This window comes from Quercus robur, chromosome 11 (genome assembly GCF_932294415.1).
Source record: "Quercus robur chromosome 11, dhQueRobu3.1, whole genome shotgun sequence".
NCBI classification, from domain to species: domain Eukaryota; kingdom Viridiplantae; phylum Streptophyta; class Magnoliopsida; order Fagales; family Fagaceae; genus Quercus; species Quercus robur.
The window spans coordinates 45761896-46040912 of NC_065544.1; the positions used below are offsets into that span (position 1 = coordinate 45761896).

At 35.3% G+C, this 279017-nt stretch overlaps 11 protein-coding genes and 2 long non-coding RNA genes across 23 annotated transcripts; 6 read left to right on the forward strand and 7 right to left on the reverse strand.

Moving 5' to 3' along the window:
- Positions 1-887: 887 nt before the first annotated feature.
- Positions 888-2027, forward strand: LOC126706721 (uncharacterized). The gene has a single exon (XM_050406257.1). It carries the CDS (start codon positions 1220-1222, stop codon positions 1868-1870), a length of 651 nt encoding a protein of 216 aa, XP_050262214.1. The 5' UTR covers positions 888-1219; the 3' UTR covers positions 1871-2027.
- A 12164-nt stretch (positions 2028-14191) lies between these two features.
- On the forward strand, positions 14192-18958 carry LOC126705890 (probable jasmonic acid carboxyl methyltransferase 2). The gene is made up of 4 exons (XM_050405115.1): positions 14192-14284; positions 16385-16789; positions 17382-17642; positions 18489-18958. The coding sequence occupies exons 1-4, from the start codon at positions 14210-14212 to the stop codon at positions 18846-18848; spliced, it is 1101 nt and encodes a 366-aa protein (XP_050261072.1). The 5' UTR covers positions 14192-14209; the 3' UTR covers positions 18849-18958.
- Positions 18959-29865: 10907 nt separating this feature from the next.
- On the forward strand, positions 29866-31089 carry LOC126705108 (uncharacterized). Its single transcript, XM_050404057.1, has one exon. It carries the CDS (start codon positions 29866-29868, stop codon positions 31087-31089), a length of 1224 nt encoding a protein of 407 aa, XP_050260014.1.
- A 23095-nt stretch (positions 31090-54184) lies between these two features.
- Positions 54185-55303, reverse strand: LOC126705891 (uncharacterized). Its single transcript, XR_007648449.1, has 2 exons — positions 54374-55303; positions 54185-54217 (listed from the first exon to the last, which is right to left on the reverse strand). It is a non-coding gene; the product is annotated as an uncharacterized LOC126705891 (long non-coding RNA).
- A 323-nt stretch (positions 55304-55626) lies between these two features.
- Positions 55627-59435, forward strand: LOC126705889 (S-adenosyl-L-methionine:benzoic acid/salicylic acid carboxyl methyltransferase 3-like). Its single transcript, XM_050405114.1, has 4 exons — positions 55627-55771; positions 55900-56304; positions 57304-57558; positions 58774-59435. Exons 1-4 carry the CDS (start codon positions 55697-55699, stop codon positions 59131-59133), a joined length of 1095 nt encoding a protein of 364 aa, XP_050261071.1. The 5' UTR covers positions 55627-55696; the 3' UTR covers positions 59134-59435.
- Positions 59436-85387: 25952 nt separating this feature from the next.
- LOC126706923 (AAA-ATPase At3g50940-like) lies at positions 85388-88798 on the forward strand. The gene is made up of 2 exons (XM_050406506.1): positions 85388-86617; positions 88169-88798. Exons 1-2 carry the CDS (start codon positions 85580-85582, stop codon positions 88628-88630), a joined length of 1500 nt encoding a protein of 499 aa, XP_050262463.1. The 5' UTR covers positions 85388-85579; the 3' UTR covers positions 88631-88798.
- Positions 88799-90456: 1658 nt separating this feature from the next.
- LOC126706922 (bifunctional dihydrofolate reductase-thymidylate synthase-like) lies at positions 90457-95770 on the reverse strand. Of its 2 annotated transcripts, none has more exons than XM_050406505.1 (12): positions 95649-95770; positions 94146-94657; positions 93664-94063; positions 93512-93556; positions 93262-93327; positions 92694-92755; positions 92491-92565; positions 92231-92396; positions 92026-92149; positions 91598-91704; positions 91249-91437; positions 90457-90844 (listed from the first exon to the last, which is right to left on the reverse strand). In XM_050406505.1, exons 2-11 carry the CDS (start codon positions 94568-94570, stop codon positions 91327-91329), a joined length of 1581 nt encoding a protein of 526 aa, XP_050262462.1. In that variant the 5' UTR covers positions 94571-94657; positions 95649-95770; the 3' UTR covers positions 90457-90844; positions 91249-91326. The 2 variants fall into 2 exon arrangements, with proteins under 2 accessions (XP_050262462.1, XP_050262461.1); XM_050406504.1 differs by lacking the exon at positions 95649-95770 and adding an exon at positions 94919-95100.
- A 12744-nt stretch (positions 95771-108514) lies between these two features.
- Positions 108515-212738, reverse strand: LOC126705315 (diaminopimelate decarboxylase 2, chloroplastic-like). Of its 5 annotated transcripts, none has more exons than XM_050404214.1 (9): positions 212501-212685; positions 116759-117064; positions 116021-116195; positions 114872-115021; positions 114233-114394; positions 113080-113265; positions 112580-112702; positions 111917-112006; positions 108515-111493 (listed from the first exon to the last, which is right to left on the reverse strand). In XM_050404214.1, exons 1-9 carry the CDS (start codon positions 212683-212685, stop codon positions 111413-111415), a joined length of 1458 nt encoding a protein of 485 aa, XP_050260171.1. In that variant the 3' UTR covers positions 108515-111412. The 5 variants fall into 5 exon arrangements, 4 of the variants coding, with proteins under 4 accessions (XP_050260171.1, XP_050260172.1, XP_050260170.1 ...); XR_007648237.1 differs by lacking the exons at positions 108515-111493; positions 111917-112006; positions 112580-112702; ... (4 more) ...; positions 116759-117064; positions 212501-212685 and adding exons at positions 149544-149759; positions 150413-150502; positions 150567-150636; ... (4 more) ...; positions 154853-155027; positions 155289-155894; XM_050404213.1 differs by lacking the exons at positions 108515-111493; positions 111917-112006; positions 112580-112702; ... (3 more) ...; positions 116021-116195; positions 116759-117064 and adding exons at positions 149544-149759; positions 150413-150502; positions 151286-151408; ... (3 more) ...; positions 154853-155027; positions 155289-155726 and having other exon boundaries at positions 212633-212738.
- LOC126705316 (uncharacterized) lies at positions 130702-134475 on the reverse strand. Its single transcript, XR_007648238.1, has 2 exons — positions 134149-134475; positions 130702-130988 (listed from the first exon to the last, which is right to left on the reverse strand). It is a non-coding gene; the product is annotated as an uncharacterized LOC126705316 (long non-coding RNA).
- On the reverse strand, positions 173467-189590 carry LOC126705313 (uncharacterized). 2 transcript variants are annotated; one of them, XM_050404211.1, is made up of 3 exons: positions 189385-189590; positions 187749-188927; positions 173467-173642 (listed from the first exon to the last, which is right to left on the reverse strand). In XM_050404211.1, exons 2-3 carry the CDS (start codon positions 188923-188925, stop codon positions 173473-173475), a joined length of 1347 nt encoding a protein of 448 aa, XP_050260168.1. In that variant the 5' UTR covers positions 188926-188927; positions 189385-189590; the 3' UTR covers positions 173467-173472. The 2 variants fall into 2 exon arrangements, with proteins under 2 accessions (XP_050260168.1, XP_050260167.1); XM_050404210.1 differs by lacking the exon at positions 173467-173642 and having other exon boundaries at positions 186897-188927.
- A 24397-nt stretch (positions 212739-237135) lies between the features above and the next one.
- Positions 237136-243480, forward strand: LOC126707491 (phosphatidylinositol/phosphatidylcholine transfer protein SFH3). Of its 4 annotated transcripts, none has more exons than XM_050407180.1 (15): positions 237136-237227; positions 237934-238121; positions 238902-239163; positions 239286-239385; positions 239497-239763; positions 239931-240008; positions 240124-240225; positions 240308-240357; positions 240630-240729; positions 240835-240927; positions 241059-241142; positions 241553-241670; positions 242077-242456; positions 242690-242770; positions 242911-243480. In XM_050407180.1, the coding sequence occupies exons 2-15, from the start codon at positions 238037-238039 to the stop codon at positions 242926-242928; spliced, it is 1818 nt and encodes a 605-aa protein (XP_050263137.1). In that variant the 5' UTR covers positions 237136-237227; positions 237934-238036; the 3' UTR covers positions 242929-243480. The 4 variants fall into 4 exon arrangements, with proteins under 4 accessions (XP_050263137.1, XP_050263136.1, XP_050263135.1 ...); XM_050407179.1 differs by lacking the exon at positions 237136-237227 and adding an exon at positions 237242-237634; XM_050407178.1 differs by lacking the exon at positions 237136-237227 and adding an exon at positions 237242-237574.
- A 236-nt stretch (positions 243481-243716) lies between these two features.
- On the reverse strand, positions 243717-252831 carry LOC126707490 (phosphatidylinositol/phosphatidylcholine transfer protein SFH6-like). Of its 2 annotated transcripts, none has more exons than XM_050407176.1 (14): positions 252481-252831; positions 251216-251531; positions 249622-249721; positions 248579-248845; positions 248389-248466; positions 248163-248264; positions 247978-248027; positions 247738-247837; positions 247517-247615; positions 247294-247407; positions 246771-246912; positions 245120-245511; positions 244124-244198; positions 243717-243987 (listed from the first exon to the last, which is right to left on the reverse strand). In XM_050407176.1, exons 1-14 carry the CDS (start codon positions 252512-252514, stop codon positions 243964-243966), a joined length of 1893 nt encoding a protein of 630 aa, XP_050263133.1. In that variant the 5' UTR covers positions 252515-252831; the 3' UTR covers positions 243717-243963. The 2 variants fall into 2 exon arrangements, with proteins under 2 accessions (XP_050263133.1, XP_050263132.1); XM_050407175.1 differs by having other exon boundaries at positions 247294-247410.
- A 10286-nt stretch (positions 252832-263117) lies between these two features.
- Positions 263118-274519, reverse strand: LOC126705629 (uncharacterized). Its single transcript, XM_050404732.1, is given in 17 exon segments — positions 263118-263696; positions 263950-264080; positions 264367-264487; positions 264489-264512; positions 266363-266558; positions 267885-267928; positions 268088-268188; positions 268310-268721; positions 268817-269157; positions 269238-269307; positions 269403-269696; positions 269790-270190; positions 270284-270350; positions 270429-270710; positions 270798-271210; positions 271311-271481; positions 274263-274519. Coding segments are annotated over 16 exon segments (3072 nt in total). The 5' UTR covers positions 271357-271481; positions 274263-274519; the 3' UTR covers positions 263118-263567.
- Positions 274520-279017: the final 4498 nt, after the last annotated feature.

Here is a 279017-nt window from a genome sequence, read left to right on the forward strand (position 1 = left end):
AAATCTGAGTATATAGGAGTCTAAAAAAAAAATCTTGTAAAAAAAATAAATAAATAACAATCTCAACTCCTAACCACAAAATCAACAATTATATATCTTTTGGTTTGTATATGTTCAGACATGTAAAGTATATTTGTTATCTTGATCTAAAATGTTAAAAAATAATAATAATAATTGTGATCAATATGATTGAAAAATGATAGTTCACAGTTTACAAATTGATAGAATAAACAAATTATTTTAAGCTATGTGAAGACTAATTTGATGTAAATACTTAGGTTATATATGAGAAAAATATTTTTTAAATCATGTTGTAAACACATGTTATGTGTATATATATATAGATGATTGATAGGTTTTTTTTAATTAAGATTCTTTTTATATATTTAGCTTGACTCTCTAAAAAAAAAAAAAAGGATATAAAATTCTGGCTCCCCCACTACTTGTCTAGACTCTGTATTAAGGAAGCTGCTAAAAGTAAGTTGTTTTTACTTTCTTAAAAGATGATGTTATAGACGTGAAATAATATTATTTCTCCCAAAACGTAGAGAATTTATCTAATGGTTTACATTTTACTGGGCAAAATGCTATGACCCACGAACTGCACTTGAGTGTGAATGCACGAAAAAATAATCTTCTAGTCATATTATTTCAAAGTACATTATCCAATAAAGGAGTCCACAAATTGTACATTTTTTAGTACTACACATTTCCCACATTTGAAATAAAGTAAATAAATCATTCAGCAAAGAAAAAGAAAAAAAAAGTAAATAAATCTTGATAGGAAAAAAGAAAAAATAAAATAAAGTTAACAATTGGAATAAAAGAAAAAGTGGAAAGGCATATATTCTATGCCTATAAATGAGAAAGATTTTACACTTTGAGCAAACAGAGCATATAGTTCACTCTGTTTACTCTGCCTACCCTAAATACCTCCCTCTGTTTTCCTCTGCCTAGCCATCTGTTTTTGCCTCTTAAGGCTTTCAATTGCTTTAACTCTGTCTCTATGCTCCGAAACCTTAAAACCACCTTATCATCTTCTATGATGGTAGCAGTTTTTCTCTTTTCTCTCTTTAGAGAAATGGTTGCTAATGAAGCTTTGATGAAAATCCAAATTCCTTTCGAGTGAAAAGTCCTAAAGAAGAAGAAAGCAGGAAAAGAAAAAGAAAAACATCCACAACTCTCTCAAGTTTTGCTCATTCTCCATCCTTGTCTATAAATGAATTCATTCGATTTCTACAACATCAATGTTAAGGCGAACGCGATGCAAAAGCATCGCCAGCTTCAAAAGATTGCAAACCTTTTCCGGGTAATCGAGGTATGCATTGTTCTTGTCTTGATTTCCAGGCTTTCCTTGCACCTCCCACATGCTATGAAGAACTCTAGTGGGTACTTCCATAACTTGTCCGTTCTCTTGGTTAGTCCCCGGTTCGTTTTTGTCGTTGGAAATGTTATAATCATCACTCTTTTCGCTAAGTCCGGGCAGTTTTCAGCTCGAGATTCCACAAAAAACGCTTCAGGATTGGATCTTTACGAGGAGATCACTAAGAATAGTGAAAAGAACCAGAAAGTTAACCAAGTTGAGACCCGGATCGTCGATAAGCATATCATATCTGATGAGAGTGTAATTAAGGATTACAAGAGGACTCAATCCGAGAAAATAAGTCGGGGGGTTTGTGAGAAATCACGCCGCGAACTCCGACGCATGCAGACAGAGAATTTCAGGAAGAGTGATCATTCTTGTCAGAAATTGGCCAAAAGTTCATGTCCTGAGGATGAAATGAGCAACGAGGAGTTCCAGCACAAGGTGGAGGCTTTCATTGCCAGGCAACAAAAGATTCAAAGGGAAGAAGAGTACTCTGTATTCTAGAATTACTGGAGTATATATGAGGAAATTCAAATCTTGTATATTTCTTCTTCCATTGTGATGTGACTTTGTGTGTGTGTGAATCTATGTGTACATATTGATATTACTATATGTCATAAATGCAATGGAAACTTTATCCCTTAAGTTGTTTTGTTTAAAATCTCTGAAATTTTTGTTTCCAAGTGTTAAAAAGAACAAACCATTATGTTTTTTTTTTTTTTTTGGATAATCATACAAACCATTATGTTAGTTACTAGTAATGTCAAGTTTTTATTATTTTTTATTTTGGGGGGGGGGGGGGGGGGGGGGGGTGGGGGGTGTGGGGGGGGCGGTGAAAATAATAAAAAGAAAATTGGATTTTTTAGAGAAGAGAATAAAAATGAAAATATATGTATGTCTGTCAAGACCCACATGTCTATTCTAGAATCTAGATCACCACTGTAAAATGAGATGCCAATTTCTTGAAGCATATGGTAAACTAGATTTCAGGCATTGCTTGATTTGGATATTGGATATGCGGATGAGAGAATTTCAAGAAGGTGATGCCATTTTCTGGATCAGAGAAAAATATGTCATTATGTGAGGAATGTATTCTAATTTCTAAATTCGTATATGTGCTGATTTCGCATATAAATTCGTATGCTTTGATGCCAATTTGCCCATTGTATGGTATTCCATTTCAAACGCGGAGTACACATGAAATTGCAAGCTACAAAGCATCTTTATCTCATTATCCGCAGCCCTAAAACCAACTAAATTAATTAACATAATGATGGGATAAACTCGAAATTTAGTACATAATTGTTGAGTTTAGACCCCTGTTAAACCGGTTGTTAACCAATTTTACAGCCGAGTTGATTTTATATATATATATATTTATATATATATTAATATATCCAAAACCTTTAACTTTTTATTAACCTCTCCAGAACTTGCCACATCATTATCATTTTTTTAAATAAAATTATTTTTATTTAGTCCAAACTTAACAAAAAGTGAAACTCTATCTCTCTAACAAGTCCAACTTAAACTCAAACACATCATTATCATTTTTTTAAAATAAAATAATTTTTGTTTAATCCAAACTTAATAAGGAGTGAAACTCTATCTCTCTAATAAATCCGACTTAAACTCGAACTCAAACGTTGATAATTTATCTCCAAATTTGTGAGGTTAATCATGAATATTATAAAAGCAGTGCAAACCCCAATTTTTTTTAAAAAAAAATTTGAGTAGAGGTATGAGCTCTTCTCCTGTTATTTTCTTCTCCTCTACTTTGTTTAAAAAAATATATTTTATGGTTCTCCTCTACTTTGTTTAAAAAAATATATTTTATGGTTTTTCATGTATGTTTTAAAAAATAATTTTCGTATATGAATCACCAAATTCTCTTTAGCCATTTTTTACAAGATAAAAAAGCTTGCAATAATTGAAATTTCAGATTGCTATTACTGCATATGTCTTTGTTTCACCTCACGATATGAAAGTATGTTAATTTCTTGGACAAAAAGCTCATATACGATACATTAAGAGGAGGTACGACTTTCATTATTTCAACATGGGCTCCTGCTCAACATTTTTTAGTGTGGGCCACATGCTAATAAGATTCGTTTTAAAGTTTAGACCCATTAAATTTAAAACTTATTGCTTTATGGGTTTGTGCACTTTTTTTTTTTTTTTTTTTTTTTTTATTTCTCTTTTGAATAATCATATATTTTTTGAATTGTTTCAATAACTTATTCTTTAATTATATATCTTTTTTGGCATTTTGGAAGTTTTAACATCTGAATTTGTGTAGTCACACACACAAACACACACACATATATTTTATCTATAATTTGTAGGCTCTGAACCTTTTGATTCCTTTCAATAGTTATAGTCAAGGCTTATTCTTTTAAATGTAACCTATATTTCTCTTATATTTCTCAATTGTTTAGTCATATATATTTTGTTTTGTTTCAATAATTTCTAAACAGTGAATTATTTGATTCTTTAATATTTTTGGGTCTTTTAGAAGTTTTAATATTTGAATTTTTGAATTATTTTTTTGCAGTATTTGAAACTGTCTGACAAATTTTTTGTAAGCCGTTGCACGTTCAAGCAATGGCTTCTTCGTCAAATTGTAACACAAATTGAAGTCATAAAAGAGCAAATCATGAAATGACATAGTTTCTTAATCAGTTTAAGATTTTATAAAATTATTTTAGTTTACCTCACAAATAAGTAGGTTTCCGTGCATAGCACGGGTTACTGACTAGTTAGATTAATTATGCAAGTCTTGGTTTAACAAACAAACAGGTACCAATATAAATCACACAACGGGGAAGTTAATAAGGTAGGAGACGGTGACCTAGGAAAACCAAAGGAACTAACCGTCCCAAGGAAAAAAAAAAATAATTTAGAGGAATTAAAGCAAACAATCCCGAGGTAGCAATTTCACCAATTGATGGAAGTTTATAGACTGAATAACTCTATTCTTTGTAAACTTAACTTTAGTTACCAAACTAAACTCCTAGATCCATAGTTGTCTCTAAAAGCAACTCGATGCAATGTGAACCTCTAGTCCACAACTTCAAGATCGCCCTTGAAGGGTGTAGATTCAGTACACTTGATGACTTAACAATAGCAACTCCAACTCATGGGTTTTAAATTAATGGCAGAAGATCACTAGTAGTGGCTTTTGAAAATAGAAGGCATAGAACCTTTAAACCTATATAAAAGAAACTCCTAAAGTCTTCTAAGACGTATGTATTAGGGTTTACTTATATATTAGGTCAAGTAGAACTGAAACCCTAAATATATTCTTAATGGGCTAACGGGTTGAAATTGCAGTTAAGTGAAAGTGCAATTTGATCAATCAAGATTTAGATTCGATTGGTTATAAATGAATCGAGATTAATCGAAATTACTTGACTTACACACTGATTTCCAGAACTTTGAGCACCAGTCTTGACAAACTTGCCCACACAAGTATACAACCTTGGAATCTTAAATCCTAACAATAATGATGTTTTTCTTTTTTTTTTCTGGATAACATAATGATGAGTTAGTACAACATTTAAAAAAAAAAAAATCACAATTTCTATACTGCCTGCAAAAAATAAAATAAAAAATTTCTCCCCTTTTGTAAGCACTAATTTTAAATTTTATTTTATTATGAATTGAGTATAAAAATATTAGTATTAATTTGATTCCATTCATGAACTTTAACTTTACATTTTCTAGTAATAGATAATTGTCACGTATATTTTATCTTCCAGGAGTATCTGATCCTTTATGAAACATTGGCTGATTTTGCATAGTTTTATTTACAGTAAGCTTTTTCATAATTTATTTTTTCCATTTGAAGATAATGTGTTACTGGTGATTAAGAGAGAAGTTTGCGTTTCTTCAGTGATACGCTATTTGGGTGAAATCTAAGCGGTTCATGACTCATGAGTGGCCGACAGTGACAAACTTTGCATAAAAAGTAGTTAGGTATATTGCAAAGCTAGCTCATATATTGATTTGGAGAATATTGCTTTTATATTCCTTAGGAGAAAGGAGGAATTTTTTTGTTTTGGGGAAGCCAAAGATATGGGCATTTCTTGTGGAGAGGGTACAAATTTGTATTTTTCCTACTAATTAAAAGTTGAAAACCTTTTTTTTTCCCTATTTGGTGGGTTAAGGAGGTAATTTGCTCTCTCTTGACTCCCTTTGTTCTGCTCACACATACATGAGTGAAAGATTATTTGGTCTGCACGTATGAGTGAAAGTCTTACACTGAAGAAGAATATAATTAACTTAAAAATTTTATATAATATAATTAGATTTATAAATTTAAGATTCTAGATAAAGTGGTGTTTTTATGTATTATATTAAAACTTCACTTAGAGTTAGGAGTTTCCTCGGTATCTTATCATTACCTCTCTTATATACCTTTTTTTTTTTTTTTTTTTTTTGAGAATCACCTCTCCTATGCTTGTGGATGATTTTAAATGCTCTTTTCTATGTCCAAATTACCTCATGAAAATGACCCACTTTATATTCGTTTACTAATACTTTTTCCCCTCTTTTCTTTTACTTTTGAAGTTAATGAATGTTCTACAATTAATAATGTAAAAAGTAGAGAATTTTTTTATTATTATTTATTTTAAAGAATCGTAGAAAGTAGAGATATAGCTTTTTTTTTTTTTTTTTTTGAGAGTCAAAACAAAGTATTATTATTAAGTAGAGATATAGCTACCATAAACTTTAACTGCCCAATTGACAATCATGTAATAAAAATAGCATAGGAGATCGGAGACAAACGGCTAACCATCCTCGAGGCTTTATAATCTTCAATCATCGTGTGTAACTCCCAACCTAATTTTTTTAGAGGGAAAAAACTAAATATAACAAAATTATGAAGCATGAAAGAAAAAAATAAATAAATAAAACTTTTATAACTAGCGACGAAACCAAAATTTAACTTGAGAGGATAATATATATATATATATATATATGACACGCAATTGTGCACCTGCATGTAAAAATAAGCAAATAAATTTTATATTTATAGAGTATTTGAGACCAATTTGATACATTGAAGGCTATTCATTTAAATATTAAGTGATGTTTAGTCTAAGAAAACTCATAAGAGATAGCATATTCATTAAATTGTGTTTATCTATTAGGGCTTTTATCACATGAATAATCTATTTTTCAATTTTTTTAATGCAAAAATTCAGTTTATGAATAGAATGATTTTTAGTATTTAGATAAATATCACAAGTGTTTATTGGCAAGAACTTAATTACTGAATCCATTTGGGCTCATAATAAATTAAAAGTTGCTCCTGCTATCCTTGATATAAATTCTTATTAGGGTAAATTACAAAGTTGGTCTATATCCTTTACACCATATGTCAATTTGGTTTCTAACCTTTTAATTGCATCAATTTGGCCCCCAACCTTTCAGTATTGTGTCAATTGGAACCTTGTTGTTAAGTGTAGAAACTCCCAATTGGGCCAATCTCATTTTCTTCAAATGATATATTCATAATTCCAAACAAAAAAGATCAAAAACCCCTGAACACCTAAACAAAATGAGTTCTAAATTTAATCAAGCACACTCAACAAAAACAACAAAGTCCAATTATGATTGTGATTGTGATTCTCTCTGCATCTCTCTTTAGGTTTTGGAATTTGTTTTGTTTTTTCCTTGTTTGGTTGCTACGAAAATATGGGAAAATGAAGTAAACTGAATTTTCAATTTTGGGTTTTTTAACCCCATACCCATAGGCTTCCTATGAAATTAAGTAAAGGAAAAGTAAATGAAATAAAATTTTAAATCTGAAAATATACGAAGGATAGGTGGTGGTACAAGGTTTAGTCCCTCACTTTTTATTTATTATTTATTTTTTTTAGTTTGCGTTGACGTGGCAATACATGTGGCAATCTATGTGACAGGAAAATTATATTTTATCTTTACCGTTAGTCACATTAGCATTTTTCATTTATCAATTAATAGCAGGAACCAATTTGACAAAATACCAAAATATTAGGAACTGGATTGACACATTTGAAACGTTAGGAATCAAATTTAAAATTTTATTTGGTCCCTTATCTCATCCCCCTTCCCTCATATGTGTGTGTGTGTGTGTTTCTCAAATAAAAAAATAAACTATTTTACACCATTTTTACTAATGGTTGATATGGTTAATTTATACTGGTTCTCATTAAAGCTCACTTCTAATATCATTTTTTTATTTATCAATTATAACCACTTATCATATCAAAAAATTTTTAAAATAGTTTGTAATTCTAGCATTTTCCTTCAGGTAAACAGGTTAACATCTAAACTGTTTAGGGCTGAAGTTCCCATCCATTGATCCCAACTTGACAAGCATGACTTAATTAATTAAAGACTTAGAATTTCCTGCAACCTAATCCCCAAAAATGAATCTACCTAACAGTACGTGTGAAAAAATGGATGCTATTATGAGGCGCCCCCTTCACACCCACCCACCCCCCACCAAAAAAAATAAATAAATAAATTATAGTTTAAATGAGAACCAACTGCGAAATATTAGACTCACTGTTTTACTTGGAGCAAACCTTATTAAATTCATGGACCCACAACAAGGGACATAGAATAGAACGACCCAGAAGCTTTATTATTTTTGTCTTAAACGTACGTGATAGGTGATAGGTCACTTTAATTTGTTTGAACGTGGCTCACTGCTATATCCTATGAATACATAAAAGTTTTATGAGCAAGTTGCTTTCTAGTCTTTGAAAAATAAAAGGTGTACAATTAAATTATAAAAGGTTTGATGCTTTTAGAGTATTTGTTAATAAATAATTTTAGAAAAATTTTGATATTATTTTTATTAGAAAATAAATTTTTTTAAAATAATCGGTTATTTTTTATTTTTCCCTAAAAACTACTAGGGTATTGTAACTTTTTCCCAATTATAAATCCAACAATAAGACAAATTTATGTTAGTTGAAATCTTTTTTTTTTTTTTTTTTTTTGAGTCCATGTTAATTAGTTGAAATATTTAATCATTGGAGTAGTAAAGATTTGGGGCAGTGTCCCCACTTCGCCAAACAATAAGACAAATATGTGTTAGTTGGAATCCTTTAATCCTTAGTATTAAAAACTAGGGGTGGCATGTAGAACATAAAAGAAAGCAAATATATACTTATGATCTAATCAAAGTGACGTTGTTTTTAAATAATAATAAAAACTAAATTATTTTTGTTGAAGTGACACCTAATGAACACCTAAGAGACATTAATAAAAGGGACTCGAATGAAAGCCTTTTAAAACATTTGGTATCACAATCTAAAATTTTTAAAATATAGGATAAATCAAAATAGACCCAAACTTGAATGATATAAAATAATATATATATATATATATATATAATCAATCTGACTAATTACCTAATGTACATGGATCAAACTTCTTAGGAATGGTAAATAATCAAATGTGTGTGGTTAAAGTTAATAAGAAGTGTTAAATTACTGATTCTCTCAAAAGTTTAATCTATTAAGAGATGATGAATTTAGTTTTTAAGAGAATCAATAATTTAATACGGTATTAAAGTAAGAGATTCTGGGTCCAATCCCGTATAAGCACCTCATCTCCTATTTAAATTTCCACTTGTTAGGCCCCCATCCATTGGTAGCTCAAGTGGCCTACACATGAAGAGTGGGTGTTAAATTAAATGAATAAATTCATCGTCTCCTAATAACTGAAACTTTTAGGAGAATCGGTAATTTAACAGGAAGTTGGATAATTAAATTAAATTAAAATGTCTTTTGGATAATTATAAAGGTTGTCACGATATAATTTGAGACCTAAGGCAACGATTTTAAATAATTTTTTTTTTTTTACATTTAAATATTGATTAAATGACATTTGTTTTACTTTTTAATTTTATATTTAAAACGCATTTTTACTGAATGCAAAGTTACTAATTAAATTTTTGTATTTAAGTTTGCTAACATTCTCTTTTTAGTTGGTTATATTACTAATTCACTTAATCTTGTTGTGAAGTAAGAGTTAATCAATTTTTATTTCGAAAAAAAATTTCTAAAAACAACCATCTCAAATAATACATGTATTTAGGGGAGAAAAAAAATATATTATCATGTTATATAATTAAGAATTATTATATAACATATTTGAACATCATTATAATTGTGGGGGTAAAGTTCGCTAGTCAACGTTGGGCCATAGTACTTGTACTAAGCCCAACCACAATAAGAAGCGAAGACACGGGCAGAGGACCCCCCAGCCCAATCATGTTGGGCCGGGCTTGCTTAGGGGCGTCCGAGGAGGAGTACCTCCTCGGACGCACTAAATGGGAGTCCGATTCACACCATTTACATGGCGAAAGGTCATCCAATATCAAGGAAGAGTTCATGACGTTCCGGGGGGGGGGGGGGGGGGGGGGCAACCACAACTGCCGCATTAAATGCAAAGGAGCCACTTTTCCAGCCGCATTAATGTGGAAAGGACAGGAGAACAGAATTATCTTGGCCAGTACAACTCACAGAAAAGAAGGAGGATGTCCTATGGGACAGGCACTCAAGTAGAAGCCCAGATGATTAACAAGTGTAGGGTCTTTATCGTAGGAAGGATGCTATATAAGAGAAGAAAATCCCCATGGCCAGAGGATCGCAGAAAAAAGGAAGAAAAAGCAGAGAGAAAGAGAAAAGGAATTGGAGAAACAAAGCATAAGGAAAAGCAGCCCCACGGACTGTTATCCCAGGAAGCTTAGAAGAATATCCCCACGTCCAAATGGATGCATGGCTTGTTCATAACTATGTTCACTCTGTCAAGACCTAGTTCTGTAACCTACTCTCTACAAATTCATTGTTGAGGGACTTTTGGGCCAGAATCGCTTGCCTGTTGGGCCTGAGCCCCAAAAACAGCCCCTACAATAATTATTTTCATTGTTATTTTTTCTAATTTTATTGCATTATCTTTTAACTCTTTTTGTAATTAATTTACTGTTTATTTGTGAGATTTTCATTTAAATTGTATTTCATATTTTTATATTGATAGTAAAAAAATTATCAAGAGATTATATTTGAGATTTAATTAATTTTTCTATTTTTTCTTAAGTCAATCATATTTAGATTGATATTTTCTAGTAGATATTTATATTTAAAATTGCTCACAAATAAAAGAAACATTATCTACAATATAAAATTATAATACAATATGTAGCGACCGCGTTTTGGCCTCTGGGCCAAGAGGTAAATGGATTCAAGCCCAATAAGCTCAATACAATGAATTTGTAGAGAGTGGGTTAGAAAACTAGGCTATAATGAATGGGATAACAGTTAGGATGGATTCAAAAGACAATTAAACAGAAGTAGATTGAATTTATCTAAGTAAATTCAGTCCTTGGCACAATCCAAGGAGGTCAGTTCTTGTATATATCAATCTAAAATGTTTACAGATACAGTTTGATTGCTAATGACCTTTCTTCTCTCTAATTTTCGATCCTTTTCTTTCAAGGTCTCTTATTTAATTTATACTATCTCTGTCTTCTTATCTTCACCCTACATGTGGACAGTAGATTGCTTTTATATTGGTCCTTGTCCCATCAAAACCCTCCTAAAGTCTTTGAGGATAGCTGTAAGGCTGAACAAACATTGTTCAGAGATCACTTCCTCATTAATGCGGTCAAAGAGTTAACTACAGAACATTCAATGTAGTGGTAGCAGATTTCTCTTAGATATTTCTAAGCTCTCATCTCTCTTGTATGTTCGTAGTACACGTCCCTATCAATTGAATTTCCTGAAATGTCACTTTGAACGATAGGATATACATTTGATCTGTGCTTTGTTTATCCAAGGAGATACTCCTCGGACAACCTTCCCAATCTTTCCATTTGCAACCTATTCATGGGACTCTGAGTTTAACACCCTTACTACTATTTATTCATCCTCAGACCAACCAAGGTTCTCGACCAAGGCCCAAGGTCCAATATAGAATTTTGGGCCCTTATCCCTACACAATATATAAGTGTTAGCTTTTAGACTGTTGAGAGCTAGGCAGATTTGAGAGTTTCGCTCAAGCAAAAAATTAGAGGCACAAATGTTAAATTAAGCAAAAACTTCACCTATACTTTGCCTAACATTTGCTTTAGTGAAATAATGGAATCTACAGTCCAAATTTTGCTAGAAGAAGTATTCTTGGTCAACTTTAATGTTATATTGTGCACCTCTATATATAACCCCATGCACAAATTTTATAGAGGAAAAAAAAAAAAAAAACTGCTATACCATACCTAAAACCTTTAGATTTAAAGTCTTCTTCCCGAGTTTAAACAAACAAAAACCATCTTTATGCCTAAGCAAAAACAAGAAAAGCCATTGTGTTCCTACACACCTTGGGCATCAAACCATTCTTGAAACCACAGAGTTTGCTTGTAGTAAGTTCGTTGTCATTGCAAATCTTCGAGAAGTTCCTTAAAGTGCCAAAGATTCTGGTTCATGCAAGAAAGGTTCACTCATGGGAATTCCCACGAGGTTTAGTACAATTGCGATAGGAATGCAAACAAGGAGTTTGCAAAAGTTACACAGAGAGTATAGGACTGAAAAGGATAAATTATGAGTTTAGACTATGAGCTTAGACTATTGTAATTGTTTTTTTATAGTGGATTTTCTTAATTCTTCATTGGTTTTTTACTTCGTTAGCAAATCTTAATGTTACATTTCTAATGCTTTATTGTTGTTCCTATAAAGTTGGTATTTGATAAATGTGGCGGTAATAAATGCTTGTGCATAGAATTTATACTAATTAGGGGTTAAAATAAGATTTTTCAATAATAATAAAATAAACTCCATTGTATATATAGAACTATAGAATCTAATTCATTGTTGATACTCATTTTTGTGACACATTTTGTACAAGCTCGATTCAACCAAGCCCGACTTCCTTGTGAGCTCAATTCATGTATTATATTTTATTTTATTCTTTTAAGCATAGCCCAAGTCCATGTGACTTATTGGGGAAATTGAGGAAGTATGGTTTGGTGGGTATGAGTCGGTTCCTTTCACACCTTTTGCATGAGCCCAATACAAGCATGCTACCAAATGGGCAAGGGACACTGGTAGCATCTTAGGCTCATGAAGGAGGTCTTGTACCTAAAATTTCTACCCTAAAATAGCTTTTATGCTTTGGCCGACTGTGATCCAAAGTTTCTGGCTAAACTTTTTTTTTTTTTTCCCTTTAAAAATGGTTAGCTCTCTTTGGCCAACTTCAGTTGCTAGCCCTCATTCAGGTAAGCCTCCCAATGGTTTGAAACAACAGAAAAGGAGAGGCCAATGACGGTTTGGTCAAGCATTTCCCTTAATGTTGATAAAAGTAAGCCTTCCTTTTATCCAAACAAAAGCAAATCTGAACCAAACCTCTGTTTAGCATCTTGGAGGTCCATAGCCTCATCTTTATCCTAAAAACCAGTCACTTAGAGCACTCAAAACTCAATATAAAAGGCCTCAATCAGATTCAAAGAAAGGAGGACATTTTTACTCTGAGAGCAACACCCCAATCTCAAAACAAGAGTCTCTCTTCAACTAAAAAACCAACTAACCACGTTTTCCCTATAGAGCTGAAACTTAAGAGCAAAAGCTCATTGAGCTAACAAACATTCTCACAATTCTAAACCTTAGGGGTGGAAATATAGGTATAGAGGAACATTTCTTTGCTACCTCACAACCTTTCTCAATTTCCTCTACTCGCTGACTATGGGTCGAAGTTCCAAACATGTTATGTTTTTATGTTTTTCCTGCACTTTTGTTAAGCCCATTCAACCAGTTAACATTCTCGCAATTCTTAAGCATAGGGGTGAAAATTTGGGTATAGGGGAACCTTCCCTCTCTTCCTCATGTCTCTCAATTTCCTCTTCTCGCTGACTGTGGATTGAAATTTCAGACCTGTTATGTTTTTATACTTTTTCTGCACTTTTGTTATTAGCATTTTGATTCTCTCTTATCAAAGCACCATTAGCCTTTTGTTCATTATACATTTGGAATTTTGGGCTTGATTCTTTACAATAAACACTTCTAAAGAACCCAAAAGAAGATTTGGGCCGTTCTCGCATTTTCGACCCTCGTCGCAAAAACGTCCCCTGACACTCATCAATGATGTCATTCTTAATAATAGAATCAGTCAATGGACTTTTCCACCAAACAAAAAAAGGGATTAACACATAAAATATTATTATTTTTCAATTTTCACCTAAACTAAAAACTGATTAATATTTAATAATAAAAGAACAATTATCGTTTGATAGCTCTAAGGTATTTATCAAAAAAAGAAAAACCAATTATAATTTGAGCCACTTTTCTAATTAGAGGCCTTAGGCTTAGGCCTGTACATATGGCGGCCTAACCGAATTTATTATTTAAAAATACATGTGCACCACATGCACCTCTCATAGGTAACCATTTTTGACTTGCACGAAGTTTTTATATAAAATCTAGTCGTATTCTGATTCCTGAACCAAATGATGCTTGCAATGTGAATCTTCTTTTCTAGTTATATAAATAACTAGGAATTATTTTAAAATCTAGTTGTATTTCGAACCAAGTGAGACTTGCCATGTGAAATTAATCTAAGTACTAGATTTTAATTAAAGTCGAAGAATGCTGCCAAAGCTGATCAGCAGCGAGGTATGCGGAGGAATCTTTAATTCTTTATACCTTATAGAAACTACAAAGCATGACATATTGACAAGTTTACGTATATGTAGTACGTAAGCTCGAATAATAAATGGGTTACCATTGAGCTATATATATACGCAATAGCGCAAGGTGAAGAGCAAACCAAAATTAAGAGCATTAGAAAGCAGATATGGAGGTGAAGCAAGTCCTTCGCATGAATGGGGGAGAGGGAAAAACAAGCTATGCAACCCACTCGCAACATCAAGTCTCTCTCTCTCTCTCTCAATGTTGTTTTTATTTCCCCTAGTTGTAATGTGTTTATGTTCCATTTGGTTGTAAGAGCATTACCATCCATGAAAAAAAAAAAAAATAAAGCATTTTGCATCACCAAAAGTTTCTTTATCTTTTTTTTTTTTTTTATGAACAAATTGCTTTATCTATTTTACATTATTACTTAAAACAATTTGTACATGTCATATACCTTATTCTTTATTTCACAATACATCACATTAAAATAATATTACTTTAATATTGTAGCAGGAGAGAAAAGAAATGATAAGAGAAGAGAAAGATAGAGAGAGTTAAAGAGGAATACTTTTTCTTTTTTTTTGCATGTTGCTAGAGTGCTTATGCATATTTGCAAGAACATTAGTATTGGGTGTACCAAAACACCAAATAACAAAAAAGTAGCTTCATTTGCTTTGCCATTTGCTAAAAATGTTGCAAAAAAAAAAAAAAAAAATTCACTAGCAATGCTGCTTTTTTTATTCCTTTCTTCTCTCTCCTCTCAGACCTCTCTCTTCTCACTCTCTCAAACCTCTTTCTTTTCTCTAATTGGGTTGTGGTGGTTAGGTTGGTGGGTTCTGATCTGGTTATGGCTTGTTGCGGTAGTGGTGGGTTGTTGTGGTAGTGGATTGGGCTAATTGGGTTGTGGACCTTGTGTGGCAGGTCGTTGATTGGGTTGGTTGGTTTCGATTTGATTGTGGTTGTTGTGGTGCAGGTGGATCATTGATTAGGTTGTGGTGGTGGATCGTTGATTAGGTTGTGGTGTTTGGGTTGGTGGGTTGTGGGAGTGATGCTGCTAGATTGTGAGGGTGGTGCTGGGATTTTTTCTTGTCTCTTTTTTTTTTTTAATACAATAGGAGTTATTTAATTATTTTAGGTTATTTTAGTGTATTGTATGTTAGAATAGAAGAACGGTAGGAGTTATTGTAGTGTATATTGTTAAATAGTAGGTTAAAATTGCAAAATTAGATTTTTGGTATGCTAAAATAGCTCTTTTTTTAGGACACCAAATGCTAATGCTCTAAGCACTTTAGGCAAAAAGTTTTGCATTTAGCTCACCAGATGTGAATGTTTTTTGTTCACTTTTTGTGAAGAAAAATGATATGCTCACAACATTTTCACAATACTTTCATAATTAATCTTAAGTGACATATTGTTATAGATTGCTATTGGTGGGGAAAAAAAAGTAATTTTAATTGTATTTTCAAATTAGAAACAATAATAACTTACTACTTATAATTTGTTGTAAAAATGTTATAGACGTGACACTTATTTTCTTATGAATATAATTATCTATTTTGCATTTTAAATAAGTTATGCATACTCCAATAAGATTATCTTTAAAAAAACAAACCGACAAAAGTACAAAGTAGGGGGAAAATAATTGGCTTCACAAAAATGTCTACGTTCATGGGTATATTTGAAGCTTTCATTTTCACTAAATTAACAATTAAAAACTAAACAATTAGAAATCCAAGTTTAGAACCCCTTTTTACAAGAAGAACCTGTATAACACAACTCACAACTTCATTCTATTTTTAGTACTTCACCATATAGGCCGGACCCTCGTATGAAAAAAAATACATACATACATATATATACACACACACACACAAAGTGTAAACCATAGATCCTACATGCTTAAAAATTGTTTAGAATTAAATTTTATTTTTTAAAAAAAATTTATTGATTTGTTGAATTTGAAAAATAAATTTGACAAAAATATAATTATACATAAAAATAAAAAGGTAAAGTAAAATAAGTAATTAATAAGCTGAATAAACGGAAAAAGCTTTAATTGGCAAATGATTTATGAACCCCTTCACTTATTAAAAAACTAGGAATGAATATATAAAGATACTAAATATTATAAATCCAAAAACATATTATATCATTTAAATTATTTACTTGAAAAAGGAAACAATGCCTAACACTTTTTTTTATATAAATATTTTGAACTCTAGAATCTGGAATCTGGATATCTTTGTTGAAAACTTAAAAAGTAGTAATTGAGTTACGAAATTCATAATCATTTTCAATCATTTTTAATGAACTAAGAACATGATATTTTTCATTTCAGAGAATGGTTGCATCTATGGTCAAGCCCATAGTTGAAGAGAGCATTGAGGAGCTTTACCAGACCTTATTCCCCGAGTGCTTGAAGATTGCAGATTTGGGATGCTCATTAGGACCCAACACCCTTCTAGTTGTATCAGAAATCATAGAAATTCTTAGCACTACATCCCAGAAGTTGAACTCACCGTTACCTTCATTGCAAGCATTCCTAAATGATCTCCCCGGCAATGACTTCAACACAATTTTCAGGTCACTGCAGAGCTTCTATAGGAAATTGGAGACTGAGAAGGGAAACACCTTTGGAAATTGCTTCATATCTGGAGTGCCTGGATCTTTCTATGGGAGGCTCTTCCCTTGCAATTCCCTTCACTTTGTTCATTCTTCTTATGCTATAATGTGGCTCTCCGAGGTTAACATCTAATTCCCTTTTACTTTCTCAGTTTATGGTGATGGGGTTTCAACACTTTCGATAGCATTTAATTTTGCTAGGGTTTAAACAAATAGGGACTCCACATGCATTAATATTGTAAGAATTTCATGCAATATTTTCTTGAGAGAGAAAATGAGAGAATCTTATTGTTTTTTAAGGTTTTAAATATATCAAACCATAATTCTAAAATCAATCTACTAAAACCCTTTGTCTTTGTCATTATTATTTTTTTAATAATAATAAACAAAATATTTTATTAATTATTATTAAAAAATAAAAATAAAATAAATAATAATAAAAAAGAAGAATCATGGTTGCTACTACGTGAATACAATCTTTCAGACTTGTCATGAGAGTTTAATAGATGGCCGTATTTTACTTCCTACATATGTTTCACATTCCTAGCCATCCGAGAATAAATAATTATTCATTTGACTTGGTACAGTATGTAAAACCATCTTTTATATGTTTTAATCTAAGCCACTCGAGCATCGATCCAAGTAATGGTAATGAATTTTTTTTTTTTTGAGACTTTTAGTAGCTATATATAGGTGACTGAGGAAATTTACAGGTACCAAAAGGGTTAGTGAGTCAGACAGGAGAAGCACTCAACAAAGGAAACATTTGCATTGCAAAGACAAGCCCTCCTGCTGTGTTTAAAGCATATTTGGACCAATTTGAAAGGGATTTCACACTTTTTCTAAAGTCTCGAGCGGAAGAATTAGTTGCTGGTGGCTGTATGGTCCTCACAACCATGGGTAGCATCAAAAGCGATGATCCTCTTTCCATTTGGGAAGTCGTTGGTCTAAAACTCAATGACATGGTCTTGGAGGTATTGATTTTTTTATTTTTTTTTATTTTACAAACGAGGATATGTAAACTTTTCCAAATATTTCTAGTAGTTACTCATAACTAAAGTAAAAAAAAAAAGTGAGATTTATTTTTGCCAACTTATTTTATTATTTAATTTATTTTTGCTATTATTTATAGGTTTTGTTACACTTTTTAGTACTATTGATAAGTCTTATTGTATTATTTCAGTTAACTTTTACCTTTATTTACAGTATTTTCAGAAAATAAATAAATAAATAAAAAATAAAAAAATATTAAACCATAAGATTAAATCTAATTGACTAGCGAGCATTATTACTTTACTTTTTGGTTGGCTTGGTGGTCAATTGCTTACTAGCAAAGGTTCAAAAGTAGGAGTCCGTGCGAATATGAATCAGAAATTTTTCTTTTTCTTTTTCTTTTTTAGCAAGAAATTTAGGTTTAATAAAAAATAAAAATACAAAAATCTCATACGTACTAAGGAAACTATTTTGATACCGTATAAGGGCCTTTTTCCATTAATAATGTATATTATACTAACTAAGTCATTTAGAATTTTAAATAATATAACAAAAAATATATCTTTGAATTTATAATATTTAATTTAAATTATAAAAATAAATTCATTTAAAATAGATGTCATCCTCTTACTCAATATTGCATAGGCTTGCCTGGCTCTCACCTGGTGAGAATATGCATGTGTACTAAGAGTATGAAATACGTACATTCAAGTTTCAACTATCTAGCTAGGACACAATGAACAATAATCTCAACTTACAGAAGACCTACATACTAATTAATCATACCCTAACCTAGCTAATTAACGTGCTTAATTAATTACGTACAGGGCATGATTGAAGAGTCAAAACTGGACAACTTCAATTTGCCATACTATGCAGCTACTATGGAGGAAGTAAAGAAGGTAATCGAGGCCGAAGGATCTTTTACTTTGCAGAAACTTGAAGCTTTCAAAGTGGATTGGGACACCTACATAAAGAAGGCTAACAAGGGTCTTGATAAGCAAGCAAGGGAAGCCATACTTGCCAGTGACATTAGGGCCGTGGGTGAGCCCATTTTGGCAAGCCATTTTGGGGAAGCATCCATGGAGGACTTGTTCCGTAGGTTTAAAGAGGTTGTGCTTGATCACATGGAGAAGGAGAAATGTGTGTACTTTAATTTGGTTATCTCCTTGAAAAAGAAGGGTTGAAGGTTAATTGACTTGTGGAAGTGTAATTCTTGAGAAAAGGAAGCTTTGTAAGATCGTTCTTACTTTTTTATTGTATGCTTATTATGCCATATGGATTTCATGGTTGAAAATATTTCCTATTTTTTCAATGCCTTTTTTAAGCTTCAAAACCCATAAAAAGAACACAATAGTGAAGATTTAAAATGATAATAATAATAATAATATTGATAATAAAGAAGCTAGAGTTAAAAAAAATAAATAAATAAAGAGAAAAAAAAAAGAATATTATTGTTATCTTTCAAAAGTAGAATACAAATACTAATAGAATCTTGAATTCTTTATATAATAATTTATTCTCTTTCATAAAATTTATGTAAGCAATAAAACTTTGTGGAAAGTACCTAAAATTTGCAAAAAAATACATGGTAGAAACATGAATAAGATCAAATCCTTATTAAAATAGAAAATTATGTTAGACTATTATACGATTTTTTTTTTTTTTTTAAAACGATATTTTAAAGAGACAAATACAAAAAACAGATCGAGTTTCCTTAAATTATATATATATATATATATATGTATGTATGTATGTATGTATGTATAAATAATTTAGAGAAATTTTTTTTGGCCAAAATAGACATAGAAAAGAGAAAAAACAGTTAATCAATGTAACTAACACCTACGTAACTAACAATAAATTTTACTCTTTTTAGAAAAATTTAAATTTAAATCCTTAAAATTTGTTCAATTATCACTTTTGTCCTTTAAATTTTATGTTTGTTATTTTTGGTCATTTAAGTTCTAATTTGTTATTTTCTCAAAAAAAAAAAAAAAAAAAAAAAGGTTAAAATGCAAAACTGACCCTCTAACTTTTTTCAGATTTCATTTCAGTCCTCTAACTTTGCTTTCATTCATTTCAATCCTCTAAATTTCAAATTTATTCAATTAAGGCATTTTCATTAACTTTTGTTAAAAAAAAATTTTTAAATCTGGAAAATATTTTTCAATCATTAATTGAATTTTTTTAATTTAAAAAATTTGAAGAAAAATTTATAAAATTGAAAAATTAACCACAACATATAATAAAAGTTGATGGAAAAGTCTTAATTGAATAAGCTTGAAAATCAGAGGATTGAAATGAACAAAAGTAAAGTTAGAGGACTGAAATGAAATCTGAAAAAACTTAGAGAGTGAGTTTTGCATTTTACCCAAAAAAAAAAAGTTCAAAATAATTATTAATAGCAGACTCCAAATTTACCATTAATAAAGCTACAGTTAAGTATTAAAATAAATCATTTTCATTATTAAAATTTTCTAAATTTTATTTTAAACACCCCTTAAAAATTTATACCCACTACAAATCCAAATCAAACTCAAACCTAAATTATATGTACAAGAATCCCAAAAAAAAAAAAAATCCATCACCTAATTTTGGCACTCACATCGTCAATCAAAGATCTACAAGGAACCTAAAAAAACATACACCAACCATATACAAACCCAATTTGAAAAACATGCACCAACTATATACAAACACAATCTGTGAGTTCTAATTAGCTCAATTGATAAAGTCTCTAATAATTGAATAAAAGATCTGGGGGTTCAATCCCTGTTTGCACCAAAAACTAATTGGTGTCTTAGTTTATTGATAAAGTGCTATTATCAGGAGCAGACACTATATAAACCCAATCAAGTTCAAAGAACCAACATCTTCACAAACTCACCTATTTGGCCCTCACTTAAAACCCACACAATCAAATTCAAAGAACTCAGTTCTTTACTTGTACTGAGAATGGATCTCACAAGTTTGATTAAGTTGTAATCGATCCACCATCACACTCATTCAGATGTTATAGGTTGAATCTCTCTCAAAAAAATATATATACAAACCCAATCAAGTTCAAAGAACCAACATCTTCACAATCTCACCTATTTGGCCCTCACTTAAAACCCACACAATCAAATTCAAAGAACTCAGTTCTTTACTTGCTCTGAGAATGGATCTTACAAGTTCGATTAAGTTGTAATTGATCCACCATCACACTCATTCAAACGCTATAAGTTGAATCTCTCTCAAAAAAATATATATACAAACCCAATCAAGTTCAAAGAACCAACATCTTCACAATCTCACCTATTTGGCCCTCACTTAAAACCCACACAATCAAATTCAAAGAACTCAGTTCTTTACTTGCTCTGAAAATGGATCTCACAAGTTTGATTAAGTTGTAATCAATCCACCATCATACTCACTCAGACTCAAACCAAAATTGCTAAACCAAACCACTACATAATTGCTACCTAACAATCACCATCATAGCCACCCCTTTTGTGTACACCACCAAACCAAGCACCACAAAAACCTCTATCATCACTGAGCTAAATGCACCTAAGGTGGTCAATACCGTACCGGTACTAGCCATACCTACCAGTATTTATCGTACCGGTACATGTACCGGTATCGAAAAACCAACATTTCGTACCGATTTAAATACCGGGTGTACCAACCAATTTCGGGTGTACCGGCCGGTACAGAAAAAAGCTTTTTTTTTTTCTTTTTAGTTTTGTAATTTTTGAATTTTTGTAAGGGCAGAATGGTAACTTATTTGCATTAACTTATTAGTATTATTTGTTTTTATAGTATGTAATGAACAATTTAGCTTTCTATATTGTGTTTTTTTTTTTCTTTCTATTAATGCTAAAGTCTAAAACTATGAATAATTTATTCTGAATTGAGGTAATTTTTTATGATAAACTTTTATATTATTATTATTATTATTATTATTATTATTATTATTATATAATAGCAGTAAACCTGAAACGGTACATTGGTATTGACCAGTACCGAAATATATTATTCCATTGGTCATACCGGAACAGCTTCCGGTACGAGATTGACTCCCTTGAATGCACCATAAAAAAAAATAAAAAAAATATATCATTTTATTTATTAAAAAATGAAAGTAAATTTTTTAGTATAACACATTGCAGAAAAATGAAAACCTACATCTTTTTTTTTTTTTTTTTTATCTGAAATACTTCAAAACTTTATTGAACTAAAGAAATTAACAATACATCATTTAGAAGAGCTTGTTCAAGAAAGCAAGGACTCTCTTCTAACCAAACAGAGAAGTCATCAATGCCTAAAGCATATTTAGCTAAGAGATGAGCTAGTTTATTGGCTTGCTGACGAACATGGGAAAAATCCACATGGCGAAAATTGTGGGAATCAGACAACAAACCATACACCACAACAGCTATTGAAGAGAATGGGGGAGAGGTCTCTTTTAGTGCATTTATGAGAGACAATGAGTCACTCTCCAAAACAAACTCTTGGATCATCATATCCCTCGCCAAATGCAGACCGAATTCAACAGCTTTGGCTTTAGCTTCCACCACACCGAGAGGAGCCTGGACTTTCTCCACCTTAACTGCCATCTCCATAGCTAAGTGGTAAGTACTCCTAACTGAGAACTTCCCATTGGATGTCAACGCCCAAACCATTTTGTCATCAGGTAGATGCGAGCTCAAAGTGATACTAGCAATCAAATCCGACTCATGTGGAAAGAAAAGCCTCTTCACAGTATCAGTTTTCCAAGCACCCAAATCATGATCAATAAGGTCGCCAACCCAAGAAACATCAAGATGTAGGGGCGGTGGTGATGTCACCTTATAGCTAGAAGGTGTAGGAAGCCACCTATCCTGCCATATCTTAATCTTTCTGCCATTGCCAACCTGCCAACGGATCCCTTTTTCCACTATTTGTTGGGCTGCCAAGATACTACGCCATGCATACGAGGGATTGCTACCCATTTTTGCTTGAATGAAATCACAATTTGAAAAATACTTCACTTTAAACACCCTATATAGCAAGGACTCCCCTCCCATTTGCAACCGCCACCCTTGCTTAGCCAAAAGAGCTAAATTAAATCGTTTTATTTGTTTGAAACCCATTCCCCCTTGTGATTTGGGAGTACAAAGCTTGTCCCAACTAATCCAAGCCATTTTACGTTCATCATTTTTCTGCCCCCACCAGAAATTCCTCATTAAGCTTGTCAATTCATCACATAAGAAGTCTGGGATCTTAAAACAACTCATGAAATACGTGGGTATTGCTTGGACAACCGCCTTAATTAGAATCTCTTTCCTTGCCTTTGACAATAACTTTTCCTTCCACCCAACCAATTTCCTTGCCAATTTGACTTTTATTTCTTTGAAGGAGTTTTTCTTATTCTTGCCCACCAACGAGGGTAAACCCAAGTACTTTTCATGCTACTTGATAACTTGAGCCTCAAATCTAGACTAGATCTCCTCTTGAACTTCTTTGAGCATGTTGCTACTAAAAAAGAGGGAGGTTTTGGCCCTATTCAATTGTTGCCCCAAAGCCGCCTCATAAACTAACAAAACTCGCTGCAAAGCATCACACTCCTCAATGGAAGCTTTACAGAAGATAATACTTGCGTTTGCAAAAAATAAATGAGACAACAAAGGACCACCCCTACAAATAGAAACACCCCTCATAGAGCCATCAACAACAGCTTTTTTAATTAAAGCCGAAAGACCTTCTGCACAAAGAAGGAATAAATAAGGGGAAAGAGGGTCACCTTGCTGAAGTCCCCTTTGTGGGAGTGATGTGGCCTTTGGGCTTACCATTAATTCTGACCACACATGTGACAGAAGAAATACATTGCATCATCAACCCCCTCCACCTTTGATGGAAACTCAGCTTCTCCATAATTTTGTCAAGGCAGATCCATTCCATCCTGTCATATGCCTTGCTCATGTCAAGTTTCACTGTCATTTCTCCTTGCCTACCTGTTTTCTTTTGACTAATGTGATGCATAGTTTCAAAAGCTACCAAAACATTATTAGTAATAAGTCTGCCATTAACAAAAGCACTTTGTGTGTCACTGATAGTAGCAGGAAGAACTTTCTTAAGACGATTAGCAAGAGTTTTAGCAACCAACTTATAAATCACATTACACAGACTAATAGGTCTATACTCCGTCACTCTCCTTGGTTGGTTAACTTTAGGAATTAAAACAATATGACTTTCGTTAAACTTTGGAGGAGTGATACAAAGTTAAGGAAATCAAGTACTGCTTTAGTCACTAAATTACCAACAATCGGCCAATAGTGTTGAAAAAAGAGAGAAGGCATACCATCGAGGTCAGGAGCTTTCTGGGGATGCATCTGCTTAAGAGCTTGATGGACTTAATTTGGCATAAACTCCTTCAACAATCTCCTGTTCATGTCTGGGGAGATTTTAGGTTGGATAGCTTCCAAGATTTCAGTAAACTTCGTAGGTGCAACGGAAGTGAAAAGTTCGGAGTAGTAGTCCACGAACACTTGCTCCACTACTACCTCATCCTCCTACCATACCTCTTGAGAGTCGAGGATACCCTCAATGGTGTTTTTCTTTTGCCTAGATGAAGCCTTTGCATAGAAAAAACTGGTATTTCTGTCTCCCTCTCTAAACCAGTCTAGCCGAGCCCTCTGTTTCCTCATTGCATATTCCTTCTCCATTCAGCAATTGAGATCAATTCTTGTGATACTTACTATGATACCCGGATTAGAAGGTTGCTTTTCAAGCCATTCCAACTTGGTTTGTAAACGTGCAATCTTTTGTCCCACATGCCCAAATACATTCTAGTTCCATTCTTCCAATTTGCCTCGGCCTAAATTCAAATACGACACTATAGGGAACATCACTGCATCCCTTTGCCCTTCCTTCCAAGCCGATTCCACAATGTGATCGCATCTAGAGTCCTTCAGCAACATGGCCTCGAAACGGAATAAATTCTTCTTTCTTGATCGTTTTTGCTCCTCAAAAAATTTTAGGAGGAGCGGGCTATGGTCTGACACCGAGGTTGATTTATGAAATACCCTAGCCATAGGGAATAAGAGAGTCCATTCCAAAGTCACAAGAGCACGATCTAACCTTTCCCTTATTTGATAGTCATCCCCTCTCTGGTATATCCACTTGAAGAGTGGACCTACAAACTCCAACTCCTTCAACCTACAAAAATCAATTGCACTATTAAAACGGGCCATTTGTCGGGGTGGCCGAGAAGCCCACCTTCCTTCTCATCAGCATTCCTAATTTCGTTAAAATCCCCGATTACCACCCACAGCAAATCAGAGACAGTAGACAGGGACTGAAGGAGATGCCATGAATATGCTCTCAATGACGTGTCAGGGTTCCCATAGAATCTGGTTAACCTCCATCACCTAAACTTACTCCCACCCTCTACAAGGGCATCAATATAAGATACTGAAGAACTCATCACTTGCACTTTAATATCAGAATCCCAAAAAAGAGCCTAACCTCCATTGGATCCCTCACTGGGATAGGAAAATCCATCTTTGAAACCACAACATTCTCTTACTATCTTCATCCATTCTATATCAGATTTTGTTTCCATTAAGAAAACAAAATTGAGCTTCTCTATCCTAATAACCTTTTTCAAGACATTAACTGTCTGAGGGTTCTCAAACCCTCGACAATTCCAGCTCAAGAGACTCATTGTGCCCGGTGGTGCTGCCTAGCAGCCACCACCGATCCCAAATTTTCAGCCATAATCTTGCCCAACGCCTTTGCCACCATATCCAAGAGCTTCTGTTTTTTATCCGTGAGAGGATCAACAACTGAGGGTAGAGAATGTTGCTTCCTTTTAGACCTCAAAACACTTTCACTCGAAGTAGTGGAGTTCATTAAGTCACGGGGTAGCCCTAGCCTACGCCAAGTGCCTTGCACAGTGCTATGTAAATTTTCATTTTGTAAAGTGTCATGCACAGTGCCTTGCAATATTTCAGAGTGTATAGTACCATGCAAAGCTTCTTTCTTTTCAGTTTCAAAGTGATACATGGGAGTGGTAGTGGTTTCTGGGATTTTTTGGAAGGTCAAGAGTGTGTGTGGGGTCGGAGGTAATGGTGTGGTCTATGGGCAAAGTGTCAGTTTGTTTAATAGATGAGACTAAAGGCTGTATGGAGCAGACAGATAGTTCATGAAAGTCAGTAATTGGAGTATGGGCCAACTTTGGGAATGGAGTAGGTGTGTTTGAAGTTGGAGGGTTGCTTAGCTCATGGTCCAGATTAGAGATGAACATGTCAAAAAGTGTGGGGTTCAATAGAATTTCCTTGTGTGTTGGAGCAGTCACAGTAGATTCGGTGTGGGTGATGGCTGCATCCGTTTGAGAGGATGATAGTGGGTCTGACATTGGGGGTGATATGTTGGGTGTTTGGGAGGATGGGCGCATAATAGGTGATGGTGTGGGTCGTTGTGGTTGAGGAGGACTAGTGGAATGAGGGGATTTGGTATGAACAATTTGTGCTTGTTGAATGTTGGTCAAAGAAGCTTGCAGCCAAGGACCATATTGTTGCTCATGCTTCTGTAAATGCTCTCCACTATCCACCCAAAGCCTACAATCCTTTTCATCATGGTTTAGAAGGCCGTACCAATAGCAAAAGACAGGTAGGCATTCATATTGAAAGGAAATCCAGTGGGGTTCCGAGCCACCTAAATCAACATACCGGCTCAAGTATTTGTCAAAAGTCCAAGGTCCTTGCGAGAGAATTTTTTGCACATTGGATTCAAGAGTGAACAGTAGCAAAACAGTGTTTTGAGTAAGGTCCCACACTTCAAAGTCCTGAGCAAAACGCCACATGGTTTTGAGTGTTCACGCTAGAGATTCAACGTTGACTTGATGCTTGGTGAATAACTTCGCCACAAGCACCCTGCTGTTGTGTTCAATAACAGAGGTTAGAGGTATAGTCTAGCGTTCTTTTGTGTGGAGTGAGAGTCGGGCACACTGACCCGTAAGGTCATCCATAGGTGTGAGGGTTGGGTGTGATGAGATTGAGAAGGGGGTAGAGGGAGAGGGAAGCAGACGGCAATGGAAAGCAAAAGGAGAAAAAACCGATTTCCACCAAAACAGGGGAAAGAAGAGCCTACGTGAGGCTAGGGTTTCCAACCTACATCATTTTAAAGGGACTTAACGATTAGTTGTTAATAGGAATAGGATAGAAGGAATGATCAATATTAATAATAAATGAAAACTATAGAGACTAAAATGATCTAATTAAAACTCAAAAAACGAAAATGGTAATTGACCAAGGTGTAATCTATATATTTACATAAAAAGAATTATTGACCAAACAAATATTTTACAAAAAAAGAATTATGTTTCAGAAAATGTTATTGATCAAAATAACATATAGAAAAATGGCAAAAAAGTTAATCAATCAATGTTAGCCATAACTTATATTTAGTGGGTTGGAGCATGTCACTTCACATAATGGAGCTAATATCTCATGCGCCTAGCATATAAGAGATTTTTCCCACATAGTGAGAGGGACCACCGACACAAGTGAACCTTTCACATATTCTTGATATAACTATGACTTGACAACAAAGGAAATTTTATAACTTTTTTTTTTTTAATAATTTGTTTAGAGATATAAAAAGGATAAAATTTAGCTACAAAATTGGTTGTAATCTAAATTAAAAAAAATTTCTCTCTCTCTTCTTGACTCTCAAAAAATTTCTCTCTCCTCTCTTTCATTTCTTTTTCCTCTCTTCACCTTTCTCAATTAAAATAATAGTATTTTTTTTTTTACATCCAAGTGAACAGATGGTTCTTTATATAAGAACCAACTTTTCATAGGTTCTAAAAAATTTTTAAGAACCTATACTCGAATGGAGCAACAGTTTGAAGTTTTGGATGTAAAATAGCAACTGGAGGGAATGCTAGTGCTCTTAGTGGGCTGGAGCATGTCACTTCACATAATGCACCTAATGCATGAGAGATTTTTCCCACATAGTGAGAGAGGCAGACGACACAAGTGAACTTTTCACATATTCTTGATATACCTATGACTTGACAACATAGAAAATTTTATAACTTTTTTTTAATAATTTTTTTTAGAAATATAAAAAGGATAAAGTTTAGCTATAAAATTTGTTGTAGTCTAAAATTATAACCTTACTCAATATCTTTTTATTAGAAGTGAATTTTGACAAATCCATCATTGGATTACATTTTCTTCTTATATCCTCCATGTTTGTAAAATTTCTAGAAAATTAAAGATCAATAGTTATGTCATCAATAAATTGTTTAAATTACAAATTTTTATAGTTTAAAATTATGCATAAAATATAATCTTATAAATCATATAGTCAATAATGTCTGATTGGCACAAAATTTGACATATATATTAAGAGCGTAAATAATATGTAATTTAACAGTTAGAGTTTTGAAATATACAGTAATGTTAATGATATTGAATAAAGTTATGACCTTAAATTATAACCAATTTTACAGCTAAACTTTATCTAGACAAAATTCAAATCCTAAATGTATTTATTGTAGACATCAAAAGATGTCAACTAATTGAACTACCAAGGTCTTGATGAATATTGTGGGGGCTACGGCCCAAAATAATGAGTTGGGCCTTGGGCCCATCCGAGGAGGCAACGTGGCTCAATGATCCACGTTTTAAGCCTTATCACGAGAGGTAAAGAAAAAAGGTCCGAGGAGGAATTCCTCCTCGAACACTGAAAATCTGGAGTAGAGGTACGTCCAAGCCACTGAAACCCATCCCCTAAATACGTGAAAATGAAGGAAATACAAAATATCTCAGCAAAAGCTACCACCACCACATTGAATGCACTACAACTACCTTCCTAGCCGCATTAATGTGGAGAAGACCCCTGAACAGTATTGCCTTGACTATCGCAACTCACAAAGGACTGAAAGAGGTGTCTGATGGGATGGGTGCTCAAGTGGAAGCTTGGATGATCAAAAAGTGTAAAGCCCAAATGGTAAGGAAGGGCCTATATAATGTATAGAAACCCCCATAAGAAAGGGGGGCAGAAAAAGAGATGAGAATACTGTGGCATGCAAAGAAACCCTAATGTACTGGTCTGTATACATAAATTAAACTTTGAATCTCCTCGGACTGTGAGATTTTTCAACGTAATGGCTTTTGTTCTTGTCCATGTGTACCTTTATCCCATGCAAGCCTCTGTCTAACTTATCTAAACTTAGTTCTTAAACCCATACTCTACAAAATTCATTGTGTTGGGCTTTTTGGATCAAGACTTCACACGATTGGGGTTTGGGCTCCAAAAATTTTCACCCTGCAATTGGCACCGTCTATGGGAAAGAACTTAAGTGTTAGTAAGTAGACGGTTAAGCATGGCAGGATCAGGTTCACACCAAGAAAATCCACGCCAAGCTGACCCTCAGTAGACAGAACCTATTGGGCCCCAACGGCAAAATAATCCTCATGACCCTGGGCCAAATCCAGGCAATGGAAGAAACCGAGAGGGAAGCGTACATACTACTCAGATGAGCCAAAGCCACTCCCAAGTAGGTAGTCGCATATCCCAAAGGCGAAACAACTATCAGGCCATACAGCGAGAGATAGACGACCTGAAAAAGAAGTTCCGCCGTGTACAACGAAGGCAGTCCCTTTCCAGCTCAGATACATCCTCTAACGAGAAGGAGGATGTCAGTTACAGGCGGAGGTCAAGAACTCCCCCAAGTGAAACATTTTCTTACGAGAAGGAGTCACGCCCTGAACGGAGATATAAGAGCCCATCTGGTATGGGTTTGGGTAATGATGCCATGAACAAGGCACTGGATCAGATCTCCAGATCACCCTTCGCGCACAGGATAGAGGTGGCTAAATTACCTCGGCGCTTCAATCAACCTTCGTTTGCCATCTACAACGGCGAGCAGACCTCGTGGAGCACATGAGCCAGTTTAACCAGAAAATGGCTATCCATTCCCAAAATGAGGCTCTGATGTGCAAAGTTTTTCCGTCCAGCTTGGGACCAGTGGCGATGAAATGGTTCAACAGCTTGAAGACGAACTCCATAGATTCCTATAAGCAGCTCACTCAGGCTTTTTGCTCTCGCTTTATTACAAATAGCAGAGTCCCTCGACCCCTAAGTTCGTTGTTATCCTTGTCTATGCACGAGGGGGAAACCTTAAAGGCGTATTCGAATAGATATTGGGAGATGTATAACGAAATGGATGAAAACTACAATGACGTCGCCATCAACACGTTCAAAAGTGGTCTCCCTACCGAGCATGGCTTAAGGAAATCTCTAACTGGTAAACCTGTCACCAGCGTTCGCCAATTGATGGACAGAATTGACAAATACAAAAGGATGGAAGAGGACCAGCTACAAGGGAAAGGAAAGGAGAAGATCATCCCCCCCCCCCCCAAAGGGAATGATTACAGGTCGGAACGATATAACAGTAACCAGCCGAGAAGAGATTTTTCGAGACAGGCTGGACAAACCAACATGCAAACGATTAATGCCATATCCAGAGAGCCGGTGCAACAAGTTCTGGAGAAAGTAAAAAATGAGCCTTTCTTCAAATGGCCGAGTAAAATGGCCGGAGACCCCTCGAAGCACAACCAGAACCTGTATTGTCATTATCATCAAGACCACGGGCATACCACCGAGGATTGTAGGAATCTATGGAACCACCTGGATCAGTTGGTCCAAGAAGGAAAGTTACGTCATCTTTTACACCCCTCCAGCGGTCATCTGGGCCAAGCAGTTCAAGAGCCTTGGAAAGATGTATCTTTGAGACCTCCCATCGGGACGATGCACGTCATCCTTGCCGCCCCAGGGAGAACCGGCTCTTTTCCCTCTGGGGTGCTGTCCGTGGCTCGACCCCCCGCCGAGGATAGTGAGAGGGAGTCCAAAAGATCTAAAAAGGGAAAGTCACTAGTGTTAGGGTTCTCAGACGAGGATAAGGGGGGAACTATCCAACCTCACGACGATACTTTGGTGGTTACGTTGAGAATTGGAGGGTTTGACGTGAAGAGGGTACTAGTAGATCCGGGCAGTGCAATGAAAGTAATGTACCCTGATCTGTACAGGGGGCTGAACCTAAGGCCTGAGGACTTAACAGCTTATGACTCTCCTCTTATAAGTTTCGAAGGGAAGATTGTCATACCAAAATGGCAGATCAGATTACCTATACAAACCGAATCAGAGGTGATGGAGGTAGATTTTATCGTGGTCGACGCCTACTCACCCTACATGGCCATAGTAGCTAGACCTTGGCTCCACGCCCTGGGATCCGTGTCTTCTACACTTCACCAAAAGGTAAAATACCCGTCGGGGGGCCAAGTGGAAGAGATTGGTGGAGATCAAGCCATGGCTAGGCAATGCATGGTGGCCGCCATCTCACGCCGGTCCAATGCCGAGTCCTCGGCTTCTGTGAAGAACTTATAACAATCAATCACCTCGGCAGCAAAAGTCAGCGAACTAGTCGAGGAGATAAAATGTGAAAGTCTAGAAAGGGTTGTCGTTGACAATAATCCAGAAAGATTTTCCCAAGTCGGCTCAGAATTACCTCTTCAAGAAAAAGAGGAACCGGTCGGGTTTCTGAGGAAGAACGTTGATGTATTTGCATGGGACACCTACGATGCCCCGGGGGTTGACCCTAGTCTCATTTGTCATTACCTAAACGTTAACCCATCTTCTATTCCAAAGAAGCAGCCACCCCGGCTCCCGTCGAAAGTGCATGTCGACGCTGTTAGGGATGAAATGATGAAGCTAAAAAAGGCAGGGGCTATCAAAGAAGTTTTTTACCCCGAATGGCTGGCAAATACGGTGGTGGTAAGAAAGAAGACGAGGAAGTGGCGAGTCTGTGTAGACTTCACAGACTTAAACAAGGCGTGCCCGAAGGACCCGTTCCCGTTGCCTCGAATAGATCGATTGGTAGATGCGACTGCAGGCCACCCCCGAATGAGCTTCCTGGATGCCTTCTAGGGTTATCATCAGATACCACTGGCTCTAGAAGATCAGGAGAAAACGGCATTCATGACACCCGTCGAAAACTACCACTATAAGGTGATGCTTTTCGGTTTAAAGAATGCAGGGTCAACCTACCAAAGGATGATGACCAGAATGTTCAAACCACAGCTAGGCAAGGCTATTGAAGTCTACATAGACGATATGGTAGTAAAAAGTAAAGTAGTGTCCAAGCACGTGAAAGACCTTGAAGTCATTTTTAGCTTCTTAAGGGAGCACAAGCTACGCCTCAATGCTTCTAAGTGTTCATTTGGGGTCGGGTCTGGGAAATTTCTGGGCTATATGGTAACTCACAGAGGAATAGAGGTAAGCCCGAACCAAATCAAAGCGATTAATAGCCTACAAACTCCTTGGAACCCAAAAGAAGTACAAAAACTCACTGGTATAATCATAGCGTTGAATCGGTTCATCTCCCGATCTGCAAACCGATGCCGACCTTTCTACCTCTTGATGAATAAGTGGAAAGGGTTTGAATGGTCTGAGGATTGTGTTGTAGCCTTCCAACAACTTAAAGAATACCTGTCACAGCCACCCATCATGTCCAGCCCTGAGGCCAACGAGGTTTTGTTCGCATACATAGCAGTGGCCTCTCATGCTGTAAGCTTGGTATTAATACGGGTTGATAATGGGATACAGCGACCGGTATATTATGTAAGTAAATCGTTACAGCGCCGATTACACAGGAAGAATCGCCATGTGGAGTACGCTTCTAGGGGCTTTCGATATTAAATACATGCCCAGGACCTCTGTCAAGGGCCAAGTCCTCACTGATCTAGTCGCTAAATTTGCTAAACCCTCTGTAGAAGCAATAGCCGAGAAGGAAAACATGGATGGAAAATCAGTTGGCACAATCTCTGCACAAGGAGCCTCGCGATGGAGAGTCTATGTGGATGGTGCGGCAAATCAAAAAGGATATGGGGTAGGGCTAGTTCTAATATCGTCCGAGAGGATTACCATTGAAAAGTCATTAAGACTTGGGTTCTCGGCTACAAACAATGAAGCCGAGTATGAGGCTTTGCTACAAGGAATGATTATGGTGCAAAAAATGGGCGGAAAAGCAATGGAAGCGTTCTCGGACTCTAGATTGGTCGTTGGCCAGGTAAGGGGCGAGTTGGAGGCTAGAGATGCGAGAATGCAGGAATACCTCGGTCAAGTCAAACGCTTGCAATCGGACTTTGAATTTTTTAATTTGACACATGTCTCTAGAAGCGGGAACACACATGCGGATTCATTGGCCACTCTTGCCACGTCTTCTGCGCAGGATCTACCACAAATGATCCTTGTTGAGGATTTATGCAAGACAGGTACAATTGAAAGGGATACAGTTCAGATCCATCAAATCAGAAGGAATTTGAGCCGGATGGATCCCATAGTGAACTTCCTCAAAGATGATGTATTACCCGAAGGGAAATTGGAGGCTGAGAAGATACGGAGGAATGCTCTTCAGTTTTGGTTGTCAGAGGACCACAAGCTATACAAGCGCTCCTATTCTGGGCCATACTTACTGTGCATACACCCAGAGGCATCAGAGTCACTGCTTGAAGAACTGCATGAGGGAATTTGTGAGAGTCATACGGGAGGAAGATCGCTAATGCATAGAGCACTCACCTAGGGGTACTGGTGGCCGAACATGCAGAGAGAGGCCCAAGAATATGCAAAGAAATGTGATCAATGCCAAAGATTCGCCCCAAATATCCACCAACTGGGGGGAGTCCTTAACCCCCTCTCCAGTCCTTGGCCGTTCGCTCAGTGGGGTCTTGATATTGTCGGCTCTTTCTCGAAAGCAGCAGGGAACAAGCGATACTTAATAGTCAGCACTGATTATTTCACCAAATAGGTAGAGGCTGAGCCGTTAGCCAACATCAGGGACGTGGATGCAAAGAAGTTCATTTGGGAAAACATCATTACGCGCTTCGGAACTCCTCGCACCCTCATCTCCAACAACGGTCTTCAATTTGATAATAAAACCTTTAGGAAATACTGCTGCGACTTTGGAATCACAAATCGATATTCCACTCCAGCCTATCCCCAAGGAAACGGGCAAGCCGAAGCTGTGAATAAGGTCATAGTGAACAGGCTGAAAAAGAGACTGGATGATGCAAAGGGAAGATGAGTGGAAGAACTACCACACATCTTATGGACCTACTGAACCACGCCATGACAGTCAACGAGAGAAACTCCTTTTTCAATGACTTATGGGGTCAAAACTGTGCTTCCCCTAGAAACTAGCTTTCCAACGTTGAAATCCAGCACTTTTACCCCAAGAAATAATGACGAGTTACTAGGGAGAAGTCTAGACTTAGCCGAGGAGAAAAGAGAAAGGGCAATGATCCAATTGGCCTATTACCACCAAAAGCTAAAGCAAGGGTACGATATTAATGTAAAACTAAGGTCATTAGGGCCAGGCGACCTTGTGATGAGAAGAATTTTTGGCAGCGCCAAGAACCCTTCCTGGGGTAAGCTAAGACCCAACTAGGAAGAGTCATATCGCATCACCTCAGTGGCAGGAATAGGTGCTTATTATCTGGAAGATCTAGACGAGAAAACTGTACCTTGCCCATGGAATGTAAACAATTTGAAAAGATATTATTATTAATGAAAACAGCTATGCCTGTATTGTATCATGTGATCATCGCGCATTTGTCGACTCACTTCCATATATCTAAGTTTTAAATAAAACCTAAGTCCTGCATGGCTCCTCGGATCACAGACTTAGGGGAAATCAACAACTTATGGCATCTATCCAAGTTTTAAACAAAACCTAAGTCTTGCATGGCTCCTCGGACCACAGACTTAGGGGAAATTAACAACTTATGGCATCTATCCAAGTTTTAAATAGAACCTAAGTCGTATATGGCTCCTCGGACCACAAACTTAAGAGAAATTAACAACTTATGGCATCTATCCAAGTTTTAAACAGAACCTAAGTCCTGCATGGCTCCTCGGACCACAGACTTAGGGGAAATTAACAACTTATGGCATCTATCCAAATTTTAAACAGAACCTAAGTCTTGCATGGCTCCTCAGACCACAGACTTAAGGGAAATTAACAACTCATGGCATCTATATAAGTTTTAAACAAAATCTAAGTCCTGTATGGCTCCTTAGACCACAGACTTAGGGGAAATTAACAACTTATGACATCTATCCAAGTTTTAAACAGAACCTAAGTCCTGCATGGCTCCTCGAACCAAAGACTCAGGGGAAATAAACAACTTATGGTATCTATCCAAGTTTTAAACAAAACCTAAGTCCTGCATGGCTCCTCGGACCACAAACTTAGGAGAAATTAACAACTTATGGCATGTATTCAAGTTTTAAACAGAACCTAAGTCTTGCATGACTCCTCAGACCACAGACTTAGGGAAAATTAACAACTTATGGCATCTATCCAAGTTTTAAACAGAACCTAAGTCCTACATGGCTCCTCGGACCACAGACTTAGGGGAAATTAACAATTTATGGCATATATCCAAGTTTTAAACAGAACCTAAGTCCTGCATAGCTCCTCGGACTACAGACTTAGGGGAAATTAACAACTTATGGCATATATCCAAGTTTTAAACAGAACCTAAATCCTGCATGGCTCCTCGGACCATAGACTTAGGGAAAATTAACAACTTATGGCATCTATTCAAGTTTTAAATAGAACTTAAGTCCTGCATGGCTCCTCAGACCACAGACTTAGGGGAAATTAACAACTTATGACATCAATCCAAGTTTTAAACAGAACCTAAGTCCTGCATGGATCCTCGGACCACAGACTTAGGGGAAATTAACAATTTATGGCATCTATCCAAATTTTAAACAGAACCTAAGTCATGCATGGATCCTCGGACCACAGACTTAGGGGAAATTAACAACTTATGGCATCTATCCAAGTTTTAAACAGAACCTAAGTCCTACATGGCTCCTCGGACCACAGACTTAGGAGAAATTAACAACTTATGGCATCTATCTAAGTTTTAAACAGAACCTAAGTCCTGCATGGCTCCTCGGACCACAGACTTAGGGGAAATTAACAACTTATGGCATCTATCCAAGTTTTAAACAGAACCTAAGCCCTGCATGGCTCCTTGGACCACAAACTTAGGGGAAATTAATAACTCAGGACTTCTATGCAATTCTAAGGTATGTTCACAGTCTTGAATGATAGCATCTGTTGTTCTAAGTTCATTACACGGTCCTGCCCCTTCTCATTTGTTTATATCGGTAAGGTTGTTGCAAACATCAACTAAAGAAACAGTAGCATTAACTCGGAACAACATAATGGAATTCCATCAACATCAATCATAAAGAAAAGAAAAAAATGAAAGAAAGAGCATTTTGTATTAATAAACCAAAAATAATACAATAGGAGGTCTTTGCAAAAGAACAAAATGTAGTACAACTTTCGTCCGAAAAAAAAAAAAATATATATATATATATATATATACAGTAATAATAAAAACCCTAGGAGCTAAGCCTCAGCAGGAGGATCTTCTTTTTGCTCTGGCTGAGAAGGTGGAACGTTCTTGACTTGGAGATCTGCTCCATGATACTCAGTAACTGCTTCCTTAGCAAGATCCTTAGCCTTTGAGGAGGTTTTCTTTCCCTGACCCTTGCCTTTGCCCTTCTCTTCTTCCACATCCTCACCTTGGACGGCGACCTGACCAGAACCCCCAGCGATTTCAGTTAGGGGGATGGCATCAGGAACAACCGTAACCTACTCAGAAGCTTTAGTGGTATCGGCAGGGATCCCCTAGATCTCTGGAGGGAAGAAGACCTTCTCAGGCAATCTTAAGGCCGAGTCTGTAGGGATCCCTGCAGCATTAAGAGCATGAGCCCATGAAATACTGCAGTAATCCCTACATACCTCTGATAGCTCCTTGGAAAGCCTAGCTTCAGTCTCCTCCGCCCCAAGCTGATAAGAAGCCCTCTTTTCGGCCTCAGCTGCTTCCTTTACCAGCTGAGCCTCTTCCTTGGCAAGTCGGGCCTCCTCTTTGGCTTTCTGCAACACTGCCTTGAGATCCAACACAGCTTGCTTTTCAGTAGCAAGGTTGGTCTCAGTCACGTACAGCATCTGGCGTTGAACTTCAACTTGCTTTTTAGCAGTCTTCAAGCCAACCTCAGCACTCTTGCGGCCTAACTCAGCTTCCTTGAGCTTCTCAGATAGCTCGTAGTGCTCCTGCTTGAGGGCTTCTAGAGCCTTCTCCACCTCAGCACGAGAGAGGGCGTCGACATCAGCTAACTTGCGATTTTCACGGCACCACTGCTCGGCCACAAATACTTGTTGAGTGATCTGCACAAGAGATGACAAGATGACAGGTTATAACATGAAATGATCTAAAAATCCTACCGATAAAAGGGTGAATTGCCCTACCATCGTAAGATCTCTCTTCAATGATAGGAAGAGTTCAGGCTGTGAAAATCGCCTATAAACCTCCATATCCCTGGGAAGGAGAACGGGCTGCTCCAGGGCCTCAGCAATGTAGCCCACTTGGCCCCGATTGTACTCTCGGATCGAAGCATTATAGGGAATGGCTGTTCAGTCCACTTCAAGCCGAGGGCTCCAAGTGTGCAGAGGCATACGCACTTCAGCCCGCTCCATCTCTTCTCGACTTTCCACGGATGGAGCCCTTTTGTCCCATTGCTCCCGAGTCATTTTTTGCTGTTTACCGCCCTGGTGAGGACCCACCTCACCTTCCTTGAGGGACTCAACCGGCCTCTTCTTCTTCAGGTCGGGATTAGCCTTCAAGCCGAGATCGGCTGGAATCTGTGGAGGAGCTGGAGGAAGGTCAGAGTGGGTCTGGCTCTTAGTGGGCGCCTTCGAGGTTTGCCCATTACCTCGTGCAACCATCAGTTCGCACAAACTCTTTCCCTTGGAACCCATGTTGTCAACTTCCTCGTCGGAAGAACCGTCCGAACAGGCAATCACGATAGGAGGAGCTTCGATTACGAAATTTCTATCCGGCTCGCCCTCAACGACCGAGAGTTCGATTAAAGAAGCCTTTGGGATATCTTCCTCAAAGTAAAATTCGTCTATCTCTTCTTCTAAAGAGAGACGAGAGGACTCAGTCTCCTCCTCAACAAACGCTACGGCTTCAAGATTTTCTTATGGAGGAGGTAGTGCGGTTAGTTGAAGGTTCTGAAGGACGGGCAAAACAACAGGCGGGAGGTCCCTTTGAGCCAAAAATCCTGGCTTCGAGACGTCAATCCTGGCCAACCTTGGACTACCAGCTCTTATAGAATGGCCGACGTCCATGAAAGCGCGGGATAAAGGTTCGTAACCTAGGATCAAATGAGCAGCACGCAGTTGCCCGTCCGCATGAACGAAGATCTCTGACCTTAGGAGGTAGTTCAAGGCTTGAACGTTCATAAGACTCAACCGAGGAGCGACGTGGCGCCTATCTGCAAAACAGCCGAGAAGGAAATTTGTAGTTAAAAAAAAAGGGGGTGTTTGAATCTTCAAATGAAGTAAGACTAAAGGGCTAAACTCCCTTCCCAAGGGATTGATCCTAAAGGTACCGCACCTAGTTCTCCTGCCCGAGTTGGACAATGAAGACCGTCGTTCCACTCCCTCGAGACAATTAGGAAGTCATTCTTCATACTCTTATTGGACTTAGGAAGACAGGAAATTAGCCTAACGACCTCGGACCAAGATTTAAGGTAGTACCCCACTTTGTCAAGATGGTGGCACTCGTACATGCGGACTACATCATGCCATGTAAGGCCTAAGCCCATCTGCTCGTTCAAAACGTCTATGCTACCCAAAACCCTAAATAGGTTGGGAGCGCATTGATGTGGTGTCAACATATGGTTACGCAGGTAATCCCGAGTAATCCTACGCATAGGAAGCGTCATTCCTCCCTCTATAAAAGCGATCATGGGAATGACAACCTGACCCACTTCCCTATCAGTCAGCACTTGTTCTGGAGGACAATACTCCAAAACCACCCCCTGCGGGATGCGGCACCTAGCTCTAAAGGCCTCCATGGCGGCCAGAGTATCTACTAGACACTTGAATTTACCCATCTAGACAATTTGATAGGCCAAGAAGGAGGGCCGAGATGAAAATCGAGATTACGAAGAGGAAGGAGAACTTACGAGTGTCCTTACAACAATCTCTGAAGCACTTAGAAATCTCTTCAGGGAAAGACGTCTCACAGAAATAACTACAGAAATTCAAAGGTCTGGAATGTTCGTGAATATCTGGGCGCTAGAGTTCTCTGGAGTTCTCTGGATTTCTTATATGTTAGTAGAAGAGAAAAGCAAAAAAGAGTCTCCTTAGGGTTTTATATAGCAAGGGGGAAAAGAGAAGGTCACTCCCACTCAAAGATCTAGGAGAAATGTCAACCGTTGGATCTGGGCTTCGCCATTGGATATGGGAGACACAAAGCCGCCTGGATTAATAAGTAACGCCCGTAACTTACAACGCGTCAAAATCAACTGTCCCCACACGCGCGAACCGGAAATTAATTGGTTCTGTCCCTTAAAAAGTCAAAACTCTGCTTTTCTCCTCGAATGGATATAAAGACCGAAGTTTTGAAAGGCTATTATGGGGGCTACGGTCCAAAATAATGAGTTGGGCCTTGGGCCCGTTCGAGGAGGCAACGTGACTCAGTGATCCACGTTTTAAGCCTTATCACGAAAGGTAAAGAAAAAAGGTCCGAGGAGGAATTCCTCCTCGGACACTGAAAATCTGGAGCAGAGGTACGTCCAAGCCACTGAAGCCCATCCCCTAAATACGTGAAAAGGAAGGAAACACAAAATATCTCAGCAAAAGCTACCACCACCACATTGAATGCACTACAACTACCTTCCTAGTCGCATTAATGTGGAGAAGACCCCTGAACAGTGTTGCCTTGGCTACCGCAACTCACAAAGGACTGAAAGAGGTGTCTGATGGGATAGGTGCTCAAGTGAAAGCTTGGATGATCAACAAGTGTAAAACCCCAATGGTAAGGAATGGCCTATATAATGTATAGAAACCCCCATAAGAAAGGGGGGCAGAAAAAGAGATGAGAATACTGTGACATGCAAAGAAACCCTAATGTACTGGTCTGTATACATAAATTAAACTTTGAATCTCCTCGGACTATGAGATTTTTCAACGTAATGGCTTTTGTTCTTGTCCATGTGTACCTTTATCCCATGCAAGCCTCTGTCTAACTTATCTAAACTTAGTTCTTAAACTCATACTCTACAAAATTCATTGAGTTGGATTTTTGGATCAAGACTTCACACGATTGGGGTTTGGGCTCCAAAAATTGTCACCCTACAAATATTATTGTGATTTTTTTTTTCTTTATAAAAGATTTTTTATTTTGTTGTATTTTTTTTTAATTGTTTGGCTAGAAAGTGTACCGTACTTTGGGCTTGTTGTACGTGAAAAGTGAAAGGCCGATGCTCCACTGGCAATAGCTAAAACCCAAAAAGGCTACCCTTGACATAACTCTGAACTCAGAAAGAATCCTAGACACCACGTGCACCACATGTGGGTCGGTTTCACTTTTTATTGTGTAATTTAACAAAATATAGAATTATATTCATAATATGTACTTAGATTTCTCGCGCATGCTGAGTTTTATTTTTATTTTTATTTTGTTTTAGCGTCAAAAATTTTCAAAAATATAAAAGAGATTGAAGCAACTGAAAGTCATATACAACAATCAAAATCACAGGTGCAATAAAAAAATTAAAAAAAATAGCAATATTAAGAGTCCATTTGGGAACAACTTATTTAGTTGAAATTAAAATTTTTTTACTGAAAGTACTACAACTAAAACTAAAAGTAACTAAAATAGTATTATAACTCATAAATAGTATCAAAAAATGTAATGGAACCTATAAATAATAGCAAAAATAATCTAAATAGTAAAAAAAACTGGTTTTTTAAGATAATGCCAAACACAACTTAAGAGAAAAAGATATTTAAAAAATAAAAATTAAACAGGAGGAAGATAAACATTTATTTATGTTTGATTTTAGCAATTAATTTGTAGTTCAGAAGAAGTAAAGAGATATGGAAGTTCCTAATTTTAAGGGATATAAATAAAAAGTTATCATTAAATTAAAATAAGTTAGCTAGAAAAAACTTATGAGAGAGAGAGATAGAGTGAAAAAAAAATGTGAAATTACATAATTGGTCCTTGAAATTTACTCTGTAAGTACAATTAGTCTCTTAAATTTCAAGTGCACTATTAATCTCTCAAGTTTTAAAAATGAATGATGCTAATCCTTCTATTAACTATAATTAATAATATTACTTATGTGGCTAATCAAATAATGACTTGTCATTTTTTTTTAATGATGTGTTAATTTTTTTAATTAAAAAAATTACAAAAATTATTAGAAAATACTAAAAATATTAGTATAAGTTTTACAAACTTATTATGCCACATAAATGACTTAAAAAATAAATTTACACGTCCAGCCATCCTTATCATTTTGGTAAAAACTTAATAATTAAAAACTGCATATTTCTCCCCTTCAATTCTTCTCTCTCATATTCTTCATCTGCCATCTCCTGGAATATACCCAATATCAAACTCTAATTCAACTTACTCATTTGCACAATATTAGGGGCTATTTGAATTTGCAAGTTTTCAATATTCTTATGCTATTTATAAAAAAAGAAAAGCTTTCATCATCCATCACTTTATTTTCATCACCCATAACTCAAAACTGATGGGTCCTACAGAGAGAAAGCCTGTTTGGCTGTGTTTTCAAGTTTTGTCTCCATCACTTAAATCTCTAATTTTTGAGTGAGGAGCTAGCAAAACTGAAAACAACTTTTGGATGTTTTTGAGCTATGGAAACTAAGGCTGTGTTTGTTTTGGCTTCAAATCACTTCCGAAAATGCTTTACCGTAAATGTGGGTGTTTGGTTGCGCATGGAAAATTCATTTTCTAGAAAATATTTTTAGTTGACCGTAAAAATTATGGCTTTGACTTGGAAAATTTTTTACACTTTTATTTTACCTTCAAACCATTTCCGGACTTCAGACGCGCAGAGAGAGAGAGAGAGAGAGAGAAAGAGAGTGAGCTAGAAGAGAGAGTACAGGTGGCCGCCCAGCCAAGCTCCGGCCAGCCCAGATCGTGCCGCCTCCACCGCCCAGATCACGCCGCCTCATCGCCCAGAAAGAAGAGAGAGTAAAGTGCCTTTTAGCTCATAACCAATCGCGCCACAAGGAAAGCCGAGATCGCCGAGATCATCCGTCAAGATCGCCAAGAAATTGATGGCTTCCTTTCTTTCTCCAAAGCTTCGATCTTTACCTTCTCTTCCGATGAAATTGATGGCTCCGATCACTCCAATTTGAAGAGAATGGATCGTTGGGTTGTGGGCTGTGGCCGGTTGTGTGGGTTTTTATTGGGTTGTGGTGGGTTTGTTGATAGCTATTGTTGATGTAGATGGGTTGTTGAGGTGGATTTGTGGTGGTGTTGGTTTTTTTTTTTTTTTTAATCAGAGTTGTTGTGGTGGCAAGTGGTGGTTTGTTGATGTGGGTGGGTTGTTGAGGTGAGTTTGTGGTGGTGTCAGTGGTTGTTTTTTTTTAATATAAAATTTGTTTTGAAGCTGAGAATACTGAGAAAATGTGAAAAATTTGTGAGAAAATAGCATTTTCAGAATATTACTAAACAATGAAAATTGTTTTCTAATATAATTTTTAAAATACAACCAAACACTAGAAAATATTTTCCTTTCCTGAAAATATTTTCACCCGGAAAAAATTTTACACCCAAAAAATTTTTTTTTTTTTGATAGGCACCCGAAAATTATTTTACACCGAAACAAACACAACCTAAATTATGATGATATTTTGATAAATATACACATTTAAAATAAAAGACCCACAGTCAAAGACAAGTCACGTCTAGGCGCAACTTTTGATGACTCCACCAACGGCTCTCCATTAGTTCACTGAGATCACTCCAATTTCTTTACACCATAACTCCAAACACAAAAAGCCTCTGCCCTACCCTTACCTCCTCACGCACACACTCACTGAGCCCACCTCTTAACAAGAGTCAGAATCCATCAACTGTTAAAAGCTTTATTCAATTTCAAAACATTTTCTAAAGTCTCATGCCCCCATCAACATCATCCTTTATGATAGGATGATTTTGAAACTGTTAATTTTGCAATTTTTTTTTCTTTTACAAAATAATGTGATAATAAATATAACTAATGCTATACTTTTACAAAATAATGTGATAATAAATGTCATTAATGATATATAAACATAATAATAAATAAAAATATTAACTATTTTATCATTGTATTTTAAATATTGACACATAATAAGTTTATAAATGATGTAGTAACTTTTATTGTAAAATTTAAATCATAAGGCAAGTATTTTTAAATTATAAAAATCTTTGTCTTAATATATCTTACTCTTAATTACCATATTATAAATGCTATAAGTATAAATTATGGTACAGTAAAATATAAGAAGAATCCAAACTCACCCTCTGGCGGCTTGGTTTTGGTGGGTCAGGTAATGACTTGGGAGGGAATCTTCTTTCCACTCCACCTCCGACAAGACAAGACAAGACCGACTGATTTCTTTCCTTTCCTTTTATCTCCTATTTCACCGTCCTTCCAATTTCCAAATAGAGAGATGCTAAGGACACGAGAAATATGCACTACCACAATATAACCGACAAGACAAGACAAGACCGACTGATTTCTTTCCTTTCCTTTTATCTCCTATTTCACCGTCCTTCCAATTTCCAAATAGAGAGATGCTAAGGACACGAGAAATATGCACTATCACAATATAAGTATATAACAAATAAAGAGATGCTAAGGACACGAGAAAAATGCACTACCACAATCAATATATATATATATATACAATTTCCAAATAGAGATATGCTGAGGACACGAGAAAAATGCACTACCACAATATAACAAATAGAGAGATGCTAAGGACACGAGAAATATGCACTGCTGTGCAGTGCATATTTCTCGTGTCCTTAGCATCTCTCTATTTGGAAATTGGAAGGACGGTGAAATAGGAGATAAAAGGAAAGGAAAGAAATCAGTCGGTCTTGTCTTGTCTTGTCGGAGGTGGAGTGGAAATATATATATAATTTTTTTTTGTAGGGCAATCCTCTTCTTAGACTTGCTATGTTTTTGGCCACAATTTTCCTGCTATTCTGATTTCTGACACGGCAAACTTTGAGTGATAGAGAGAAACTGGGAATCGATTTGAAAGTGATTAGAAAAATCATTATTGTGACCAAAAAAAAAAAAAAATTCATGGACCTAAACACCTCATATGTACGAATAAAACAAATTACATAATTTTTGCTAGAGTTGCGAGTAGTGGAATTATAAATCCACCATTTCTTCTATATTACGAATTATGGCAAAATTAAATTGTATATTTTATTGTAGTACAAGCATTTTTCTCTCAAATTTACTCTCCTCTAAAATATTATTAAAAATACTTAATTTAACCATTTAATTATTATTGGTATAAGAAATTAGAACATGAAGTGTTGAATGCCACAAGATTGTTAGGATATATATATATATAGTTGAGAGTGAGAAGATTCGAAATATAAATATCTCATTTCAAAACACCAAGTATCAACTAGTTGAGTTATAATACTCTTGACATGTAAACAACAAAAATGGAAAATTATACTTAATCACCTTAAATTATATCTTTGATTAAACTTTACACCCTAAAATTTCATAATGCATGGCTACCACATTAAACTATAAATTGTTTTACACTTTGCAGCCTATACCTTCAATTATGCCATTAACTTAGATGGCACCACATGAAAAGCCCTAATTTCCCCTCTTCTCAATTTCTATAAAAACAAATGAGAAATTACACTTTGCAATCCTAAATTATACTCTCAATTACAATTTACACCCTAAACATTAGTTTTCCATCCAAAATAATGGCAAAATTGACGGCACGCGAGTTGCAAAGTCTAACATGAATTATAGTTTAGAATGCTAAATGTGCATTCTGAAAATTTAGAATATAAAGTATAATATGATGTATAGTTTATGGTGGTAAAGTATAATTACCCAAAAAAAAAAATTACTAACTCAAATTTATGGCCTGTGGGTTGTGAACAATAGAAAATAAAAAGTAGAAAAGATCAACACACATGACAAGGTAGTTTATGTCCATGAAGTATCTATAGTTTTATTGTGATGTATTTAACATAGATATAGGAATCCTTCTATTATAATTGGGCTATAGGCAGGTGAGAAATTACCAAAAAGCAGGTCAAGGACATTTAAAATCTATTCAAATAACAAAAATATCTCTAATAATTGTACAAACACCATATAATACACATACATCCAAATCAATAACATTTTCCTAAAATTATGGGGACTAAAATCATCACAAGACAGAATCCGAACCCATATTTGAGAAAAAGTAAAAAGTTTTATGCTTTTTTTTTTTTTTGTCTCTTATATGTGACCATATGAGTAAAGGAACGTGGGAGAGAAAGCGTGATACTGGAAAAAAATCTAAGGAAGAAGCTTGCTTTTGTGCGGTGAAGCCTAACATACCATACAAACTACAAAGTGAACAGTAACAATTTATTCTCTTTTCCATTGACATGATGGAGGCACTTGTAGAAGACGGACCCACCCCAAAAAAAATTATTTTTTCTTTGTAATATTATTATATTTATAAGTAATTTTTAGGAAAAATACCATTTTGCTCCCTCATTTTTTTTTAACAATTATATTGTTGTTAGTGTAAGCATATTTATATACCTACTCAATGATATTATATCATAACTCACCCAAAATATATGTCAAGTGATAATATTATATATATATATATATATAATGAATACATGCACACATATTCTTGTGCAAAATTAAGGTTAATTACATTCCTCCAAAGAAAATTTCTTAACTCTACCACTGCCCATTGATTACATACTAAATCAAAATAAAACATGGTTAAGTAAGAGAAAATCTATAAATTGACAACAAATTTGACATCTATTGATGTGTGGCAAATAAATTTGAAAGTAAAAAAGTGTTGTAAGTGATGAATCTAGATGTAATCCAAACACAAGCTTATTAACTCTTTATTGGTGTAAAAAAATATTGTCAAATTTTTTGTAGCATTGCTCGATTAAGTAAATCAGAAAATGTGGAGTTATTGCTTTTGTGTATATATATATATATATATATATGTGTGGTATTTGATACAAATTCATTTTTTATTAAAATATTAAGGTATGGCTTAAACTCATCTTAGAGCATCTCTAATAAATTAGCTAAAGTCATTTTTTGGAGAGCAAACCAGCTCCAACAAATTCTTTAAAAGCAAAATTTTCAAATTTTTTTTTTTAAGTTGCTACATTAATTCTCTATGAAATTGGTTCTCAAAAATAAAATAAAAAATTAGCGACAAACAAACATCACTAAAACTATTTTAGGGTACATATAGTGACGAAAAAGTTCGTCACTGAAATTATTTTTAAGAAAATCCGAGCACATACAGCAACGAAAATTTTCGTCACTAAAACCATTTCTTACAAAATTCTGCTATATCTAGCGACGAAATATTTCATCACTAAAACAATTTTTTGTTGCTATATTTGTGACGGAGAAATTCGTCGCTAAAACTTATTTTCTGTTTTATTTTTTTCATGGCTTTGATATTAACCTGTAACATGTCATTACATTATTAAAACCTCACATTCGAATAACACATTTATTTCAACAATACATTTATAAAAAAAGATCCATACATTCCACAAGTAAAAAATAAAACAAATATCCAATTCAAACTCCTTCCATACAATAACACAAGATGTTTTATAACGATACAAAAAGTGTAGCATAATATAATTAGAACCAACAGAAGATGTCCTCATATATTTTCAAGTAATGCCAAAAGTAAATCCCCTAAAAGCCACCAATAAGAAATCTATACAAATATAAAACAATACTACATTAAAATTGTAAAGTAAAAACCTCAACTATGTTATAAGAAACATTTCTAACAATGCATTAAGAGTAGCCACACCAATGAATTAAAATCACAACTCCTAATGTATAAGTTGTAGAAAGCAAATATAGATTTTCGAAGTGTAATACAATACAATTAGTTTCAAATAATGCATTAAAAAAAGTAGTCACACCATTTAGTACGAGTCAATTGCAATATGAATTTAAACTGCTTTATAACACCATACAAGCCACCTGCTTGCTCCAACACAACAACCCACCACAAAACCAATTATCAACATCACAATATATAATGCTACAACTATTGAAAACAATTTAATAATATCCATCACATATAACTCAACAATATCCATTTACAATTCCCAAAAAAAAAAATATATATATATATATATTTAAAAAAAAAAAACTCCCAATATGAATTTAAACCACCTTATAACTCCATGCAAGCCACCGGCTTGCTCCAACACAACAACCCACCACAAAACCAATTATCAACATCACAATATACAATACTTACAAGTATTAAAAACAATTAAATAATATCTATCACATATAAATCAACAATAACCATTCACAATTCAAAAAAAAAAAAAAAAACACTCTAATATGAATTTAAATCACCTTATAACTCCATGCAAGCCACCTATTTGCTCCAACACAACAACCAACCACATAACCAATTATCAACATCACCATATATAATGCTTGCAAGTATTAAAAACAATTAAATAATATCCATCACATATAAATCAACAATATCCATTCACAATTCAAAAAAAAAAAAAAAAAAAAAAAAAAAAAAAAAACACACTCCCAATATGAATTTAAACCACCTTATAACTCCATGCAAGCCACCCGCTTGCTCCAACATAACAACCCACCACATAACCAATCATTAACATTACAAGTATAGAGTTTTTTTAAGTATTTAGACAAATTTTACTTACTATGCTCAAGCTAAGCATACACCTTTAAGAAAAAATCCAAAGTTATCACAAACAATGAGTATTTAACCTGCAAAAGAAAAGTCTAATTTATAAAGAGTTTATCAATACACTTACAAGCTATATCATCACTACTAGCAATAGCACATAATGCTTAGTATTATAGCATAATGCTCAATATAAGTATTTAAGCAAACATCTCAAAAAAATGACAACTCATGCATAATGTATTCTAACACCTAAGTCAATAAGCTACTTAGATGAAGTCCTTTCTCATTCATGAATGCTATTGTGTATATTAATACTTAAACAAATATACATTGCACAATCAAACACTCCCAATATCAAAAAACCACCACAATATAAATCATCAACATCACAATATAAAACCACATTATAATATGAATTTCACTTTCCATAATATGCATGATAACAATGTGATTTATTCAAAAATCTCATTAACAAGATTAGAAAAAAGCTTAATTGAATGTACAATAAATATTCTTACGGCTTAAATTATTTCAATAATATTGCTTTTGTTTAAAATCAACTAATTAACTATTTGTAATTTTGTATAACAGATAAGTGAGATAACCAATCAAAGCAATATTAGCCACTCTATCCTAATCATAATAACTGGAAAATTTTCAAGATTGTTATTAACTTATTAGTTGTCATTTTAGGCGTACCATATGCATCAAACACTCCTAATTAGTATTTACTTTTGATCAATCAACTCTTTATTTATGAGTATTCAAGATTTTCGGAACACTTGATTAGTCTTTTGAATGTGTATAGTCTCTATCCAATCAAATGATTGATTACTCTATATTGAATAAAGGTTGCAAATTTAGATAACTAGCTTAATGGGATTTTTAAGACCTAAATATGGGTGTACTACACTTCTGTTATACTTTACTCCTATAATCATATAACTTTACATCTATTAATCATAAATCCTTGATTTTATATATATATATATATATATATATATTTATAGAAGTTTTGGCATTAGTACACAAATGGTGTGTCCACTACACCTACCTAATGCACACTACTTAGAATTCTTATCAAGATTGTTATTGACTTATTAGTTGTCATTTTAGGCATACCATATGCATCAAACACTCCTAATTAGTATTTACTATTGATCAATCAACTCTTTATTTGTGAGTATTCAAGATTTTTGGAACACTTGATTAGTCTTTTGAATGAGTATAATCTCTAACCAATCAAATGATTGATTACTCTATATTGAATAAAGGTTGCAAATTTAGATAAATGACTTGATGGGATTATTAAGACCTAAATATGGGTGTACTACACTTCTATTTTACATTACTCCTATGATCATATAACTTTACATCTATTAATCATAAATTCTTGATTTTATATATATATATATATATATAGAAGTTTTGGCATTATTACACAAATGGTTTGTCCACTACGCCTACCTAATGCACACTACTTAGAATTCTTAGCTTGAACCTAATAGATGTGATGTATAGACAATACCAATTCCTAAATTCTTAAGACATATATGTTTGTTTTTTACCTGACAAAGTTGAAAGATTCACTCTTTAAACCTAACAATAGGCAAGGTACAATGTATCATATAGCATATTAGAAAAAGTAAAATAAAATAAAAGATGATGCAAATTGTCATGAGTAATACTCTTTTTCTAAAACTTCTATATAAAGTCAATTTAGCATTATGAAAAACTCCAAAAGGTTGGTGTACATGTTTTCAAGACTCGTGATCAATAAGAAATTCACTTAAAAGAAATTCATTCTTATAATTATGTTTTTGAGATAATCCTTATAATAATTTAGTGTGTATGAAATGGAGATTATATTTATGAGCAATGAACACTTCTATTAAAAAAAAAGAACTATAAAATTCACATTAAAAAAAAAGCTATAAAAACACTCCCAATAATATGAATTTAAACCATCTTATAACTCCATGCAAGCCATTCGCTTGCTCCAACACAACAACCCACCACAAAAACAATAATCAACATCACGATATATAATGCTTACAAGTATTAAAAACAATTAAATAGTATTCATCACATATAAATCAACAATATTCATTCACAATTCAAAAAAAAAAAAAAACACTCTCAATATGAATTTAAACCACCTTATAACTCTATGCCACCCGTTTACTCCAACATAACAACCCACCACAAAAACAATAATCAACATCATGTATATAATGCTTACAAGTATTAAAAACAATTACATAGTATCCATCACATATAAATCAATAATATTCATTCACAATTCCAAAAAATAATATACTCTCAATATAAATTTAAACCACCTTATAACACCATACAAGCCACCCGTTTGCTCTAATACAACAACCCACCACAAAACCAATCATCAACATCACAAGTATGGTGTTTTTTAAGTATTTAAATAAATTTTACTTACTACACTCAAGTCAAGCGTATACCTTTTAAGAAAAAATCCAAAATTATCACAAATAATGAATATTTAACCTGCAAAACAAAAATCTAATTTATAAAGAGTTTATCAATACACTTACTAGCTATTATAGCATAATGCTCAACATCTCAAAAAAAAAAAAAAAATACACACCCCTTTTTCAACAAATAGATAACAAGTCAATAGCTTCACAAAAAAAAAAAAAAAAAAAAAAAAAAAAAATACAAACAAACAAACAAACAAAAATATGCATGACCAAGAACTGTTAAAATCGAAGAATCCCAAGAGAAAATAAAATTACACAAACCCAAAAGCTATTATAATGCTCAAAAGCTTTACTACCACAAAACAAAAACAAACAAAATATACCACCAAGAACAGTTAAAATCAAAGAATTCCCAAAAGAAATCCACTCTTTATCATCATCCAACCTGACAAAAACAACAATAGAGAACTTAAATTTACAAAATTTAACAGATGCACTCTAAAATCATACAAAAACCAATTACAAGTAACTAACACAAAAACCCATTACAAGTAACTAACACAAAACCCATTAATTCAGCACCTAAATACTATAAACTCATACTTAAACTTACAAGAAAAAAACTCAAAACCCATATCATTTAATAAAATACAAACCAAATATTACAAAAATTAAATAAATAAAAACTTACAATGTTGAAATCAGTGGAAGGAGATGATTGGTAACCAATTACAAGTAACTAACACAAAACTCATTAATTCAGCACCTAAATACTATAAACTCATACTTACACTTACAAGAAAAAAAACTCAAAACCCATATCATTTAATAAAATACAAACCAAATATTACAAAAATTAAAAAAATAAATAAATAAAAACTTACAATGTTGAAATCAATGGAAGGAGATGATTGATAACCAATTACAAGTAACTAACACAAAAAACCCATTACAAGTAGCTAACACAAAACCCATTAATTCAACACCTAAATACTATAAACTCATACTTACACTTACAAGAAAAAAACTCAAAACCCATATCATTTAATCAAATACAAACTAAATATTACAAACAAAAAAAAAAAAAAAAAAAAAAAACTTACAATGTTGAAATCAATGGAGGGAGACAAAGGGAAGGAAGAGGGGAGGTAGTGGAGGAAAAGAGGGATGGGTGAAGGAGAGAGGGAGGGTGAAGAGAGACGTTGGCAACGGTGAGGGACTAGGTCGGTGTCACTAGCGAGGGGCTGGGTCGACACTGGTGGGCTAGGTCAGCATCGACGTCGGTGGGCTGGGGGTCGACGGTGTGAGGGAGAGAGTGAGTGAGTGAGAATCGGCTTTGAGTGAAAAAAAAAAAATAAAAAAATAAAAAAATAAAAATAAAAAATAAAAAAGAAAAAGAAAAAAGAAAAAAAAAAGGCTGAATGTGAAGTGAAAAAAAGAGGCTGATGAATGTGTGATATATATGACCTCTTCAGTGACGACTTGGATTTCATCACTATTGCCTACCTTTAGCGACAAACACGGATTCGTCGCAAATAATAAAACTAATGTTTTGGTTCTTCCTTTCAGCGACGACTTATTTTCATCGCTAATTGTCACATTCAGCGACAAAGTGGGTTTCGTCACTAATAGCGTGACCAGCAGCACCTTTAGCGACAAAAGTGTTTGTTGCAAAAAACTTAAACTTTTAGCGACGAACAAATTCATCGCTATAGATCAATTTGGTTTCGCACCTACACTATCGTTTGGCTAAATGTTACTAATTTTTTTTTATAAATAGCGACGAAATATAAATTTCGTCACCATATGGTACTTTTTTGTGACGAAAAAATGTTCGTCACTAAAATTTGTCATTATAGTTACTTTTTGTTGTAGTGAAAATACAAAGCGCAATCTAATCACAGAACACGATCTTTCTCATAAAACTAATAAAATCAAAACAAATTATTTTTTAAGAAAAATCTGACCCACAATATCTAGAGATTGAGGACAGAGGACAAAGACTATTTTTCTCTTCCTTGGTAGAGCACAATGGTAATTTCCCCTCTATGTGATGAGAAGATGAATGACATGTTTTAGTGTTTTTAGTCCAAGTGAAAGAGAGAGACATCTGGAAATAGAGGTAGACCAAGAGGTAGAAAATGAAAAGCAAAAATGAAGATAAAGAGGAGAAGTAGAGATACATGTTTGGAGGAGAAAAAGAAAACAACATATGGATGGAAAATGAAAGAGAGAAGAAAAATAAAATTGTGAAATGTTACCACAATATTTTCATAATTTTTTTCACAAATAATTTTAAGTAGTGAGTTGTTATTAGCTATTACAGTTGAGAAAAAAATAATTTCAATGGTATGTTCAAATTAAAACTTATAATAACTTACCACATTGAAACATAACACTTCTCGTTAAAATTAGATAATCCTAAGACTCACCATATCATTGCCACAAGTGCTACACAAGATTTGTTAAAAAATATCACCAAAAAATTTAAATATTAAGGAAAGAATGAAGAAATATAATATTTAAATAGAATATAGAAAATATAGAGGATATGTTAGAAAGTGTATTTAAAAATGTAGGTAAGTAAAAAGTAAATATAACTATTTACTTCTTATACAGCACAAAAATTTAAAGAAGTTGCTAAAAATGCTTTTATATATATATATATATATCTATATATATATATATATATATATATATAAAACACGTACACCCGTGAAACTTGCTGACCAGACATGAAATTTTGAATCATGCAAGACAGTCCAGCTAATTATATATAGACGTCTTTTTATTTTTTTATGCTTTTTTTATAAAGGATTATAAGGTGCCGTGAGGTCAATTTTTTAATAAATAGTTTTAGAAAAATTTTTAAATTATTTTTAAAGAAAATATAAAAAATTATTAAAAATATCAGATTTTTTTTTTCTTGGTAGTCTGTTGGATTCTTTAAATGGAGAGAGAAATATCTCTTATGAAATAAATTGTCAGCTCAAACTAGGATAGTTACTTCATTCAGTTTGTGTTCATTTGGCCCCATCAATTTCAACTTAATCCATTCCTAGTCTACTTCTATTTTGTGGGCTTGCAAATGTTAAATTTGAAGTGGTATTGTTTACAGGAATGGACTTCCATGAATTATTGGACATCCCGCAAGGAGATCACAGAAAGTATCTTGATGATGTTACTGTTATGGTTGTATCACTTGAAGGAAGAATTTGGAAGTCATCAGGAAAGTACCTCTGAAACCTTCATAAACAAGCGATCTTTATACAAGTGAAGTAGCAATTTCAATTTTCAACTCGAGCTACTTGCAAGCAGTATCAGAAGTAAATGACCCATTTTTCTTGGGTCTCATTAGTATATTTCGTTGCTCATCATAAGAATACAGCTTATAGAGGGACCCTGGTAGATAATGGCAAAAAGGCTAATCTTAGATAATCAAGGTTTCGACTAGATGCCAAAAAAAATTGGTTTGAGGATGAAAATGGGAATTTGTAGATGGGGGTTGTAGGGAAATGCTCTTGTAGGGAAAAAGAAAAGAAATCTTCTTGTTTTTAAGATTTTAGACTTTTTTTTTGGTTAAAAAGACAAAAATAGAAATTTTGCATAGGTGGAGGCTCTTTCCATTCATTTGTGCTTCTCACCCCTTTTTTGCTCAGAGCTAAGAAAATGTGGTTGTAAATTGGTGGGGTTACAAATTTACTTACTAAACTTGAGCATTCCCTTGTCCAAAATGAGCATCTGTAATTTTGAAGTGATATTTTCACCACTACGGGTTAAAAGAGTTGGAAATTTATTTCAAATCCTTGCGTAGCTCCTTCCTATGAAATTAGCCGTAGAAATAGAATGCAGAATCACTTTTGAGCACAAATTTTCCAAAAGAAAGCATGTTCATAAATCAGCTGTGAAAAAGTAATGGGGAAAGGAAGAATAATCCCAAGTCCACCAACAAGGGAAACAAGTTGCTGTATAGGTAACTTTGTTCACGAGTGCAATTAACCCCAAGAAAACCAAATAGCTAAGTACTCTGCCATAGGAAGTAGTTGCATATCTTGGTCCATTTACTTGAACGGCAATATAAATCTAGAAAAAGAAAATGTGTTAATCTTTGCAGATAAAGCTGGAATGATCCTGTAAGGAAACTATCATCCAAACGTGTAAAAATGCATTTTTCATAATCTTCAGTGCCAAAGCAAAACAACTTTGCTCTGCAGCTTGAAGTACAATATTATTGAGGGTATTCTCTCTGCAACCAAAGCCAATTAAAGAGTCCTCTCTATTTTGATATCAAGATAAGATCAATGTTACATTACAAATGACATCTATCAACATATTTATGCCATGACATTTAAAAGACCAAAAAAGGAAAAAAGAAAAAAGCAATGATGAAAAGTGAAAACTATTGCCTCTGTAATTACACTTGGTTCATCAATTATGTTGTAGCAACAGAGGATGCAAGCCTTGACTGCACCCAAGATACTACATCTTCTCGAGTTGCAACAAAGCAACCAACTTTCTGTTCACTCTGTCTAAACGGTGCTGCAAGTTTCTTCACATGAGAAGCAAAGGAATTGGCTAGTCCTTGAGAGAATATGTGGGTTCCTAAACCTGTTTGAGCCGAAAATATCTCTGGCAATTCCTCTTTGTGCTGAACAATTTTAGAAAGAGTCCCCATCCACTCTTCCAGTGCATTTTTGGCAATTCCTCTTTGTGCTGAATAATTGTTGTTATTTTTATCATCAGTGAGCTTAACATTACTTCAAAGTTTCTATCCACAAACATCTTTTGTGTATTTCTAAAATCAACATTAAAATAATATAGATCATTGAGTTACTGCCAAACCCAAATGATGAAAATGAATTATTGTTATATTTAAACCAATGGTGGTATATATGGTGAGAAGCATCACCAGAAATGGTGGTGTCGTGGTGCAAGCAGAAGCTTGGCCACGGCTGGACTTGAGAGAGCGAAAAAACAGAGACCTAAAGAGAGGAGAAGGTCAGGCCAACAAGCACCGCCGGTGGTGGTCGTGTGAGCCTTGGAGGCTTCCAGTTGTAGCCATGGTCATGGAGAATCGACACTGGTGTCCCACGTACAGCAAGGTTTGGTGGAAGAGAGAAAAATTTTGAAATTTGGTGACTGTACCAGTGGGGATTTTAGGGATTTTCTGATGAGAAAAAGCCCAGTATCGTCGGAACCGGAGATCCGGGCCAGTGGCTGTGCCGTGAAGAGAGAAAGCTTCAATCCGAGAGAGAGAGAGAAAGTTTTGAATGCTAGTGTTTTGTTCCAGAGGAGATACAACGCAGGGTCTGAAACATTTTAGGGGTGAAATTGTCTTTTTATGATTGATGATGTGTCAAATTTAAGAGCCATTGGATTGAATAAACGGATGAGATTTAAGCCATTGGTTTGGAGCTGATGTGGAGCTGAATCACAAAATGGACACCCCTATTGGTTGGCAGGTGCAGGGAGGACCACATCAGTGGTCCTCCCGGAGGAGCCAATAATTTCTCCGAAAGGACAGGTAAACTGCTTAAACATCATTACGTAAGCTTGAATATGACAGCTTTGATTCCTTTTTCGCTATAAATAGACGCACCTTACGGATTTCACTCACAAAATAAGCAAAGAAGAATAGCTTTAGAAACTAGAAACTAGAAACTAGTATTAATAAGCAACAATGGAGATACAGCAAGTCCTTCACATGAACGGTGGAGATGGAAAAACAAGCTACGCAATCAACTCGCAACTTCAAGTCAGTCCTCTCTCAATGTCAATCTTAATGTTGTTTTGTTCTTTTCTTTCTTATATATACATCAACTTGATTTGTTTGTTTAGCAAAAAAAATATACATCAACTCGATTTGTTTGTTTAAAATTGTAGAGAACTGTGGCAGCTATGGTTAAGCCCATACTTGAAGAGAGCATGGAGGAGCTTTACCTCACTCTGTTCCCCGACTGTTTGAAAATGGCAGATTTGGGTTGCTCAGCAGGACCCAATACCCTTTTAGTTGTATCAAAAGTCATGGATATCATTGGCACCAAGTCCCAAAAGTTGAACCGCCCACCACCCTCATTGCAAGCATTCCTAAACGATCTTCCAGGGAATGACTTCAACACCATTTTCAAGTCATTGCCAAGCTTCTATAAGAAGTTGGAGAATGAGAAGGGAAGCTCATTTGGGCACTGTTTCATAACCGCAGTGCCAGGGTCTTTCTATGGCAGGCTCTTCCCTAACAATTCCCTGCACTTTGTTCATTCTTCTTACGCACTTATGTGGCTCTCCGAGGTTGATAATATTCTAGCTAGCTAATTTCCCCATCAATCATCTTTTTTTTTTATGAATTTTAGAATTTTTAGGATGAGAAATCCGTGGACACAACTTTTGTGGCATAACCAAGATTTTAAAAACCGGATCAAAGGTAAAACCCTTTTTGCCTTTGGTTCTCAATTTAATTTAGTTTTTGACCGGTTTTGGGCATTTTTTCCGAACTAAATTGGTATTTGGTTCCAGTTGAACTGGCTGATTCAGTCCGGTTTTTAAAACGATAGCATAACTTTTACATCAATATAATATAGTTGATTATGAGTGGTAGAAAAAAAAAATGAAAAAAAGTAGTAAGTTCATGTTAGAGTAAAAAGTAATAGTAATAAGTAGTCACTTACAATCTGTCATATTAAAATTATGATAGAAAAAATTACAGTCTTAAAAGAATTCTTTTAAAATTCAAATAAATTCATGATTTCTATTTTCTTTCCTCAGTTATCAAAACCAAATGAAATTACACATAAAGTTACAGCAGATTCTAGCTCCATCCAAATGGACAAAAAGTGTCATGTCATTTAACCCTCTCTCTCTCTCTCTCTCTCTCTCTCTCTCTCTCTCTCTCTCTATATATATATATATATATATATATATAGGAAGTGGTGTTAGTATGGAATGTATGGTGGATTGAACTTGAGGCTTACGGGTTACATCACACTCCAAACCAATAAGCTCACTACCTAGACATTAATGTTAGCAAAATGCTTACAAATTGTTTTTTTTTTTTTTTTTTTTGATACATGCATACAAATTGTTAATTACTTGATTAATGGTATATTTTAACATAATCTTATAAAGACAGGACTTTTCATGAGAGATAAATAGATTAATTAACATTTTTTACTTCCTATCTTTCGTGCTTTGAAAATTTCATGTAGGTTTATCTTAAGTAACTTAAGCGTCCACGTAATTCAATTAGTTCTTCGTTATGTATGCAATGTGACAATGAAAAATTTTATATAGGCACCAAAACAGTTGGTTAGCAAGGAGGCCATGAACAAGGGGAACATATGCATTGCAAAGACAAGCCCACCTCCTGTGTTTAATGCATACTTGGAGCAATTTGAAAGAGACTTCAAAATGTTCCTCAAATGTAGGGCAGAAGAGTTAGTCCCTGGTGGTCGGATGGTCCTCACAACTATGGGCAGCATTAAAAGCGACGATCCTCTTTGCATTTGGGAAGTTGTTGGACTGAACCTCAATGACATGGCCTTGGAGGTAAGGAAGTGTATAACTTGTAGAGAGAGACATATGAGCTAAAAACAATAAGTTTAGAGAGAAAAGGTTTTCACAATTGTTTTCACAACTATTTGAGGTGACATGCATGTTGTAAGTAGTGCTAAAAGAAAGTATAAGAAAATTACTCGTTATTACACACTCTTTACGCACTTTCTTCTGCAATCGTATTTTTAAAACACTATTTTAGTCCATATAGTAATATGTGTGCGATGAGTGTGTGTGACTATAATTACTTTAAAATATTTGTATTAATTGTGAACTATAAAAAAAGATATAACTTCAATCATAATTTAATATGCATATATAATTTTTTGTAATATCTCTAACATCACTCAAAAGTAATTATATATTTATTCACTAAAGTAATTAAGAAACATCAATTATATTTATTATCACATTAGATTTGTGCGAGTGTATGTGAGCATTTGCGCTCCGCGTTTGCGTCCACGTTTTGATGAGTTCATGTTTTCTCCTTTTCTTTTTTTTTTTGGCCCGCAATTGTTGACTTTCGGGGGGACAAATTTTACTGTTATGAACAGTAAATACACTGTTCACGCACTATGCTGACACTGTTCATGCACTAAAAAAATATTAAAAATGAGTCCCACGGTACTATTTATACATTTAAAAATTATTTTACTACGATATTTTCAGTTTTCAGTTTCAGTAATAATAAACTCAATCCAAATAAACCCTATGTAAAATTTATAATAACTTTAAGGCTAATGTGAACGAAACTAAAGACCCATGTCAAAGACGGAAAGTGGGTAAATATGAGCCAATTATAATTGTACGTCTATCTCTCTTTCCAAAAAAAAAAAATACTCGTATGTCTATGGGGCTATGGCCTATGGGGCTGGGCACACCACTGTCGATCTTTTTTGACTTCCACCGACTAATGCTGACCCAAGATCCTTCCTGCATCACGTGATTCACGTGCTGTCAGTCCTGGTATCCTACTGCTGCTGTCCCATGCAAATTATAATTGAATAGGCACAAAATTGTTGCTGCTATGATACAAGTTTTCAACAACTACTGGTACTTTTTTGCTAGAAAAGGATACAACATGTATTTTGTACATCTAATTATATAAGATGATCGCCAAGAATCTTGTAACCATTCTTAATGGAATTTAACTATCAAGTTATCGAATATAATACCCTAAGTTATTTTGGTTCATTAATTATATTTCAGGGCTTAATAGAAGCAGAGAAATTGGACACCTTCAATTTGCCATACTATACACCAACTACTGAGGAAGTCAAGAAGGTGATCGAGATTGAAGGATCTTTTACTTTGCTTAAACTTGAAGTTTTGAAAATGGATTGGGACTCTTACATAAAGAAAGCTAATAGTGGCCTCGATAAGCAAGAAAGGGCAACAATGATTGCCACTGACATTAGGGCCGTTGGTGAACCTATATTGGCAAGCCAGTTTGGTGAAGAAAACATGGACAACTTGTTTCAAAGGTTTAAAGATGTTGTCCTTGATCACATGGAGGCAGAGAAATGTGAATACGTTAATTTGGTCATCTCCTTGGCAAAAAGGGGTTGAATTTTAAGGTTAAAGTGAAAGTGATGCTGAGAATAACGTCCGCCAATGCAGTGGCAGCTTTGTGGACAATATGTGTGTCATTTCAGTTTGTGTCGAAGTTATTTGTGGACTATATTTTAGGAGTTGTGTTTTGATTATCTAATAAGTTGTTGTGTTGGTTAGTTTATGATCTATGTTTTGATTATCTATTTGTTTTGTGTTGGTATTGCAAGTGTTGATTGGTCACACTTTGTTTTTGCCAATAAATATTATATCAATCAGAAATAAAAATATGAGATCATGAGTACTTTTGACTTAGAAAAGTGTTTGTAAATGTGGCCTACTAGCTACTTTAGCTCGAGTGATTTCGCCTATATGAATCAAACATGGGTCTTGGACACATTGCATGGCATTCACAAATCACAACTCCCCATTGAGTGATATCATAGGACAACCTCCTTATCATTGGTTGAATTTGTTGAGAAATTGAGAGACTGGTTGGTACAAGTTTACTAATTTTAAGTCAAATTGAATTAATTAATCAAATTATGCTTACACACTTAGGTTATGGTTAATTCTAACCACAAACCAATATCCTTATAACGAATACACTATGGACCTAGCTAACACGTTATAGACTTAACTTCTGTTCACGATTTGCTAATTTATAAACTATGGACTTAACAGAATCTTTTATAGATTTAACCATCTTAAATGATTATGGTATGCGTCAAAAAGATTGGGGAGGGAGATTGACAAATGTTTTCAGTGTTTAAATACTAAAAATTGTAGGCCCTCAAAAATATACGTGTTTGGCAGGAGAGTTTAACAAAGATTTGAGTCATAGTTTTCAATTTAGAGTGTTTGTATTGTATTTTGAGAACACCTCAAAAGAAGTCTTTAGTTTTCAAGTAATAGTTTTTAGTGGCATTGTTGTAATTATTTTGAAAACTGTAGAACTCATATGATGTCGACAACACACAAAGCACAAACTTTTTAAAAACACATACTCAAACTAAATACTAAATTATGTTTTTCACTTTTGAAAATATGTTATTACAAACATGATGCCAAACAAATTTTTTGGATTATGAGTACTTTTAAACAAGTATGTTCATAACATTTTTAAACCATAGTTTTCACATTATTTTGAAGACTAATACCTAAACTCTCTTATCAAATGGGCCCTTAACAGCTAGCTTTAAGAAATTGCACTTGCTTTTAATTTGAGTATGATTGTTCTATGGCTGTCGTGTGTTAGCACTTTGCTTTGTACTTTAGAATATCCTTTTGAAATTTTTCCTAAAATCATTCTTTTGATTGACAAACATCCATTTCATGCGAAACAACATTAGCATATGAAATATGAAATGTCTCTCTCACCTTGTATGAAAATATGACCTGCAAGTTAGGGTGGACATGATTCTATAAAAAAATAAAATTAGGGTTGTTAAGTTATGTCTTTCCAATGGAGCTTTCAACGGTGGACATAAATGAAAACGATCGCCTATTTAGCGAATTCTGTGCTGTTGATTAGTACTTTAAATCTCTTTTATAAGTTCATATCTATGTTAATTAACACTCTAACTTCCTATAATTGATTCTCAAAAAACTCCTTTAATTATTGATTGTATGTCATATGGCTATGCTAATGATGCAAAACCGTGTTATCTTAATGAATAATATATTTCTTCTCAATAAAAATTAATGAACAGTACATATCATAATAAATAATAAATACTAACAAACAGAAGGAAAATCAAGTAGGTGTTAAATGCACGGGAAAAATAAAAATAAAAAGGAAAAAGGAAAATTATATGCATATACATATATATATATATATATATATATATATATATAAATTTGTAAAGTGATAAAGATCAAAGTATCTTATATTTAAGGGAAAATTATTGTATAGTTCCAGAGTACAAAGTCAGTCTGATGACCTAATACTCCCAACCAATAGGAGCATGTCGGCACATTAAAATTTGCTTACCTTAGCAGGAGGCTAACCTTGTACTTCCAACCAATAGGAGCATGTCGGCACATTAAAACTTGCTTACCTTAGCAGGAGGCTAACCTTGTACTTCCAACTAATAGGAGCATGTCGGCACATTAAAACTTGCTTACCGGACTGCCAACTCTTATTATTTGTTAACGTTTGGAAATGTTTAACAGAGGCACTCCTTCAAAATATTCACGCATGCCCTCATGAACTCTCAGTTAAAAGGTTCGGGCCCACATCAATAAAATACTCCTAAGTAATATAGGGTTCTCAGTAGAAGAAGACAAAGGCTTAAAAGCCATAAAGAATATTGACAGCAACTCTCAGTAGAAGACAGCGGCGGACACAAAGAAATTCAAGCTACTATTTTTTTTGGGTTTCAAGTAAAAGCATGGTAGAAATAACGGACTTAGAAAGTGATAAAGGTATATTTTGTTTTGTCTCGTTTTGATTCAATTTATGTTTTGGAAGAATGTTTAATTATTTGTGGTGATATATTTGCTCTCAAATAAAACTATATAAATTCTTATTGCTGTGTTTTTTTTTTTTTTTTTTTGCTCTTTGCAATATTTATTGTTAATTTGTATTATTATAATTTTTTTTTCAATGAGTATCCATAATTGACCCAAAAAAATTTAAGACTAAAATTTTGTTGTTATATAATTAAATAAATAAACATTAAAAATTTTGGTATTAAAACTTTGTTGTTATATTGTTGTGCCTAAACATAAGAGTTTTGTGATTAAGTGTACCATAGGCATTTAAGAAGACATACAAAATTGTAAACATGGTGCATATCGATAAAAAAAAAATTTATAAACATGATATAATTATTGTATTGTAATTTTCTTAGTATTTTGTTTCTAATATTTATATTTGTCATAAAAATTGTTGTAGTTATTTGCAAACCAAGTGATATTGAAGAAATTGAAGGGGACTGCATGTTTGTACTTTTATTCAACTTTATATATTTGAAATATCAGTTCACAAAGAAACCAAAATTTTATTTCAAAAATGTTCTTTTAAAAAAAAAAAAAAAACCATATAATGCCTATAATAGGAAGCAATATCTATGAATATTCATAAAAAACCACCTCTATCACGCGCGGTTTACAATAAAGGTGGGGTTCATTTTTTTATTAAAAAAAAAAAAAAAGCAAATCAAGAGTGCAAATGCAACAAATTGAAACCCTAATTCAATATTTTCAAAAACAGTTGAATTAACAAAATTTTTGTTGGTTATTATTTGATCACATTATTGACATTATTTTTTTACCTATATACTAATGTTATGATTTTAGTATCCCACATGGATTAAGTATAAACTTAACCATGTATTATAAGTTTTTAAGCACCCTCCTTTTACAAGTGAGTGACCTTAGAGCATTTGTTAATAAATCATTTTAAAATAATTTTAATATCACTGAAAATATAAAAAGCTATCAAAAAATTATTTACTTTTCTTTTAAGTAAAAAAATTTCTAAAAATATTTTTTAAACCAACATCCTTAGATATATACATCACAAAAATGTTTTAAATTTTATCATTGGCATGATTTGTGGGGTTTATTAAAATAATTTTTCGAATGAATTAATGTTAAGAGATATTGATCACGAAAAAGCAAGTTTTAAAGTCGCATGGATTGCTGTGCTATATATATACAGAGACACACACACACACAGAGATCATACAGTGTACATAATTTTTTTTTTATTTTATCCTTGGCATGAACTGTGTGGTCTATTAAAATGATTTTTCGTATGAATTCATTGTTAAGAGATATGGATCCAGGAAAAAGCAAGTTTTAAAAGTCACATGGATTGCTGTGGTGTGTGTGTGTATATTATATCATACACCATAAAGATAATACAGACTACAGAGTACAAAAATGCTTTTAATTTTATCCTTGGCATGGCATGAAATGATTTTTTGTATGATTTCTTTGTTAAAAGATACGGATCCAGGAAAAAGCAAGCATGGGTGGTAGTGCAGAGTTACGTAATGGGAGGCAGGACTCTGGAGGATATCCAAAGAAAAATTCTAGTGTCACATATTAGTGCACATTGTACATAACTCGCACATGTAACGAGTTATGGTCGGTGAAGGGGTGACCCACCATCACCCCTCCACTAACTACAACTTGTCACATGGGCGTACAATAGTTTGTGGCATCAGAACTTTTCATAACGAAATAATGAAGAAAAAAAAAAAAAAAAAAGTAAAAAGCAAGCTTGTATGTTTACCTGTACAATGATTCATCTTCTTTTAACTTCGGTACCTTGTACAGTAATGTATATGCAGAGGTAGCCGATGCATTGGTCCTTGAATTTTCACTTTTTCAATAATAAAAATCATTATTTAGTCCTTTTTTTTCCATAGTTTTAAAATTCGGACTATTTAATGAATCGTAAAAGAGAGAAGTTCAAGATTTTTGAGATTGGATTGAGGTCGAACTGTGATGACATAATAATTAATTTAATAATAAAATAAAATAAAAAATGTAACAAATTTATAAAAATAAACAATATTGATCTGAAAATATAGAATATTTGTTCAAAAAAATATAGAATAGTAATCGCTTTGAAATATATTTTCACAACTTTTATATTTTAATACTTTTAGGCCAAAAAAATGTAACAAACCGAATGAAAAAAACGAAAACCTACTACGTCCACAATGCCATGAACCCATAGATGTCATTTCTCTTTTCTTTTTCTTTTTTCTTTTTATAAAGAAAATAAACACTTTACCCCAAATCAGGGAACTAATACCATCACTTTTCATAACCCCTTCAAATTCAAATTTTAAATTTCAAACAAACACAAGAAACAAACAAAAAAAATATACAGTCACTTATATATATTAAAGAAAATTACTATTTCCAAAGCAACCCACTCATATGTCATATCACCCTCTCTTCAATACAACATCAGACTCACCTACCCCCACTTACCACTATCTCATCTTCCCTTTTCGTCTTCTTTTCTCTTTCACTCCCTATAAGATTCTCTTTATCCCCATAGTCTTTCTTTACAAACACAAATTTATCCTCCCTCTGATAGAAACTAAACGGTAAGAACTAGTGATAATAAAGAAAGATCCAGTGACAATGAAGCATTTTGGCTAAACAAGATGTCAAGCTCTAGCTTCCAGTGAAGAAAAATGAGATAGACCACCACAGATTCTTTTTCAAAGTATTTGTTATCCAACCAGTAAAACCGTGTCCGGTCTTGCAAACCAAGAGGTTTGACCGTGGTCCAAACGGTTCGCTGCAAATTAAAATTTTTCGATTTTATACTTCTAAAGAACCGGACTGATGAACGGTTTCTAGTTATCGCGGTTTGACCGATCGGTTCGGTCTGGATTTCAAAACCATGTTTTTTTCATGCTTTCGGTTGGGTTTGGATTGCACTGAAAAAGAAAAAACAAGCGTTTGCGTTTTTTCTATGGATCCTGTGTACTAGGACCCACAAGTACAGATTTCAGCAAATTTTTTTTAACTGGGTCTTATGATACTATTCACACATTTAAAACTTATTTTGCTACAATATTTTCAGTTTTGAATTTTCAATTTTTAGCAATAAGCAATATCCAACATTTTAGATCATTTCTTTTTTGTAAATTCAAGGACTTTTTTGGATTACATATTAGATGTTCTGTTTCTTTTTTTTGAGAAAAAGATGTTCTATTTCTTATCATTTCTGCTTCATCCACCACTACTGTTACTTTTATTATACAATAATCAAATAGACGAAGATTATGAAAAAGGAATAAATTCAATAATAAAGAATATATGGTGTAAAGAGAGATATTTACACCCTTCAATAGTGATGTGTCATTCAAATATCAAATTTTTGCAAGAGTCTGCGTTTGGTAAGGACGGGTGTAAAACCCATGTTTTATACTATCCAATAAGAGATTGTCAAATCAGCATTTTACTTAAAATTTAATACATTTTACCACACCTAATAATATCTCAATAAACTCATAATTTGGTTAGATTTAAATATGAATATTAGAATTGATTAAGTGTAATTGTACTTATTCTTAAATATGTAATAAGATGATATAACATGTTGAGATTGAAGGGGTAAAACATAAGTTTTATATCAGATCTTTAAAAAAATTAATATCATTTTTGTAAATAAAATATGACTCATGTTAACGAGTACCCTTAGGGCAATTGTTAACAAATCATATTAGAAAATATTTGATACCACTTTCATTGGAAATATGAAAAGTTGTCAACAAAATTAATTACTTTATCATTTTTTCATAAAATATTTCTAAAAATTGTTCCTAAATCAATGCTCTTAAGGCATTCGTTAATATTTCCCATCAAATATTAGGGACTATTACACTATATCACACTCTCACTCAAACAGTGTCACCTAAAAAATAAGAGTCCAAATTTAGTAAGGATGTGGTGTAAAACTCATGTTTTACACTATCTAATAAGAGATTGACACATCAATATTTTATATAAAATTCAATACATCCTACCACACCTAATAAAGTCTCAATAAACTCCAAATTTAGTTGAATTTATATATGGGTATTAGAATTGATTAGGTGTGGTTATGCTTATTTTTAAACATATGATAAGATAATGTGGCATATTAAGATTAGAGGAGTAAAACGTGGGTTTTACAGAATTTAATCTCATAAAATGATCAAAAAATTAAAATGAATTAAATGACCTAGTCCGGGGTATAGAACCCTCTTTGCCTCTTTTTCTATGCAGAAACACATGGTATTATTTATCCTTGTTCTATCACTCTGCCCTCAAGACTCCAAACAACTCAAAAGAACCAAAAATTTGAGAGGTTAAGGTATTGAGATCATACCAAAAATCAATCCATTGGATGTTAGATTGTGATGACATCATTAATAATTTAAAATTTAAATTAAAAAAATGAAACAAATTTGTAAAAAATTGAGCAATTTGAACTAAAAATAAAATCTAGAGAAATTAGATAATGTTCAAGTTTATATATTTTTACAAGCTTTATATAAGAAAAAAAAGAAAATAATAAAGCATAAAAAACATTAAAATTATAATTATTATTTCAGACATAAAACATAATTGTGTAAACAAAAAAATAATTTTGATGTTTCACACACAGTAATGCTATAAACACATTAAGTCACAATGAATATAGATGATTTTAATTATATCTTACAAAAAATTTATATATTTTTCTTTTAGAGAGGGCTAAGTTCATCTACATATAACATATTAAAAATGATAAATATATTAGTTGTAAGTAATATGAAAAGTTTATTTATTTTGTTGGTCACACTTATAAGTTCAAGAGTTGCAAGGTTCGAGTTGTGCGCTTCACAAAAATGTTGTGTCACGACCCGATAGCCTTAATGTGCCTGGGGTGCCCCACATCATCAATAGTAAATTTAAGTAAGCGGGGTCAATGAACGCATAACGCTTTTTTTTTCATAAAATAAAAATAAATAAATAAAAAAAGAAAAAAAGAAAGAAGAAGAAAAAAAAAAGGGAAGTGTGTGGCCCAATAACTAGCTTGCAAGATATGGTGTAAGAAACCTTTTGTACGATGCTTCAAGTCCTGTCAAACGATTTTTTCAAAGCAAACATGTTTGAACTTTGAACCGTGCTCAGACTGAACGATTTGGTATAGATATGCATACTGTGTCTCTATCATTGTAAAATCTATTTCAACTCGAACGTTCTTAATTTTGATTATCAAAATTTAGCAAATATTTATGTTAATTTAGTCACATTTAGCTTTTTACTTCCAATTACCAAATCAAGCACAATATAATAAGTAAAGAAATAAAGAGATAACATGGCATTGGTAACGAAATGGAAAACCGATGGAGAACATTTTTCAAGGGATAAACCGCTAAGGGGTTAACATACTCCTACAAAACAATTCACTATAATCAATTAAGTTTAAATCTACTTGCAGCTAGTTGCGAGTAGACTCTACAACACTTTAGACTTCTCGTTGATGCCTCCCTGGGATGCACGAACGCGACAAAACCCCCGCTGCACTCGCGTCCAACGTGGCCTAATGTAGCGACGCGCAAGGGACGTCGTTGCCTGCACATCGATGCCGCATCCAACTTTTTTTTTTTTTTTTTTTTTTTCGTTTCACAACTCACACCAACGCAGCTCAAACTCAAGCCGATTCGTGCTAAATCGGGCTGATTCGCGCCAACTTAGGCCATATCCGCTAAAACGGCCGATATAGGCCGAAATTCAAAAAAAGAAAAAAAAAAGGGTGCAAAACGCACCGTTTGAACTTAATAACAAACCCTAAAGGGCCTAAACTCTCTCACGCATTCTCACTTCATTCAAACTTCAGCTCTCTCTCACTCGTCTCTCTATACTCTATGCCTCTCTTTCTCTGCTCTCCGTCTCCCCTGTGAGACATAGCCACTCAATCACACACACAATCTCACTCTCACACTCACGCATCATGTTTTAGTTATTGTCAACTATTACTCTTAAATTTGGTATATGTTTATATAATGTGAAAAAGTATGCTTAGCAATATATTAAAATATAAATAAAAATATTTTTAATAATTTTTTAATCTCCGAACCCCACTGCACCCGCACCCTACTTTTTAAAAAATTGCCGAATCCCGCACCCATACCCGCACCCAAATCCGGAAATGCACCCGTGCTTTATAGATGCCTCCACAACAACTCCAAAGCCTTTTTCCTCCACCTCACCATATTTCTTTGGTTTTACACGGTCTTGTTAAAAAGAAACCTTATCCAAAAACTATTTTCATTTTTCACCTTTATCAATGGCCTTAGAGGGTTTTTTTTTTTTTTCTTTTTTTTTTTTCTTTTATTTTGGAGTATTCATTGTAGAAACAATAGTCCAACGTCCATATTCAAATAATTGAAGCTGTTAAATATGGCAAAGTTTTTAATTTCTAAATATTTACTTATGCTTTTTTTTTTTTTATTACTACTTAAGCTTGTTTCTTGTATGTCTGTGGAGAGAGATTTGGGAGGTGGGGGATGGGGGTATAAAATTCTCACTTTATAAGATTCCCAATATATTATTTTGGGTTCAAGTGATAGATATTGTGATGCTTCATTTATGTGGTTCAAATCCCGCCTAACTCTCCCTCACTATCTACATAATTCAAAAAAAAAAAACTATTGTTTTGGGTAGAAGATACTTATCATTAATATCTTTAATGACAAAATTAAAAAATTCCTAATGGAAGAAATGCCCCTACAATTTTTTGAGATTGAGATGCTGAGAGATTAGCCATTTTCTTTGTATGTACATGTTGTCTTCAAAAGAATTAGAAAAATTAAAAATTAAAACAACGGGTAAGAATAAAAATCTTCTACTTTTTACATTTTCTTGGTCGATTTTTTTTCTTTTACCTTTCTTCTCTCTTTTAGCTATGAACTTGGTAAAGAGGTTTTCTATTGAATTCTATTTCAATCCATTTTGGTCCATTTCGGTCTATTTGGCCCACTTGTTTTATTTGGTCCATTTCAGTCTGCTTTAGTCTATTCGGTCTATTTCAGTCCATGAAGTCTATTTCGGTCCACTTTTTTCCATTCGGTCCCCTTCAGTCTATTCGGCCGTTTTGGTCCATTTCAATTAACTTCTGTCCATTAGGTTTATTTTGGTCCACTTTGGTCTATTTCAGTCCACTTTGGTCCACTAGGCCTATTTTGGTCCATTTGGTCTAGGTGCTACTTAAGAATGGGAAAAGACAAATTTAGGTTAAGAGTATCTATTCTAAATTTGAATTTATTAAAAAAATATAAATCTCAAACTCATTCCAAATTCTATTAAATTTTAGTAATTTAATCCCAATTTTTTTTCCACATATATTTAATGAATCCAAACTCATTTCAAACCCATATATTTATTTATTTTATTTTGGTTTTTTTTTTTTAAACCAGCTTTACCTATATATAATAAAAAAAAAAAGGCTCATACCTTTGAGATTTTTAATTCCCCAATTAACAACAGCATCAAAATCTGGCTCACCAAATTCATAATTAAAACTTGCAGTCGAATTCTTTAAATAAAGGGACATGCAAAGAACAGGTTGCAGGTGATCACTAGATTTAATTTGGCTCATGCAAAGAATTCAAATATAATACATGTTAAAAATAAATAAAAAAATAAAAAAATCTTTCATAACCATGCCAGCCCAAAACAACCCTCAGTGGACTTAAATTTTTGCTGTTGGATTGTTTTTGCTATAAGTGATAAAAATCAAAGTCTAGCTCGGGTCCAATTTGGCATGTCTAAAATTGACATCATATTTTTTTATTGCAACCCCAATCCTGTCGCCATATTACTGTTGAATGCATCAAAATAAGAACATCAACACTAACAACACTTATGTTCAACATGTGTTTGGTTTTCATCTCTTGGTTCATGTATCTAACATGACAAATTATGAATGTGTCTATCATTTTCACATGAATTCACCGTTATTTCTCCGCACTTCACAATCTACCATGTCACATTTGTGACAAAATTGTAATAAAAATGTTTGTTGTCCTAGTAATAAAACCCCACTTACCATAGAAAGAGATGATACAATTATGTAATTTCCATAGAAAAAACCGCAACTACCATAGAATTCTAACCAAACTAGGAAATATAACAATGAGAGAAACTGAAACTCTAAAATTCTAATTCTAATTCTAATTTTAAATTCAAATAGAAAGTTTGTGGTTTGCTTTTTATATTAGAACCCATTTCCCTCTTCTTTGTGTATATGAGTGTATTTGTTTCTCAAAAATTTAAAAAAAAAAAAAAAAGACTAATAAGGAAGCTAAATAAAATAAAACATTGAAATCAATTAAAGTAGGTAATTTGTTACTTTCCCAATTCTACACTCTTACTCTTTATGGAGATTAACATTATGTTCTTAATTTTTGGAAGACCCCAATTTGTCAAGATTGTCACCATTGATTCTATGAAATTATTGACTCCCTCTCCTCACATGAGTGTGGGCCCCAACAAAGGACCTACACAAGGGTTCACATTTATTATGAGAAGGTGGAGGGCTTTTCCCATAAGAATGAATAATTTCTCTTGAATCCTAAGAGGACTACCATTAAATATGCTAAAATGGGTACATCAACACTAACAATTCTTTAGTTGAAGATGTGTTTGGTTGAACCCTGTTGAGGTCTAAAAAATCACAGTAAAATAAGCCCAAGAAAGAATAAGCTAAGCCCAAGAAAGAGTGAGTTAAGCCCAGAAAAAAAGAAAACTCAGACCAATTCCAAAGGGATTATACGAAAGGCCCTGAGGATCCCGAAGCCCAGAAAAGGAAAAGCAACCAAAGAAAAAAAAAAAAGAGAACATCACAGCAGAGTATAAGACGCAAGGATCCTCAGGCACTATCAATAAGCGCAAAGAAAAAGAAGACCAGGACAGATCGATAGAAAGAAGACAGAAAAAGAAAACAAGAAAAACAAAAGAACGCAAGCGACCCTTCATGGCACAGACAGAAAAGGCGTCGGGGAACCAAGACAAGGAAGAAGAATGATAACAAAACGATTTCAAAAGAGCAGAACAGGATTCCGCCCAAATAGGAAAGAAACAGAAAGGTAAAAGACGCCAGAAGTGAGGATGCCGAGAAGGGCATACCTCAGCACATCCCAAAGAGGATGGCCAACCAGAAGCTTTCGAAGGAATCAGAACCAAGAGAAGGAAAGAATGAGAGAAAACGGAAAAGGGGACTTACCGAGATGATAAGGACAGAACATACTCTGTTTGCAAAAGACCAGAACAGGGGAACCAACGGTTCCCCAAGACGCCCAGAAAAACTCCACTATAAAAGGAGAGGATGGGTTGTGAAGAAGGCAGCGAGGAAAAAAGAAAGAAACGTAAGAAAAGAAGAGATTCTCTAGGAAAAACTATCAGAAAATCTGTGCAGAAAGAAAATTACTAAGGGAAAAACGAATACTGCCTCCCGATATCCTGTAAAAGCAACTATGGTACATACTCGGATTCAACGAGAATCAAACTTCGCAAGTTTTGAAGGCTGAAATAGCCATTCAAGGCTGCAATTTTTGAGCTCGATTAGACCTTGTATCACGTCCTAGTGAGCTTTCTATAATCAAACAGATAATACCTTAATGAAATACTGTTTCATAACTCCCAGGATCCCTACAGTACTTTTTTTTTTTTATCATCTTGCTAATCCTGCTTTTCTTTTCTTTCTGAACTTACGTTGTTAATTTTTGGCACTCCTCGATATCCTTGTTTGTCATTTTTTTTGTATGTTGTCAAGAGTATTCTCTGCATTCACTTGATTCTTAAACAGCCATTTAGCTGCGGTGAGTCAAGGCCCAGTCCACCAAATCCTCTCTTTTTTTTTATTCAGGCTCGGGATCCTTGGGCCTGAGTATCCCGAAAAAAAGACACTCTCACATTTTGGCGACTCCGCTGGGGACTGGGCAAAGAAGAAGGAAGAAACAATCCCTTCACAGAGAATGCCTCCAAGACAAAGAAACAGCAAAGGAACTAATGTGCCACCTACGGCCTCTGAGCCTGTAGGAGAAAACGAGGAAGTCTCCAGGCAAGGAGGTGGGATACCCTTGGTGGAACAGGAGGTTGTGTCGGAACAAAGACACGCAAGACAGGAACCAGACCTAATGGCCAGGATGACAGCAATGTTAAAGGATCTGGAGCAAGAAGTTCGTCTTCTCAAAGAAGGCAGGACACAGGAAGTCAGAGACAACATTCCCCCTACTGGCCACCAAGATGGGACCCAGCCAGAAGGAGGATCAGCAGTGGGAGGAAGAACCAACCCTCAGTATTTGACACTGGCAGACGTCAATGCCCTCCTGGAGCAAGAAAGGGAAAAACTCTCAGGGATCCCCAAGCAATTCTCTCGGGATCCCCCGTTCCCTCCAGAACTTCTTGGCAAACCATATCCTAAGGGATACGAACCCCCAAAGTTCCATCCTTTCGATGGGAGGAATGGAAGTGCCGTGGAACATGTGAGCAGGTTTGTCCACACTATGGGCCCCTATGCAGGAGACAAAGAATTATGTCTAAGGGAATTTGCCAAATCTTTGGTGGATAGGGCATACAACTGGTACACCATGCTGAGACCCGGGTCCATCAAGACCTGGGATGAGATGATGGAAAAATTCTGCGCCAAATATTACCCTGGTGAAGACAAAATCACTTTCCAGAACCTGCAGATGGTGAGGCAGAGACCTGGAGAAGATCCTGTTCAGTTTATTAAAAGATTCGAAGATGTGTCTCTAGACTGCTATGGAGACCATGAAGAAAAGGAGCTCGTAGAGACCTGTATAGCCAACATGCTTTTCGATTACAGGCTCAACCTTGAAAATTTATGTATCACACAGTTTGCTGACCTGCTACAGAGAACCAAAAGGACAGCGCAAACCATGAGAACAAAAAGGCTGCCCGCGTCCCAAGCTATGACAGCATCAACAGGAGAGAAAAGGAAGAGACCAGATGGGAAGGTGTTTGAGGAACCACCAGTGATCCCATGCACAGCTGAGGAATTAAGCCATGTCCTAGACAAATGGATTGGAGATGGGGTTGTCAGGCCATTCACTGTGTCCAGGCCACCAACCGAGGAAGAAAGGAAGAATCCTTTATTTTGCAGAATTCATAATTATGTGAAGCACTCCACTAAGGACTGTTGGACCCTTCGCAGGCTCTTCCACAAAAAGTTGAGGGAAGGAACCTTGGAACTCACTCAGAAGGAGCCAGAAGGGCAGAGGAACCCCTTGCCTAACCACAAAGGGAAAGGGGTGGTAGCAGTAGTAATACACGGGAACCCAGCAGAAGCAGCAGAATCCGAAGGATCCTTCCACCCGAGCACAGTCAGAACCCTCTAGAAGAATCCTAAGTTCAGGTCATTATTCAATCAATTAGGATTCGGACCAGAAGCAAGGAGGGTGGCCACAGAGTCTCTCATGAGCATAGCAGCAGATTCAGGGATGGAATGCTTTACAGCTGAGTCACATGCTAGTCGAGCTTTCCTGGAAACAACCAATGCAATAACCTTCACTGATGAAGACATGGAAATTGAGCACCCAGACCACCGTAGACCCCTTTATCTCATGGCCACCATAAACGGTGTTCAAGTCAGAAGAGCGCTGGTGGATACGGGGGCACCACTCAACCTCATTGCCTTAAGTACCCTGGAAGCTGTTGGTTTAGTCGACAGAAGGATCCTGGGGACCCCCATGGAGATAACAGGATTTGGAGGATCAGTGGAATCAACAGAAGGATACGTGCAGCTAGCCTTAAGGGTAGGGCCAATAGTAGCTTTGACAAGGTTTCATGTGATTAATGCAGAAGTTTCTTATCACGTGCTGCTGGGACGCCCGTGGCTTCATAAACATCGCCTTATTCCATCCACGTTCCATCAATGCATTAAAGGGAGACTGAATGGGAGGCCCATAAGGATCCCTGCTAATCATAATCCTTTCAGCCAGGGAGAAGTGAACTTTGCAGAAACGATGTTTTATGATGAGTTGGAGCCAGATGATGAGAACCCCATCCCGGGGACCCCGGGGGCACCCATCCTAGAAGAAGAAGAAGGAGGAAGGGGCACCCGTGACCTGAGAAATCTCTTAGAAAGAAAAAGACAAAAGAGGGAGCCCAGCTCTTCAGGATCCCGAGAATGTGTGGTGGTGCGGGAACCTGGGGGAAGGTTAATTTATCGTTTGTGAAGGTGCGCGGGACCCGAATGCATTGTGCAGGAAGGTCCCGGACCACCAAGCTGCATGATGGCCCAAGCAGAAATCCCAGAAGAACCAATTAAGGAGGCCCAGATTCAGCCTGAGGAAGAACTAAAGGAAGTAGACCTGGGAACAGAACCAGGATCCCGAAGACCTGTTTTCATTAGCAGTCGATTGGTGGCTCAAGAAAGAGAACAACTAGTAACCTTACTTCAAAAATACAGAGATGTGTTTGCATGGACCTATGATGAGATGCCTGGTCTAGACCCGGAGTTGGTAGTCCATTCTCTTAATGTGGAACCAGGGGTGAGGCCAGTAGTCCAACCAGCCAGGGTCTTTCACACTGAGGTAGAAGCTCAAATAGTCCAAGAGGTCAAGAAACTACTAACGGCTGGTTTCATCAAACCCATCCAACACCCAAAATGGCTTTCCAACATTGTACCTGTAAAGAAGAAAAATGGTCAAATCCGCTGCTGTGTAGACTTTCGCAGCTTGAACAAGGCATGTCCTAAAGATGAGTTCCCCTTGCCTAATATCGATCTCCTTGTAGATTCAGCTGCAGGAAACTCAATGTTCTCGTTTATGGATGGGTACAGTGGATACAATCAAATTCGCATGGCAGCCAAAGATGCAGAGAAGACGGCATTCAGAACTCCGATTGGGAACTTTTACTACACTGTAATGCCCTTTGGCCTCAAGAATGCGGGGGCTACATATCAACGGACCATGACAGCCATTTTCCATGACATGATGCATGAGGAAATGGAAGATTATGTAGACGATATTGTGGTCAAGTCAAAAACCAGAACAGGACATTTCCAAGTACTTGAGCAAGTCTTTGAAAGATGCAGGAAATACAAGTTACGTATGAACCCCATGAAGTGCGCCTTTGGAGTGTCTGCTGGAAAGTTCCTTGGGTTCCTGGTACATCACAAAGGCATAAGTGTGGACCCAGCCAAGGCCACAGCTATTGCCACGATGAGAAGACCAACTACTGTTAGGGAACTCAAAAGCTTCCTGGGAAGGGTCTCCTATATCAGGAGGTTTGTGCCTGGTTTAGCCTCAGCTACAGCAGGCCTATCCAAACTATTGAAAAAGGGAAATGAATTTACCTGGGGAACAGAGCAGCAGGAAGCTTTTCAAAGAATTCAGGGCATTATGAACCATCTACCCACCCTCTAGGCACCGGTACGTGGGCGACCTCTGTTGCTATACTTAGCATCAAACTCTCAGGCAATAGGAGCTTTGCTAGCACAAGAAGATGACCAAGGAAATGAGCAACCCATATATTGTGTAAGCAGAACACTCAAGGATACCGAGACCAGGTACCCCAGAATAGAGAAAGCCTGCCTAGTAATCGTTTATGCATCCCAAAGGTTGAAGAGGTACTTCTCAGCTCACCAAATCCTCTTGGTAACCAAGTCCCACCCCATAAAAGCACTCCTGCACCAGCCCCTTCTCACAGGAAGAATAGCACAATGGCTAGTGTTGCTCTCACAATATGATATAGGTATAAGAACCCCCAAGGCTGTCAAGAGCCAGGCCATAGCAGATTTGCTAGCTCAATTCCCAGGAAAGGAAGAAGGCCCACTGAGCGAAGAAATTCCTGGTGAGGTAGCAGTGATGGAGATCCCAGGGAAGAAATGGACCATGAGGTTTGACGGGTCAGCTACAGCAACTTCAAATGGGGTAGGAATTGTACTGAGCTGCGAAAATGGGGATATCATGCCCCTGTCTTTCAAACTTGGTTTCTCATGCTCTAATAATGCAGCTGAGTATGAGGCATACTTAACTGGGTTGGCTATAGCACTCAGCATAGGAGTGAAACATATGAGGGTGCTGGGAGATTCTAATCTGGTAGTCTCCCAAGTGAAAGGTGACTTTGCACTACGGGAGCAAAGTTTAGCAGCCTACAGGACTTGGGCACAGAGGCTGGAGATGGAATTTCAAACCTTCAGCATAGAATACACTCAAAGAAGTGAAAACAGGTTTGCAGATGCTCTCGCCACCCTGGGATCCCAAATACCATTTAATGGGAGGGATACGCTGATAAAGATAGGAAGGCAGGAACATTCTATTGTAAGGATCCTCCAAGGAATGTACCCCGGGGAATCCAAACAGTGGGACTGGAGGGACGAAGTCAAAGAAAGGATGAAAGAGGCGAGCCCTAGAAGGAACATCAAAGAACTAATGGATTACACTCAGATAGAAGGAGAATTGTATAGAAGACTGCCAGGAGGAATACTGTCCAGATGTATCACCGAGAAGGAAGGAAAGTTGAAACTAGAAGAATTACACACCCAAGCATGTGGAGTTGCAGAAAAAGTCAGCCTATACAGAAGGATGCAACGCATGGGGTATTACTGGCCAGATATGGACAAGGAAGCAGCAATCATACAGGGGAAATGCAAGGAATGTCGTTTGGCAATCGATAAAGAAGAAAGCTACGCGGTGTTTATTGCAGAAGATTGGCGGGTTCCTTTCATAGGATACCTGGCTCAGGGGATCCTGCCAACTGACAAGGAACTGGCCCACAAGCTCAAAAAACTAGCGTGCAGGTATTTCTTGCAGAACGACATTTTGTTCAAAAAGGGATACCATGGGGATCCCCTCAGGTGCCTGGGACCAAAGGAAGCTAGAGAAGTAGTCAGAGAAGTGCACTCTGGAGATTGTGGAAGTCACCCAGGGAAGAGAAGGCTGTATAAGCAGTTACTGTTATTGGGGTATTACTGGCCAACGATGAAAAGAGACTCTGAGGAGCTGGTCAAAACATGTCATGCTTGCCAAGTCCTAGGAGATGCAATTCACACTCACCCAAATGTCCTACAGGATATGACGACGCCATGGCCTTTTCATACTTGGGGGCTCGATCTCATAGGGCCCATAAATCCTCCATCCAATGGTTATATATGGATCCTGGCAGCCACGGAGTACTTTACAAAATGGGCAGAGGCCATCCCTTTGAAAAAAGCTACTGGAGCAGCTGTAGCAAATTTCATTCGAGACCACATCATTACAAGATTCGGGATCCCCAGAAGATTGATCAGCGACAATGGAACCCCATTCATAAACAAAGATGTAAAGGGATTAACTGAAGCATACCACATCAAGCATGGAAGATCTACCCCATACTACCCACAAGGAAACGGCCAAGCTGAAGCTACTAATAGGGTAATATTAAAAATCCTTAGGAAAATGAAGCATGAGTATGGAGGAAAATGGAGTGACCATCTGGCAGATGTGCTTTGGGCATGTAGGAGCTCTGTAAAGACAGCCACAGGATTCTCCCCATTCTCCCTGGTTTATGGAACAGAGGTCATCAGCCCTGTGGAGTTAATCATTCCTACACCAAGGGTAGTTCTTGAGGAAAATCAGGGAGAAAGTGAAGACGCAAGCAATAAAAAGAGATTAGTAGATCTGGAAGGAGTAGAAGAAGAAAGGGAACTGGCCAAGAAAAGGAGCCAAAGATACCAGCAAAGAATGACCAGAGCATATGCACAAGCAGTACGCCCAAGAGTGTTCACCAAAGGGCAATTAGTGCTAAGGATGGCGGAGCACGTGAGGAGGAACCTGCCAGGGCCTTCCAAGTTCACCCCAAAATGGGAAGGACCCTACATCATCAATGCAGCTCATGAAAGTGGATATTATTACCTTGCCAAAGAAGATGGAACAGTCCTGACAGAACCCATAAACGGGAAATGGCTGAAGCAATATTATGCATAAGGACAAGGGGATCCCCAGTACCTCAGGGTCCTTTCACCAGCTTCACTATCTGCTAAGTTCCTTTTTATTTTTGTCTTTTTATTTTTCAGCCTTTATCAAGAATTCTGGTCTAAGATAATTTTGTTCAGGAATATGTGATAGATTGACACTTTGTGGTCAATGCTGCACCAAAAGACTTTTTCTTTGTTCCTAAAAAAAAAAATGATCATGCTTTAATGGAATTCCTGTTTCTTCAACATTTAAGTTTTTCTTTACTGCAAAGACCAAATATGGATAAATTTAAAGAAGGATACCTGAGTCAAAAAAAAAAAAGGGGAGAATATGTAATACCCTTTTACATATGGCCCAGGATCCACCTCACAAATAATTCCAGATATCCCACAAACAGTCCCAAGTGCATAGGTCTAGGATCACAGAATAAAAGAAAATATCTAGGATACCTAGCCTAGCACTTGGCAAAGGGGGAACCTGTCAAAGTTCATGAACTGGGACCGTATCTCAAAAAAAAAAACATACATAGAGAAGGATACTAGTGTACCCAGTTCAGTACTTGCACAATAAATCACCAGGTACCTGGACCAGAACTTACAGTGAAGCCTGTGGGAACCATGGTCCAGGACTCAGAAAAGAAAAGGGTCACGAGAAAGTAAAGACAATATATACATCCAAGGAAAAAAGGCAGATTCACATACTAAGAAATAAGAAGCAGTTTTGAGAAAGCAAAGAGCAGAGCAATGTTCAAAAAAAAAACTTATACAACCCCAAATTGTTCATGTAAAAAAAAAGCTAAGGAATGAGGCCGGCCAACAAAGAAGCATCTGGAGAAATAGCAGGAACAGCCAAAGTAGAAAGGATCCTCTGCCGCTTGACTTTCAAATCTTGTAAAACTTTGTGAGCATAAGCCAAAGCTTCCTCAGCAACAGCTATCTCAGTATCTATACTCTTGAATGATTGCCTTTGAAACAGCATATGAGCCAGCAGACGCAAGTGATCCAGCAGAAAAGATAAATTAAACTTGGCCTCCAGAAGGTCCTGCACCACCCCTCTCCACTCCAAAAGCTTTTCTTCAGACAACGAATCTACAGAGGAATTCCTTAGGGAAATCAACACAGTACACAGCAACTCCATTAAAATATTGCCTAGAAAAACGCCTCCCCTGAAGCCGCTGGTAAAATCCCCGTGACTCTTGAGCAGGCTCTCTAGCAGCGGCAAGCCTTCCACAGGAACAGAGAAGCGCAGGAAGCTGCCATAAGAAGACCCAAAAACATGAAAGTGGCTGGCAGGAAGACTGTTGAATTCCAAGAGATCAAAGCGAGCCAGGAAAGAGGAAAGCCTTGAATCAAGATCTGAGGCAGCCACCTTCGAGGCATCCCCCATCGTCGTGTCGCCACTTGCAGAGACCGGAGGACTTGCAGCCTTTTGCTCTGGATGAAGGTCAGCAACTTCAACAGGTCTCACAATTCCTTCAGGGATAACAGGCTCAGAACCTGCAAAGCCTGTATCAGTATTCAAAAAAAAGGGAAGAAAGAAGAAAAAGAAAAGGAAGAACAGATTTAGAAGAACAAACCGGTTCCAGTTTCTTGAGGCAGAACCTCTTCTTCCTGATCCCCTGACTTCCCCGAAGATTCTGGGAAGGAACATAAAGCAAGTTGAAGAAAAGGTGAAGGACCAATGGCAAAGTGGCTAAAGGAAGGGATAGATGCAGGGGGCTTCGCCATAAAAAAAAAAAGGGGGGGGGGGGAAAGAAAAAAATAAAGAAACACGATGGGAGCAGCTTGCACTCACCTTCTGAGCTCTCTGATTCTAAAGAAGAGGCAACACTGGGAGCAGATTTCTCACTGGTTTGACCTAAAGAAAAAAAAAGGGAATTCAAGAAAAACTGGAAAAGAAAGTAAAAAATATAAGGCTATTTCAAGGAAACAAGGTTTACCTGTTTGTTTGGATAGAGGAGTGTCTCCCAAAGCACCTTTATCTGACAAGGATTGAGGAAACACAGTCCTGATAGGACTAGGAGTGCGTTCAAGATGGGGACTTCGAGATGATGGGATCCTAGAAGCTTTGGGATCCTGAGAATCCTGGGAACCTTGCATCGGTTGCCCGGTTTCCTCAGCGGGATCATCAGTAGGGGGCTCCTCCCCTATAACAGGAAAAACGACAGAAAGAGCTGTGACAGTTTCCTCCCCCAGAGCCTTGCCAGTCACAGGAGGGGATACCTCCACCTAAAGGAAGAAGAAGCAGAGAAGGCAATACTAAGTAAAAAAAGAAAACACAACAGCAGGGAATGCTAACAACACAATGTCAGAGCAAAAGGGAAAGAATAGGAGAAGGGGGAACACACGTACCACGTCGTCTCCAGAAGATTGGCTCTTACCCTTCTTGTAATCAGACTTGCGCTTAGACTGCAAAGGAAATCACCACTCATCAGCAAAATAGAAAGTGAGTGCAACAACAAAAAAAAAGAGAGAGAAGAAGGAAAGAAGTCTTGCCCTTCTCTCTCTCTCTACAGATTCTCTGGAAGTCTTTTGCTTACTACGAGTACGCCCAGAGGGTCCTAAAGGAGGCTGGGATACCAAACCAGAGGATCCTAAAGAACCATGGACTGAAGCAGTCACAGGAACCTGGGGAAAAGAAGACTCTACCTTGGTCTTCTTCCGGGTCCTTGAAACTAAAGGTTCCCTGACATCCTTGCCTTCCTGTGATGCCAAGTGTGCTTGAGATTTCCCCGTTTTCCTTCTTTTCGCCTCAGAGCCTATCTCCACACCCCCTGTACTTTCACCAACATCAGCAGCTTTCATTTTCTTCAACTTGACATCTTTACCTTTAGCAGTAGCAGCACTAATTGTCTCTGTTGCACCCTTTTTGATGGGCACCCCAGAGGAAGCACCAATGATGAGACTATCACCCAGCCAGGCCTCAGGAAAATCCTGTCCATAAGCTACCCAGCCTCCCCTGGAGGCATGCCACTCTGCAAACCCAGTTTTACTGCTTGCAGCAGCAGAAACAATCCCAGCAGTAGGAAGGGATAAACGTCTATTGGCTGTCGGAGCAGAGACAATGCTAGAATTCGGGGCTTCCCGAACTGTACCAGTGCCAACATAGTCAACAAAAGATTTTTGTACTCTTCTCCAATAACTGGTATAGCCACTGGAAGCAAAGACTCCTCTCTGGGAGTTAGGCACTACAAACTAGGGGCTCCTCCGCGACCAATAAGAAAAGGCCTGCAGCCTCAAGAAAGGATCCAAGGAAGGAAGGGATGGCACCACATCCTTAAAAACTGGCGGAATGTCCTGATCAAAACCAAACTGTCGGAGCACCCGGTGTGCTGAATAATGAGTATATTTTGGGCCACTTGAAGAAGGCACAGGAAGCCAGGAGGGGCTAATGCAGGCAAGATAAGCCAGACTGCCCTCATCACCACGGCGCAAGTCAAAGGTATTACCTGTTGAAGATAAAAAAGAAGACAACACAGAATCACACGCAAAACCAGGACCAAACTCACGAGGGGATCTCCAATACAAGCTCCCTGCTTGGTCAAACAACTCCACAAGATTGAGGCCACCACCTTTCAAGCTAATCCAACGAAAAATAATGGGAAAGGCATCAGTAGAATTGCCACAAAGACCCTTCACTATGTCGGGGGATCCTTGGAATTTGTCCTTCACGAACTTCAAATTTCTACACTTAGCCAAAGTAGCTGCAGAACGGTCCCACATGAAAATCTGAAGAATGGCACAGTGAAGAAAAGAAGTGATCACATAGCAAGAGTCACCCTCAGCCTCATCTCCATGAAGCTGGTCCAGTTGAGAATAAACATGACCCAAAAACAAAGGGGCCAAAGGATATTGGGTACCTCGAGCCAACTTAATTGCCAACGGAAAAAACGAAGACTTAACTCCGTACCCAGGGAATTCACTAAACAAAAATTTACTAAGCCAAAAGGCCAGGAAACCGGCCCACCTCACTTCTTTATCCTTTTCACGAGAGAGGGTCATCACCCATCTCCCCATCCTAGCCGGCTTACCACCAGGAGAGGCGGAGCGACCACCAAAATGACCAAATAATTTCTCTTCTACCACGAGATCCTCACCAAAAAGATCAATATCAAAAGGATTTTCTTCACCAAACACCGGGAGGAGGAAGTTATTAACCACATCCTCCAAGGTGATTGTCAATTCACCAGTAGAAAAGAAAAAAGTATGAAAGGAAGGACACCAACGACGTACCAGATGCCTGAGCCCTTTGGCGTCTCTGAAACCCTCAAGGTTTCTGGAAATAGCCACTGCCTTTAGGATGCCAGCGCGCTCCAAACGACCCACAAACTCAGCATCAGACAGTTCCTTGTCTACCCATATAGGCCAACCCTGAATCTTTCCCGGAACAAAATCAAAGAAAATAGGAACCGCCTCTCGGATTCCTTGTCTGATCTGGAGATCGAAAATCTCTCTAGGGTCAGGAACCTGGGCGGAACCAGCGAAACCCGCTTGGCCAGAAAATAGCCAAACGTGAGGGGATGAAGGAGCCTCACCATGAGATATATGAGGAAAAAATAAACTGAGAGAATACCAAGGATCCCGTAAAGGGAAGGCCGAACGTTCAGCAACCTCATGAGAATCGCTCTGAGCAGAACCAGAAGAACCTTCACCCTCAGAAGGACTGGGGGTACGCTCTCTCCTCTTTCGAGAAGAAGAAGAAGCCATGGAAACAACCCACACTATGAGAAGAAAGGAGACTGAAAGTGCGAAAAGGGAAAACCAGAGTAACAGAGAAGAAGAAAAACTCAGGGAATGAAAAAAAAAAAGCTCAGAAACAAAATGATAAGATGAAACGGCTACAATAAAGGCGCAAGTAGCAGTTGGGAAAAACAGTTTATGAAAAGACGCGCTAGTTGCAAAAAATTTAATTTGAAGAGGGGGTTAATCAGCAGTTATTAATGAGAAGCAATGGGAAACGAGATAAGTGGGTAGGAGAGTTTTACCTCAAATACTCAACTGCCACGTCCCGTGTAAAGAGGAAGCTGCGAAAAGTAATAATTATAAGAGAGCACAACACGCAAAAAAAAAAGGAGGCGACCAAAAGCAGCAGAAGAGAGCTGGGATCCCACAAAAACCTAAGGAAACCTAAATCACTCACGCGTGGGCTTCAGGCAACCCACGAGCTCGGGGGGCTAAATGTTGAGGTCTAAAAAATCACAGTAAAATAAGCCCAAGAAAGAATAAGCTAAGCCCAAGAAAGAGTGAGTTAAGCCCAGAAAAAAAGAAAACTCAGACCAATTCCAAAGGGATTATACGAAAGGCCCTGAGGATCCCGAAGCCCAGAAAAGGAAAAGCAACCAAAGAAAAAAAAGAGAGAGAACATCACAGCAGAGTATAAGACGCAAGGATCCTCAGGCACTATCAATAAGCGCAAAGAAAAAGAAGACCAGGACAGATCGATAGAAAGAAGACAGAAAAAGAAAACAAGAAAAACAAAAGAACGCAAGCGACCCTTCATGGCACAGACAGAAAAGGCGTCGGGGAACCAAGACAAGGAAGAAGAATGATAACAAAACGATTTCAAAAGAGCAGAACAGGATTCCGCCCAAATAGGAAAGAAACAGAAAGGTAAAAGACGCCAGAAGTGAGGATGCCGAGAAGGGCATACCTCAGCACATCCCAAAGAGGATGGCCAACCAGAAGCTTTCGAAGGAATCAGAACCAAGAGAAGGAAAGAATGAGAGAAAACGGAAAAGGGGACTTACCGAGATGATAAGGACAAAACATACTCTGTTTGCAAAAGACCAGAACAGGGGAACCAACGGTTCCCCAAGACGCCCAGAAAAACTCCACTATAAAAGGAGAGGATGGGTTGTGAAGAAGGCAGCGAGGAAAAAAGAAAGAAACGTAAGAAAAGAAGAGATTCTCTAGGAAAAACTATCAGAAAATCTGTGCAGAAAGAAAATTACTAAGGGAAAAACGAATACTGCCTCCCGATATCCTGTAAAAGCAACTATGGTACATACTCGGATTCAACGAGAATCAAACTTCGCAAGTTTTGAAGGCTGAAATAGCCATTCAAGGCTGCAATTTTTGAGCTCGATTGGACCTTGTATCACGTCCTAGTGAGCTTTCTGTAATCAAACAGATAATACCTTAATGAAATACTGTTTCATAACTCCCAGGATCCCTACAGTACTTTTTTTTTTTTTTATCATCTTGCTAATCCTGCTTTTCTTTTCTTTCTGAGCTTACGTTGTTAATTTTTGGCACTCCTCGATATCCTTGTTTGTCATTTTTTTTGTATGTTGTCAGGAGTATTCTCTGCATTCACTTGATTCTTAAACAGCCATTTAGCTGCGGTGAGTCAAGGCCCAGTCCACCAAATCCTCTCTTTTTTTTTATTCAGGCTCGGGATCCTTGGGCCTGAGTATCCCGAAAAAAAGACACTCTCACAAACCCCTAGCTCTCGGGTCACACAGAATATGAAATATTTTATTACCAAAATATAAAAGCAACTATAGATCTCATGATCTAGACTAACTTATTTTTAATTCTATCAAATTCAATAGCATAAATGAAATCAATTAGAAACAAAATAGTCCTAAAAGGAGAAACTATTTATACACTTATGAATGCAAGCACCCGAAATTTTTTTTTTTTTCCAAAACCAATCATTTGTTATACTTCATGTATGTGGTTTGAACTATACATCACCCTTCCCGACTATCTATTTATTCAAAAAAAAAAAAAAAAAAAAAAAAAAAAAACCTATATACATGAGTTTGAGTTGAAGAATTGCCAAAACTAAGCCCTATGCTACCTTTCCTCTAATGTGTCAAGCAAATGAAGTTGAAGTCTTGAAGAACTCTTTCCTTCACTTAGGCTTTTGACAAAACTTACAAATCCTTGGAACTAAATGATTGATTTTACACCAAAATCTTTGTTAATGACATAAATTTTATTTTCCTTTATTAGGAGAACCAGAATTCAGATCTTCTCTCTCCTAATATTGTAACTATTAAATTATTTATAAAAAAAAAATTTACTAATTTTAATTTACTAAAATGTCGTATTAAATCATTTGTATATCATGCATCAATTATAATATGTCTCATATCAACAAATCACTAATTTTATTTTATTAGTAAGTTTCAGTCAGCTCAATTGGTAAAATCTCTAATAGTTGAATAAAAGATCTGAAATTCAATTCCTGCTTACACCAAAAATTAATTGGTGTTTTAGTCTGATAATAAAAATGTATCATAAAAAACGGACACTATAAGTTCAAACTCTCTTAAAAAAAATTTATTTTATTATCCACCAATATGGAAAATCAACCATTCTAAGATCCAAAAAAAAAAAAAAAAACTGCAAAATTACCTGTTGAAAATCATTGTAACCATTTTTTCACTCAATTTTGACAAAATATTAGGTAGGGAAGACTCTCACGTGAGGGGTGAGCCTCACATTAAACTTTCTAAAGTTCGTGCTTTTACGAACTTCATAAATACCTAATAATTTTTCTTTTTTCCACACAAATTGTTAGTCATTTTCCGAGTCAATTTCGCCATTTTTCTCCGGGCCCCACACTCAAACCTTAGGCTTCATAAATGCTATGAATTATGCTAAAGACACAACTTTTAGCACAATTTTATGCAACAGCTCGACATATCACAGGCTTGATCATACTCTTACTAATTACAACTTCTCGTTACATGCAAAAAAAAAAAAAAAAATTTACAACTTCTCGTTGTGTTCTTAGCATAATTCTGGATGCTATTGATCGGTCCAAAGTCAAAACCTTACATAACCAAGAAAAACTGAAAACCCCCCCAAAAAAAAAAAAAAAAAAAAAAAAAAACCAATCACAAAAATTCACAGTCCCTTCTTCCCACCACAAATCTGTCAAAAGTCAATACCGACCACCACCACCATCGCAACATTTCTTCCCCAATCTGAATTCTCTACTACAAAGCCAACAAAACCCATAAACCCCATTTCCTAAAACCCCTCAAAGATCCAATCTTTCCCACCATCCCAAAAACCATGTTCCCCCAAACCCAAAACCTCCAAGTCCCTTCCACCAGGACAATGATCTCCGCCGTGGCCTCCGCCGCCGCCACTGCCATGCTCCTCCGATCCCTCGCACGTGACTACCTCCCACATGAGCTTCGAAACTACATATACCTCAAACTCCGCACTCTCTTCTCCTCACTCTCTTCCCAACTCACCCTTGTCATCGATGAGTTCGATGGTCTTAACCACAACCACCTCTTCAAAGCTGCACAGCTTTATCTTAAACCCACTCTCTCTCCCAACACTAAACGTTTCAGGGTCTCCATGCCTGTCAAAGAGACCAAAATCTCTGTCACCATGGAAAGAAACGAAGAAATAGTTGACACATTCAATGGTGCCCAACTGAAATGGAAGTTGGTGTCGAAGCAAGTACAGTCAAAGTGGGTAACTGGACCTGACTCGGGTCCTTACAATTCAGTTCTCATGAACGAGGTTCGTTACATGGAGTTAAGCTTCCACAAGAAACACAAAGACATGGTGTTCCAAAACTACTTGCCCCATGTGTTAGAAAAGTCTAAGGAAGTGAAAGAAGAGAGAAAGACATTAAAGCTTTTCACTTTGGGTGGTGATAGAATGAGAGGGCATAGAGTGGAGAGGTGGCAGTCTGTGAATCTTGATCATCCTGCGACTTTTGATACTTTGGCTACGGATGTGAATGTGAAGGAGATGATAATGGAGGATCTTGAGAGGTTTGTGAAGAGGAAAGAGTTTTACAGGAAAGTTGGGAAGGCTTGGAAACGTGGGTACTTGTTGTTTGGACCACCTGGTACTGGGAAATCTAGTTTGATTGCTGCTATGGCGAATTACCTTAATTTTGATATCTATGACTTGGAGTTGACTGAAGTTAGGCGTAATTCTGACCTGAGGAACCTGTTGATCTCGACAGCAAACCGGTCTATACTTGTGGTGGAGGATATTGATTGCTCTATTGAATTGCAGGATAGGCTTGAAAAGGCCAGGGTTATGAATCCTTTTCCATCTCATTATCATCAACAACAGGGAACGCAGGTGAGGTTATTGCTCTTTGTAATCATTTCTGTTTTTAATGATTTTCTCCGATGCCTTGCTGATGGTATATGATTGTTTATGTTCAAGATTATGTTTGATGGTATGACTTCAGATAAAATAGATGACATATAAGATTACATGAGGCAAACCTTGACTAGTCTGTTGAAAATTCATAGCCAACCTCAAAATTTTGGGATTAAAGACTTGATTGTTGTTGCATTATGTTAATATATACTTGCCAAGAGCCTTGTAGCTTAACTAGCACCTCCTAGTGTTTTCATTTGAGACATCCAAGATTCAAATCCCCAAACCCCCATTGTAACTATTGAATAATCAAAAATTATGTTAATAGATACTCCTTGTGCTAAGTAGTTGCTAGATGTATGCTTCATTTATGGTAAATATCATTTTGAGTTTGAGAGGTTGCAATGATTTTGGTGGTGGCAGACATTTTGGAGATGAATAGAAAAGACGTCTGTCATGAAAAGATTTTAGTGTTTATGTATTTACTGGACAGCTGGAGTACTCTTTCTGTCCTAAATACCTTTTTGAAGCTGTGTACAATAGAAGCACAGTTCTTTGCAAATGTTCTTTAACACCTGGTTTGGGATTTTATAATCTTGGGAAATACTAACATCTTAGAATTCCATTCAGTGTCACAAAAGGCTCAAGGGATACTAATTAATTAAACTCTTAAAATTCAATTCACTGTCAGAAAAGGCATATGGGTTTCTATCTTCTGATTGTGGAATTATATTTCCTAAAGGCCTGGTAGATCTGTGGTCTGTGAAATGCATCAATTACCAAATCAGCTAAGAAAATCTTTGGTTTAAACAGCCTCTAATTCTGGAGTAGCTTGGAACATTGGAGGGTGTGTAGGGTGTGAGTGTATTTTCTCCATTTTGGCCAGGACTAGTCAATCAACAACCTCATGGATGTGTAGGTTGTGCATATCTTGCCAGAAAAGTGGGATGATCAAACCCTTTTTGTTAGAATACTGGTTAAATGATTAAATTTACCATTTCCTAATAGTTTAAGCTTTTGGGAAAATTGGTGATTTATCATGGTATCAAAGAAGGTGCTTTAAAAGCTTCATCTTTGGGGCAATTGGTAGTTTATCACTTTTCAAGTTTCAAATTGAAATATAAGCATACACCTCAGCCCATTAGGTAGCAGGCATTGAGTTTAGGCTGTCATGGAGTGGCACCACTGAGGAGGAAACAATAAGAGCACCAGTTCCACTACCACCTAGAATATGAGGGTAGTAACCCTCAATGGCTTGATGCTGTCATATAATGTGATTAGTGGGCTTCACTAGTCTTATGAATTCAACCAAAGAAAAGAAATATTATTCTGGAGGTTCATATATCAACCTTGGTTTTTTAGTTTCCCCCATTCAATTTTCATGGGAGCATTGCGAGCAATCTTGTCTTTCTGCGTCAAGTGGTAAGAATCTTCATACTATTTAGTGCATGATGATGGCTGCAGGTACCTTTCTTCCAAGAATAACTGCCTATCGATAATTTGATCATATATTTTCTTTCTGTTTAGGTGACTTTGTCAGGGTTGCTTAATTTCATAGATGGCTTATGGTCAAGTTGTGGGGATGAGCGGATAATAGTGTTCACAACCAATCATAAAGATCGGCTGGACCCAGCTTTGTTGCGTCCTGGTCGTATGGATGTACACATCCACATGTCCTATTGCACACCGTGTGGATTCAAAATGCTAGCATCAAATTACCATGGAATTACAGAGCACTCACTGTTCTCAGATATTGAGATGTTAATAGAGACAACAAAGGTAACTCCAGCAGAGGTAGCTGAGCATTTACTGAAAAATGAGGAACCTGAAATTGCACTAAGAGGCTTAATTGAGTTTCTTGAAGGGAAAAAGAGAGAAAGTGATGAAACTAAAGCTAGTGAAGCAGAAGGTACAGAAGAGGTAGAGGGCAGAGGTGGAAATGGGACAACGGAGGGTGAGAAAGGCAAACACATAATAAGGATTCTGTGATGTGTTGCAATCGTAATGAAGGTGCCAAATATTAAAAACAAAAAAGCTGCATAGATAATGAGATAATTTGGTATGTGCTTCTATGTATGTGTGTGTTGATAGAGCCATATATACATTTTAAAATATATATGATTGAGTTCAAGTTACATTAACTTTAACTCTTTTCCATCTTATCACTCATTATTTCAAGTAGATTATTTTTTTTAATTTACAAGTGAGGGGAATTCAGGGGATTCAAACCTAAGTTGTTCACATGGAGAGGATTAGGCAATGCTAAAGAGCCACAAGACTCTTGACTCAATAGATCAATATTTTTCCGACTGCACCAATTACATGTTCTTCATATGTTCATCATATGTGCTAAGTTTCACCTTAATCTAAGGTTAAAGGCTAAATACTCTTGGGTGATTGATAGTGAAGTAGTATTGTGAGAGAAGGGTGAAAAGAACCCCCAGCATGTCTTCATTCTACAATTATCACTGCTTATGGACTTGAATCTTGGTGATCTATCCATGACCAAGCTTGGGTGAAACTAAGTAGAGGTTCAAACCAACTAATGTTGAAGAATCAGTGGACTATCAAATTCAAAACTCATTTGTTTAGTAAAAATGAGAGAGAGAGAGAGATTTTGAACCATTTTTATCCTAATAATTCACAAGCAGAGATCATATAATCCAATAGTGAGTTTGGCAAACTGTAAGTATTATTACAAGTTATTAAGTACCTGTATGGTTTTGTTTTTTTGCAAAAAAATAAAAAAACGATAGTGTTTTGTAAACACATATTTCATATTCGGCCACACCATTGTGATTTTACACGTTTTTGCATTGCTCCCTTCAAGCTGCAATTGCAAAACACACTTATAAAAGCAAGTTTTTCAAAATGCTCAAAAACATAAAGCTGAACCAAATTACTCTAAATCGTGTGACATTAATTTTTTTTTTTTTTTTTTTTTTTTTTTTTTTTTTTTAAAATAAAAGAGGCTAGTCATATAACCCTTCTTAAAATTCATTATATGGTAGCAAACCTGCAGGGCGTGTCATGAAATATAACTAGCACGTAGGGAATATATCTGGCACACATACATGGGCACCTTGTTTGTACATGGCTTGTGAACGAAAGATTTATGCCAATCTCGTCCATGCATTTCTTTCTTGCATGATATTCTCTCCTGCCATCCCATAAACACATTGCTGGTTTAGACCATTTGCAAAATAGAGTGATTGTTCAGTACTTCCTCTTTCTTATCACAGAAAATTAAGAGTAATTATTCCATATTCACGGTAATCGGATTAGGAATTAAGATCCATTTGGTAACTTTATTGTCCTCATATTTTGAATTTGATAAAATAAGTTTTGAATCATTATGAAATATTGCTTTTGATAGTTATGTTATTAAAATTACATTAATTTATCATCAAAAAGTCTTATAATTCAGTAGCATTATCTACCGAGAAACAAGGTTTAAATCCTTCTTCCTCTCCAATTGTTGTAACTTATAACTAATAATAATATTGTTGTAACTTATAACTAATAAATTATTATAAGAAAAAAAAATATTAAAAATCAACCAACAAATGCTAAACCGCTAGCCATCACAAAATCCTAATTCCTAAAAGTGCCCAAAGAGGAGCTCAACAGTCTTTTAAATTTTAACAAAAAGAAGGCTAAAAATCAGTAACCAGTGAAGCTAGGCTAACTCCATTATTTTCATGGACATGATCATGCTATAAACCATTCTGTATAGCCCATTCTTGCATTTAAACCCAGAAAAATCACAAACAATAATATGAAGGGAACATCACAATCTACGATACCGCACTGCATTGCTGAAATTGATGATTGATCATCAAATCACTTCCAAATCATCTCTACCAAACTTTTAAAGTCCAAGCAACTGTTTTTATAAAAATAATACACCAGATAAACCAGTCCAAGAGAATTCAAGATCCAAATTCTATTTTCAACAACAATATCAAGATACCAGCTACTTTCAGAGTATTTGCAGCTGTTAAGAAAGTGATAGCTCCTTGTAAAATGGAGAAATGAACATGAACTGTAAGAAGCTACTGATAAACTAAATCACCTTAGATCCACCAAACACTGGAACTAAAGGATTCTCTCTTACTGCAGTTCCTAGTTTTAAGTATAATATACTAGTAGTTCTTTATTTGTATAGAACTCAATAGCAACATAAACCTCCAACAGGTGTTCCTGAAACATCATAGAAACAAGCTATCAGTTGTGTCATTGTCATACGACAACAAAAAAATTGTAGAAATTACGTTCACAAAGATCTGCCATAAAAGATAAACACATAATTAAAACTAATAAGAAGCATTTGCTAGCATTGGTCAGCATTAAACATGATGTGTCATGAAGAGAGCTATTATTTTTCCAGAACCTGAAGCCCCCAACCACACTAAGATTATAACAAACCACAATAGGGACCAATTAGGTGATGAAAAAAATCCTCATAGCAACTTTGTGGCAACATGCCATAAATTTGGTAAGTGAACCATCAACGCAAAAAATTGATAGAGATCACTTAAAACATCCATGTTGATAACTGAACCAAATATGAGGCAGGATATAAATCAGTGGAATCATATACTTGCCTCAAAAACTAGGTGCTAACATTGCCTGAAGGAGGTACTTTTCTCTATGCTTTTTTAGTGAGAACCTTTATGAGATGTCTAAACTGCCATTTTCATTTCTATCTTCTGGTGAGGATCATAACCTACAAGTTTGAAATCAGCTGCCACAAAAGAATCTATATTCTTCTTCTCAGGATTTATCTTCAAAATCTGCAATAGAAATAAAGGTGAAATATGAAGATGAATGATACAAATTATATGAAAATTGGATGAGTAGAGGAAATTTTAACCTCTCCCAACCAGTAATATATTTTCAAACGAGTTGAAAATCAAGTCTAACACAGTCTCAGTTTGACATTATTATTCTTACTGGAAAAGGCTTAGGGAGTTTCTGAAGCTGCTCCTGTAGAGGCCGGATATGAGTGCGATAAACATGAGCATCCCCAATAACATGGATGAAATCACCTGGAACAAGATCTGTACAAGATATGGCAATTAGAAATCACAGCATTAAGTTAACTAAAATTCATCAAATTATTCCACTAATTCAGAAATAGTGGAGATAAGAAAATAGATCCTATTGTGGTCGCCTTGGCAGTGAATGATGAACCATAAAATTGAATGTTCTCATTAAGTAGTTTAGGCATATACAAACTGATTCTCACAAGCACATCATTATTTAACATTTACCATTTTTCATGCGCATCAGATGATGCCACACAATCATATGACTATTTATCATTCTAGAGACATCCACACATTTAAATACTAATTCCTGATAGTTGTAAAAATGCATACCACAAACATGAGCAATCATGCATGTCAGGAGAGCATAAGATGCGATGTTGAATGGCACACCGAGGCCCATGTCAGCAGAGCGCTGATACATTTGACACGATAACTCACCATTGGCCACATAAAACTGCAAAGAGAAAAGAAGGATGTACTCCAAAACAAAAAGAAATTATTAAGGAAAAAGTTGACATGCTGCTTCAAGACAAACCTGTGCAAACATGTGGCAAGGTGGAAGAGCCATCAATTTGAGATCAGAAGGATTCCATGCTGAGAGTATTATCCGTCGGTCATCAGGATTATTTTTAATCTTGTGAATAACATCAAACAATTGATCAAATCCTTGGCCAGAGTAGTCAGCATGCATATCAGTATACCTGAAGAATGCAAGACAGATGGATAAAAAGTTTAAACTAAATTCACTAAGACTAATCCATAATCTAACTTTAGAACAAGTAGAGTCCTCCCAACCTAGCACCAAAATGTCTCCACTGGAACCCATATACAGGTCCTAAGTCACCCTCCTCCCTGTCTGTCAAACCGATACTGAAAAAGGCAAATAAGATATAATTTAAAACCACAAGAAAAGCAGAAGTCATTTAAAATAGCCAGAGTACCCAAGATACATGAGAATGAGTATAATGTCATTATTAATATGACAGTTCAATACTTGCCTATCAAGGTAATCTCTGGAAGCATTTCCATCCCATATATGAATGCCTTTTTCCTGAAGGACCTGTCATGAAACCAACCCCCAAGAATGAATTTCATTTCACCATGTTTCATTCGATGAGAAGTTTCAATGCAGTATCATGCACACTTTAGGTAAATGAAATCATATGGTTTTCCATTGAAATTAGAAGCACAGGACTGTATGTCAAGATGAACTCATTACAGCTGTCAACATCATTCCAACAGAGAACTAAGCATACTCAATAAATTTTAAGGTTATAATTCATTTCTTTAGGTGTATGCATCTACCATACATGCAACTAAACATAATCTTTTTGCACAAGCACCACTTAGAGAAAACAAAAACCAGTGACTTTTTTTATGATGTAAACAAAAACTACGAATTTTTAAACAAATACACAATTCATGCAGAAAAACAAAAATGACCAAATGAGTGAAGCTTGTCAATAAGCTTCTGAAACTGAGTAGTTCCCTCCAGTCCCATTTTGAATTATGGTCAGGAACAAGAATGATGAAGCATATGACTAAAAATGTTCAAGATATTATTACCTTTGCATTTGTTGAACCACTGATAAACCATAGAAGTTCTTCAATGACACCTCGCCAAAATACTTTCTATTAACCAAATGATAACATGTGTCAACCTATATATCAAGATGAATAAGAGATATTCCTTTTTTAATAAAATAACATAGCCACCAATTCAAAATTGCTGGACAGAGACAAGGAAATACATACAATAAGCCACACAAATAAGATTAACTTTTTTCTTTTGGCTGAACAAGAAAGAAACACATGCCTTGGTAGTAAGAAGTGGGAAAGTTCTGCGCAGATTGAACCGCATCTGTGGAAATACAGCAGAGAGAGCATGCAACAAATGGCATCAATATGTAAACACGAGAGAGTTGAATAGAAGCAAAACAAGTATTGCTTAATAATTGGAGACCATACCTGGGAGCCAAACTTTGACCAAGTACCAGTCCCTGTCCTGTCATCCTTAGGATTTCCATCTGAGATGATTTCTTGAACCAATCTAAGATACATGTACTCCTCATGACTCTCAAAGATTGTCTTGGGCAGGAAAGAGAATTTCTCTACCTCAAACTTACCAGTCTCCGACCCACTATCGAAGTTCAGATCACCATTTTGACCAAGGGATTCAACTGCAGAACTCCTAACGCGAACATAAGTTGTGAAGGAATGTCGTATGTTATTTTCCACCACAGGAAAGGATGAGTACCATGGCTGAAATACAGAGTAATCAATCGCAGGCATGAATGTGTCACATTCAATGCTTGTCTCAATTTCTGAAATGTGGATAGCATCACATCCAGGTGCATTGATAGTTTCCCTGTATATAAAGATTGCCAATATAAATAGAGAAAGAAAGAAACAAGAGCTCCTCAGTACTGGAATGAACAACAAAAGCACACCTCAATATCTCGCCACCTCCAATAACAAACACTTTTTCAATTGACAGACAGTAAGGTGCAGCAGCTAACAACTCCAAAGCAGAAGCCACACTTCCGCATATTAAAACATTTTCTGCAGTTGCAATGTCAAAACTCCCAGAGCGAGTCAGAACAACATTAAGGCGACCAGGTAGAGGCCGTTTCTCAACGGGGATACTCTCCCATGTTTTCCTACCCATTAGAACCGCATTCTTTTTCCCAGGATCTGAGGTTTTCACAGTGATTTCCTTGAAAAATTTGAGGTCAGAAGGTAAATTCCAGGGCAGTTTTCCATCCTTACCAATACCCATATCTCGGGTTGCAGCCACAACCACTTGGTAAGTCCTCCGTGGATCAGGCAGTCCATTTCCATTGCCATTAGAAGTCATCAAAGAGTCACCAGCCATAATTGAACTGAAAACTTGACAGAAACTTAGAGAAGATGACACAAAACAAGTACGGCACAGCCCAAGTTTCAGGAAGGGTTGTACAACCTGAAAATTGAAACAAATAGAGAAAAATTTTAAAAATAAAACATATGAAATGTGAAAACCATTCCTCAATATCTATCCAATAGGCAAAGTAATGACAAAAACAGATAACAGAGCAAAACACAAAAATAAGCCAAAATTGGGAATATTAGTATATGTGTGTGTGTGCGCGCATTTTTGTTGAAAAAGTTAAAAATCAGAACACTAGAACCATACAAACTAGCTAGAGACCACATGGGCATAACCCCAATTCATAAAAAATACCTGGAATTTCAGAGAAACCCAAAAAACCACCAATTCCCATTTGTCTAACCCAACCCATCTAACTTTAATATACCAAACAGTGAAGCATAAACAGCTTGTTAAATACGTAATGTACCATAAATTGTTGCTTAAAAAAAAAAAAAAATTAGTCATACACGCACCCTTTAGTGTCTGAGCCCAGGTCTTACCTTGCTCTACAAGGAAAACAAAGTACCAATTTAAGCTGTAGACCTCATCCACAACCATAGATTACAGGCACGAACAAGAACAACATGCATGCAAATCCAACTATTCCTAAAGCAATTCTCAATGCAAAAATCTACTAAACCCTTTGTAAAAAAAAAAAAAAAAAAGTACCCATCTGATTCAATAGCTCACACATGACTCAAAGTTCATTCATAAATTAAAAATAATACATAAACAAAAGAGAATCTCACACACAATTCATATAGCATATTTATAAAATAAAATAAAAAAATCAAACACTAAGAATATGATTTTCCAAACTCCCTGTTGAAAAACAAAACAAAAATTAAAATTAAAAAAAAAAAATGGCAATGCAAATTCGAAGAACGGTTATTGCGATTCCATTAAATATTCATCGGAAAAATTGAAATCCCTCACACAAACTGTAAAACCCACCATTTTTTTTTTGTTGGGTCAAAAAAAAAAAAAAAAAAAACCTTGAATCGCAAAGAAAACAAAACAAGAATGTGGAAAAGTGACAGACCGATCTCGGAGCGAAGAGCGAAATCTCGAGCGAGCAAGCACGAAGACCGAGAAACCGTGTGTCTGAGAAAATTAAGGAATGAGCTAGGGTTTTTGTATTAGACAAAAGTACTTTTTTTATTTTATTTTTAATATTATATTAGGGACGCGGCATTTCGAAGAAAACACAGAGAAAGAGAGAGAGAAGAGAGAAGAGTAGAGAGTAGTAGTGAGTGGAGAGAGAGAGAAGAGAGAGTCAAAAAAAACTAGCAGCTTGTTTATGTTATAAATACAAAACAAAACCACTTTCTTCGGTTTTCTTCTTCTCTTTCTTTCTTTTTTCTTTTTCTTTTTTTCTTTGTTTCACACACTCTTTGAGAAATAAAAGGGAAAAGAGCAAGAAAGAAAGTGAGTAAGATTAGAGAGAGACAGAGAGAAAAGAAAAAGTGAGAAAATTCAAAAGCACGGTTGACGCGGGGTATCGTTTGAGTGTATTGTGTGTTTGTGTGAGTTAGACTTTCTTATACATTGAGAGAGTTTTTTTTTTTTTTTTTTTTTTTTTTTTGACTACTATTGTGGACTATGGTATTACCTTCTTGTTGTGTTGTAGGTTTTGTTGGTATGTATTTTTTTTCCTACATTTTCGATGTTGATGTTTTTCTAAAAAATTAGTTTTTAAAAAAATAATATTTTTTATAAAATTATTTTATTTTCTTATCTTATAACTTCTCATATTTAGCTTGCTATGAGATAAAGTTGTATTTCCAAAAAACAAGTTATGCTTTTTGTGTTAACTAAAGATAGTTTTCTTTTAACTAACTTTTTCTAATGTTAACAAATATTGAAAAATGCAAAAAATTATCTTTACATAAAATTTTCCATCGAAACAAACGGAGCAAAATATTGGGATGATAACCGAGCAATGGGTTCTTTCTTTTGAATATGAAAAATGCTTAAACAAAACAACATCATGTGGGCCAAATAATTAGAGGTGATTTTAAATTTAAACCTCACGCTTTCAAAAATAAGAAAATAGTCCTTCAACTTTAAAACACATAACAATCCAACCCCTATACCAATTACATGTGTTGTCATTTTTTGGGGGGGGGGGGGTGTTCCTACTAACAGTAACTCTACACATTCTCTATTCACTTACAACCACACATTTCTTTATCTAAGAAGAGAAAATATTTCAGTAAAGGAGACTCTCTCTCTCTCTCTCTCTCTCTCTCTCTCTCCATTGCTTAAGAATGAAATTGACTTGAGTTTTGGAGTGCTTACCACCACCCATTATGTTATTGTTCTTTCTCTATGCAAGACTTAGGTGATGCCAAACCTTAGAAGAACTTCATCTCCCACCAAACTCAAGAATACAAGTCCAATACCTGACTCCATTTGTGTAGGTGCCAAACTCGTTTACATTCTAGTGGAGAAACTCCAATGCAGTATCTAGCTATGTTAGTCTTCAACAGAGCTTCCTTCAATAAATAAAACTATTGTAGAAAAGTCAATTAAGCTACATTAAGTACCCACTACATCATTAATGAAAAATGCTTAAACAAAACAACATCATGTGGCTTGGGTGAAATAATGTACATAAATAATAGACATATGTGTCCATATAATCACATGTTTGTGTTCTGTTTAAGCATTTTACATTAGTGGCTTCATCATAAATTGGTGTATGATGTGAATAAAACCTTTTTTAAAACACAAGGTTAGATTTAAAACTTTCAAAAAGTATGAGATTTAATTTAAAATCAACCATAAACTATGGGATTTAAAATGTAATTTGTCTTCAATATTTTTATAAGAGATATAGGGCTAAAGTAAAAAAGTGGAGTGGCAACCATTTGTGATAAGAATAGATTAAATAAGTGCAATATGTATTTTTTACTCTCTCTTTTTGTGTGCTCTTTTTTTCTCTATAAAAAGTGAAGTTAATATTATATGTATTCACATCGTAGCACTACTTACAACATATGTATCTTATAGATGTCTTGTGCATGAAATACCATAAAATATATCATATAATAAACCTACAATACCCATTATAAGAGAAGTAATATATTTCCTTATCTCCTCCATATGTCACTAACTAGTTTGCATAAAAGTTAAACATGTTTGACCTCAACCTGCAAGCCTCTAGAGAGCTAGTTCCTACAATAAAAAATGAGTATTGTTGTGCATGGTGATGCCATTCGCTCATTACATATATAATGATGGACTAAGAGGGGACCTATTTTAATAGAGAAGCATCATACATGTTTTAGTAAAGTTTCTTATCTTCAGATTAAGTGTACATGTGCTTGGGTACAGATTATAAGTTAACTTTTTTTACTTTTTAATTTGTATGTACATATTTTTAAAATCTCAATTTTTCAAAATACAAACATATTTTAGCACACTTTCAACAAAAAATTTTCAGTAAAAAATTAAATAAGTTGTTATCAAACACTAAATAAACAACGTAACATCATTATCGTAACCCCACTTATTAGATACACCTAAAAAACTAATTCTTGATCAAAATGATAGTATCAAATTTTTTTTATCAAAATGAAATACCGTTTTCAAGTAATATTGCATGTGTCTGGAAGCTGGAAATCCATAACCGATCAATAAAACCGCGACACATGTCATGTTGAAAACTTACGCATACTAAATCCTGCTGTCCACTTGGCTTCAATTAGTGTCCATTCGCACTTGGTAGTTACTTGGACGTCTTAACTCTTAATTACCTCAACGGGTACCATTAAAAGCTAATCCACCGCGATGCAATCTCAGCCGTCCATGTAATTGTCTGTGCATAACCTACATTTATACCTCTTGTTGTGATATTATCCATTATAGTAACATAGTTTTGTTTGGAAAATGTTTTTTTTTGGGGGGGGGGGGGGGGACGCTTGGAAAATGTTAAAACCACACATTATTTTATAGGGATAATTACACTTTACCCACCTGTAGTTTACCTCTAATTTGATTTGTCTACCTGTGATTTAAATTTTAACACTTTACTCACCTGTGATTCTCACTGTTATTGTGCCGTAACCCACCTCTGTTAAAATTAAGGGTAAATCGGTATTTTTGCTCAAGTTTTATGTCTCTCTCCTCCCAAAACAAAAAATAGCACAAAAATGCAAGAAAAAGAAGATCAAAAAGTGGTATTTGTCTCTCTCTCCATTCACACAAATCTTGAACATGAAGAACATACCCAAAAAAAAACCCAAATCAACCTACACAAGATCACTGACTTAATGACTCAGATTGTCCAATTTCTAAGCAAGAATAATGCACCTTTCACTGTTAACATTTACCCTTTCCTAAGTCTTTATGGTAATGACAATTTCCCAATTGACTATGCCTTTTTTGATGGAGTAAGCCAGCCCGTCGTTGAACGAAGAACAAAGGACAGAGTGCTCAAATATTCTCTTTTCCAACATTTCTCATACACACAAATTCAATTAAATACAAAAAATTTCATCACAAACATCTCCAAATCCAGTAAATCAAAACCTAACCAAATCAATAATAAAACATCTAAATCATCCAAAATAACCAACAAAGCTATAAACTTCACAATCAAACCCCTAGATTTCTCTCTCTCTCTCTCTCTCAAACCGTTGGATGTCTTTCTCTCTCAATCAAGCTTTATCTCTTGGTTCAAGCCATTACCACTGCATCCAACGGCCGAAAACCCAAATCACAGGTTGAACACTGATTACACCACCGGTCGAAAACCCAGATCTTTAAGGTTCTCTCGGTTCAAGCTCTTGATGTCTGGTCCTCTCTCCTCTCTCTCTCTCTTTAAATCCATGGTTGAAAACTTAGATTAGTAGTGACTGGGTGGGAACGAAGTGAGCGGAGCATAGAACTCGGAGGTCTTGCTGTTATTCAGCACACAGAGCAGCTCAATCGAGTGGTCATAGAGGTCCCAGAGGCGAATGAAGTCGCCTATAATCTTTTTCATTCTTATAATCTAAATTTCTAACTTTATCTGTGTTTGAAATAGCTATGTAAAAGTCAATTTCTTTTTGGGTTTGTCTCATATTTTACATACCCAGTTTTTTTTTTTTTTTTTTTTTTTTTTTTGCTGAATATTTTACATACCCAGTTGAGTTTGGTCTTGTGGGTCTTCATTATTTGGATAAATTTCTTGTTTGTTGATATGAATTCCCCAAAGTTTGTTAGGATGGCTTCTACCAGTCAAATTCGGCTTCTACATGACTTGTGCTATCAGATTGAGAGATGAGGGGAAGGAAACAGATGAAAATGGATATTCACCCAAAAAAGGAGAGAGGGATTAAGAAGATAAATTTAAGACTTAGAGCAACTACAAAATAACTTTATTCATGTTGTTCGTCTCGCTCATGAGTTGGGGAGTGTTTTGATCCATTTGGCCTTTTGTTTTTTACATAATATGTGTTAGAGTAACGGTGAGAGAGAGGTGGGTTACGGCATAGTAACGGTGAGAATCACAGGTAGGTAAAGTGTCAAAATTTAAACCATTGGTAGGCAAATCAAATTAGAGGCAAACCACAGGTGGGTAAAGTGTAATTATCCCTATTTTATAAATTGCAAACAGTGATTATTATTGTAGGGATGATAGGCCCAGTAGTATGTATTGGGCCGGGGGCCAAGTCTGAGGACGCCTAGTAATCCGAGAACGGTAAACTTTGTTATGGACGTTGGCATTAATGAATAAAGGAAGGGATCTAGCCATGATGGTCCGAGAAGGTGGTCCGAGGAGGGATGCGTTCTTGGCTGAGCAAAGCAGAGGTCGAAAGGTGTTGTCTGTCATCCAAAGCAACGTTTTGGGAGTTTCTATTGATAAGGATGCACATCATGGAAGCATGGGACAAAGGAGAGCTATGAAATATCTAAGAGAAAGTTGCTACCACCGCATTGAATACTCTGTAACTAATTTTTTGGCCACATTAATAAAGAGGTGATACCTGAACAACAATTTTTAGCCTTACAACTACTCCCAAAGATTTCAGGAATGTGCTGATGGGACAAGGATCAACACCAACGATCTGATCTACACGTGGAAGGTGAAGATAAAAGAAGGGAGGCAGTATAAAAGAGAAAGAATGCACGGAGAATAGGAATCAGAAAATTAAGAGAAAAACACTATAGCAACAAGAACTGTGCTTGTAACCAAATTCTAGAGATATATACGTGAACTAATCTCCTCGGATTGTGCCGATGACGATTTTCTTTAGATAAAACCAAACTATCTTTACGCTATTATCATCTGGATCCATTATAATTGCTACCTAGCTCATTAGAGCCTAGTTTTCGAACTCACTCTTTACAAATTCATTGTATTAGGCTTTTTAGGCCTATATCCTTTTACCTTTTGGGCTTAGGAATCAAATTGCGTTCTTACAATTATTAAGTAAAAAAAAAAAAATGACCTATAAAAAAAAAAGTAAAAAAATGATATTAGGGTATTTGTGACTATTATTTTTACCAAAAATTTTGTTACAACTATGACGTAGTAGATTGTGAAATGATTATTTATCATTTTCATCTAGATTTTCTTTTTCATTACTCACAATTTGTCACATTATAATTGTGTCAAAAAAAAAAATTTGTGTGCTATACTTTTTTACTTGATTTTTTTTTTTTTTGCTTTTTTTTTGTACATACACCTTTAAACAAATTTATGAGAAAATGAAAATGTTGACAGCCTATCCTCTACGATTTGCCAATATACCATATATTCAAGGTCTCAAGTGAATTAATTGGACCGGCTTTTTTTCTTTTTTTCTTTTAAGTTCTTTATCAAGGAATAGACCCTTGAGAGAGTGTGGAAAAAATAGATTATCAAGTTTGGAATTATTGTATAGTCCATTCAATCAATTAAAAGAATTTTCAGTTTGAACATGACCAATCCATATACAAGACAAAGATAATGGTATTTACTTACTCCACAATTAAAAAAGGTTAGCAATTTGGCAAAGTCTTAACACTTTTTCCTTTGAAGAACCTTTGGTTTTCACTTGGTCAAAAGTTGCAAAAAAGAAAAAAAAAATTAATGATTTGTACAGGTTTGATAAAAAATTGAGAAGGGTCCATTATTGGTTTTACTCTGTTCAATAATCTTTAGAATAATAAAAATTGAATCCCTTACTCTTTATCTTGAAATTGAATCCACGACTTTTGTGTCACCATTATTTAATTCAACTATTTGTGTGTGTTACAAAGAGGAGGTTTGGCTAATGTTGATCATCAATAAAATAAAATAAAATAAAAGCATATTAAAGTTTGTGGAGGATAAGCATATTCAATTAGCCTAAAGTCGTAAAGGGTATGTGAATCATTAGCCAATCCGAACAATTGTCATGAAGAATATAATCTATGACTTGCTAGCAACTTTTATTAATAGACCAGTTGGGTGGATATCAATCATATTCTCAATGAAGTCCTATGAAAAGATGACACTTGGCAAGTTGGTGCTTACAAATAATTTATCAATAAATCTAATGAGACAAAACAATATATATCTATAATTTCTAAGGCATTATGATGTGAATGATACATAATAAAAATAGTATAATAGAGAATTCACGTGAAAGTAAAATTGCTTCAATTATAACTTATCATCTTAATGTATCGTGAAAATTATTATGAAAAGAGTTGTGCCTCTAATAATTTATCAATAAATCTAATGAGACAAAAAAAAAATTTATGAGGTATTATTTTGTGATTGATATATAATAAAATTAGTATTAATAGAAAATTTGCGTGTAAATGATATTGCTTCAATTATAACTTATCATCTTAACGTATTGTGAAAATTATTATGAAAAGAGTTGTACCTCTAATAACTTATCAATAAATCTAATGAGACAAAAAAATAAAAAGTTATGAGGTATTATGCTGTGATTGATACATAATAAAAATAGCATTAATAGAGAATTCATGCGAAATTGTTTCAATTATAATTTATCATCTTAATGTGAAAATTATTATAAAAAGAGTTGTAACTCTAATAATTTATCAATAAATCTAAGGAGACAAAAAAAATAATTTCTAAGGTATTATTTTGAGATTGATACATAAGAAAAATAGTATTAATATAGAGAATTCATTTGAAAATGATATTGCTTCAATTTTTTTTTTTTTGAGAGAGTTTTAACCTATGGTATCTATTCCTAATAATCGTTATTTATCATTAGATTAAGACACCAATCAATTTTTGGTGTAAATAGAGATTGAACTCTAAATCTTTTATTCAACTATCAGAGACTTTACTAATTGAGTTAATTAGAACCCATAGACATTACTTCAATTATTCAAGATATTGCTTCAATTATAACTTATCATTTGAACACATTGTGAAAATTATTATGAAAAGAGTTGTACCTTTAATATTGACCAATTTGTGAGTGTGCGTGTGTGTGTGTATGTTTTTTTTTTTTTTTTTTTTTTTTAAAGTTAGTTGACATGTATTTATGTATAACTTTTTTAAATTTCTTTTTTTTTAAGTAAAATATAATTTTTTTATAGGAAGTAAAATTATACCTTTAATTGCTTTCCATGAATAAACAAATTAGCCAATAAAAATGCACACAGTATAACTTATATATACCCATTTATAATGACCAATGTTTATATAACGTTTTCATAACAAATTTCACAATGGTAGAGTCGTCAAATTGTTGTTGATTCTCATTTGAACTCACCATTAATATCACTTTATTGTTTAACATTTATAGCTCACCATCTCTTTTTTTTTTTTTTCTTTCTTTAAAATATGACAGAATTTCAACCTATGACATCTTCTGATCCACGATGATTACTCTATATCATCAAGTCAAGTTACTAATTGGTTTTGATATAGATCGAATTTGAACTCTAGATCTTGCTCACCGACAAAAGACTCTACAAATTGAGCTAACTCTAATCCACTGACTCACCACTTGATTGATTGTAAACATAAATCGTCTCTAAACTTATTGATTCATAATTATAAGTTAGTTCCTGCTATAAGACTCATTACTGATCAGTAGCTGCAACTGCAACATCCAACAAGAACTTGTTAATAATTTTAGGTTGGCAGTGCCTAGTGCCCACCATTATCACGTGAGAGAGAGGACCACAGATCTTAAAGAGTTTCTTACTTTTTCTTTGCACAATAATATATATATATATATATATATATATATATATATATATAAGTTTGCTTCTTTTTCTCCAACCTTGCCAGTAGATCAGATTGTCAAATGTGAAAAAAAGTAGAAGGCAAAGAAACAGTAAACGACAAAATGGTAAAGCACCCAGAAAAACCCTTGCAGGAAATTCCATTAACATGAAGTTGTCGTGAAATAAAGCTTTGGAATTGATTTGATAGATGGATTTAGAATCCAATAATTCAATGTGTAAACTGTTTTACTTGCACATCAGAAAAAAAAAAAAAAAAGAAAAGAAAACCAATGAGGTATAAGTTATAACTGTTAAAGCATCCAACTTTTGTAGCCTTTAAAGAGAGGATAGAAATTGCAGGTCCCCATCTCTTCTTTTTTCTATATGCGTCATGAAAACTATTCATGAACACGCTTGTCATGCCAATAAATAAACGCTTCATCTCATGGTGTTAATGGGAGCTCTATCCAATAAACTTCATTTTATGTGATGTCAAAATTCAAGGTTTTAAAAAAAAAAAAAAAATTAGTAACAACTCTTTATTACATCTTAAAAAAAAAATAAAAAAAAAAAAACTCATTTTTTTTCTCATTAAAAAGAAAAAAAAATACAAAACTCACTTCTTTTTTTAAGGTAATCTTATTAAACATTTAAACCTTGCTTATTAAAACGAAATCACGTGGGTTTCACTTTTTAAAAATAAATTAATGTCTTGAAAATGACTTAAAACCTTGCTAAAAATAAATTAATATTTTAAAGAAATTGTTCCATATACTCAGTAAATTACTTACACTATTTTTTTTTATTATATATATATATATAAGAGTAGGTTTCGCATGTGAAACCTATATGGCTATAGGCAAAACTCACTTTTATGTGAGGCAAAATGTAATATATTTGATGAATTGAGTGTGATTTTAACAAACTAAGCATAATAATTTTAGGGGCAAAAAAAAAAAAAAAAAGAAACAATTTCATTTTTTTTTTATAATACTAAGAAAATGTAGAATTTCTATAATGTTTTTGAACTTCTACAAATGCTTTTGGCATGCAAATACTTGTAACATTTTGTCACCCAAGCTTTTATTTTTCTTTGAGAAAAGTTAATGGATATTCTAAATGAATTAGTTTAGGAAACATTTTAGAAAAAAAAATTACGAGAAAAGAAAAAAGTAATTAATATTTCTTTTGTCAAATTTTGTTTATAAAAGTAATATATTTTTTTATTAAAAAAAAGTCCATTAGCAAAGCTCTAAAGGCACCTATTAACCGAACATTTAAGCGAGTCTAATCTTTCTTTAACTTGACTAGCCATCTGTCTGTACTACACAACACCATGGAAAAGAAAAAGGAAAGAAAAGAAGATAGGAAGATGGTGTGTGTGGGGATTCTTATGTTTTCAAATCTTTACTAAAAGTAAAAAACAAATTGGGACAGTGGATTGGAAACCCAAAACAAAAACATATCCAAATTTCCTCGATTTGCTCCAATTGTTGCTTACAATGTGGTTGATTAATAATTACACATTTATCTGCCTTTTTTGTTAAATAATACTATCATAGACAAATGACTTTTCTAATTGCATAGCATCTAGGTTACAAACTAGGGTCCACAATTGACATTAAAATCGATGTAGTTTTTCATGAGAGCCAGAGTAATTTTGAATTGACAAATGAACTAAACCCATAAATGTGTAAACTAAGGGTCACATCCACAGAAAAGCATGCATAACTTAATTTCTTCTTGCACAATACAAACTCCTAAAAAGACATCAGACTCAAATGTTGCCTCCAAAATAAGGAAATGCAAAAGTTCACGAGTGGCCACATCGCTCTCGCCCCCACTTGTTTTCGTACACGTTTTGTCCAGTAAAAGATTGCTCAGTACAAAGATACAAATCTCAGTGTATCTTGGAAATTCTGTTCCTGGATTGCAATGTTTGTATGTTTGTTTTTTTTTTTTTTATTAACCTTATCACGCGCATTAGTGCCAATTTGGCCGGCGGCAGGATGAGGTGGTACGGTGTGCACGTGAGCATGCTTGTGGCAGCAACACTTGGACGTGGCCAAGTTCATGACATGTCCGCTTATATTTTGCCATGTCCAAATAATCTCCTTCGTATATGCTGGCATGCCCATGGCCGGTGCATGCGGTCAAAGCCACATATAATAAATAGTATCAGTATAAATTTACATTGATATTAATTCATTTTGTATTTGGTTCTTTATTTTTCCCTTTACATATTGTGAGAATAAAGGAAAAGAGTAGATAGTGGTTATTGTGTATAAAGAAATATAAATAACTAAAAAAATAAGAAAATTTGATATTTTAATGAAATTTAGTGTAAAATACTAAAATAGTTAATATGATATGAGTTGTTTTGAAAATCAGTATATAAATTAAAGCAAAATTTTTCTTTTATTTTGTTGCATTTTTTTAAACCTTTCATTTATTCATTACACTCTATTTAGTGCTTGGTGTTATATATTTTATTTGCAATCAATGTTAAAAATATAATAATAACAATAATAATAAAATGATTGTAGTAGGTAGATGACATCGTAAAATTTTGCCACATTTACTACTAATTCATCTTGAGGCAAAAATAATATATGATCTATGGGGCCAAAGAATTTGTGACCCCGGCCCACTATACATTAGGGCCCAAGGTCCGCGTCAAGGAGAGACGTTACCGAGGACATGCAACGAGAGTCCAAATGGCTTAGAAATGCAGCCGAGGACGATCCTGTCCTCAGCATCCCAAAACCTAGAAGGGAAGAACGCCACGCCATCAAAGGCAACCCCCAAAGCGCTCCCAGAGGAAAAGACGAGTACAATAGAACTCGCACGGGGGTACAGTGTGGGAGCGGTTCAAGGAAAAGCTGTCACCTTCGCATTGAATGCGCCCACAAACGTTCTGGCCACATTGATGGGAAAAGACCCCTGAACAGTGTGGCTTTGGTTATTGCAACTAACAGAAAGTAGGGGAAGGCGGCTGATGGGACAAGCACTCGAGTAGTTACCTGCCTGATCAACAGATGGAAGGTCAGGATTAACTGAGAGGGGCTATATAATGTAAGAATTCATCCCCGGGAAAAAGAAGAGAGGGGAAGGGGGGAAGAAAAACAAGAGCATTATGTATCATCTATTGGACTATTGTAACCGAGTGTAAAAGGAATAGTAAGAACATTAAGCTCCTCGGACGAGGTCCAATGACCGGAGCCACTCAAGCCGTGCCGGAGAGAAAGTCTTTTTGGACAAGCTCAGTTCACCTCTGAGCAATCATTACGAACACCATGACTAACGGCTGTCTGTTCACCAATGTCTAGCCTTTTAGTCCATTCTCTACAAATTTTATTGTTTAGGCCTTTTACGTTCGAACCCAATACACCAATTTGGGGTCGGTACAAATCGAGTCCTTACATGATCGATCATGAATAATTTGTTGAGGATTCATGTTCTACCCTTAAAAAGTTTGCAACTAAAACTTTTTTGTTGTTGAGTTTTACAGTTTATTTTAAGAAAGTAACATTACATGAGGCAAGGTAAATTGTTATAATTTGTGTTGAGCCATCAAGTAAAGAGGTAAAACTGATTGAGGCCAATAGTATCTGACTATCATTTTGCATATGTAACCATTTTCAATTCTATGCATCTAGATTTTAATTACTAGAAGATGCAACATCCATCGGTCACCATTAGAGTCAGTCAATGTGTTTGGTAGGCCATCATAACTAAATATTATTCAAAGTAGCTTTCCTTTTACTATTGAAAAAATTGACATAGACCAGCGATGTTCCCTAATTGTTTTTTAAGTATTGTGGCCTGACAACAAGTGACAATTACTCCTCGTTGAAAATTTGAAACAAAACAATTATCAAATCCGGATATACCTAAAAGCTTATTGAATTTTTTTTTCCTTTTTTTTGTCAGAACTTTTAAGTGAAAAATGGTTTGCATTACTAGATTATTGTTCATTCTTGGGATCTTGGGCCAAGACCTCCAATCCATGAGTCCTTAACTCCAAATCATGGACCACAATTATCCATTGCATGCCTTCCACAGGGATTTGGTACCACACTTGATGTTAATGGATCACCTAATTTTTTTAGATGATAGTGATGCTAATTGAAACACACTCCAATTTCAACTGTGTGAAAATGTCATTCTTATCCAGATGCTGTATTGTTGAACTTGGAAATGTGTTTGCCACTCAGATACAAAAGCTTCTGCATGGGTAAGTAAACAAAAAAAGAGTTACAAGAAGCATTGAAAGATGCACATTAAGCTCACAGATATGAGCCAGGAACAAACTTGCAAGTGGCTGCTGCAACTGGAAATTATATATAATTTTGAGCAAAACTTAAGTATAGTTCTTTAGGTGCTATACATTGAAAGTCAATCACATGGTTGCTAACTATAATAAAGCACAAACAATGTCATTTTTTCTAAAGAAAAGTTATATTGAATGCAATTTTATGTATTTGAATTTAATTGGAGAATCTAATATAATACACCTATGCTAATATACTACATTCTTTTAATTACTTAAGTTTTACCCTATAACCCTATAACTTTTGGAGGCAAATTTGCAGGATGTGAAGTCTTATTAATTGATTTATCAAGGCTTCTCACTCTAATTTCCTTTCTCAATATATTGAAAATTTTAAGTTCATATTTCCTCTCAACACTCAAATTATAACACGATGGTAACTGCTAAATAAGGCTAGTACAAACAAAAAAATGCATCTGCAAATTCAATATTCAAATTCACAACATCCAGCATGAAATAATGCAACCATGCATCAAGAGCAAACCACAGGTATCTCTTCTTCTTCTTTTTTTGATAAGTATTAAAAAAAGAAGAGAAGTGTCACCCGAGTATACAAGTAGTATACATCAAGGACAAAATACAACTCAAGCACATAAAGTGCAGAAGTCCATAAAACCATGAACTGAAAAGAAAGAACAAAAACTTAACATTGTTACCCAGTTCAAAAGAGTCTTAAAAAAGAAGATTTTAAGATCTGGAACTCTGTTTATGAATCCTCAAAATGTCAAGTATTCCTCTCCCACCAAATGCACCACATCAAAGAATGAGAGACAACCATCCAAATAGCACTATTCTGATGTCGCCCAAACTTTCCTTGCCAACAAGCTAGCAGCTCCACCACTGTCTTCGACATAACCCATTGAATGTCAAACAAGATAAACACCATGTACCACAAATTAAAAGTGAGAGGACAATGGATAAGAAGATGGTCTACTGATTCCCCAATTTTTTTTTACACATACAACACCAATCTAAAATCCATATCTTCTGTTTCCGAAGATTATCAATTGTCAAAATATTCCCCAAAGCGGCAATCCAGACCCAAAAAAAAAAAAAAAAAAAAAATAGAAACTCTAGGAGGAACTTTAGGCTTCCAAACAATCTTCAAAGGGAAGGACTGATCTATATTTTTTGTCAAGATCTAGTAGTATGAGCGAACTGCAAAACCTCTTCCCTTAGTGGACTTCCAATAAATCCTAACTCCCCTCAAAGAAACTCCATAAATACTATTCAAGAAATTGGATAAAGACTCCAATTACCAATCCTGAAAACCTCTTACAAAATTCAAATTCCAATAGAGAACACCATTTGGGAACTTCATCAAATCAGCTACATAAGCCTCCTTATTGTGACTTCTAGCACATAATTCCGAATAGCACAATCTCAAAGAGGTGTCCCCACACCAAGCATCCTGCCAAAATCTAATAGTAGATCCCATCCCAACCTCTCAAATTGGATATGACAAGTAAAAGAAGGCCAACCACGGCTAATAGACTTCCACAAACTCACTCCATGAGGACTAGTAATAGGACAAGAGAACTAGCCTCCCCCTTCACAACCATACTTGATCCTTATCACTCTCATCCACTAGGCTTGAAGCTCATTCCCAAATCTCCAAAACCATTTTCAAGCAGTGCTTTATTAAAACTTCTCAATTTTCTAATAACCAAGTTGATAGGTCGGAAACCCCTTACCTTCACCACACCGGATATTTTAGGAATCAAGGAAATGAAAGTGGCATTCAAACTTTTTTCAAACAGAGCATTATCAAAAAAAATATATATATATTGAAAAATGTCCATAAGATTGGTTTTGATAATGACCCAACAAGTCTAGAAAAAAGCCATAGGGAAACCATCAAGTCTAGGAGCTTTATCTCCATTAAAATCCTTAACCCACCCTAAAAATCTCAACTTCCTCAAAAGGAATCTCAACTGCCTCAAAAGGCTTTTCCAACCAGCCAGCCTTATCCTTGGAAATCTCGGAAAAATTCAACACATCCGGGTGAGGGCGATGGAGCTTATCTTCCGAGTAAAGACTCTTATAGAATCAAACAATACCATCTTCAATAACTTCTTGATCTGATGTCAACACTCCAATATTAAGACTGCCAATACTGTTAGTTCTTCTATTAGAATTAGCCATCCAGTGAAAGAAATTCATTTTGATGTCCCCCCTTCCCTTAAACATAGCACCCTCGATTTTTGTCACCAGCTAATCTCTTCCAACAATGCAGTCTTCTCAATTTCCATGCAAATTCTCCTTTTTCACACTTCTCATTGATTGATAAAGAAACCCTCTCCTCTTTAGAATCTAGAGCATTCAAAACATTCCACAATTTCATTCTCTTAATGGTTACATTACCAAACTCTAATTCATTCCGCTTTTTAAAATCTCCATTTAAAGCTTTTAACTTCTTGGCTAACCTGTAACTTGGAGTTCCATAGAAATTATAAGAGTCCCACCAAATTTTCACCTTCTCCACAAAACCATCCACTTGAAGCCACATGTTCTCAAAACGAAAAGGCCATCGGCCCTTATGAATATCACCACCCTCTAAAGAAATCGGGAAATATGGTCTGATAAAACTCTAATAAGCCATTTTTTATGAATATTTGGATAGTGTTCCTCCCACTCAGAAGAAAAGAGAAATTGATCTATACTAGAACTAAATAAAGAATTGGACCAAGTGTAACTGTCACCCTCCAAAGGGATATCCATTAACCCATTAATAGATATGAAATTTGAGAAATTGTGCATAACCTGAGCGAAGCTTTTAGCCCCCAAATGTTCAGAAGGAAAGCGAACAACATTGAAGTCACCACCTACACACCATGGCAAATTCCACCAACTATACAAACCCACAAATTCCTCCAACATTAGCCTTTTCTCCCTATCCACAATAGGACTATAAACACTAGTAAAAGCCCATTCAAAATTGTCCTCTACATTCCTAAATTTACAAGACACCGAAAATTGACCCACAACATCTTCCAACTTCTCCAAAACCTTCCTATCCCACCTGAAGCACCTATTGAATTCAAATAAACCCAATCAACATTTTGACAACCTCAAAGAATTTTAATAAAACCCGATAAGCTCCATCTTTGTCTCCTACAGACAAATGACATCAGCCTCCTATCCTTCTTGTTCAGCTCCCTCACATTCCAAGAGACTATCTTCATATTAATTGGGACACAATCACAGCCCTTTCCCTATTGGAAACTCAAGATTTACATAAGTGGAAGCAAATCACAGGTATCTTAATCTACAGTTACAGACACAACCCATGATGTTGATTAAAGCCCTTCGAAGAATTGCATATGATCTTCTAATGTTTCTCCACGCCGGATTTTGGTCACTGATCCATCTTCTTCAACCTACAAATGATAAATAAAGCTTTTTGAGAGACAAAAAAGGAGTGGGGGTCGTGGATACAATTACTTATAACTAATCCATAATATATGAGATATTCCAAATTAAAAAGATGCAGAAATTTCTGTGAATAAGATTGATAATATAGGAGCTCACTCAGGCATAAGATTCAAATTTGTGAGAGTTACTAAAAGCAGTAGAACCCACCTCTAGTGTTAATTGCATAAAGTGATGGAAATACAAGATGGAACAGTCAAATTTTCTAGTACCATTTGTGCAGCATAAAAGCGATAAATAGAAACCGCCTCTAATGTTAATTGTGTAATTAGATGGAAATATAAAACGTAAAAATCACAGCTTAAAGTATCATTTGTACGGCATAGGTGTGTTGTATAAAATATAGACAATGTGAAGTCATTGATACGTACCCAGTACTCTGGTGGGCGCATTCTAAGATTATAAGTTGACGCCATGCTCATACAGTAAGCACCAGCATCATGAACAACCAGACCAGCTCCCTGCAAAGTGAAATTCTAGTCAGAGAATTTAAAAAGAGAGTAGTCATTTTTTATTGGGTTTCACACCTTAGAATACACTAGTGAGGAAGAGTGAGTTGATCCAAGTCAAGGGAACCAGAAAAAAGGGAGAAGACCTAAAATAACATTAGTTGAAAAAGTAAAAAATGATATGTGAATTAAGGAGGTGACAAATAGTATGATTTTGGGTATAATAAAGCGAGTTGATCCAATTAAAGGGAACCAAAAAAGGTAGAAGAAGACCTAAAATAACATTAGTTGAAAAGGTAAAAAAGGATATGTCAATTAAGGAGATGGCAAATAGTATGATTTTGGGTATGATAAAATGCCAAAAAAGAATTCACGTGACCAACCCTAATTGGTTTGCTTAGAATCCATAGCCAAATAGCCCATTTGGAACTTGGCCTTGATGGTTGTTGTTTCACTCATTAGAATATGCATAACAGCCACCCCCCACCCCCCACCCACAACAACAAAAAATAAAAAGAAAAAGAAAAAAAAAGGATATGAAGAAAATTATAGCTGTGACAATCCAACAGGAAGCCTACACAATACCTTGGCTGGAGTTGGAAGTACTCTATCCTTTCCCAGGAAATCTGCTGACTCACAGACAGGGCCCACCACATCAAAGGTTGAGGTCTCTGCATCAGGTGGTGCAGGAGAAACCAGCTCTATGTGCTGCAACCGGGTACCGACAAGTCAATTGTGATGAAAAGGCACAACAATGTAATGTGTGAACAGCCATGGTGATTAGAGAAATATTTATCATTATGTCCAAAATGAGCAAAAAATACAAGTGCATTTGCTATGTAGTAGCATATATGAGAACCAGCAATTTAGACTTTTTAAAAGGTTGGTACTACACTGTTTTATAGGTTTGATATAAGGGAAAACAGCCACTAATTAATACAATATTTGACCAACAAGTAACAGTTTAATGTTGAAAAACGTTTTTCAAGTACTAGATGCATTTGATACACAAAACTGATTAGATGTCCATTATCTTCAATTCACATAAATATAATTGTCTACAAGAGAAGTAGTTAAATTCTTACTTGATAAGCACCATAAAGACTAGGACGGATAAGTTCAGCCATGCTGCCATCAATCACAACAAAGTTTTTTGTTCCATTAGTTTTGACCCCAGTTACACGACTAACCAGGCAACAAGTATTTGCAATCAATGATCTCCCAGGTTCAATGATGAGTTTAAGATTTCGTGAAAGGACCAGCTCTCGAACCTGCAGCAACCACCAATGTTAAAAAGATTCAGTGAACCTTCATATTGATCAAAGTAAGAACATTGCTAATTCTCTTTAAAAACTATATTCCCCACTGGGAAGTGAAGCCTTTATTACCTTTTGTCATCCAATTTAATCCCACACTAAGATTATAAATTAGTCAAAAAAATTATTCAAAATGAAATCCTACAAAGTTTTCAAATATGTTGACAATATTATAATTCTCAAAACATAAACCCAAACCATACAAAAAGAGAATTTCTTGGAGAGGGTTGGGGGATGTGGCTCTAAATATCATATAAAGTTTCAGAAGACTAGGTGAGTATATATTAGGTTTACATTGGCAATGAATCCTCACTGCATTCTATTAGATACTTATGGCCACTAGATCTGAGTAAAAGAACAGAGCTACTACAATATGTATTGCAAATTCTCATCCAAAACATCATTTGTCAGCCTATTTTACCAAACAAAAAAGCATCTTTCACAATTAAAGCAGATGATAGGTAATATACAAGTCACTATGCATAGAAGATTGCACCATTGACCACATCCTGCATCCTATGTTTTTGGGGAGAAGAGATGTCAATTGGTGCAAGGACCATTTGTGTCAAAGTTAATTTATTTCTGACTAAGATTGGACTTCCATATAAATCAAGAAATTGAAGTGAGGCACAGTAATTCATGAAGCCCACAGTAAAATTAAAATCCTTCAAATCCTACAGGCTACATGTGCTCTACATTTTTTGGCAATTGCAAATGTAATAACCTATTTTGCAATTATCATTCTAAGATCAAGTTTGAGTATAAAAATTAGCAGCCCACCCTTGTCAGAAGTGCATGATGCAAGCAATGCTACCCATGTATCAAGAACTCCCTCTTTCTTTAAATGAATTATTAGCCATGCAGACATGAATTTTATACTTAATAAAGGCCAGAAAACAAGACTTAGAGATATGATCCTCACAGTATCAATTAAATCTCTGGGTGTAGGAAGGATAGCACCAGTGTGATAATAATCTATACCAAGTCCACCTCCAATATTTAAGTAATCAACTTCAAAACCTTGAGCTCGGATTTCGTCAATGTAGTTGACCATAAGAACCGCAGCATCCCTGAATATGTCCACCTGTAAATATTAAAAACCAGATCTTTAACCTTTACATTAACCCAAGAAAAAAAAAAACAAATGTTTCATATTTTTTGTAAAGCCAGAGAAAATAACTAAACGCATACCATGGCAATTGGACAGAACAATAAAAACTAATTCAAACAGAGAATGAAACCAAGATCAACATCAGTGTAAACGGCAAGATAACAAGACAACAAATGAAGGGGGGAAGAATATTTCTACATCAACATCCAATGTCTTGGGAAACAGCATTAAAAAACTAGTTGCCTAAAGAACAAAATTTCTTTTCTTTTCTTTTTTAATCTTGAGTTTTCGCCATGTGAACAGTGGTATGTAATTGCTATCATACCCTGAAAAAAATGTAATAACTAACGTACTATGGCTATACATGTCCCAGACTCATCTTCTACAGGTTCTATATTGTAATTGCATTAAATAAATGAAAGAATTTGAACGCAAAGTTGTTGAAAATACCTTGGTGATGGTGGACCCAAGATGGCAATGAGCTCCCACAAGCTTTAGCTCATTAGGATGTGCCTTTACAGAATCCAAGAACCATTGCAACTTCTCATTTCTAATACCAAATTTGGAGTTCTTGTTCCCAGTGGCAACATAAGGATGGACCTAAGAAAAGAAAAAGACAAGTTAGTAAGATTAAACTTCAGCATTATAAGCAGACCAACCTAACAATACAGATGAATAAGGTGGTGGGGTCAAGCTGATAGTGTAGAAATGGGGGTGCCTTGGTTCTAAGGTAGTTTAGAGTGTAAAATGCAATGTGGCAGTAGAGATAGGCATAACAATAGAGGTGGTGTGACAACAATAGTGCCAAAAAAGTGGTAGTGGTGATTAGCAGGCATAGGTTCACAATAGTTTGGTCAAGGTGTCACACCCCAAGTCTATTAAAGGTTTAGGGTGTATTTGTATAAGCTGTTGGAAAACTCTGTTTTGAGTTTAAAACGAGCGTTTGTAAAAAAGCGATAAGGAGTTATAGTTGCAAAATAGAGTTTTGGGTTTTAAAAATGCTCTTTTAAACTCCCAAAACGCCTAACCAAATGGACCCTTAGAGCATGAGAAGACCACAAACCAAAAAACACTTGTACATTTTTTTCCCCTTTGGGCAAGGTCCCAGAAATAGTGATTATGTTCCATTTAGATTAACATAATAGCCAAAAAAGATTGAATCAAATATGTTTTCATGTCTTCTAATAAATCTATTGCTTATCGGTTTCAATTCAAACAAAAAAATCAATGATATATATATATGGGAAAACAAGAGTGAATTTTGAAAACAGCCTTGCTCCTACGGTATACATGATTTAAACTTTGAAACAAATGAACAGTGGAACAATTTCAAATTACATGCATCAAGTACCCTCCTATTAGAGATTGTTAGCTCAGGAAAAACAGTTGAATAAGACCTGACGCAGATAGTTTAAAAACTTAAAAGTGTTCTCAAGTTACAAAACTCCATTGCAGTCATGAATCATTTCAGCCAATCAGTAAAATATTTTAAACAGTCAATTTAAATTCTATAAAAACAGATCTATTTACAACAACATCACATACTCTATACACTATACAATCCATAACAATAAGTGTTACAATCTGGCTATTACATACTTGAGGGTCCACGTCTGGGTTGATCCGAAGTAAAACATTAACCTTCTTGCCAGCTATTCTTGCAGCTGCTACAATATTCTCCAAGTCAAATTCACTATCAACATTAACAAAGATACCCGCTTCGGCGGCTAAGACCAATTCCTTCAAAAGTTTTCCATTCCCATTAAAAATACACCTGTTCATTCAAACACAACCAGATTACACTGAAACTAACATCGTTACTAGTCAAACACTTATAACATCGACAACATTCAACTACTAAAATGTAAAAACTATTTGTACCCTACCTTCTTTCATATTACTAAAATTATTTGTAATAAAACCAAAGAATTAAAGAGAATTTGTATTTGTTTCAATGCTTCAATAAATAAGTACATGCATTACTATGTCAAATATATAAATATATCATAAGCAAGAATAATATTAATCTTTTGTTTTTGTTGAATTTAACGACAATAATAACTAAAATTGATTACTCAAACCACTATCAAAACTAAATATAAATTAAAATAATATTATAACAATAGTAACAGTATATAAAATAATATAATATAATATAACATATGCAAGCTCTAAACCACAAAGTTGTAGAAGACTAAAAGTCAAAAGCATAAACATAAATAGAGAAATATCGCTGCAAAAACAAATATGTGATACAGCATAAAAGATAGAAAAACAAAGCAGACCAACGCAGAAGCATATTAAGAAATAAACACAAGTGGGTGTAGACGATTTTACTTAGTGGGATCAAACTCAGCATGGAGAGCAAGCCTCAGCTCATTTCCACTGACAAGCACAGCACCACAACCAAGCTGCCTTAAATACTCTAGAATCTTCGAGTTATTGTTAGCCTTAATAGCGTACCCAATAATTGAGCTCAGTCCATCCAAAGCCTGGTTATAGGCCTCAAAGTTTCTAGTTATCTGTGGCTTACTGTAGAGATAGAACGGCCTCTTCTCAACAGAGTCCATGACTTCCTGGACCTTAAGTCCTTCACAGTAAAGATACCCATCTGAGGATTTGGTGAAACAATGCTGAAATGAGGTGTTTTGGGAGAGGATGGCTCTGACTGTGAGAGAAAGAGACCACTTTTGGGTGGTTTTGAGGGATAAAGTTTGGATTTTGGAATACGAGTTTTGGTTAAGAGGGTTTTCAAAGGTTTTGGGAAGTGTTGGGGAGTAGGAGGATAATAAGTGTGTAGCTTTAGCTGCCATTGAAGAAGCTGCAGAAAGTTTGTCTGACAAATTTCACTTAAAGCTAGGGGTCTTAATATGTTAACACAAAACAAGAAGGCCCAGTTGGGGAATGCTAAGTCATACACGGGCCCACCACTTCACTAACAAAAAAAACAAAAATTTAAGAAGGGAAACAAAAACATAACATACAGATTGGGGAAGCGAAGAAAGAAAGAACAAAGAGAGAGAGAGAGAGAGAGAGAGAGAGGGAGAGAGAGCTGAGCTCTCAGTTGCGAAATTAAGCCCAACAATAACTTGAAGAATCTGGAGAACCGAGCAGACCAGGATACCGGAAGTAACGAGGGAGTTATCTAGGCCCGTTTGGCAACATTATTCTAATAACGTTGTTGTCCTAATAATGTTTTTTAAATACTGTGAAAAAATGTACGTGTGAAAAATTGTTTAGAAAATACCAATTGTGTTGTTTAAACAACACAACCAAGCAAGCCCTTAAAAACATGAGCGCAATGAGTCTTGATTAATGAATCTCTAAAATTAAATAAATAATTTTTTATTAATAAAATAAATTTCTATCTTTTATTTTGAAAAATGATTAATTAAAGTGAGAGAATTATTAAATTAACAAAATTTTCACGATATACCTTAGATGATAAGTTATTACTAGTTCTAATATGCATTCACCACTGAATTTTTTTTTTTTTACTAGTAACAGCAAGTAACAGCCTAGAACTTAGAATTTTTTATGAAATGTTATGAACATAACATTTCTCTTAAAGTTATTGAATCCGATTAATAGGTGTCTTTTTAGGGCATTTGTTAATTAACTATTTTAGAAAAGTTTTGATACAATTTTCATAGAATATATAAATAATTTATAATTAAGAAAAACATTATTTTTTTCATTTCCCCTAAAAAAGTTTTTAAAATTAACAAAATCCTTAATTCAATTAAATATATTTGTTTGTTTGTTTGTTTGTTCCCTATAATTGAGCATTTATTAATCTTTAACTTGTATTCTTAGCGTTAGGGCAATTATTAAGATAACCATTTGTTTTATAGTTAGTTGTTTACCATTGTTAATTTGTCTTTGTATGTGAATTTTTGTGATTGGAGACTTTTTAAAATTTTGGTTTTTTTGAAACTGAAAACTGGAATGTTTCGTTTGGATGGGTATAATAACTATGATGAGTATCCATTTGACCTAACCCCATTCCTTTCTTTTTTGTGTTTATGTGTTTGTTTCCAAAAAATAAAAAGGCATATAAACAAATTAAAAAATGTTGCAACTATATTTCTTATGTCTGTTTGGGAATTGCTTATTTCAGCTAGCTCATTTGCAACTAAAAAAACCAGTTTATTTCAAAAAAACTAAAAGGTAGATTATTTGAAATAAATTTTAAGACAAAAAAAAGAAAGAAAAAAAGAAAAAGCTAATTGGCAAAACACACTAAATTTGATCCACTTAATCTTCTTATTTTTTTTACTCAATCCTCTTGTTTGTTTTTTTAGGTAAAATTGTTAAGGGTTTCAATTGGGTTGTACACAATATTTTGGAGACTTTCTTAGAGGTGAGTGAAAAAGTTCACAACTAACTCAAAAATAAATAAAATAAAGGTGTAGAGATGAAAAGATTGAAACTAATATTAGTACGGAGTCCATGTGAAAACAATTGTAGGTTTTTATGGCAGTAGTTGTAAAACAGGGAATCTTACAGGGGTGGAGTCCACATCCTTACTCTAATTAGGTCAGTAGTTTTTCACAGGATTGTAGAGATCCTACAACTTCATCAACAGAGATGGAGTCCGCATCCTTGCTTTTAGTAATGGCAGTTATTTTGAGTTTATAGTCCTCAGTTAATAATCTAAGAATCTTCCTAACTATCTTAGGTTTAGGGTTGTCCATAGGTCGGGCGGGTTGGGTTTTTTCCCAACCTGCAACCAACTCGTACAAGATTGGGTGGGTAGTTTTTCAACCCGCAATCGACCTATAACAGTAACGGGTTTGTCGGTTTGGGTTGCTGGCGAGTGGTGGTCGATTTCGGGTGAACCCAATTATCACTAGAATGCTTTGAAACGCGGCGAAATCTTGCCAGATCCATCCAAGATCCCGTCGGATCCGGCGAGATTTCTAGCAAATTGTGATGAGAAATCATTGGTTCAGCCAGATCCGGTGTTTATTGTGCCAAAAATCGAAGGATTTAAGTGAAAAAGTGGTCAGAATTTGGAAAAAATTGCCGGAATCTGGAAAAATGTTCGGATTTTGAATGGACTTCGGTTCGGGTCGAGTTTCATGGGTTTTGAAATTAAAAACCGACAACCGACCCGCTAAGGTTGGGTTAGTGAGGTCGAAACCCGCATCCGACTGCCGGATTCGTCGGATCGGGTGGCAGTAGGTCGAACACCGGTAGGTCGGACAGGTTGGGCAGGTTGCCGATTTCTATGGACACCTCTACTTAGGTTGATCATAAATTTCACCCAAATTATATGTAGAATTAACAATATCATTTAGTTTTGCATAGAATTCATCAAAACTTTCATCCTTAGACATTTTAATGCTTTCAAACCTAGTTGTCAACTGCTGCAACTTGTTTATTTTAACTGTCTTTGTGCCTTCATGCACAGTTTGGAGAATTTTCCAAGTAGTATGAGCAACCTCAACATTTAAGATTTTCCTAAACTTCTCCATAGAAATAGCATTAAAAATAGCATTCATAGTTTTGCTATTAAAAGCGACTGCTTCTTTTTGGGACGTTGACCACTCACTAACAGGAGTAGCCGATTTCTCCCATCCGTATTCAATGAAGTTCCACACTCTCTCATCTATAGATTTCAAGAAGGCTTTCATCCTAACCTTCCAATAGGCATAGCTATTTCCATCAAAGTGTGGAGGGATTACAAGAGAGTAACCGTATTCCATGACAATAGGGGTCAAGGATAAACTCTTAGATCAAGAGATCTAACACAAGAGCTATCCTGCTCTGATACCACTTGTTAGGTTTTTAGACCTTTTGTCCCAATATGTTTAACCTAATATTAAGCCAAGTCGATTAACAAGTTTGTTATTCAAGTCTAGGTTAAACAATTATGAGCAACACAAATATAATGTAGAAAGTAAAGAACACAAAAATTTGATAACCCAAGAAAACCAAATCGGTAAAAAACTTGGGGAGGATTTGACCTAACTATTCTCAAGGTAAAAATAGATCCACTATGAAAGAATTGAATTTTTTTAAAGGACTTAGACCACTAACATCCTAATGCTACCTCATGTAGAAAACTTACTACCGCAACCACGTGACAGTTCCGAGTCCACGAACTACTTCTTTTCTTGAATCTGCAACAAACACAAGTTCTCCTACTTGTGACTTTGAGACTCCACTCAAAGGTTTTGTTGTTCCTTGAATGTTCTTTATGCAGCAACTGAAACAATTATCAAGTTCTTGATGTGAATCTTGACCTTGATAGCTCTATGTGTGTGTTTAAAGGTACAAACCTCTCAGATCTCACAAAAGACTCAACACACAACTCAACAAAGACCACTAAAACATAGTTAAGGTTTTTCCTTTTATACTATAGGTGTAACACTTAACCCTACACGTCATATGGGCTTGGGCTGCATTTGAAACTTTTGCAGAATTTTCTGGGCTGCGTTTCTCGATTGATAGAGCCATATTTTTGATCGATCGAGTCTTGCAGTTTTACACAATAAATTCCTGCAAAACACTCAATTCAAACTTACACTTAAACAAACTTTGAGCAAGCCTAAACCTAGACTCATTGTTTTGATCATGGTTTGCCAACATATACAAAATGAAGTTCTGATACATTTAGTTCCTATAGTCTTAGAACCTAACAATTTTAATGTATAGAATTGAAGAATAGAAGATATGATGTATGATGAATTGTAAAATGATGTGTTAAAATAATAAAGTAGTCTTTTTTATGTATTAAAATGATACATTTTTAGAACATTTGATGCTGATGGTCTTAGTACGGGGTCCATGTGAAAATAATGTTACTTTAATGACAATGTGTTATGTTAGCATTTGTTATAAAATAAAAAAATTGTCCTCATAAAGTGGGCCATATATATATATATATATTTAGCCCACTTTTTAAAGGAAAAATGATCACTCCATAGTTTAGGGGTATTTTTTGTAACGGGAAGGATATAAAGAGGCCACTTATTTGTTTAAGCCCAATAAATTCTCCTAAACCAAAACTTACTGACATTTAAAAAAAAAAAAAACCACGCCCAATGCCTACTAGTCAAATGTTTAAATCTTACTTCCTTTATCTTGTGTCTTATATAATATCATATGTAATATTATATAATAAAGGTTGGTCTTAGAAGTTGTGATTGCGCTAAGTTGCTATCTTGCTTAATTGCCATATTGTTGTCCCAAATTGCAACAATTTTTTTAGATAGAAACAACAACTTAATTATTCTTAACTACTTAACAAATCTTCATCTATTGCTGTATTGATTCTTTGGATAGAAACAAAAGTTTAATTGTTGATATCAACTTTTTTTTTCTTCACTGATTTTATTCTATTGTAATACTATAGACACCCCATTTTGTGACTCTCATTTATCTCGTTGCATCACATCACATCTTAGTGGTAAAACTGTAATTTTAGTTGTTTAATTTTTAATTGCTTTTCACAAAATCAATCTTGAAGTTACAACGATCAAGACAACAATTCATAAGCCTTAATTAGATCATCAGATTGAAAGATATTGTGCAATCATGTTTAACGATTACTGTGCATTTGCATAAATTAAATCCCGACTATGTGTAATTATGAACTCCTGATTTTAATTAGTCCGTTTTTAGTCCAAATTAGATTTAATGATGTATCATAACACTATTAGTTAATGATATGATTTATCATGAAGTTGCATGCATATAATTCAATCCAAGGGACAAAGCATTAATTGATTCCAATAATTTGGTTAAGATTGGTTAATGTAATGATTGATTTATATAATTAAATTAACTTAGAGTCAATTAGTTGAACTTGAGGATCAAGGAAGGTTTGGAAGAATTGAATTTCGAAGGAAATTAGAGCATTAAAGTGAATCAAGCTGAAAAGGACAAAAATGTTTTCCATCTTCTCATTTTCCTCCTTAACTAAACAAAAACATTTTCCATCCTCCACTTTTTCAACCCCCCCCCCCCCCCCCCAAACCAAACATACATGAGCGAATACTAACTATTTGTCCACTTTTCTATCATCTTATATTTTTCATCCAATCGTTAGATCATGGCCAACATTGGGGCACGGCCATACATGGGCTTGCCAGGGTTTATGTTTTTTATGCATTGGAAGAGGAATTTGAAAATGGCAATAGAGATTTATAAAAAATTTAAAAAAAAAAAAAAAAAAAGCCACTGTGATCCGTTGTTAAGGCCAGTAATTTAGAAATTGCAAGTCCTCATATGGGCGTCATAAAACTATTCATAAACATGCTTGTCATGCCAATTAGAGGCGTTAGTTCGGTTTCGGTTGGTTTTCTAAGTGTTGGCCAACCGAAACCGAAATTTTCAGTTTGTGAAATTCTCAACCGAAACTGACCGAAATAATTGAAAATCAATCAGTTTCGGTTGGATTTCGGTTTCAGTCGGTTTTTTCGGTTTCCTATTTTCTAAGAAAGCAAACAAAGAAAAAAAATTAACAAACCCAAAAAATATTAACAAACCCAAAAACTCCCTTTGCTTTCCAACCTTTTCTCACCACCCAAACACCAAGCACCAAGCAAAGTAGCAAACACAAAACCGAAAAAAAAAAAAGAAACAAAAAAAGAGAGAGAATGGCGAAGAAGCGTACTGGCGAAGCCAAACTCACAACCTTCTACTTGAAGAACAAAACCTAAACCACCAAGAACAAAAACCAAACACCCAGAAATCTTGAAACCCAAACACGAAGAACAAAACCCCAAATATATTAGACTTGAAGTGAGAGACAAATGCTGAAAATAGGATTAATAGGGTTATAAGGCAAACCCCAAAACGACGAAGTTTTGGTAATAAGGAGAGGAAAAATAAAAAGGCTATTACTAAGGGTTGAACTTGGGTTGACTGTAAAACCTGCGCGTGTCCTTGCCGCTAGGATACCAGAAACTTTGTTGAAATAATTTGTACAAATTATTATTTAATATATTTCGGTTCGGTTCGGTGTATTAGAATTTGCCACCGAAATTTTTGGTTTTTTATATAATAAAACTGAAACCGAACCGAACCGAACCGAAATTTTTGCATCGGTTCAGTCGGTTTGAAGCGGTTTTTTCGATTCGTCGGTTTTTTTTGCACACCCCTAATGCCAATAAACAACTTGATCTCATGGTAGCTATCCTGTTAGATTTTTGAACAAACAATGTTTAACCTGATTTTATAGCCAAATTATTAATTTACTCAATTATGCATGCCTTAGGTTAAACATAAATCAAACACATCATGCAGCATAAAATCTAAAAAACACAAGATATGATGACCCAAGAAAACCAATAAAACAAACTAGTTTTAAGGTAAAAAAAACCTAGGGGGACCAATCCCAAGAAGAACAATCCACTATTAAATAGGAATTTGCAGTCAAGAATATTTAATTCGTAGTAAACTTAACTATGATTATCAAACCTAGCTTTGAAACCCTCAGATGTCTTTGATATGGAACTGCTCCAACATGAACCTCCAATTCACACTTTGATCTTCACATAGACCTCTAGTCTATGACTCTAAGACAACACTTGAAGGTTTAGATCCCTAGCACCTTTGATGACTAGAATGAGGCAGCAACTTTTACAACACCAAATCTTGAGTTTCTTCAAAGAATAACACCAGTAGAAGATATGAGGGAGTTTTGGGTACAAAAACCTTAAACAGGAGGCACAAGAGGCACCCTTCTCTCTCTCTCTCTCTCTCTCTCTCTAAAAGCGCACTAGGGTTAGCTTATAATATCTTTTAAATACTACAACAAACAGATCACGATTTGAGTTTCAAATAGACAAGTTATGGGTTTTTTCACATTTGCTGATTCGTGATCTTCGATCGATTGAGAGGAATCGAACAACAATCGAGAGGAATTAAGAGGAATCGAGAGGAACAATTGCATCTTTCTTTATCCTGAACTTGAAAGTACACATTCTAACTCATCAAGACTTAGGGTATGTTTGGATAGAACTTATTTTGCTGAAACTGAAAACACTGTAGCAAAATAATTTTTAAATGTGTGAATAGTACCGTGAGACCCATTTTTAATAAAAAAGTTGTTAAAAAGTCATATTTGTGGGTCCGTGAACAGTGCACGGATGCACTGTTCATGGTTAAAAAGTCAACCTTTGCAGCTGAAAGAAAAAAAAGAAAGAAAGAAAGCTAAAACGTGCATTGCAGCAACATGGATGCAGCAAACGCGGATCCAAACCGCACCTTATTATTTGTTATGGTTTGCCAACACTAAAAACTCAAATTCTAACATATCCAATAAATTTCATTATGTCATATCACAATTTAAGGTTTTTATTTTTTATATTTTTAGTAACAACTCTTTATTTCAATATTTGTTGTCACAGTTTTTTAAAAACTCACTTCCTTTTAAGATCAGCTTATCAAACCTTGCTTATTAATATTAAAACGAGATTGCATGGGATTAACTTTTTTCACAGTTTTTTAAAAACTCACTTCCTTTTAAGATCAGCTTATCAAACCTTGCTTATTAATATTAAAACGAGATTGCATGGGATTAACTTTTTTAAAACAAATTGATGTCTTAAAACTTTGCTTAAGAATTAATGTCTTAAAATTAAATTAATATATTAAAGAAATCCATATACTCAATAAATTAAACTTCTCTTTTACATAGACGTAGATTTCATGTGCAGACCCATATGTAAAGCTCACTTTTATTTGTGAGAAAAGTGTAATATATCCTATGAAGTGAATAATTTCACATAATACTCTTAGGTAAACACAATAATTTTATGACCACAATCTTTACTACTCATTTTTTCACAATTATCCTATGTAAAAATGACAGACAACCATTCATTATTTGCCACATAAAATAGTTGTGGGAATCTTAAAAAAATGAAAATAAGAAGAAGAAGAAGAATAGTTGTTGGAATGAATGTGATTAATATTGTGGTCCTTGACTAACTTTTTTTTTCTTTCTAATTCTAAAAACAATTTAGATCTCCGTAATGGAATTGAACTTCTACAAATGCTTTTTCGAAAGCTCTCTTCTTTACAAATTTCTCAATTTGAGAGAGAGAGAGAGAGAGAGGACATTTAGATGATTACCCATGCTTTCTTAACTTGACCAAGACTTCTGTCTTGTACAACACGACACCATAGAAAAGAAAAAAAAGAACGGGGATGGTGCGTGATGATTCTTATCTTCCTAAAAGCACTAACATTTTGAGACAAAGGAGAACCAAACCAAAAACGTATCCAATATCATCGATTGGCTCCACTATTGCTTACAATGTGGTCAATTTAATAATCATACATTATCTATCCTTTTGTTAACTAATATTATCTCGGGGAAATGGCTTTTCTAATTTGCAAAGCATCAAGATTACAAAATAGGGTCCACAACAATTGACATTAAATTGACGTAATTTCATGAGATTGCGAGTAATTTTGAACTGACAAATGAACCAAACCCATAAATGTGAGAAAATTCTTAGGTACTTTTTTTTTTTTAGAGTATAATGAAATGATGCTCTCTCACCTCACATTTATAATAGTTCACCACAAATATGAGAGAAAAAAGTACCATTCACCATGTTTTGAGAATACCTAAGAAATACTCAATGTGTCGATTAAGGGTCACAATCACAACAAAGCATTCATAACATAATTTCTTCAACATGGTTTTGAAATTCAGACTATTTAAATAATCGAAAAATAGAAAGGTTCAAAATTTTTGAGGTCAAAACAAAGTTCAACCGAGATTAAACCATGATGTGTCATTTAATTTTTAATATATTTGGTACTTCAGTTGTCTTTATATTTATTAATTTTTCATTTCTTACTAACAAAATGTGTGAAGCCCAATGGTTTGCATGCTGGAAGAAGGGATAAAGTTTCTCTATAAATTAGTTTGGATAGAAACCCTTCAAAATCCTCATGAAATCCTACTGTTAGACTTTGAAAATTCATTTCCAATAAAGATATATAACAAAGAATTTGAAGGTTAAATTTTTTTCCCAAAAGAAAGAAATAAAAGAAGGCGATGCAAGTTGACGAGTGGCCACATCATATGATTATGATTTTGAATATGTTTCAATTTTCAATTCTATGCATCCGGATTTTAATTACTAGAATATGCAACATAAAACAAAAAATTACAGTCATCAGTCAATGCGTTCAGTAGGCTATCACAACGAAATATTATTATTATTCAAAGTAGCTTTCCCTATTATTGACAAAATTATAATAATTCAAAGTAGCTTTCAGATAGTTGTCAAATCGTGAATCAAATTTTTTTTTTTAGTATCGTGGATCATATCGAATCGTGTATCGTAAGATACACAAATACCTAATAAAATTATAAAATAATTATAGATATACATATATATAAAATGTATATTCATTATAAATTCAAAATATATTCAACTAATGGCCAATTTAACCATTACTTATGTAATAAAATTTAACAAAGCTAACTAAATAAATCAAATTAACTTATATTTATAACATGCACATTTAAATTTATTAAACTCAAAAGTAATACATGATATATGAACCAAAATAATAATATCTTTTCATCATCTTGGCTAATCAACTCCATCTAAGTCAATGGTATTATCATGTTTGCATCTTGCAAAATTATTTTTTTCATAGACATTTTCTTTATTATTATCAACATTTACTTTTTTTTTTTTGGTTTTTTTATTCTAATAATTTTTTCTTTGTATTTTTTCTTGGCATTCTAGCTTTTTAGACTCAAAATAATAATAACAAAATAAAAAATAATTATATTTTCATTTAATACATTACATAGCTTGGCTGTGTTCTCAAAATTTTAAGTACTGTAGCATGACAACAAGTGACAATTACTTCTTCTTCTTCTTTTTTTAATACTTTGACAATTACTCCTTGTTGAAACTTGAAACAAAGCAATTAACAAACCCCCAAATCTAATTATTGATTTTTTTTTTCTTTTTTTGTCAGAACTTTGAGTGAAAAATGGGTTTCATTGCTAGATTACTGTTCATTTTTGGGCTCTTGGGCCGAGGCCTCCAACCCATGAGGCCTGAACTCCAAAATCATGGACCACAATTATCCGCTAATTCTTTTGGTGCAAGTAATATAGGAACCGTATGCACTATTCGGGTACGATACAAATATGAATACAATACAATACAATGTAGGGCTATAAATGAGTTGAGCTTTGTCGAGTAGTGAATGTTCAAGCTCGGCTTGATAGTAAAAGTAGAATATTCAAACTTGGCTTGAACTTGATATGAGCCTAAAAATAATGTTCAACCTTGAGCTTGTTATAAAGTATTAAAGCTTGAGCTCAGCTTGGCTCGGCTTGGTTCATTAGTCAAGCCAAGCTCGAGCTCAATATCAAGTCTAAACTCAAGTTCAATATCATGTTTTTAAGCTTGAGATCCAAAACAAGTATATTATCAAGCCTATATCAAGTTTATTATCTATAGCCTATTTGCTTCAGATGAGCAGTCTCAACTTATAATTAATTAAAGTCTTAGAAGGATATGAGTTTACTTGTCAAGCTCATATCAATTTTATTACCAAACTCATAAATTAGTTTAGGCTCAACTTGTTTTGTTACTTTTGTATCAAGCCTTGGTGTTCACAAGCTTGTTCATGAACAATATTTTTTACTCAGGCTCGGCTCATTTATTAAATAAGCCTAAAACTAAAGTTTAAGCTTGGCTTGTTTATAAACAAACAAACATGAACGAGTTTTTAATCGAGCCAAGTCCGACCTATTTATGAACGGCTTGGTTCATTTACAGTCCTAGTACGATGATATGGCAGTTTTTGAAATAATAAGATATGGGCATGGTGGAGATATATATATTAATTAATTATTAAATATATTTTATTTATATTGTTAAGAAATTTTTTTTATATAATGGTAAAACATATATAAATTTAAGAGTAATAGTAGATAATAAAATGAATACATAACTATTAAATGATGTCAGAATCCTCTACTGATCTTGCACTGGGAAGTGAAGTGAAGCCTTAATTACCTTTTGTCATCCATTTTAATCCTAGGCTAAGACTCTAAATTAGTCACAAAAATAAAATTGTTCACAATGAAACCCTACAAATTTCTCAAAAATGTTGAAAATATTATAATTCTCAGAACATAAGGCCTTATTTGGATTTTTTTTTTTTATCACTCATCACTTCTCACTCAATTTTTGTCACTCGTCATTCATCACTCATCACTTAAAATACCCCAATTTCCTATACCCACTCGTTTGGCACACGTTTTCAATTTCTCATCACTCAATTTTTTTCTACTTTTGGTGGGACCCATACCTGAGCAACATGTCAGGCATTCCTGTTAGCATACCCGCCTTACACCATTTCATCACACCATTTCCTCCGAAAACCAAAGACTTCAACCCAGGCATTTCGTTTTTTTTTTTTTTTCCCCCTTCAACCCCCAATACCCACAACAACCACTTCAGTTCTGAGCTTGAAGCTCAAACCCACAAAATCCATTAGCATCCTTGAAGCACCCAGAAAATTCACAAACCCACAACAACCAATTTGTTGCCCCAATCGTTGAATTTTTTTTTTTTTTTTTATGGGTCTGAGATGAGAAAGGCGAAAAGGAAGAAAAAAAAAAAAAAAGAAGAAAGATTGGACCTACAACGATCTCCAACAGTGGCACCATTTATGGGTTCTGTGATGAAGAACCAAAAAAAAAAAAGGAGAAAAAGAAAGAAAGAACAGTGCAGTGTAGACCAGAGAAAGTGAAAGAAGAAGAAGAAAGAAAGAATAGTGCAGCGTAGACCAAAGAAAGAAGGGAGAAAAATGAAAATGTTTGTGGAGAAGAAAGCAGTTAAAGAGGCATCAAAAGCAGAGCTCACGTGTGTTGCACTGACAATGGGTCCATGCATGTGGGTGTAAGTACAAAAATGTCATTGAAAACTGAATTTTGGAAATTGAAAACACATTTTGAAAACACCTAAAATGTGTTTTCAGTTTCCATAACTCATCACTCAAAAATAAAAAAATTGAGTGATGGAAACAAAAACTGGAAACATAGTTATGAAAATCCAAATGAACTTCTCAGCCATAGGTACCACCATTTTTGAGTTATGAGTTATGGAAATCAAAAATCCAAACAGCCCTAAACCTTTTTAGTATACAAAAAGAGAATTTATTGGAGAGGTTTGGGGGATGTAGCTGCATGCTATAATATACTTACGGCCTCTAGATCCGAGTTTAAAACAGAGCTACTATACAATGTAGTAAAAAAAAAATACACGGATATGTGCTTATATAGGCATGCATTCTACACTTTGGTGCACTATAAAAATCCACAGAACAACTTTTATCATATATCTATTGATTAATATCATAGGCTATTGAAAAGAAATTAGAAAACTTAGTCTTCTCAAGTGAGAAGCACTTAACTCGCATTTTGCAAATACTTATCCAAAACATCCTAACAAAAGAGTTTGTTTCACTTATAGACACATTATGTGCCACAAAATCTGTAATCACAATTATAGCAGAAATTTTTCTTGATGGGTAATATACAAGTCACAACACACACAGGATTGCGCCATTGACCACACCCTGCATCCTTTGATTTGGGGAGAGTAGATGCCATTTGGTACAAGGACCATTTGTGTCAAAGTTAATTTATATCTGACTAAGATTGGATTTGCATATAAATCAAGAAATTCAAGGGAGGCACAGTAGATGGTGAAGACCACACTATAAATTAAAACACTTTTCCTTCGAGTCCTAAATGTGTTTACATTCTTTGGTTATTGCAAATACAATAACCTTTTTTGCACTCATCATTCTAAGATCAAGTTTGAGAATAAAAATTTGCATCCCACACTTGACACAAGTGTATGGTGCAAGCAAATGCCACCCATGTATCAAGATATCCATCTTTCTTTGAGTGAATTATTAGCTATGCAGACATAAATTTTCATGCTTCATAAACGCCTAAAAACAAAACTTAGAGATATGACCCTAACAGTATCAATTAGATCTCTGCGTGTGGGAATTACAGCACCAGCACGATATGTTGGATTTTTGTGGAGCCTAATTGTGTTTGATTTGGTTAACGACCCGATCCGACCCGAATAATGTTGCGTGATTTTTTAATGGGATATTTTATAAGGTTTAGTCCATGGCTAGATAACAAGATAACAAAATGAAGAGGAGAAGAATATTTCTACAGAAATAGCCAATGGCTTGCAAAACAGCATCAGACAACTAATCACTCAAATACAAAAGTAAAAAAAAAAAAAAAAAAATCAAATCTTGAGTTAGTCATGTGAACAGTGATAAGTAATAGCCATCATACACTGAAAGAATGTAATAACTATCATACCATGGCTATAAACTGTAATTACATGAAAGAAATGAAAGGATATGATTGTTAAAATACATTGGTGATGGTGGACCCAAGATGGCAATGAGCTCCCACAAGCTTCAGCTCGTTAGGAATGTGCCTTTACAGCATCCAAGAACCATTGCAGCTTCTCATTTCTAATACCAAATTTGGAGTTCTTGTTCCAGTGGCAACATAAGGATGGGGCTAAGAAAAGTAAAGACACGTTAGTAAGATAAAATTTCAGCAGAAAATGTATACCAACTTAACAATGCAGATGAAAAAGATAGTGGGGCCAGGCCGATAGTGTAGAAATGGGATACCTTGGTACTAAGGTAGTTGAGAATGTGTGATGCAATGTGGCAGTATAGATAAGAATAACAAAGGGGCGTTAGGTTTGCGGTGTGAATCACATCAGGTGATATCAACGTAATATAAACATTATGATGTTTAATTCAATTTGTCGTTTACATGATTATAATAATCTAAGATCACAAAATATTTCACATCACCTTAATCTTAATAAATTTTACTTATTATAATATCTTCAAACCCTAGCCTCTCTCTCCTCAAAACCCTAACTGCTAGAGAACTAAAGCTTAACCAAATCTTTGACCGTATGAACTCTCTGAAACCCTAGCCATTTCGATCGTTCTCTGGCCTAGAGCTCCTCACACTACAAAAAACTCCAACGAACTAACAACTGAGTCCACCACTTTGCTGAAGACTTGGAAAATCCATACCAAAGAGCAAGATTGGCCGTATTTGTAGTTCTCTAACAATGGTTTGACTTGGTAGCGAGCTTTTTAAGTTCAGAGATCGTGGTGGAGATGTTATTGAGGTGGGATCTGAGTTGAGTGAGATCGGTGAGTTGAGACTGGCTAGCTGGTATTGATGAAGGCGATTTGAATTTGGTGTTAAACAATGGAGAAAGATTGAAGTTTTGTTTTTTGTGGATTTGAGCTGTAGTGTGTCTTCATGGAGTTTTAGAGATTGAAAGGTTCATAGTTTTGCTTATTTTTGGTAGTACTAAGTGTTTGGATGATGATAAAAAAGAAAGTTGTCTTATTTTATGTGAATTTGAGTTGTTTAATTGGTTGATGAGAAAGTGAAGGAAAGTAAAATAAAATTTGTTTATTTATTTTGTGGTTTTTTATTGATTTAAAAAAAATTTATTTCAAAAGGATATTTTTGAAAATTCATTGTAAAAAAGCACAATTACATTCTTGGGATGTTCTTCATGGAGTTTTAGAGATTGAAAGGTTCATAATTTTGCTTATTTTTGGTAGTACTAAGTGTTTGGATGATGATAAAAAAGAAAGTTGTCTTATTTTATGTGAATTTGAGTTGTTTAATTAGTTGGTGAGAAAGTGAAGGAAAGTAAAATAAATTTTGTTTATTTATTTTGTGGTTTTTTATTGATTTTTTTTTAATTATTTCAAAAGGATATTTTTTGAAAATTCATTGTTAAAAAGCACAATTACATTCTTGGGATGTTATGGGAATATAGGAATATAACTAATAATGGACCAAACATTATAGTGTCATATTCTTGTAATGAGATTCCATGAATCTAATATTACATGAGTGTAACGTTATGCGAAACCAAAAAAAAATACCCCCTTAATGTGGTGTAATAAAGGTAGTGCAAAAAAAAAAAAAAAAATGTTAGTGTTGATGAGTAGGCATTTAGGGGTGGTGTTACATGGTCTTCAATGAACCCCTTGACTTAAGTTTTATATACATATACATACATATATATATATATATATATATTTATATTGTTTTTGCACATCTTGGATTAAATCTTGCACACCTTTATCACAAATCAGTCCAATCCAAAACAACATAAAACAATAACACATCTCTCTCTCTCTCTCTCTCACATAAATTTTATCTCACCTCTCTTCTCTATTGTATTATCTTAGTATCTTTAACTTTATGAGTAAAGAATGAGTGTTTGTCAGTTGTTAGTGTCTCTCTCATTATTATAAATTGATATATATATATTATGTGTGAGTGTGTCTAATACAAATTGTGTGTGTTATTTATTTATTTATTTGTTATAATGTTATATATGTAAATATGTGCATGTATAGTATAAATAAAATATAATTTAATAATGAGGAAATATAGAGGGTTTGTTATATGTGTGTGTTTTATTATCATGTTATAATAACTTTTTGTTATAAAGTTAGTAATTTAATTAAAAAAATTGCAAAGTTAGTGATTGTTCAAGTATTTGATTGGTTAAGTAAACACTAATGTATTATTTATGTATGAGTGAGTATGGTTGTGTGGGTCAAAAATTAATACAGTAATAATGGTCAAGTTTTGTTATTTAATTTAAAATATTTGTATTAAAACAATGACAAATAGATAATGAAAATTGCATAAAAATAAAAATGTTATACAAACTTAACAAAATAAAATGGTCACATATACCGACATTGACAATAAATAATAACAATGGACAATAAACTATTATGTAACGATTTTAAAATATAAAAATTCGTAGAAGGAAATTTTAAAATTCCACATATTTGCCTCTGTTTTTGTCAATAACTTGATATATTTAAGTTCTTTTTTTATTAAATTTTGTTTAATTTCAATTTTTTAATGACCCCCTAAAAAAAATTCCTACAATCACTACTGCAGGCATTGGTTATAAATAGAGTGGTTAAGTTGTTATCTGTCAAATGTTTAGTGCATGAGAAGCCCACAAATCAAGAGCACTTGTAAAATTTTAGGGTAAAACTTATTATACACTATTGTGTTTTCACACATACACTAAAATTGTGAGTTTAATTCACATTTTCAATTTTGATATCATGAGTTAGATTAAAACGTAATTGATTCCATATTTTTTTAAAGACAAATAGTTACTAGGAAAAAAGAGTGAATTTTGAAAATAGCCTTGCTCCTTTGTTATACATGATTTAAAGTTTGAAGCAAATGGACTGTGGAACAAGTTGAAATTACATATATCAAGTACCTTTCACTTATATTAAAAATTGATTAGTGTCTTATTCTGATGATTATAAAAAGTACAATCATAAATAAAATAAAAAAGAGAGAAAAGTACCCTCCTATCGATCTGAGATTGTTAGCTCAAGAATAATAGTGAATAAGGGCTGATTCAGATTGTTTAAAAACTTAAAAAGTGTTTTTAAGTTACAAAACTAATGTAAAGAACTCCACTGCCGAGTGCCGACTTGGATGATTTCAGTCAATCAGGAAAGATTTTTAAGCAGTCGATTTAAATTCTGTAAAAACTGCTCTCTTGAGTCTCTACTACTACCACCTTACAGGCTTTACACACTACACAATCCATAACAATATGTATTACAATCTGACTATTACAAACCTGAGGATCCACGTCTGGGTTGATCATGATCTGAAGTAAAACATTAACCTTTTGCCAGAAATTCTTGCAGCTGCTACAATATTTTCCAAGTCAGATTCACTATCAGCATGAACAAAGACACAATTAAGCACAACACCAAATCACGCTGAAGCTAACACCATTACTAGTGAAGCACTTAAATATCAACAACATTCAAATACTTATTTCTGTAACATTTCCTAACGTATAATATATTTCATTTCATACTATTAAAAAAGAGTGATAATACAAGAAAGAAAAACAAAGCAGACCCAGAAGCATATTCAGAAATAAGCACAAGTGGGTGCAGATGATTATACTTAGTGGGATCAAACCCTGCATGAAGAGCAAGCCTCAGCTCATTTCCACTGACAAGCACATCATCACAACCAAGCTGCATCAAAATCTCCAAGTTGCCGTAGGCCTTAATAGCATACCCAATAATAGAGTCAGACCCTCCAATTAATAATGCCTGGTTATAACTTAATAGCATACCCAATTATTGGAGGGTCTGAGCTCTATTATTGGGTATGCTATTAAGGCCAGAGACAACTTCTGACACTTTAAGGTCCTTACAGTGAAGAAACCCATCTGAGGATTTGGTGAAACAATGGTGAAAAGAGGTGTTTGGTTTAGGGTTTTGGGAGAGAATGGCTCTGAGAGAAAGGAGCGGCTTTGGCCGGTTTTGAGGGTAAAGTTGTGATTTTGGAATGTGAGTTTTGGTCACGAGAGTGTTTTAGGCTATGTTTGGTTGGAAAGAAGGATTGAGAAGAGAAAAGAAAAAAAAAAAGGGTTGGAGGGTAAGGTTTTCTCTCCATATATATGTCTTTTTGCTCCCCTTTTATTCTTTTTAACCAAACATAACCTAAGGTTTTGGGAAGGATTGGAGGGTAGGAGAAGAAGAAGTGTGTAGCTGTAGTCGCCAGTGAAGAAGAAGAAGAAGCTTTTTCCGAAAGTATGCATAATCTCTTTGGTTTATATGTAGAGGGGCAGCCTCTCAGGTAATCACAAGTGTTGATTAATGAAATAAATTTCTACCTTTTATTTAAAAAAATTGATTAATTAAATCAAATAGATTTTATTGTTTGTTGGTCTAGGTTTATTAATTTGTTTATTTGTTTGTTGTTAATTGTTTGTTATTGTATATTTGCATGTCTTTGTGTGTGATTGGAGGCCTTTTTGAAATTTTGGTTTTTTTGGAATTATAATCTGGAATTTTCACGTTTGACCTAATCAAGATTTGGAGGCTTTATAATTATAATGACTATGATGAGGATCACTTTGACCCAGCCACCAAGTATTATTGAATTTGATCCACCTAATCTTATTTTTTTATACATCAATCTTCTTTTTGGCTTGGATTATTTATTCAATCTTCTTGTTTATTTAAGGATTTTAATTGGGTTGGATTACTTTTAAAACTATCTTGGAGACTTTTTTAGAGGTGGGTGAAAGAGTGCTCAACTTTCCTCTAAAAACCAAAAAAAAAAAAAAAAAAAAAAAAAAAAAAAAAAAACAAATAGGTGTTAGAGACACAAAATTTTGCACAATTTTTAAAGAGAGATGCTACGTTTACAACCAGTAACAACTTGAAACTAACATTAAGATTACTTTTTTGCTCTAACAATAACAACCAGTAACAACTTGCCACTTAGGATTTGTTATAAAAATGTTGTAGACATATCATTTCTCATTTTTTAATACTCCCTCCGTCCCATTTTGTTTGTCCTCTATTCCATTTTGGAATGTCCCAAAATATTGTCCTGTTTCTAAAAATAAAAGTTATTAATTTACTAATGTTTCTATTATACCCCTATTTTATTAATAATTCAAATTTTTGATAAATTTATTTAAGGGTAGTTTTGGAAACTTATACATTTTTAAAATGTAGACAAGACAATAAATGATGTTCCCTTAAAAAATTTGATTTTTCAAACAGGACAAACAAAGTGGGACGGAAGGAGTATATTGCTAATAAAAGTGATATCAGGAAATCTATCGAAAAATAATGACACTCCAACTAGTATTTATTATGTTAATAGTTGTAAAAAAATTGCTGTTTTAACATTTCCATTTATATATATTGGTTCAGCTTGCCTCCAATAGCAATTTCACCGGACATCTCCTTTTTATTTTAACTAGAATGTAACCTATGCTTATATACGGGAATGTTCAATTGTAGTAATACTATTAATGTTAAGCTTGAATAATTTTTTTTGAGAAAAAAAAAAAAAAAAAGCTTGAATAATTAAAATATTAGTTTGACCAAGGCTTTTGTATTTTGGAGTAATTGTGTTCTATAATGCAATTCGGGGCAGAGCTGTGTGTACCATTGGGCTCCCCCAAATTTTTTTTTTTTTTTTTTTTTTTTTTTTTTTTTTTTTTTTTTATATAAAAAATACTGTAGACTAAGTAAAACTAATGCCCCAATTTCGTCTTTTCATGAGCTGGCCACTCCATCACAAGACTTGGCCCCCCAACTTGTCTTTGCCCCTTAGTTTTTTATATGATTGCATCTTTTGCCCATTAGTCTTTCCCAATCGTCTTTTTAACATGTCAGACACCCATATTTTTAATAGCTTCTTTAGTTGAATTTTTTTCAAAATACTCTATAACTTTTACCTTCCAATCACTCAAAACCCGTTTATCACTTAGTAATCTCACATTCTCTTCAATTTCACTTCATTAGAACTCCTCCTTAACAAAACATATCCTAAGAAAAAAAAAATCTACCTCAAAACATGAAGTTATGTGAACTTTGAGAGGTACACAATTATTGTTTTGCCTTTTCATTTCTATTATAGTTCAATCTCTATTTACTAATCTTATGATTATGGTTTATATGGTTTTCTTATTAAGTTAAATTTATATATTTAAGAGGTACAAAAGTCTTGAATTTAATTTTTCATGATAGTAATCTTTTGTTTCATGGCTGCTAACAGTTATTTTGTTATATTTAATTTCTATTAATATTATTTATTCTTGCAATGTAGTCTAATTTTATTATATACTTATATTTTATTTCTATGAATCTTATGGACTTATAACTATTTAAAGGAATAAAAGAAACTCAAGGGGGGAAAATAAGACCTTAAGATGATGAATTGGTTGTTTAGTTTTATTATTTTGGGTACTAAAAAGAATTACATTTATTAAAAACTTCCAACAAATATTTTTGCACTATTATAGGTACTTCCAAATTAATTGAAAAACTTTTTTTTGAAAATTAATGCATGTTATATGTGTGTGTGTGTGTGTGTGTGTGTGTGTGTGTGTGTGTGTGTGTGTGTGTGAGAGAGAGAGAGAGAGAATTTATAGACGGCTAATTTTTAGTTATAGCTAGATAAATAATAATAAAAAAAAAAAAAGTGATATTAGTAATGGATGCGAGCTTAAAAGATAACTAGTAAAAGCTAATATGACAGTTTTGTCTCCTCCAAAGTAAAATTTTTAGCTCCACCCCTGAATACAATGTTAAATAAATATCGAAAAATGTATGCTTGTGAAATTATTGTTTTCATCATTGTGATACATATTTAAGACATCATTAGCTAATTAGTTAAAAATGGACATATAAAAAATAGCATATAAACATAGAAGTAAAGGACTTCTTAACCTATTACACAATATATATTCTTTGTAAGGACAATGGGCCCAAAAATATATGTTAGGCTTTGGCCTTGTCCAAGAAGGCTCAGTGGTCGGAGGATAGATCAATAATAAGGAGGATGTAAGACTTTGAACTTCATGAGCCAGCTATGACGATAAAGGTAGGTTGAGGAGGAGTACTTTCTCAGCTAAACAAAGAAGGGCTCGGAAGGTGTGTTCTATTATCCAGAGTGACGTTCCAGGAAGTTCTATTGATGAGGATATGTTTTGTAAACGTACAGGACAAATGGGAGCTGAGAAATATCTAAAGGAAAACTGCACTATTATAGGTACTTCCAAATTAATTGAAAAACTATTTTTTGAAAATTAATGCATGTTATGTGTGTGTGTGTGTGTGTGTGTGTGTGTGAGAGAGAGAGAGAGAGAGAGAGAGAGAGAATTTACAGATGGCTAATTTTTAGTTATAGCTAGATAAATAATAATAATAAAAAGTGATATTAGTAGTGGATGCGAGCTTAAAAGATAACTAGTAAAAGCTAATATGACAGTTTTGTCTCCTCCAAAGTAAAATTTTTAGCTCCACCCCTGAATACAATGTCAAATAAATATTGAAAAATGTATGCTTGTGAAATTATTGTTTTCATCATTGTGATACATATTTAAGACATCATTAGCTAATTAGTTAAAAAGGGACATATAAAAAATAGCATATAAACATAGAAGTAAAGAACTTCTTAACCTGTTACACAATATATATTCTTTGTAGGGACAATGGGCCCAAAAATATATGTTGGGCCTCGGCCTTGTCTGAGGAGGCTCAATGATCAGAGGATAGATCAATAATAAGGAGGATGTAAGACTTTGAACTTCACGAGCCAACTATGACGGTAAAGGTAGGCCGAGGAGGAGTACCTCCTCAGTTAAACGAAGAAGGGGTTAGAGAGAGAGAGAGAGAGAGAGAATTTATAGATGACTAATTTTTAGTTATAGCTAGATAAATAATAATAATAATAATAAAAAGTGATATTAGTAGTGGATGTGAGCTTAAAAGATAACTAGTAAAAGCTAATATGACAGTTTTGTCTCCTCCAAAGTAAAATTTTTAGCTCCACCCCTGAATACAATGTCAAATAAATATTGAAAAATGTATGCTTGTGAAATTATTGTTTTCATCATTATGATACATATTTAAGACATCATTAGCTAATTAGTTAAAAATGGACATATAAAAAATAGCATATAAACATAGAAGTAAAGAACTTCTTAACCTGTTACACAATATATATTCTTTGTAGGGACAATGGGCCCAAAAATATATGTTGGGCCTTGGCCTTGTCTGAGGAGGCTCAATGATCAGAGGATAGATTAATAATAAGGAGGATGTAAGACTTTGAACTTCACGAGCCAACTATGACGGTAAAGGTAGGCCGAGGAGGAGTACCTCCTCAGCTAAACGAAGAAGGGGTTAGAAGGTGTGTTCTGTTATCCAGAATGACATTCCAAGAAGTTCTATTGATGAGGATATATTTTGTAAACGTATAGGACAAATGGGAGTTGGGAAATATTTAAGGGAAAGCTGCTACCACCGCATTGAATACTCTGCACCTAACCAACTGGCCCTATTTATGTGGAGAAGACCCCTAAACAGTACTGTCTTGGTTGCCTCAACTCACAGAGGGCCTGTGAGGATGTCCGATGGGACAAGCACTCAAGTAGTGGCCTGAACGATTAACAGGTGGAGGGCCAAGATCATTCAAAGGGAGCTATATAATGTAAGAGACCCTCCATGGAGAATGAATCGGAAAATTAAGAGAAAAACACTGTAACAATCAAGAATTGAACTTGTAATCAAACTTGAGATAAATATATAAGAACTGATCTCCTTGGACTGTGTCAATGACGATTTTATTTAGAATAAACCAGTCTATCTTCATTCACTTGTCATCTGAATCCACTTTACTTGTTGTCTGATTCATTAAAACCCAGTTTCTCCAACCCACTCTTTACAATTTCATTATATTGGGCTTTTTGAGCCTAAACTCATTTATCCTTTGGGCTAGGGACTCAAATTGCGTCCTTACATTCTTAATTAACTATATTTAACCTTAAAAAATTCTATTTTTTTATTCTATTTTGTAAATCGATTTTACATATTTCTATCAACTATATTTAATTGGTGAAATATTATTGAAAATAATTATAAATTACATTCAAAAACCAAATATTTTTGAACTTTCAACAAATATCACAAATTATTATCCCCTTCTCCTTCCCAACAATCGCCCTTATATTTTATTTTTTTATTTATTTTTAAGAAGGAATATTGCTCTTAAAATAAATTTCATTAGCCAATCATCCGTGAAATTCAAATATGTAGTTCAAAATCAACCAAATATATTAGCAAAAAGAAAACAAAAACAAAAGCCATTTTAGTGACAACCCTCATTCTCTAATATCACAGTTTAAAACATCATTAACAACAAGAGATCCCTCTATGTAGCAATAATATATGTACTCAAAAGATAAATATTTGGCTCCTAAGATAGGTTTACATTCGCAAAGAACCATAAATATTAGAGAATGGGAATGGGAAACTATAGCCACGTTTTAAAAACGCAGTTATAGAACTTTTTTTTTTTTGTAGTGAACGAGAAAGTATATATTTTTATATTCCTTTGTGTTTTAGCAAGCAAGCAAGTAAATAAAATGCTATTGAAACATAAATAAACTAATAAAAAAAACACCATTAACAGTGCACACACCCAACGCATATTATTACATAACCACAAAACCTTTTTAACCTCTATGTTTTCTCACAACCGAACAAAGCTTTGCCAAAATTTCATTAGTCAAGTGGAAGTGACACTTCAGAATATGTCTTGTTCTCTGGTTCACTTTTTATTGGGAGAAGACCCCATCAAATACAAATACCAGGATAGGTTTAACACTATAACGTCAGAGCAGACTCACTCTCTGCATACAATATTCAAAGCGCCTGAAAGATTAGATACAAAATGCACATGTATTACGTATGATTGATCTTCAAACATTAAACTGTCTTTTAGTCTTCTCCTTTTTCCTCTCTTTTTTTTCCTTCAAAAATCTACAAATCAAGATATTAAAAAGAAATATACAGATTCATGTAAAAAAATGGGGGGTCTGTTTAGTGAGTGAGTTTAAACTCACATTTTCACATTTTAAACAACATTACACACATTTCTACACACTTTTTCACCTACACATATTTCCAAAAACTTCAAACAACAATTCTCAAACTACTCTACCAAACTTTAAACACCACAAAAATGAAACTCATATATACAACCAACCATAGCTTTATAAGTCAACACAAAAATGAATAAAAGAATTAAGACCACACCACCACAACAAACTCATTCATACATTAAAAAAATCCAACTAAACAATTCCAATACCATAGATCAGAGGAAAAAATAAAAGAAAAAAGTCACTTCAAAGGCAATTTTTTATTCTGCTTGTAATTGGGCGGCTTCTACGTAGGTTGAGAGAAACCAATTGGAAATATATATATATATATATATATATATATATATATATATAAAGAGATGGGTTCAAGTTACACCTGGTGTAACTCTTTAGAGTTATACATTTTTTAAACTATTGGATTTAAGTAGATCTAACATTAAAAAAAGACACTCATTAATGCTAATATTCTGATTAGGATCTCATTAATTATCTCTTATTTATTGCATTCCATACCTATCTAAAAAAACACAAAAAAGTATAGGTCTTTCTATATTTTTTTTTTTCCACCGTTTCTCAACACAAAAAAAAAAAAATCCAAAATAATATATATATATATATATATATATATATTGATATATATTTATATTTATATTATACCAAAATAATAAGTATGTTAATAGTCCATTGGCACATGCAGGATGCAGAAAAAGGCCACCTTGGTGCTGCAATAATTCATTATACAATCCTTTAAAAGTTGGGAACCACACCCTTGGTTCAACTGCAATAGTTCCACCATGAATCTAAGATTACTTGGTGATTGAAATTACTATTGAGTGCTGACTTTTCTCCAAAAAAAAAAAAAAAATTATAAGGAGTAGTCTTCAATTTGGAAGTTTTTAACAAATTCGGTAGAACAAACTATATCAAGTAGCTTAATCAATTAAAAATTGAAACCGTCTTCTTCTTCTTCTTCTTTTATTTTTATATTTTTATAATTGTTTATAAAGAATTAAACCTAAAAATAAAATTCACAAATTATCCTAACCCTAAACTTGCCACAAATGCAAAAAACATGTCCTATATATGTCACTCATTATGCATATTTCATTCTTTATAATTATACGATCTTTTTTATTTTTATTTTTATTTTCTCACTAGAAATACATAGATTTCAAGTATATTGGTTGAAGAATTAATATGAATATTGTTTTCTTTGGGAACTAATATTATGAAGTTGTCAAGAACTTAGAGATTAGATTATATGGTTTGATGATATATGCTTTGCTTTCATTATGACATATTTTTTCTGATTTACGGTAGAGACTTGGAATGTAACCAGTAGTCACTCGGAATTTGAAGCTTCACGTACTCCAAAATGTTGTGTTTCCTTGTCTGCATTCTACAACAGTACCAAGTATATTTTTTTGTGTTTTTTTTTGTTTTGGTTTAGAGATAGGTATGGAATGCAATAAATAAGGGATAATTAATAAGATCCTAATCAAAATATTAATATTAATGAGTGTCTTTTTTTACCATTTGATCTATTTAAATTCAATAGTTTATAAAATGTGCAACTTGAACCTATCTTATATATAAATTCAATTGATTTTAAATACAAAGGTGCGGCATTGATTTGTTATGGAGAGACGTGAAAGAGAGCCTCAAACTCAAAGTAGGACAAAAGAAATGAATTGAATTTAATACAAAAGTATTTAGAAAAAAAAATAGAAAAATTAGTCATTTGAGTTTGATGGGAGATGAACAACCTCCAAAGATAAGTGTAGGACCACGATTTCTAACGACCCAAGGATGGTATTGAGTTCGTGTGTAATAAGCCCAAACAATATAATTTGTAGAGAGTGGGCTTGAAAGGCTTGCCTTTAGTCGCCGGTCAGCGGTCTGTCCCTGATTTTATGGGAGCTCATACAAAGGTTGGTTTGGCCTGAATAGCTAAACCTTACATCGATGTAGCCCGAAGGGTTTGACTCCTCGGACTTAGTCCGAGGAGCATCACATTCTTCCCGTTCTTCTTTTTGTAATCTCTTTCTCCTCCCCCCCCCCCTTTCTCTCCTGGCTCTCTTCCCCTTTTATACCAGTGTTTACTTCCTGTCTCTTGTCTACGCGTCAGTTTTTCCTTTTTTGGGGGTAATGACTAGTCTTATCAATCCATAGATCAGAGTGGTTGGGGGTGGTTGGGAAAAGTTAAATAGCAAGGTCTGCAGTATGGGCTTGTCAGACGAAGGGCTCCACATTACGGTGTTGGCAGTTTTCTTCCTTGTATTGCTCTTGTACTCTGTTTGTCCTTTTCTTCAGGCGTTTTGTGAGGTGTTGAGCGGGAGATCGTCCTCGGCCACATCCTTGAGCCTTCAAGGAGCTTTCATTGCGCGTCCTTGGCAGTAGGGCTCCTCGGCCTGGGCTTTGGGGCCCTTAGCACAAAGTGGGCTGGGACCTCAGATTTCTGACCCCACAATAGCCCCTCAAAATCCTGCTGCCCGATTTTTTAGTTGGGGAGGAGGGTTTTGGTGATGTTGGGCGCATATCATGGCTCATTCAAATTCTGTACTTCTATTAATATTTGTGTTTTTCCACTTACATGTGAGACGTGCCAAATTAAGAGGCATTCATTTATTCACTCACGCGGAGTCCTTTGATGCTCCAATATTCGAGGCGCGCCTTCACGAGGATCTTCAGATCCTACGGCTGCGGATGATGTTGGAAATTGAGCCAAGTCTGCCTTGTCCGTGGCATTCCTTGGAAAGCTGCACGAATTGAATGCCACCACCCTATCTTTTATATAAATAGGATAGCAGGTTATTCTCCTTACATACAAACCCTTCGGTTCTCTTCAAAATCATAATCCTTCAGCTATAATCACAGTTTTCATATTCAGTGCTATCCACCCTTTGTGCAATATGTTTAAGACACGGACAGGGGTAAAGGAACTACATCCGCCACAGAGGCGCCGGGTCATTCCGAGACTCAAGGTGGCATGGTCTGGACAGGGGAGGCACAGATTCAAGATAATCTTCCGTCTTGACAAGGGGGAAATGGTATTTCTCCCTCTTTCAGTCAAAATCCGAAACAGGTACTGGTCGCACCAGATTCTTGGTGCGTCAGAAGTAAGGTTTTCCGCCATCAGCGCCGTCTGCTTTATCGCAGGCGTGGTTACGTGGAGGCTCATCAACTTCCGGCTCCCTGCACCTTTTCTTCAACGGTGCTGGCCTCAAGTTGGGTTCCCTGCACCTTTTCTTCAGTAGCGCTAGCCCGAAGTCGGGCTCTCTGCACCTTTTCTTCAATGGTGCAAGCCCCAAGTTGGGCTCTTTTGCTACCTGAGTTATAGGCATGTAAAAGTATTGAGGAATGGCTTCCTTAGACAAAATTTTGGAGCGGCAGCACGTCTCTTCTCTGCACTTCTTCTTCGGCTTTTTCTTCATTCCCTTGTATCTTTTCTTTTCGCTTGTGTAGTTAGTTTCAGTATGAGCTTATTTAACCTCTTTCATTGTACGCTGTACTGTTCCTTTGTCTTAATAAGAAATGGATTTGCTTACCCTTAAATACTTTTCTTTTCTGTAACAACTACTTTGTGCATGAATATTAAATGTATATTTTCCTTTAATGATGCTTAGAGCAGGAAAAACCTTGAAACAAACTCCTACTAGTTTGAACTTATTGACATTATCAAGTATAATAATGATAATTCCCAATAGATTAAACTCCTGAAACTAACCGAGATAACGGCGGAGCGCTTCGTAATGCATGCAAGGCGACCGTCCGAGAACGATAAACTCTAAATAATTCATCCGAGAGGGTAGCCGAACAGTGAAGGACTTTGACTGTGTTTTTGACAACATATGGCCCTATATTGCATCAATCCCCTTGGTATTGAGGATCCGAGGGTAGACTGGGAAATCCATGCAGTTTAGGGATTAGCTCAACTATCAATGGGGAACTCTTCCCCGGGGTAGATTCTAAGGGCCATATAACGTCCAGGTTGCGTCCAAACCCCGTATTGTCTCTTCTAGGTAGTTGGTTTCCCCAGGGGCTTGAGTCCGAGGACCATACAAGGTCTTGGTTCTGTCCAAAACTTGTATATTTTCTTTTAAGTAGTTGGTTTCCCCATAGGCTTGAGTCCGAGGACCATACAAGGCCTTGGTTCTGTCCAAAACTTGTATATTTTCTTTTAAGTAGTTGGTTTCCCCATAGGCTTGAGTCCGAGGACCATACAAGGCCTTGGTTCTGTCCAAAACTTGTATTTTTTCTTTTAAGTAGTTGGTTTCCCCATATGCTTGAGTCCGAGGACCATACAAGACCTTGATTCTGTCCAAAACTTGTATATTTTCTTTTAAGTAGTTGGTTTCCTCATAGGCTTGAGTCTGAGGACCATACAAGGCCTTGGTTCTGTCCAAAACTTGTATATTTTCTTTTAAGTAGTTGGTTTCCCCATAGGCTTGAGTCCGAGGACCATACAAGGCCTTGGTTCTGTCCAAAACTTGTATATTTTCTTTTAAGTAGTTGGTTTCCCCATAGGCTTGAGTCCGAGGACCATACAAGGCCTTGGTTCTGTCCAAAACTTGTATATTTTCTTTTAAGTAGTTGGTTTCCCCATAGGCTTAAGTCCGAGGACCATACAAGGCCTTGGTTCTGTCCAAAACTTGTATATTTTCTTTTAAAAGTAGTTAGTTTCCCCATAGGCTTGAGTCCGAGGACCATACAAGGCTTTGGTTCTGTCCAAAACTTGTATTTTTTCGAAGGTTAGCCCCTCGACCAAGGTGGGGAGAGTTAGCTTGAGGTTGGAAGCCCCTAGAGCTGCCCGTGCCATTGGCACTGCAAGGCGTAGCCCCTAGCGGAAGTTTATGTCGGAGCAACAGCTGCATGTCGCTGGAAATGGAGGAAACTTCGCGGACCTCTGCTTGATAGAGACTTGACTCCACCGCCACCTGCGCCAACGCGCAAGCCTTCCCACAGACGGCGCCAATTGTAGGACCACGATTTCTAACGACCCAAGGATGGTATTGAGTTCGTGTGTAATAGGCCCAAACAATATAATTTGTAGAGAGTGGGCTTGAAAGGCTTGCCTTTAGTCGCCGGTCAGCGGTCTGGCCTTGATTTTATGGGAGCTCATACAAAGGTTGGTTTGGCCTGAATAGCTAAGCCTTACATCGATGTAGCCCGAAGGGTTTGACTCCTCGGACTTAGTCCGAGGAGCATCACATTCTTCCCGTTCTTTTTTTTGTAATCTCTTTCTCCTCCCCCCCCCCCCTTTCTCTCCTGGCTCTCTTCCCCTTTTATACCAGTGTTTACTTCCCGTCTCTCGTCTATGTGTCAGTTTTTCCTTTTTTTGGGGTAATGACTAATCCTATCAATCCATACATCAGAGTGGTTGGTGGTGGTTGGGAAAAGTTAAATAGCAAGGTCTGCAATATGGGCTTGTCAGACGAAGGGCTCCACATTACGGTGTTGGTAGCTTTCTTCCTTGTACTGCTCTTGTACTCTGTTTGTCATTTTCTTCAGGCGTTTTGTGAGGTGTTGAGCGGGAGATCGTCATCGGCCACATCCTTGGGTCTTCAAGGAGCTTTCATTGCGCGTCCTCGGCAGTAGGACTCCTCAGCCTGGGCTTTGGGGCCCTTAGCACAAAGTGGGCTGGGACCTCAGATTTCTGGCCCCACAATAAGCATAAAAAAATAAAATAAAATAAAATAAAAAATAAAAACCCTTATATTACCAGGAAAAATAATAGAGAAATTAGAATTAAGAAAAAAAATACAAAAACAAAAACCCTTAAAATCACCAAGTCTATGAGAGAGAGAATTTTGAGGTTTTTAAGGATTATGAATGGAACAAAGCTATAAATTATCTCATTGGCTTTTAAACCAAATAACTCATTGACACAAAAATTAAAACATTTACATTGGACGTTTGGTATAAAATTAGACTCCAATTGTAATTAATTCAATCTTCTCTAAGCTTTAGCATTATATATATATGGGAAATGCTAACGAGTGCCCTTAGGGCACTAATTAATAATCCATTTAAAGAAAGTTTTTATAGGAAATGAAGAAAAAGTAATTAATATTTTGACAGATTTTTTCATTTCCCATAAAAGTGGTATCAAATTTTTTCTAAAATGGATTATTAATGAGTGTATATGCATGTGCGTGCATGCGTGTGTGTGTGGGGGGGGGGGGGGAGAAATTATAAGGTTCTCATGGTGAACAAGTGACGTGATCAGCAATTTTTTTAAAAAAGAAACTGATTACTGACTTAGCAATTTTAAATAAGTAGAAGTCTTTTAGTGGAATGATGGACAAATGACTTGATCCACCATAAGGACTATATAATTTCGCCGGGGGGGGGGGGGGGGGGTGGTGTGGGAGGAACAATCACAGTAGATTACAAACTAACAACACAAAAGCTTTTTAAGTTCAAGTGTTTAACTTTATAAATAAACTAGACTCATCACACGTGTTTTACGATTATGCTCTTATTTATTTATTTTGGTTTAGTGTTATAATGTTTAAAAGTGATATATAAATAATTTTTTTATTTTTTTATTTTAAGAAAGAGGTAAGGTAACGTGTCTAAAACTTAGGAACAATAAATTACTCTTTTAACTTGTTTGTGTTTTTTAATTTAAAATTATTTAACTAAAAAATAGGGGTATTTTAAAGAGATTAAGAATTTGTGTAAAAATATTTTAGTACACAAAATGTTGAAACCCAAATTGGGAATCTTATTATTAGTAGTATAGAAAAAAAAAAATTTTTAAAAAGTCAATGTTTGAAGCATTAACAAACCAGAGGAGGGATTGAGATCTAAGTATTGCACTTAATGCAATTGCTATGAATTACTAGAGTTTAAAAGTTGCAAAAGACAACTTTAAATCTCAATCATTGAATGAAAAAAAAATTATAAAAAAATAAATAAATAAAAAAGAGAAAAAAGAGAAAAAATAAAAAAAGTAAAATTAGTAAAAAAATTGTTGTGAGGACGGGTTAATTGCATAGTGCAATCTGTCCCAGAGAAGCCACTGTGTTGAGAAGATGCCAGAGTCTGGAATAAGACACCGGAGCCGTCGTTCATGTGATGTCAGATACAAAGAACTAACTAGGACACTGTTGCTAAAAATGTTCAGTTAGTAAAATTACATTTACATGAGGAAAGGTGAACTGTTAAAATTGTGTTGAACCAATTAAAGAAAAAAAAAAAGGTAAAACTGATTGAACATTTATTTAACTCTGATTTTGCATCATATGTAACAAATTTTCAATTCTATGCATCTGTATTTTAATTAGAAGAACTTTTTTTTTTTTTTTTTAGAAAGTAATTAGTAGAATCGGTCAACATTAGAGTCGGTCAATGTTTTTTTTTATGAACAATTAGAATCGGTCAATGTGTTCGGTAGGCCATCACAACTAAATATTATTATTATTCTTCAAAGTAGCTTTCCCTGACAACAAGTGACAATGGCTCCCTTGTTTGAAATTTTCAAGTTTAAACAAAGCAATTATTAAATAGCTAAAAGCTAAGGGCCGATTTGGTATGTGTTTAAACAATAATTTTCAATTTTTTTTAAAATATGTGAATGAAAAAATATAAAAATACATGTAATATTTATTATAAACTAAAAACATGAATTTAAACTCGCTACCAAATAGTGCCAATTTGATTATTTTTTTCTTTTTTGTCAAGTGAAAAATGTCTTGCATTGCTAGATTATTGTTTATTCTTGGGCTAAGACTTCCAACCCAAGAAGCCTGGACACCAAATTATGGACCACAATTATCCATTGCAAGGATTTTTAGAAAGTCTAGCATGCCTTCCACAGGAATTTGGTACCACACTTGCTGTTAATGGATCACCTTTTTTTTTTTTTTAGGTTGATAGTAGTGCTAATGGAAACACACTCCAATTTCAACTGTGTAACAAATGTCATTCTTATTCCGATGCTGTATTTTTTAATTTGTTGTTTGGCATCAGTTTATAAACTTAACTTTTATGTATAGTTTTTTAAAACTTTTTTTTTTTTTCCCACATTTTCTTATTTTTTTTCAAGTTTTTTCATCGTATAAATATACTTTAGCATACTTTGAACAACAAATTTTCAGCAAAAAGCTAGGTAAGTTATTTCTAAACAAACACTAATGAAAAAAGAAAGAATAACAAAAGGAAAGAATAACAAAAAGAAAGAATAACAAAAATCATGGAAAGATGCATCATTAAACCCACATATACGAGCCATGAACAAACAAGCAAGTGGCTGTTACAACTGGAAATGACATGTAATTTTGGACAAAACTTAAGTATAGTTCTTTAGGTATTGTACATTTTATTTCTTAATTAAATTCAAACACAGTTGCAAACTAATTAAAGAATCTAATATACTGCACCTATTTTAAATGTACTTAAGTTTTACACTACAACTTTAAATTTGCAGGATGTGAAGAAATTTTATTTAGTTGATTTATCAGGGCTTCTCAGTTCTCACTCTTCCTTTCTCAAAATATTGAAAATTTTAAGTTCATGCTTCCTCTCAAATAAGAGGCTGGTGCAAACAAAAAATGCATCTGCAAATTCAATATTCAAATTCACAACATCCAGCATGAAATAATGCAACCATGCATCAAGAGCAAATCACAGGTATCTTAATCTATAGTTACAGACACAACCCATGATGTTGATTAAAGCCCTTCGAAGAATCTTAAATGATCTCCAAATGTTTCTCCATGCCGGATTTTGGTCACCGATCCGTCTTCTTCAACCTAAAAATGATAAACAAAGCATTTTGAGAGACAGAAAAGGAGAGAAGGAGGGGAGGCGATGTATACAATCATACAATTACTTATAACTATTCCAAAATATATGAGATATTCTGAATTAAAGATGCAGAAATTTCTGTGAATAAGATTGATAATATAGGAGCTCACTGAGGCATAAGATTCAAATTTGTGAGAGTTACTAAAAGCAGTGGAAGCCAACTCTAGTGTTAATTGTGTAATGTGATGGAAATATAAGATGAAGCAGTCAAATTTTTTAGTATCATTTGTGCAGCTTCTTGAGAGAAAAAAAAAGGTGGGGTGGGAGAGGGGGGGGGGGGGGGGGGGGAAGATACAAATTTCTCATAACTAATCCATAAATGTACGAGATATTCTGAAACATGTTGGTAAAAATTGATAAGGCCTTCAGAATTAAAGATGCAGCAATTTCCCCGCAAAATAAGATTAATAATACAGGAGCTTGTTGAGGCATGAGTTTTAAATTTGTCAGAGCTACTGAAAGCAGTAGAAACCATCACTAATTTTAATTGTGTAATTAGATGGAAATATAAAATGGAACATTCAAAGTTTCTGGTATCATTTGTACAGCATAGATGTGTCGTATAAAATATAGACAATGTGAAGTCATTGACACATACCCAGTACTCTGGCGGGCGCATCTTAAGATTATAAGTTGATGCCATGCTCATGCAGTAAGCACCAGCATCATGAACAACCAGACCAGTTCCCTGCAAAGTGAAATTCTATATCAGAGAATTTAAGAGAATAGTCATTTTTTACTGGGTTTCACACCTTGGAATACACTAGTGAGGAAGAGTGAGTGGATTAAAGTTGAGGGAACCAAAAAATGGTAGAAGAAGACCTAAAATAACATTAGATGAAAAGGTAAAAAAGGATATGTCAATTAAGGAGGTGACAAGTTGATGCACACAGTAGAAAACAGGAATTAAAAGAGTAACAAAAGGAACAACAGAACAAACCCTAGGCTTCACCACCTAAGGGCGTTTGGCATCACCACCAAACAAAAGGAAACGACGGAGGAGACATTCTCAACTCATTATAATAAATCTTGTTCAAATTCATCTGTCTTTCACCATTACAAAAGTACAAGTTAAACAGGGTTTAGAGGATTACACCAATATGGGAAACATCTAATTTGAATCGCTTAAAACCCTCAACATTAATAACAAAATTCAAATTCAAAAACAATATTAATTGCAAATTAAAACATAAAATCTTGGCTCCCTGCATCACAAATTGTATGATTTTGGATATGATAAAATGGTGGAAAAGAATACGCGTGACCAACCCAAATTAGTCTATTTAAGGATCCATAGCCAACCAACCAGCCCATTGGCAACTTAGCCTCGATGGTTGTTGTTGTCGTTTGACTCATTAGAACATGCATAACACCCACCACCAACCCCCCCCCCCCCCCTCTCAAAAAAAAAAAAAAAAGGATATGAAAAAAACAGTAGCTGTGACAATCCAACAGGAAGCCTACACAATACCTTGGCTGGAGTTGGAAGTTCTCTATCCTTTCCCAGGAAATCTGCTGACTCACAGACAGGGCCCACCACATCAAAGGTTGAGGTCTCTGCATCAGGTGGTGCAGGAGAAACCAGCTCTATGTGCTGCAACCAGGTACCGACAAGTCAATTGTGATGAAAAGCCACAACAATGTAATGTGTGAACAGCCATGGTGATTAGAGAAATATTTATCATTAAATCCAGAATGAGCAAAAATACAAGAGCATTTGTTATGTAGTAGCATAGATGAGCACCAGCAATTTAGATTTTTTACCAGATTGGTACTACACTGTTATATAGGTATGATATAAGGGCAAACAGCCACTAACTACTACAATATTTAACCAACAAGTAACAACAGAATGTTGAACAATGTTTTTCAAGTACTAGATTGAAAGCATTTGATAATATGCTTTAAAAAGCTGATTAGATTTCCATTATCTACAATTCACATAAATATAATTGTCTACTAGAGAAGTTAGCAGTTAGCTATAGTCAAAATCTTACTTGATACGCATCATAAAGACTAGGACGGATAAGTTCAGCCATGCTTCCATCGATCACCACAAAGTTTTTTGTTCCATTAGTTTTGACCCCAGTAACGCGATTAACCAGGCAACAAGTATTTGCAATCAATGATCTCCCAGGTTCAATGATGAGTTTAAGATTTCGTGAAAGGACCAGCTCTCGAACCTGCAGGAACCACCAACGTTAAAAAGATTCAGGGAACCTTCATATTGATCAAAGTAAGAACATTGCTAATTCTCTAAATAACTATATCCCCCACTGGGAAGTGAAGCCTTTTATTACCTTTTGTCATCCATTTTAATCCTACGCTAAGACCGTAAATTAGTCAAAATTTTTATTTACAATGAAACCTTACAAATTTCTCAAATATGTTAATGATATTATAATTCCCAAAACATAAACCCAAACCATACAAAAAGAGAATTTCTTGGAGGGGGGGATGTCGCTTTAAATATCATAAAAAAAATCAGAAGACCAGGTGAGTTATGTATCTTTTTAGGCTTGGAGCATATATTAGATTGACATCGGCAACGAATCCTTACTGCATTCTATTAGATACTTATGGCCACTAGATCTGAGTAAAAACCAGAGCCACTACAATGTGGTAAAAAAAAAAACATGGATATGTGCTTATATATGCAATCATTTGTACTGTGGTGCATTATATAAGTGCACAAAACAACTTTTTTCATGTATCTATAGAATAATATCATAGGTTGGCTATTAAAAATAAGTTAAAACATTTAGCCTTCTCGAGTGCAAAACACTTAACTCTGTGTATTGCAAATTCTTTGTCAGCCTATTTTACCTAACAAAGAGCCTGTTTCACTTACAGCCACATTTTCTGGCACAAAATTTGTGGTCACAAATAAAGCAGAAGTTTCTTTTGATGGGTAATATACAAGTCACAATGCATAGAGGATTGTGCCATTGACCACATCCTTCATCCTTTGTTTTTGGGGAGAGAAGTCAATTGGTACAAGGACCATTGTGTCAAGGTTAATTCATTTCTGACTAAGATTGGGCTTCCATATAAATCAAGAAATTGAAGCGAGGCACAATAGATCATGAAGACTATGGTAAAATGAAAATAATTTTCCTTCAAAACTTCATGTGCTCTACATTTTTTTGGAAATGTAATAACCTATTTTGCACTTATCATTCTAAGATCAGGTTTGAGGATAAAAATTAGCAGCCCACACTAGACACAAGTGCATGGTGCAAGCAATGCTACCCATGCATCAAGAACTCCCTCTTTCTTCAAGTGAATTATTAGACATGCAGGCATGAATTTCATACTTAATAAAGGCCAGAAAACAAGACATAGAGATATGATCCTCACAGTATCAATTAGATCTCTGGGTGTGGGAAGGATAGCACCAGTGTGATAATAATCTATCCCAAGTCCACCTCCAATATTTAAGTAATCAACTTCAAAACCTTGAGCTCGGATTTCGTCAATGTAGTTGACCATAAGAACTGCAGCATCCCTGAATATGTCCACCTGTAAAAATAAAAAATCAGAGCATTAAACTTTACATTTACAAAAAATTAAAAATTAAAAAAATATACGTTTCACTTTTTTTATAAAATCACAGAAAATAACTAAATGTAAACCATTGCAATTTGACAGAACAATAAAAACAAAATAAAATAAAAAAACTAATTCAAATAGAGAATGAAAACAAGATCAACATCAGCATAAACGGCAAGATAACAAGACAACAAATAAAGGGGAGAAGAATATTTCTACAGCTACAGCCAGTGGCTTGCAAAGCAGCATCAAAAAACTAGCTGCTCAAATCACTTCTTCTTTTTTTTTAAATCTTGAGTTTTCACCATGTGAACAGTGATATGTAATAGCTATCATACACTGAAAAAATGTAATAACTATTGTATTATGGCCATAGATGTCCCAGACTCATCTTCTACAGGTTCAAAATTGTAATTACATGAAATAAATGAAAGGATATGAAAACAAAGTTGTTGAAATACCTTGGTGATGGTGGACCCAAGATGGCAATGAGCTCCCACCAGCTTCAGCTCATTAGGATGTGCCTTTACAGCATCCAAGAACCATTGCAACTTCTCATTTCTAATACCAAATTTGGAGTTCTTGTTCCCAGTGGCAACATAAGGATGGACCTAAGAAAAGAAAAAGATACATTAGTAAGATAAAGCTTTAGCATAATAAGCAGACCAACCTAACAATACAGATGAATAAGGTGGTAAGGCCAAGCTGATAGTGTAGAAATGGGGGTGCCTTGGGGCTAAGGTAATTCAGAGTGTGTGATGCAATGTGGCAGTAGAGATAGGCATAACAATAGAGGTGGTGTAGTAACAGTAGTGCCAAAAAAGTGGTAATGGTGATTAGCAGGCATAGTTGACAATAGTTTGGTCAAGGTTTCACACCCCAAACCCGTCAAAGGTGTAATGCATGAGAAGACCACGAACCAAAACCAATTGTACAATTTTATTTCCTTTGGGTATGGGGTGTCACACAAGGTCCCAGAAATATTGATTAAGTTCCATTTAGATTAACATAATAGCCAAAAAAGATTGAATCAATTATGTTTTCATGTCTTCTAATAAATCTATTGCTTATCAGTTTCAATTCAAACAAAAAAAATCAATGATGTTTGTTTTTGAAGACAGATAATTACTGGGGAAACAAGAGTGAATTTTGAAAACAACCTTGCTCCTATGGTATACATGATTTGAACTTTGAAACTAATGAACAGTTGAATAATTCAAATTACATACATCAAGTACCCTCCTATTAGAGATTGTTATCTCAAGAAAAACGGTTGAATAAGGGCTGATGCAGATTGTTTAAAAACTTAAAGTTTTCTCAAGTTACAAAACTCCATTTGTCATCAAGAATGATTTCAGTCGATTGGCAAAAAATTTTAAGCAGTCAATTTAAATTCTGTAAAAACTTTTCTCTTAACTACCACATTACAGGCTCTACACACTATACAATCCATAACAATAAGTATTACAGTCTGGTCATTACATACTTGAGGGTCCACGTCTGGGTTGATCCGAAGTAAAACATTAACCTTCTTGCCAGCTATTCTTGCAGCTGCTACAATATTCTCCAAGTCAAATTCACTATCAACATTAACAAAGACACCCGCTTCAGCGGCTAAAACCAAATCCTCCAAAAGTTTTCCATTCCCATTAAAAATACACCTGTTCAGTCAAACACCAAAAAATAAGACTACAGAAACAATGACACAAGAACAACACCAAATCAAACTGAAACTAACACCATTACTAGTCAAATACTTATAATATCAACAACATTCAAATATTAATAACTGTAACACTGCCTAAGGTATAATGCATTTCATTTTATACTATAAAAATGTGGTACAACATAAAGGAAAGGAAAACAAAGCAGAGCCAGAAGCATAATCAGAAATAAACACAAATGGGTGTAGATGACTTTACTTAGTGGGATCAAAACCAGCATGGAGTGCCAGCCGCAGCTCATTTCCACTGACAAGCACAGCACCACAACCAAGCTGTCTCAAATGTTCCAAAATCTTCAAGTTATTGTTGGCCTTAATAGCATACCCAATAATAGAGCTCAGACCCTCCAAAGCCTGGTTATAAGCCTCAAAGTTTCTAGTAATCTGTGGCTTACTGTAGAGATAGAATGGCCTCTTCTCAACAGAGTCCATGACTTCCTGGACCTTAAGGCCCTCACAGTAAAGAAACCCATCTGAGGATTTGGTGAAACAATGCTGAAATGAGGAGTTTTGGTTTAGGGTTTTTGCAGGGTTTTGGGAGAGGATGGCTTTAAGAGAAAGAGACAGCTTTTGGGTGGATTTGAGAGATAAAGTTGGGATTTTGAAAAATGGGTTTTGGTTGAGAGAGTGATTTAAGGTTTTGGTAAAGGTTGGGAAGTAGCAGAGGAAATGTGTACCTGCAGCCGCCATTGACGAAGAAAGATTGCCTGAGAACTGTTTGATAATTGGTTAAAAGAACTAGGGTCTCTAAAAACATAACACTACGTACAGCCCAGAAAATCAAAAGAAAAAAGGATTAAAAAAAAAAAAAAAAAGAGACAACGGGACGAAATGGAGGTATTGTGCATATCAGATGTCTTCAGCCATTCAAAATAGTAAGTTAGGCAACGTTTGAAACAATAAAGGAAAGTAGCATCTCGAGTTTTAGAAACTCGAGATCCATATTAGAACTCGAGTCTAAAAGACTCGTTTTAGATCTCAAGTCTTTAAAACTCGAGTTTCATGCAAAAAAATTTAACCTATAGTGGCGTTTTTAAGTCTTACAGTGACGTTTTAAAACCCTATAGCGACGTTTTCCTGCAAAAATTTTTTTATAAGTACAGGTTTAAGGAGTCCTATAGTGGCGTTTTTAAGCCCTAAAATGACGTTTTATAGACCTATAGCGGCGTTTTTATTCAATGAGTCTTTAAAACTCGATTTTCAGCTTGATTTTTTTCCCACTTTCAACTAATCCATTTACAAATCGAGACTTAAAAATTCGAGTTTTATCTTGGAACTCGAGTTTTAGACACTCGAGATGCTAGTTTTCAACATTGTTTTGAAACGTGACAATTAACTAAATTTTTTAATATTTATTGTTATTTAGAAAAAAAATTCGACGAAATGAGTGCAGTCAGCAATTTTGTCATTTAGAGAGAGAGAGAGAGAGAGAGAGAACCCCGATGGCCCAATGTATCTAAACCAATTAAAGGCCTAGCCCGTGTACATCAAGGCCGAACCCAAATGAGTGCAGTCAGCAATTTTAGAGAGAGAGAGAGAGAGAGAGAGAAAGAACCCCGATGGCCCAATGTATCTAAACCAATTAAAGGCCTAGCCCGTGTACATCAAGGCCGAACCCAAATGAGTGCAGTCAGCAATTTTAGAGAGAGAGAGAGAGAGAGAACCCCGATGGCCCAATGTATCTAAACCAATTAAAGGCCTAGCCCGTGTACATCAAGGCCGAACCCAAAAAGAGATGGACATATAAAAGGACACGCTTGGATTTAGAGCACTAAAAAACACTGCCACTGGAGCCGAAATTTGAGACGTATGGGTCCAATACTAAACTGAACCACTTTTTTATCCCAAATTTTTTTTTTGGTAAAATTGTCAGAGAGAATCTGATGATGGGGAGAGATGAGTTTTGAGTCTAAAGGGTTTTGCCTAAGCCGTTTGACAGAGAAACGTTAACGGAGAAATTCCACTCACAGCTGGTCTGGTCATGTGCTCTGTTTTCACTTTTCATGTCACTTTAAAAGCCTTGTCCTTTTTTAACTCTCTACCTTTTTTTATTTATTATAAAAGACCCTAGTTCTTTTACACTATTTATGAATTTTAGGGGATGAAAAAATTTGGAGAAAAAATAAAAGAGAAAATGAAAAAGGGTATTGTTTGATAAGAAAGGAGGGAGAGGAACATTTTTGGTGGATCTAGACATTTTTCACCCGAGCCCACCTAAAATTATCTCTCCAAAATGGATAGAAAATAAGGTGGGCTCGGGTGAAAAATGTCTAGATCCACCAAAAATGTTCCTCTCCCTCCTTTCTTATCAAACAATACCCTTTTTCATTTTCTCTTTTATTTTTTCTCCAAATTTTTTCATCCCCTAAAATTCATAAATAGTGTAAAAGAACTAGGGTCTTTTATAATAAATAAAAAAAGGTAGAGAGTTAAAAAAGGACAAGGCTTTTAAAGTGACATGAAAAGTGAAAACAGAGCACATGACCAGACCAGCTGTGAGTGGAATTTCTCCGTTAACGTTTCTCTGTCAAACGGCTTAGGCAAAACCCTTTAGACTCAAAACTCATCTCTCCCCATCATCAGATTCTCTCTGACAATTTTACCAAAAAAAAAATTTGGGATAAAAAAGTGGTTCAGTTTAGTATTGGACCCATACGTCTCAAATTTCGGCTCCAGTGGCAGTGTTTTTTAGTGCTCTAAATCCAAGCGTGTCCTTTTATATGTCCATCTCTTTTTGGGTTTGGCCTTGATGTACACGGGCTAGGCCTTTAATTGGTTTAGATACATTGGGCCATCGGGGTTCTCTCTCTCTCTCTCTCTCTCTAACACAAAAACAGAAAGGAACATTTCCAAAAAAAAAACAAAAAAGGAATAAGAGACTTTTATTAAAATGGTTTAAATTGTTTTATATACTTTTATTCAATATTGCTAATATTCAAATTAATATATTTTGTTATTTATAGTTTAATTAATTATTAAATTAATTTGATATCATCAATTCATCACAATTCAAACTTTGATATTGGTTGACCACAAAACCTTGAATTTCTCAAATTTTGATTTTTTAAGATTGTTTGATTTTTAAAGTATAATAATTTTTTAACATCAATTCATAATTCATTTCTTAATACAAAATGAAAATTATCTTTTTTGAGAAAGAATACTATTGATATTATTCAAAGAAATTAGTTGTAATCAACATCTCAATCAACAAACCTCTAACACGTCTAACATATTTAGTTAGGTCTGTGACCAAGTCTGCGTACGTGAGACAAAGAAATACAATTACTGATAACTAAAGTGGATTTTGCCGAAGAAAGAATGTGACCAAAGGGAGAAAGAGAGTTTCAGCAGAATTGAGAGAATTGATCACTGTTGTCGAATCCCCTTTGAGGATAAATGAGTTGAGGCCAAGCTCCTGTAGGAAGGATATTGCCCTTACTGCTGCCATAGCTTTGACAATGTCTGGTGAAAAGGGGAGAGGTGCTTGCTCCACGAGCGAAGCGATACCATTACCTCGTCAATCTCATATTACTAATCCAAACCAGACATACCCAAGTCTGGAAACGTAGCCCCGTCGAAGTTGATCTTAAGAGAACCACTTGGAGGCGAAGACCATTGGATTTGAGAGTTGGTGTGGTCGACATGACAAGCTGAGGGAGAAGTATCTTGGAATCAGAGAGAGATTGTGATGCTTGAGGGATCACCTGGGAGATAAGAAATTCCTTTAGGCCAACTCTAAGTTGGTTTCTTTGGTACCATAATGTCCACACTCCACATGATCATTGCCATCAGCTTATGATTTTTCCCTTCCACGTGTACGAAGAGAACCAGGTCCCTGAACGATGGAAAGGAGCGCAGCTAACGAAATGCAAAATCTGGAATGGAATCCCAGACATCTACAAGTTTCAGGCACTCCCATAATGCATGGCAAATGGTTTCTGGAGACAGCCTCTGAGAGAAGTGATATGTACGTAATATTTTCACAACACTTTTATAACAAATCCTAAGTGGCAGGTTGTTACTGTTAGGGCAAAAAAGTTAGTGTTAGGTTCAAATTTGAACCAATAACAACTAACCATCTATGATTTGTTGTAAAAATGTTGTAAACGTAACACCTTTCTAATCTACAATGCTCACAGATATCTGAAAATGAAATTGTAGTAAAATTTTAAGCATTATAAAATAATAATAATTTTTTTTCATATACTAGTGGTATAACGGTAACTTAAAAAAATAATACTTTTAAAAAAGTGTTACTTTTTTTTTTTAGACCAAGAAAAAAAAAAGTGTTACTTATATAATAAAAGCATAATAGAAATTTAAACACATTATAATTTCTTTCCTTCTAACCAAACAAAGGAAAATGATATTCATTTAACGTCCTTCAACTTTTTATCTCATCTACCAAACAAAGTGGGGAAAAATAAAAATCTTTTCATTTGGAGTTCTTTCTAGGATCTAAACTCTAAAGAATCCATTGACCCAATATAATTGGTTGCTTTCATTTTCTTTTCTTTTTTGGGCAAAGATTTGCTACAAACCAAGTTTTATTTAGATTGGGAGATGATGAGATATTCTTGAGATTGGTTTGTATTTTTATAATTAAAATTGTCTTATCAAAGTTAGTGCTAAATTTGATGTCTAAATCTCATTGAATTTTTTTTTTCCTGTTAAACTTAGGTTCATGGGTTCAATTTCTTTAGGTGAAGAAGTACTAAGATGAAGGATGTGAAATGGACAACAATCTTGCTTCTCCACCAATTTGCTTCCAAGGAAGGACGATCACACCATTCTCTTTAGCTGGATTTTTTTTTTCAATTGCTAGAAATATTTTTCTCTCCATCATAGTGGATGTTACAGTTTTAGTTGTTTAGAATAGGCTTAAAAGAAAATCTATTTGTAAGACAACACATTTTTTTATGGATAGCATACTGAGTGTTATATATATTTTAAATTTGAAATTCATACCAAGTGTTATTTTTAAAATTTTATAAATTCAATTGCATTAGCTACATTCTTATTTAATTAAATTTATTTAAGTACGACTTTTGAAACAAAATGTTTCTCCAAATATTTACCTAAAATTATTTGAATATATTTGTGTGGGGCCCAATAATCTATGGGCCAGGCCCACCTGCTCATGGGGGGTCCGAAGGCCCAAGCCAAACAAAAAAAGTTATGGCCCAAGCTCAAAAATATAGGGCAAAAATGGCCCAGAGATGCCGCCGAGGACAGTTTAGTCCTCGGCAGATCCAAAGCTCCATTGAGAAGAGGGGTAAAAAAGAGGTATAGGAACAAATTTGTAAGGAGATCTAAAATATCTTGAGTAAGTTACCCTTACTACCCTTCCCAGATAAGACTATGCACCTAACAGAGCCGTATTCTTCAGCTTTATCAACCATCCCCAAGAATTCTGGGATTAGACTGACGGGACAAATATCAGTCTTGTAAAGGTCGACCCTACACGTGGACGAAGGACAGCGAGCGTCGGCGAGTATAAAAGAGAAAGTAAGTAATCTGGACAGGAGGGCTGGAAAAAATAAACAAAAACCAGGAGCTCCCATCCCACCTGGAGAAAAAAAAAAAACTTCAAGGAGGAAAACACCTGAACTGTGCATGTATACCACCAAAACACTCACCGCCGGGTAACCGGGGGAAGACCTTAATGCTCCTCGGAACAAGTCCGAGGAGCCCAATCCTTCAGGCTACGAAGCTGTAGGGTTTGGGTCCCCAAGCTGGACCCCTTTCTACGTAAGTTCCCCTAAAAACAGGACCGGATCATCCTCCCATGATCAATGGCTAGCCTTTCAAGCCCACTCTCTACAAATCATATTGTGAGGGATCTTTCATGTCCGAGCCCAACATCATTATTGGGCCGTTAAATAATCGTGTCCCTACAATTGGCGTCGTCTGTGGGAATGGCTTGCACGTTGGCACAGGTGGCGTTTGAGTCAACTCTCTAGCAAGCAGAGATTCGTGGGTTTTCCCCCATCTCCGGCGACATGCAGTTGTTGTTCCAGCATAAACTTGTGCCAGGGCTTGCGTCCTGTAGCGCCAACGGCACGGGCAACTCTAGGGGCTTCCGACCTCAAGTCAGCTCTCCCCGCCCTGGTCAAGGGGCTGACCTGCGAAAAAGAAATTAAGTACTCAAAAGTTTTGGACAGAACCAAGGCCTTGCATGGTCCTCGGACTCAAGCCTATGGGGAAACCAAGTACTCAAAAGTTTTGGACAGAACCAAGGCCTTGCATGGTCCTCAGACTCAAGCCTATGGGGAAACCAAGTACTCAAAAAGTTTTGGACAGAACCAAGGCCTTGCATGGTCCTCGGACTCAAGCCTATGGGGAAACCAAGTACTCAAAAAAGTTTTGGACAGAACCAAGGTCTTGCATGGTCCTCGGACTCAAGCCTATGGGGAAACCAACTACTTAAAAAGAAGAACTACATTATATGGACCTTAGACTCTATTTGAGGAGAACTCTCCATTAACAATTGTGTCAACTCCTGAATTGCATGGATTCTCAAGTCTGCCCTCGGATCTTCAGTACCCAAGGGATTGATGCTATATAGGGCAATATGTTACCATAAACACAATTAGAGTCCCTTGTTGCTCGATTACCACCTCGGGTGAATTACTTAGAATTTAACATTCCCGGACGACCTCCTCGCACTTGTTACGAAATATTCGGCTGCTATCTCGGTTAGTTTCCTAAGTCTAATTTACTGTGAATTATCGTTATTATGCCTGGTAGTGTCGGTAAATCAGAATTAGTTGGATTATGTTTCGAGGTTTCCTGCTGTAAATATCATTGAATAAACACACACATGGAGCACACTCATTCACAAAGTAGTATTGCCAAAAAGAATAGTATTCAAAACAAGTAAATAAATTTCCCTTTTTACCAAAACAAAGAAATAGTACATCGTACAATGAAAAGCGGGAATCAGCTTATGTCAAAACTCATTACATAGTCAAAAAGAAAGATACAAGAGAATAAGACAAAGCCGAGGAGGCAGCACAGACGAGAGGTTGGCTTCTGAGGCTAACCACATAATCAAAAAGAAAGATACAAGAGAATAAGATAAAGCCGAGGAGGTGGCACAGAGGAGAGGTTGGCTACTGCTTCAAGACCTTGTTCTTCCTCAATGCTTTTACATGCCCATAACTCAGGCAGCAAAAGAACCCAGCTTGGGGCCTGCACCGTCGAAGAAAAGGTGCAGAGAAAGCCCAGCTTCAGGCTAGCGTAGCTGAAGAAAAGGTACATGAAACCCAACTTGAGCCTCACACCGCTGAAGGAAAGGTGCAGGGAGCCGGAAGTTGAGGAGCCTTCACCAAAAATTTGCCTGCAACAAGGCAGAGGCGATGATGGCGGAGAATCTTTCTTCTGACACACCAAAACTCTGGCATGAACAGAACCTGCTTCGGATTTTGACTAAAAGAGGGAGAAACACCCTTTCCCCTCTGTCGAAACGGAATATTCTCTTGAATTTAGGCCTCCTTTGCCCGTACCTCACTGTTTTGAGTCTCAGGAGGACACGGCGCCTCTGTGACGGTGAGAGTTCTTTTTCCCCAACCCTCGCCTCAAACATGTTATACTAAGGAAGGATAGCACCGGATATGGGAGTTGTGATTTGGGAAGAAAATGAAGGATTTGTGCATAGATAAAGCAACTTTCTCTCCTATTTATTTAAAAAGGTAAGGTGATGGCATTTAATTCACACAGCGTCCCAAGGAACGCTACAGACAAAATGGCTCCGGCTCAATTTCCAACGCCACCTGCAACCATGAGATTAAAGGAGTCTCGTGAAGGCGCAACTCGAACACTGGGACGCCAAAGAGTACCGCGTGACCAAAGACTACAGAAATACCTCTTAATTTATGGGCCTAGTGAATTCGCGGCCCAGGCCCGTTCTGCATGGGGGCCCAGGGACTATGGCCCACGCCGAGGAATAGCCATTACCGAGGACAACCTCCTGCTCGACACCTCATGAAATACCGGAGGAAAGGGAGAAACTGAACTCCAAAAAGTTTTGGATAGAACCAAGGCCTTGCATGGTCCTCGGACTCAAGCCAATGGGGAAACCAAGTACTCAAAAAGTTTTGGACAGAACCAAGGCCTTGCATGGTCCTCGGATTCAAGCCTATGGGGAAACCAAGTACTCAAAAAGTTTTGGACAGAACCAAGGCCTTGCATGGTCCTCGGACTCAAGCCTATGGGGAAACCAAGTACACAAAGGAAGAAACGCAAGTTTTGGACAGAACCAAGGCCTTGCATGGTCCTCGGACTTAAGCCTATGGGGAAACCAAGTACTCAAAAAAGTTTTGGACAGAACCAAGGCATTGCATGGTCCTCGGACTCAAGCCTATGGGGAAACCAAGTACTCCAAAAGTTTTGGACAGAACCAAGGCCTTGCATGGTCCTCGGACTCAAGCCTATGGGGAAACCAAGTACTCCAAAAGTTTTGGACAGAACCAAGGCCTTGCATGGTCCTCGGACTCAAGCCTATGGGGAAACCAAGTACTCAAAAAAGTTTTGGACAGAACTAAGGCCTTGCATGGTCCTCGGACTCAAGCCTATGGGGAAACCAAGTACTCAAAAAATTTTGGACAGAACCAAGGCCTTGCATGGTCCTCGGACTCAAGCCTATGGGGAAACCAAGTACTCAAAAATTTTTGGACAGAACCAAGGCCTTGCATGGTCCTCGGACTCAAGCCTATGGGGAAACCAAGCACTCAAAAAAGTTTTGGACAGAACCGAGGCCTTGCATGGTCCTCGGACTCAAGCCTATTGGGACGCCAACTACTCGGATGGGGAAAGTCCTCGACTCAAATACTGTAAAATGTTAATGCCAATAAAAGCGTTAGGCTGATGGCGGGACGCCCCGCTATTCGGTAGCCTAAGGGGGCTGTTCATTTTTGCGGGTGATATGTCTTCGGATAATTACTTCCTACACCGCATGGAGCATCCAGTTCTAATCTCGGCATTGTTTTGGGTAAGTATCGTTATTCACAGGTAGGCATTGCTGTGTCAAATAATTCTATTAAAATTATGGTGACATCTTTTTATTAGCAAGTATTTTGTCCTTAGTTGCCATTGATTCAAATGCTATATTATTGTGCCGAGCAGCGTTTGCAAATTTGTAAAAACATAGAAACAGAACATGCGAAGTAAAATAATAACAATTTTTATTAATATGAAAAACTATTATAACATACAAAGAGGGGCTTAAATAAGCCTATACAAAAGGTGAACTGCCGAAGCAACAATAACATCCGCAATACAGATAAGTAAATAGTCAAATGTCTTTTAAACTTGTCTTCAAAGTCTCTCCAATCTCTACCTCAGTATTGCTCATATTGAAAGAAGAACCTTCTTTAGAAAAAGATGAAGGAGAAGGAAGAAGAAGATGAAGGAGAAGGAAGAAGAGGATGGAGGAGATGAATGAGGAAGATGGAGGACATGAGTAAAGGAAGGAGGAGAAGAAGAGAGAGAGGTAAAGGGAGGCGCCGGTGAACGAAGAGAGGAAGAAGCAGGGGCACTTAGTCCCTGCCCCAGTCCTGACTCCTAACACGCTGGTGCCATGTTAGATATGCTCATGAGAGAGCGGGTAGTACTGATGATGTGCGTCATCGGCTCAGTCACGCCGAAAGAGTGACGTGACGAGCCCCTGCTTCGGATTTTGGCTGAAAGAAAGGCGAGACAAATCTTAAGTCTTCGCCATCCTTGCCCTGACCGAGCCATTTCGAGCTTCATTAGAACATGGTGTTTCTGGGATGGGAAAGATTTTTTCATTGCTTATTACTATGGGGAGTGTATTTCAAGTTAAGGTATAACCAGAGAGTGAACGTAAACTCCGGAAGGAATCTAAGGGTTTCAAATTTCAAAGGGACTAAAGGGATTCATCTGTGGGAGAAACAACTCTTGTTTCTTCTCTTTATATAGGGGACGAAGAAGAGGGTACTTAATGTGTTCAGATCTCCAAGGAAATCTGCAAACATGAATACGTCTGTTTCGTTCCCCCACGCCATCAATAACCGTTAAATCTGGGAGGTCTCGTAAAGGGAAGATATTAAAGACGCGCTCCGGATAACCAAACGGCGTACGCGCATCGTGCACAAATTAATAGGAACATCTTGTAGACCGGTACGCTTCCTTGGCAGGTGAAGAGTCGCCAGCGTCAGTCAATGGCTGAATTAATTGAGCCATAATAAAGGCTCGGTATTACCAAAACCCCCCTCTCCAATCGGGATGTTGGACAGCAGGGTTTTGAGGGGCTATTGTGGGGCCTAATAATCTATGAGCCAGGCCCACCTGCTCATGGGGGGTCCGAAGGCCCAAGCCAAACAAAAAAAGTTATGGCCCAAGCTCAAAAATATAGGGCAAAAATGGCCCAGAGATGCCGCCGAGGACAGTTTAGTCCTCGGCAGATCCAAAGCTCCATTGAGAAGAGGGGTAAAAAAGAGGTATAGGAACAAATTTGTAAGGAGATCTAAAATATCTTGAGTAAGTTACCCTTACTACCCTTCCCAGATAAGACTCTGCACCTAACAGAGCCGTATTCTTCAGCTTTATCAACCATCCCCAAGAATTCTGGGATTAGACTGACAGGACAAATATCAGTCTTGTAAAGGTTGACCCTACACGTGGACGAAGGACAGCGAGTGTTGGCGAGTATAAAAGAGAAAGTAAGTAATCTGGACAGGAGGGCTGGAAAAAATAAACAAAAACCAGGAGCTCCCATCCCACCTGGAGAAAAAAAAAAACTCCAAGGAGGAAAACACCTGAACTGTGCATGTATACCACCAAAACACTCACCGCCGAGTAACCGGGGGAAGACCTTAATGCTCCTCGGAACAAGTCCGAGGAGCCCAATCCTTCAGGCTACGAAGCTGTAGGGTTTGGGTCCCCAAGCTGGACCCCTTTCTACGTAAGTTCCCCTAAAAACAGGACCGGATCATCCTTCCGTGATCAATGGCTAGCCTTTCAAGCCCACTCTCTACAAATCATATTGTGAGGGATCTTTCATGTGCGAGCCCAACATCATTATTGGGCCGTTAAATAATCGTGTCCCTACAATTTGCATTCTCGGATTCTAATTATTTTTATGTACAAAAATTTATTTGTGGACTCTTACAAAATTTTCATTATTTTTATTTCTATTTTGTTGAAAATATATGTATTTGTTTTTTCCAAGAACCCAAAAATACATGTACTTATGCAAATTTAAGAGCTGATATCAAGCTTAATCAAAATTTAGCAAAACAATAAATTAGACGCATTCAGAGAGACATCAAGTTATAAGTTAAAACAAATTCATCAAATGGTCCCAACGATTAGAAAACCATTATGCAAAAACAAAAGCATTCTTACTAGTTATATAACAACAAGAATTAGACCAAAACTATCGCCTTCATCGTACTACCACCAACATAGCTAGATATTACCAAATTAGATTGTAATGAGCTATGCACCAATCAATTTGCTTTAAAAGATCACAATCATATTCAACAAATTTTCCAAAGAGCACTCAACTTTGTTAACAACCAACTCATATATATTTGCATGAAGAATATGAAATTGTTGCATCTATGAATGAAATCTAAAAGAACCCATTTCCATAACCCCAAAAAAAAAAAAAAAAAGTCTTGCTATACCAATAACATCATATAAACAAAACAAAACAAAATAAAAATTCTAAATTTATGCCTCTGTGAATTAATCTAGAAGAACCCATTTCAGAAAAAACCATGTTCAAACAAATTACACCAAACCCATTTTTGTGAAAAGCTATATAAAAAACATAATCATAAACAACAAACCCAACTCTTTCATAGCTCTCCTCTCTCTTATTTACAATCAAAACAAGGTAATAGAACCAAAAAGTATAAGTACCCGTGGAATTAAAGAAGGGAGAGAGGTTTACTGGCGGTGTTACGGCGAACTGGCAGTCGGTGTAGAAGCAGCTGAGAGGCGAGAGAGGGTTCTTAGTTAGGTTATGTTAAAACTGAAAGTAACAGTTAATAGTTGTGTAACCCTAAAGTAAAATGACGTCGCTTTACTTTTTTTTTTTTATAAAAAGATAGCCTTGTGAAACACACCGTTTCACTAAGTCTTATAGGGATCATAGCGTCTCGTCTTATAGGAACTGGATTCACATGAGACCTCTCTTTTTTCCCTATTTCTATTTTTTTTTTCCTACATCTAATTATATGGCTAAGGCGGGGTTGTTTTTGCTTATACTATATATATATTGTTGGTTCATCAAGATTTAACTAATGTTGTTCTATACATAAACTTTTAATCTACTTCCAAAGATTTAACTAATGTTGTTCTATACATAAACTTTTAATCTACTTCCAATGAAGAAGGAGAGTTTAAAGGAGTTTCACTGTAAAAATTAGTCCAAATTATGTAGCTAGGAAGGATATATAGTTAGCATCATAAGTGCAATACTGGATAGTAGCCGAACATGTGCTGAGCATAATGACTACAATGAATTAGCATTTCGCTTGCTAGAATTCATGGTCATGCCTGTCAACTTTACAGAGGTCTGGAAGCTAAGTGTAAAAATTTTCAGTAGGGGTATCCGTGGACTGTGGCCAAAAGCATAAAACTTTTCTGGGGGCTTAATTTGTTCAGGGCTATCCATCTAGTATCCACCAATAAGCTATCCAACATTGAAATGTGTTCAGGGCTTTTTAGGTTTTTCAGGCCTAGTGGCTCAGTTTAATGAATTTATTAGGCACCCCTCCACACTACGTCAGCTAAAAAATGCAACAGAAAAAAAAAAAAAAAAAATTTATTGGACCGTGGGAACTAGTTTAAGTCCCAAAGAAACCACAAAAAAGTCCTAAGGCCAGGGACTTTTACATGTTTGAAAAAATGAGAGTCAATTGTTCAGGATGAGAATAAAATCCTGACGCATACTACACAAAATAGGCTTAGAAGCCCAATCATTCTCCACAAAAAGAAAGCCCAAATATCTGCTAGCTTAGAGGTTGGGCTTGAAATGCCCAGTTATTCTTCACCTCACGAATTAGGCTTAAAGCCCACAACACTCCTCATCAAAGTTAAAGGTCCAGCTCACAACTTTACTTCAAAATAAAAGCTTTATTTACACAAAAATTAGTCATTGAGGGAAAAAATTAAGAAAACCTTGAGTCACTAGTAATCTAGTGACTTACGTAGAGTCACAAGTAAATTAGTGTAGAATATAAAATTAAGAAAACCTCAAGAAATACGTTTTATTTGATAAATAATTTGAAAATGATCATATGTTGAAAGAAACTCAAGAAACTCAAGTTAGAAGGCTTGTCGATATGAAAACTTTTCATTGCTCAATCATTCTCAAATATACCTCATACATCTATAAACATCGTATTGTTATTGTATATGTTGTTATACATATATGTGTAGAGGAAGGATGTGAATAGTTCTCTTTATTTATAACTCAGCCGATCTGATTGCTGAGTAATTTTGGATTAAAAAAAAAATAGTATTTTGTGGTAACATTAAATATCGGACGAAGTTTGATTACAAATTTAGTTGTGGCCTAAAACTACAGCTTCCTTTAAAAGAGTCAACATTGTTACATATTTCGAAAATCTAATTGTTGGATTGCATATTTTTTACGCTCTTAACACACATGCCAAATTTTGTGTCAATTGGATGCTATTTATTATATGACCCATAAACTCATTTTTTATGCATAATTTTAGACTATAAAAACTTGCAAAATCAAAAAGAGCCCTTAACACAGTTCAATGTTGGCTAGCTTATTGGATGGATACTAGTTGGTGGCTAGCTCGTGGTTTGACTAGAAGAGCGATTAGAGCACAAATTAAGTCATCGGAGAATTTTACAATAGGCTAATTATTGTTGCACACAGCATATTACACACTTCAATACACACAGCCTATAAAATTATGTTTTGAAAACACAATTTTATCTTAATTGAGTTTTTAGAAAACACGATTTTAGCTCTGTGTCCGATACATACATGGTGTAACTATCACCATCATTTAGGGTATGTTTGGATATCGCTTATTTTGCTGAAAATTGAAAACTAAAAACACTGTAGCAAAATAATTTTTAAATGCGTGGATAGTGTCGTGGGACCCATTTTTAATGAAAGTTTTGTTAAAAAAAAGAAGTTTGTGGGTCCCGTGAACAGCACGGGACCCACTAGAACTCAATTAATGCTCTGCCAAAAAAAAGAAAGAAAAAAAAAAGTGAAAACGCAGATACTAATACTTTCATCAGTATCCAAACACTACCTTACAAAATTATTTTAGTATCTAGCCATTTTGATGTTGAATTAAAGGTCCATATATAAAATTTAACATACCAATTTATAGGTCTAAACTTTGGATTGAGAGATTCAATATGGCGTCTATGATTAATTAAATTTAGGAGTGTAATTAAAAGCAATTCTCAAGGAGTTTTTATATATCCAATTTTGATTTTCCAATATAAGTTACACTTATCACGATCTGAAAATGCATCCCATTTGACTTGTAATGTGCTCAATTACGAATAATAAAATTTATCTTTGGTTTATTTAATAATCTTATTCTTATTATTTACTAAAGGATAAATATTAAATCATAAATTTTGGAGTTGTATTAATATATATATATATATATATATATATAATTTTTTAGGTTAGTGACCCACAAAGTTATCGTATTAACTTTTAAGAATAATTCTCGTGCCATAATTTTATAAAATTTCAATTCTTTACTTTTATTTTTTTTGAAATCCTTTTTCATTTTAGGACTTAAAATGTGGGTTTTTTTTGTAAGTATGGACTCGTGAGCCGGATCATGTGATCACATAGGACCGTTATCCCACATCAATCCTAAACAATTCGAATTTGCAAGATTAAGACTTTTTGAAATATGCTATTTTAACCCTAGCAAGATTTTTAGAACCCTTAAGACAAAGTTTTACGGCTTAATCACTTTTTATACTAAACTAACAACTTAGTTTCAATATACATGTTTAGCTAAGTTTCATATTGCAAGATAAAGAACAATCTAGAGCAAGTAAAGAACAATATGAAAATGCGGAAAATAAAACAAACCACATGAAAACACCAAGACGTGTTTTCAAGGAGGAAAATCCGATCACCCGGGGAAAAAAAAAAAAAAAAAAAAACCTCTCCGTTAACCCCTCATCGAAAAACTTCACCAGCATGAATAGTTGCAAAAAATGGGTAACTATAAATCCCCCAAGCCTATATCTCCCTATGTAATTGAGCTCTCTAAGCTCCAACTAGCAACCAACTTCGTCAAGTCTTTTCTTCATCTAGTTTATTGAAGTCACCATCGTTGAGTTGCCAATGGAAAGTTACCAAAGGATTTGGATTTGATTTGGTTTCACTAAGTCTCTAGCCCTTCAACAAACTCACAACACTCAAGGTTTGGTGATGGAGGTGAAGGTTACAAATTTCTCTCAAGGATATATCATTTGAGAGAGAAAAGGATAAGAGAGGATAAATAGATTTGTTTCTTTAGGCTAAGGCACTCTCTCACATACAAAAGGGTTAGGATGAAAAAAAATGCTCTTTCTTATTTTTATAAGCTTGGTTCACACACTTATTTCCTGTTCACACATGCAAAGGGTGTAAGTCTTGGCTTATATGATGTGAGCTAAAAGGAAGATCAGGATATGAACAAAGCAAACTACCAGCAGACATTTTGCAACCTTATCACAAGCTTTTTGTCGCGAGATGGTCACCTAAGCAGTCTCTCTAGATCTTCTGCCACGTGTCACTCGTGGGCTGTGTATGTTGCCTCCAGGTTGCGAGATCTCTGATTGATGCAGCTTTCCAATGTTAAGGAGAGGCTCAAGTCCCTAAATTACATTAAAGTCCCAAAAAGATACAATAAATTGAAAGAATAATTGCAAATAAATTTGGCAAGAAATTAAGCCAACAAAAACATGGATTTTACAATCTCCCATTTTGGCTATTCTGTGACAAAACATCCCAAATACATACTCAAGACTTAACTGTGAGTTAGAAACCTATAACCAACAAAAGACTCACACTTAAACTCTAAAGATTGAGATCAAACTTGAACTTAGAACAAAGCACCTGAAACACTTGCACAAGATATGTTAAACTGTACAGTTTAAAGCAAGTATAAAAATAGGAAATAAGAAACAAGTACAACGCAATCAAGTAGATATGAAAAGATATGCATGAAAGCAACTTGACCAAACAACCAACAACCATAAAGAATATGGCTACAATGATCAAAACAATAAGTAATGATCATCCAAATATGCAGGCAATTAAGTAAATCAACTATGGATAAGATGCAAGTTCAATCAAATACAAATACAATGCAAATGAGACATAGAAAACATAGATACCAAAAGATAGTTCAAAGCACCATACAAGTAAAAATATATACGAAAGACAAACAACAAGTGTCAAGATATCTTCTCCCCCTTATATATGCAGCTCCCCCGCAATACAATAAATGATAAGAGTTGCCTAAAGATGTCTCTCACTTTTTGTCACAAATGACAAAGGGATGAAGAAGAAGGAGAACAAGACCAGTATGGGAATGAATGTATGATATGCATGAACAAGCTAATCAAGATATGCAAGGATGAGTACAAACATACAAACCAAAAAAAAATGGACATGCAAGAATGCAAGACTATGCCATGAGCAATGGGCATGATAAAAGGGTACAAGATCAACTAAAAGAAAATTAATGATCAATGTTACCAAAATGATGAACAACCCTATAAATGCCTAACCCCAAATTTTGGTGCTCATCGGAGCTCAAACGAAGACAAAACACTCACTTGAGAATTTTATCAAACATTTGGCATATTAGTATTCCCCCCCCCCCCTTTTTTTTTTTCATAATTTCAATTAAATATTACAAATATAAACTACCTAGGAAGATCAAGATACAACGTAAATGTTTAAGATCAAATATAAGTTGTAACTTTTAAGTAATGTCCCGCTTCTTTTCTAACTTTTAGTAAAAAAATTTGGAAATATAGATTAGAAGGATGTGTTAGACATATTAGTATTTCCCCCCCTTTTTTTTTCATAATTTCAATTAAATATTACAAATATAAACTACTTCTATTGACTTGGTAAGATACCCATGTCTACATTCTATGGCACATAATACCCGATCTTGGGTTCTCCTCTTAAGTATTGCTTAGCCATAAAGAAACAAAATGATATGTATGACCATTATTGGTAGCATTAAGAAGTCAGTTATCAAATATTTGTTGCCGCTACATATCAAACTTTTCTTTGTTTTCCCATACAGAGGCCTGGATCTCTGACGAAATTAATGTGAATATAGTGGCTGCTAGTTGCTACAAAGCAAACACAAGCTCAAAGATGAAGGAGACAATGTTTGATTCCAATTTTAAAAATCGGACTACTAGAATAACTACAAAAATGAGAGGTTTGAACTTTGAAGTATAGAAGTCCCAATTGCATGTTGGAACATAAAGTGATCAATAATTTAAATAATTCTTTATAATAATAAAAAATTGCTTAATTTACTAAAAACATGTCCAAAAAGTAAAATTTCAATTGATAGAAAATTAGAAACTCAAGCAATGTCGTATATAGGAAACAGTCGAATACCAGTGAAACACAGGACGTTGCTATAATATTCAACAGGTAGAATAGAAATTGACCAGGTTTTATATAACTCATTGGTAGTATATAATGCTTAGATTCTGAGGTTTGCAAGCCAATTAAGCAATAGCATGTGTAAATCAAAATAAGTGCAAAGAAGACAAGCTCGCAAGAATTTTAACCAAATGATCAAAATCACAACATGCAGCATACTGACTATCCAATTAAGCAATTATACAACAAAAACTTCTATGATTTATAAACCCAAAAAAAAAAAAAAAAACTGGAATTGGAAAATTTTAAAGCAAGTTCAAAACATAAAAAAGTTTCAAAATCGCAGAAGCTACTACTTAATTGTGATACTTCTATATTGGCCATGTAATAAATTATTCAACAACAACCGGCATATTTAAAAGAGCCAAGAGCAATCTAGATATAATCATATAAAATCATCAACAAAAATGCTTGAACCATTGTGCTTAAAACACGGAGGAGGTGAAGGGTGGTGGTGAACTTGTGAAGGGACAATGAGAGAGTAGGACAATGGATCAAAAGGTTCCGATCATCACTCCTTCATTTTATCATCTTAATCTTCTACTTCTGCTTCACTTAGATCAAGATCAACAAGCAACTCATCCAACAGAATAGAAGGTATGTCATCTCCATTAGCCACAGATGTCATCTCTGATGGCTGGTAGTCTTTATTACGATACAATGATATATTGAATCTCAATTCAGAGTTCTCCTCTAGATATTACAAGAACTGTTCATACTCCGAGTTAATCTTTTCTTGATTAGTTATATTCTTATCATCAACTTCCATGTCAAGGGATTTAAGCTTCCAAGCACGAGGCTTCCCACGCTTCTTCTGACGCTTCTCTTCATAGCTTTTCCTTATAAGAATCACTTCAGGGATGACCGGACCTTTGTGCTTCTCTATCTCAATATCATTACTGTTAGCCCATATAAGTCATAACCAAGGGCATAATCTCCTGGGTTCAAAAGATGGCCCAAAAGTGTTCTTATGTTGAAAATTGTATCATTTCTTCCAAAATTTAATACTTGGGCCACTTGTGCATCAACTAAAACATACTTGGAGCCACCAACATTAACTTCAGACGAAATTATCTCTATATCTAACACAATATACTCCACTAGCTGCCTGCTCGTGAGTAGAGACTTAAACGGTAACCTCCAATACTAATCAGCATCCAAGTAAGAAATCCTTAAGGTCAATAGGTCAAGCAAAGCAATGTTGTTGGTCACTTTGGTGCAAATCACCAATGGGCCAAGATTTCCCAAACTAGTGGCAACTTTGAGCAACAAACAGATCAAATCCTCCCGACATATTGGGCAGATTTCAACTGAGAATGTATACTTGTAATTATAGTTATTACTCTTTATATCATGAGAAACAAGCTGTTGGTCATTGCGACTCTTCATTAGAGCAACCTTACCAATGAATTCAACAAATTTCACACCATTACTCTGGTTAGAGAAAAAGAAGTCGATACCTTGTTCATCATATAAACAGAACAAAACAAAATAAAAATCCTAAATTTACGCCTTTGTGAATTAATCTAGAAGAACCCAAACAGAGTTATAGAACCAAACAAAGTTATAGAACTAAAAGGTGTAAGTACCCGTGGAATTAGAGAAGGGAGAGAGGTTTACCGGCGGTGTTAGGCGAACCGGCAGTCGGTGTAGCAGCAACTGAGAGGCAAGAGAGAGAGGGTTCTGAGTTAGGTTATGTGAAAAGTGAAAACAACCATTTATAATTTTGTGACAAAACTGTGAGTTAGAAACCTATAACCAACAAAAGACTCACACTTAAACTCTAAAGATTGAGACCAAACTTGAACTTAGAACTATGCACCTAAAACACTTGCACAAGATATGTTAAACCGTACAGTTTAAAGCAAGTATGAAAGTAGGAAATAAGAAACAAGTATAGCGCAATCACGTAGATATGAAAAGATATGCATGAAAGCAACTTGACCAAACAACCAACAACCATAAAGAATATGGCTACAATGATCAAAACAATAAGTAATGATCATCCAAATATGCAAGCAATTCAGTATACCAACTATGGATAAGATGCAAGTTCAATCAAATACAAATACAATGCACATGAGACATAGAAAACACAGATACCAACAGATAATCCAAAGCACCATACAAGTAAAAATATATACGACAGACAAACAACAAGTGTCAAGATATCTTCTCCCCCTTGTATATGCAACTCCCCCGCAATATAATAAATGATAAGAGTTGCCTAAAGATGTCTCTCACTTTTTGTCACAAATGACAAAGGGATGAAGAAGAAGGAGAACAAGACCAGTATGAGAATGAATGTATGATATGTAAGACCAGTTTTCGACCTTATCTTTCCAATAAAATGATAATATAAACTAGAAGAACAAATTTAGAATTTGGCTACATTATGGCAATGAAGATCTAGCAATTATTCCAACCCATTTATAAGGGTTAGTTTCACTTGCAAAATCTAAAGAAATAATATTTTGTGGTTTGTTTATAATATGGCAATGAAGTTCGTTTTTTTTTTTTTTTTTTTTAATAATTTTTTTTATGTCTAAAGAAAAAAAAGAAATTGTAATTTGTGGTTTGTTTGGTCTTGTTGCTTTGTTTGAGATAAATCGAAAAACAAACAAAAAATCTTGAGAAACAAAAATGAAATAATCAAAAAAAAAATTGAAAGTGAAAAAAATCAAACCTTTCGGCATAGCTAGCGGTGAGTTTTCTCTCTATCTCTCTCGATTTGGGGCTGCTGAGTTATTAGGGCAATAATAAATAAACGCTGAAAGCAAATGAATTTTTGGTTTTTGTTTTTTTGGGTTTCAGTTAAATGGGTTTGGGTCTCTGGGTTGACTTAGTAAAGTAAAGACACCGGGTTGGGCTCAAAATTAAAGGCCCAATAGCAAATAATTAAAAATAAAAGTCGCAAATTAGCCATGTAGGGGAACCAATTGTTTCTTTTACAGTTGATGTTTGTCATGTGATTTTAATTTTGTCTTACCATATGCATACGTAACTAGATTGTAAAGTCATACTTGATTTATACAAATTTATACAGTAAGTGCTTTATGGTTAAGGACAAGAAGGACAAAAACAAGTATGACTTTTAAATAAATACATGCACAAATCTGTATAAATCAAAATTATTGCCTTCAGCGTCTAACCACCTACATAGTTAGATATTACCAAATTAGATGAGAATGAGTTAGTGCACCAATCAATTTGCTTTAAAAGATCACAACCATATTTAACAAAATTTCCAAAGAACTCAACAACTTTGTTAACAACCAACTCATATATTTGCACGAAGAATCTGAAATTGCTGCATCTATGAATGAAATTTAAAAGAACCCATTTCCAAAAAAGCATGGTCTTGCTTTATCAGTAACATCATGAATAATTGGACATGAATGTGCTCATTTGCATTTAAAAAAAAAATTCTTAAATTTTTGAATCTATGAATTACTCTAGATGAACCAATTTTAGAAAAAGTTGTGTTCAAAAAAATTATACCAAACCCATTTTATGAAAAACTCTAACACAAACATATCCATAGATAACAAACCCAACTCTTTGATAACTCTCTCTCTCTCTTATTTACAATCAAAACAGACTAACATAACCAAACAAACCACAAAATTTGACATACATCAATACAAAGCTACAAAATCTTGAGAAGCTAAATGGAAGAAAAAAAAAAAAAAAATTTTGAAAGAGAAAATAATCAAACCTAGTATGCTTTTAACGTAGCTAGCGGTGAGTTCTCTATCTCTCTATTTGGGGCTGCTGAGTTATTAGGGCAATAATAAAGTTGAAAGAAAATATTCTTTTTTTGGGGTTTCATTTTTTAGGTTTGGGTCTTTGGGCTGGCTTAGTAAAATAAAGACATCGGACATTAACATTTTTGGCTCAAAATTAAAGACCCAACAACAAATAATAAAAGAAAAACGTCATAGTCCTACAAATTCAAATTGTTTAGGATCGATGTGGCATAACGGTTCTATTATGCGATCCCGCTATTTCACTCATGATTCCATACATATGAAAAAACACTCACTTGAGAATTTTATCAAACATTTGGTATACATAGAGTATAAACCAACATATGAACAATGGGGAAACACATGAAAAACATGCCTAAATACATGCAAAGATATCTCAAAGGGCCAAAAACAACTAAAATCCAACAATAACACACCAAACAAATCAAAAGGTTTATCGTAAATTTGAAGTTTTTAACCAAGAAACCCAACATCTCAAAAAATGAACTCTAACTCTTTAAAATGAAACCCATAAATTAAAATAAAAAAGAGAGATTAGAAATACTTTAAAATGATGTTAGGAATTATGAGTGATTAAAAATAAAAAATGTCAAGCTTGGGTGACTTGGAACAAAAAGGAGACAAAATAGAAGTGAAAAACATGTTTTTGTGTCACTTTTTAAAAACTAATTTTTCTAGAACACGACCAGGTCACCAATAGGCCACCAAATCATTATCTTTCAAGTGATCAAATACTTTTGAGCTCATAAATTGGACCTAGATCACACCAAGTCACAAAATGGATGTGAAAGCACTAAAACACTTGTTTTTTTAGCACAAAACACATGGTTTGAAAACAAATTTTGAACAAACATTCAGGGCACTTTAAAAACATTAAAACAAGACTTAAAACTTTTGATTTCTCCAAGATAAGATCAATAACAATCACAACATATTTGATCTAGTACAATCAAACAAATGAGATAATGCACTACAAGAACTATTAACTTGTATGTGGTGTGTGAGTGAAAATTTAGATAAGACCATTAAAAGATGTTTGGTTAGATTAAGCACTTATTCATTCAATTCATACAAAGATGATCAATGAAGTAGACAATCTCCAACAATAACACAAAGTAAAGAGTATGTAACTCTCACATAGACACTTGAGAAACTTAGAACAAGAAAGAGAGATACATATTGACGTAGAATCTTTTGCATAGAAGTTGAAGCACATTCATGATGTAAGTGCATATAAGATAGATGTCTTTGACAAACGTTTTCCTTTGAGCATACATACTCATAGGCTCTTACATATTTTTGCTCTTTTGAGCATAGCTTAAAAAGGTTTGTTGGAGAGATGCGGTGTATTACCTATTTCATTCATTGAACACCGGCTTTTTAAGAAGAAGAATTTAAAAAATGTTTGTGAGAGAGACATATAAGGTACTTTTCTCAACAATTAAATATGAGTTTAAACAAATCACAAACAATTAATTATTTGTTGTTGAGTCTTTAATAATGAGCCACAAATGTTAGTGCCCTGTGTCTTTATTTTACTAAGTAAGCCCAAGGACCCAAATCTATTAAATGAAACCCAAGAAAAAAAAAAATTGCTTTCAACGTTATTTATTATTGCCCTAATAACTCAGCAGCCCCAAATAGAGAGAGAGAAAGAGAGAACTCATTGTTAGCTACGTTGAAAGCATGCGAGGTTTGATTTTTATTTTTTATTATTTTATTTTAGTTTATCAAGATTTTGTGGCTATGTATAGATGTATCTAAAATTTTGTGGTTTGTTTGACCTTGTTACTTTGTTTTGATTGTAAATTAGAGAGAGGAAAGCTAATAGTGAGAGAACTCACTGCTAGCTATGTCGAAAGCATACGAGGTTTAGTTTTTTTTTTTTTTTTTTTTTTTTTTTTTTTTAGTTTGTCAATATTTTGTGGCAATGTATAGATGTATCTCAAATTTTGTGGTTTGTTTGGTCTTGTTGCTTTGTTTGAGATAAATCGAAAAACAGCCACAAAATCTTGAGAAACAAAAATCAAATAATCAAAAAAAAAAATTTGAAAGAGAAAAAAATTAAAACCTTTCGGCGTAGCTAGCAGTGAGTTTTCTCTCTGTCTCTCTCGATTTGGGGTTGCTGAGTTTTTAGGGCAATAATAAATAAACGCTGAAAGCAAATGATTTTTTGGTTTTTTGGGTTTCAGTTAATGGGTTTAGCTCTCTGGGCTAACTTCGTAAAGTAAAGACACTGGGCTGGGCTCAAAATTAAAGACCCAATAGCAAATAATTAAAAATAAAAGTCGCAAAATAGCCATGTAGGGGAACCAATTGTTTCTTTTACAGTTGACGTTTGTCATGTGATTTTAATTTTGTCTTACTATATGCATACGTAATTAAATTGCAAAACCATACTTGATTTATACAGATTTATACAGTAAGTGCTTTATGGTTAAGGACAAGAATGACAAAAACAAGTATGACTTTTAAATAAATACATACACAAATCTGTATAGATCAAAATTATTGCCTTCAGCATCTAACCACCTACATAGTTAGATATTACCAAATTAGATGAGAATGAGTTAATGCACCAATCAATTTGCTTTAAAAGATCACAACCATATTTAACAAAATTTCCAAAGAACTCAACAACTTTGTTAACAACCAACTCATATATTTGCACGAAAAATCTGAAATTGTTGCATCTATGAATGAAATTTAAAAGAACCAATTTCCAAAAAAGCATGGTCTTGCTTTATCAGTAACATCATAAATAATTGGACATGAATGTGCTCATTTGCATTAAAAAAAAAAAAAAATCTTAAATTTTTGCATCTATGAATTACTCTAGAAGAACCAATTTTAGAAAAAGTCGTGTTCAAACAAATTATACCAAACCCATTTTGTGAAAAGCTCTAACACAAACATATCCATAGATAACAAACCCAACTCTTTGATAACTCTCTCTCTCTCTCTCTTTTATTTACAATCAAAACAAACTAACATAACCAAACAAACCACAAAATTTGACATACATCAATACAAAGCTACAAAATCTTGAGAAACTAAATGAAATATAAAAAATAAAAAAACATTTTTTGAAAGAGAAAATAATCAAACCAAGTATGCTTTTGACGTAGCTAGCGGTGAGTTCTCTCTCTCTCTCTCTATTTCGGGCTACTGAGTTATTAGGGCAATAATAATGTTGAAAGAAAATATTCTTTTCTTGGGGTTTCATTTTATGGGTTTGGGTCTTTGGGCTGGCTTAGTAAAATAAAGACATCGGACAGTAACATTTTTTGCTCAAAATTAAAGGCCTAACAACAAATAATAAAAGAAAAAGGTCACAGTCCTACAAATTCAAATTGTTTAGGATCGATGTGGCACAACGGTTCTATTATGCGATCCCGCTATTTGACTCACGATTCCATACATATGAAAAAACACTCACTTGATAATTTTATCAAACATTTGGTATACATAGAGTATAAACCAACATATGAACAATGGGGAAACACATGAAAAACATGCCTAAATACATGCAAAGATATCTCAAAGGGCCAAAAACAACTCAAATCCAACAATAACACACCAAACAAATCAAAAGGTTTACCATAAATATGAAGTTTTTAAGCAAGAAACCCAACATCTCAAAAAATGAACTCTAACTCTTTAAAATGAAACCCATAAAAAATAAAATAAAATAAAAAAAGAGAGAGAGATTAGAAATACTTTAAAATGATGTTAGGAATTATGAGTTATTAAAAATAAAAAATGTCAAGCTTGGGTGACTTGGAACAAAAAGGAGACAAAATAGAAGTGAAAAACATGTTTTTGTGTCACTTTTTAAAAACTAATTTTTCTAGAACACGACCAGGTCACCTATAGGTCACCAATAGGCCACCAAATCATTATCTTTCAAGTGATCAAATACTTTTGAGCTCATAAATTGGACCTAGGTCACACCAAGTCACAAAATGGATGTGAAAGCACTAAAACACTTGTTTTTTAGCACAAAACACATGGTTTGAAAACAAATTTTGAACAAACATTTAAGGGCACTTTAAAAACATTAAAACAAGACTTAAAACGTTTTGATTTCTCCAAGACAAGATCAACAACAATCACAACATATTTGATCTAGTACAATCAAACAAATGAGATAATGCACTACAAGAACTATTAACTTGTATGTGGTGTGTGAGTGAAAATTTAGATAAGTCTATCAAAAGATGTATGGTTATATAAAGCACTTATTCATTCAATTCATACAAAGATGGTCAATGAAGTTGACAATCTCCAACATTAACACAAAGTAAAGAGTATGTAACTCTCACATAGACACTTGAGAAACTTAGAACAAGAAAGAGAGATACATATTGAAGTAGAATCTTTTGCATAGAAGTTGAAGCACATTCATGATATAAGTGCATATAAGATAGATGTCTTTGACAAACGTTTTCCTTTGAGCATACATACTCATTGGCTCTTACATATTTTTGCTCTTTTGAGCATAGCTTAAAAAGGTTTGTTGGAGAGATGCGGTGTATTACCTATTTCATTCATTGAACACCGACTTTTTAAGAAGAAGAATTTAAAAAATGTTTGTGAGAGAGACATATAAGGTACTTTTCTCACCAATTAAATATGAGTCTAAACAAATCACAAACAATTAATTATTTGTTATTGAGTCTTTAATAATGAGCCCCAAATGTTAGTGCCCTGTGTCTTTATTTTACTAAGTAAGCCCAAGGACCCAAATCTATTAAATGAAACCCAAGAAAACAAAAAAAAAAAAAAATTTGCTTTCAATGTTATTTATTATTGCCCTAATAACTCCATAGCCCCAAATAGAGAGAGAGAAAGAGAGAACTCATCGTTAACTACGTTGAAAGCATGCGAGGTTTGATTTTTATTTCTTTTTAATTTTTTATTATTTAATTTTAGTTTATCAAGATTTTGTGGCTACGTATAGATGTATCTAAAATTTTGTGGTTTGTTTGACCTTGTTACTCTGTTTTGATTGTAAATAAGAGAGAGGGGAGCCATTAGTGAGAGAACTCACCGCTAGCTACGTCAAAAGCATACGAGGTTTGGTTTTTTTTTTTTTTTTAGTTTGTCAATATTTTGTGGCTATGTATAGATGTATCTCAAATTTTGTGGTTTGTTGGTCTTGTTGCTCTGTTTGAGATAAATCGAAAAAAAGCCACAAAATCTTGAGAAATAAAAATCAAATAATCAAAAAAAAAATTTGAAAGAGAAAAAAATCAAACCTTTTGGCGTAGCTAGCGGTGAGTTTTCTCTATGTCTCCCTCGATTTGGGGCCGCTGAGTTATTAGGGCAATAATAAATAAACACTGAAAGCAAATGATTTTTTGGTTTTTGTTTTTTTGGGTTTCAATTAATGGGTTTGGGTCTCTGGGCTGACTTAGTAAAGTAAAGACACCGGGCTGGGCTCAAAATTAAAGGCCCAATAGCAAATAATTAAGAATAAAATTTGCAAATTCGAATTGTTTAGGATCCATGTGGAATAACAGTCCTATGCAAACTTAAACAGAGAGGCAAAATCTAAACAATTTTTTTTTTTTTTTTGAGAATAAAATTTATTTTATTTTCAGAGAGTATTAATCTATGGTCTTTTTAGCTAATTCTAACAAACCATAATCTTGGGCATATGCCATAGATCTTTCAATTGACTTTAGTCTTCTATCAATTTCTTCCTTTAAGCTATTACTCTTCTTGGAACTATCCTTCTCTTCTTTGTTGACTAAGTTTACCAAGCTATCATTTTCTTTTTCCTTCCTTATTATGTCTTTTTCTTTTTCTATGTCCAACTTCATATGTATAGTTTGTATTGAACTAGTTTCTTTATTGCTTTGTCTTTCCATTCTTTCCATCTGTATGCCCTTAATGATTGCTCTTTTATCATCAAACCAAGACAATAATTGATTCTTGATGTAGGCGGGGATTGAATCCTAGATCTCTTATACAACTATCAGAAATTTTACCAGTTAAGCAAACTACAACCCACATAGATTAACTAAAATCAAAATGTAATGCAAATAAAATTGATATTGATTTCCATGTAAAAAAAAAAAGAAAAGCAAATAACTTTTTCCACCAAAGAAATGCTTTACATTGTTTCTGACTATGAAACTTATCGGCGGTGTTACGGCGAACTGGCAGGGGGTTAGGTGTTGCAGCAGCTGAGAGGCCAAAGAGAGTCAAGTGTTCTTATGAGTTAGATTATGTGAAAACTGAAAACAACAGTTTATAATTTTGTAACCCCTAAAGTAAAGCGACGTCGCTATACTTTTTTTTTTCGATAAAAGGATAGCCCTGTAAAACGCGCCGTTTCACTAAGTCTTATAGGGACCATAGCGTCCTCGTCTTATAGGAACCATAGCGTCCTCGTCTTATATGCGGGGTTTTTTTTGCTTATACTATATATATATATATTCTTGGTTCATCAAGATTTAACTAATGTTGTTCTATCCATAAACTTTTAATCTACTTCCAATGAAGAAGGAGAGTTTAAAGGAGTTTCACTGTAAAAATTAGTCCAAATTATGTAGCAAGGATATATAGTTAGCATCATAAGTGCAATACTGGGTAGGTAGCCGAACATGTGCTGAGCATAATGAGTACAATGAATTAGCATTTTGCTTGTTAGAATTCATGGTCAAGCCTATCAACTTTACAGAGGTCTGGAAGCTGAGTGTAAAAATTTTCAGTAGGGGTATCCGTGGACTGTGGCCGAAAGCATAAAACTTTTACAATAATTAGCTTATTATAAAAGTATCTGAGGGCTTAATTTGTCCTCTCTAACTGCTCATTTGGTCATACCACGAGCTAGCCACCGTCTAGTATCCACCAATAAGCTATCCAACATTGAAATGTGTTCAGGGCTTTTTAGATTTTTCAGGCCTAGTGGCTCAGTTTAATGAATTTATTAGGCACCCCAACCCACCCCCCCCCCCCCCCCCCCCGGCACCCAACACACTACGTCAGCTAAAAAATGCAACAGAAAAAAAAAAAAAAAAAAAAAAAAAAAAAAAAAAAAAAATATTGGACCGTGGGCCGAACTAGTTTAAGTCCCAAAGAAACCACAAAAAAGTCCTAAGGCCAGGGACTTTTACATGTTTGAAAAAATGAGAGTCCATTGTTCAGGATGAGAATAAAATCCTGACGCATACTACACAAAATAGGCTTAGAAGCCCAATCATTCTCCACAAAAAGAAAGCCCAAATATCTGCTAGCTTCGAGGTTGGGCTTGAAATGCCCAGTTATTCTTCACCTCACGAATTAGGCTTAAAGCCCACAACACTCCTCATCAAAGTTAAAGGTCCAGCTCACAACTTTACTTCAAAATAAAAGCTTTATTTACACAAAAATTAGTCATTGAGGGAAAAAATTAAGAAAACCTTGAAATCAAAATCTTTTGACCAAGATTGAATAGTACAAAAATGTAATCTATTCTTTGCATAGATGGGAGCCCGTAATGAAGGTTGTGAGAAACTTATCCTTACAGGAGAAACTTCAAAAGAAGTTGTAATTTAAGTGCGCAGTTGTTTAGAAGAAACCATTTAAAATGAAATGCCACTTTCAAAATTTGGAAGTAAACACATAAAGAAGAATCTTGTGAGAAAGCATTGTTAATATCAAGAATTCAACAAAGTTTAAGTCTTAAAATACATACACGAGCTTTTACATCATGCAGTTTTACCTATCTATTGAGCTAGACATATTACAAATTATTCTTGCAAAACTGATCTTAAATTCTATTCTCAATGCATGTAAATTACCAAAAAAAAAAAAATTCAAAAAAGCTAAAAATAGGTAGAAAGAACAAAACTAAGCTAAGTTACAACAAGGCAATCAAACATAAGATTCTTCATTCAACAACATTCAGGCTGGTTGCTAATAGAAGGGGTTGTTGGGATCGAGAACGAGGTTTAAGGCAGAAAATATCCTGATTTGGGTGAACTTGTATGGAGGAGCATTACGTTATCATGAGAATTACTGCATCATAAGTACCGAAGCAAAGCTGTCAAGCGTCTATGACCATTCAAACCAGTCAGTAATTAAATCAATCACATATTAGAGACCAAGAGTTGCTCCAGAAATGTTATTGATCAAATACATGTATACATATTTTCTCCAGCAGAAATGCCCAGTCTTCCCCAAGCTGCTGTGGGTTAAGCTCCATTGCCACCTTGAGATCTAACAATGAAATTGGGAAATGCTTCCCATCAAACTGGTGCTTTTAACTATTATTCTTCGACAAGTCACGCCCACATCTTGCCCCTACCATTTCGACGCAGGACTTGATCAACTTTTTCAAGTAAGCATCCAACCCATTAATCGACAAATTGGCTAATACTTCTTTCTCATCTTTAATGTCTACAGAAACTAAACAACCTGTTGATCCCTTTATTTGTGTTAATTTAGCAGGGCTGGAAAGCAAAACCTCTCCTTCACACTCTGCATTTTCTGTGAGTCTTTGTCCGTATATCACAATCCCCATTTTCTAATAATACATTATCACAAGTAACCAAAAATTGGTGGGAAGCAAAACCCACCTTCCCGACTGGCCTAACAAGAATTTCCGACTGTGCCTCTAGAGGTGAGGATGGCAAAACAGCCCCATTCAGTAAAGGACAGAGCCTGCTCTGCCGATACCCATCACTCGTACCTGCTTGAACTTCCTTCTTAGGCATTGGTGGCGGTGGTGGAACTTTTGCATAATAAGCATTTTTCAAAATCAAACATATAAACTCCACCTTGCTTAGCTTCAAACTCAACGATCTGCTCAAATAATAAAAATATTTCTTCAACCTTCCTTGCCCAAGTCTCCTAACTGACTGAGCTTTTACATCCGCCAGATTGATCCGTGAATTCTAATGTGATGGCGGTTGCATTTCTCATCAAATAGAATCCATACACAGTGGCCTCTAAAACTCCAAAATTCCAAACCCACCAACTTCCACTTCCTTTCAACCCTAAAAACGTTAGCTAAATTTGGGGTTTTCACTTTTTACTCCATATCCAACAACCCATTTATCCAAATGCCTAAAAGACACATATCATCAACTTGAACAAAACCCATCAAAGCAAATTCACAATACAAATACATCTTATATCAAAGATTTGAACTTTCCCTTCAAAATTATTAATTTTGGCAAAACATTTCTCCAATTCAACAAAGAGAAACCAAAGTGTCCCTAGCCATAACAATTACAGTTTGAAGCTACAAAATTCACACAAATAAGTTGATGAAGAAGAAACTTCAATGCAAGCAAAGCAAAACACTCACTCTTATACTGAAATTGGAGAAGCTAAAACTTGAAAAATTTACAGGGATTTCTGGAAATGTAGTTCAAACTTGGCAGAGAATTTGAAGGAATACAGATGGGGTGAATTGGAATTCTGACCTCTTAGGAGATTGAGAAAACAAAACTTTTCTCAGAGAAATAGGAATTGGCAGTGCTGAGATGAATGAAGTCCTTCAGAGAGGAAACAAAAGAGTATTCGTGTATTTGAGCTCTTGCTATGTGTTCATCAGAGATGTTACACTTCTCACTTCTTAGATTTTTTTGCTCCCTTGCAAGGAAGAAAAACATCAAATAGAACTGTGTCAAATTCAGACACTACATCTACTGCTATGGATTGGATGTATGGTAATATTATTATTGTAACTTGAACGTGGCAGTCCAGCAACAATTTATAGAGTATACAATATAGAGGGTGAAACACCCTAAATTCATATCTTCAACATTGGTATCTTGGATTTTTCACACACACAGATGATTGTTGCTAAGGATATCACTTAACCAAAGTAAATCTGACATGTACTTTGGTTAAGTGATATAACTCTTGTTTCCCTCATATGGTTCGGAATATATAACATGTAATAATATTGCCTACAGCAGGGAGAGGATTATCCATAATCAGTAATGCTTATAGAAGAGAATGCAATATTCTAAGTATTTTAACCATTGCTTCAGGAACAAACGTTTTATGGTTTTCCTTTCACTTTTCTTTTAATCAAGAAGTACAAGCAAAATGTCCAAACAAACAGTATCTGCATGTCATCAATGGTTAATTCAAAAGATTGAGAAGATAAACCACAATTCAAAAGATTTAGGCAGAAGCAAAACTCACCAATGTATGCAGGCAGATCAGTCTTACTTTATTCTCCCTTTAAATAGTAGCTGAAACAACACAAACACCATTTTGACCTGATTGGTCACCTAGAAAATGAGGGAAAATAAGCACCATAAGAAGCTTATTCCTTACACTTACACTTCCCAGTTCCTACTAAGCTCCCATATAAGTTAGCAATAATTAATTTGGGCACCAATCGAATGCAATAACCAGCTCAAATTTCCATTCATTAATGCTTAGAGATTATCATACTAATTGAGATCCAACATTTCTACAATCTGTTTTGTTATATATAATCTCGCAACAAGAACCCAAATGAAAAAAAAAACCTAAAATAATGCATAGAAAAACAGACACTAACAACACAAACCCATTAGTCCTTGTTTGCATGCTAAGAAAAATAACACAATAAAACAACATAACATCACAGAAAACACAAAACCCCACCAACCCATCAGATCCAAAGTAGTTCTTTTTCATCAATATGAAAAGGGTTGTTCCTAAAAGATGTAAAAACTCCCAAAAGCAACCGGCATATTTAAAAGAGCCAAGAGCAACCAAGATATAATCATACAAAATCATCAACAAAAATGCCTAAATCATTGTGTTTAAAACACGGAGGAAGAAGGGTGGTGGTGAACTTGTGAAGGGACAATGAGAGAGTAGGACAATGGATCAAAAGGTTCTGGTCATCACTCCCTCATTTCATCATCTTCATCTTCTGCTTTTGCTTCGCTTAGATCAAGATCAGCCAGCAACTCATCTAACGGAATAGAAGGTACGTCATCTCCATCAGCCACAGATGTCATCTCTGATGGCTGGTAGTCTTTATTACGATACAATGATATATTGAACCTCAATTCAGGGTTCTCCTCCAGATCCTTCAAGAACAGTTCATACTCCAAGTTAATCTTTTCTTGATCAGTTCTATTCTTATCATCAACTTCCATGTCAAGGGATTTAAGCTTCCAGGCACGAGGCTTGCCACGCTTCTTCTGACGCTTCTCTTCATAGCTTTTCCTTATAAGAATCACTTCAGGGATGACTAGACCTTTGTGCTTCTCTATCACAATATCATTACTGTTAGCCCCATATAAGTCATAACCAAGGGCAAAATCTCCGGGGTTCAAAAGATGGCCTAGATGTGTTCTTATGTTGAAAATTGAATCATTTCTTCCAAAATCTGACACTCGGGCCACTTGTGCATCAGCTAAAACGTACTTGGAGCCACCAACATTAACTTCAGAAGAAATTATCTCCACATCTAAAACAATATACTCCACCAGCTGCCTGCTTGTGAGTAGGGACTTAAACGGTAACCTCCAATACTGATCAGCATCCAAGTAAGAAATCCTTAAGGTCAACGGGTCAAGCAAAGCAATGCTGTTGGTCACTTTGGTGCAAATCACCAATGGGCCAAGATTTCCCAAACTAGCAGCAACTTTGAGCGGCAAACAGATCAAATCCTCACGACATATTGGGCAGATTTCAACTGAGAATGTATACTTGTAATTATAGTTATTACTCTTTATATCATGGGAAACAAGCTGTTTGTCATTGCGACTCTTCATTGGAGCAACCTTACCAATGAATTCCACAAATTTCACACCATGACTCCGGTTAGAGAAAAAGAAGTCGATACCTTGTTCCATCTGCTTAATCTTTATGGCAGAAGCAGCAGCACCGTGCTTCAAAATTAGCTGCTCCAAATAAAAGAAAGTACGCCTGTGAGAAACATGCTGGCGTAGTTGCACTACCGCAACCCACTGGTCAGGATTGGCCTGAACTCTTGAACATGATTCACACATGTGCTCTTGCTGAACATATTCAACCACATACGATTGTTCAAGTATTGCTCCATTAAGAACCTCTTTCTGAACTTTCAATTTGACCTTGATCCTCTTTGAATGGGGTTCGGTCCAAATGAATTCCGCATGCACCAATCTTACCTTGTTCAAATTCTTTAGTCTCTTCACACAGAATGTCAACAGCTCTTTTGATTCCAATTGAGCTTTGATCCAAGTTCTTGGTGGCTGCAAGTAGCTGTTGCACTCAGGGCAATGCATTATGATCACATGCTTCTGTAGACCTTCTGTGATGTCAACTTCAGAGCGCAAACACTTTACGCACATATTGGCAGCATTCGGTGCCATTGGAATACCGCATTTGCAACATAAAACAGTGCCAACGGTTTGGGGAACCACAAACATACCTGCTTCCTCTGCCATGGCTGGTGATTGTACCAATAAAATTTTATAAAAAGTAAGTACTTTAAGGTTAAGGACAAGAACAAGAAAATAAATACATAAATAAATCTGTATAGATCAAGTATGGCTTAGCAATTTAATCACATATGCTTATAATAAGACAAAATTAAAATCACATGACAAAAAAAAAAAAAAAGGGTCTTGCTGTATCAGTAACATCGTATAAACAAAGCAGAACAAAATAAAAATCCTAAATTTATGCCTCTGTGAATTAATATAGAAGAACACATTTCAGAAAAAGCCATGTTCAAACAAATTACACCAAACCCATTTTTGTGAAAAGCTATATCAAAAACATAATCATAAACAACAAACCCAACTCTTTCATAGCTCTCCTCTCTCTTATTTACAAATCAAAACAGAGTAACAGGACCAAAAGGTTGAAGTACCCGTGGAATTAGAGAAGGGAGAGAGGTTTACCGGCAGTAGCAGCAGCTGAGAGGCGAGAGAGAGACGGTTCCGAGTTAGGGTTCCGAGTCGGCAGTCGTTTTACTGGTTTTTTTTTTTAAAATAGCATTGTGAAATAGACCACTAGTGAAAGGCGAAAGAATAGTCCTCTCTGTGCTCACCGCACGGCTGCGTTGAAATAGACTACTGGTGATTCAAGTTTTTCTTAATTTTTTTTTTTTTTTTTTCCCGTCAATGACTAATTTTTGTGTAAATAAAGCTTTTATTTTGAAGTAAAGTTGTGAGGTGGGCCTTTAACTTCGATAGGGAGTGTTGTGGGCTTTAAGCCTAATTCGTGAGATGAAGAATATATGGGCATTTCAAGCCCAACCTGTAAGCTAGTAGACATTTGTGCAGTGGAGAATGATTGGGCTTCTAATCCTATTTTGTGTAGTATTAAGCTTCAAGATTTTATTCTCGCCACAAAAACATAATCAAAATATTAAATAGCTAAACTATAAGATTAACTGTTAAATTACAGTGTCCATTACAATCAACTAAATATGTCTTAAGTAATAAAGAACAATTGACTTTTATTTTTTTCAAAAATGTAAAAGTCCCTAAGGCTAGGACTTTTTTGGGACTTAAACTACTTCGGCCCATGGTCCAATAAATTTTTTTTCTTAAAATTTTTGGTTTTATTTTTGCTGATGTAATGTGGGGTGCCTAATAAATTCATTAAATTGAGCCACTAGTCCTGAAAATCAAAAAGAGCCCTTAACACAGTTCAATGTTGGCTAGCTTATTGGATGGATACTAGTTGGTGGCTAGCTCATGGTTTGACTAGAAGAGCGATTAGAGCACAAATTAAGTCATCGGAGAATTTTACAATAGGCTAATTATTGTTGCACACAGCATATTACACACTTCAATACACACAGCCTATAAAATTATGTTTTGAAAACACAATTTTATCTTAATTGAGTTTTTAGAAAACACGATTTTAGCTCTGTGTCCGATACATACATGGTGTAACTATCACCATCATTTAGGGTCTGTTTGGATACCGCTTATTTTGCTAAAAATTGAAAACTGAAAACACTGTAGCAAAATAATTTTTAAATGCGTGAATAGTGCCGTGAGACCCATTTTTAATGAAAGTTTTGTTGAAAAAAGAAGTTTGTGGGTCCCGTGAACCGCACGGGACCCACTAGAACTCAGTTAATGCTCTTCTCAAAAAAAAAAAAAAAAAAAAAAAAGTGAAAACGCAGATGCTGATACTTTCATCAGTATCCAAACGCTACCTTACAAAATTATTTTAGTGTCTACCCATTTTGATGTTGAATTAAAGGTCCATATATAAAATTTAACATACCTATTTATAGGTCTAAACTTTGGATTGAGAGATTCAATATGGCGTCTATGATTAATTAAATTTAGGAGTGTAATTAAAAGCAATTCTCCGGGGAGTTTTTAAATATCCAATCTTGATTTTCGAATATAAGTTACACTAATCACAATTTGAAAATGCATCCCATTTGACTTGTAACGTGCTCAATTACGATTACTTAAATTTATCTTTGGTTTATTTAATAATCTAATTCTTATTATTTACTAAAGGATAAATATTAAATCATAAATTTTGGAGTTACTTGTATTAATATATATATATATATATATGTGTGTGTGTATATGTAGGGGCACGTTTTTTCAGGCCAGGTCCAAGATGCTCGTAACCTTAAACCAGTGAGCCCAATACAATGAATTTGTAGAGAGTGGGCCAAAGAGCTGGGCTTAGGTGTGTGAATGACGACCATCAGGGTGTTCCTCAAGGGCCGAGTTTAACAGAGGAAATTTGGTCCTCGGCAAGATCCGAGGAGCTTTTTCTGGTGCCTCTTGTGTGTTGGAGGTCTCCCTCCTTCGTTTCTCTTTACTCCCCTTTTTATAGTCGTTTCCTCCTCCTAACAAGGGTCCCTAGGGTAGGTACTTGTCCCATCAGCCCCTACCTTCAGTTGTTGGGAGTGGTTGTAAGGACAGAGAAGTATGGCTGTGTCAGGCGCAGGGTATTGAATGCAATAAAGGCAGTCTTCCCTTAGACGCTTCCGTTCTCTCTGTTATCTCTCCCTACTTTAGTGCTTTCCCTGCCCTATGGAACGATCCGTAGTCTCGCTACCGGTGATCTGTTACCTCTTTTACCCTCAGCTATATCCATCCGAGGAGGATTTCCCTATGGCCGAGGAGGGGTTTTTCCATGGGCTGGGCCCCTGGCCCAGTATAAATATTGAAATGGGCCTATTAGTCTTTTACCCCCCACAATATATATATATATATATATATATATAATTTTTTAGGTTAGTGACCCATAAAGTTATCGTTTTAACTTTTAAGTATAATTCTCATGCCATAATTTTATAAAATTTCAATTCTATACTTTTATTTTTTTTGAAATCCTTTTTCAATTTAGGACTAAAAATGTGGGTTTTTTTTTTGGGTAGGTATGGAATCGTGAGCCAGATCGTGTGATCACATAGGACTGTTATCCCACATCAATCCTAAACAATTCGAATTTGCAAGATTAAGACTTTTTGAAATATGATATTTTAACTCTAGCAAGATTTTTAGAACCCTTAAGACAAAGTTTTACGGCTTAATCACTTTTAATACTAAACTAACAACTTAGTTTCAATATACATGTTTAGCCAAGTTTCATATTGCAAGCAAGATAAAGAACAATCTAGAGCAAGTAAAGAACAATACGAAAATGCGGAAAATAAAACAAACCACATGAAAACACCAAGATGTGTTTTCAAAGAGGAAAACCCGATCAACTAAGGAAAAAAAGAAAAAAAAACCTCTTCGTCAACCACTCGTCGAAAAACTTCACCAGCATTAATAGTTGCAAAACATGGGTAACTATAAATCCCCCAAGCCTATATCTCCCTATGTAATGGAGCCCTCTAAGCTCCAACTAGCAACCAACTTCGTCAAGTCTTTTCTTCATCTAGTTTACTGGAGTCACCATCGTTGAGTTGCCAACGGAAAGTTACCAAAGGATTTGGATTTGATTTGGTTTCACTAAGTTTCTAGCCCTAAAACAAACTCACAACACTCAAGGTTTGGTGATGGAGGTGAAGGTTACACATTTCTCTCAAGGATATATCATTTGAGAGAGAAAAGGATAAGAGAGGATAAATAGATTTGTTTCTCTAGGTGAAGGCACTCTCTCACATACAAAAGGGCTAGGATGAAAAAAATGCTCTTTCTTATTTTTATAAGCTTAGTTCACACACTTATTTCCTGTTCACACATGCAAAGGGTGTAATTCTTGGCTTATATGATGTGAGCTAAAAGGAAGATCAGGATATGAACAAAGCAAACTACCAGCAGACATTTTGCAGCCTTATCACAAGCTTTTTGTCGCGAGATGGTCACCTTAGCAGTCTCTCTAGATCTTCTACCACGTGTCACTCGTGGACTATGTATGTCGCCTCCAAGTTGCGAGATCTCTAATTGATGCAGCTTTCCAATGTTAAGGAGAGGCTCAAGTCCCTAAATTACATTAAAGTCCCAAAAAGATACATTAAAATGAAAGAATAACTACAAATAAATTTGGCAAGAAATTAAGCCAACAAAAACATGGATTTTACAATCTCTCATTTTGGCTATTCTGTGACAAAACATCCCGAATACATACTCAAGACTTAAGTGTGAGTTAGAAACCTATAACCAACAAAAGACTCACACTTAAACTCTAAAGATTGAGACCAAACTTGAACTTAGAACTAAGCACCTGAAACACTTGCACAAGATATGTTAAACCGTACAGTTTAAAGCAAGTATAAAAGTAGGAAATAAGAAACAAGTACAATGCAATCAAGTAGATATGAAAAGATATGCATGAAAGCAACTTGACCAAACAACCAACAACCATAAAGAATATGGCTACAATGATCAAAAAAATAAGTAATAATCATCCAAATATGCAAGCAATTAAGTAAATCAACTATGGATAAGATGCAAGTTCAATCAAATACAAATACAATGCAAATGAGACATAGAAAACATAAATACCAAAAGATAATCCAAAGCACCATACAAGTAAAAATATATACGAAAGACAAACAACAAGTGTCAAGATATCTTATCCCCCTTATATATGCAGCTCTCCCGCAATACAATAAATGATAAGAGTTGCCTAAAGATGTCTCTCACTTTTTGTCACAAATGACAAAGGGATGAAGAAGAAGGAGAACAAGACTAATATGGGAATGAATGTATGATATGCATGAACAAGCTAATCAAGATATGTACGGATGAGTACAAACATACAAACCAAAAAAATGCACATGCAAGAATGCAAGACTATGCCATGAGCAATGGGCATGATAAAAGGGCACAAGATCAACTAAAAGAAAATTAATGATCAATTTTTCCAAAATGATGAACAACCCTATAAATGCCTAACCCCAAATTTTCGTGCTCATCATAACTCAAACAAAGACAAAACACTCACTTGAGAATTTTATCAAACATTTGGCATATTAGTATTCCCCCCCCCCCCCCTTTTTTTTTCATAATTTCAATTAAATATTACAAATATAAACTGCCTAGATAGATCAAGATACGATGTAAAGGTTTAAGATAAAATATAAGTTGTAACTTTTAAGTAATGTCCCGCTTCTTTTCTAACTTTTAGTAAAAAAATTTGGAAATATAGATTAGAAGGATGTGTTAGACATATTAGTATTTTCCCTTTTTTATTTTTTTCATAATTTCAATTAAATATTACAAATATAAACTACTTCTGTTGACTTGGTAAGATACCCATGTCTACATTCTATGGCACATAATTCCCGATCATGGGTTCTCCTCTTAAGTATTGCTTAGCCATAATGAAACAAAATGATATGTGTGGGGGTTTTTTCCCCGCACACTCAGCTCATTGTCCTCTTTGGGGAGTCAAGCCCGCAAGGATTTGTCCTCGTCCCCGAGTGTGGTCTTTGGGATTTTCACCTCTTTGAGGCTTGACACCCTTAGTCCCACATCGGTTAGAGAAGCGCCACACGCATGCCTTATAAGCCCTTGGAGCAAGGCATGGTGTACCACTCAGCCACACATGTGTGATGAGTGGTACACCATGCCTTGCTCCAAGGGCTTATAAGGCATGCGCATGGCGCTTCTCTAACCGATGTGGGACTAAGGGTGTCAAGCCTCAAAGAGGTGAAAATCCCAAAGACCACACTCGGGGACGAGGACAAATCCTTGCGGGCTTGGCTCCCCAAAGAGGACAATGAGCTGAGTGTGCGGGGAAAAAACCTCCACAATATGTATGACCATTATTGGTAGCATTAAGAAGTCAGTTATCAAATATTTGTTGCCTCTACATATCAAACTTTTCTTGCTTTCCCATACAGAGGCCTGGATCTCTGACGAAGTTAATGTGAATATAGTGGCTGCTAGTTGCTACAAAGCAAACACGAGCTCAAAGACGAAGGAGGCAATGTTTGGTTTCAATTTTGAAAACCGGACTACTAGAATAACTACAAAAATGAACGGTTTGAACTCTGAAGTATAGAAGTCCCAATTGCATGTTGGAACATAAAGTGATCAATAATTTAAATAATTCTTTATAATAATAAAAAATTGCTTAATTTACTAAAAACATGTCCAAAAAGTAAAATTTCAATTGATAGAAAATTAGAAAATTAGAAACTCAAGCAAGGTCGTTTATAAGAAACAATCGAATACCAGTGAAACACTGGACCTTGCTATAATATTCAACAGGTAGAATAGAAATTGACCAGGTTTTATATAACTCATTGGTAGCATATAATGCTTAGATTCTGAGGGTTGTAAGCCAATTAAGCAATAGCATGTGTAAATCAAAATAAGTGCAAAAAAGACAAGCCCGCAAGAATTTTAACCAAATGATCAGAATCACAACATGCAACATACTGACTACCCAATTAAGCAATTATACAACAAAAACTTCAATGATTTATAAACCCAAAAAAAAAAAAAAAAAAACCCAAAAAAAACAGGAATTGGAAAATTTTTAAGCAAGTTCAAAACATAAAAAAGCTTCAAAATCACAGAAGCTACTATTTAACACAATATAATCCACCAGCTGCCTGCTCATGAGTAGAGACTTAAACGGAAACCTCCAATTACTCTTTATATCATGGGAAACAAGCTGTTGGTCATTGCGACTCTTCATTGGAGCAACCTTACCAATGAATTCCACAAATTTCACACCATGACTCCGGTTAGAGAAAAAGAAGTCGATACATTGTTCCATCTGCTTAATCTTTATGGTGATAGCAGCAGCACCGTGCTTCAGAATTAGCTTCTCCAAATAAAAGAAAGTACGCCTGTGAGAAACACGTTGGCGCAGTTGCACTGCTGCAACCCACTAGTCAAGATTGGCCTGAACTCTTGAACATGATTCACACATGTGCTCTTGCTGAACATATTCAACCACATACGATTGTTCAAGTATTGCTCCATTAAGAACCTCTTTCTGAACTTTCAATTTGACCTTGATCTTCTTTGAATGGGGTTCAATCCAAATGAATTCCGCATGTACCAATCTTACCTTGTTCAAATTCTTCAGCCTCTTCACACAGAATGTCAACAGCTCTTTTGATTCTAATTGGGCTTTGATCCAACTTCTTGGTGGCTACAAGTAGCTGTTGCACTCAGGGCAATGATTTATGATCACATGCTTTTGTAGACCTTTTGTGATGTCAACTTCAGAGCGCAAACACTTTACGTACATATTGGTAGCATTCGGTGCCATTGGAATACCGCATTTGCAACATAAAACAGTAACAACGGTTTGAGGAACCACAAACATACCTGCTTCCTTTGCCATGGCTGGTGATTGTAACAATAAAATTTCATAAAAAGTAAGTACTTTAAGGTTAAGGACAAGAAGGACAAAAACAAGAAAATAAATACATAAATAAATCTGTATAGATCAAGTATGGCTTCACAATTTAATCACATATACTTATAATAAGACAAAATTAAAATCACATGACAAAGATTAACTGTAAAATAAACAATTGTATCTCTTGCATAGCTAATTTATACAGAAATATTTGTTTATCACAGATTACAATTTCTTTTAGTTCTTTATGCACAAAAAAATTATAAAAATACAAAAGAACTCCATTGACTATAGATAGAATATAATTCTGGACTTTGCAAGTGAAACTAACCCTTATAAATGGGTTGGAATATTTGCTAGATCTTTATGGACATAATGTAGCCAAATTCTAAGTTTGTTCCTCTAGTCTACATACTTATTTTATTGGGAAAAAAGGTCTAAAACTCAGAGGGATCCATGGAGGAGAACAATTGACAAGTTCTAGTAAATTTAAGAGTAAAAGAGCTGATATCAAGCATAATCAAAATTTAGCAAAACAATAAATTAGACGCATTCAGAGAGACATCAAGTTATCAGTTAAAACAAATTCATCAAATGATCACAAACAATTAGAAAACCATTATGCAAAAACAAAAACATTCTTACTAGTTATATAACAACAAGAATTAGACCAAAACTATCGCCCTCATCGTGCCACCACCAACATAGCTAGATATTACCAAATTAGATTGTAATAAGCTAATGCACCAATCAATTTGCTTTAAAAGATCACAACCATATACAACAAATTTTCCAAAGAACACTCAACTTTGTTAACAACCAACTCATATATATTTGCATGAAGAATCTGAAATTGTTGCATCTATGAATGAAATCTAAAAGAACCCATTTCCACCAAAAAAAAAACATGGTCTTGCTATATTAGTAACATCATATAAACAAAACAAAACGAAATAAAAATCCTAAATTTATGCCTCTGTGAATTAATCTAGAAGAACCCATTTCAGAAAAAGCCATGTTTAAACAAATTACACCAAACCCATTTTTGTGAAAAGCTATATCAAAAACATAATCATAAACAACAAACCCAACTCTTTCGTAGCTCTCCTCTCTCTTATTTACAATCAAAACAGGGTAACAGAACTAAAAGGTGTAAGTACTTGTGGAATTAGAGAAGGGAGAGAGGTTTACCGGCGGTGTTACGGGGGACCGGTAGTCGGTGTAGTAGCAACTGAGAGACAAGAGAGAGAGGGTTCTGAGTTAGGTTATGTGAAAAGTGAAAACAATCATTTATAATTTTGTGACAAAACTGTGAGTTAAAAACCTATAACCAACAAAAGACTCACACTTAAACTCTAAAGATTGAGACCAAACTTGAACTTAGAACTATGCACCTGAAACACTTGCACAAGATATGTTAAACTGTACAGTTTAAAGCAAGTATGAAAGTACGAAATAAGAAACAAGTACAATGCAATCAAGTAGATATGAAAAATATGCATAACAGAAACTTGACCAAACAACCAACACCCATAAAGAATATGGCTACAATGATCAAAACAATAAGTAACGATCATCCAAATATGCAAATAATTAAGTAAATCAACTATGGATAAGATGCAAGTTCAATCAAATACAAATACAATGCAAATGAGACATAGAAAACATAGATACCAAAAGATAATCCAAAGCACCATATAAGTAAAAATATATACGAAAGACAAACAACAAGTGTCAAGATATCTTATCCCCCTTATATATGCAGCTCCCCCGCAATACAATAAATGATAAGAGTTGCCTAAAGATGTCTCTCACTTTTTGTCACAAATGACAAAGGGATGAAGAAGAAGGAGAACAAGACCAATATGGGAATGAATGTATGATATGCGTGAACAAGCTAATCAAGATATGCAAGGATGAGTACAAACATACAAACCAAAAAAATGCACATGCAAGAATGCAAGACTATGCTATGAGCAATGGGCATGATAAAAGGGCACAAGATCAATTAAAAGAAAATTAATGATCAATGTTACCAAAATGATGAACAACCCTATAAATGCCCCACCCCAAATTTTGGTGCTCATCGAAGCTCAAATGAAGACAAAACACCCACTTGAGAATTTTATGAAACATTTGGCATATTAGTATTCCCCCCCCCCCCTTTTTTTTCTTCATAATTTCAATTAAATATTACAAATATAAACTGCCTAGATAAATCAAGATACGACGTAAAGGTTTAAGATATAATATAAGTTGTAACTTTGAAGTAATGTCTTGCTTCTTTTCTAACTTTTAGCAAAAAAATTTGGAAATATAGATTAGATGGATGTGTTAGACATATTAGTATTTTCCCTTTTTTTTTTTTTCATAATTTCAATTAAATATTACAAATATAAACTACTTCTATTGACTTGGTAAGATACCCATGTCTACATTATATGGCACATAATCCCCGATCATAAGTTCTCCTCTTATGTATTGCTTAGCCATAATGAAACAAAATGTATGTATAACCATTATTGGTAGCATTAAGAAGTCAGTTTCCAAATATTTATTGCCTCTACATATCAAACTTTTCTTGCTTTCCCATACAAAGGCCTAGATCTCTGACGAACTTAATGTGAATATAGTGGCTGCTAGTTGCTACAAAGCAAACACGAACTCAAAGATGAAGGAGACAATGTTTGGTTCCAATTTTAAAAACTAGACTACTAGAATAACTACAAAAATGAACGGTTTGAACTTTGAAGTATAGAAGTCCCAATTGCATGTTGGAACATAAAGTGATCAATAATTTAAATAATTCTTTATAATTAAAAAAAAAATTGCTTAATTTACTAACAACATGTCCAAAAAGTAAAATTTCAATTGATAGAAACTTAGAAACTCAAGCAAGGTCGTATATAGGAAACAATCAAACACCAGTGAAACACTGGACCTTGCTATAATATTCAACAGGTAGAATAGAAATTGACCAGGTTTTATATAACTCATTGGTAGCATATAATGCTTAGATTTTGAGGGTTGCAAGCCAATTAAGCAATAGCATGTGTAAATCAAAATAAGTGCAAAAAAGACAAGTCCGCAAGAATTTTAACCAAATGATCAGAATCACAACATGCAGCATACTGACTACCCAATTAAGTAATTATACAACAAAAACTTCAATGATTTATAAACCCAAAAAAAAAAAAAAAAAAAACACACAAAAAGTGAAAGTACCGGCGGAATTAGAGAAGGGAGAGAGGTTTACCGGTGGTGTTAGGCGAACCGGCAGTCGGTGTAGCAGCAGCTGAGAGGCGAGAGAGAGAGGGTTCTTAGTTAGGTTATGTGAAAAGTGAAAACAACCATTTATAATTTTGTGACAAAACTGTGAGTTAAAAACCTATAACCAACAAAAGACTCACACTTAAACTCTAAAGATTGAGACCAAACTTGAACTTAGAACTATGCACCTGAAACACTTGCACAAGATATGTTAAACCGTACAATTTAAAGCAAGTATGAAAGTAGGAAATAAGAAACAAGTACAGCGCAATCAAGTAAATATGAAAAGATATGCATGAAAGCAACTTGACCAAACAACCAACAACCATAAAGAATATGGCAACAATGATCAAAACAATAAGTAATGATCATCCAAATATGCAAGCAATTAAGTATACCAACTATGGATAAGATGCAAGTTCAATCAAATACAAATACAATGCAAATGAGACATAGAAAACATAGATACCAAAAGATAATCCAAAGCACCATACAAGTAAAAATATATACGAAAGACAAACAACAAGTGTCAAGATATCTTCTCCCCCTTGTATATGCAGCTCCGTCGCAATATAATAAATGATAAGAGTTGCCTAAAGATGTCTCTCACTTTTTGTCACAAATGACAAAGGGATGAAGAAGAAGGAGAACAAGACTAGTAAGGGAATGAATGTATGATATGTAAGACCAGTTTTCGACCTTATCTTTCCAATAAAATGATAATATAAACTAGAAGAACAAATTTAGAATTTGGCTATATTATGGCAATGAAGATCTAGCAATTATTCCAACCCATTTATAAGGGTTAGTTTCACTTGCAAAATCCAGAATTATATTCTATTTATTTTCATAGAAGTTCTTTTTTTTTTTTAAATATTTTTTTATGTCTAAAGAAATAAAAGACATTGTAACTTGTGGTTTGTTTGGTCTTGTTGCTCTGTTTGAAATAAATCGAAAAACAGCCACAAAATCCTGAGAAACAAAAATCAAATAATCAAAAAAAAAAATTTGAAAGAGAAAAAAATCAAACCTTTCGGCGTAGCTAGCGGTGAGTTTTCTCTCTGTCTCTCTCGATTTGGGGCTGCTGAGTTATTAGGGCAATAATAAATAAACGCTGAAAGCAAATGATTTTTTGGTTTTTGTTTTTTTGGGTTTCAGTTAATGGGTTTGGGTCTCTGGGCTGACTTAGTAAAGTAAAGACACCGGGCTAGGCTCAAAATTAAAGGCCCAATAGCAAATAATTAAAAATAAAAGTCGCAAATTAGCCATGTAGGGGAACCAATTGTTTCTTTTACAGTTGATGTTTGTCATGTGATTTTAATTTTGTCTTACCATATGCATACGTAATTAAATTGCAAAGTCATACTTAATTTATACAGTAAATGCTTTATGGTTAAGGACAAGAAGGACAAAAACAAGTATGACTTTTAAATAAATACATACACAAATCTGTATAGATCAAAATTATTGCCTTCAGCGTCTAACCGCCTACATAGTTAGATATTACCAAATTTGATGAGAATGAGTTAATGCACCAATCAATTTGCTTTAAAAGATGATCACCACCATATTTAACAAAATTTCCAAAGAACTCAACAACTTTGTTAACAACCAACTCATATATTTGCACGAAGAATATGAAATTGCTGCATCTATGAATGAAATTTAAAAGAACCCATTTCCAAAAAAGCATGGTCTTGCTTTATCAGTAACATCATAAATAATTGGACATGAATGTGCTCATTTGCATTTAAAAAAATAAAAATCTTAAATTTTTGCATCTATGAATTACTCTAGATGAACCAATTTTATAAAAAGTCGTGTTCAAACAAATTATACCAAACCCATTTTGTGAAAAGCTCTAACACAAACATATCCATAGATAACAAGCCCAACTCTTTGATAACTCTCTCTTTCTTTTATTTACAATCAAAATCGACCAACATAACCAAACAAACCACAAAATTTGACATACATCAATACAAAGCTACAAAATCTTGAGAAACTAAATGAAAAAAAAAAAAAAAAAAGTTTTTGAAAGAGAAAATAATCAAACCTAGTATGCTTTTGACGTAGCTAGCCGTGAGTTCTCTCTCTCTCTCTCTCTCTCTATTTGGGACTGCTGAGTTATTAGGGCAATAATAATGTTGAAAGAAAATATTCTTTTTTTGGGGTTTCATTTTATGGGTTTGGGTCTTTGGGTTGGCTTAGTAAAATAAAGACATCGGACATTAACATTTTTGCCTCAAAATTAAAGGCCCAACAACAAATAATAAAAGAAAAAGGTCACAGTCCTACAAATTCAAATTGTTTAGGATCGATGTGGCATAACGGTTCTATTATGCGATCCCGCTATTTGACTCACGATTCCATAAATATGAAAAAACACTCACTTGAGAACTTTATCAAACATTTGGTATATATAGAATATAAACCAACATATGAACAATGGGGAAACACATTAAAAACATGCCTAAATACATGCAAAGATATCTCAAAGGGCCAAAAACAACTCAAATCCAACAATAACACACCAAACAAATCAAAAGGTTTACCGTAAATATGGAGTTTTTAACCAAGAAACCCAACATCTCAAAAAATGAACTCTAACTCTTTAAAATGAAACCCATAAATTAAAATAAAAAAGAGAGATTAGAAATACTTTAAAATGATGTTAGGAATTATGAGTGATTAAAAATAAAAAATGTCAAGCTTGGGTGACTTGGAACAAAAAGGAGACAAAATAAAAGTGAAAAACATGTTTTTGTGTCACTTTTTAAAAACTAATTTTTCTAGAACACGACCAGGTCACCTGTAGGTCACCAATAGGCCACCAAATCATTATCTTTCAAGTGATCAAATACTTTTGAGCTCATAAATTGGACCTAGGTCACACCAAGTCACAAAATGGATGTGAAAGCACTAAAACACTTGTTTTTTAGCACAAAACACATGGTTTGAAAACGAATTTTGAATAAACATTCAAGGGCACTTTAAAAACATTAAAACAAGATTTAAAACGTTTTGATTTCTCCAAGATAAGATCAACAACAATCACAACATATTTGATCTAGTACAATCAAACAAATGAGATAATGCACTACAAGAACTATTAACTTGTATGTGGTGTGTGAGTGAAAATTTAGATAAGACCATCAAAAGATGTATGGCTATATCAAGCACTTATTCATTCAATTCATACAAAGATGATCAATAAAGTAGACAATCTCCAACAATAACACAAAGTAAAGAGTATGTAACTCTCACATAGACATTTGAGAAACTTTGAACAAGAAAGAGAGATACATATTGAGGTAAAATCTTTTGCATAGAAGTTGAAGCACATTCATGATATAAGTGCATATAAGATAGATGTCTTTGACAAACGTTTTCCTTTGAGCATACATACTCATAGGCTCTTACATATTTTTGCTCTTTTGAGCATAGCTTAAAAAGGTTTGTTGGAGAGATGCGGTGTATTACCTATTTCATTCATTGAACACCAGCTTTTTAAGAAGAAGAATTTAAAAAATGTTTGTGAGAGATACATATAAGGTACTTTTCTCAACAATTAAATATGAGTCTAAACAAATCAAAAACAATTAATTATTTGTTATTAAGTCTTTAATAATGAGCCCCAAATGTTAGTGCACTGTGTCTTTATTTTACTAAGTAAGCCCAAGGACCCAAATCTATTAAATGAAACCCAAGAAAACAAAAAAAAAAAAAAAAAAAAAAATTGCTTTCAACGTTATTTATTATTGCCCTAATAACTCAGCAGCCCCAAATAGAGAGAGAGAAAGAGAGAACTCATCGTTAGCTACGTTGAAAGTATGCGAGGTTTGATTTTTATTTCTTTTTAATTTTTTATTATTTAATTTTAGTTTATCAAGATTTTGTGGCTACGTATAGATGTATCTAAAATTTTGTGGTTTGTTTGACCTTGTTACTCTGTTTTGATTGTAAATAAGAGAGAGGAGAGCTATTAGTGAGAGAACTCACCGCTAGCTACGTCAAAAGCATACGAGGTTTGGTTTTTATTTATTTATTTATTTTTAGTTTGTCAATATTTTGTGGCTATGTATAGATGTATCTCAAATTTTGTGATTTGTTTGGTCTTGTTGCTCTGTTTGAGATAAATAAATAAAAAAGCCACAAAATCTTGAGAAACAAAAATCAAATAATCGAAAAAAAAAATTTGAAAGAGAAAAAAAAAAAAAATCAAACCTTTTGGCGTAGCTAGCGGTGAGTTTTCTCTCTGTCTCTCTCGATCTGGGGCTACTGAGTTATTAGGGCAATAATAAATAAACGCTGAAAGCAAATGATTTTTTGGTTTTTGTTTGTTTGGGTTTCAGTTAATGGGTTTGGGTCTTTGGGCCGACTTAGTAAAGTAAAGACACCGGGCTAGGCTCAAAATTAAAAGCCCAATAGCAAATAATTAAGAATAAAAGTCGCAAATTCGAATTGTTTAGGATCCATGTGGAATAACAGTCCTATGCAAACTTAAACAGAGAGGCAAAATCTAAACAATTTTTTTTTTTTTGAGAATAAAATTTATTTTATTTTCAGAGAGTTTTAATCTATGGTCTTTTTAGCTAATTCTAACAAACCATAATCTTGGGCATATGTCATAGATCTTTCAATTGACTTTAGTCTTCTATCAATTTCTTCCTTTAAGCTATTACTCTTCTTGGAATTATCCTTCTCTTCTTTGTTGACTAAGTTTACCAAGCTGTCATTTTCTTTTTCTTTCCTTATTATGTCTTTTTCTTTTTCTATGTCCAACTTCATATGTATAGTTTGTATTGAACTAGTTTCTTTATTGTTTTGTCTTTCCATTCTTTCCATTTGTATGCCCTTAATGATTACTCTTTTATCATCAAACCAAGACAATAATTGATTCTTGATGTAGGCGGGGATTGAATCCTAGATCTTTTATACAACTATCAGAAATTTTACCAGTTAAGCAAACTACAACCCACGTAGATTAACTAAAATCAAAATGTAATGCAAATAAAATTGATATTGATTTCCATGTAAAAAAAAAAAAAAAAAAGCAAATAACTTTTCCACCAAAGAAATGCTTTACATTGTTTGTGACTATGAAACTTATCGGCGATGTTACGGTGAACTGGCAGGGGGTTAGGCGTTGCAGCAGCTAAGAGGCCAGAGAGAGTCGAGTGTTCTTATGAGTTAGATTATGTGAAAACTGAAAACAACAGTTTATAATTTTGTAACCCCAAAAGTAAAACGACGTCGCTATACTTTTTTTTATTTTTTATAAAAAGATAGCCCTGTGAAACGCGCCGTTTCATTAAGTCTTATAGGGACCATAGCGTCCTCATCTTATAGGAACCATAGCGTCCTCGTCTTATATGCGGGGTTGTTTTTGCTTATACTCTATATCTATATATATATATATATATTCTTGGTTCATCAAGATTTAACTAATGTTGTTCTATCCATAAACTTTTAATCTACTTCCAATGAAGAAGGAGAGTTTAAAGGAGTTTCACTGTAAAAATTAGTCCAAATTATGTAGCTAGGAAGGATATATAGTTAGCATCATAAGTGCAATACTGGGTAGTAGCCGAACATGTGCTGAGCATAATGAGTACAATGAATTAACATTTCGCTTGTTAGAATTCATGGTCATGCCTGTCAACTTTACAGAGGTCTGGAAGCTGAGTGTAAAAATTTTCAGTAGGGGTATCCATGGACTGTGGTCGAAAGCATAAAAGTTTTATGGACAAGTGTAAGCTGCTATTTTCATCTCAATGACATAGCGAAAGAAATTGCATACGATGCTCTGCCATCCCCACTTTTGTGATACTGATTCCCATCTCTATAGCCGCCTTTTTATCCAACAAAGATATTCCATTCAGGCTCTCTCTAGATAGGTAAACGAATTAATGGCCATTTGTGAGAGCGAATTTCAATTCAGAGATCGGAATAGAATCTCTCGTCAATAAGTGGCTAGTGCTGGATTGTGCTGCCTTTACTTTTTCACTGCAGGATTCACTTTCCTCCCCTTTTTTTTTCGTAGCAATAGAATACTTTCTAATTCAGAAAATAACATTTCAATTTTAGTTGCAAAGAGAGACCATATAACTGAGTTTGAAGTAAAAGTTGGAACGCAATAACACACTATATTCAAGATGAATGAGCCCGATCTCATTAACTATCCTCCAATTATCCATTGCAAGGATTTTGAGAATGTCTAGCATGCCTTCCACAGGAATTTGGTACCACACTCGATGTCAATGGATCACCTTTTTTTTTTTAGGCTGATGGTATTGCTAATGGAAACACACTCCAATTTCAACTGTCTAACAAATGTCATTCTTATCCAGATGCTGTATTTTTGAACTTGTTTAACATCAGCTTATAAGCTTTTAGCTTTTATGTACACTTTTTTAAAACCTTATTTATTTTTTCCCACATTTTCTTATTTTTTTCAACATACAAGTTTACTTCAGCTATTCCTAAACAGACACCAATGGAAATGTGTTTGTCACTCTGATACAAAAACTTGTCTATGGGTAAGTAAATAAAAGAAAGAATAACAAAAATCATGGAAAGATGCATCATTAAACCCACATATATGAGCCATGAACAAACAAGTGGCTGTTACAACTGGAAATGATATATAATTTTGGACAAAACTTAAGTATAGTTCTTTAGGTATTGTACATTCTATTTCTTAATTAAATTCAAACACATAGTTGCTAACTAATTGGAGAATCTAATATACCGCACCTATTTTAAATGTACTTCAGTTTTACACTACAACTTTAAATTTGCAGGATGTGAAGAAATCTTATTTAGTTGATTTATCAGGGCTTCTCAGTTCTCATTCATCCTTTCTCAAAATATTGAAAATTTTAAGTTCATGCTTCCTCTCAAATAAGAGGCTGGTGCAAACAAAAAATGCATCTGCAAATTCAATATTCAAATTCACAACATCCAGCATGAAATAATGCAACCATGCATCAAGAGCAAATCACAGGTATCTTAATCTATAGTTAGAGACACAACCCATGATGTTGATTAATGCCCTTCGAAGAATCTTAAATGATCTCCAAATGTTTCTCCATGCCGGATGTTGGTCACCGATCCGTCTTCTTCAACCTAAAAATGATAAACAAAGCATTTTGAGAGACAAAAAAAGGAGACAACGAGGGGAGGCGATGGATACAATCATACAATTACTTATAACTATTCCATAATATATAAAATATTCTGAATTTAAGATGCAGAAGTTTCTGTGAATAAGATTGATAATATAGGAGCTCACTGAGGCATAAGATTCAAATTTGTGAGTTACTAAAAGCAGTGGAAGCCAACTCTAGTGTAAATTGTGTATTGTGATGGAAATATAAGATGGAGCAGTCAAATTTTTTAGTATCATTTGTGCAGCTTCTTGAGAGAGAAAAAAAAAAGGTGGGGTGGGAGAAAGGAGGGGGGGGGGGGGGGAGGGGATACAATTTCTCATAACTAATCCATAAATGCACGAGATATTCTGAAACATGTTGGTAAAAATTGATAAGGCCTTCAGAATTAAAGATGCAGAAATTTCCCCGCAAAATAAGATTGATAATACAGGAGCTTGTTGAGGCATAAGTTTTAAATTTGTCAGAGCTACCGAAAGCAGTAGAAACCATCACTAATTTTAATTGTGTAATTAGATGGAAATATAAAATGGAACATTCAAAGTTTCTGGTAGCATTTGTACAGCATAGATGTGTTGTATAAAATATAGACAATGTGAAGTCATTGACACATACCCAGTACTCTGGCGGGCGCATCTTAAGATTATAAGTTGATGCCATGCTCATGCAGCAAGCACCAGCATCATGACCAACCAGACCAGTTCCCTGCAAAGTGAAATTCTAGATCAGAGAATTTAAAAAGAGAATAGTCATTTTTTATTGGGTTTCACACCTTGGAATACACTAGTGAGGAAGAGTGAGTGGATTAAAGTTGAGGGAACCAAAAAATGGTAGAAGAAGACCTAAAATAACATTAGATGAAAAGGTAAAAAAGGATATGTCAATTAAGGAGGTGACAAGTTGATGCAAACAGTAGAAAACAGGAATTAAAAGAGTAACAAAAGGAACAACAGAACAAACCCTAGGCTTCACCACCTAAGGGCGTTTGGCATCACCACCAAACAAAAGGAAACAAGGGAGGAGACATTCTCAACTCATTATAATAAATCTTATTCAAATTCCTCTATCTTTCACCATTACAAGAGTACAAGTTAAATAGGGTTTAGAGGATTACACCAATATGGGAAACATCTAATTTGAATCGCTTAAAACCCTCAACATTAATAACAAAATTCAAATTCAAAAACAATACTAATTGCAAATTAAAACATAAAATCTTGGCTCCCTGAATCACAAAATGTATGATTTTGGATATGATAAAATGGTGGAAAAGAATACGCGTGACCAACCCTAATTAGTCTATTAAGGATCCATAGCCAACCAACCAGTCCATTGGGAACTTAGCCTCGATGGTTGTTGTTGTCGTTTCACTCATTAGAACATGCATAACAGCCACCACCAACTCCCCCCCACCCCCTCTAAAAAAAAAAAAAAAAAAGGATATGAAAAAAACTATAGCTGTGACAATCCAACAGGAAGCCTACACAATACCTTGGCTGGAGTTGGAAGTTCTCTATCCTTTCCCAAGAAATCTGCTGACTCACAGACAGGGCCCACCACATCAAAGGTTGAGGTCTCTGCATCAGGTGGTGCAGGAGAAACCAGCTCTATGTGCTGCAACCAGGTACCAACAAGTCAATTGTGATGAAAAGCCACAACAATGTAATGTGTGAACAGCCATGGTGATTAGAGAAATATTTATCATTAAGTCCAAAATGAGCAAAAATACAAGAGCATTTGTTATGTAGTAGCATAGATGAGCACCAGCAATTTAGATTTTTTACCAGATTGGTACTACACTGTTATATAGGTATGATATAAGGGCAAACGGCCACTAACTACTACAATATTTAACCAACAAGTAACAACAGAATGTTGAACAATGTTTTTCAAGTACTAGATTGAAAGCATTTGATAATATGCTTTAAAAAGCTGATTAGATGTCCATTATCTTCAATTCACATAAATATAATTGTCTACTAGAGAAGTTAGCAGTTAGCTATAGTCAAACTCTTACTTGATAAGCATCATAAAGACTAGGACGGATAAGTTCAGCCATGCTTCCATAGATCACCACAAAGTTTTTTGTTCCATTAGTTTTGACCCCAGTAACGCGATTAACCAGGCAACAAGTATTTGCAATCAATGATCTCCCAGATTCAATGATGAGTTTAAGATTTCGTGAAAGGACCAGCTCTCAAACCTGCAGGAAACACCAACGTTAAAAAGATTCAGGGAACCTTCATATTGATCAAAGTAAGAACATTGCTAATTCTCTAAATAACTATATCCCCCACTGGGAAGTGAAGCCTTTTATTACCTTTTGTCATCCATTTTAATCCTACGCTAAGACCGTAAATTAGTCAAAAATTTTATTTACAATGAAACCTTACAAATTTCTCAAATATGTTAATGATATTATAATTCCCAAAGCATAAACCCAAACTATACAAAAAGAGAATTTCTTGGAGAGGGTTGGGGGATGTCGCTTTAAATATCATAAAAAGTATCAGAAGGCCAGGTGAGTTATGTATCTTTTTAGGCTTGGAGTATATGTTAGATTGACATTGGCAATGAATCCTTACTGCATTCTATTAGATACTTATGGCCACTAGATCTGAGTAAAAACCAGAGCCACTACAATGTGGTAAAAAAAAAAAAAAAAAGCATGGATATGTGCTTATATATGCAATCATTTGTACTGTGGTGCATTATAAAAGTGCACAAAACAACTTTTTTCATGTATCTATAGAATAATGTCGTAGGTTGGCTATTAAAAATAAGTTAAAACATTTAGCCTTCTCGAGTGCAAAGCACTTAACTCTGTGTATTGCAAATTCTTTGTCAGCCTATTTTACCTAACAAAGAGCCTGTTTCACTTTCACTTACAGCCACATCTTGTGGCACAAAATCTGTGGTCACAAATAAAGCGGAAGTTTCTTGTGATGGGTAATATACAAGTCACAATGCATAGAGGATTGTGCCATTGACCACATCCTTCATCCTTTGTTTTTGGGGAGAGAAGTCAATTGGTACAAGGACCATTGTGTCAAGGTTAATTCATTTCTGACTAAGATTGGGCTTCCATATAAATCAAGAAATTGAAGCGAGGCACAGTAGATCATGAAGACCATGGTAAAATGAAAATAATTTTCCTTCAAAACCTCATGTGCTCTACATTTTTTTGGAAATGTAATAACCTATTTTGCACTTATCATTCTAAGATCAGGTTTGAGGATAAAAATTAGCAGCCCACACTAGACACAAGTGGATGGAGCAAGCAATGCTACCCATGCATCAAGAACTCCCTCTTTCTTCAAGTGAATTATTAGACATGCAGGCATGAGTTTCATACTTAATAAAGGCCAGAAAACAAGACTTAGAGATATGATCCTCACAGTATCAATTAGATCTCTGGGTGTGGGAAGGATAGCACCAGAGTGATAATAATCTATCCCAAGTCCACCTCCAATATTTAAGTAATCAACTTCAAAACCTTGAGCTCAGATTTCATCAATGTAGTTGACCATAAGAACCGCAGCATCCCTGAATATGTCCACCTGTAAATATAGAAAATCAGAGCATTAAACTTTACATTTACAAAAAAAATTAAAAATTAAAAAAATATACGTTTCACTTTTTTTATAAAATCACAGAAAATAACTAAATGCAAACCATTGCAATTTGACAGAACAATAAAAACAAAATAAAAAAACTAATTCAAACAGAGAATGAAAACAAGATCAACATCAGCATAAACGGCAAGATAACAAGACAACAAATAAAGGGGAGAAGAATATTTCTACAGCTACAGCCAGTGGCTTGCAAAGCAGCATCAAAAAACTAGCTGCTCAAATAACAAATTTTTTTTTTTTTTTAAATCTTGAGTTTTCACCATGTGAACAGTGATATGTAATAGCTATCATACACTGAAAAAATATAATAACTATTGTACTATGGCCATAGATGTCCCAGACTCATCTTCTACAGGTTCAAAATTGTAATTACATGAAATAAATGAAAGGATATGAAAACAAAGTTGTTGAAATACCTTGGTGATGGTGGACCCAAGATGGCAATGAGCTCCAACCAGCTTCAGCTCATTAGGATGTGCCTTTACAGCATCCAAGAACCATTGCAACTTCTCATTTCTTATACCAAATTTGGAGTTCTTGTTCCCAGTGGCAACATAAGGATGGACCTAAGAAAAGAAAAAGATATATTAGTAAGATAAAGCTTTAGCATAATAAGCAGACCAACCTAACAATACAGATGAATAAGGTGGTAACGCCAAGCTGATAGTGTAGAAATGGGGGTGCCTTGGGGCGAAGGTAATTCAGAGCATGTGATGCAATGTGGCAGTAGAGATAGGCATAACAATAGAGGTGTAGTAACAGTAGTGCCGAAAAAGTGGTAATGGTGATTAGCAGGCATAGTTGACGATAGTTTGGTCAAGGTTTCACACCCCAAACCCGTCAAAGGTGTAATGCATGAGAAGACCACAAACCAAAACCAATTGTACAATTGTATTTCCTTTGGGTATGGGGTGTCACACAAGGTCCCAGAAATATTGATTAAGTTCCATTTAGATTAACATAATAGCCAAAAAAGATTGAATCAATTATGTTTTCATGTCTTCTAATAAATCTATTGCTTATCAGTTTCAATTCAAACAAAAAAAATCACTGACATTTGTTTTTGAATACAGATAATTACTGGGGAAACAAGAGTGAATTTTGAAAACAACCTTGCTCCTATGGTATACATGATTTGAACTTTGAAACTAATGAACGGTTGAATAATTCAAATTACATACATCAAGTACCCTCCTATTAGAGATTGTTATCTCAAGAAAAACGGTTGAATAAGGGCTGATGCAGATTGTTTAAAAACTTAAAGTTTTCTCAAGTTACAAAACTCCATTTGTCATCAAGAATGATTTCAGTCGATTGGCAAAAAAATTTAAGCAGTCAATTTAAATTCTGTAAAAACTGTTCTCTTAACTACCACATTACAGGCTCTACACACTATACAATCCATAACAATAAGTATTACAGTCTGGTCATTACATACTTGAGGGTCCACGTCTGGGTAGATCCAAAGAAAAACATTATCCTTTTTGCCAGCTATTCTTGCAGCTGCTACAATATTCTCCAAGTCAAATTCACTATCAACATTAACAAAGACACCCGCTTCAGCGGCTAAAACCAAATCCTCCAAAAGTTTTCCATTCCCATTAAAAATACACCTGTTCAGTCAAACACCAAAAAATAAGACTACAGAAACAATGACACAAGAACAACACCAAATCAAACTGAAACTAACACCATTACTAGTCAAATACTTATAATATCAACAACATTCAAATATTAATAACTGTAACACTGCCTAAGGTATAATGCATTTCATTTTTTACTATAAAAATGTGGTACAACATAAAGGAGAGGAAAACAAAGCAGAGCCAGAATCACAATCAGAAATAAACACAAATGGGTGTAGATGACTTTACTTAGTGGGATCAAAACCAGCATGGAGTGCCAGCCGCAGCTCATTTCCACTGACAAGCACAGCACCACAACCAAGCTGTCTCAAATGTTCCAAAATCTTCAAGTTATTGTTGGCCTTAATAGCATACCCAATAATAGAGCTCAGACCCTCCAAAGCCTGGTTATAAGCCTCAAAGTTTCTAGTAATCTGTGGCTTACTGTAGAGATAGAATGGCCTCTTCTCAACAGAGTCCATGACTTCCTGGACCTTAAGGCCCTCACAGTAAAGAAACCCATCTGAGGATTTGGGGAAACAATGCTGAAATGAGGTGTTTTGGTTTAGGGTTTTTGCAGGGTTTTGAGAGAGGATGGCTTTAAGAGAAAGAGACAGCTTTTGGGTGGTTTTGAGAGATAAAGTTGGGATTTTGAAAAATGGGTTTTGGTTGAGAGAGTGATTTGAGGTTTTGGTAAAGGTTGGGGAGTAGCAGAGGAAGTGTGTACCTGTAGCCGCCATTGACGAAGAAAGATTGCCTGAGAACTGTTTGATAGCTGGTCTCTAAAAGAGATTTTTTTTTCTAAATAACAATAAATATTAAAAAATTTAGTTAATTGTCATATTTCAAAATAATATTGAAAACTAGCATCTCGAGTGTCTAAAACTCGAGTTCCAAGATAAAAATTGAGTTTTTAAGTCTCGATTTGTATGTGGATTAGTTTAAAGTGGGAAAAAATTAAGCTGAAAATCGAGTTTTAAAGACTCGATTTCCATAAATTGAATAAAAACGCCGCTATAGGTCTATAAAACCTCGCTATAGGGCTTAAAAACGGCACTATAGGACTCCATAAATCTGTACTTAAGAAAAAAAATTTTCCAGGAAAACGTCGCTATAGAGCTTTAAAACGTCACTGAAAGGCTTAAAAACGCCACTATATGTGAAATTTTTTTCGCATGAAACTCGAGTCTTAAAGACTCGAGATCTATGGGGCCATTTTCTCATATGGATCTCGAGTTTCTAAAACTCGAGATGCTACTTTCCTTTATTGTTTCAAACGTTGCCTAACTAACTATATACAATTCTTTTGCATTGCTGTTTTACACATTACCTCCTCTAGAAGAACTAGGGTCTTTTATAAAAGTAAAAAAAGGTACAGAGTCTAAAAAAGGACAAGGATTTTAAAATGTATGTGTCCAGAGCACATGACCAGACCAGCTGTGAGTGGAATTTCTCCGTTAACGTCTCTCTCGTTTCTCTGTCAAACGGCTTGGGCAAAATCCATTAGACTCAAAACTCATCTCTCCCCATCATCAGATTCTCTCTCTTCCACCTCTGTTCCTCTCATCAGAATCCCTAGCCCACCTAACCCATCAAAAAACAACTCCGCCCACCACCTGACCGAGTTTGTCTCTGTGAGTTGCTTCGATTCGAACTTACTGGACCATAGATTTACTTTAAGGGTGGTTCAAATTGGCTTATTGGATTGTCGTCAATGGAGTTTTTGTGTGTTAATGGGGCCAAAATGGCCAAATGGCCATAAATTCGTAAGTATATAATTAGTAGACCCAGTTTGTAAATATTATAATTTACTAGTATCTCGAGTCTCAAAGACTTGATTTTGGGATTATAAATCGAGTTTTTGAGGCTCGGTTTGTATGTTTGGATCAGATCTGATGTGACATTTTTTCCACGTGGTGTGTACCTGGAAATCGAGTCTTAGAGACTCGATTTCTAACCCAAAAAAATTTTAAGTTTGTACATGCCGAAATACCCAAAACAAATTTAAGAAACCTCACCACTACTCAGATCAGATCAGAGGGAGAGAAAGAGCTCAGAGGGAGAGAACCTCACTGCTACTTAGATCAAATCAGAGGGAGAGAACCTCACCGCTAAACCTCACCAGCGCGGCCTGAGGCTCGTGCCGGCCAGCATCGCGCGTGGCCAGGGGCTCACGCGCGGCTAAGGGCTAGCGCCGGCCTAGGGCTCGCACAAGCCTAGGTCGCGCGCGGCCTGGGGCTCGCACGGGCCTTGGTCGCACGCGGCATGGGGCTCGCGCAAGCCTGGATCTCTGGTTAGTTTCTAGTCATGCCACGCGCGCCTGGGTCTCCGATCTCGATCTTCTCTCTCTTTCTGTCTCTGGTTTTCTTTTTCTTTTTTTTTTTCTTTTTTTTCTCTAATGTTCTGGTGTTTGCTCTGAGTTGGTCCTATTTATAGGGGTTAGAAATCGAGTCTTATAGACTCGATTTCTATGTGGTCCACGTGGAAAAATATGCCACATCGGATGTAATTAAAGCATGGAAATCAAGTTTATGATACTCGATTTATAGGCCAAAATCGAGTCTTTGAGACTCGAGATGCTAGTAAATTATAATGTTTGCAAACTGGGTCTACTAACTATATACTTCCGATTTTATGGCTATTTGGCCATTTTGTCCTGTTAATGGTTGCTGAGTGGTTCGATCTGGTGCGTTGCTTTGTCGACACCAATGGGTTTTGTGGTAGGCTGTGTTTGATATGGCTGGGTCACGGTGGGAGCAAATGTTTTAACGTCGTTTGTCATCTCAAATAATTTTTTTTTTTTTTTGAGAGAGTTCCAACCTATGGCATTCGCTCCTGAGGATGGCTCTTTATCATCAGATCAAGACACCAATCTGTTTTTGGTGTAGGCGGGGATTGAATCCCAGATCTCTTATACAACCATCAGAGACTTTACCAGTTGAGCTAACTGGAACCCACATCATCTCAAATGAATTAATTGGTCTTGAGACCAATAAACGTGTGTCACTTTTATGTTTTTTTGCCAGATAAGTGAATAAGGTAATTTGAAAATCAAAGTGAAAGTGCATCTAATTTTTAGATAATATTTAGGTAGTAGTTATAATTGTACTTTTATTGGATTGTCCTTTAATTTCGTCTCTATTTAAACATAGGAGTGTAAGGGCATTTTTGAACAAACAAAAAAAATGAGGATCTCAAATAGGAGAAGTTCCTTAAATAGTATTAGTATAGATAGTTAAGCTTTTTAATAGCCGGACAAAACTACCCTTCTCTGATTCTCAATTGCACAATTTGAGTCCAATATCAAAACATCATCATCTTCTATTCTTGTTATCTACACTGCTGGGGTGTATCTATCTGAACATAATACATTACATACCTACAAACTCTACGAGAAAGACTTGAATTGTGACAAAAATTGGAAGACATGTTTTATATCTGATAAAAGTCTATGATAAAAAAAAAAATATCTGATAAAAGTCTGGGTCATTGTCAAAAAAAAAAAAAATTTTGGATCAATTTTACCCAAAAAAAAAAATTTGGGATAAAAAAGTGGTTCAGTTCAGTATTGGACCCATACGTTTCAAATTTTTGGCTCCAATGGCAGTTTTTTAGTGCTCTAAACCAAGCATGTCCTTTTATATGTCCATATCTTTTTGGGTTCGGCCTTGATGTACACGGGCTAGGCCTTTAATTGGTTTAGACACATTGGGCCATTGGGGTTCTCTCTCTCTCTCTCTCTCTCTCTCTCTCTCTCTCTCTCTATATATATATATATATATAACACAAAAACAAAAAGGAACATTTCCAAAAAAAACAAAAAAGGAATAAGAGACTTTTATTAAAATGGTTTAAATTGTTTTATATACTTTTATTCAATATTGCTAATATTCAAATTAATATATTTTGTTTTTTATAGTTTAATTAATTATTAAATTAATTTGATATCATCAATTCATCACAATTCAAACTTTGATGGAACTTTGGTTGACCACAAAACCTTGAATTTCTCAAATTTTGATTTTTTTAAGATTGTTTGATTTTTAAAGTATAATAATTTTTTAACATCAATTCATATATTCATTTCTTAATACAAAATGAAAATTATCTTTTTTGAGAAAGAATACTATTGATATTATTCAAAGAAATTAGTTGTAATCAACATCTCCATCGACAAACCTCTAATATGTCTAACATATTTAGTTAGGTCTGTGACCAAGTCTGCAACGTGAGAAAAAGAAATACAATTACTGATAACTAAAGTGGATTTTGCCAAAGAAAGAATGTGACCAAAGGGAGAAAGAGAGTTTTCAGCAGAGTTGAGAGAATTGATTACTGTTGAGTGTTGTCGAATCCCCTTCAAGGATAAATGAGTTGAGGCCGAGCTCCTGTGGAAAGGAAATTACCCTTACTACTCCTAAACCAGCCATACCCAATTCTAGAAACATAGCCCCGTCGAAGTTGATCTTAAGAGAACCACTTGGAGGCGGAGACCATTGGATTTGAGAGTTGGTGTGGTCAACATGCCGAGCTGAGGGAGAAGTATCTTAAAATCAGAGAGAGATTGTGATGCTTGAGGGATCACCTGGGAGATAAGAAATTCCTTTAGGCCAACTCTAAGTTGGTTTCTTTGGTACCATAATGTCCACATGATCATTGCCATTAGGTTATGATTTTTCCCTTCCACATGCATGAAGAGAACCAGGTCCCTGAACGATGGAAAGGAGCGCAGCTGACGAAATGCAAAATCTGGAATGCAATCCCAGACATCTACAAGTTTCAGGCACTCCCATAATGCATGGCAAATGGTTTCTGGAGACAGCCTCTAAGAGAAGTGATATGTACGTAACATTTTCACAACATTTTTACAATAAATCTTACGTGGCAGGTTGTTACTAGTTGTTATTGTTAGGGCAAAAAAGTTAATGTTAGGTTCAAATTTGAACTAATAACAATTAATCACCTATGATTTGTGTAAAAATGTTGTGGACGTAACACCTCTCCAATCTACAATGCTCACAGATATTTGAAAATGAAATTGTAGTAAAATTTTAAGCATTATTAAATAATAATAATTTTTTTTTCATATATTATTGGTATAACGGTAACTTAAAAAAATAATACTTTTAAAAAAAGTGTTACTTATATAATAAAAGCATAATAGAAATTTAAACACATTATAATTTCTTTCCTTCTAACCAAACAAAGGAAAATGATATTCATTTAACGTCCTTCAACTTTTTATCTCATCTACCAACAAAGTGAGGAAAAATAAAAATATTTTCTGTGGGGCCAGAGAATTTGTGACCCTGACCCACTATACATTAGGGTCCAAGGCCCGCGCCGAGGAGAGACGTTGCCGAGGACATGCAGCGAAAGTCCAAATGGCCTAGAAATGCAGTCGAGGACGATCCTGTCCTCGGCATCCCAAAACCTAGAAGGGAAGAACGACACGCCATCAAAGGCAGCCCCCAAAGCGCTCCCAGAAGAAAAGACGAGTACAATAGGACTCGCACGGGGGTACAGTGTGAGAGCGGTTCAAGGAAAAGCTGTCACCTTGGCATTGAATGCGCCAACAAACGTCCTGGCCACATTGATGGGAAAAGACCCCTGAACAGTGTGGCTTCGGTTATTGCAACTAATAGAAAGTGGGGGAAGGCGACTGATGGGACAAACATTCGAGTAGTTACCTGCCTGATCAACAGATGGAAGGTCAGGATCAACTGAGAGAGGCTATATAATGTAAGAATTCATCCACGGGAAAAGAGGAGGAGGGGGGACGAAAAAGATGGGCATTATAGATCGTCTCTAGGGCCATGGAACCCTAGTGTAAAAAGAATAATAAGAACATTAAGCTCCTCGGACGAGGTCCAATGACCGGAGCCACTTAGGCCGTGCCGAGGAGAAAGTCTTCTTGAATACGCTCGGTTCACCTCCGTGCGATCATCATGAACACCATAACTAACTACTATCCGATAACCAAGGCCTAGCCTTTTAGCTCACTCTCTACAAATTTATTGTTTGGGCCTTTAACGTTCGAACCCAATATACCAATTTGGGGTCGTTACAAATTGAGTCCTTACAATTGGCGCTGTCTGTGGGAAGGCTTGTGCGTTGGCGCAGGCGGCAGTTAGTCATGGTAGGATCAAGCCCCTGTCAACAAGGGTCCCTCGAAAGAAATAACTTTTGCAGTGATGCAAGCTATGCGAAAGCTCCTCCATCATTTCCAACAGCACGCAGTTGTTGTCCTAACGCAGCTTCCACTCAGGGCTACACTTCGAAGCGCCAATGGCACGGGCAGTTCTAGGGGCTTCTAACATAAAGTTTATGCCCCACCCATAGGCCAAGGGGCTAATCCTCGCGGGACTAGAAAATATAAGTGTTGGACAGAACCAAGGTTTTGCATGGTCCTCGAACTCAAACCTATGGGGAAACCAACTACTTTCAGAAAATATAAGTTTTGGACAGAACCAAGGTCTTACATGGTCCTCGAACTCAAACCTATGGGGAAACCAACTACTTCAAAAAAGAAAGTGTTGGACAGAACCAAGGTCTTGCATGGTCCTCAGACTCAAACCTATGGGGAAACCAACTACTTTCAGAAAATATAAGTTTTGGACAGAACCAAGGTCTTGTATAGTCCTCGGACTCAAACCTATGGGGAAACCAACTACTTTCAAAAAATATACGTTTTGGACAGAACCAAGGTCTTGCATGGTCCTCGGACTCAAACCTATGGGGAAACCAACTACTTTAAGAAAATATAAGTTTTTGACAGAACCAAGGTCTTGCATGGTCCTCGAACTCAAACCTATGGGGAAACCAACTACTTTCAGAAAATATAAGTTTTGGACAGAACCAAGGTCTTGCATGGTCCTCAGACTCAAACCTATGGGGAAACCAACTACTTTTAGAAAATATACGTTTTGGACAGAACCAAGGTCTTGTATGGTCCTCGGACTCAAACCTATGGGGAAACCAACTACTTTCAGAAAATATAAGTTTTGGACAAAATCAAGGTCTTGCATGGTCCTCGGACTCAAACCTATAGGGAAACCAACTACTTTTAGAAAATATACGTTTTGGACAGAACCAAGGTCTTGCATGGTCCTCGAACTCAAACCTATGGGGAAACCAACTACTTTCAGAAAATATACATTTTGGACAGAACCAAGGTCTTGCATGGTCCTCGGACTCAAACCTATGGGGAAACCAACTACTACTACTTCTACAAAAAAAAAAAAAAAAAAAAAAAAAAAAAAAAAAAAATTGCTAGACAGAACCAAGGTCTTGCATGGTCCTCGAACTCAAACCTATGGAGAAACTAGTCACTAGAAAATGGTTTAAGTCCTAAACAGAATGGAAATCCCATCCGGTCCTCTGACCCCCAGCTCTAAGGAAACTAACACAACCGAGTGTTTAGACCCGGTACAGTCATACCTCGGTCCTCGGACCGGATGCCAAAAATAAGTTAAGGCTATGAATGTCGTCAGGAACGTGGCAAAGCACCCTAGTGCCTGGCGACCCTCTCGGATAGTTCATTTTAGGTTACCCATCCTCGGATGATCACCCCATATGCAATACAGAACATTCAGCTATCATCCCGGTTAGTCTCATATGGTTAACCTACTTCAAGTCGGCATTATTGTGCCCGTCAATTTTAATAAGTTCAAAGTGATAGCTCTTTGTTAACAAGGGTTTCGGCCCTAAGTACTGTTCGAAAGAAAAGGACACCAGTACATCCATTCACAAAATAATTAGTGCAGAAAAGAAAGAACACACAAAATGGGATAAAGTCATCTTTTATTAGACAAAGAAGTAGCACAGCGTACAATAAGGGGCTTAAACAAGCCTATATCAAAAGCTAATTACAGAAGCAAAAAGAGAGAAAAAAAATGGGATACATAGGAGCGATAAATCCTTTAATTTTGCTTTAGCAGCGACTAAGCATGTCCGGATGACACCAGTGATGGAAGAGAAGAAGAAGCAAAGGCGCCTATGTGGCACCATTGATGGAAGAGAGGAAGAAGCGGGGATGCCAAATCCCCCTACCAGCTCTGACTGCAATCAAGCAAGCACCATATTAGCGGCAATCGAGCGAGAACGGATGGTACCGACGATGAGAAATCTCAGTGCTATCGCACCAAAAATCTGATGCGACCTCCACTTGCTTCGGATTTTGGCTGAAGGAAGAAGAGGTTCCTTTCTTACCTTATCAAGGAGGAAGAAGTTTCTTGAGTCTTTGTCTCCCTTGCCCTGACCGGGCCATCTTGAGTCTCGAAGAAACCCAAGGCTTCTGGAGAGAGTGTGGTCCCTTCACCCTCATCCTGGCCTTGACCATATCACTCCCTAAGGCTCAGTCACACTGGTAGTGGGGACTTTGGGCACAATTGGAGGGTTAGGAATTTGAAAAGCTTAAAGGGTCTGCAAATAAACGAAATGACCTCCCACCGTACTTCTTATATGGGGGGTAAGCCTGGTGGCATTTAATCTGTACAAATCTCCAAGAAAAACTACAAATGAGATAAGTCCCGCTCAATTCCCAAAGCAGTCTTCAGCCATTGGATTTGCGCTGCCTCGTAAAGAGACCTCATTAAAGGCACGCCTCGTGTACCAAAACGGCAGGAACGCAGCGTGGGTAAACTAAAAGAATGTCTCACAACCAAGAGCGTGTCCCAGACAAATGAAGAGGCTCCAGCACTGATGAAGGACAAGACTTGGCAAGCCATGACATAGGCCTGATGTCATCAAAACCCTCCTCTTTGTCCGAGGAGCCGGACAGCAGGATTTTGAGGGGCTATTGTGGGGCCAGAGAATTTGTGACCCCGGCCCACTATACATTAGGGCCTAAGGCCCGCGCCGAGGAGAGACGTTGCTGAAGACGTGCAGCGAAAGTCCAAATGGCCTAGAAATGCAGCCGAGGACGATCCTGTCCTCGGCATCCCAAAACCTAAAAGGGAAGAACGACACGCCATCAAAGGCAGCCCCCAAAGCGCTCCTAGAAGAAAAGACGAGTACAATAGGACTCGCACGGGGGTACAGTGTGGGAGCGGTTCAAGGAAAAGCTGTCACCTTCACATTAAATGCGCCAACAAACGTCCTGGCCACATTGATGGGAAAAGACTCTTGAACAGTGTGGTTTCGGTTATTGCAACTAACAGAAAGTGGGGGAAGGCGGCTGATGGGACAAGCACTCGAGTAGTTACCTGCCTGATCAATAGATGGAAGGTCAGGATCAACTGAGAGGGGCTATATAATGTAAGAATTCATCCACGGGAAAAGAGGAGGAGGGGGGACGAAAAAGATGGGCATTATAGATCGTCTCCAGGGCCATGGAACCCTAGTGTAAAAAGAATAATAAGAACATTAAACTCCTCGGACGAGGTCCAATGACTGGAGCCACTTAGGCCGTGCCGAGGAGAAAGTCTTCTTGAATACGCTCGGTTTACCTCCGTGCGATCATCATGAACACCATAACTAACTACTGTCCGATAACCAAGGCCTAGCCTTTTAGCCCACTCTCTACAAATTTATTGTTTGGGCCTTTAACGTTCGAACCCAATATACCAATTTGGGGTCATTACAAATTGAGTCCTTACATTTTCATTTGGAGTTCTTTCTAGGATCTAAACTCTAAAGAATCCATTGATCCAATATAATTGGTTGCTTTCGTTTTCTTTTTCTTTTTTTGGATAAAGATTTGCTACAAACTAAGTTGCAATAACTCCGGCAAAAATGTATACGTGTCAATGCCTTAAATAGACACCTGTCCAGACTAATATTTTTCTGTGTCAAGATTGAATTTTTCACCAAATGGGTTCTATTTGAGGCATTGACATATGTACATTTTGCAGAAGTTGCTGAAACTTAATTTGCAGCAAATCCTTGCCATTTTTTTTTTTTTTTTTTGGTTAGAGAAATGAAAGAGTTATTGATTATTTTGTTGTTGCATCAAATGAGGAATTTTGTACTTTGTAATTGTTTGGGGTTTGGATACAATTATGGGTGTTTGGTGAAAATGGTTGAGAGAGGGAGATGCTTACTGCATACACCTAACACACAAGATACTTTTTTCGTGTGAATGAGATTTTGAAATTTTGGTTTTTGTCATTAGAATTTTGGAATGTGAAAATTGGAATTATCATGTTTAGATGGATAAAATAATGACTATAAGGGATACCTTTGACCTAACAACCAAGGAAATTGATATTGAAAAGGTGAATCATGACTTTGTGCCTGATTCTCTCTTAATTGCCATAATATAGTTTCTATTTTATATCGTGTCTCATGCTCATTAGCTTATTCAATGACGTATTATGTTTAAGTTTGGTTCATTTAATAGTCAAGATTCAAGTTAGGCTTAAGCTTAGTTACTTGTCTTTTGAATAAGCAATTATAAAGTAACCTTTTGCTTATTTTATAAGTAACAAAACTTAAAATTTTGTGCAATTTGCTCTTTTGATGCATTAATTGTGTGAAAAAAATATACATATTAATTTTGTGCAGTTTGCTTTTCTAATTAAATAATATAAATATCAATAAGATGTGAAAAAATATTAGGAAGTAATAAACAAATTTTGAAAGGAAATTTTTAGTTTTGTATGAACTTTGTTAATCTTCACCATTTTAGTAGTAGAGATGCAACATCTCAACAATTTTTTTTTTTTTTTGTTTTTGTTTTTGAGAATGAATATATCTCAACAATTGATGGCTATAAAGAGGCCACTTATTTTTTCAAACCTAATAAATAAATCAATAATTAAAAAAAACGCACCAACTTCTTCAAACTTCAAAGTGCAGATGTGGAGGTCGCTTAGTTGTTTGGACACTTGGAATCAATAAATTAAGAATTCATAATTATTAACACATTTTTTTTTTTTAGTTGTATGTGGAGTGACCATCACATTTTTCCTTTGCAATATATATATATATATATATATATTAATTTCTTTTAATTTTTTGCTATTCCTTCACAATTTATACGGTCACCTTAGCAGAAATGTTTTGTAGCGAAATCTTGCAATTTTCTTCGAAAAGAATTTTGTTAATTCAATCTCATCTCATCTCATCTTAAATAGCTAAAAATAAAAAATGTAGCTGTGGGGACCGGCCCAAAATAACATGCTGGCTGGGCCCTAGGCCCGTCTGAGGACGCAGCCCGTTCGAGGAGTCAGCGTGGCCCAAGCAATCCTTATTCAGGCCCACTGGGGCAAAGAGCACATGTCCGAGGAGTAATTTCTCCTCGGATACTGCAAAATCCGGAGCAAAGGTACATCCAAGCCACTATAGTCCATCTTCCAAATACGTAAAAAGGAAGGAAACTCGAAATATCTCAGCAAAGGCTACCACCACCACATTAAATGCATTACAACTACTCTCCTGGCCGCATTAATGAGGAGAAGACCCCTGAACAGTGCTACCTTGGCTACCGCAACTCACAAAGAACTGAGAGGGGTGTCTGATGGGACAAGTGCTCAAGTGGGGGTTTGGATGATCAACAAGTGTAAAGCCCAGATGATTAGAAAGGGCCTATATAATATGTAAAAGCCCCCTAAGAGAAAGGGACGAGAAAAAAGGAGAGAATACTATAGAGAAATCTTACTGCATTGATCTGTATCTATTAACCAAGTTTTTAGCTCTATCATTCCGAGTGACTTTTCAACACAATAGCATTTGTTCTTGTTCGTGTATTCCCTTAACCCATGCAACAGCCCGTTTAAACTTGCTTAAACCGAGTTCTTTAGCCTATACTCTACAAGAATTCATTGTGTTGGGCTTTTTGGACCAAGGCTTGTGACAGCAAGAACTTGGTTACTAATTGTGCCCTTATAATTGGCACCGTCTGTGGGAAGAACTTAAGTGTTGGCAAGTACGACGGTTAGGCATGGCAGAATTAGGTCCACACCAGGAGAATCCCTACCAAGCTGACCCTCAACTGACGGAACTTGTTGGCTCTCAACGGCAAAATAATCCTCCCAACCCGAGAACAAATCTAGGCAATGGAGGGAATCATGAGGGAAGCATACATACTACCCAGACCAGCTAAAGCCGTACCCAAATAGGTAGTCGTGCATCCCGAAGGCGAAACGATCATCAGGCCATGCAACGAGAAATAGAAGACCTGAAAAGAAAGCTGCGCCATGCACGGCGAAAGCAATCTCCCTCCAGTTCAGATGCGTCCTCTAATGAGGAGGAGGACGTCAGCTACAGACGGAGGTCGAGAACTCCCCCGAGCCAAACTTTTTCTTACGAGAAGGAGGTGCACCCTGCACGAAGGTATGAGAGCCCATCTAGCAAGGGATTGGGTAATGACGCCATGAACAAGGCATTGGATCAGATCTCCAGATCACCCTTCGCGCACAGGATCGAAGGGGCTAAATTACCCCGACGTTTTAATCAACCAACGTTTGCCATCTATAACGGCCGAGCAGACCCAGTGGAGCACGTGAGCCAGTTTAACCAAAGAATGGCCATCTACTCCCAAAATGAGGCTCTAATGTGCAAAGTTTTCCTGTCCAGCTTGGGGCCAATGGCGATGAGATGGTTCAATAGCCTGAAGACAAATTCCATAGACTCCTATAAGCAGCTCATTCAGGCTTTTTGTTCTCACTTTATTACAAATAGCAGAGTCCCTCGACCCCTAAGTTCGTTGTTGTCCTTGTCCATGCGCAAGGGAGAGACCTAAAGGCGTATTCGGATAGGTATTAGGAGATGTATAACGAGTTGGGTGAGAACCACGATGATGTCGCTATCAGCACATTCAAAAGCGATCTCCCCACCGAGCATGGCTTAAGGAAATCTCTCACTGGTAAACCCGTTGCCAACATTCATCAGTTGATGGATAGGATTGACAAGTACAAAAGGGTGGAAGAAGATCAGCTACAAGGAAAAGGAAAGGAGAAGATCATTCCCCCCAAAGGGAATGATTTCAGGTCGGAACAATATAACCATAACCAGCCGAGGAGAGATTTTTCGAGACAAGCTGGACAAAGCAACATGCAAACGGTTAATGCCGTGTTCAGAGAGCCAGTACAGCAAGTTCTGGAGAAAGTCAAGAACGAACCCTTCTTCAGATGGCCGGGAAAAATGGCTGGGGACCCTTCGAAACGCAACCAGAACCTGTATTGTCACTATCATCAGGACCATGGACATGCCACTGAGGATTGCAGGAATCTATAGAACCACCTAGATCAGCTGGTCTGAGAAGGAAAGTTACGTCACATTTTGCATCCCTCAAGCGGTCATCTAGGCCAGGCAATGCAAGAGCCTCGAAAAGACGTATCATTAAGACCTCCCACGAGGACGATACACGTCATCCTCGCCGCTCCAGGAAGAACCGGCTCATTTCCTTCCAGGGTGCTGTCCGTGGCTCGGTTCTCTGCCGAGGACAGGGAAAGAGAATGTAAAAGGTCTAAAAAGGGAAGCTCTTTAATATTAGGATTCTCGGACGAAGATAAGAGGGGAACTATCCAACCTCATGATGATGCCTTAGTAGTTACGCTGAGAATCGAAGGTTTCGATGTGAAGAGGGTACTGGTAGACCCGGGCAGCGCGGTAGAGGTAATGTACCCTGATCTATACAAGGGGCTGAACTTAAGGCCGGAGGATTTAACGGCTTATGACTCTCCGCTTATCAGCTTCGAAGGGAAGACAGTTGTACCAAAAGGGCAAATCAGATTACCCATACAGACCGGGTCAGAGGTGGTGGAGGTGGACTTTATCGTGGTCGATGCCTACTCGCCCTACACAGCGATAGTAGCCAGGCCATGGATCCATGCCCTAGAAGCCGTATCTTCCACACTTCACCAAAAGGTAAAATACCCATCCGGAGGCCAAGTGGAAGAGATTCGTGGAGATCAGGCCATGGCTAGGCAGTGTATGGTGGCCGCCATGTCACATCGGTCCAAGGCCGAGTCCTCGGCTTCTGAAAACTTATAGCAACCAGCCACCTCGGCAGGGCAAGTCAGTGGGCCAGCCGAGGAGATAAGGTGTGAAAGTTTGGAAAAGTTTATCGTTGACAATGACCCAGAGAGATTTTTCCAGGTCGGCTCGGAGTTGCCTCCTCAAGAAAAAGAGGAATTGGTCGGGTTTCTGAGGAGAAATGTTGATGTGTTTGCATGGGACGCTTACGATGCCCCGGGGGTTGACCCTAGTCTCATTTGTCACCACTTGAATGTTAACCCATCTTCCATTCCAAAGAAGCAACCACCCCGACGTCCCTCGAAAGAACATGCCAGTGCCGTTAGAGACGAAGTGACGAAGCTGAAAAGGGCAGGGGCTATCAAAGAAGTCTTTTACCCCGAATGGCTGGCAAATACGGTGGTGGTAAGAAAGAAAATGGGGAAGTGGCGAGTCTGCGTGGACTTCACAGACTTGAACAAGGCATGCCCGAAAGACCCATACCCGTTACCTCGAATTGACTGATTGGTAGATGCGACTGTAGGCCACCCTCGAATGAGCTTCCTGGATGTCTTCCAGGGCTATCATCAGATACCACTAGCACTAGAGGATCAGGAGAAAACGGCGTTCATGACGCCCGTCAGAAACTACCACTATAAGGTGATGCCTTTCGAACTAAAGAACGCAGGGTCAACCTACCAAAGGATGATGGCCAGAATGTTCGAACCTCAGCTAGGCAAGGTTATTGAAGTCTACATAGACGATATGGTGGTAAAAAGCAAGGTGGTGTCCGAGCACGTGAAAGACCTGGAGATCATCTTTGGCATCTTAAGGGAGCATAAGTTGCGGCTCAATGCTTCCAAGTGTTCATTTGGGGTCGGATCTGGGAAATTCCTAGACTATATGGTAACTCACAGAGGAATAGAGGTAAGCCCAGATCAAATCAAAGCGATTAATAGCCTATAGGCTCCTCGGAATCCGAAAGAAGTGCAGAAACTCATTGGCATGATCGCAGCGTTGAATCGGTTCATATCACGATCTATAGACCGATGCCGACCTTTCTATCTCTTAATAAATAAGTGGAAAGGGTTTGAGTGGTCGGAGGATTGTGTCCTGGCCTTCCAGTAACTCAAAGAATACTTGTCGCGACCACCCATCATGTCTAGCCCTGAGGCAGACGAGGTACTGTTCGCATACATAGCGGTAGCCCCTCATGCTGTAAGCCTGGTACTGATACGGGATGATAATGGAATACAGCGACCAGTGTATTACGTAAGTAAATCATTACATGAGGCTGAAGTGCGCTACTTACCATTGGAGAAAGCAATTCTAGCAGTGGTGCATGCCACGCGAAAACTCCCCCATTACTTTTAGGCACACACGGTCATTGTTCTAACCCAGCTTCCCCTTCGATCGGTGCTCCGAAGCGCCGATTACACAGGAAGGATCACCATGTGGAGTGCACTTTTGGGGGCCTTTGATATTAAATACATGCCTAGGTCCTCTATCAAGGGTCAAGTCCTCATGAACCTAATTGCAGAATTCGCTGAACCCTCTGTAGAAACAATAACAGAGAAGGAAGACATGGATGGAAAATCGGTTGGCACAATCTCAGCACGGGAGATCTCGCGTTGGAAAGTCTACGTGGACGGTGCAGCCAACCAAAAAGGATCTGGAATTGGGCTAGTTCTAATATCGCCCGAAGGTATTGCCATTGAAAAATCGCTAAGACTTGGGTTCTCGGCTACGAATAACGAGGCCGAGTACGAAGCTTTACTTCAAGGAATGATGATGGTTCAAAAATTGGGCGGAAAGGCAATGGAAGCATTCTTGGACTCCAAATTGGTCGTTGGCCAAGTAATGGGTGAGTTAGAAGCTAGAGATGCTAGAATGCAAGAGTATCTCGGTCGAGTCAAATGCCTGCAGTTAGACTTTGAATCCTTCAATCTGACGCATGTTTCCAGAAGTGGGAACACACATGCAGATCCGCTGGCCACTCTTGCCACGTCCTCTGCGCATGATCTGCAGCGAATGATCCTTGTTGAGGATCTATGCCAGACAAGTTCAATTAGAAGAGACACAACTCAGGTCCATCAGGTTAGAAAAAGTCCCAGCTAGATGGATCCTATAATGAACTTCCTCAAAGACGATACATTACCAGAAGGAAAACTGGAGGCCGAGAAGATACGGAGGAATGCTCCTCGATTTTGGTTGTCAGAAGACCACAAGCTATACCGGCGTTCCTATTCTGGGCTGTACCTATTATGTATACACCCAAAGGAATCTGAGTCCTTGCTTGAAAAGCTACATGAGGGGATTTGTGGAAATCACACAGGAGGAAGATCGCTGGCGCACAGGGCACTCACCCAAGGATACTGGTGGCCGAACATGCAGAGAGAGGCCCAAGAATATGCAAAGAAGTGTGATCAATGCCAGAGATTCGCCCCAAATATCCACCAACCGGAAGGAGTCCTTAACCCCTTCTCCAGCCCCTGGCCGTTTGCTCAGTGGGGTCTTGATATTGTCGGTCCTTTCCCTAAAGCAGCAGGGAATAAGCGATACATAATAGTCGGCACCGATTATTTCACCAAATGGGTAGAGGCTGAACCTTTGGCCAACATCAGGGACGTGGATGCCAAGAAATTCATTTGGAAGAACATTATTACGCGCTTCGAAACTCCTCACACCCTCATCTCGGACAACGGTCTTCAATTTGATAGTAAGAACTTCAGGGAATACTGCTGCGAGTTTGGAATCACAAACCGATATTTCACTCCTGCCTACCCCCAAGGAAATGGGCAAGTCGAGGCCGTGAACAAAGTCATAGTGAGCGGGCTGAAAAAGAGGTTGGATGATGCAAAGGGGAGATGGGTGGAAGAGCTACCACACGTCTTATGGACATATCGGATGACGCCGCGACGGTCAATGGGAGAAACCCCTTTTTCAATGACTTATGGGGCCGAAGCCGTACTCCCGCTCAAGGCTAGCTTCCCCACATTGAAGTCTAGCACTTTTACCCTAAAAAACAATGACGAGTTACTGGGGAGAAGTCTAGACTTAGCTGAGAAAAAAAGAGAAAAAGCGATGATCCATATGGCCTGTTATCACCAGAAGCTAAAGCAGGGGTATGATGTTAATGTAAAGCTGCGACCTTTGAGTCCAGGCGACCTCGTGATGAGGAAGATTCTCGGCAGCGCTAAGAACCCTTCTTGGGGCAAGCTGGGACCCAACTGGGAAGGACCGTATCGCATCACATCTGTGGCCGGAATAGGTGCTTATTACCTAGAAGACTTGATGAAAAAACTGTACCTCGCCCGTGGAATATAAATAATCTAAGAAGATATTATTATTAATGAAAACAGCTCTGCCTATGTTTTGTTCCATGATCATCGCATACCCATTGGTCCATTTCCATCTATCCAAGTTTTAAACAGAACCTAAGTCCTGTATGGCTCCTCAGATCACAGACTTAGGTGAAATTAATAACTTGAGGCATCTATCCAAGTTTTAAACAGAACCTAAGTCCTGCATGGCCTCTCGGACCACAGACTTAGGGGAAATTAACAACTTACAGCATCTAAGTATTAAACAGAACCTAAGTCCTGCATGGCCCCTCGGACCACAGACTTAGGGGAAATTAACAACTTACGGCATCTATCTAAGTGTTAAACAGAACTTAAGTCTTGCATGGCCCCTCGGACCACAGACTTAGGGGAAATTAACAACTTACGGCATCTATTTAAGTGTTCGGGCCACAGACTTAGGGGAAATTAACAACTTAGGACTCCTGTGTGATTTTAAGGTACGTTCGTAGTTTAGCATAATAGCATCTATTGTTCTAAGTTCGCCGCGCGGCACTGCCTTTTCTCATTTTTTTATATTTGTTTATGTTGTTACAAACATCAACTAAAGGAACAATAGCATTAATTTTGAACCAAGTAATGAAATTATATCATCATCGGTCATAAATACAAAAAGAGAAATGGGAGAAAGAACATTCTATATTAATAAACTGAGAATAATACAAAGGGAAGTCTTTACAAAAGAGCAAAAGATAAGACAACTCCCGTTTTAAAGAAAATACAATAAAGAAAAAACCTAAAAGCTAAGCCTCAGCAAGAGGATTCTCTTTCTGCTCTGGCTGAGGAGGAGGAACCTCTTTGGCTTGGGAATCTGCCCCAAGATCCTTGGAGACGAACTCCTTGGCAAGATCCTTGGCCTTATCAAGCAAAGGGATGGCATCAGGAATAACCATGGCCTGCTCAGAAGCTTCAGGGACACCGTCAGGGATCTCTCGGATCTCAAGAGGGAAGAAGACCTTCTCGGGCAACCTCAAGGCCGAGTCTGCAGGAACCCCTGCAGCATCAAGGGCATGAGCCCATGAGATGCTGCAGTAATCCCTGCATACCTCTGGAAGCTCCTTAGAGAGCCTGGCTTTAGTCTCCTCCGCCCCAAGTTGATAAGAAGCCTTCTTTTCAGCCTCGGCTGCTTCCCGAACTAGCTGAGCCTCTTCCTTAGCCAGCCGGACCTCCTCCACAGCTTTCTGTAACGCGGCCTTGAGATCCAACACTGTTTGCCTTTCAGTGGCAAGGTTGGTCTCGGTCACGTACAGTTTTTGGCGCTGGTCCTCGGCTTGGGTTTCAGCGTTCTTCAGTCCAGCCAGAGCACTCTTACGGCCTTTCTCCGCCTCTTTGAACTTCTCCGAAAGTTCAAAATTCTCCTAATTGAGGGACCCTACAAATTTCTCTACCTCGGCACGAGACTGAGCCTCAACTTTAGCCAAATTGCGGTTGTTGCGGCAGTACTCCTCGGCCACAAACACTTGCTGAGTAATTTGCTCACAAAATAACAAAACGATATCTTAGAATGTGACAAGGTCTAATGATTTTATCAAAGGTTAGAAGAGTCACTTTACCATTGCAAGGTCCCTCTTGAGGGATAGAAAGAGCTCAGGTTGAGAGAATCGCCTGTAGGCCTCCATGTCCCGGGGAAGGAGCACTGGCTGCTCTAGGGCCTCAGCTATATATCCTGCTCGGCCCCTATTGTATTCTCGGACCGAGGCAGTATAAGGAATGGCGACCCCGTCTACCTTGAGCTTCGGGCTCCAATTGCGCGGATTAACACGAACTTCGGCCCGGTTCTCTTCCTCCCGGCTTTCTACGAAGGGAGCCCTTTTATTCTTCTGCTCCCGGGTGGTTTTTTGCTGCTTAACCTGGCGGGGGCCCACCTCGCCTTCCTCAAGGGTTTCAACCGGCCTTTTCTTCTTTAGGTTCGGGTTAACCTTTAGGCCGAAATCAGAAGGGAGCTGAGGAGCAACGAAAGGAAGAACAGGGGTCTGCGACTGAGATGGTGCCTTTGATGATTGACCCTTGCCTCGGGAGGCCATCAACTCTCGTAGGCTTTTTCCTTTATTGGAAGCCATATTATCTACCTCGTCATCTGAGGAGTCTTCCGAGCAGGCTATAACAATTGGCACGCCGACCACTGAATTTCGGTCCTGCTCTCCCTCGGGATCTGAAAGCTCAATCAGAGGAGCTTTGGGAATATCTTCTTCGAAGTAGAACTCGTCTATCTCCTCCTCTAGAGAAAGACGAGATGATTTAGCTTCTTCTTCAGCTTGTGCGGCAACCTCGAGATTATCTGGTGGAGGCAATTGCGCAACTGGTGGAGGATTTTGAACGCGGGGCAAAATGACTGGCCTGAGATCGTTTCGGGCTAAAAACTTGGGCTTGGACACATCAATCCTAGCTAACCTCGGACTACCAGCTCTTATGGAGTGGCCAATGCCTTGGAAAGCACGGGATAGGGGTTGGTAGCCCAAAACCAGATGAGCCGCGCGTAGTTGCCCGTCCTCGTTCACGTAGATTTCTGACCTCAAAAGATAGTTCAAGGCCGGAACGTTTACATGGCTCAGCCGAGGAGCAACGTGAGCTTTATCTGCAAAATAGCCGAGGAGGAGATTATGGTTAAGTTATAAAATTTTTTGATTCTTAAGAAAAAAAAGGAATGAATCTAAAAAGCTAAGCCCCCTCCTTAAAGGATTGGCCCTAAAGGCGCTGCACCTGGAATTCCTGCCCGAGTTGGACAATGAAAACCATCGCTCCACTCTCCTGAGGCAATGAGGAAATCATCTTTCATAGTCTTATTGGATATGGGGAGGCAGGAGATTAGCCTAATGACCTCGGACCGAGATTTAAGATAATACCCCCTCTTCTCGATGTAATGGCACTCGTACAGATGAACCACATCGTGCCAGATAAGGCCTAGACCCATCCGCTCATTCAGGACATCTATGCTGCCTAATATCCTGAACATGTTTGAAGCACACTGATGCGGTGTCAACCTATGGTGGAACAAGTAGTCCCGGGTAATCCTACGCATGGGAAGTGTCATTCCTCCTTCTATAAAAGCAATCATGGGAATGACGACTTGACCCACGTCTCTATCTGTTAATACTCCTTCTGGGGGACAGTACTGCAGAACCACACCCGGTGGGATATGATATTTTGCCCTAAAAGCCTCCATGGCAGCTGGAGTATCTACTAGATCCTTGAATCTACCCATCTAAGTTAAACTGGAGGGACGGAGAGAAAGCCGAAGTGAAAATTGAAAGCCGAGGAGAAATTTGAAGCAACGAAGCGAGTGGAACTTACGGGTGTCCCTACAACAATCTCTAGAAATCTCTTCAGGGAAGGACGCCTCACAGAAATAGTTACAGAAATCCGAAGGTCGGGAGTATTCGTGGATGTCTGGGCACTGGAGTTCTCCGGAGTTCTTTAAACTTCTTATATGCTGGTGAACGAAAAGAAGAACAAGTCTCCTTAAGGCTTTATATAGCAAGAGGGAAAAAGGGAATCGCTCCCGCTCAAGAACTCGGGGGAGAATGTCAACCGTTAGATCTGCGCCGCGTCGTTAGATAGGGGAGACATGAAGCCGCTTGGAGTAAATAGCCGCGCCTCGTAAATTGTAGCGCGCCAAAAGTAATTGCCCCCACACGTGTGAATCAGGAGCAAATTAATTTCATCCGTTGTAATGTCAAAACCCCACTTTTCTCCTCGGAAGGAGATCAAAAACCGGAGTTTTGAGGGGCTATTGTGGGGACCGACCCAAAATAACATGCTGGCTAGGCCCTAGGCCCGTCCGAGGACGCAGCCCGTCCGAGGAGTCAGCATAGCCCAAACAATCCTTATTCAGGCCCACAGGGGCAAAGAGCACATGTCCGAGGAGTAATTTCTCCTCGAATACTGCAAAATCCGGAGCAAAGGTACATCCAAGCCACTATAGTCCATCTTCCAAATACGTAAAAAGGAAGGAAACCCGAAATATCTCAGCAAAGGCTGCCACCACCACATTAAATGCATTACAACTACTCTCCTGGCCGCATTAATGAGAAGAAGACCCCTGAACAGTGCTACCTTGGCTACCGCAACTCACAAAGAACTGAGAGGGGTGTCTGATGGGACAGGTGCTTAAGTGGGGGTTTAGATGATCAACAAATGAGCCCAGATGATTAAAAATGGCCTATATAATATGTAAAAGTCCCCCAAGAGAAAGAGACGAGAAAAAATGAGAGAATACTGTAGAGAAATCTTACTGCATTGATCTGTATCTATTAACCAAGTTTTTAGCTCTATCATTCCGAGTGACTTTTCAACACAATAGCATTTGTTCTTGTTCGTGTATTCCCTTAACCCATGCAACAACCCTTTTAAACTTGCTTAAACCGAGTTCTTTAGCCCATACTCTACAAGAATTTATTGTGTTGGGCTTTTTGGACCAAGGCTTGTGACAGCAAGAACTTGGTTATTAAATTGTGCCCCTACAGTAGCCTTTATATAATACTAATTTTTTATTCTTTTTAGAGTCTATTTGGGATCCGCTTATTTTGCTGAAACTAAAACTTTTTGCTAAAAGTACTGTAAATAAAGATAAAAGTTAGCTAAAATAGTACAGTGAAATCCATGAATAGTATCAAAAAGTGCAGTGAAACCCATGAATAGTAATAAAAATAAGTTGAATAGTAATAAAAGCTGGCGTTTTAATTTGGAGCAAAACACACTTAATAAGTAAATAAACCCCATCTCAAAGTAAATCGACATTTTTAAGCTTACAATTAATATATCCTTCTTTATATATATATATATATATATATATATATATATATATATATATATATTATATAAAAAATTTCTTATGAATTTTTGTTCTTAATTATCAAGCTAAAATACCATTTTTTTTTTTTTTTTTTTTTGTTGTAGGCAAAATTGAAATCTTTTTTTTTAAGCACAAAATTTAAATCTCATATAACTTATTCGATAATAAGAAATTGTATCATTTGAATTAACTAAAATCTACGAGATTGTTAGAATTGAAGCTTAAAAAATGTTACAACACAATGTTAGATTCTGAATGAACCATTCATTGTGGCTTGTCCCTAGATCTACTAAACTTAAAATGAAAAGATATTAAATTGATATGAAAGTTTCAAGTTGTTCGAGAATTTTGGGACTTAGTCATTTAGATGGTTTTACTTACATACAAACAAAATGGCTAACAAAACCGTGGCGGTTTCTAGGAATTTTTTTCCAAAATGGTCATGAAAAACTTAAATTAAACAAAATCTAATAAAAAAATAAATTCATATATTGACCCAAAAAAAAAAAAAAAAACCAAATGCATGAATAGTCTTACAATTTTCTTCTACGAATTTTTATTATTTTAAAATCGTTGCATGATAATCTTATTATCAATGCTACAAACTACATCTCTTTCAAAATTTTAGTTAAACAAAATTTTTCTTGGATTTTTCTTTTTGTTTGTAAGGGCTCAATATATTGTTAAGAGGAACAAAGTTTGAGGACAAAATTTGTTGTAGCTTAAGACTACTACAACTTTTACTAAACAAATTAACATAGCTACATATTTTGAAAACCTAATATTTGAATTGTATGTTCTTTAAGTTCTTAAAATGCATGTCAAATTTCTTGTCAATCAAATGTTATTTACTATTTGATCCATAAACTTATTTTTTGCGTATAATTTTAAACTACAAAAACCCAAAATTTAAACATTTGATTAATGACATAAGCTATTGATCTTTGGTCTTCTTAAAGTTTTGCAAGTATGGAGGATAAGAGAAGAAAAAAAATGTAATCTAATTGTTGATTTGTCAAAATTTGTATTCATTAAAAAAAATATCGAGTAGAGTTGTAGTCTTAGTCTACAACCAAGTTAATTTGTTACTAAACTTTGTCCAAAGTTTAATTATATTGAACTTAAAAAAATTTAAGGTGGTCACACAATTTTTTTAAGGGAAAAAAATTATAAAATTTTTAAATTTTATATATAATAATGATTTTTTTTCCAAGTCAGATGGTCTTGTGACCACCCTGGCTCTAACGTGGAGCCGCCAGTGTAACAGAAATAGTCTTTAATTTTACAGACAGCTAAACGAAATGTACTTTGGACCTTTGGTGTACAAAAACATGAACTGTATCATTTTTAATTTTTTTAAGTCAACTGTATATTTGTTAAGGAAAAGCCAATGGCGTCTCAGAAATTTAATATGAAGGCTAATGATGGACTCTCACGTTACAAGCTTCTCGGTAATCCAATGAACGATCTAGTATGAACCCAAATAGTACTTCATATTTAATACGTTTATGCTTAATGAACTAAATTTAGAATAATCCTTAACCTAACAAAACCCCAATAGATAGTAATGTTGAACCCAAAAACTCATTTGAATTTGTGATAAGATAAAGCCTAGGGACACAATTTTTTGCCACAATTGTGATATGATCGATTATGAGTGACGTAGAAAAAATAAGGAGTTCATGTAAAAGTAATTGTCTATCACTCACAATTGATCATCTCAACAAATTGTCAAATTATGTGGTTGTTATAGAACTCCTAAGTCTTAACACTTAAGAGGTAGAGTAAAAATAAAATTCAAATTCAAGACCACAAAACTCTACCATGATAAATTACCACTTGATTTTAAAAACCTAAAACATTAAGAAATGATCAATTTAATAATTATGTTAACAAGAAGTGTACTTGATAGGGACTGTATAAGTGCATATTATCAATAAAAAAGGAGATCGTGTGCAATTTTATTATCAAATTTTGATTAAAGCATATACTAAAATGGCACTTGATGTTGTTTTATTTGTTTTGTGATTGATGGTATAGTAGTGAAATCCACAGCCTCTACTCTTCTCTATCCCGTTTTATATTGGTTATTGTGTTATAAAAATACTGGGCTCAAAGCTAATATTTTGATAAAATAAGATTCAATATCATGCTCTAGAGAAAAGAAACCAACATGTTATTATTGAGTTATACGGGTTCCATGATCTCGACCACGAACAAATGAGAGCACATTGGAAGATAAAAACTAGTGCTTAGAGGGAGAAAATGAAGGCAAATAAGAATATATACAAATTAAAAGATGTTGCAACTATATTATTGAATTTGATCCAATTTTTTATTGTTATATATATTATTTAATATGACATAATTTTTCCATGCAAGCTGGCAAGAGAGTTAGAAAACTTAGAACCCAGGTTGCAAAATTTAGTGGGGTGCCACGACGTTAGCAAAATTGACTTTCTCCTACTTAATATAAATAAACTATCCAAAGTATATGTAATATATGGTTCACAAACATACCAACTAGCTACCACCATCTACCTATAGCTGTAATCCCAGCAAAACCATTATTAAAAATTTTAAATTATCAAATCCAAGACTGAATCAGATGAAACTAAACTACACTATATTACTATAAAAATTGTTAAATTGCATGTTCGGTTCTAAAAATGTGATTTTTTTGGGTTTCGAAATCATCCTTATACTGTAAAATGTTTCTAAAAAAATTCCTTACCATATGAACGTATAACAAATAAAATTCATAAAATCAAAGATTATTTCGCCATGAAATCCATGACGGTGAATAAATTTTAATTAACATGTTAGCATTTTTCATTTATTAGATGATGATAGTAGATTTTTAAAACAATTTGAAAATATATAAGAGTAATGGTATATTAGTATATCGCAATATTTTCATAACAATTTTTAAGAGACAGACTATCACAATATATATATAAAAAGGACAAAGTGACAATTTAATAAAATAGGACTTAAAAGGTTGAGTACCAAATATGCAATTAATCCATTCATCCACACACACACAAAAAAAAAAAAGGCAATTATATCTATAAAAAAATTATTAAAAGAAAAATTTAAGGAAAAATGGTTCAAGCGGTGGAATTAGCATAATGTTGTAATTGTCTCTCAAAAAAGAAAAAAAAAAAAAAAAGTTTCACAGATAAAACTTACAGATAAAATTTTCCGGGAAATGGGTCGGAGGTGTTAGGTAAGTCTGTTAGGAATAGTAAGAGTTTGAACGGAGTGGCTTGCATTTCGCCAACTCTTTCTCAGTTTCTGTTCCTTATTAGCAACACCAACACCATCAACAGTTCAACACCAACACCAACAAAAACAAACAATACAAAAGCTTCATGCCCCTACAGAGACCTTGTCAATGGCATGTCATGGAACAAAATCTTTCACTTTTCTAATTCTGTCATATCATCCTGGCTGTCCATTTTAGCCGTCCCTTTTCTGCCGCGATTTCAAGAGAATAATCCGGGTCATATATACACTTCTCTCTCTCTCTCCTTTTCTTCAACCTGCTTTACTACATTCTTGCCAAAAAAAAAGGTTTTTCTCTCCTACCCCATTTCTCTTCTTCATCTTCTTCACGTATTTTTTTTTCATCAGGTTTTTGATTCTTGAACCTTTTGATCTCTACCCTTTAAAGCTTTTTGCATGTATGATAGCATATCATATGCATATACATTTTCTTTGGCCGTTTATATGTTTATCTCGTTTTTTTTTTTTCATCATGATTTGATTCTTTTACTTCTTTTTTATTTCTCTCCACCCTTTTCAGCTTCTAGCAGATATGATAGCAAAACATATGCATATACATTTACTTTTGCCAACCTTTTTCATATTGATTCTGTTGTTCGCTTTTAATGTGGTAAATTTTCTGACTTTTTGTGTTTGGTTTTATAAAGGTGTAGACATATTCGGTGAGGGCAATAGTCTGGGCGTCTTTGTTATATATGAGTGCTTGATTCCCCTGCCCTTTTGTTGAGCTTACTTTGAATATCTAGAAAAATGTGTGACACAATGTCTGGACCTCTTGATCGACCGTTTAAAGCAGGTACAATGTCTGGACCTCTTGATAGACCTTTTAAAGCAGGCAAGTCTCTCGCAATTAATTGTTTTTTCTGCAATGTCATCTTCTTGAATCTTGTTATGATATCTTTTTGGTTTCAATAGATTGTAGGAAATCTTCATAGGTTTTGATGTTTCTAAATAATTCATTGATTATGTTCTCTGTATGAAACCAATAGGAATGATTTTTGAGGTTCTTGATCATCAATTGGTTTCCTAGAAAAGTCAAACAAGAAAAAAAAAAAAAAAAAAAAAAAAAATGAAGAAGAAGGAATAGAAAGATTTGAGAAATGAAAGACCAGAATATTCCTCTTAACCAAGTCTAATGTGGCTTTCTTTTTTATTTGATCCTTTTTTTTCTTACAAAGCTTTAAAATATCAAAATGTCTAATATGAGCCAAAATGAATTTGTTGACAGTTTTATGTCATTTGAACATAGATACCTTAGTGGTTCACAAAAGCTATTAATTATAGTCTGGTTAGTGGAAATCCAAAGCCAACAGATTTCTTCTTTCTTTCATTTTATCCCATTCATCAGAAAAACATTTAAAACTAAAATTTCAGCCAGTCTAAGTAGAAAGATAAAAACTCTAAAATCTCGAAAAGGTGTTGAGCTTTGTAATTCTTTTTGGCCATTTAGATAGAGCCTTTTTGGTTGAGCTTGCTAGATTCATAAGGAGCTCGTATATGTCAAATTTTATGTTATGAAATGCATAGTAGCAAGAGGAAAAAGATCTTTCTGCCTGTCTTTTTTTTTATCACCTTGCACTTGTGTTTCTAAACATTAAACAAAATGCATTTATAGGTCTTGAAAAATCTGACCATGAAAACTCTGAGGATGAGAGGAAGACAAGACTTGGATCTCTCAAGAAGAAGGCAATCAGTGCCTCCTCCAAGTTTAGGCATTCCTTGAAGAAACGGGGTCGGAGAAACAGTAAAGTCATGTCCGTTGCTATTGAGGATCACATTGATGCAGAAGAGTTGCAGGCAGTGGATGCATTCCGCCAAGCACTTATCTTGGAAGAACTACTACCCTCAAAACATGATGATCATCATATGATGCTAAGGTCAGTTCCTGTTCTGTGTTCACTACTATAGATCTAAGATTGCATTTGTAGCCATTTAGTTATAGAGACCCCAAGAATATACAAAACCAACCAAGTTGTTTATATGAATCATGATGGTGCAGATTTTTAAGGGCTAGGAAATTTGACATTGAGAAAACAAAGCAAATGTGGACTGATATGCTTCAGTGGAGGAAGGAGTATGAAGCAGACACAATCATGGAGGTATTCTATAAGTATTTTCTAATATTTAAACCCAGCATTTGGTGGAGATCTCTTTCTTATTTGACTACAATGTATGTGTCTGAATCTTTTCCCTTTGGTTTCTTGGTTAAGGACTTCGAGTTCAAGGAAATCGATGAAGTCTTAAAGTACTACCCACAAGGACATCATGGAGTTGATAAGGAAGGAAGACCTGTTTACATTGAAAGACTCGGTCAAGTTGATTCCACCAAGCTGATGCAAGTCACAACAATGGACCGCTATCTCAAGTATCATGTACGGGAGTTTGAGAGGACCTTTGCTGTTAAGTTGCCAGCATGTTCCATTGCAGCAAAGAAGCACATTGACCAGAGCACAACTATTTTGGATGTGCAAGGAGTGGTATGTAAGCTTTTTCTGCTTCATATTTGGTCAACCGAGCAATAATTAAACATCAAACATAGAATGGTGTAAACTCATTTATAAAAGTTGCATTGAACTTAAATACAAACCAATTAATTACTTTTGGAATATTTGTGTTCTAAATTCCTACATGATTGTCTCCTCAGGGGCTTAAACATTTAAGCAAATCAGCAAGGGAACTTCTTCTGCGCCTTCAGAAGATTGATGGTGACAATTACCCAGAGGTTCGCATTTCAACTCTACAAGTTCATGTGCCTCGAGCTTATTGGTTTGCAACCTTAGCCTGAATGATGGTGTTTGATTTTCAATTATGTTAACAAAGTCTTCTGTTTATTGCAGAGCCTGAACCGCATGTTCATCATCAATGCTGGTTCTGGATTTAGGATCTTATGGAATACTGTCAAATCATTCCTTGATCCCAAGACTGCTGCAAAAATTCATGTAAGAATTTATCATTTATCTCAAAATAGCACTGATTTTGATCATGTAATGATGCTAAACAGATACATGATTTACTTACCAGGTCCTGGGCAACAAATACCAGAGCAAGTTGCTTGAAATAATTGATGCCAGGTAAGTCTTTCTTAATCAAGTTCACAAACAATCTATATTTTGTCTATTTTGGTCTCTCATCTTTAAAAAAAAAATCACCAACTTATTTAGACTAGATTGTCTAGTACATGTGACATATTTAAGATTTGCAATTACAGTCTCCTCAATAACAGGACCCTTCTTTTTTAGCTACCTTGACAACAACATCTAATAATATACTTCTATGGAATAATTTTATATTAAAGTTTTCTATTAAACCACATTTACAACTTTTTTTTCTGGATTTGAGCCAGTGAACTTCCAGACTTTTTCGGTGGTACTTGTACTTGTGCAGACAAGGGTGGTTGCCTGCGTTCTGATAAGGGCCCATGGAATGATCAAGAAATATTCAAGGTAATTTGCTACTACTTACTCTATTTTCATTTAGTTACATTTTTTTTTCTCTGCAATGTATAACATAAAAAATAAATGATGGAATATGTTATTTTGATAAGCCAGATGGTTCAAAATGGTGAGGCCAAATGCCCAAGGAAAATACTGACTGGCATTGAGGAGAAGACAATCTCTGAAGATGGGAATGCATGCCCAAAGGTAGTGAGTGAAGTTTGTCTTTCAACTTTTGCAGGTTGATCTTCTCAGTGTTAACATTAATTGTCTGGTCAATTTCTTTATACAAATTTTGAATTCCCTAACATTTTTTTTTTTTTACCAATGCAATGAAGCGGTATGATTCTTTCAGCTCAGAATCAGGTGATGTTCCAAGGGATTATGCAGAAGAACCAAAACTCTCTTCTGTTCCTGAAGCAGTAAGTTTTCTCGACTTCCATCACATTCTGGTCATCCAAAACCATCTCCTTCCTAGCATGATGAAGCTAACTAACCAAATCAAGTTGATCAACTCTAACATACTTCAGCATTATTTCATCCAAGGTTAGGAGTGCTAGTAAACCTTGTAGGATCATTATATTTTTAGTTGAATATGCATAATTTTCAAGTTTTTGAGACTTTTCAACGAATTAATAAGAATTCTGTGCTATCTTTGTTGTCTTGCTTCTTCAAAGCATCTTAATATTAATTCATGTATAGATTGTTCACAGAAACTGAAGGCACACATTCTAATTCCTATTTCTGATCTCTGCCATAACCTCTTGCAATTTGTCCATAGATTGTTGTGTTTGCTCCATCAGTTCATTAATATTCTTTTTGCATGCTGCAGTTTCCCATCACCAAAAAGTACCATAATCCCTATAACAGCTTTGTTCCAATGGTTGACAAGACTGTGGATGCAGCTTGGTCAAAACAAGTACAAATTGCTAAATTCTCTGTTACTAAAGGTACACATTTTGCTGATATAATACTTATAATTTACCGTTGGATAGATAGATAGATAGATATAAAATGCTTAAAGGCTTTCTGAAAATAATTCCAGCTTGTAGTTTGTTTCTGAAAAGATTCTTAGGGGGTCACTGCATCAATATCCAACCTTATGCATTATATACTGCTACCTAAGCAACACTTGTCACTTGTTAACATGTTATAAAATTTTAACATAGGCTCTTTATGGAATTGTGATACCAAAGACCGAGCACACCACCTTTAAGATTTTATATTTTACTATAAATTATACTAATTTTTCGGAATGTAGAAGGATTTTCAGTTTACCAAATCAGTGTCTATTGAAAAATTTCCTTGCGGTCAAGATTTATAGTAAAAACATTCCTCCATTTTCCATATCCACAGATTGTTACCCGGTGCAAGGTGCTTCGAAGGACCCCAAAGGAATAACCAATCATATTATTGCCGGGATCATGGCCTTTGTTATGGGCATTGTCACTATTGGCCGCTTGACAAAGAACATGCCAAAGAAAGTCGCTGAAGCTGCCGTCTATAACAGCTCTGTCTACTACGATGACACAGTGATTAAAGGCCATCAGTTGCCATCACCTGCCATCTCCACCACAGACTACATGACAGTGATAAAGCGCATGGCCGAATTGGAAGAGAAGGTGAATGTTCTCAGCAACAAGCCAGCAGTCATGCCAGCTGAGAAGGAGGCAATGCTGAATGCTGCACTAAGCCGTGTTGATGCCCTGGAGCAAGAGCTATCCTCAACCAAGAAGGTATTGCCTTAATTTCTTAGAAAATTAGATGTTGGATCTATTACTAAAGCGTAAAACTTCAATATAGTTCCTTAGATACTGTAACTCGGGTTTCCTAATCAGATTCAATCATGTGGCCTTAGACGCTCCACAAGGAAATGCATTGGCCAATATTAATAATCACGTGGTTAAATTTTAATCTTAATTTAGATAACCAAATGTGCAGTACTAAGTATGATTTTTCTTTGGTGAAGGCACTCGAGGATTCTCTTGTTCGACAGCAGGAGCTCGTAGATTACCTTGAGAAGGAGAAGAAGAAGAAGAAGAAGAAACTGGTATGTTACTAAATCTTTAGATGTTAGCTAGTAGTACTAAGCATATTAAAAGATGTAGTGTATGTTTTTTCATTCTTTAAAAGATGTAGCTAGTAGTACTAAGCATATTAAAAATGTAGTTTTTTGGACTGTGATTGCAGAGCCTATTCCACTGGTGAGGTGATACAGGAGCTGGATAACGAACACTGCTCCAAATAAATACTTATTATTTTCTAAGTTGGCGGCGATGTTGATTTTGAGTCCCAGGGATGCTGTTTGCTGCATTCATTTGATGTTTTGTGTTTGCTTTGTCCAATTATTAACTAAATGGCTTTGTTTATTAACAGTGTGTGGTACATTCACACTTGTGTATATTTTGAATGATTAATACTTGTGTTAGTTTTACGTAAATCTTCATGAATTTTGCAGTTTTTATTAAAGTGTCTTTTCTTTTGCCAAAAGAAAAGGTAGGGGAAAAGAGCTACTGCACAAGCTTGGCGGTCAGAGATGTACTTTGGTTCTTAGGCTAGAAGGTGAAGTTATTCGTTTAAAGTCTTCATTTTCTCAAATGAATTGGAGGATTAAACTCCATGTATGTATAATACCTATACAGCTTTTCTGATTAACACAATCGTGTATTTTCCCCTGCCAATTCATGATACAATTTAGGTGCTAGACCTGTCACAAGTGCTTATAGTTAATATCATAACCTAATAATTAGTTTTATCACAGGTTTTGTTTTTGTTATGCTTGAGCTAGCTTAAGCAGATTCTTATCAGCAAGTTCATTTTATGATTCACATTATATATTACAAGTCTAAATCCCTACCATGGAAAAAATAAAAAGGCTATTTCCATCCTGTATTTTGAACACTTGTGGCCATATTATATTGGGAACTCGGCGAGACACTAAGTGGGTTTAAACGCCCTCCCATTAGTCTCAAGGCTCGAGCAACACAAACTCGCAATAGTATCAAACTAGCTTTAATAGATATGAAAACCAGATGGGTCTGAAGTCTGCTCTTTCCAAACATTATATGAAGGCTTAAAATTATAAAATCAAACAGCAGTGATAGTTTCAGAACATCTACCGCCTTAACGTTTCTTTACAATGTCTGTTTCTCAATAGACATGGACAGAAAATCACACTTTTTAAGATTGTTTACATCGCATGATCAAACAAATCTTCTGCAGTATCTCCATCAGCAAAACATCTCACCAGCAAAAAAACTTCTTTTTCTGATTGACATGCAATAAAATTTAAAAAAAAAAAAGAAAAAGAAAAAAGGAGAGGAAATATCAGCCACAAATCTCATTAATAAAAAAAGAGGTTAACTACATACATGTAACAGTTAAAATCAACACATCAACCTACCCGCAACTTTTCTTCCTCTTGTCTGTCTATGTAAGCAAGTAATTCTTCTTGTCTCATTAAAGCATTATAGAGAGCCTGCTCAGAAGAAAGCCAAAAATCAATACATGCATCTTTGGAAAATTTGATCTAGTAAATATGTAGAGGATGCTGGTGCTGTCATGTTTAAAACAAGTCCCAAAAGAAAGACAGGTAATGCTTGCATGGTGAGACAACACCGCTGCAAGTAAAGACCAAGATATTGTGCATGTACATCAAATAGCACGACACAAAATGGAGAGTGAAAAGAGAATTACATAACAGCCAATTATCTTTTAGCTAAAACAAATAATAAAAAAATACCTTGCATCCAAACTAGACAAAATAGAAACTCATTATGATTATAGCAGTGAAAAAAAAGTGGGGGGGGGGGGGGGGGGGGGGGGAGCTTTGACTAATTAAAAACTTCATTGAGACACAAAAAAAACCAAGCTGGCAATAAATCCAGTTCTGTGAGACAATATTATCAGCTTGATGATGAAGCAAACATAAGTTGCATGTGCTACAATAAGAAATGAAGATGCAGTCCAGTGTTTACACCACAAGCTTCTTGAAATAGCCCAATGGCAGCTCCTCTCCTTGTACGAACAAGGTGGAGTATGAGGCCATGGGTACAAAACCAACTGGGTGCCTGTGTAATACCAATTAAAAAAAGGCTTCTTGAAGTTATGAAGGTATGCATCAATGCTGAGATCCCTTCTGATCATTGGATGTCTCCAACGCACACAGAAGCCATCTATTCCATGTTGTGCCAACCTTTGAAATGTAAGCCCCATCTGTAGTGGCCGGCTGCCATGTGCACTGGATGATCCAGTGACTTTAGAGTATCTAAACCCCCACTGCTACACATTATAATTATTGACTGGTGCACTGGGTACAACCTTTTTTTAAAAACACTACAGTGACACTTAAATGCTTCTGCCGGAAAAACAATAAACTTCAGAAATTCCACAATTTTACCTGTTTAGTTGCAATTAGCTCTGCTTCTAGGGCATCCACACGACAGACAGCAGCATTAAGCAATTCCTCTTTCTCATAGGGCATCTCAGATGGCTTTGATTGGAGCATGGTGACCTTCTCTTCAAGCTCACCAAGCTTGTTCAGCACAGAAGACAGGAGCTCTGCCTCTGTGTAAGATGGAGTTGGTGAAGTGGGGTGAAACTCCTCTTTGTCTGTTGCATCAGGAGTATTTTGTTCACAATTAGGTAGTGTTTCAGGAAGTTTATTTGTCACACGACCAGCCACTGAACGGAAGACAGTGAAAAAGGTCATGAAGAAGGTCATAACAGCCACAAAAATATGACCACGAATCCCTTCAGGTGGCTTTTGGTTGTCAGATGGGGGAAGAGTCCCTGCAAAGGAAAATTAAACTTCTTAAGTATATATGTTTAAAATATTATGCACTCCATAGGAAAAGAAACAAGATTGAACAATGTTATCAAGTTTCACACCAGATGTAACTATATGAATGTCAGACCCAGGACAAAAAAGTTGAGTCAAGTACAGGCAAGCAAAGATCAATGTATTTATGCCACATTACAAAGATTGTTTTAGTATTTTGTCTAAAATCCAAATTACAACCTTTAAGTCATTTTCGTCTATAAAGTTCATTTTTAGTCAAAATAGTTCTTAAAGTTTGCTTTTATTTGCCAAGTTGATCCTTCCGTCCTCTACCATTTAAAAAACTACCATTAAATATATATTTTTTTTTAAATATTTTAAATACAATAAAGTATACTTTTATTGTCAAGTTGATCCTTCATCCACTACCATTTAAAAAGTTACTGTTATATATATATAAAGGAATATTATACATACCAAAACACTAATAAGTTTTATTTTACATAAAAAAAATAATTTTTAAACTCAAAACACTAACTACAGCTTCACTACTGTGCCCAACCAAACCCCAATTACCCTGCACGGCTGCACCAAAATACCAACCTCCTCTAATTCCACCCAAAACCAAGCCATGCCACCACCATAAACCTTCCAAACCATCATTTGGCCACCCAAATTAATCCAAGCATAATCACACTTAAGAGTTGCTGATCTGGGATAAAGGAATAGTGAACCATCAGGTTTGACAAAGGCTTGTCAATCATGATGTTGACAAGTAATTTCTATGGCCTAATGAAGGCTTCAGCAGCAACATCTACAAGTGAAAGGGAGAGGAATTCCAGGCAGGAGCTTGTTAGTCAGCTGCAAAGAGATGAGTGGTGGAGACATGGCCAAAACAACTACTTTTTTCGAAGTTGTTAATGTTAACTTTTTAAGGGAGGTGATAAAAAGATCAATTTGATGACAAAAGGACAAATTGACAAACATGAAACTTTAGAGACGCTAATGATATTCCACTTTTAACTTAAGGGGCATGATTTGGATTTTATCCTAGTATTTTACTGGACAAAAAGGGTTCTCTGCTTTTACGAAAACAACAATGCCAGAAAAGTAGCATAACAAGTATCAGATGCACTTGACATATTTAAAGGCCACTTCAAATCCAGGAAGTCAGTTTAAAAACATGTACCATAACAGACTAGCTTCACCATTTTAATGAGATTGACAGTTAAATGTGGTAAACGAGCAGTACACCCAGGTAATTTCTAACCTTTGGAAGCAACAGGTACACAAGGTGTCTGGAGGGACACTTGCTTCTTCCAACTAGCATCGACAGCCTTGTCAACCATTGGAACATATTCATCATACCCTGGGAAGCTACTTGCATAGCTTGCCTTTCCAACCACCTTAGCCTGCATATCCATGAAAGTACATTAGAAGACTAAGCAAATTCCACAAATCATGACCAAATTTCAATATTTTAAGATAGCATAGAAAAATTCTATGAGATCATGGTCTTGTACATTACAAACAAGCAATATCAATTAGTTACTCTGTTAAGTATAAGGGGCAAGGTTCCCAAAGACATAGAGGAAGGAATCAATAATGCTATGTAACCATTTCCAAATTGACCAATTTGTGAATTCAAAATCAGAATTTTATAGGAAACTCTCCCAAGATCGAACTGTTCATTCTACCTCAAGCTAAACAAGTATCATCAACACACCCTAACCCATCAATGAAAAACATTGATTCTGTTATAAAAATCACAGACTAAATGGTCAGAAACCTACTTCTTCACGAACGGGAGTCAATCGAAGGTGTGAATAACTCCTATTTGCTTTTGGGGAAGTGATGTCTTCAGCTTCAGATCCTGATTCAGCTGTGGATGTATCACTTCCTTTTAACTGCTTCAAGATAGCGACAGATGACAAAAATGTGACAATTCTTAGTAAGATCCAAAATAATTGCAATATAGCTCCATCCATAAAAACTGGTGAATCGAGAAGGTCTTACCATTGGGTACTGCGGCTTAGCATAAGCAACAACCTTCCCCTCGCTGTTTAAAACTTTCACAACCTGCCTGGCACGCCGTGCTTCACCATTAAGAACCATCTGCAACAAACAATACAACCAACCAATGGTTTCTCTATTACATAATGAAGCACAAGTGGATTACTAAATAGCCCATTTGAAAGCAAAAAATCTAAATAGAAACTCTGAGGGTAAAACATAACCTTTAAAATTTCAGGGTTTTTCCATGGCCCCTTGTCAGACCGGAGGCAACCTCCCTGATCTGCACAGGTACAGGTACCACCCAGAAATTCTGGCAACTCACTGCATAATTGCAAAGATTTGCATAAGTTCTGAAACATATTATTTCACTTCTATAAGAAGTACAAGTAAACATCACAACCATTAAAAATAAAGCTTACAGAAAATATTCATATATTACAAAGGTATCAAACCCAAACTACCTGGCATCAATTATCTCAAGCAATTTGCTCTGGTATTTGTTTCCAAGAACCTAAATAATTCCAACAACAAAAAAAGAGAGACAAATTTACTGATAAATAAATGACACAAAAAGTCAATGGCCCTGAAGTGTTAAAACTTAAAACACAATCCTAAAAACATGTGGGAAGGGGAATATGAAGCATACATGAATCTTGGAAGTTGTTTTCGGATCTAGGAAAGTCTTGACAGTATTCCATAGTAGCCTAAATCCAGGGCCAGCATTGATGATAAACATCTGACAAAGAGTCTGCACAGTCGAGAGAATACCAAAAACAAAAATTGACATTAGACTTTATTTTTGCTCACATGGTTAATATAAATCATTAAAGAAGGAATCATAAGAGCATATTGAAAGAATGGAAACTGCATGCCTCTGGATAATTGTCACCATCAATCTTCTGCAACCGCATGATGAGATCCCGTGCAGATTTTGTAAAGTTCTTAAAGCCCTGAAATGATAATATTATAAAGAAGAAATAAAAAATAATTAGGTACTCCTTCAAATTCTAACCAAAACATCAACTCTGCAATCAGCAATGGTTATTTACAGGCGCCACATACCACGCCTTGAACATCTAAGATTGTAGTGCTTGAATCTATGTGCCTCTTTGCAGCAATGGTACAAGCTGGAAACTTTATGGCAAAGCTTTTCTCAAACTCCCGCACATGATATTTTACATACCGATCCATGGTTGTAACTTGCATAAGTTTGTTAGGATCAACCTTTCCCAGTCTTTCAATATAAACAGGTCTTCCTTCCTTGTCCACACCATGATGACCATGAGGATAATATTTTAAAACTTCATGCAACTCTTTGAACTCGAAATCCTGATGAAAACAACAATATGGTAAATATGTGAAAATATAACTAATAGGCACTACAGATCCAGGAAAAAGACAACACAGTGTTGGTTCAGATTGGCTTATTTTCTATAGCTTACTAGTATTATGTATGTGCAATGCATGGCTTAATCAAAGAATCATTTGTAAACTAAAAAAATTATTTATAATAAAATAATCGAAATTAATTAATAAAATAGATAGTAAAAATACAATAACAGAAATTAATTTGAGTTACAAAATGACGTCACATTAAGACTAAGTTTTTATTAAAAAACAAATATTACTATAGATTGTAAAATAATTTAATTAAATGACTAAAGGTCTGATAATTTCAAATGGAAGGATTTTTTTTTTTTCTGTTGATAAGTTTTAGTCACAGCTTATGTAAATTTCTACAATTATTTGTTAATAGTAACTCATTAAAGGCATCAATTGAAAAGATTAAAAAGCTAATGGTTTTAATTAAAACTTTTTAGAATTTAGGGTTTTAATTTGAAATTACTGCAATTATTGGGGAATTATGTGATTAACTAATTACCTAAGTCTTTAATAAGGCTAGCCACTTTGTGTAAGGAGGGTGTAACCACTTGGCGCTGTCACAGTTTCTACAACTTAACTTTTTTTTCTTTGATAAGTGTTTCTAGGACTTAACTTTTATTATAGAGCATATGATTTGCTTAGTTTTTACCAACCCTATTATCATATTTCTACCTCACTTTAAGCAGATAAGAAAATAAGCCTATCCAAATGCACACAGTTACCTCCATAATAGTGTCAGCGTCAAATTCCCTCCTCCACTGAAGCATATCAGCCCACATATGCTTTGCTTTTTCGATATCAAACTTCCTAGCTTTCAAAAACCTGAGAGTAATATAATCCTTGAGAATGTTGCTACTTACATCTTTTCAAAAGAAGGAGAAGAAAGTCATAAACTTAACAGAAAATAAAAAACTGCAACAACCTCAACCAATATTAAAAGAAAAGCATGGGATATGAAAGGAGACACATGTTAGAATGTCCCTAATAAAGAATGAGAAAGAATACATTTCACAAAGTCACTACGAGTCTGTTCGGTTGACAAGATTTTGGGGCGAGATTTTAGAATTCTAGAAAGTTTTAGAGACAAATCTGTTCAGTTGACTAAAATAGTGGGAATCAAAAAAATCTTGGGCAACCTCAAATCCTACAACACATGGGATTCTAAAGCCTCTCCTAAAACCAAGTAATTAGAGTCTCTCACAACTTGAAACTTGAGCAGGAGTTTGTAAACATGCAAAAAAATTCACAGTAAGCCTCTGTGTGTTTTTTTATTGGGGGGCAAAAAACAGAGCAAAAGTATAGCACACGATCTGTTGTTCAACCAATCTGATATTGGGTGATAAATCATAGATTTTTTTTTAGAAAAAAAAAATTAGACTTTATTAAGATACCAAATCATTTGTGCATCAGCACACCAAGTTTCAGTTTATCACCAGTAGGCACTTCCACGCAATAGATCTTGTGCACCCTCATACACATTCACATGAACTAAAAAAATTTCAAAAAATTTTTAGGGAAGGGAAACATGGCCCCTCCTGCTCTCATGTTGCTTTGCATGTATATTTGAAAGGTAATTATATAGAAAGACTAAAAGTTAATAAAATCAATACTTAATAAATTCATTTAGATCAAGCATGAACAAAACATGGGTATAAAAATAGTTTAGGAAGAAGATAACTAGATGACCTTTGTAGATAAAAGCATTTGCACAGGAATTCAAAGTTTACACTTGCAGTAGACTAAATTATCTATGTATACCCCTCAGTGTTATATATGTCAGCATGCTTCTTTATTATACTGCTTTTCTGAATAATTTTTTTCCTCATTATTGATGGATTTGAATATTTGTATTAAACGTATCATGTTTCCCATTTTCAGGAATAGAATAAAATCCAAGTTATTTCTTTTCAATGAAATTCAAGTTAGCAAAACAACCTACATTAAACTCTCAGGATTTTTTTTTTTTTTTTTGGATAGGTAAACTCTCAGGAATTCTAAAACTAAATTCTAAGGACCAACCAAACATTCAATTGTAATTTCTCAGGAATTAAAACAGCCCAGAGTTTAAACTCACAAGAATCTTTCATTCTCTTGAATCAACATTCCTGCCAAGCAAACAACACCTAACAAACATCTAGAAGAACTTGTATGCATTTTTTCTATTAGTAAGTTTACACAAGCAGCCAGTGGATTTTAAACCCATAACCTTTCCCTCTACCCCTTTCTTATGGGGGAGGAGGTGAGCTAGATCTCAGTACCATAAGCATTTGTATGCATATGAAAGTATAAACTATAAAAAGATTAGAGATAGCACACCTCAACATCATATGGTAATCATCATGTTTTTCCGGTAGCAATTCATCCATTACGAGTGATTGTCGAAATCCATCAACGGCCTGTAGCTCCTCAACATCCCTAACATCCTCAATGGAAACAGAGCTGACTCGGCCATCACTTTTTCTTCTACTGCTCTTCTTCTTGAGAGAGTGTTTAAATTTGGTAGATGCATTGAGCGCTTTCTTTTTCAGAGACCCCATTCTGGTCCTCCTTTCATCCTCAGAGTTTTCAAAATCAGATTTCCTTTCTCTTCTCTCGTCTCTTCTCTCATCACTACCAGAGGACCCTTCAAAGCCTAGCACGAAGGAAAAGCACAAAAATGTTAAACCACAAACAACCAATATAACCAAACTAGGATAGGTTAAAGGTATCCAAAGAAGCTACATTCTTAAAATCATATAAACCTGTATAAAATCATATACCCAAAACAACTATAAGAGTTTAAAAATCAAAGGGAATAAACTTCATATAATTATGCATTTGTTGCTCAATTGGCACCTCGTGATGTTTCCACCAGAGACGTCCAAGGTTAAAATCCCCCTACCCCATTGTTGTAACTATTTAATTATCAAAAATATTATGCATCATCCCACCATTAAATTTTTATGATTTTTGAAAAATAATGGGGAATCAACTTCATATAATTATGCATAATCACACAGCCATTAAGGCACACCACACAAAGTACCATTTAATAAACCCAAACACAAAGATTGCATTAGGATTTGAGGATTTACAACCAAGAGGTCTGAAGAAGTAGTATGAATTGGTCAATATCAATTTAACATTGAGAATTTCACTCCAAATTTTCAAATAACATCTTCCATACACCTAATCATTTCAACTCTACATATTAAAATCTCTTAAATCCATCCATCAATTTCATCAACCCAAAAAATAAAAATCTAATTTTTCATAGTTTATTAAAGTCATTTAAACTAAAATCTAAAACCCAAATCTTTCTCTTTAGTAAGATACATTCTCATAAACAAGAACTCCAATAAATTAATACTTACACACAAAATCAATTTCTTTGATACAATTGCGTTTGGTTCCAAAGAAAACATTACCAAACATACCACTCTTTTTAACTCAACAAAACCAAAAACGAAAAAAAAAAAAAAAACAGAACTCTTAGTCAAATTTCTTTCTTTCCTTTACTTTTTTTCTCAGGAACCAAACAGAATCTAACAAAGCGAAACCCTAAAAACCATAAAAACAAAATACAGGAAATAATCACTCACAAGGCCTAGCGAAGCGATCGAGTGGGCCCGACATGTCAAGCAAAGAAGCTCCGATGAACAATGCAGAACCAAAGCTGGATTTCGGTGGCGAAAACCTAAGAGGAACACCGCATTCCGATCCGAAAATGAAAACGGAGCTTCGAAAAAAACACGAATCCGAATCCGAGAGAAAGATAGAGAAGAGAGGAGAGAATGAGTAGCACTGCAAATTGTACAAATAAAGTGTAACGAATCACGAAAAAGATCCGACGGTGATAAATGCGGTGTTTCAGTGAAAGAAGAGAATTTTCTTTTTCTATTTATATTTTTTTTTTTTTGGGTTGTAACTGATCTTATTAAGAGCAATGTAACGAGTCACAATATTCGAGAAGAATCAGAAGTAGAATTTAACATCAATCTCTATGTGTTTTTCCTTTTTTGCATTTTTTTCTCTTTATGGTAATAAATTTAATTACTCACAGTAAAACAGTGGAAGAATGAGTTTTGGGAAGAGAGTACACAATTTATTGTATGGCTTTTATCACAACGTTATCATTATTTAAATTGAGAGGACTATTGATGCGGTCTTTTCTAACAAATAAAATAATATTTATGTAAATATATATGTGAGTTTTTTAATAAGTAAAAAGAATAAAAAATAAAAGAGAAATGTTATATCCACGATATTTTTATAACAAATTAGATGGTTAATTGTTATTAGCTTAAATTTGAACCTAACACTATGATTATTTTTTTGCCCCCAATAATAACAACTAATAACAACCTGCTACTTAGAATTTGTTGTCAAAAATATTGTGGACATATCATTTCTCAAAATAAAATTTTCTAAATAATATCACATTTGCATAAAAAGAAATGATATGTTCACAACATTTTCACAATATTTTTACAATAAATTTTAAGTGGCAGGTTGTTACTGATTGTTATTGTTGAGGTAAAAAATTAATCTTAGTGTTAGGTTCAAATTTGAATCTATAATAACTGACCACTACCTGTAATTTGTTATGAAAATATTGTAAAAATATTGTGAATGTAATATTTTTCTTGCATAAATAATAATATTTTATTTGTTAAAAGGTAAAGAGGGCCATCTGATAGAACTAAGTGGATCTACATCGACCCAAAAAAAATTTCTCTACTATTAGCGAATCATCGCGTGACAAGTTGAATAATAAGTTGGAGTACTAGCTTTTTTCTAAAAATTTAGATAAACACGTGGCAAAAGGAGGGAGGATAGGGTGCATTGAACGAGGAATCTGCGGGTGGTAGGTGTAACAAACTGGCATTGAATGAGTATGAGTGGTGTTTGGATTTGAGTGTGAGAGTGTCTTTTCCTTAGGGTTAGGGGGGGGGGGTTTTCCAGTTTTGTTTGGTCTATCAGTCTACGTATGTGATTAAGTAATGATTTGGTCACTGATGGTAACATGGTATTGTCAATGACTCAATGGGTAACGTGTATTAGAATCAATTTATTCTTTATGCATTTAAAGCCTTGTTGTTTTTGTCCACGTACATCTTGGTTAACAAACTTCCAAGGAGAACCTTTATTTCTTTTTCTTTTTTTTAATTAAAGACTATTTGTTTTTATGGTAAGTACTTTTAAAGTATTTGTTAATAAATTATTTTAAAGAAGTTTTGATATAATTTTTATGAAAAATATAAAAATTTATAATAAAAAACATTAATTTTTCTTTTCCCATAAAAAATTTCTAAAAATATATGTTAAACTAATGTTTTTAGAGCTTCCGTTAACTTTTTTTTTTTCTTCATTTTATGAAAATGACTTTATAATTTATTCTTTCTATAATATATATATAAACTTGAAAATGTTTAATTTTGATTAACTACGTAATATTTTGCAATATAAGGTTTTTTTTTTCTTTTTTTCTTTTAGAGTATAAGCAAATTGGTTTACTAATCAAATCAAATACATCATCAGTTAAGTGGGACTCAAGGAAAGAAGGGAATTCCTTTATCCAGTAATGACATTTAGTAAGATTAATAGTGTATTGAGCTATAAGATGAGCTACCTTATTTGATTCTATATTAGCTTAATTATCATATAATCTTTTGAAACTTCACAATTTTATATATCAATATTCTAATATATAGTCAACAATTTTGTTGTTAAACTAATTGGCATCTCTTAGTGTTTGCAATGTAGATGTTTAGGATTCAAATCTCCTAACCCCAGCTAGCAATAGATCAATATTCTAATACATATATTAATTTAGTTTAAATTTTATTCTATACTTAGACCCTCAATTAGAATCTTGCCACATTATAATATCTTCAATTAATAGAATATATAATTCAATATATAAATACAATCATAATAAATACATTATATTAGTAATTACCATATTATATATTAATAAATACATATTAATAGCTATCACAATTATCATATTTTATTTTTTATACTAACAAATTTATTTAATATTTCATATACAAATACATCAAAATAGTGGGTTCTAGTTAGTTCAACTAGTAAAGTCTCTAATAGTTGAATAAGAGATCTGGGGTTCAATCCTCGCCTACACCAAAACTAATTAATGTCTTTGTTTGATAATAAAAAGCTATCATCATGAGTGGACGTTATACATTGAAACTCTCTAAAAAAAATACAGTCAAAATAAAGTGAGCTACAACTAATTCAATTGCTAAAGTCTCTTATTGTCCAAAAAGATATATAGAGTTCAATCTTCCACCGGCACCGTCTATTAATAATTATCAAAATTCAAATTTATATATATAATAAAATAGAGAATTTTTTTTAAGATAACAAATTTTATTGAACTTTCTCATGCATTGTACAAGTTGCTAACTAGTTTGGTCAAAATACCAATAAATTTATCTTTCCTTTAATAAAAGATTTTATCAAAAAAAAAAAAGAAGATGATTACAATAAGTTACTAAGCTCATATCTTGAACTATTTTTCCCCTAAATCCCAGGTAGCTTGTGCTTAAAAAGATGCCCAATTAGGCCAACTAAAAATCACTCAAGCAGATAGTAATGAATTTGACTTTGTCAAAGAGTATCCAACTCTTTTCTTAATGCGCATTATTTTATTTATTTATTTATTTTTAGAAAGTGCATTATATTATTTTGGTTTAACCTATTTAATACTATTCCTTAACATTATGTTTTGGGATTCGTACAAAATTGGAATAAAACATAATAGATAGATTATAATGTAAAGGAAACGAGATAAGACGAATCTATTGTATTTTTATTTTTTATAGAATTTTTCTAAAAGAATAAATAAAAATGTGAGAATTATATAATTCATTGTTATACTATTCACCTTTTATTATGTTTACACAAAATAGGAAAAAAATCGATATAATATGTTTTCTCAAAATAGGAACAAAGTCTATATACAGCTAACTATATGCTCTTCCCCTTTTTAAGAAGAATACCAGAGTACTCAATAGAAAATAAAAATGGAATGATCATTCATATTAATTCCTTTATAGTTATTTCATTCCTTAATTTCCTTCCCCACAAATGAGAAAACTCCTGTTTTATATGTAGCATCCCTAAAAAAATACAATTTGTAACAATTGGCCGTAGGATCAAGATAGTTTTGTATTTTTATTTTATTTTTTATTTATAGATATTTGAATGCAGTGTGACCTTTTATTTTTTAATTATCTAAAATAAAAGAATATTAAATACACCTTAACTTACTCATTAACAATTTATTTTAAGAAGTTTGATGTGACCAACATCTTATTGGTTTTCATCTAGACCTACCATTAATGCCACTTTTTCATTTACTAATAATCACTTACCACATCAACAGTTTGTAAAAAAATTTATAAAATAATTTGTATCTCTAGCTTTATTGTTTTAAGAATTGATAGATGAAAAATGTGTTTATCAAGACATTTTCAAAAAATTTATTCTCTCATAAATATATAGAAAGTAACACATTTTGAGGGAAAACAATATAGTAGTATCAATTTTCCAAATAATTTTTTGTCAGTAACTTTATTTTAGAAAATTGTCAATGAATATCACTTTTTCATTTACTATTAATTACTCACCACATCAACAGTTTGTAAAAAAATTTATAAAATAATTTGTATTTCTAGCATTATTCTTTTAAGAATTGACAGTTGAAAAGTGTGTTTATCAAATCATTTTCAAAAATTTTATTCTCTCATAAATATATAGAAAGTAACACGTTTTGAGGGAAAACAATATAGTAGTATCAATTTTCCAAATAATTTTTTGTTAACGACTTTATTTTAGAAAATTGTTGGTGGCTACTTGGTCTCTTTATTTTTTTTATGAGTAATAGTATTAGAGGGTAAAAAAAAAACTATCATGATAATTTTTACCTTTTTCAAGCTATTTTTATTTTTTGTTTAATTTTGAAAATCAGAGTCAAAGTATTAAGAAATATAAATATGTCATTAATTGTAGGAACTTGGAAGAAGAAATTCTCAAGTCTGAACTACCAATTATTATTTATCAATCACTATTAAAGTGACATGCTTTTTTCTTTTTCTTTTTTAATTTTTTATAATTCGATTATTACGCTTACGGGTTGAGGAATTTGAGCTCTGAAAGTTTCCAATGAATACAATAGAATGTATCAGTTAGTTGTAATACAAGATTCTTGGCAACTAGCATAGTATTAGCTCTAATATATTTCGGTTTGCTTGGACCGTGGTTTTATTGTTGCATTAATATTCAATACTTATTTGTTCAATTAAGAATCAAAATATTATTCTTTATTGCATGAACTGTCTCAGCATCTTTTTTTTTTTTTTTTTTTTTTTCTTTCCCTGTAATAGGTCGAAATGTTGACTCTTTTCCTTGTGATTGGACAGACTATTAAGGCCAAAAAAACCCTCCAAATTTTTTTTTTTTTTTTAAATATTCATATGAGAAGCACTTGTTAATATATATTTTGGGGAAGAAATTTTGTTAAAATACAAGCTTGATTATTGGCGGAAAAAAAGGGGCAAAAGTTGCAAAGAGCTTTTCTTGGCACCCCACATAGGGCCAGTTTATTTTCTTTTTGATTCCAACAGTTGACCTCTTTCTTTTTCTGAATTATTTCTCACTCTTCCACCTTTTCTTTCCCTCATTATTATTATTATTATTATTATTTCAACTTTTGTTTATATTTGACTCTTCTTACACAAGTACTACAGTTTAACATAGGATAAATGGGCTAAATGTTCTCATTAGAAAAAAGGGCTTAATGTTAGTATAGGGATAAAGGGCCCAGAAATGAGTATTGGGTCATAGGCCAAATCCGAGGACATGAAAACGTCCGAGGACAGGTGAGCGCTAGTGGGGGTGTATAAGTCAACGTTCCATGGAAAGGGTCTAGTGATGAGGGGTTGGGATTATAATCAGAGGAGAAATACCTCCTCGGCTAGGCAGAGCAGAGGTCAAGGATCCAACCTTTTATTAAGAACAATGCACCAGACGATCATACCGATAAGGATAAACATTAAAAGGGAATAAGATAAAGGAAAGTTGGGAAATATCTAGAAGAAAGCTGCTGCCACCACATTGAATATTTTGCAGTTTACTCTCTGGTCACATTAATGTGGATGTGATACCTGAATAGTAACATTTAGCCTTACAGCTACCCATGAAGATTTCAGAAAGGGGCTGATGGGATAAGAATCAAAACTAGCCATTTGATCTACACGTGGAGGGCTAAGATGAAGGAAAGAAGGGAAATATAAAGAAGAAAACCCCCATTACAAAGGGGGGGGGGGGGGGGGGAGGGGGGATCAGTAGAAAGAAAAAACACTGTACACTCAAGAACTGTAGTTGTCCTTAAGTCCAAAAGAAATATATAAGAACCGCTTTCCTCAAACTTTGCCGAGAAGGATTTTCCTTGCCTAAAACCATTTATTCTTATTCACTTGTATCATTTAACCTACTGTGATTGTTGTTCAACTCATAGAAGTCCTGTTTCTAGCCAACTCTCTACAAATTTATTGTTTTTGGCTCTTTGGGCCTTTGTCCTTTTCATTTTTGGGCTTGGGGAAGCAAAATATGCCCTTACAGTTAGTATTGTCTCCTTGTAAACTGTTGAATGCTATATTTCATCTAAGAATAATTCTTTGGTATGATTTTTTTTCTAAATAATAAAAAAATTCTTTGATAACTTTATTTTTGGGCCATGATAATGATATATGACAGGTTAGTTAGTAACTCAGTTACATTAAACAATAATTATACAAATTTTTTTTACACTATATTGTGATAGGACATAATATAAAGGGTTGAGTTCAAATTACACCGGGTGTAACTCTAAGTAATGTTACATCACCCAATAACTTGTTACTGAATTTATATTTTGAAAATTCCACCGTTGGATTACACGTTCTATATATTCTAAACATGCATGCCAATTTTTATACAAATCGGATATTATTTACTATTTAATCCATAAACTCATATTTTATGCATTATTTTAAACTACAAAAACTCGAATTTATACAATTGATAGATGACATGACTATTATTTTTTGATCATCTTGAAATTTTGCAAGCATGGAAAATATACAAAGATAATGTAATCCAACAGTTGATTTGTCAAATTTACATCGAATTAAAAAATATTGATTGGTGTAATATTACTTAGAGTTACACCAGGTGTAGATTGAACTCAACTCTAATATAAAATATAGTGTTTATATCAAATTCTAAAAAAGATCACATAACGTAGTTTTCTTTTAAAAAAACTAGTTTTCTTTAAAAAATAGAATAGATAGATAGCTATAGGGCACATATTATACTAACTTTGTCGTATGCATTGGTAACTCACAATCAAATTGGGTAACAACTTCACAAATTTCAATTTTTTTTTTAATCTTTTGTCATTAGATGGTGATGGGGTTACATGTATATTGTGATAGGGTTACGTATGACAATGACTATATCAAATCCAATTAAAATTTGCCACATAGTGTGATAACTTAGTCTTTTTCTTTTTTTCTTTTTTAATTTTTAATCATTTTGAACAAGCAGTAGTAACTTTGTCATATTTGTTGGCAACTCACAACAAATTGAATAGTAACTCCAAAATTTTCTTAAATTTTTTTAGTATGAATTTTCTTGTTAAATTGTGACAAGATCACATAAGACAATGTCTATGCCAAATCCGTTCACATAAGACAATGTCTATGTCAAATCCATTGGTAGATTCAGTCATGTTATATAATAATTCATTTTTAAGAAAAATTAATGGATACCCTAATGGTCTATTTGGTTAGAGTAAAATAGAGAAGATAGAAAATAAAAGAGAGAAAACCGATTTTAAGAATGTTTGGTTGGAGAAAAGAAGATGATGAAAAATTGGTGAGATCCAAATGTTTTCTCTCCTACCTCACCAAAATTGTATCTCTCCATTTTTGGGAGAAAATAATAAAGGAGAGAGGAATAGTTGTAGTCAATGATAGAACTATCCCCTCCCCTTTTACGTGTTGGATGTGTTGTGTTGTTTGCCTTTTTTTTTTTTTTTTTTTGCTTTCCTGGACTCTCTCTCTCTCTCCTTCCTTTCTTTTTGTTTTGTTTTGTTTTTTTGTTTTTTGTTTTTTTTTTTTTTTTTGTGTGGTTTGACTAGAAGTGAATTTTTATTTATTTTTACTTCTTTTTTCTAGGCATGATTTTTCTTTTTTCTTTTTTAAATAAATTTGGATATAATTTTTTTAGGTTATTTGCCTTTTTTAAAATTTTAAATGGACATCATTTTTTAACAAGAGTATATGAGTAAATTCATTCCAAAAAGTAATTATTTGGTACGATTTTTTGGATAAAAATAATAAAAAATTCTCTTTGATAACTCTATTTTTGGGGCATGATAATGATATATGATAGGTTGGTTAGTAACTCAGTTACATTAAACAATAATTATACAAATTGTTTTACACTACATTGTGATAGGATATAATATAATATAGTGTTTATGTCAAATTCTAAAAAAGATCGCATAAATGGTAGCCTATTTTTCTTTAAAAAAATAGAATAGATAGATAGCTATAGGGCACATATTATACTAACATTGTCATATGCATTGGTAACTCACAATCAAATTGGGTAATAACTTCACAATTTTCAAACATTTTTTTAATCTTTTGTCATTAGATGGTGATGGGGTTACATGTATATTGTGATAGGGTTACATATGACAATGTCTATATCAAATCTAATTAAAATTTGCCACATGGTGTGATAACTTAGTTTTTTTATTACTTTTTAAAATCATTTTGAACAAGCAATAGTAACTTTGTCATATTCGTTGGCAACTCACAACAAATTGAATAGAAACTCCAAAATTTTCTTAAATTTCTTTAGTATGATTTTTCTTGTTAAATTGTGACAAGATCACATAAGACAATGTTTATGTCAAATCCGTTCATATAAGACAATATCCATGTCAAATCCATTGGTAGATTCAATCATGTTATATAATAATTCATTTTTGGGAAAAATTAACGGATACCTTAAGGGTCTGTTTGGTTGGAGTGAAATAGAGAAGATAGAAAATAAAGGAAAGAAAACTGATTTTATGAATATTTAGTTGGAGAGAAGGAAATGATGAAAAATTGGTAAGACTCAAGTGTTTTCTCTCCTGGCCTACCAAAATTATATCTCTCCAATTTGGAAGAGAAAATAATAAAGGAAAAAGGAATAGTTGTAGTCAATGATTGAACTATCCCCTCCCCTTTTACGTGTCGGATGTGTTGTGCTGTTTGCCATTTTATTTTTATTTTTTGCTTTTCTGGACTTGCTCTCTCTCTTTTCTTTTCGTTTTTTTGGTGGTTTAACTAGAATTGATTTTTTTTTTTTTTTACTTCTTTTTTCTAGGCATGGTTTTTTTTTTTTAAAATAAATTTGGATGATTTTTTTTAGGTTATTTGCCATTTTTTTGTTTTAAATGAGCATTATTTTTTAACAATCGTATATGAGTAAATTCATACAAACTCGTTTTTCCATCTTTTCACTTTTACACTCCCAACCAAACACGAATGAAAGAAATTAGAATCTCTTCTATCCTCTCATTTTTCCATCCCTTCTCTATTTTCTATCTTCTCACTTTTCTATCTTCCCAACTAAACAGACACTAAGGTTGTTTTTTTAAGATATATTTTTAGAAACTTTTTATAGAAAAAGAAAAAAACAATTACTATTATTTTTGACAATTTTTTTTACATTTTCCATAAAAATTATATATCAAAACTTTATAAAAATACTTTATTAACAATGGTTATAAATACAAGGTAAAACTGTACCCTTTCAATTTTCTTCTTTTTGTTACTTTTTATTATTATTTTTATAACATTTCTTTTTGTTACTTTCAAGAGCTAGTACTAGGGTCACATATACTGTCGGTTGGTGTCACAACCCCAAAAGGCCAGAACATTAAAGATACCGTACAAGCAAGCCATCGACAAGGAAACAAACACTGTTTTTTTTTATTTATTAAAAGAAAGGAAACAAAAACATAATAGGTCATCACTAGCCAGCATCTTCATAAAATGAAGCACGCCAAATTTTGTGTACCAGCAAAGCAAATACTAGGTAACAAAGAGGGGCACAAGGATTTATATCACTAAACGATAAAGTCATCTCCAAAGCTTTTAATCATCTTCTAGTTTTTGGATTCTTTTGCAAAAAATAATATGTAGTCAAAGATTCTTAAAAAAAACAAACGTAGTCAAAAAGAATCTGCAAAGCATGCCCCAGCTGGTATAGCTAGGGAGAGAAAGGCCAGCTAGTTAAAGAACCAAAGTGTTCCTCAAAAAAAAGTAAAAGAACCAAAGTTGCCATTTTTAATTTTTATTTAAAGAATCAACTAAAGTTTCCCTCAAAAAAAGGAAAAAAAAAAAAAAGAGTTTCCATTTGGCAAAAAATGCAATAATTCCAAGATGGAATATAATATTGACTTTTGCAGACTGTTAATTAGAAAAGAAAAAAAGAAAAAAAATCACAAGAAAGTTTCTTTCTTAGTTTGTTTTGTGTTGAAATTCCAAGAACCCTATTAACACCCAGAATATAAAGTTGTCTTAAACAATAAGCACTTACATGCAAATAACAAAACAAACAAACAAATTGGTCCCAGAAATGATCACAATTGCTTGCCAATTTGGACAAACACATTCAGGCTAGGTTTGGATAACAGCAAACCGTGTATCTGCATTTTTTTGGCTGGGTCCTGTGCACTGTTCACAAAACCCGCAAATACGAAAAAAATGCAAAACGAACTTTAAAACCGAGTCTCACAGCACTATTCACACATTTAAAAATTATTTTGTTACAGCGTTTTTAATTTTCAGCAATAAGTAGTATCCAAACAAATTCTCAATTGAGAGATACTCTGTGACTTTCTGGCTTTTTTCTGGTGATTTCTTCTTTGATTGAAGGCACTAAAATTCCTCTCCCCCCCCCCCCCCCTTTTTTTTTTTCTTTATTTCATTTTCACAAGACTTGAATCCAGACATTATTTATACATAATTTAGTACCAAATTAACTATCAATATGACATTATGAAAAGGAATGAAATAAATAAATTTAAATGCCAACTTGCATGATGAAAGTTAGACAATATACCAATTAAACATAGCTTCACCTTGTCTAAATTATTCTGAGAGAATTCTATGCAAAATTCAAACTGCCAACAAGGTCAACACTAATCAATTATCCATAATTATGTGCAGTCAACACCAACATATTTAAATTATTGGATAAATCCAATAACTAACAACCTTACATACAAATTGCAAATAGATATTGAAATGCTGCGGATGATAATTGTATTAGAATATATTCTTCGACATAAATAAATCAGAATTCTATTTAATGAGCACAAGAATTACATCTTATATTCTAGTACATATATTTTTCTCTATTTCTTTTTCTTTTCCTTTCCTTTTATTTTTTATTTTTTATTTTTTTGAAAAAACAAAATGTAACGAGATCAAAAATGAGCCTGCACAAGAACAAGTAGATAATAGGCCGATTACATTGCGATAAGCAATAGAAACATTTTAGCATTTCCTATCCTTTTCAATAAAGCCAATAGATAGTCTTTTATGACTAATAATCAATTATATCCAGTCATCAGGGCCATCATCACTTGCATAAGGACTTCACAGGGACTATGAACTTCTGCAAAATCTACTTCCTGGTCTTTAATAACTACTTCCTCATCCTCCTCAGGTTTTGCTGCCTCCTGCAGACACATCAAAGGATATCATTATTGTACATAAGGGTGCCGAGTAGCATCAGGAGTTGCGGGCATGGCATAACCAAAGAACGATAACATTTTGCTATAAAAGCATTAACCATGACCAGAACTAACAAATAAGTATGACCATTTCATATTTAAACTTCAGATATCTAAACAGTGCATTAGCACCAGGTCTGTCACAAAGAGCATTTGTATCTTAGCAGAAGATAGAAGAAAAGATTACCAAAATGCTTACATTAGTTTCAGTTTCCAATCCCTCCACATCCTCCTCCCCTGTCACGCCAACTGAGTCCTCTCTGTTAGAGTGCTGCTCAGCCTGAGAAGCTTGTTGTAGCCGCTCAATCACCAATTGGAAATGGGAATGATCTGCATGAGAAAAATTATACTGTTATCACACGTTTCCAAGCAATGAATCCAAGCTAATTTGCTTGGTGAAGCTTCTAATAAAAACCATAAATATCTCCCTTTAGTATAAAATGAAAATGGATAAGCTGAGTTCCCCGCATGGTCATATACAAGACAGCATGAAATAACCAACTCCAATCATGCTAAGACTATTACAAAGTCTACAATTATCCTTTAGTAAAAATTAATGTGTGTGTGTGTGTGTGAGAGAGAGAGAGAGAGAATAAAAAGAAATGAAGGACTTCACCTTTAGAACGACTGGCCAACGCTTCCGAAAGCCGAAATGGATATTGACGCTCTTCCTTCTTAAATTTCAACTTTACTTGATGACGTGTTCGGCCGGGAAAAAGTTGTTGTATCATAGAAAAAATCTGTCCCAAACTGACGTACAGCCTATAGCATATATTAAAACAGAGATTACTTAAATTGTTATATAACTATCAAAAGACCGGGGCTGGAATTTACTAAAATTGTCCCAAACGGAGTTGATAAAATTACATACACCTTACTGTCCCATCCCTACGACTCTCTGACATTATTCAAGTTTTAAGCTTTTCAACTTGCATTTGTTTTTTTTTTTTTAAACAAATAGTTCATCCTCTATACAACATTGAAGGTGTTTACACTGCAGTACATGGCTACATGCAGAAAATTCCATGTGCAGCTGCTTCTACTTGGTATAAAAATGATTTAAACTGCCAAATGAAAGGTCAAACTGACAGATCAAGAGAACCAAAAATCAATTTAACCTGTTAGACTCACTTAAGAAAGTACTAAAAGAAAATAAGATGCACTTAAATCATGAAAAGAAAGAGAGAGAGAGAGAGAGAGAGAGAGAGAGAGGAAGGAAATGTTGGTCATGTTATATGACATAATGAGGTTCTGGCACCCAGTTAATTCTAATGTAAGTGCAATTATAGGGTTGGTTTGGGACTTCAACTAATAGTGAACACAAATATCAAAAGATATTCTTAAAAGCAGCATTTAGAGGACATGTGATTTTTACACCATAGCTGAAACTATTTAAGGTTTCTTGGTAAACAGAATGCTCCTCAAGATTGATAATCTATGGCTAAACAAGAAACAGTTCAAGGTAGCCTTCAGGGACATAATGCAATGTGGCTCCTGCTAATGCTGGCCTTGGGATTGCAACAATACTGTTCAGTGTATATAGGAATTATAGTAAAGCTTATGAGTCAACTTACAAGGACTAGTCAAGAATTATAGAAAAAGAGTGCCAAATGAATAATCTCAATCCCATTCCTTCCTCAATTAAGTTCTTTTTGATATTCTATGTTAATGAAGCCAAATTTGTACAAAGAAAAATTCAGCTGCCATATCATGGTCAATAAATTCCTATCTCTCAAGTATCGTTGATTTCTGGAAACCACAGTGCTGGCAATGGTTCAGTAAAGCTAGCTCCATGAGAGCACGAGCTCAATAATGGAGCTCATGGATGTGATAACAATCAGTTTTCAAGGGATGTGATCTATCGAGATGGAGTAACTTACCAGTCTCTCTCTCTCTCTCTCTCTCAAAAAGGAAAAAAGAAAGAAAGACTACAGCAAATATCACAGAGATAATACAAAGTCCTAAGAAACCTTATTCTAACGTCACTATAGAGGCATAAGCAATACAGAGCAATATGCAAAAATGTAAAACACTTGTACATCTATTCAGAAATTACCAAAACTGTCATCTCCTGACAAACCCACACATAACAATGCTGAAGGCCCAGTAAGGAAACAACTGCTTGCTTGACAAGTTCTATTCATTTGGCAACTTTCCAGAATTCACCAACACGGATGAATACTTGCTTGATAATGCTGAAGCTGTTAATTTGGTAAATCTTCAAGATTCTCCATAAACTAAAGAGCCACTTAGAGGATCTCAAACCTAACTAATCCTAAACACCCTACGCCATGTTGAACATAACTCCATCCTCCTCCATTATGGCTTTTAATCACTGGAGAGCACGTGTTCAGAAATTTCACTAAAGTGATAACAATTTGGCCAATTCATTTGGATTTGTGAATGCTACTTGTTTGTTGCACCTACCCAACTAATTTATAAGAAAAGTTCTGAACCAAATTAATTTCAGTTTGGCAGTCCCATTCATTGAAACAGACTAGTTATTTACTCACAATGACAAAAAACCTAAAACAGTGATATCTCATAATCACATATGATCAATGGTTATCAATGGAAAGTGGTGTCAAGAAAATTAATGTGATGTTATATACCTCATAGAACAATTCTGTGTCTTGTTTTGACCATCTTGTTCTAGGTGTTTTGTCCATGTATGATTGGTAATTAATCAGACGGTCACTTATTGGAACCTCATAATTTGGTTCATCATCATCAGAACCTCTGCCTTGTTCTGAAGCAAAGGCCTCTTCTCCATTATAAGGGTCTTCCTCATGAAATGAATTAGAAGAACTGCACAGAAAAGAATTGTGACAAAAAATAAATCAATGGACAGCAAGTGACTCCAGGAATAGTAAAACATAATTATTACCAAATGCCACACTCAACTTTCAATGCCAACAAACATAATTTCTGATACAATGACACTTTTTTTGGTCAAAATAGATACTGTTAAGTCTTGCCCATGAGGAAAATATTTTGGACCTGGTTTTGACTTAATTACATATTTGAGTTTTCTTGGTGTGGAAGAAAAATTTATTCCTTGTACAGGAATAATACTATGTTTCTCATCCACCAAGGAATATGTAAAGCCTTATATAGATAGCATTGGAAAGGTTTGGTGCTGAGGGGTAGCTTTTTTTGGGTGTGTGTGTGTGTGTGTGGGGGGGGGGGGGGGGGGGGGGGTGTTGTGGGGCGGTGGGGGAAGGGAGAGAGTTAGAAGACAAAGCTTTGTTTATTTTGTCTTGCATGTTAGTGTGAAAGCACCTTTGAGTGTATTAGGGATTTAGGTCAGTTTATGTTTGTAAGAGTTTGAGAGTGTGGTGCAATCTTCATCATTGATAGTGGATTTTTTAAATGACAGTGACTGTGGATTTAGGCATAGAGTTTACCAAACCAAGTTAACTTTTGTGTCTTGTGTTGCTTTCCTTTTATTATTTTGTGTATTTTTCACAAATAAAATTGGCATTAAAGCTTCTGCTGTCACAACATTAAAAAGGCACACGACTACATCAAAAACTAGCCTCATTCCACCTGACCCCCAACATCCTGCCCCTAGAATACAATTCTATGTTAAATTCAAGAAATTCTTTTATATGATAATTGTAGCTTCATGTGGGTTTAAACAAAAAAAATTAGCAATTGAGTTTTCAACCTCCAAGAATCTGAGAAAGCTTAAGACAGAATGTACATAAGATAAAAAAGACAAAAACACTTATACAAGTCCTTTAATGGTAGATAGACGGAAGGATGAAATCAATACCTTTTAAATTTTCACAGGAAAAACTACAAATTTTAGATTTGGAAACAATATCAAATTTGAACCAAACTTAGGGACAAAAAGTACATTTCAGCCTACAGACATTATGTCATCTGATACTCGCAAAACTTTGCAATTTGACTACTGATTGCAGTGCAAACAAACACTGCAGGCAACTTAAAGAAAATAGGACGCCATCAACCTAAAGATCTCTTTTTTTTTTTTTTTTTTTTTTTGATAAGTAACAAAACAATTTTATTAAAAAGAAAACATACCAACTACACCAGAGGTGTACTCAGGGAAGCTATCAACCTAAAGACCTAAACCAAAAATAAATCCTATTTTAAAAATACAGGTACCTTAAATTTGTTGAGGGTGTTTTTAATGCTGCTGCCTCTTTGCTCTGCATCAGTGGGCAGGTGGGGAACGGCAAAAGAAAATTAGCAATTTTGAATCTAGCATAGAAGCATAGACAGAGTAAATAGAGAAAAGGAAATGTTACAAATGAAAAAAAAAAAAGTATTTCAAACAACATTGCTGCAAGAATTAGAGTTCTATGTACCGCTAATCGCTCTTTATGCTCTGCAAGCAGAATAAGATCCTTTATAGGCAACCTTTGAGGGTCAATCTCATCCTCCGGGGTTTCAAGCAAAGCTTTGTCCACTAAGAAAGAAAAATAGAGTAATTCAATAGTTCTGTTAATACATCCTACCTTGATCATGAAAATAAGTACATGCAAAAGCATTTTATCTCACAATCTAAGAGGCTCAGGAATTTCATTTACCACATCTTCTGTTTCGACGAGTGGAATGAGAAAATTTTTTGGGAGGTTTCTCAGTTGACTGATCTGCTGCTTCATTGGCCTTCTTACGCTTTCGTACAGGTTTTCCATTTTCAGCCTCAGGTTTCTTTGACTTTCTTGGAGCTCTTTTCTTCTGGGATTTACTTTCCACTTTATATTCATCATTGTTGTTTTCATCTTCATCTTCATCTATACTAGAATTACTGGGAGGTTCAGCAGAAAAATCATCATTAGCCCCATCATCCTGCTCATCAGTAAGTTGAAAAGCTACTCGCTTTCTCAGCTTCCTTGATGATTTGCCACCATCATTCTCTTCACCAGCTGTAGCAGATTGTTTCTGTTTCTGAGGAAGATTTGATGCTGTAGAAGCTTCCCCCTTTCCAATCTTAGCATTCTAGAACAGAAACAGGCTAAGAACAAATTAACATGCAAAAGATTTTATCATCTGTCAAAGAATAATTCATGGCAAACTGTTATAATGGAAATTACCACTTCTACAGGAATTTCAGGAACATCCTCAGAATGCAGAATATCCCCCAAAATAGGGCCATCTGAGTGAGAAGATTCTGCAAGGTTTCTCAATTCTTCATTCATCATAATGACAGAGGCTGGATCTGAGGGAATAAATTCACCGAACCTCATGGAGTCATCCTGTACACAGTCAGCTGGGAAGGCAGGAACTGAAGCCATGTACCCAGTTTCAGAAGTAACCAACTGAGGACCTTGCAAATGCAAAACAGACTCAGCTTGTGGGTGAGAGATGGCAGTGCTATGTTTTTCTTTTCCAGTTTTCATCTTGGGCTTGGGTCGAAACTTGCCAGTTTGCCGTCCTAAAAATGAAATGAACAAATAACTTAGAATACAAAATAGAGTAAGAACGAATAAAGCATGCAACTGATTTAATACATACCAGATGCAATGTTGGCCTCAGACATAAAATCTAGGGTTTCCATGCCAGAAAAGGTTCCAGCTTCCTGAAACTAATGACAATTTGACTAATTAATCACAATATTAAAAAATAAATTTAACAAAATAAAACAAACACGGTACTTCTTGCAAAGTTACAAATTTTCACCTCTGCTTCCAACCTTCCATTTTCAATCTGAAAATCTCCATACTGGTTAGAAAAAGCATCTTCCCTGCAGGTTACTGGGTCTGGGGCCATATGAGGATCAGAGCAAGTATGAGGCTCTGCAGCATCACAAACCCTGAGTGCTGAAGAGTCAACAGAACTACAAGCAGGAATACCAAAATTTTCCTCCATGTCCTTATTATTGGAAGCAAGAAGAGTAGATGTTTCTGCATGAAAAAGAGAACCTTCCCCTTCATTATCACCAAAAGGCTCTAATTCAAACCCCATGCAATCTACCTATAGCCAAAATTATTTTCTTTTTATTAGTGAAACTTAGAATCATATATCAGCAATATGCAGAAACCAGATTTGGGAAATTCAAGTCTCTACCTCTGATGACAACATTCCGATGCTAGAATGCCAAACACTGTTGCTATCACACATTGCAACCTCTGACTGCAGCGCATCTCTACTGCCAACATCCTCTCCCATCACAAGTTGGGATGAAGACTTGATTGATTCCGACATTCTCTTGTCAGGAAATGAACATTCGTTGTCTTTTGATGGCTCCCTAGTGCCCACAATCTCTAAGGTAACCGCAGATAGACCATCCTCATTTGTCAATTTAATTTCTGCAACAGGCTGAGCATATTGTTCTGTTTCTAAGCTTGTGGAACTTAGCGTAACAGGTTTCTCCTCTGTAGCATTTGAAGGAGCTGATGGGAGTGAAGTAGAGGTTTCATTTCTGGGGCGGATTTTAGCCTTGGGTTTAAACTTGCCACCACCCCTAGCTACAGCAAGAGTAAAGAGAAACTTCTTAAACCACTTATACTGGAATAGAATTTCATATACAAGCTCAACAACAGTTTGTAAGCATAACTTACATTTATTTGTGACATGACCATGAAGATTATCTTCAAATGGGTCCAAATCCAATCCCAAGGAATCAACCTAAAACCAAGAGGATTTTCTGAATTAATGGATCATCTAGATGCCATATACCAATACAAGGAAAGATAAATGTCTTACCTCTTCGGCCAACTTCTTGTTGTTAGGATGTAATTTGCCATTTCCATCCAAAATGGCAGCCTCTGAATGCAGATCATCGGAAATTGAACACTCTTTGCTTGGCACCTTAGTCCCAACAATCTCAGGGGTAGAGAAGGATAAGGTAAATGGATCCCTCAGTCTATCATCTGCAATATCAAGAGCCTGAACAGATGTTTTCAAATCTGAGCCAGCAGAGGTAAGTGTAACAGGCTCAGGAGATATGTCAGCAGAAGGGTCTACATCCAACCCCACAGAGTCTGCCTAAAACCAAAAGTTTCGTAGTAGTAAAGCTTACAATTCAACTAGCAGCAATGGCAAATACAATTTAAAAGAAAAATATATCTTTACCTCAGTTTCCGATTGCCTAAAGCTAAAGTGCCAGTCACCATTGATATCAGTCACTGCAACCTCCTTAGGTAGCGCATCAATGGAGACCACATCCTCACTGGTTGCAACAACTTGTGATGAAGGGTTCACTAATATCAATTTTGTGGTATCATCTAAGTTTGGAACTCCTGAAAATGAACCCTCATTGTTCTTTGTGATATTTTCTGCTGAATTAGCTATAGATGAACCAAATTCATTATTCAATTTATTATCCACATCAGCAGGCTGAATGGATTCCAATGTGCCCACATTGGTAATGGGTAGTATAGCAGTGTCTTCTTCTGTACTGCTACTGATTGTCGGATGAACCGAGGCAGGTGTTTCTTTTCTAGGCCGTGGTTTAGCTTTTGGTCTAAACTTAGCACCAGCCTGAGCTGCTCAAAATTCAAGAACTTCATATTAAACCATCACTTCTTGATTCAAATACAGAGATGAAACACAACAACTTTGGGTAGTTTCAAAATAATCACTTACCACGGTTGGCGGCTGGTTCGCCAAGAATATCGTCAAAAGAATCCATATCAGAACCCTTTGTGTTTGTCTGACACCAGTAGAAATGTTTACATATTGATCTGAAGAATTGTTCTGCTCAAAGCAGTTAGAAGCTTACAATGAAACAGTGGTCTTCTGGTGTATTTGATAAAGCTATGCAGATGGTGAACAATTAACACGAAAATTAAGTTCGATATGTAGTTGCAAAAGCATTCTAAAAACCTTAAACTGATTCAGATAGTAAAGTGAATTCTTTTTATCCTTTTTTTTTTTTTTTTTTGGTTGCAATCCACTTTGAGGGGAGGAAAATGAATAATATGCTATAACTTCTCAAACTCCAACCAAAAAAATAGATTACCAATATTAAACCCTGAAGCATAATATAATTGATCTTTCATCATATATGTTCAATTTATTTTGTTGAAAGAAAAAAAAATCACTCATAATTTAAAAATAGGTTAATTGCACTTTACCAACCTGTGGTTTGTCCCGTTTTAAAGTTGCCTACTCGTGGTTTAAAAAGTGTCACTCTACCCACCCGAGATCACCTCTGTTAGACTTCCGTAACCCATCTTGCCCATTAGAAAAAAACACTTTTAGGGTATGAAACATAATAGAAAAATGAATCTAGCCACTCCACAGATTCTTTCCCTCAGTAACTTATAAATCCCATCCCGTGACCCAAGTTTTTGGTATTCCAGGTATCCAAGTGAAATTAAGGAAGTTTGATGCACATAATAGACCATCGCAATCTTAAGAAATTAAAAAGAAACTTCTTCTCATCATCCAGTTCAAATCACCTGACTAAACTATTATTTAGGCAATGTAACTTAAAATGTACAGTAGGTACCCAAGGATTGACGGACAGAATTTTAAATAAATAAATAAGGACAAGAAGAAAAGAGGAAACTGCTGCGTATGCATGACCCAAAGAAAAAAAAAGTATAATGCACACAGAAGACTGTTCTCTAATGGTTTTTTGATGGTTCATCATAAGAATTGCTGCACACAAAAGACTGTTCACTTGTTATGTCCATTCCTAGTTGATGAGACCACACAGTTCCAAAGCAATTTTGCAGACACAATTAATTGGAAGCAAACTGAAATTGCCTTAAAGACATCTCCAAAGCTCAATCTTTCTATATCCTCAAGCTCTACTCTACTACGATACAGCAAAGTGCAGATGAATATACAAGGAACTCTAAATAATAATTCTCCTCTATAATCAGGAAAAGAAACCATTTCACTTTAAGTTAGACTACAAAATCTTGTTGTAATGCTCTTAACTGAAGGCTGAAGCTAATTAGACGCTGCCACTAGGAGGGATACTAATGAACCTTTGGTCTTAAAACAGGATTTCCATCCATACTTAGCTCAATCTCCCATTAACCACTGTTAAGTTTGAATGAGCTCCTCCCACATACATGACAGTTGGCAGTAATTTTCAACTTGAGTTATCAACTCCATTCAAATCTCCAATGTTACTTTGTAAACAGCCTTTTTGATATTAGAAAAACACCTAGGTGAAGTTTTGATTACCCATATTTATTGTTACAGGAGTTGCATTCTTTTGAGTATCACAACATGTATTTTCTCCAAACTAACTCACTTAACAGTTAACACTGTCCCTTATCATTCTTTGACCAGAAACTCCTCGTCAAGCCACAAAGAGGACAGGGTGATACTGATTTTAATCCAGTGTTGTCAGGCATGGGGCTTTCAACAATTCCATGGTTTGATTGGGAGGCACTGCCCTTCACACTATCATGACCATTTTCTATGCTTTCTTCTCTAATTTCCACTCCAGAATCCCTTGGAAGCTGCACTACTAATGCTTCCGGACAGTTCTCCTTTACAGTTTCAAACCCTAGAGCACGATCTTACCTATGAGAGACGAGATCAGTATAGAAAGTATATCTTTTGCTCGCAATCAGTAGAAGCTGAATCTTGCCTTAATGGAAGAGATTTGGGCCATGAGATTGGATTTCTAAGATGGTTGGAGAAAGAATTTGTGGACAGTGGCTTAGATCTGTTTTCTATTATGTCACATAACCTAAAAGTGTTTTTCTAACAGAAAGGGACTAGTTGGGTTAGGTAAGTCTAATGGAAGTGACCTCAGGTGGGTAAAGTAACTTTACTTTAAAACAAGCCAAACCATAGGAATGTAAAGTGAAATTCACCCTTTAAAATTTCTCCAAGAAATAGAAAGAGCGTGGTTAAATGTCATTTTAAACATGGTTCTGGTATACATAATTTGCAACACAATTCATTGTAGACCAAATAGCTACATTACATTTCTAATTCTCAAAATCACCAACGCTTCATTGCGTCATGAAACCTTGCATCAAAAGTATATATATATATATATATATATATAAAAACCTATCCCTTTTTTCAATAGTTTGATGCACTAGTAAAACTAAAACCTTCACTCAACCGAACTTACAAATGCATTATTTGGCTTACTTAAAAGCAAGTTCATCATTTAAACATCTAGTGCCGACATCTAATGAGTACCAAGTCCACTAAGCAGATTAGTTACAATGAAAATTAGCTTAAACATGAGAGTTCTAGACAATGACACATGTTCTTAGAGTAAATACTTTGCACCCCCAACAAACACATTTCACAGCTTGAGAGCATTCCAAAAATTTTAGCATTAAAGTAACACAAACCCTTTGGGGAATTTGATCAAACACCTGGTGGGCATTGCTTTCATTTCTCAAAACCGCATGAAACTCAGGAACCACAATCTAACTCCTAGTCCTCTTTAATCCTTTTTTTTTTTTTTTTTTTCATTTCTTGGACAAGAAAACTCAGAGCTAATGACAACCGTTCATTTATTCATGATCATGATTCACAAAATCTCAAAGAAAATTAAGAAAATTTATCAGATACCCAGACGTGAAATAGAGAAAGTAGCAATGGAAATACCTCTGAAACCGTCGTGTACTGCTAGGGTTTAAGCCTGTGAACTTGGGGCTGCGATTCTAGGGTTTGAGACAGAGACAGAGCCAGAGACAAAGAGGGAGCGAGAGAGTGAGAGACGCGCGCTGAGGACAGAGAACGTGACGTGTCATAAGCATAAAGAAAATAGCATGCTCTCATTTATGGCACTGTAGGTGTTTTGGTCTGATGGTGTTTGGTCTGGCAACATAGGTGCCCTCTTTTTAATCTAAGGTCTCTTGTTCGAAGCCCCCATAGTTCATGAAAAGAGACCTAAAATCTTTCTCATATAGGTCTCTCTCATGGGGTGCCACTTTTTATGTTTAGGATAAAATAATCATATAAAAGAATCATTTCAATACATTTTAAAACAGACCAGTTTGGTCTCTAATTAAATAGTTAGTCCAAGACATTTTAAAATTTTTTAAAAATGACCAACTTAGTCCCTAATTACCATTAGAGATAAAAGAAAAAAATGAATAACAGTTTAAAGATCAAGTTTTGTTTAGGGACCGAGTTTGTTAGTTTTGAAATGTTTTGGACCTGATTGATATTAGTCTAATCCTTAGGCTTCATTTGGGATGAGAGAATGGAATGGAATGGAAAGGAAATGAATGAAAATAATAATTTTAAAATATTCTTCATTTCCCTTATTTGGGAGTTTTAATGAAGGGAATGGAAATCTCATTCCCTTGTTTAGGAGTTTAAGTGGGAGGAAATGGAATGAGTAAAAGAGAACACTCATTCCTCTCTATTCCCTTAAAATCTCAAATTTTCATTCTCTTCGAAATTAGGAGGAATGGGAGGAAATAGAATTAGATTTAATGATTTTTTTACTAAAACTCTCAAAATACCCTTATATATTCAACCCTTTATTTTAAAATAGGGATCTAATAGTAATATTGTCATAAAATGATTTCATTACATTCCCTTCATGTTACTCCCAAACAAAATTACTTATTTTTCATTCATTTCCATTCCTCTATTTTAAAACATCCAAACAAGGTTACTTAATTTCATTTCATTCCATTATTTTCCATTCATTTCCCTTACTTAAATATATTGAATTCCATTCTATTCATTTCCATTCCCTTATGATCATTCAATTCCATTCCATTCCCTTATGAACTCCCAAACGGAGCATTAGGAGGATGTTAATGGTCTTTTATCATACCTGGTTGGCATTAATCCAAACCTCCAAGATGTTAACTGTATTTTTAGGGCTAATATTAGTCAGGTTCAAGACATTTTAAAACTGACCAACAAGGTCTTTACTCACTATTAGAGATGAAAAAAATGAGTAACAATTTATGAACTAAGTTGGGTTTAGGGTTTAAATTGGTCAGTTTTAAACCTGGCTGGTATTAGCCAAAATCTCAAGAATATTAACTATATTTTACCATTATCTATATATATATATAAAACCGAAACCTCTGTTGGCACCACAATTTTCCACGTCAGCATAATATTTAAAAAATAAAAAACCACAATTTTCCACGTCAGCGCAATATTTAAAAAATAAAAAATAAAAATAAAAATATTATAACACCTCAAAACCCTAGCAACCTTACTCCTCTCTCAAGTTAAGACCTCAAAACCCTAGCAACCTTACCCCTCTCTCAAGTTAAGAAATATAAAATCACAGTTTCTGCAAACTCTCTCTCTCTCCAAACGTAAATATCAAATTCAACCTCTTTAATTTCTCTTTATATTTTTGAGGCTTCTATAGAGTTATAGTGAGTTATGCTAATTTTGTTTTTTGTGTGTGTGTATAGATGGTCATAATACTCCGGTATTCTAAGAGAAGTTTGTGTTTTCGTTAATTGAAGGCCTTAGAGAGATAAGTGTTGCAGTTTGGAACAACAATACAAAAGACGATTTCATTGACAGCGGAAAGTAATTACTTTGTCTCATATTTTTATTTTTTGAATTGATTTTGTGTGCTTTTTAGACCCTTTTGGATCAATTTTGTTAATTGGGTGTTTTTTTTTTTTTTTTGATAGGGTCCAATTGGGGAAGGTTCTTTCAAAGGGTTACGACGACCGCACTTGGTGTCTATATACTAATAGTGGGGGGTAAGTCCTATAAATTACTAACCCTTTTAAGTGTATAATCTGTTTTTAAAATTATCTATAATATTTTGTCCTCCGAAAATTTTATCTCTTTAATCTTAGTATATTGTGTTTCTTAAACTATAGACAAATTTTATTTGTTTCTTATTTTCAATAATAAATCATTTTATTGCAATTCCGGTAATTGTTTGAGAAATCCAATATGTTCATATCTCTATAGAATAGAGAATAGTAGAAGCCAATTTTATTACAACTACTTAAATTGAGTTGACTTAATTCCGTACAATTACAAAGTATAGCATGAAAAATAATGGAATTAATTGTTGTAATTTTTATTTTCTTTCCATGTTTTGAATTTTTATGTTTTTATTGTTGATGAGAAATTAAGGCTCAGTTGCACAATATGTGTAAATTCTTCAGAAGGCTACTTTAAATAGTAAGTCAATGTGTCTCTTACATTTGGGTATTAGTTAGAATTATTTTCAAATGATTGTACCAATAAAAGTGAATGTGTATAAATTTTGTTTAACTATCCCGTGCATCGCACGGGTTAGCGACTAGTTATTATTATTATTATTATTTTGTTGGGTCTTGTTTTCACAGTACAAGTGAACTGACAATAATATTTGCTGGGCCAACACTACCCGTAGCTAGAATGGGCCTAAGCAAAAACCTAAGTACCATTATTTCAGATTATAATTATGGACTAGCAGATATTAGATGGCCCGTCTTTTGTAATTTGGGTTATGTTTGAAATCTGGAAAGAACTGAAAATTGGGCCATACAAAAACAAGAGAACAAAGAAATAATAGATAAGTGTGGCCTACGTTCCTAACCATTGATTTAAAAGACCACACAGCTAACTTAATTTGTGCCAACTTAATCAAAAGAGAAAAAAGATTGAAAAGAAATTTATTTCAATACGAATATACTTTTCCTTTAAGGCTTTAACCAATTTGGTTCTTTAAATCTTAATACAAAATCATTATTATTATTATGGTTTTTTATTTATTTGTTATTAGGACAAGTGAAATGTTATAGATTCGTCCTTTATTTTATTATTATTTTACTAAATTAATGGACTTTTGTTTTGAAGAGAATTTCAACTTATGACGTTCGCTCTTGATGATAGTTTTTTATTATTAGACCAAGACACCAATCGGCTTTTGGTGTAGGCAGGAATTGAACCGTTGATCTCTTATTCAACTATCAGAAACTTTACCAATTAAGTTAACTAGAACCCACCTAAATTAATGGACTTTGTCTCTGGGTTCCAACCCAAATTCTCTCCAGTGAATAGAGAGCTGGAAGTGCCAAAGATTCATTGAGGCTTTTGACTGATCTATCATATTTTTTGTCTTGCTAGACTTTGGCAAAGATAATTTGCATGTTTTGTCTTACTGAACACGATGACACTATAAGAAAGAATATTTTTCCAGCCAGTTTGGGAGAGGATGTGACTTTTTTATAACGTGAGAAATTCAACTGTTTGAAAAGCCGCCTACAAAAGATAAGAACCCTTCTCTTTTCTTCACAAATTGACAATAAAATAACACACTTTTTTTTTCTTATTATTTTTCCAAAATATCATAAGGCACTCCCAAAAATTTGGCCCACCAAAGGGGACCTTAACCTTGTAGTACCTTACAATACATCTCTGCTAAATGGCCTCATCAATTGAACAACAAAACATGAGTTTGGTAATTGTTACCCATCAATAATGATTCAGTGGTTCTTTCTTTTTGATATGGGAGAGAGAGAGCTCAGAGCCAATTTGAAACCACAAAAAAGAAACACCAAGCAACAAAAAATATCTTGCTAGAAGTTAAGGCACACTAAATACTGACATAGACTAGACAGTCTAGAATCTCTAGATAGGCCGTAAATCATGTGCCAAATTCAAACAATTTCACTTTTGTATCTTTGCATGCAATCTTGGCTGCAAAATATTTGATGTACTGCCCTAAGTGCCAACAACCCACTACATATCATGCTCTCCTTTCGCTTTCAATTTTTGTTGCGCCCACCTCTGTGCTTTTATTTCTTAGCAAAGAAGGCTTAAGTTACAATTGGAGAAACGATAAAAACATTGAATACATTGTATAACTCCACAAAACAGAGTTTCTGCATCTGTTCGACAATGATGGCAATCCAAGCATTACTGTCCCATGATTAATGACCTTTAGTACTTGTGCCAAATTAAAATTAAGAGTCTGTTTAGATACCGTTTATTTACTGAAAATTGAAAATTTATTGTTAAAAATACTGAAATCAAATAATTTTTAAATATGAATAATGTCGTGTAGGACCCAGCAAAATATATAATCTACGGCTATCTTGAAGTCGGCTGAATGTAGAACGTCGGCTGAAACGTGCAATCCAAACTCATTCTAACTTTCACTGCCTAAACTTTAATGTTGTGGGTTCACATGCAAAATTTACTGCTTCTGGCTGCTAAGGCTTAAAGTGATTGATAAAAAAAATTCAAGTACAATAAGACTAATTAGGTAGTAATTTGTGTCTCATTTGCCAAAAAAAGAGAAATGAAATTCAACCTGGTGTGATTGGTCTCCTAATGGTCATGAGGGTCGGTGGATTTAAGGTTTTCTAGCTTTTGATTCAACATCAGTAATAAAAAGGAATTGTGGTGGACAATCCCATAAGATCTCCA

Excerpts from the sequence above, each read along its gene's own strand:
- LOC126706721 (XM_050406257.1), top strand. The coding sequence starts at position 1,220 with ATGAATTCATTCGATTTCTACAACATCAATGTTAAGGCGAACGCGATG.
- LOC126705890 (XM_050405115.1), top strand. The coding sequence starts at position 14,210 with ATGGAGGTGAAGCAAGTCCTTCGCATGAATGGGGGAGAGGGAAAAACA. Across the intron at positions 14,285-16,384 it reads CAACCCACTCGCAACATCAA|AGAATGGTTGCATCTATGGT; the intron begins GTCTCTCTCTCT and ends TTTTCATTTCAG. Across the intron at positions 16,790-17,381 it reads CTATAATGTGGCTCTCCGAG|GTACCAAAAGGGTTAGTGAG; the intron begins GTTAACATCTAA and ends GGAAATTTACAG.
- LOC126705108 (XM_050404057.1), top strand. The coding sequence starts at position 29,866 with ATGGATGAAAACTACAATGACGTCGCCATCAACACGTTCAAAAGTGGT.
- LOC126705889 (XM_050405114.1), top strand. The coding sequence starts at position 55,697 with ATGGAGATACAGCAAGTCCTTCACATGAACGGTGGAGATGGAAAAACA. Across the intron at positions 55,772-55,899 it reads CAATCAACTCGCAACTTCAA|AGAACTGTGGCAGCTATGGT; the intron begins GTCAGTCCTCTC and ends TTAAAATTGTAG. Across the intron at positions 56,305-57,303 it reads CACTTATGTGGCTCTCCGAG|GCACCAAAACAGTTGGTTAG; the intron begins GTTGATAATATT and ends AATTTTATATAG.
- LOC126706923 (XM_050406506.1), top strand. The coding sequence starts at position 85,580 with ATGTTCCCCCAAACCCAAAACCTCCAAGTCCCTTCCACCAGGACAATG. Across the intron at positions 86,618-88,168 it reads ATCAACAACAGGGAACGCAG|GTGACTTTGTCAGGGTTGCT; the intron begins GTGAGGTTATTG and ends CTTTCTGTTTAG.
- LOC126706922 (XM_050406504.1), bottom strand. The coding sequence starts at position 95,071 with ATGACTAATTTTTTTTTTTTTTTAAGCAACAATTTATGGTACATTACG. Across the intron at positions 94,658-94,918 it reads GGGTTTCTCTGAAATTCCAG|GTTGTACAACCCTTCCTGAA; the intron begins GTATTTTTTATG and ends TTCAATTTTCAG. Across the intron at positions 92,566-92,693 it reads TCCAGAGATTACCTTGATAG|TATCGGTTTGACAGACAGGG; the intron begins GCAAGTATTGAA and ends TGCCTTTTTCAG.
- LOC126705313 (XM_050404210.1), bottom strand. The coding sequence starts at position 188,925 with ATGGCAGAGGAAGCAGGTATGTTTGTGGTTCCCCAAACCGTTGGCACT.
- LOC126705315 (XM_050404214.1), bottom strand. The coding sequence starts at position 212,685 with ATGGCGGCTACAGGTACACACTTCCTCTGCTACTCCCCAACCTTTACC. Across the intron at positions 117,065-212,500 it reads AAAACCCTAAACCAAAACAC|CTCATTTCAGCATTGTTTCA; the intron begins CTCATTTCAGCA and ends CTCCCAAAACAC. Across the intron at positions 112,703-113,079 it reads GTCTTTATGGTGCTTATCAA|CACATAGAGCTGGTTTCTCC; the intron begins GTAAGAATTTAA and ends ACCCGGTTGCAG.
- LOC126707491 (XM_050407180.1), top strand. The coding sequence starts at position 238,037 with ATGTGTGACACAATGTCTGGACCTCTTGATCGACCGTTTAAAGCAGGT. Across the intron at positions 240,928-241,058 it reads ATGGGAATGCATGCCCAAAG|CGGTATGATTCTTTCAGCTC; the intron begins GTAGTGAGTGAA and ends AATGCAATGAAG. Across the intron at positions 242,457-242,689 it reads AGCTATCCTCAACCAAGAAG|GCACTCGAGGATTCTCTTGT; the intron begins GTATTGCCTTAA and ends TCTTTGGTGAAG.
- LOC126707490 (XM_050407175.1), bottom strand. The coding sequence starts at position 252,514 with ATGTCGGGCCCACTCGATCGCTTCGCTAGGCCTT. Across the intron at positions 246,913-247,293 it reads TGACTCCCGTTCGTGAAGAA|GCTAAGGTGGTTGGAAAGGC; the intron begins GTAGGTTTCTGA and ends ATGGATATGCAG. Across the intron at positions 245,512-246,770 it reads TGTACCTGTTGCTTCCAAAG|GGACTCTTCCCCCATCTGAC; the intron begins GTTAGAAATTAC and ends TTTCCTTTGCAG.